A 229177-nucleotide genomic window follows, 5' to 3' on the forward strand; every position below is an offset into this window, starting at 1 on the left:
GTTCGCTCAACTTTTGAAATGAACGGACTCGCCCACGTAAGGAGGAGGCAAATCCGCCCATTTCAAGCGCGTGTACAGGTAGGCGGGGCCCGCGAAGGAGACGTCGCGGGCTCCGCCGCCTGGAATGGGCTTAAAGGGGAACCCCAACGCCGAAAAAAATCGGCGTGGGGGTTCCCCCCAAGTCCACACCAGACCCTTGTCCGAGCACGCTACCCGGCCGGCCAGGAAAGGGGGGCGAGCGAGCGCGCCCCCCTCCTTAGCCGTACCAGGCCGCGTGCCCTCAACATGGGGGGTGCCTTGGGGAAGGGGGGGCCGCGCGGCCCCCCCACCCCAAAGCACCTTGTCCCCATGTTGATGAGGACAAGGGCCTCTTCCCGACAACCCTGGCCGTTGGTTGTCGGGGTCTGCGGGCGGGGGGCTTATCGGAATCCGGGAGCCCCCTTTAAGAAGGGGGCCCCCGGATACCGGCCCCCCACCCTATGTGAATGAGTATGGGGTACAATGTACCCCTACCCATTCACCTGTGAAATAAAGTACAAATAAAAACACAACACAGGGGAAAAAAATATTTTATTGCACAGCCGGGGGTCTTCGGGGTCTTCGGGGGTCTTCTCGCCGGACTCCTCCGCTATGTGTGTGTAGCTCTTTTGCCAGCGGAGGAGTCCGGCTTTCTTCCTCCCCGCCGCCGGCCTCTTCTCCCGACTTCGGGGGTCTTGTCCCCCTCTTCGGTTCTTCTGCCGGGCCACCGCGCCTGGTCCGGTGGCCCGGTCTTCTGTCGCCGTCTTCCGTTCTTCTGTCGCCGCCTTCGGTTCTTCTGCCGGGCCACCGCGCCTTCTTGTAGCTCTTTTACAGGCGGTGGCCCGGTCTTCTGTCGCCGCTGTCGCCGCTGTCGCCTTCCGTTCTTCTTCTTGTTCTTCTTGTTCTTCTCCAGGAGATGTTGACACGTCGCTCCCTCCGGCCGGAATGCCAGAGCCGCCCTGCGCTGTGACTTATATAGTGACAATGGGGCGGTGTCACATGGTATATGTCACATGGGTTGGTCACATGGTGACCCCGCCCCCTTACGATGTCATAGTCCCCATGTGACATCAACCCATGTGACCAACCCATGTGACATATACCATGTGACACCGCCCCATTGTCACTATATAAGTCACAGCGCAGGGCGGCTCTGGCATTCCGGCCGGAGGGAGCGACGTGTCAACATCTCCAGGAGAAGAACAAGAAGAACAAGAAGAAGAACGGAAGGCGACAGCGGCGACAGAAGACCGGGCCACCGCCTGTAAAAGAGCTACAAGAAGGCGCGGTGGCCCGGCAGAAGAACCGAAGGCGGCGACAGAAGAACGGAAGACGGCGACAGAAGACCGGGCCACCGCCTGTAAAAGAGCTACAAGAAGGCGCGGTGGCCCGGCAGAAGAACCGAAGGCGGCGACAGAAGAACGGAAGACGGCGACAGAAGACCGGGCCACCGGACCAGGCGCGGTGGCCCGGCAGAAGAACCGAAGAGGGGGACAAGACCCCCGAAGTCGGGAGAAGAGGCCGGCGGCGGGGAGGAAGAAAGCCGGACTCCTCCGCTGGCAAAAGAGCTACACACACATAGCGGAGGAGTCCGGCGAGAAGACCCCCGAAGACCCCGAAGACCCCCGGCTGTGCAATAAAATATTTTTTTCCCCTGTGTTGTGTTTTTATTTGTACTTTATTTCACAGGTGAATGGGTAGGGGTACATTGTACCCCATACTCATTCACATAGGGTGGGGGGGCCGGTATCCGGGGGCCCCCTTCTTAAAGGGAGCTCCCGGATTCCGATAAGCCCCCCGCCCGCAGACCCCGACAACCAACGGCCAGGGTTGTCGGGAAGAGGCCCTTGTCCTCATCAACATGGGGACAAGGTGCTTTGGGGTGGGGGGGCCGCGCGGCCCCCCTTCCCCAAGGCACCCCCCATGTTGAGGGCACGCGGCCTGGTACGGCTCGGGAGGGGGGCGCGCTCGCTCGCCCCCTTTCCTGGCCGGCCGGGTAGCGTGCTCGGACAAGGGTCTGGTGTGGACTTTGGGGGAACCCCCACGCCGATTTTTTTCGGCGTTGGTGTTCCCCTTTAAGCCCATTCCAGGCGGCGGAGCCCGCGACGTCTCCCTCGCGGGCCCCGCCTACCTGTACACGCGCTCGAAATGGGCGGACTTTCCGAGCGGGAACAGTCCGCTCATTTCGAAAGTACAGCGGACAGGCCCACACACGGGCGGACTGTTCGCTCAAACACAGTTTCAGCGGACAGTTTTTCGGAATTTCCGAAAGACCTTGTCCGTCCAACTGTCCGCTGAAACTGTCCGCTGAAAGCCCACACACGAGCGGACTGTCCGCCCAAACACTGTTCAGCGGACAAGGTTGGGCGAACAGTCCGCCCGTGTGTACGCGGCCTTAGGCATAGTATGGTCCCATACAACGAGGATCATGAGTGAGGTCAATCCCTGGGATGGATGTGCTGTCCCTGCGTTTGTCTCCAAAGCCGGTAGGTGGTGTTCAGCCGACAGCAGTGAGTGGACATCAGAACGAGGCTTGGGAAATAGACTGTAATCCAGATGGAGGGTGATGACGTCACTGGAAATGTGACGCGTTTCTCGAGCTGGTTGGCCGCGGCCGCGCTCCTTTCTCAAGTTCTTGGGCTTAGTAAGTAGTAGTATGACGCATTGTAACAACACATTGCACCTCCTTTAAATAGCACCTGTAAAGCGCCTGAAAAACGCCTCCCCTGCAGTCCCAGTGTGAAAGCTGGAGTGCTTTCACACTGAGGCGATGCGCTGGCAGGATGTTAAAAAAACTCCTGCAAGCAGCAGCTTTGGGGCGGTGGAGGAGCGGTGTGTGCACTGCTCCTCCCCATTGAAATGAATGGGTACTGCTTTTGAAATGCCTGCAAAGTGCTTCAGCAGCAGCGATACACAGGCGCATTTAACCCTTTATTCGGCCGCTAGCGGAGGTTAAAAGCATGGCCGAATAGCGCCGCTAAAACTATGGTAAAGCTCTGCTAAAACTAGGGGCGTTTTACGGTCAACTCCCACCCGCCCCAGCGTGAAAGCAGCCTTACACAACAGACATAGCCCTCACTGAGGTAGCATCGCCCCTTTCACACTGAGGCATTTTATAGGCGTTTTTGGTCTAAAAATAACGCCTGTAAACTGCCTCTTCTGCGGCCCCAGTGTGAAAGGCCGAGTGCTTTCATACTGTGGTGGTGCGCTTGCAGGACAGGAAAAAAAGTACTGCAAGCCGCATCTTTGGGGCAGTGCGAGAGTGGTGTATACACTGCTCCTGCCCATTGAAATAAATGGGCAGCACTGCCAAAGTGCCTGCAAAGCAATTCGGCAGCGCTGCAGCACTATTAACCCTTCACCTATTAACCCTTCACTCGGCCGCTAGGGTGAAAAGCACCGCTATAACAGCGGTAAAGCGCGGCTAAAACTAGCGGCTCTTTACCACTGATGCCACTGGTGTAAAAAGGGTCTAAGCGTCGTGCTGGTGTGACTGAGCCCTTAGGAATGCAATACAACCATCACTGGGTTTCCTGTAGGCAGGATGTGGCTGCAAAGACACTGTAGGAGATCAGCTGCTCTGGGATGCAACAAAGGATAAAAAGTTGTGAAAACTGTTTTTTTTATTTTAAAAAATATGAAAATTATTTATGACACACAGAAAGAAAATGGGAAAACTTTTTTTTAAATTAAAAACAATATTTATGATACACAGAAAAAAATTAGAAAACATTTTTTTTTTATTAAAAACAATATTTATGATACACAGAAAAAAATGTGAAAACTGTTTTCTTTTATGAAAAACAATATTTATAATACACAGAAAAAAATTTGAAAACTGATTTTCTTTTCTTATTAAAAACAATATTTATGATACACAGAAAAAAATGTGAAAACTGTTTTATTTATAAAAAAAAAAAATGAAAACTGTTTTTTTTATTTCAAAAAATATTTATGATACACAGAAAAAAAAAAAATATATCGTCGACTTTAATATTTCGATCTAGAGCTTGCTGCATGTGAGCGCATCATTTCCATGGGTCTGCCACAGGATGGAGTTCCTAGAACAGCAGCTGCTCCTTTCATCTTTGCGACTCTTTCCTTGGCTCCGTCAAGTCTCTATGGTGCTTGACTGCTGGATTCAATGGAAAGAACAGGAGGGGCTCCTCTCCTCATTTCTCCTCCTGTACTCTATGGTAGAAGCCGCAGCAGCTGAGCCTGAGAGCGGTCTACAGGCAGCACAAGGAGCAGCATTGCCTGGGAGCCGGCTCAGCACTGTGTGTGCGTCCAGGTACTCTTCTACTGGAACTTTCTGGGTCCTTGTCCCTCTCATTACTTCATATGTACTGCTCCACATCTACACTATGCCTGCCAGCACTCCATCCTCTCCATGGGAAGGTTGGCATACTACAATCTGCTCTGTGTGTATATGTGACATTGTGTGGGTGGTGGGGGCACTATAGTATCCTCCTAGGGGTACACATTACTTGTGCCTGCTCTCACTCTTCACCTCTGTCTGCAGCATCATCATCATCATCATCACATTATGATAACATAGCTCAGCCACCTTCTAATCTGTTATAGTGTGTTGTATTAAAACACATACTACAGTATACGTCATAGATATCCAGGGGAAGGGGGAATAGTTTACATCCAGATACTACCTTAGACTGATCTACCTATAGATCGATCACAGTGCTCTAACACAATATGTTTAATTTAAAAAAAATAGAAAAAAAATACGCACACATGTAGGCATGTAGGATATTGATCTAAAAATAATATAATGACCTCTGTATCTATCATGCCTAATCAAGAGTATCCAATGTTTATATTTAAAGAAATACACACACACACACACACATATATTCACACACATCAAATGGATGTAGCAAATTGATCTAAAAAAAAAAAAATGACCTCTGTATCTATCATGCCTAAATCGAAAGAGTATCCAATGTTTATATTTAAAGAAATATACACACATTCTCTCTCTCTCACACACACACACACACACACACACACACACACACACACACACACACACACACACACACCAGATGGATGTAGCAAATTGATCTAAAAAAATATATAATGACCTCCTGTATCTATCATGCCTAATCCAAATTTTTATATATATATATATATATACATGGACATCAGGCATAGGTAGTATATTGATCTAATAATAGAATGACCTCTCGTGCATATTCAAAATAGTATGTGATCTACGACGATCAGCCATAACATTCTGACTACCCACTGTAAAGCGCCAAGGTGTGAACTTCAGGTATGCTATGGTATCTTTAGCAGATCATTTAAAGTGATTGTCTCATCCCCCCCCCCCCCTATAAAAATAACAAACATGTTATACTTACCTGCTCTGTCTCAGTGGATTTGCACAGAGCAGCCCCGATCCTCCTCTTCTTGGGCCCCCCTTCTGTGATCCTGGCCCCTCCCTCCTGTTCAGTGCCCCCACAGCAAGCAGCTTGCTATGGGGGCACCCGAGCCAAGTCACAGCTACCTGTGTCCATTCAGACACACAGTCCCAATTTCCCCATCTCTTTTTCTCCTGATTGGCTAGCTGACCTTGACAGCCAGTGGCTGAATCTCAGTTGTCTGAGACACTGGTGGGCAAAGCCTGACAGAGAGGGACCTTGGGTAAGTATAAAGGGGTTGCTGCACACAAAAGGCTTTTTATCTTAATGCATACAATGCATACAATGCATTAAGATAAATACTACTATTTATATCAAATTAAATGCATTAATTCTATTAATTGCATAGAATGCATTAAGAAAAATAACCTTCTGCCTTTACAACCCCTTTAAGTCCTGTAAGTTGTGAGAAGAGGCATCCATGGATGAGACTTTTTTTTTTTCCAGAGCATTCCACAAGTGCTTGATTAGATTGAAATCTGGAGAATTTGGAGGCCAGGTCAACACCTCCAACTTGCTGTGTTCCTCAAACCATTCATGAATTCATCAGACAAGGCTGCCTTCTTCCATTGCTCCATGGTCCAGTTCTGATTCTCATGTGCCTGTTGTAGAGCAACCTATACAAAGGGCGTGCATGTGATATTCCCAAAAAACCCACAAACATGTGATAACCGTTGAATTGACACCATTGTTTGGTTTTCTTTGGCTTCCCTATGTAAAATAATAGTGGGATTTGTGTGCCTGACATTTAAGGCTCATTCAGGGGGTGGTAAAATCAAGAGGTTGAACCACTTTTACTGCCTTCTGACCACCCACCTAAACAAGGGCATCCAACCAGTCAGGATGGTACACATGCCATGGCAGCGACAACAATTAAATGTTGACTATGGCAGATGGTACTGCTGCCCAATATTACCTATTTATGTAAACTGAGCTGTGCCATAATGCCCTATAACTGCATGCAGGTATCTGTTGCGTAGACGCAGTGCAATGTGTTACAACGCTTCACACTATTTACTTTTTTTTCTAGATTTATAAGTTAGACCACTGGTTGACCAGCATTTTCGGTGTTAAAAACTGCACCAGCCAGCCTTTCAGTAAATGTTATCTGAACGGCTCTACTGCCCACTTGCAATAGCATTAAAATTAAATTTAAAAAAAGGGAAGAATTGTAATTTAATAAATATAATTTAATAAAGTAAAAGCAAAGAATATACGCTTATTGGGATTTTTTCTTACCAAAAACATTTAGCAGAATACATATTGACCTAAACTGATGAACAAATTAGATTTTTTTTTTTATTATTTTTTTTTTTTTTTACACTTTTTTTATTGGATGTGTTTTAGAGCAGAAAGTAAAAAAAAAAATAGAGCAAAAAATAAAAAGCGCAGAGGTGATCAAATACCAAAAGAAAGCTTTATTTGTGGGAAAGAAAGGACATGCGTTTTATTTGGGTACAGTGTCGCACGACCGCGCAATTGTCAGTTAAAGTAACGCAGTTCTGTAACGCAAAAAATGGCCTGGTCAGGAAGGGTGGTAAACATTCCGGAGGGGAAGTGGTTAAACTATCAACCTGTAAAGGTCTTTAATCACTTAAGGACCGCCTCCTGCACATATACGTCGGCAGAATGGCACAGTTGGGCACAAGCACGTACCTGTACGTTGCTTTTTAAGTGCCGTGGGTCGGGAGCGCGCCACCGGCAGCGTGCTCCTGACCCGGTCCAGAGCTCTGTGACCATGGGCTCAGGACCAGTGGACCCGATCGCCTCTGGTGTCCCGCGATCGCATCACAGAGCTGAAGAACGAGGAGAGGTCTGTGTAAACAAACCTCTCCCCGTGCTTCCTAGTGTGGCTGTCACCGATCGTCTGTTCCCTTTTATAGGGAAAGACGATCAGTGATGTCACATGCCAGGCCACACCCTCCTACAATAAAAAAGAAACACATAACGTCACACACAACACCTACACTACCCCCTAGTGGTTAACACCTTCACTGCCAGTGTCATTTACACAGGAATCGGTGCATTTAAATAGCAAAGATTGCTGTATAAATGACATTGGTCCCAAAAATGTGCAAAAAATGTCTGATGTGTCCGCCATAATGTCGCAGTCACAATAAAAATCGCTGATCGCCGCCATTAGTAGTGAAAAAAAAAAATATTAATAAAAATGCTATAAAACTATCTCCTATTTTGTAAACGCTATAACTTTTGCGAAAACCAATCAATAAACACTTTTTGCGATTTTTTTTTTTTTTTTATTTCTTTTATTTTTTTTCACCAAAAATATGTAGAAGAATACGTATCGGCCTAAACTGAGGAAAAAAAAACATTTTTTTTCCTCAATTTTTTGTGGATATTTATTATAGCAAAAGGTAAAAAAAATGATTTTTTTTTCAAAATTTTAGCTCTATTTTTGTTTATAGCGCAAAAAATAAAAACCACAGAGGTGATCAAATACCACCAAAAGAAAGCTCTATTTGTGGGAAAAAAAAGGACACCAATTTTGTTTGAGAGCCACGCCGTTCGGCCGCGCAATTGTCAGTTAAAGCGACACAGTGCCAAATCGCAAAAAGGGGCTTGGTCCTTTGGCTGCAAATTGGTCCGGGGCTTAAGTGGTTAAAGTGTCACCTAAAAGTTCACAGGCAGATGGAATTTTGAGTCTTGACATGTATTATATCTATTTACTATTCATGACACAACTCCATCTGTTATATTTTACCATACATTTGGTATTTGTTTGTGTACACTAAAATGTATTTAAATGTATTTCTTCTTGCAAATATGTGCTTCATAAACGGCTGTGCAAATATCTTGCAACATAAAAAATTGCAATTACTACTATATTATTCTGCAGGGCCTCTGCTTTTTAGAAAATACATAATGTTTGGGGGTTCTAAGTAATTTTCCAGCAAAAAAAACGCTGATTTTAACGTGTGTGTGAAAAACCTAAAGCAAATTCCCCAGATGCGACATGGTTAAATTAGAACTGTTATCACAATGCGCTAGATCTCAAGAGACCTAATGTGCCTTGTTTACAATTACTTTTAATAGAGGCTTGTAATGTCTGTAGGGATTTGGTAGCTAATAGATGTAACTTTCCTTTTGAATTATACCTTTGCATTTATACTGGAACGTCTCTTTCCTTGTGCTATATTTCACATTAGGCTTGGTTCAAAAAACATAAAGGTGATAATAAATGTAAAACATTTTTGGGCTGAAAATAAAATAGATGTTATACTTCAGAAAAAAGTAAAAGGATTGAGCTGGCAACTCTTTAGTCCATATAATAATTTTAAGGGTTGGTTACAAAAAGTGACAAGCAAAAAAGTTGATGCGTTTCGGCAACAGCCTTAGGTCATAGCATGCTATGACCTAAGGCTGTTGCCGAAACACGTCAACTTTTTTTGCTTGTCACTTTTTGTAACCAACCCTTAAAATTATTATATGGACTACAGAGTTGCCGGCTCAAACCTTTTACTTGTTTCTGTTGTAATGTGTAATGATACACTGAGCCTGAGCACCTGAAAGAGGATCTTGCAAAATGGACTGGGAGTTTTCCGCTGTGTCTCTTCAAACTTATCTGTTATACTTACCTGCTCTGTGCAATGATATTATACAGAGCATCTCCTTACCTCCTAGTCTGGATTGCCCCGTCGGTGCTGTCTACTCCTTCTTCCTGTGGGTGCCCTGTCAGCAGTGTGCTATGGGGCATCCAAGCATCCCATCAGGTTTCCCACAGTACACAAAACATGGAAATGCAATTATTTTAGTAAATATAAACTACTAAATACTTTTTCTCATCAGCTGTATATAACAGTCTTGTAACTGCTATGAGTGTCTGGTTAAAGCTTGTAGGAGTTATCATTCTCCCCTGGCTGTCCTGTGAGGCTTCATGAACCCTAACCCTCTGTCTGGACAGTGCTGTTTGGCCCTGTGCTGATCTCATGCACCATCCCAAGAAAAAATAAAATAATCTGTGGCAATATACACTAGACTGATCGGATGTCAGCTGACATGTCACCGCTGACGATCTATTGCTCCATAGAGATGCATGGAGCGACCATTCAGGTCAGCCTGAAAAACTGACAGGCGGATCTGAGCGATCCGCATGTGTGAAAGGGCCCTAAGGTGCTTTCATTTGTCTCCACGAAAATATCTGTAACTTGTTTGAAAAAAAAGCACTCCTGAACCCTGTAATCTGTACATAGCACACTTCTTAAGCATACACTCTGTACATAGTGCACTCCTGAACACTGCACACTCCTAAACCCTGCACACTCCTGAACCTGTACTCTGTATACTGCACATTCCTAAGCCTGAACACTTATGAACCATGCACTCTGTACATAGCATGCTCTGGAATTTAGCGCACTCTGAACCTTGCACTCTGAATGTAGCACACTCTTGAACCCTGCACTCTGTACACTGCACACTTCTGAACCTAGCGCACTCCTGAGTCCTGCTCTCTGTACCTAGTGCACTCCTGAGCCCTGCTCTCTGTACCTAGCGCACTCCGGAGCCCTGCTTTGGCTGTACTTTTATTTTATTTTTATTTTTTTAACAAAATTATGGAATGTGCAAGATGTATTTCCTCATCTGGAGTAATCCTAATCTGTATCTACTATAGTAAAAACTGATAGAGTGAGGAGAACAAAAAGCTGATTACTGGCTTATGTGCAATCGGTCCCGAAGAGGAAATTTTGCCTCATCTGTGCCCACCAGTACCCCTTGCCAGTGCCACCTATCAATACCCACCAGTGGTGTAACCAACCACTGATGATCTGTGCCCATTATTGCCACCCATCAGTGCCCATCACTGCCACCTTTTAGCGTACATCAATGAAGGAGAAAAATTACCTGTTTGCAAAATTTTATAACAAAAAAAAAACTATTCGGTCTTTTTACATTTTTTTTTTTTAACAAAAAATAAAAACTGCAGAGGTGATCAAGTACCACCAAAAGAAAGCTCTATTTGTGGGAAAAAGATAAAAATTTAATTTGGGTACAGTGTTGTATGATCACGCAATTGTCATTCAAAGTGCATCAGCGCTGAAAGCCAAAAATTGGTCTGGACAGCAGGGGGGTTTAAGTGCCCAGTAAGCAAGTGGTTAAGCCAAAAAAGTGAACAAAATTGTTTTCTCTTTTAAAATATAGGCAGTTCTGATTTACAACTTTTGTTTGGTAAATGTTATACACTGTAATTTGTCTTGTTTCAAATTAATTGTACAAAAAAAAAATATGAAACATGTTTATTTTACGTAAAAGTAAGACTATTTCCCACCATGTTTACTGACTGCCATACACATACAGATTTGTATTCTATATACAGTAATGCAATACATTAGAAAGTGGTGGGTACTATAGATAACGCAAAAGTGATAGGCTACTAAAACCAGCTGTTTGCTTACAGGTATGTTTTATTTAGCAGAGGCAAAAAGGGGTTGATTTATTAAAGCTGGAAATACAAAATCTGAGGTAGCTGTGCATAGAAACCAATCAGCTTCCAACTTTTTTTAATTTTTTGTTAGTTTAGGCAGGCCATAAATGGGTCGAATTTAGAAAAGATTTTCAAAAGAAAATTCTACCTAAGAATTTTTGTTCATATTTCACACCATTAGTTGGCTGCAGTAACCGCAGATTTTCGTGCAGCCATCGAATTTTAATAATTGGACATGTTGGAAATTCTTTGCAAAACAAGCAATTTTCTAATCACTGATGGGAAAATCATGCGAGAAGAAATGTAATCTAAAAAGAAATGTGCAAGAAAAGAAAATTCCCAGAAAGAATAGAAGATTCCCAGCCATGAAAATTATTTTCTATAGCAACACGAGGTTGAAATTGAAGGCTTGGTTGGTCGAATTGCGAAATCAATGGTGACACCAATATGTAGAGGTCGACCGATATGGGTTTTTCTCTGGCCGATGCCGATGCCGATATTTAGAAATCATGGCGGCCGATAGCCGATATATGATGCCGATTTTTTTGGGCCGATATGTTAGGCCGATTTTTTTTTTATTTATTTTTAATCCCCCTTGATCTAACACACCTTTCCCACTGGGGCGTTTTTTAAGGCGCTTTTGGGCTAAAAATAGCGCCTGTAAAGTGCCTGCAAAATGGCTCCCCTGCAGTCTGTGTGAAAGACAGAGTGCTTTCACACTGAGGCGATTCGCTGGCAGGATCTTAAAAAAAAAAAAGTCCTGCAAGCAGCACATTTGGAGTGGTGTATACCGCTCCTCCACCACTCCTGCCCATTGATATGAATGGGCACCACTGCCGAAGCGCATGCAATGCGATTTGGCAGCGGTGCTTCATGGGCGCATTTAACCTCTTCCTTGGCCGCTAGCTGGGTTATATGTGCCCCACTAGCAGCCAAATAGCACCGCTAAAATGATGGTAAAGAGCCGCTAAAACTTGCGTTTTACCATCAACGCCTGCCCGCTCCAGTGTGAAAGCAGCCTTCATAAGTGATACAGAAAATTTCTTACACTTAAACATTTATTAAACAAAACAAACCTCCAATCAGTTTACTTGTATGTATGATTTAGATAAAAAAAAAAACCTATATATTAAATAAAAACAGGTAGTCCAAACTTTTGGACAAAAAAAAAAAAATGGGCTAACTTTACTGTTTTTATTTTATTTTTATTTTTTAAATGGTGTATTTTTTTTTCCAAAAAAATGCATTTGAAAGACCTCTGTGCAAATGCCGTGTGACATAAAATATTGCAACAACCGCTATTTTATTCCCTAGGATCTCTGCTAAAAAAATATATATCATTTTTGGGGGGTCTAAGTGATTTTCTGGAAGAAAATACAGGATTTTTACTTGTAAGCAACAAGTGTCAGAAAAGATTTAGTCTTTAACCGCTTCCTGCCCGCCCTATAGCCGAATGCCGGCCTTAGGGCGGGCGGCTTCCCGTGCCTGGCCGTCCCTGGACGGCCTGGTGTTTACTTCCGCAATGCGCGCCGCCGCGGGCGCGCATCGCGGAAGTTCTGTGTTTGCCGTGTCCCCCGGGGACAGGCAAACACAGATCGCTGTAAACGGCCAATCACAGCGGCCGTTTACAGCGTGATCGGCGTGTCCAATGGGAGATGATCTCATATGTAAACATATGAGATCATCTCTCAGCGCCGCTCTCCCTCCTCACACAGACAGCGTGTGAGAGGGGAGAGAAGAACGGCTGCAGCAGCCGTCAGTGTAAAAAAGAAAAAAAAATAAAAAAAAAGTAAAAAAAAAGTTTAATAAAAAGTGCCATCCTCCCCCAGAGCCATCCTCCCCCAGAGCCATCCTCCCCCAGTGCCACCCCCCCCCAGTGCCATGCCCCCCCCCCAGTGCCATCCTGCCCCAGTGCCATCCTGCCCCAGTGCCATCCTGCCCCAGTGCCATCCTGCCCCAGTGCCATCCGCCCCAGTGCCATCCGCCCCAGTGCCATCCACCCCAGTGCAATCCACCCCACCCCAGTGCCACCTGCCCGCAGTGCTATCTGTCCCCAGTGCCACCTGTTGTCAGTGCCATTTGTCCCCAGTGCCATCTGTCATCAGTGCCACGTATAAGTGGCATCTGTCATCAGTGCCACGTGTTATTAGTGCCACATAGTGCCATCTGTCATCAGTGCCACGTATTAGTGCCATCTGTCATCAGTGCCACGTATCAGTGCCATTTGTCATCAGTGCCACCTGTCAGTGTCACGTGCCATCTGTTGTCAGTGTCACGTGTCATCAATGCCACTTATCAGTGCCATCTGTCATCAGTGTCACGTGTCATTGGTGCCACGTATTAGTGCCATCTGTCACCGGTGGCACGTATTAGTGCCACGTATTAGTGCCACATGTCATCAGTGCCACGTATTAGTGCCACATGTCATCAGTGCCACGTATTAGTGCCACGTGTCATCAGTGCCACATATTAGTGCCACGTGTCATCAGTGCCACGTATTAGTGCCACGTGTCATCAGTGCCACGTATTAGTGCCACGTGTCATCAGTGCCACATATTAGTGTCATCTGTCATCAGTGCCACGTGTCATCAGTGCCACGTATAAGTGTCATCATTGCCACGTATCAGTGCCATCTGTCATCAGTGTCACGTGTCATTGTCCTGGTATTTCAAAAGTGTAATAAGTAGTCAACAAGTTAGATGTGTAATTTATGCTCCTAGAACACGTGATGGCGCTCCCTGCATGTTGGGCCTCTCTATGTGGCCAGGCTGCGAAAAAGTCCCACACATGTGGTATTGTAATACTCAGGAGGAGTAGCAGAATTTTTTGGGGGGTGTCATTTGTGGTATACACATGCCACGTGAGAGAAATAACCTATTACAATGACAATTTTGTGGAGAAAAATAAAGAAAATGAAAAATCTTCATTTTGCAAAGAATTGTGGGAAAAAAATGACAACATCAAAAAGCTCACCATGCCTCTTACTAAATACCTTGGAATGTCTACTTTCCAAAAAGGGGTCATTTGGGGGGTATTTGTACTTTCCTGACTTGTTTGGGTCACAAGAAGCGAGATAGGCCACCAGTACATCAGATGTGATCAATTTTGTGCGATTCGCACCACAGCTTGTAGACTCTCTAACTTTCACAAAGACCAAATAATATCCACTAATTTGGGTTATTTTTACCAAAGATATGTAGCAGTATAAATTGTGGCCAAAATTTATGAAGAAAAATTAATAATTTGCATAATTCTGTCACAGAAACAAAGAAATATGCGTTTTTTTTCAAAATTTTCGGTCTTTTTTCATTTATAGCGCAAAAAATAAAAACCCCAGAGGTGATCAAATACCACCAAAAGAAAGCTCTATTTGTGGGAAAAAAAGGACACAAAATTCATTTGGGTACAGTGTTGCATGACTGAGTAATTGTCATTCAAAGTGTGAGAGCACCGAAAGCTGAAAATTGGTCTGGGCAGGAAGGGTGTTTAAGTGCCCAGTAAGCAAGTGGTTAAATGGTTAAACTGAGAACTTCTACACACAGAGATGACTTCATTCATGAAGTGTAAACATTGTATCTTTCTGTTCTTTTCTTGGCAGGCTGCCCAGAGAGGAGGAAAGGGTTGCTATGACGACTCAGTCAACTTACACTCACTTCTATAGAGAAGTCATTTCAAAGTACCGCTGTAGTTCTAAATCGGCTTTTTATCAGCACAATCGGCCGACGCCGATTATTTAAAAAACGGCAAATATCGGCCGATATATCGGTCGACCTCTACCAATATGCACACATTTTCTGATTTTCAAAAGAAAATTGTTTCGAAATTCAACCATGTGTGGCCAGCCTTAATTGAAAACGTTGACGTTAGAAGCTGATTGGCTACCATGCACAGCTGCACCAGATTTTGCACTCTCCCGTTTTAATAAATCAACCCCAAAGTGTTTGTTTTCTATGGATGGATTACTGCATAACCAATATAGACCACCAATCAAGTCAAGGCTTCTGTTTTATTTGTTTGCTTATTTATTTATTTTGGCCAGATACTGACACTGAAGATATAAACATGGAGATGAAGATGAAAGTCAAACATAAAATCAGAAGATTCTAATAAAGGTGAATTTATTTATAAATTTATAAGACTTATGTTTGATTGTCATGTAGTTAACTGTTTTGGACAGTTTATAAAAGGGGGAAAAAAAACCCTTTCAAATCTGGTTTTTAACCCTTCCTTGTTTTGGTTTGTCTTTTTCTGTCATGTAATGCACTTTACCTATATGTTCACAAAGTAAATAGTTGGACAAATACTGGGTCCCTAATCATACGTTTAAAATAGCGTCATGGAAATATGGAATACCAAACCAAAAAATATCAATTACATCAGCAGCTGCTTTTCATGCAAGTCTAAAACTTTTTTTTCTTTTCACCAACCCTTATTTTTGATTTACATGCAATGTACCTTTTTGAACTTGATTGAAAATGCATATATTTTAGGACGAGTGGAAAGAGTTAAAGTGGTTGTTAAGCCAATTCTATAAAATGCTCCTATCCCCTCTGTAATATTACAATAAGTGCCCCTGTGCCTGTGTTATAAATATGCTTATCTGCACCGATAACACATGGCTCACAGCGCTCAGGTGCCTCCTCTCTCCTCTACCCGGCTGACAGTTCCAGTGGGTGGTGCTGAGCACTGCTGATGACCTCTGGGCTGGAGAGACAGCAAAGGACTGTGTGTTAGCGGTACAGATAAGCTCTTTTTTTTTACATAACACAGGCACAGGGGCACGTATTTAACTTTACAGATGGAAGCATTTAATACTTAATATGAGAGCATTAGGAGCTGGGAGGGGTGGTTGCTGAAATGAGCAGACAGGCAGGGAGGGGGAGGAGGACACAGGAGCAGAGAGGAGACAGAGCTGGGCTGCAGATGACGGAGGCACATAAATTGACCACCGCGCCAGGGCTCAGCAGCCATGATACACCGTGGTCAGTTTACAGAGGGGAGAGTATAGCCAGGCAGGATCAGACAGGTATTTTTATGTGTTACAGGGGTCCAATCGGCAAAGCACAAGCACAAGTACTGTGCTGTATAAAATGCTTTAAGGGAACAGGATCTGTTTTTTTTTTTTTTGATGATAATGGTTATTGGTAAACATGAGAGAGTGAATCTCCTTAAAGAGGAAGTAAAGCCAAATTAATAAAAAAAAAAAAAAAAAAATAGACCTTGCAAGGCAGGGTGGTTTAACAAACGCTTTAATTCCTTAGTACAGCCCCTTTTGTCCTCTATGCATTATAGCTCTCTTCTCTTTCTGGGAGTGTCTAATTACTATCTGCACGTGCCAAGCCCCTCCCCACATCACCTCCTTTTAAATCTTTCTTGTACCTGCTGGGGAAGAGCAAAAGGGAAAACCATAGAGTCTCATTTGAGTGAAAATCTGAGTCTGCTGGAGTTACTCGCCACAAATTTAATTTGGCGTGCCAGCAGCAGTCTCAGGGTTTTTACATGTCTACACAAGTGAAGCTTTTGCAAATAAATAACACAGGCAAAGTACATTAAATGCACATATAATCTTAGGGGAATATTTTTGCTAAAAAGAATTGGTCTGGTGACATAGGTGTTGATTTACTAAAGGCAGATAAACTGTTCAGGGGAAATTGCCCCTTAGAAAGGAATTACCCCCAGCGCTTAGTGAATGAGATCTAGCTCTGCCAACTTTCATCAAAGCAAAAATGTTTTTTATTTTTTTATTTTAATGCACGTGATTGGGTGTTCATTGCAACATTAAATTGAACCCCATTTAGGCTACTTTCACACTGAGGCATTTTACAGGTGTTTTTGCACTAAAAATGCAAACGAGATATTTGGGGGTACATACTAAAAGATGCATTAAAGATGGTGCAGCCATAAGACCATACAACAGAACAAAATATTACAGCGCACATGGCATGCAAAAAAACCTTTTTTTAAATATGGGGATTTGGCCAGCTGCTCAGTGTGAAAGTGGCTTTATTTGCATTTAGCAAATCAACCCTGTGGTTTTCATAAAGTCAAGGCACCATTATAAAAAACATAGTAGTGAAGTCTGCAGGATGTTTATTGACATATTTCACTTCTAAAAGAAGTTGAGAAAAGTACTATGTTGTCAGTTAACAATGACGTCTCAAACCTGCAGGTTTGCTTGTAAGTACACCATGATCACACAATCATGGTGAGCACACGATCAAGAACTGCGCTAATTGGGTCCAGATCAGTAGTCTAAGACCACCAGCTGTCAGTGACAGTGCAGTCTCAGAACTAGAAGCATGAGTAGGTGCACGCTTCTAGTTCTGAGGACGAGTGTTAAGTAATGTTTTCTAAGCACCATGCCTGAGGATATTATCTGTCAGCTCTGGTTCCTATAACTATGTATAGCGTATAATTTAGCAATAGACTGTCCTCAAATAAGCAACTATTGCTAACATTTTATTAGAGAGCCCAGTATCCTCTATGAAGAAAGTGTAATAGAAGTACCGATTCCAACATTTTGGATTTTATGGAAGAAATGGGGGGGGAAAAAAAGGACATGAAAGATCAGTTCAAAGAAACTTATAATTGTCATAAAAGTTAAATAGAAATCACGAATAAAGAATTGTTTCCATTTGATCTTGATAACTTAAAATGTGTAATTATTTAAAGTACAATATAGCTTTTACATTTTAACTTGGCTCCTGAATTACATTTTTTTTTTTTCATCCTGCTTGACTTTTTGAGAAAAAAATAAAATAAAATCACCTTCAGCCTAATTTTTTGTTATATTTATTTATAGGATATGATGGAGATTGGTGGTCTACCACTTGAACTGTGGCGTTTGATTTTGGCCTACTTGCCTTTGCGTGACCTTGGGCGTTGTGGCTTAGTCTGCCGATCGTGGTATGACCTTATAATAAGCCTGGATAACACAAGATGGCGACAGCTTTGTCTAGGATGTGTGGAATGTAGACACCCCAACTGGCCTATTAAGCCGGAAGTAGAACCAAAGTCATGGAGAGAGGCTTTCAAGCAGCATTATATAGCTTCCAAAACCTGGACTAAAAATGCTCAGGACCTTGAGTCCTCCAATTGTTTGTATTTATTTCGAAGAAAGAAGGATCGTAAAGTCCTTTATGTTGGATATGGCTGTGAGTATGAGAACCTTAGGACCGCCCTAGCTTCAGCTAACATTTATGATCGCATTATGCTCCAGCCTGGTGTCTATGAAGAACAAAATGAGATCATTCTAAAAGTCCCCGTTGAGATCATGGGCCAAGGAAAACTTGGTGATGTGGCATTACTTGTTTGCATTGACCAGCAGTGTCCAACATCTCGCCTTTGCAACTTGGTGTTTATGCCTGCTTGGTTCACACCTGTAATGTTTAAGGTAAGATTTCTTTTACTTATCCCAAATAGTGCTAGCATGATATTTTATATTATTTGTCTCTAAAGAGATCTAGTTTGGTAGATACTCGTGTACCTGTTATTGTTAAGAGACTAACAGTGTAATATAGAACATATGGAAAGAAGATAGGCTAAACTCACCTCTCCCAATGTGCATGCTACCGAAAACCATTAGATTGAATAGAAATCGCCTTACCAAATGCAACTGTTCTGACAGTGTTGATTTTGTGTTCTGAACTTAGTAGTTCCTCTCACGGACCCCTACTTCAATAAAGGACACACTAATGATTTAGGGGCTGGAGGATTGAATCATTGAATGAAGCGGTGGACCAGGAAATGACACACATGAAAGTGTCATTCTAAAGTGTTTTAGTGCTGTATCTCTTCATTACAGTTGTATTTGATGGCATGGCCAGTGGGATAGGTGAACATTTACTATCTTCTATCCAAGGAACATTTTTGTCCTTGTTTGTTTTAGCAGAAGTGTAATTTTAATGCTATAAACATATCATAATCTAACTTTATTTTACATGTTATGTTATGTCTCTTTATTTTATTTTTTTCCTTATCACTGTTATTGCAATCACAAGCAATGTAAACATCCCTTGTGATATCAATAAGCAGTGACAGGTACCCTTTACTGAGAGATCTGGGGTCTAGTAGCCCTCAGATCTCACCTCTGCCTTTAAAAGCATCTGATCACACCAAGATTGGTGTGATCACATCCTTTCCCAAGGCAAAAATGGCTTTGTTTACATCCAGTGAAACCAGAAGTGACAAAATACTCCTTGCTACCAGTTTCTAATATCATAGAGATGATCGGGGACGTTCCGGACCCTGATGCACTTTAATTTGCCATTGCATCTAGGGAAGGGTCAGAGTTCCTGTGAAGTTGTTATTACGGTCTATGTCCTTAATTGTTAAATTTACCCTCTCTATTTGTTCTAATGACCATTGTCACTGGGACAGAAAGTAATAAAAAAAATCACAAATTTCCCCCTACAGATTTTGTCTTCCATCCTATTGCGTTTGCAGGACAGGTAATCAAGGGATGTTGTCTCAATGGGACAAAGACCACAAAGAATGAACTATGAGGGGTTTTAACAAATCTTTCCTTACTATCTCTAACTAAAGATTTTGGTTATAAGAAGCAAATGAAGGATACCATGTATTAAATGTACAGAATTAATTTTTTCATGTTTTTTTTTCTAGACCTCTATAGGCTATGTACAGTTTGACAATTGCAATTTTGAAAATGGTCAGCTGCAGATCCATGCTCCAGGAACGTGCCAGATTAAATTTTGCACTTTTAATCAGTCCAGCATACATTTTCACAATGTGGCTCTTAGTGTGTTGGAAAACTGTGAATTTGTCAACAGTGAAAATGCCTCTGTTACTGTGGAAGGGTCACCTACATCTGATAAAAACTGGGCCTGCAAACACCTTTCAGCCTTTGCAAAGTCAAGGACCATGCTGTACAGTTCATCAGATGCGTCACTTGGAAGTGCAGACAATATGGACTACTTGGCTAATGGGTCACCTGGTGGAAATTTAAGGACATGTGAAATCATTGTGAAAGAAGACCAGAGTCACTTACTTCCTCTCTCAAAATCACAAGTACTAGATGAAAAAAAAACAGAGTTGAATGGAAACTTTTACATGGGCAAAGAAGGAGAAGCTATGACTTTGGATACAGACTATAGTGATAGTGAACTAAGCACAGTCAGTGAGAATGAGGATGATAACCCATCGGTGTACAAATTGTCTTATCATTCACATGGACTAAGTGACATGTTGTCCAAATCTATACTTTGCAGACCACAAAGCAATGGGCTTCTCACTTTGCAGAGTGACATGGCTTTAAAAAGTCTGCAACAAGAGCTGCAGAGAGACAAAGAACTTCAAAATTTTGCCAGCACAATTCAAGGATGCCTTGTACGGAAGTGCCTTTTTAGAGATGGTAAAGGGGGAGTCTTCATCTGCTCTCAAGGGCAAGCTAGACTGGAAGGATGTATTTTCAGGGACTTAACCTATGCAGTACGGTGTATACAAAACAGCAAAGTAAGTCAGCTGAACTTTATTCGGTTATCCAAGAGAATGATTTACATGTACTACTAACAGGGAATGCTTGACATGCAGCTATTTAACATGTTAGGTTAGGTGTATGTTTGTTTTTTTTTTTTTTAAGTTTTTCTTATGCCTCTTAATTTTTCTGCACCCAAGACAAGATAAATTCCGTATCATATTATTTGACTCATTATTTGAACATTGAAGCTGCCACTGCAATGTCAGAAACAGAAGTGCTTCTATGGCATTTTTTTTCCATGGAGCACACTTTTTCGTAAAACGAATGTAATTATTGCACTGAGTTTGCTCTATTTTTTTTTTATTTTTTATTATTTAGTGAAATAATAATTGGTTGGATGCATTAGTTGCCAACTGATTGGTCAGCCAATTAAAAAACTTGAGAAGAAATGTAATGTGTGTTGCACTGTAGAGGTGGATGCTAAGGGATTATGCGCTGCAATGGTAAATTTCCCGATAAATAATGTGAAAATGTGTTTTCTGTGCCTCATTGGGTACCAATAGCAGAAACATAGGCGTGCACAGGGGGAGTGCCTGGGCGGCGCAGATTCCCCTGCTGATACTTCACCAAAGCCCCCCCCAATGCAGCTCCTAAAAAAAGTGCAAGAAGTAATCAATAAATGAATAAAAGAACTACTGACACTGACCTCTGCCCCACTGACACTGACCTCTGCCCCACTGACAAATCCACTGTTCTACCAATGCCATCCACTGCCCTACTAACACCGTCCATGTTTTAATACATTTGGGGTGCACACCCTAATGCAATAGGCTGTGCACACCTATGAGCAGGAAAATTCCCCTGAAAAAAGCCATGCAGTGTGTGCTGTGGAGCTCTTGATGAAATTAGGCAACCGTTCAAATAAACTGTAAAACGGAACTGCAAATTAAACAGGCAGGTTGGTATTAATCTAAAAAATGATCTGCCAAGTGTCTTAAAAAACTGTGTGCAAGTGCACCTAGAAGAATTGATGCGGGTTTGAAGCCAAAGGGAAATCACACCAAATAATTTATTTGATTTTGCATTTTGGAAATTGATAAAAATATATATTTTTGAAATCATTCTTATTTTACAGCATTTCTTCACACCTGCCTAAAACTTTTGCACAGTACTGTGTGTATGTGTATATACACAGCAGGTAAACTAAAATGTAAAAACGGAAATGTATTTAACCACTTAATGGCCAAGCCTATTTCTGACACTTGTTTACAAGTTAAAATCAGTATTTTTTGCTAGAAAATTACTTAGAAACCCTAAACATATTATAAAAAAAAAAAAAATATATATATATATATTTTTAGCAGACGGCCCTAGAGAATAAAATGGAGATAGTTGAAAAACTTTTATCACACCATATTTGCGCAAGGGTCTTACAAACGCAATTTTTTGGGAAAAAATACTTTTTAGAATAAAAAAACAAAACGGTAAAGTGAGCCCGATTTTTTTAATTTTTTTTCCTATAATGTGAAAGATAATGTCATGCCGAGTAAATTGATAACTAACATGTCATGCTTCAAAATTGCACACGCGCGTGGAACGGCGACAAACTTTGGTACTTAAAAATATCCATAGGCGACGTTTAAAAATTTCTACAGGTTTAGAGAAGGTCTTGGCCTAGAGTTATTGCACTCACTCGAACAATTGTGGCGATATCTCACGTGTGGTTTAAACACAGTTTACGTATGCGAGCGCAAATTGCGTATGCGTTCACTTCTGAGCCTGAGCTCGGAGGGACGGGGGGTGCTGTAAATGTATTTATTTTTCTTTATATTTTTTTATTTTTACACTGTTCCTTTAAAAAAAAAAAATTGTAGCACTTTTATTCCTATTACAAGGAATGTAAACATCCCTTGTAATAGTAAAAAAGCAGGACTGGGCCTTTTAATGTGAAATCTGAGGTCAAAAAGACCTCTGATCTCACATTTACTATTAAAAACAATAAAAAAAATTTGTCCATTTTTAAGGCCAAGAGGCAGAAGTGACGTTTGACGTCACTCAGGTAATCCAAGGGCATAGGGTCCAGTGGGGGCCATCTCGGCTTCCTGCCCATCCATTCCGGGGATTGGATCATTTACGCCGCTACCCACGTCTTTAGTAAGCGCCAGAATATACTGGGAAGCGGTGGGAGGGGGCACCTCTCCCACAGCCCATAAAAGTGATCTTGCAGCAAATCCGCCACTGAGACCACTTTTTAAGTTAAAGCGGACCGACTGCCGTTTAAAAAAAATACCGGAGTTATGGCAGCTATCTGCATTAACTCTTGTATTTAACGTCAAAGTAGCAACATATATCCACTCCGGAAGTGGAGTAGAAGTTTACCCTAAAATTAAAATTTGTAAATCTACTTGCTTGCACAATCTAAGACTAACCTATCTAGCCCTGTAATAAAGAAATCACTATACATAAATTTTTTTCTTTTGTTTACGTATTTTTTTCTACTGAAAGTCCGCTCCATCTCCCCATGCACGTCACTTGCCTTAGGCAAATGACGCAAACACTGCCCGCTGTGCCTCCCGGGATATGTACGTTACATATCGCAGGAGGCATAGGCTTTCATTAATCACTTTAGCCCCGAAAGGATTTACCACCTTCCTGACCAGAGCATTTTTTGATTCTGTACTGCGTCGCTTTAGCTGACAACGTTGTACCCAAATTGATGTCCTTTTTTTTCTCTTGGTTTCTCTTGGTGGTATTTGATCACCTCTGCATTATTTTTTATTTATTTATTTTATTTTTTGCTTTTTTTTTTTGCTCTAATAAATAAACAAGAGGGATACGTTTGAAAAAAAATTTTTTTTTTTGCTATAATAAATATCCCCCAAAAAATATAAAAAAAACTAATTTCTTCCACAGCTTAAGCTAAAATGTATTCTTCTACATATTTTTGGTAAAACAAAATCGCAATAAGTGTATATTGATTGGTTTGCGCACAAGTTATAGTGTCTATAAAATAGATAGATTTATGGCATTTTTGTTCTTTTACTAGTAATGTCAGCAATCTGCAATTTTTATCAGGACTGCAACATTATGGAGGACACATCGGAGACTTTTGAAACAATTGTGGGACCAGAGCTACAAATAGCCACTGATTACTATATAAATTACACTGGCAGGGAAGGGGTTAAACACTAGGGGGCGATCAAGGGGCTATTCTAACTGTGGTGGGGGATTGTCAAGCTAGAACATGACAGAGATCACTGCTTCCGATGACAGGGAACAGTAGATCCCGGTCATGTCACTAGGCAGAAAATAGAAATGCCTTGTTTATATAGGCATCACCTCTCTTCGCCGCAGTCGCAGGCCGCAGGTGAAGATCGAGTGATCGTGATAGGTGGCAAATTCAAAGGGATGTTCAGGTACGCCCATTTGCCTGCCTGTGTCATTCAGCCAACGTATATGTGTGTGCAGCGGTCGGCAAGTGGTTAAAGAACAGGAGGAGGGGACGGGCCTATCTGCGCGTCGTTGAGAGCCCTGCCCGCTGAACTCAAAAGAGCTGACAAGGCTCTCAATGACATCAATGGGTCAATGCTGTATCCACTGGATGGGTGAGTATCTGAAATGTGCAGATACCACCATCTGGTAAGCTGGGCAAAAAAAAAAATTGGGAAGTCAGCCCCAGTTCCTCTTTAGGCTTCATGTACACTAGACTTTTTTTATAACCTCTCCTGAATGATTTAACTTGACAGATAGTAACCCACATTTCAAAATGTCTGTTTTGTCGCGTTTACATGCCAGGTTTAGAAGCGTTTAAGGGAAGAAAAATTCTCCAAAATATCCAAAAATGAAAAACTCCTGTAAATGAAGTTCCCGCGGTTAGAAGCGTTTAGCGCTCGAAATGCTTCTAAACCCATTTTTTTTTTTTGGTCCAAAAAAAGCCTCTAAACTCAACTGCCTAGAAACTACCCTGTGTAGATGTACTGATAAGATAACATAGAGGAGAGTTCAGGAGCAGTTGGAAAAAAAATGTCCAACTGCTCCTTTAACCTCCATTTACCAGCAGCAGTGTACATGAGGCCTTATAGTTGTGCTTTGCCTCTCAGGGGTAACTGTTTTTTCCTGTTTTCTCCCTTTTTTCAATCACAAAATGTCACCTTGTGTCAGCTGAAAATCTATGCAGAAGCTGTCCTGTACTCCTGGTTTAGCTTATAATAATTGAAGAGTTAAGATTCAGCTTTTTACAAGTGCCCTTTTTAAGCCAAGGAGAATAAATGGGTGAAGCACCATCATAAGAGAACGCTTATGATTTCTCTAGAGGGATGAGTCAATTCTAAATTGCCACGTGGGGCTAGCAATTGGAATAAAATCAGAAAAATAATATAAAGAAATTGTGTATGTGTGTGTGTGTATGTATGTGTGTGTGTGTGTGTGTATATATTTATGATAATACATAATTTTATGAATAATTCTCTCAAATAAAGAATCTATGTTTATTTTTTATGTCATGTATTGCATTTAACTGTCTTTAACCACTTTCAGACCGGACCATTTTGCTGGTAAATGACCAGAGGACTTTTTACAATTTGGCACTGCGCTGCTTTAACTGGTAATTGCGCGGTCATGCAATGTTGTACCCAAACAAAATTTGCGTCCTTTTCTTCCCACAAATAGAGCTTTCTTTTGATGGTATTTGATTGCCTCTGCGATTTTTATTTTTTGCGATATAAACGTAAAAAGACCGCAAATTTTGAAAAAAAATGATATTTTCTACTTTTTGTTATTAGAAAAATCCAATAAACTCAATTTTAGTCATACATTTAGGCCAAAATGTATTCAGCCACATGTCTTTGGTAAAAAAAAGTCAATAATTGTATATTTATTGGTTTGCGCAAAAGTTGTCACATCTACAAACTAAGGTACGTTTTCTGGAATCAGCTTTTAGTTTACGACTGCCTAGCTCATTTCTTGAGGTGCTAAAATGGCAGGGCAGTACAAAACCCCCCCAAATGACCCCATTTTGGAAAGTAGACCCCCTAAGGAAATTGATAAGTGGCATGTTGAGCCCATTGAATATTTTATTTTTTTGCCTCAAGCGATTGAATAATGACAAAAAAAAAAATTCTTTTTTTTTTTACACAAAGTTGTCACTAAATGATATATTGCTCACACATGCTATGGGCATATGTGAAATGACACCCCAAAATAAATTCTGCTGCTTCTCCTGAGTACGGGGATACCACATATGTGGGACTTTTTGGGAGCCTAGCCGCGTACGGGGCCCCCGAAAACCAAGCACCGCCTTCAGGCTTTCTAAGGGCGTAAATTTTTGATTTCACTTCTCACTACCTATTACAGTTTTGAAGGCCATAAAATGCCAAGATGGCACAAAACCCCCACAAATGAGCCCATTTTAGAAAGTAGACACCCCAAGCTATTTGCTGAGAGGCATGTTGAGTCCATGGAATATTTTATATTTTGCCACAAGTTGCGGGAAAATTACAAACTTTTTTTTTTTTTTTTTTTCACAAAATTGTCACTAAATGATATATTGCTCACGCATGCCATGGGCATATGTGAAATGACACCCCAAAATAAATTCTGCTGCTTCTCCTGAGTACGGGGATACCACATGTGTGGGATTTTTTGGGAGCCTAGCCGCGTACGGGGCCCCGAAAACCAAGAACCGCCTTCAGGTTTTCTAAGGGCGTAAATATTTGACTTCACTCCTCACTACCTATTACAGTTTTGAAGGCCATAAAATGCCAAGATGGCACAAAACCCCCACAAATGACCCCATTTTAGAAAGTAGACACCCCAAGCTATTTGCTGAGAGGCATGTTGAGTCCATGGAATATTTTATATTTTGCCACAAGTTGCGGGAATATTACAAACTTTTTTTTTTTTTTTTTCACAAAGTTGTCACTAAATGATATATTGCTCACGCATGCCATGGGAATATGTGAAATGACACCCCAAAATAAATTCTGCTGCTTCTCCTGAGTACGGGGATACCACATATGTGGGACTTTTTGGGAGCCTAGCCGCGTACGGGGCCCCGAAAACCAAGCACCGCCTTCAGGCTTTCTAAGGGCGTTACAGTTTTGAAGGCCATAAAATGCCAAGATGGCACAAACCCCCCCCCAAATGACCCCATTTTGGAAAGTAGACACCCCTAAATTTAGGGGTACACTAGTGAGACTAGGTAATATATGGCGGGTGCCCTGAAACTATAAAAAAATAACTAACCAACCAGCGTCACCTGTAACAGTTATATGGTGATCACTGGTGAAAGGGTTAACTAGGGGGCAATCAGGGGGCTTTATGCGGTAGTATATGGGGGTCCCTGGCGCTATAAAAAGCTGCGGCGAACCTAAATACCTACCTGCCTAACTAGCGTCACCTGTGACACTAATACAGCGATCAGAAAAATGATCGCTTATTAGGCTGGGTTCACACTGGAGCGATGCGGGAACGCCACGAATCCGCGGCGGGTTCCCGCATCACATGCCTCCCGGCGGCAGTTCACACTGCCCTATGCGAACTGCTGGGAGTGTCAGTGAAATGTTAATGACACCCCCAGATCAGTTCGCATATCGCAGTGCGATCTGCAAACTCGGATCGCATGGTGTGAACACCCATGTGATCCGATTCTGCTGCGGACCAAAAAAAGGGTCCCGTGCGAGTTTGCGGCGGGTGCGACACGAATTCAGCCATACTATCTGTATAGCTGAACTCGAATCGCACAGAGATCGGATGTGATTTGCACTGCAGTGCGGTGCGAATCACATCCGTTCTCATAAACCGCTGCAATGTGAACCCAGCCTTAGTGACACTGGCGACGGGGGGTGATCACGGGGTTAAACCTTTTTTGGGGGGGTTAGGGGGGTACCTTAGAACTAAAGGGGGCTAACCCTAACTGCCCTAACAGTTATTACAGTCACAAATGACACCCGCCGGGTGATCAGGGGGTTAAACCTTTATTAGGTAATAAATGGCGGGTGCCCTGAAACTATAAAAAAATAACTAACCAACCAGCGTCACCTGTAACAGTTATATGGTGATCACTGGTGAAAGGGTTAACTAGGGGGCAATGAGGGGGCTTTATGCGGTAGTATATGGGGGTCCCTGGCGCTATAAAAAGCTGCAGAGAACCTAAATATCTACCCGCCTAACTAGCGTCACCTGTGACACTAATACAGCGATCAGAAAAATGAATGCTTATTAGGCTGGGTTCACACTGGAGCGATGCGGGAACGCCACGAATCCGCGGCGGGTTCCCGCATCGCATGCCTCCCGGCGGCAGTTCACACTGCCCTATGCGAACTGCTGGGAGTGTCAGTGAAATGTTAATGACACCCCCAGATCAGTTCGCATATCGCAGTGCGATCTGCAAACTCGGATCGCATGGTGTGAACACCCATGCGATCCGATTCTGCTGCGGGCCAAAAAAGGGTCCCGTGCGAATTTGCGGCGGGTGCGGCGGGTGCGATGCGAATTCAGCCATACTATCTGTATGGCTGAACTCGAATCGCACAGAGATCGGATGTGATTTGCACTGCAGTGCGGTGCGAATCACATTCGTTCTCATAAACCGCTGCAATGTGAACCCAGCCTTAGTGACACTGGCGACGGGGGGTGATCACGGGGTTAAACCTTTATTGGGGGGGTTAGGGGGGTACATTAGAACTAAAGGGGGCTAACCCTAACTGCCCTAACAGTTATTACAGTCACAAATGACACCAATGCAAAAAAAAATAAAAAAATGACATTGGTGTCACTGTGACTGGGGGGCAGGGGTAATTGGGGGGGGGGTAATCGGGGGGGTGTGAGTGTGCCTGGCATGTTCTACTGTGAAGTGTCGTGTTGGTGCAACTCACCGATCCTCTTTCCTCGGTGTCGGAACGAAAAATACCGACACGGAGGAGAGATTACATCACTTCCTCTCCTGTGTTTACATTACAGGAGAGGAAGTGATGTCACGAAGGATTTCTATTCGTCGGGAGCGATCGCTCGCGAACGAATACCGACCGCCGCAGGCACCGCGCGGGGGCCCGCGGGAAGGCAGGGACGTACAGGTACGCCCATATGCCTGCCCGTGCCATTCTGTCGACGTACATCGTCGTGCGGCGGTCGGGAAGTGGTTAATCTTGGTACCTCATGTCATATCCTATTACTATTAGGCACCGCAATAATCCCCTTCTCCCTAGATCCATATATATATATATATATATGACATGAGGTACCAAGATTAAAGACAGTTAAATGCCATACATGACATAAAAAATAAACATAGATTCTTAATTTGAGAGAATTCATAAAATGATGTATTATCAAATATAATACACTACACAACACAGTACAATAGATAAAATCGTCGTCTACTCAATGTGGTATAGTCTAAATTTAATCGCTGGTCAAGAGTAGAGGTCGACCTATATGGGTTTTTCTCTGGCCGATGCCGATATTTAGAAATCATGGCGGCCGATAGCCGATATATGATGCCGATTTTTTTTTTGGGGCCGATATGTTAGGCCGATTTTTATTTTATTTATTAATTTTTTTCCTTTTTTATTATTATTTTTTTTTTAATCTCCATTGATCTAACACACCTTTCCCACTGGGGCGTTTTCAGGCGCCTTTGGGCTAAAAATAGCGCCTGTAAAGTGCCTGCAAAATGGCTCCCCTGCAGTCTGTGTGAAAGACAGAGTGCTTTCACACTGAGGCGATGCGCTGGCAGGATCTTAAAAAAAAAAGTCCTGCAAGCAGCACGTTTTGGAGTGGTGTATACCGCTTCTCCACCACTCCTGCCCATTGATATGAATGGGCACCACTGCCGAAGCGCATGCAATGCGATTTGGCAGCAGTGCTTCATGGGCGCATTTAACCTCTTCCTTGGCCGCTAGCTGGGTTATATGTGCCCCACTAGCAGCCAAATAGCACCGCTAAAATGATGGTAAAAAGCCGCTAAAACTTGCGTTTTACCATCAACGCCTGCCCACTCCAGTGTGAAAGCAGTCTTCATAAGTGATACAGAAAATTTCTTACATTTAAACATTTATTAAACAAAACAAACCTCCAATCAGTTTACTTGTATGTATGATTTAGATAAAAAAAAAAAAAAACTATATATTAAATAAAAACAGGTAGTCAAAACTTTTGGACGAAAAAAACAAATGGGCTAACTTTACTGTTTTTATTTTATTTTTATTTTTTAAATAGTGTATTTTTTTCCCAAAAAAATGCATTTGAAAGACCTCTGTGCAAATGCCGTGTGACATAAAATATTGCAACAACCGCTATTTTATTCCCTAGGATCTCTGCTAAAAAAATATATATAATTTTTGGGGGGGGTCTAAGTGATTTTCTGGCAGAAAATACAGGATTTTTACTTGTAAGCAACAAGTGTCAGAAAAGATTTAGTCTTTAAATGGTTAAACTGAGAACTTCTACACACAGAGATGACTTCATTCATTCAACTGTAAACATTGCATCTTTCTGTTCTTTTCTTGGCAGACTGCCCAGAGAGGAGGAAAGACATTTCTATGATGACTCAGGCAACTTACACTGACTTCTATTACAGAAGTCATTTCAAAGTCCAGCTGTAGTTCTAAATCGGCTTTTTATCAGCACAATCGGCCGATGCCGATTATTTAAAAAACGGCAAATATCGGCCGGCCGATATATCGGTCGACCTCTAGTCAAGAGAGTCCCAACATGTTTCACCATTACCATGGCTTCTTCAGGGGAACCATTCTTTTGACCCACAGGCAGACGAATAATAGCTATAAATGATGATGGCAAATAAACAAACAATTATTTTTTGCAATATGATTAATTGAATACCGCCTATTACCTTAGCCAAGGTAATTGTATGTATTGGTAATCAATATTAAAAAGTGGGCAAGAGAAGAATGAATTTGAGTTTAATAGAGAGATATTTATTAATAGTTACATACATACCCCTGGCTCATTCACAAGCCCGCAATTGATGAGGTGCTCACAAGGGGAGGAAAAAAGGAAACATCCAGCCCTTTGCATCACCAATGGTGACTTTAGGGGGTAGAGGGGAGACCAATCAACACAATTATTAATAAAAAGATTAAATATACATATATTGGTATGCAGGAAAAATGTATACCTCATACATATCAAATGCAGGGTTAATGTAGGAAAACTACATATCAAACGCCAAAAATTTGGAAGAATTTGGGATAAAAAGAACACACCATCAGGCGACCTAAATGCACACAATGATACAAAGAAACCCAAAAGACATACCCGTAAGACAGGGGGCCAATTAAAGATGGCGAAACTAAGGGATTAAATAAATAGTCCGTAAGTAAGCTCACCTGAACCCCAATATGGAGTTCTATATGTATTCACCAGCCAAAGGCAATGGTTTGTATCCAACATGAAAGCCCAGCCTGAACAAAGGCTATATAATAAGCAAGATGCTTAATAGTAAAGCCCCTGGTAATACAAAAAGGAAAAATGGATATAATCAAAATATGTACAGTGCCTTGCGAAAGTATTCGGCCCCCTTGAACTTTTCAACCTTTTGCCACATTTCAGGCTTCAAACATAAAGATATAAAATTTAAATTTTTTGTGAAGAATCACCAAGTGGGACACAATTGTGAAGTGGAACGAAATCTATTGGATATTTTAAACTTTTTTAGCAAATAAAAAACTGAAAAGTGGTGCATGCAAAATTATTTGGCCCCTTTACTTTCAGTGCAACAAACTCACTCCAGAAGTTCAGCGAGGATCTCTGAATGATCCAATGTTGTCCTAAATGACTGATGGTGATAAATAGAATCCACCTGTGTGTAATCAAGTCTCTGTATAAATGCACCTGCTCTGTGATAGTCTCAGGGTTCTGTTGAAAGCGCAGAGAGCATCATGAAGACCAAGGAACACACCAGGCAGGTCCGTAATACTGTTGTGGAGAAGTTTAAAGACAGATTTGGATACAAAAAGATTTCCCAAGCTTTAAACATCCCAAGGAGCACTGTGCAAGCGATCATTTTGAAATGGAAGGAGTATCAGACCACTGCAAATCTACCAAGACCTGGCCATCCCTCTAAACTTTCAGCTCAGACAAGGAGAAGACTGATCAGAGATGCAGCCAAGAGGCCCATGATCACTCTGGATGAACTGCAGAGAACTACAGCTGGGGTGGGAGAGTCTGTCCATAGGACAACAATCAGTCGTACACTGCACAAATCTGGCCTTTATGGAAGAGTGGCAAGAAGAAAGCCATTTCTCAAAGATATCCATAAAAAGTCTCATCTAAAGTTTGCCACAAGCCACCTGGGAGACACACCAAACATGTGGAAGAAGGTGCTCTGGTCAGATGAAACCAAAATCCAACTTTTAGCTCACAATGCAAAACGATATGTTTGGCGTAAAAGCAACACAGCTCATCACCCTCAACACACCATCCCCACTGTCAAACATGGTGGTGGCAGCATCATGGTTTGGGCCTGCTTTTCTTCAGCAGGGACAGGGAAGATGGTTAAAATTGAGGGGAAGATGGATGCAGCCAAATACAGGACCATTCTGAATGAAAACCTGAGTCTGCAAAAGACCTGAAAATGGGACGGAGATTTATCTTCCAACAAGACAATGATCCCAAACATACAGCAAAATCTACAAAGGAATGGTTCACAAATAAGCGTATCCAGGTGTTAGAATGGCCAAGTCAAAGTCCAGACCTGAATCCAATTGAGAATCTGTGGAAAGAGCTGAAAACGGCTGTTCACAAACGCTCTCCATCCAACCTCACTGAGCTCGAGCTGTTTTGCAAGGAAGAATGGGCAAGAATTTCAGTCTCTCGATGTGCAAAACTGATAGAGACATACCCCAAGCGACTTGCAGCTGTAATCGCAGCAAAAGGTGGCTCTACAAAGTATTAACCCAAGGGGGCCGAATAATTTTGCACCCCCACTTTTCATTTTTTTATTAGTTAAAAAAGTTTCAAAAATCCAATAGATTTTCTTCCACTTCACAATTGTGTCCCACTTGTTGGTGATTCTTCACAAAAAAATTTAATTTTATATCTTTATGTTTTGAAGCCTGAAATGTGGTAAAAGGTTGAAAAGTTCAAGGGGCCGAATACTTTCGCAAGGCACTGTAATAAACCGACAACAGGGAAAGCTGAAAAGGTGTGGATCACAGTCAGCCTATACCTAATAACTAACCTTTATTTCCGTGTGCCATGCAGGACTGCGTCCCCAGAGAACCAGCAACCAGCCCAAGGCTGGAGGGTCTTGTATACCCCCCCCCCACTCATATCGGCGCTGGAACGTAGACGTCGGAAGCTGGCGATGTCAGCATCGCCATGCGCAGGCGCCGAACATAGGCGCCGACAGAGAGCGGACTAAACACTCTCTGTGCGGCAGCCCGCTCAGTCTCCTATGCCTACAATCCCCAGAATACTCAGCGGCCAACACTGCGTCATCACTACACTGTGCTTGACACGAGTGTTAGCGGTGACAGTGCTAGGTAAATGAGGTGGAAAGCTCCGGAGTAAAAATACCGAGTGGGGGAGACGGAGAGTAAACACGAGACAGGCGTAAATAAGCACAGAAGATGCTGTAACGGGCACTGTTTCCACAATACAGTGCCCGGGGCGTCCATACAGGCACCAGGGGGCGCAATGCCGAGCTGGTCCATCCGAAGGGAGCCAATCACCAAATGGGACACGGGAGGAAAAGTCGGGGGCAACAGAAACACTAAAAACTATGCAACCAATTAATAAGTGTATTGCCAACTGATTAAATACTAACTATAACAAAATACCAAAGGAAAGGTCAGGCGGTACTCAATTGAAAAGTGTATGATGTATAATGTTATTAAAAACAAAATAAAGAAAAATTGGGGATAATGGCCGAAGCCAGGGCCAAGTTCCACAAAATCCAAAATATGTAAATAACAAAAAAGGAAAAAATAATTGGTAATCAATAACAAACAAGTACAATACAAATTTAATGAAAATACAAAACAATAGATTGGTCATAAATAAAAAAAATTAAATTAAAGAATGAGGAAAAAAAAGAACCAAGATTATAACCCCCCCCCCAAAACACACACAAACACACACACAGTAAGTTTGTGGCAGGCATGGCGGGTACTCAGGCCGGGCTAAGCCTGGATATATACAGGACAAACTATAACAAGTGTTTAAAAGTCATATATTCATTTAAACCGGGATATTGAATGGCATCTAAATTGTATATCCATTTTGTTTCAAGTTGTAGTAAAGTGGAGTCTATTTCTCCACCCTGGGCATGCATTGGTACATGTTCAAGGGCGGAAAACTGTACCACTGTCAAATCAAAATTATGATGATAGCCAATATGTCGATTAAAGCGGAGGTCCACCCTAAAGTGGACCTTCCGCTCATTGGAACCCCCCCCCCCCCCCCTGAAAAGTGCCAATTGTGGCGCCGGAGGGGGGGGGGTGCAGGTACCTGTACAGTACAGGTATCGGCACCCACTTCCGGCGTAGATTCTGCAGAAGCTACGCCCCTTTCCGCAGAATCTACGCCCCTTTCCGAAGGTCCCCCGCTGCCTGCTGGGAAACACATGGATCCCAGAGACAGCGGGGACCATCCTTATTGCGCAGCGCAACTCACGCATGCGCAGTAGGGAACCGGGAAATGAAGCCGAAAGGCTCCACTTCCTGATTCCCATACCCAAGATGGCGGCGGCAGCACACGAGAGACGATCGAGAGATCGGCTTCGGGTGCCAACATCGCGGGCGCGCTGGGCGGGTAAGTGTCATTATTTTAAAAGCCAGCAGCTGCAGTATTTGTAGCTGCTGGCTTTAAAAAAAAAAAACGGCGGACTCCCGCTTTAAGTGCGGTAGTACATTGACGTTTCAAATGTGGTCCCTAATACGTATAAAAAAGGGCGTTTCGTTTTACCAACGTAAAAACATCCACAAAAACATTGGGCCAAATAGAATATTAACCAAAAATCCAGAAAAATTGCATGATGCAAATGGTTTTAAATTGAGTTGCAGTTCACAAGCAGAGATGTAAGATGTTTCTTGTAGTTGGTTACCAGGCGTACACATCTCAGGAGGGATTTTGCTCCACAAATGTTCTCTAAATCCTTAAAGTTTCTTGGCTTTAACTTGGCAACTCGAAGTTTCAGCTCCCTCCATGCATTTTTTTTTTTTTTTTTTTTTTTATAGGATTAAAGTCTGGAGACTGGCTTGACCACTCCATCACTTTTTAATGTGCCTTTTCTTGAGCCACTCCTTTGTTTGGTGATGTGTTTTGGGTCATTGTCATGCTGGAAGTAGGGCTGGGGAAAAAATCGAAAAAAAAATCCCTGCCTGCAGTTCCCCAGGACCGGCGCTGACACTGCGCCGGTCCTGAGCAGCTGTCCATCAAAATAAAAATATAAAAAAATCGATTTGAATCGTGAATAGAGTTGTGTGTGTTTTTTATGTTTTTATTTTTTTTAGAAAATCGCCCAGCTCTAGCTGGAAGATCCATCCACGACCAATCTTCAGTGTTCTGGCTGAGGGAAAAAGGATCTCATCTACGATCTTACAATACATGGCCCTGTCCATTGGCCCCTCAATGCGCAAAGTCAGCCTGTACTTTTTAACAGAGAGACAGACAAAAATCATAATGATTCCATCTCTGTGCTTTACTGTAGGGATGGTGTTCTTAGGGTCATAGTCAGCATTCTTCCTCCAAACACAGGGAGTTGAGTTAGTGCCAAAGAGCTCAATTTTGGTCTCATCTGACCACAGCACTTTCTCCCAATAATTTTTTTTGAATCATTTAGATGTTTATTGGCAAACATCAGATGGTCCTGTACATGTGCCTTCTTGAGAAGGGGGACCTGGTAGGTGCTGCAGGATTTCAATCCATGGCAGCGTATTGTGTTACCAATGGTTTGTTTGGCAACTGTGGTCCGAACTGCCTCGAGATCATTCACAAGCTCCTGTGTGGTTCTGGGCTGATCTCTTACTTTTCTCATGATCATCATAACCCATGAAGTGAAATCTTGCATGAAGCTCCAAATTGAGGGTAAATTATGGTTACGGTATTTTATATTTCTTTCATTTCCGAATAATTGCTCCAACAGTTGTCTCCTTCTCACCAAGTTTTTTTGCTGGTGGCCTTGTAGCCCATTCCAACCTTGTGCAGGTCTACAGTCTTGTCCCTGATGTCCTTTTGACAGCTCTTTGGTCTTGCCCATGATGGTGAGGTTTGAATAGAAGAGATTCTGTGGACAGGTGTCTTTTATACACATAACGAGTTGTTATTAGGAGTACCCTTTTAACCTCCTCGCGCCCGCCCTATAGCCGAATTACGGCCGTAGAGCAGGCGCGTTCGTTTGGGCGGTCGTCCCTGGACGGCCTGATGTTTACTTCCGCAATGCGCGCCGCCGCGGGCGCGCATCGCGGAAGTTCTGTGTTCGCCGTGTCCCCCGGGGACAGGCAAACACAGATCGCTGTAAACGGCCAATCACAGCGGCCGTTTACAGCGTGATCGGCGTGTCCAATGGGAGATGATCTCATATGTAAACATATGAGATCATCTCGCAGCGCCGCTCTCCTTCCTCGCACAGACAGTGCGAGAGGGGAGAGATGAACGGCTGCAGCGGCAGCCGTTCTGATTCCGGAAAAAAAATAAAATAAAAAAATGAAATAAAAAGTGCCATCCGCCCCCAGCAGTGCCATCCGCCCCCAGCAGTGCCATCCGCCCCCAGCAGTGCTATCTGCCCCAGTGCCATCCACCCCAGTGCTACCTGCCCCCAGTGCCATCCACCCCAGTGCTACCTGCCCCCAGTGCCATCCACCCCAGTGCTACCTGCCCCTAGTGCCATCCACCCCAGTGCTACCTGCCCCTAGTGCCATCCACCCCAGTGCTACCTGCCCCCAGTGCCATCCACCCCAGTGCTACCTGCCCCCAGTGCCATCCACCCCAGTGCTACCTGCCCCCAGTGCCATCCACCCCAGTGCCACCTGCCCCCAGTGCCACCTGCCCCCAGTGCCACCTGCCCCCAGTGCCACCTGCCGTCAGTGCCACCTGCCGTCAGTGCCACCTGCCGTCAGTGCCACGTGTCATCAGTGCCACATAGTGCCATCTGTCATCAGTGCCACGTATCAGTGCCATTTGTCATCAGTGCCACCTGTCAGTGTCACGTGCCATCTGTTGTCAGTGTCACGTGTCATCAATGCCACTTATCAGTGCCATCTGTCATCAGTGTCACGCGTCATCGGTGGCATGTATTAGTGCCATCTGTCATCGGTGGCACATATTAGTGCCACGTATTAGTGCCATCTGTCATCGGTGCCACGTTTCAGTGCCACGTGTCATCAGTGCCACGTATTAGTGCCACGTGTCATCAGTGCCACGTATAAGTGCCACGCGTCATCAGTGCCACATATTAGTGCCATCTGTCATCAGTGCCACATATTAGTGCCATCTGTCATCAGTGCCACCTGTCAGCATTGCCACGTATCAGTGCCATCTGTCATCAGTGTCACGTGTCATTGTCCTGGTGCTTCAAAAGTGTAATAAATAGTCAACAAGTTAGATGTGTAACTTATGTTCCTAGAACACATGATGGCGCTACCTGCATGTTGGGCCTCTCTATGTGGCCAGGCTGTGAAAAAGTCACACACATGTGGTATTGTAATACTCAGGAGGAGTAGCAGAATTTTTTGGGGGGTGTCATTTGTGGTATACACATGCCACGTGAGAGAAATAACCTATTACAATGACAATTTTGTGGAGAAAAAAAAAAAAAATGAAAAATCTTAATTTTGCAAAGAATTGTGGGAAAAAAATGACAACATCAAAAAGCTCACTATACCTCTTACTAAATACCTTGGAATGTCTACTTTCCAAAAAGGGGTCATTTGGGGGGTATTTGTACTTTCCTGACTTGTTCGGGTCACAAGAAGCGAGATAGGCCACCAGTACATCAGATGTGATCAATTTTGTGCGATTCGCACCACAGCTTGTAGACTCTCTAACTTTCACAAAGACCAAATAATATCCACTAATTTGGGTTATTTTTACCAAAGACATGTAGCAGTATAAATTGTGACCAAAATTTATGAAGAAAAATTAATAATTTGCATAATTCTGTCACAGAAACAAAGAAATATGCGTTTTTTTTCAAAATTTTCGGTCTTTTTTCATTTATAGCGCAAAAAATAAAAACCCCAGAGGTGATCAAATACCACCAAAAGAAAGCTCTATTTGTGGGAAAAAAAGGACAAAAAATTCATTTGGGTACAGTGTTGCATGACTGAGTAATTGTCATTCAAAGTGTGAGAGCACCGAAAGCTGAAAATTGGTCTGGGCAGGAAGGTGTTTAAGTGCCCTGTAAGCAAGTGGTTAAATTGACAGGATTAATCTGTGTACCACATGAGCACATACTGTAGCCAGCCTGTGGGAGACAGAATTATTGATTGTTGATGGGGGATAAAATAATTATTTTACTCACTGAACTGCAGCTCAATTTATAAGATTTGTATCATGTGTTTTTTCTGGATTTTTGGTTGATATTCTGTCTCTATCATTTAAAATACACCTGTGTGTGTGTATATGTAATAATAAAAAAAATATCTCTCTCTATATCTATATCTATCATAGTCTTTAGCCTCTTATAGTCCAATTAGAACCTCTAAGGCCAAAGGTAGCCGATCCTTCAATATGTAGTGGGTTGTGATACATAGTGGGTGCGAAGATGGTGAAAGTCATTGGGCGCCAGACACTTTTTGGATGTAAAAGAGGTTTTATTTCTTTTAACAGTCATTTTTGTATTTTTAGGGGAAAGCGAGTTAGGGCCAGGACACCCTTAAGTAGTTGTAAATTCAATTTCCAGACTCCGATACTCCAGTAGGAGGACAGCAGTGCTGGAAAAGGCCCCAGCAAGGCACCATATCTGCACATACAGGATTGCTGTCTCCTACGGCAACAGTCTTTAACAGTTCCTAACTCAAACGTAACCGTTCCTTCAACTTCACTACAATGGCTTCCTGTAGTTCTTCGACACTGAGCTCCCCGTCTCTCAGTAGATTCACTGACTCTGAATCCCTTGAGCTCCTCCAATCTTTGTGGCGGTATCTCCCTCAGGCACCCCCCACGCTTCCCTGCTGGGTCCCTAGCACTTGGATTTACTTGTTAAAGTGGAGGTCCACCCTAAAGTGGACCTTCCGCTCATCGGAACCCTCCCCCCCTCCGGCGCCACAATTGGCACCTTTCAGGGGGGAGGGGGGTGCAGATACCTGTACAGTACAGGTATCTGCACCCACTTCCGGGATAGCTCTCTGCGGAAAGGGGCGTAGATTACGCCCCTTTCCGAAAGTCCCCCCGCTGCCTGCTGGGAAACATACAGATCCCAGAGGCAGCGGGTCCATCCTTATTGCGCAGTGCGATTCGCGCATGCGCAGTAGGGAACCGGGAAATGAAGCCGAAAGGCTCCACTTCCTGATTCCCATACCCAAGATGGCGGCGGCAGCACCCGAGAGACTATCGAGAGATCGACTTCGGGTGCCGACATCGCGGGCGCGCTGGACAGGTAAGTGTCACTATTTTAAAAGTCAGCAGCTGCAGTATTTGTAGCTGCTGGCTTTTAAAAAAAAAAAAAAAAAGAGTCCCGGCGGACTCCCGCTTTAAAGAGCAGTTTGAAAAATGTATGAACCATGCATCCTTTGATTTGTGTATGCAGTGTGTGTGTATATGTATGTGTGTGTATTAGGGGTGCACCGAATGGAAGTTTTGGTGCCAAAACTGATAGCTAAAATGACAGTTTTTAATAAATATTTATATTATTTTTATATAAAATTGTATTATGTTCAACTTTTTAATTAATACCATCAATTTAAATTAATATGAATTTATTGTTTGCCATTATTGGCACCTTTAGTGCAAAAAAGGTAGAGAAAAATGCAGTCTGCAGTCTTTAACCATCTCTTGTATCATGTCTGCAATCTCTTACTTAGACTTAAACTTAAACATATTGCTAATAGTATTAGCAAAATTTCCATTCGATGCACCTCTAGCAGATATGATACAGAAGATGGTCAGAGACTGCAGACAAGAGATCAATGCAGCCTGCCTGTGCCCAGCAGCCCCACCAGTGCCCATCATATGCAGCCTGCCTGTGCCCAGCAGCCCCATCAATGCCCATCATATGCAGCCTACCAGTGCCTATCATATGCAGCCTGCCAGTGCCCAGAAGCCCCACCAGTGCCTGTCATATGCAGCCTGCCAGTGCCCAGAAGCCCCACCAGTGCCTGTCATATGCAGCCTGCCAGTGCCCAGAAGCCCCACCAGTGCCTGTCATATGCAGCCTGCCAGTGCCCAGAAGCCCCACCAGTGCCTGTCATATGCAGCCTGCCAGTGCCCAGAAGCCCCACCAGTGCCTGTCATATGCCGCCTGCCAGTGCCCAGAAGCCCCACCAGTGCCTGTCATATGCAGCCTGCCAGTGCCCAGAAGCCCCACCAGTGCCTGTCATATGCAGCCTGCCAGTACCCAGCAGCCCCACCAGTGCCTGTCATATGCAGCCTGCCAGTACCCAGCAGCCCCACCAGTGCCTGTCATATGCAGCCTGCCAGTACCCAGCAGCCCCACCAGTGCCTGTCATATGCAGCCTGCCAGTGCCCAGCAGCCCCACCAGTGCTGATCATATGCAGCCTACCAGTGCCCATCATATGCAGCTTGCCTGTGCCCAGCAGCCCCATCAGTGTCCATCATATGCAGCTTGCCAGTGCCCAGCAGCCTCACCAGTGCCCATCATATGCAGCCTGCCAGTGCCCAGCAGCCTCACCAGTGCCCATCATATGCAGCCCACCAGTGCCTGTCATATGCAGCCCCATCAGTGTCCATCACGTGCAGCTTGCCAATGCCTAGCAGCCCCATCAGTTTCCATCATATGCAGCTTGCCAGTACCCAGCAGCACCATCAGTTCCCATCATAGGCAGTCTGCCAGTGCTCGCATCAGCGGCGATCTCCGTGTATCACGGAACTGTATTTGAATTGCCCAGGCCACAGTATAATCCAACACTGGCAAGGCTGCCATGATGGGAAAGGTGAGGCTGCAGATGGGCACTGGACAGGCTGCATTGCTGGGCAATTTAATGGCTGCAGATGGGCACTGAGCAGGGTGCATTGTTGGGCAATTTAGTGGCTGCAGATGGACACTGGTGAGGCTGCATTGATGAGCTGGAATATATATATATATCTCCACCACTGACACATAAGGCATGAAGTCACTGAACGTGACACTTTTTTGTGTGTTGCGCTCTCTCTCCCCCGTTGCGCGCGCGCGCTCTCCCCCGTCGCGCTCGCTCTCCCCTCGTCGCGCGCTCGCTCTCCCCCCCCCCCCGTCACGCGCCCTCTCTGCCATTTCACAGCCCAGCCCAGCCCAGATATGGAAAAATAAAAACCTTCAGATTTTTTGAGAGATTTGGATATTTACATTTTTGCATACGTTAGATTTTTCACCATTTTGCAAAAAGGCGCAATGTAAAAATTTACAAATATTTGTTATATATTAACTATTAACTCCATACAGGTTAAGTATATAAATTATTTTTATTTTTTTTATTTTTTACTTTCAAAGAATTTTATTGAGTTTACAAAATAAATGAATACCATAACAAACGGAGAAGGTATACAAAGCCACTATAAAACAAGACAGGTCAAGCATTACTGTATGGCTGTGCTCTATATAACTGCAAAAACTCCTTCTGTCTCAGCTAACTAGTCCTGTTTGAGGCAGGAAACCTTACAGGGCCCATAGAGGCTGCACCGGAACCCCTAAAGGGAGCATATTGTGCCAGGTCAAACCTCCCTGGGCCCCTGGACCTTGATACTTGTGAGCGAGAGATTCGGGAGCCCATTAATAATTCTCCAACTGAATAGCCTTCTGAACAAAGGGTAAGTTTGCTTAATTTCCAGAGAGTTTCTCCGGGTGTCTTGAGGGTTAATTGAGGAGGTGAGAAGAAGGGGGGGGGAAGGAGAAAAGAAGTGGGGAATAGAGCCAAAAGAGCATGTCAACACACAAGGAGTAAACTGCCCTGATAAGGGCGGATATGGTCATGGACGCCCTCCAGGTATGAGGGAAATTACCAAGTGATGGGCCCAAGGCTCCCAGGTGGCTTCAAACTGGGAAGTGGTGTTCAGGAGGATACTGGTGAGTTTCTCTTGCGACATTATCCAGGAAATTTTACCCATAGCTGCCTTAAAGGAAACCCTGGGTTGTTGCCATGCCTTGGCTATTGTCAGTCTAGCTCCCAAGAAAACTAAATGTATTAGTTTGTGGTTATATTAAGATGTCTTGAGAAGGTTAGCATTAAGTAGAGTGATGACTGGGCTTCTCGGCAGTTGGAGCTTTGTGATTTTTTGAATTAGGGAAAATATTTTGTTCCAGAATGTCCTTAATCTAGGGCATTCCCACCAAATATGGGCCATGAAGCCTATTAGTTGGCAGCCCTGGAAGCACTTGGGTCTGTGGAAGGATACATTTTGGCCAATCTAGCAGGGGTCAGGTACCATCTGGTCAAGACCTTGAGGCTAGATTCAATTAGAGAAATATTTATGATGCCCTTGAAGGCTCTGGCGAATGAAGCCCGCCATCTCTCTACCTCCCAGTTTATTGAGATTTTGTTCTCCCAAGCTATCATATATGGGGTTTAGTCGACTGGTGGACAAGTGACACGGTATATAACTGAGATTCCACCCCTCTGCTCCATGGATTGCCCACACCATATCTCGTACAGTGTAAAACAGGGTGGGGTAGGTTTCTCTTTCCAGATTTTATGTAAGAAGTGTCCGAATCTGGTGATATCTGAAACGTTCTGAGGACGGCATCTCAAGTTTATCCACACAAAAATCCAGGGAAATTGGGCCATTGGTGGTGAAGACGTGACCGATTCAATACAAACCCTTATCCAGCCAAGATTTAAAGGCCTTGATGTCCTGACCTGGGGAAAAAGTCAGGGTTGTTAAAAATGTGTGCCGGTGGCTTGGCATCTGAGGTCAAAGTAGAATTAACTCTCAATTTGTCCCAGAGTTGCAATGATTGTGGCAGGATTGGGGAGAGGATTGAAGGCCGCTCTCTAGAGGTGGACCATAGTTAGAAGTCTAGTGGGAAGTTTTGAACTGCCTGCCTCTCAATTTGAACCTAGTCAGGTTTCTCCCTTCTGTTGTAAACTGTTGAGAGCTGTGCTATTCTTTCTGCATGATAATACCATAGGAGACGAGGAAGTCCCAAGCCCCCTTGTGATAACGTGATATAGAGAGTTTTTTGTGGGAGTCTGTGTCTTTTTCCTCCCCAAATTAATTTGTTAACTTTTCCTTGAAAGGCCTTTAGGTGATCCATTTTAATGTTTATCGGGAGGGCTCTGAGAGGTAGAGAAGAGGTAGAGAAGTCTTGGCAGAAGAGTCATTTTTATAGAATGAATTCTCCCCAACCAAGAGATCTCCCCCCTGGACCATTTTTCTAAGTCTGCTTCCAGCTTGCGGTACATAGAGGGAAAGTTGGCCTAAGTGAGATGTTAAGGGCGTAGGACTTTGAGTAATTCACCTCTAGCCCTGAGATCACTGAGAACTCTTTCAGGAGTTTGCATAAATTTGGCAGGGAAGTGATCAGGGATGTAAGAAAGAGGAGCATATCGTCCGCAAATAGTCCGCATTTGTGGGTTTGTGTCCCGCAGGACATGCCTTGAATGTTGGCATTTGAACGAATAGCAATTGCTAGAGTTTCTATCGCCATCGCGAAGATTTAGGGGGAAAGAGGGCAGCCCTGTCTAGTGCCCCTGGCTATGCCAAGTGGGCTAGAGTGTTGGCCTTGTAGTCGAATCATGGCCTTCGGGTTGAAGTATAAGGACCTAAGGACCCCCTTGAAGCGATTCCCGAAACCCCATGTGTCTAGAAGGGTGAAGATGTATTGCCAGTCAATTGAGTCGAATGCCTTATGCAAGTCTAGAGACAAGAGCATTCCTTCTTGTTTGTGGTTACCTGCCCAACCAGATTGGAGGAGGGAGACTGTGTCCACATGTGGCGAACATGTGGACATAACAATTAATGAAGGTGGCGAATCGGTTAGCTAGGATTTTGGTCAGAATTTTAAGGTCATTATTTATAACTGATATGGGTCTATAGTTTTCTACATCCTCATGATTTTTGTTGGGTTTGGGGATTACTGTAATAAAGGCCGTATTGAGATGTGGGTCCAGGGGGGAACCCTCCGTCTTGGAATTTAAGAACTTTGCCATGTGGGGGGCCAAAATCTCCCCAAATGTTTTATAGTATGGTGCTGAGAGACCGTCTGGCCCTGGGGCCGAGCCTGACTTCAGACCTTTGATGACCACCATTATCTCTTCTACCGAGAAAGCTTCCTCCATTAGGTCTTTGTGTTTCTGAGATAGGGAGGGTATTTGAAGGTTCTGAATGAAGTTGGAGTGTAAAGGGCCCTTCTCCGTCTGGTTAGTACTATAAAGCTTAGAATAGAAATCGTGAAAGGCCTGCAATATTTTAGTAGGGTTGGCTGTGGGAGGTTGTCCTTCAATTCTAAGTTTAAGGAGGGTGTGCATGCGATATTTGGGGGTGAGTTTGGAGGCTAACATAGAGCCTATTTTATCTTTTTATAGGTAATATTTGGCTCCGCTCCATCGAATGTGTTTCTCTGCTTTAGCCATCAAGATCGGGTTAATTTCCAGTCTGGTGGCACCTAATTGGTCAGCTAAGGCCTTAGAGGGTAGTTTTTTGTCTTCAGTTTTCAACTCTGCGAACTTGGATTCTAGTTTATGGATGTCCATCTGACGCTCTTTTTTTAAAATTGAGTCGCTAACCTAATTCACTTCTGACAGTGGCCTTGTAGGCATCCCAGAGAGTTTCCCGGGAAATATTGTCTGCTTCTTTCAAGCGAAAATACTCCTTAATGGAATCTGCTATCATCTTAACGTGTGTAGGGTTACTGAGAAGTGATTCATTGAGTCGCCAATGAGTTCCTCTTGTTTTAGTGAGGACGTTGCGCAATAAATCTCCACCACAATAGGAGGACCATAAAGTTGACTGACCATGTCGTATCTACTATAGCTTCCTTAAAAGTCAAAGGAATGAGGGAGGGCGGGACAAGGTTATGATCTATCCTAGCATAAGACTGATGAGGGGAGGAGTAGTGAGTAAAATCCCTGTTCTTAGGGTTTAGTTCCCTCCAGATGTCCACTAAGCCAGTTGTGTGGAGAATTTGAACTATTTTGTTGCTCATTCTAGTGGGACGCGTCATCTGATCTTTGGGGGGTTTTGTTTTGTCAAGACCCTGATCGAAAGCCACATTGGAGTCCCCACCGATAATGACCTTACCTTCCAGGAGTGGATTTATGGTTGAAAAGAGAGACTGAAAGAATTTGGCTTGTCCCTTGTTAGGGGCATAGAGACGATGGAGTAAAGTATTCCTTCAAACGTGCCTTTTACAAGGATAAATTTACCTTCTGGGTCCCTGTAGTTGAAAATGTGAGAGAAATTGCTATTTTTGGAGAAGAGTATTGCTACTCCCTTTGTTTTGTTAGGTGCATTTGCTAGAAAAAAGGTTGGATAGAGTGTAGGAACTTGGTCGGAAAATGCGTTTCTTGCAGTAAAACCACATCTAATTTTTGGGTTTGGTAGCGTTCAAAAGCTACTCTCCTTTTCCTAGGGGATTTCAGGCCCTGAACATTGTGTGTGGCCACCTTGAGTTCCATACTTATAGGGGTATTGTCAGCCATTGGATCAGAGGGATGGAATGCCTACGTACACAAAATCACTTACCCTTAGTTGTCTTCTGCCTGGTTGGGGGTAACTGTGGAAGTTGTGTTTGGGTTGAGGAGTCCTGGAAGGGCTATTCGTCTGATCACATGCTTGAAAAGAGAAGAGAATTAAAAGGGGAAGTAAAGGGGAGGGTACATACAACAAAAGTACACGTCTTCTTGGAAGACCAACGGCGTGCGGCGGGAAAAAGACCTGCCGGACTCCGTCCTGAATACATCGGTCGGCCCTAAGGCCTGACCAACAATCCATGTCGTAGAAACACAACCTGCTTCTAGGAAATGGGTGGAAGCGCATAGGGACCACCCCGGTCAATCGAAGGATAAAACATGAAAATTGCACAGATAATCAAGATTTGCTTTCCGTATTATCTTCATCTAAAGAGAAAAAAATTAGCAAAAAATAAAACAAAAAACAGAAGAAAAGCCAATAAATAAAGGCAACTTGTTCCCTGAGCCCTGAGGACCCCCGTAGTCCCTTCGCCCTCCCCCCTCAAGTGAGGGAGGGAGAGGGAAGGAGACCACTATATATGGGGGGTACATGGCGACCGGGACTCAGGCCCTTTAGAGCATGCTTTAAGGCCTCTGACTCCTGCATGCCCTGAGTCTCCCAACGGCTTTCGGCAACTATAACCTATAAAGTCCCAGAAACTGGTCTTTGTGTTCATCTGTGCCGATGGGTACTATGCTAGGCCAATCTCCAAGTACCATCTAGGAGCCCCTGAAAGGGTAGGGACCCTTGCTGAGGCCAAGACATGCTGTGGTGCAGGTAGATGGGTCTATCTGGGCAACTGTCCATTACAGCCTGGTATCGCTAAACAATGAAAAAACAAGAAAGACGCCCGATAAAAACTTGGTGAAACCTTGGAGAGTCTCACAACTGGGGGTGTAACTATAAAAAGTTATAGGTAAGGAGCACCCGGCTCCATCATCTGAATGGACTTCCGTCCCGTAGGAGAGTGCCCGCAGAGGGGTATAGAAATGATGATCTCAGGGTGGCCTCTCAAGGGGGTCCTCCATCCTTGCTCTTCTTAGACCGACCTTTGTTCCAGAGAGGGGAGACTGGGCTAGTCGGGGGGGTCTTTTGGTGGATCCAGCTGAGGTCACGGAGAAATCCATGGGAGCTTCCTGTGATATCAACTTTAGTTGCAAGAAGAGCTTCTCACCATCCAGGATGTTAGAGAATGCATAGGTTTTTCCATGGAGGGTGAACTTCACCGCAAAAGGGAATGTCCAGTGATATTTAATCTCCTGCTGGGTGAGTACCAAAAGCAGTGGTTTGAGAGATCTTCTCTTCTGAATAGTGGAGGGCTCCAGGTCAGCAAAGATTTGTATTTGTTGCCACTGATACTGTAGGTTCGATTTTTGCTTGTGACTGCCGCATGACCTGCTCTTTAATTGCATAAAAGTGAGGTTTGGCAATTATGTCTCTTGGTGAGCCATCTTTGCTGGGGGTTCCCAAGGCCCGGTGCGCCCTGTCCAGCTCCAGGCGGTGAGACGGCACTTGTAGGATGAGCTCTGAGATAATGTCCCATACAGTGGGGGGGAATGTTGGTGATTGTCCCCGGGAGGCCACGGATTTGGAAGTTATACCTCCTGGACCTGTTCTCAAGGTCATCGATCCGAGAAATGGCTGTGTCCAGTTGGTCTTGCAGTTTTGATATGTGCCTCTTTCTGGTTGGTTCTGGCCATTGTGTTATCCATTTTGTTCTCTATGGCTTCAATTCTGGACCCCAGATTGGCAAAGTCAGATTTAATGTTATTTGTGATTTGGGTTGCAGTGTTAGATAGGCCTCTGTCCAACAGGTCCGAGAATTTAGAAAAGAGGTCAGCTTGGAGAGCAGATATGTCCTGTAAAGAGTAGCTGGGGGATGTAGTCCCCTGTAGATGGGATGTGGGGGGTCCTGCAGGAGACAGAGTGTAATCCTCCATGTAGCGGCTCAGCAGCGACTTAGTGGAGGCAGGAGAGGAAGCCTGAGGTGAATGGGGGCTGCTTGAGGGCCTCTGGGAGTGGTGCGGACCACCTTGGGCTGCCTGAGAGTAGGTCAGGATTGCTGGGGCTAAGACTTGCCTGGTGTCCTGAGGCCTGTCTGTGTGGGCGGCGTGTGTCTGCATTGTGGTGGTGGCGGCGGCCATCTTGGTACACCCAAGCTCCTCAGCGCTGTCGAACTGCGGTCCAAGGTCCCAACTGGCGGGGGGGATCGGGCATCTGGGGACATTCCCTGCTGTTCCCTGGGCACCGGCCACATGGAGTGGGGTGTCTCCGGGGGGTATAGCGTGGTCTGTGCTGCTCTGCGTTCCGGGGTAGAGCGGCGCTGTCGGCTCAGGCGGCCATGTCGGAGCTCTCGTGCATGCACACTCTCTTGTATTTTTATTTTTAACAATCAGAATTGCTTTATTGAAAACATGTGGAGAAGAATACAAGAAACAATACGCTTTTATATTTAGTAGGAATTTAGCAGGACTTTTGTTAAATTTAGCTGTGTTTTTATCTGCTAATAATGGTTTTAGTGTATTTTTAACAAAAATATTGTTTTGAAAAACATTTGCGCAAATACCACAGGGCCTTAAACATCAGTAACACCTTTTTTTTGTTGTTATTCTAGAGGTCACATGCTTTCAGAAAATATATGGTTTCAGGGGTCTTTTGCTATTTCTGAAAGCTGTAAGGGACTTGGCAGGAATTTTTGTAAATCTTGCTGTGTTTTTAATCTGCTTTTAATGGTTTTAGTGTATTTTTTGCGAATATATTGTTTTGATGAGCAGGGCCTTAAATATCAGCACCTTCTTTTTGTTCTACAGGTCATGTGCTTTCAGAAAATATATGGTTTGGGGGGGGGGGGGGGGGTCTTTTACAAACTCTAAAAGCTAGAAGTGAAAAATAAAAAAGTTAAGCAAAAATTGCAAAAATGGTCTGAGCAGCTGAGTTTAAAAGTGGAGCGCAGGGCCTGGCAGCAAGAGAGGCGGATTCAGTTCGCATTGTGCGCTATATAAGTATTTCATTCATTCATTCATTCAAAAGGTTTTTTAATAAATGTGTTATACTTCCCTGCTCTGTGCAATGGTTTTGCACAGAGCAATCCTCTTTTTTTTGGGGTCCCCTGCTGGCTCTGCAGATTCCTCCTCCGCATCTAGTGCCCCCATAGAAAGCTGCTCCTGAACCACGCTATATATGTCTCCCGCAGCTATCAATCTGCCCAGTAAGGAGGGAGATAGCGGCAAGAGCGTTTGCTCTCGTGCACATCACTGGATCAGGATTTGGGCTCAGGTACGTATTGGGGGGGGGGGGAAGAGATCCTGCAGCACTGAAGGTTTTTACTTTAATGCAGCACAGAAGGATTAACCCTTACTGTTCTGAGCCCCCTACAAGGCTGCTTTCATACTGCCATGGTGCAGTTTACCTGCACTGCAAGTGCAGTGCATCTACAACTTTCCTGGGTTATCTGCGCTTTACCATAGACTTCTATTATATTCTGCAGTTGTGCTCCAACTTTACAAGTAGTCCCTCTGCATTGCACTTTGATGGTCTGGAATGGCAGGTCAGCAAGCCCAGACCGCGATCTACCCAGTCCATCTGTCTGCGATCTACAGGTTACTGACCCCCGCCAAAGTCCATAGCCATTAGTCCATCTCATAGAGGGTGGCTACTTTCCTACATAAAGTGGGACCATGGAGAATGAATGTAGCCACCATTGAACAGTCCAATTGCAGCAGCAGCAAAAAAAAAAAAAATGTTTGAAATTTGGAGGCGGCTGAGAGCAAAAGAAGATACGTTTCTCAGTTATGAATACATACTTGAAAATATTTTTTTTAAATCAGAGTTTAGTGTCTCTAGGTGGAGTTGGGCAGTTGAATAAGTACGGTAATCATTAATTGGGTATGTCTGCAGAGTGATGTTGTATCGGTGTGCATTATCTAGTATATTATAAATGTTTAAAGTTTTTTTGCATTATGGATTTATTGTCAGGATTTTTCCACAGGTTGTCATGCTAAAGAATGAAATTTGCCACTGCAAAGCATCAGGGGTTTTTCTACGCCTGGCAGCTGGAGGTCTCATAGCTGATAATAACATCCATTCAAACACAGAAGCAGGAGTGGATATACGCAAAGGAGCCAACCCTGTGATATTGGTATGCAGCACTGTGGAATTTGTCTATTCATTTACCTAGCAGAGCTCTATAGCAGCCCTCAAAAATTCCACTCGCCTGCTCATATTTTGCGAGTGGATTTTGAGGGTTGGTAAGTGTGGGCTGCCTGGTAGCGGGTGGGGGGGGGGGCGGGGTGTTGGTTGGGGCGAGCACAGCCTGGGTTGTATGGGAGCCATTCTGCCAGGGATCAGATGGGAGAGCTACCCCGCCATGATGATGAGAGCGCCGGAAACATAGAAACATAACCGCTTTCAATTCAATAGCTGTGTGTTACCCGCCGCGGGCCTTCATATACAGCCCCTCCTCTTTATCTGGCACTTTGATAGACAGATCATCTGTCCAATCCTGGAACTGGTGAACTGTCTATCAAAGTTCCTGGACAAGGGGAGGGGCTGTATATGAGGGCGTGCAGCTGGGAACACACAGCTATTGAAATGAATCTGTTATGTTCCCGGCGCTCTGATCATCATGGCGGCGGCTCTCCTCTCTTCCCCTGCACAGGTAGGCTGTATTGATGACAGACTGCATTAGGCTGTATTGGAGACACAGGCTGCACTGGCGGACACAGGCTGCACTGGCAGGCTGCATTTTTGGGCACGGATAAAGTTGTTGATATTTATTTTTATCACTTCTGCATAAAATATTTTAGGTGTCATTTTATGATCTCATTTATAAGGGTGTGTTTAGGGGCAGGGTAAAAGTTGGGCGGGACAACTGGTGGCGAGTCACCCTTGAGGCCTGGCTAGTAGCTCAGAACTTGAAATTTTGAGCCCTGTTCTATAGCACTTACATTTTACTGCAATATCAAAACGGAATTCAAATTTGCTGTATTTGTATGCACAGGTTAATTTGCTTTTTAGAACCAAAAGTTTATACAGTGATGTGTTTTAAAAAAGATACAGCAAATTTTGTAATTTAAAGTAAATCTTGATAACCCATGTTCCCCTCCTGCTTATGCATACTTTCCCCACCATGCTGTTCTCTTACTGGGGCCCTAGATAGATAGTCGTATGCGAGTTCAAATTTGGTCCTGTACCTTGCATCGCGGGAAGAAGGCAGATAGATCTTAAGCTCCCTTAACTCCCTTTGCAAGTATTCCAAATGCTTTGGCAAGCAGATGTAAAGGTGCATTGTGAAGGTGAGTATAAGCAAAATCAAATTAGGCAGCTTTGCAAATATGCTTTTTATTTCTTTTTTTTTTTTCCTTTTCCTCTGTTGAGGCATAAGGGGAGATGAGGAATGCTAGCTCAGATATTTTTTTTATCTGATAGCTTTTAAACCTGACCTGTATTTTCACATTCTTATTTTAGTCTAGCTGTTCAAAGATTTCATCCACAGCATTCGTCTTGCTGTAAGACCTGGGCACTTGAAGCAAATCTGTTCTGGGCCCGTTCAGGGCAAGGTAGTGGGATTTCTTTTAGGCCTTTAAGGCCCCTTTCACATGGGGCAGATCCGCTCAGTGAAAAACAGACAGGTGGGACCTTAGCATTTGAAAGGGACCTAACCTTCTTATTTTCCCCCCTCTATCTTATTACCCTGCTGGAGCCCTTTCAAATTTACTGTGTCAGTTCTAACCCAACTATGGGGTTGATTTACTAAAGACAAATATACTGTGCACTTTGAATGTACAGTTGCACTTGTCAAGTGCAGTTGCTCCAAAGCTTAGTTAATGAGGTAAAGCTTCAATTTACAAAGAATACCCAATCAAATGCAAAGAAAATGAAATTTTTTTATTTTTGCTTGCACATGATTGGATGATGAAAGTCAGCAAAGCTCTCCCTCATTTACTAAGCTCTCGAGCAACTGCACTTGCAAAAGTGCACAGTCTGTTTTCCTTTAGTAAATCCAGCCATACAAGTTGGTGCTTACACAGATCCCTTTTACCACTTTGTGACAGTGGGGTTGATTTAATAAAACTTGAGGGTTAAAAATACAGTGCAGCTGTGCATGGTAGCCAATCTGCCTCCAGTTTTTTTTTGTCAAAGCTTAATTGAATAATCTAACGTTAGAAGCTGACTGGCTACCATGCGCCAGATTTTGCACTCTCAAGTTTAAGTAAGTCAACCCCCACTGCTTGAATGGGAATTTTGGCTGCTCAGGTACCCGTTGCTGCATTGTAAGCTAGCAGGCTAAAGGACACCAGCTCTTTGTTTGTTTTTCTCTGGCTATACAGGAAAAAGAGCAAGAGAAAAGTAAGTATGTGCTCCCTGTACTAAGCTGAAGCTGTTATTTTGTTTTTAAATGGACCAAGTAGGGGAAAACATTTAAGTGTTAGTCTAGACAGAAGTTCTCTTAGCCCACGTACACATGGTCGGAGATTTTGCCAACCAAATCCGTCGGATTTTGCCTGTCGGATTTAGTCCGACGGATTGTGTCTGAAACTGTTGCATACACACGGTCGGGCCGTGTTGGCGAAAAATCCGATCTTTCAGAACGTGATGACGTAATTTCGTTACGATGGGACTACATTCAGGCTAGTAGCCAATAGCTTTGATGTAGGAATTTGATCTGAGCATGCGTGGCACTTGGTCCGATCGAAATGCTCTACACATGATCGGATTAGGTCCGTCCGGCCCAGTTGGTCGGGAAATATTTCCAACATGTTGGAAATTTGGATCGGACGGAGATTCGGACGGAATCAGTCCGATGCATACCACACACAGTCGGATTATCTGACGACGTGGTCCGATAAGACTCATTCCGACAGATTCTCCGACCGTGTGTACAAGGGCTTACAATTTTGGATGAAGAGCAGAAGCATCAAACCCTTTCTTAGAAAACAAGTAATGATCCCAGGTGGGATAGGGGCAGTCTGGGGGGCCGGTAGCAGGGATTACTGTGTATAACGCCTTATTTTCTGTGTATGCTGGTTGGTTTCTAGACCCTGGGAACTATCAAAGGCTCTAATCTCCTTCCTACTTTCTACCCTTCCTTCCCCTCTAATCCCCACTCCCTCCCCTCCTTACCCCTGCTCCCTCCCCGTTTCCTTTCCATTCCCTCGCTCCCCACACCCTGCTCCTCTCTTCCCCCCCCCCTTCCTGCCCTTCCCTTCTCCCCTCTTCTTCCCCTCTTACTCCCCTCTCCCCCCTTCTCTCCTCTTAACTCCCTCCCCTCCCCTTGCCTTTCCCCCCCTCTTATAATTCCTTTTTTTTTCTCTTCTTCTTTCCCCAATCCCCTCCACTTCCTTCCCACCCTCCCTTCCTTGCTTGGGTCAAGCCATGGTTTATTTCGGATCTACCCCTCCTTAGGGGGGTGGGTCATGATCCACGCTGGTGGCTCCCCGCTGGACTGTGGCCCTGGGCCTTACGGGGTCCCTTTTCTTTTTGTTGGTCCCTCGGGGGCCTGGCGGCGCTCCAACGTGGGGGTCACGATCGGGGACCGAGGTTGTGTTCTCCCTTCGGGTGCTCCCTGCGGGGCGACGCCGGCCGGTGAGAACCTTTAATCCCAGTGTCTGTTCTGTTCACTGCTACCCGGTAGCGGTACTGTGAGATGGGCTTAGCTCGTCTCTCCTGTCTTTGTTCTAGTTCTAATAGCCCTATGCAGGGGCGGTAGTAATATTGTAGTATTATTACTGTTATGTTTTACTATTTGCTAGCCTTGTGGTTGGTGGTAGAGCCACCCCCATTTAGTGTCCTGTAGTCAGGATGCAATGCCCACCAAGTGTGGTGTTTATGTGTTTTACTTGTCTACTCTGTGTTTCCTTTTCTCTCTCTTTCTCTTCTTCTCTATGTCCCCCCCCCCCCCCCACTAATGGGGGATCACAGTACGTACCTTGTTGGCCGCTCTATAATTATATGAACCTTCCTTTCCCCCCCAGATGGCTCAGAATGTGATGAAAATATTCTCGCAGAACATCCATGGGTTCAATTCCCCCATTAAGAGGTTGAATGTCTTCCGTCACTTAAAAGCTCAATCAATTGATGTAGTGTGTCTGCAGGAAACCAGGTTCTCCCTATCCTCATCTCCCAAATACTTGTCCTCCCATTATCCAGTGTTTTTTACGGCCTCCGCTTCTGAGAATCATAGAGGGGTGCTGATGGCCTTTCGGCGTAACCTCCAATTTAACTGTTCTAAGGAAATAGCGGACCCTACGCGTATATATTTGATCTTGCAGGGCACCCTGTGGGACCAGGAGGTCACTTTGGTTGGATACTACGCTCCTAATTCATTTCAGCAGAGGTTTTTTTCCCATTTGTTCCAAGTGATCACTAAGCACCAAAAAGGCCTACTGATTATGATGGGAGACTCCAACTCTGTTTTTAACTCCACTCTGGATAGGCGTAGTCTCAGAGAAGTGCCTCCATCCCCTGATGCCTCTTAAGAGCAAGTGTTGCGCGATCTTTTCCAATCATATGGTGTGGTGGACGTGTGGCGCGAGCAACACCCGTTGTCCCAGGAAATTACCTTTTTCTCTAACCCCCACCAGAGTTTCTGTAGAATGGATCACGTGTTTCTGCAACTCAGCTCCCTGCCGTTGGTACATAAGATCACTATTGCCACCTCCCCATGGTCTGACCATGACCCCCTGATCCTTGGAATCTCCTTGGCAGGATTCTCCCGCCCGGCTTACCTTTGGCGGATTAATGAATCCCTCCTGAGTACGCAAGCTACATGCTCCCAGATAGAAACACATATCCAAACTTATTTCACGGAAAATGTAGGCTCTGTCGATTCTCCAGTTGCTTTGTGGGAAGCCCACAAGGCGACGATCAGGGGACATCTGATCCAGATCGCTTCCCGTACAAAGCGGGCCAGGGAGCAGCGGATACGGGAGTTCACCTCCTTGTTAGAAGCAGCAGATGCGACATGGAAGGCGCGTCCTACGTTAGCCCATAGGCGGACACGTGACAACTTGGCCACTGAGTTGGACCTTCTTGCCTCTACTCAGGTGGAGAAGGCCCTGCGCTGGTCCAAGTATAAATTTTACAGTTGCTCGAACAAACCTGGTCCTATCTTGGCTAGGAAACTTAATTCAGTGGGGCGTGTCCGGGCAGGCCGGTTCGACTACAGGTGAGAGGAGGGGGATTCACGTCCAATCCATCTAAGGTAGTGGCTGGCTTTGCCTCCTTCCTCTCATCCCTATATAGTGGACCGGCTGCCTTTGACCGGGACAAGGCCGAGAGTTTCTTCCAATCGATTAGCCTTCCTCTATTGTCCTCGGCGGCACAGGATAGTTTGAATGCTCCTATAACTGAAATGGAGGTCGCCCAAGCCCTAAAGTCCCTTAAGCCATCCAAGGCCCCGGGCCCGGACAGCATTACCAGTCTCTACTATAAGACATTTGCACCCCTGCTCACGCCCCACCTAACTTCTTATTTTAACTCCTGGTGGGAAATTTTTTTTACAACCACTTAGTGATGTGACAATAATGTATAAGTGTCAAGATTAAATAACATTCAGTAGTGCTTCCCAGACTGCACCACACTTACATGAAATAGTGAAAAAATATGATAAACCAAAGAAATCAAATATTGTGAAAAAAGTCCACAGAATTTATAATATGAAAAAATCCAAAGAATTTATGATATAAAAAAAGTCTATTATTTGATTCAAATTAAATCCAATCCACACGTGAGAGGGAAAGAGCCATCCACCTTCTTCCTATGAAGACCACATGCAGGCACCCTGTGGTATATCCACACCAAATAGGATGTAGGCTTACCAGATAGAATGGATCCAAGCGAATATACATTCGAAGGATCAATCAGACTTCAGAATACTCTTATATAGAGTTATCCAACATAAAAGACTCTCCAGGGAATTTTCAACCAAGTACTTCAAACGATGGGAAAATCTTCCGCTTTAAACTTCAACGCACATTGTAGAACTCATACAGAAAAGAAATGAGGGCCACAATAGTGTAAATCCGTTTAAATTTTTTTTAAATAAAATAAGTAATGAACTTACATGTATCCAATGAATTAAGCGCTTATATCATATAAAAATAGAGCTGCAGGGGACTCCTACTGCAGCTCTATTTTTATATGATATAAGCGCTTAATTCATTGGATACATGTAAGTTCATTACTTATTTTATTAAAAAAAATTTTAAACGGATTTACACTATTGTGGCCCTCATTTCTTTTCTGTATGAGTTCTACAATGTGCGTTGAAGTTTAAAGCGGAAGATTTTCCCATCGTTTGAAGTACTTGGTTGAAAATTCCCTGGAGAGTCTTTTATGTTGGATAACTCTATATAAGAGTATTCTGAAGTCTGATTGATCCTTCGAATGTATATTCGCTTGGATCCATTCTATCTGGTAAGCCTACATCCTATTTGGTGTGGATATACCACAGGGTGCCTGCATGTGGTCTTCATAGGAAGAAGGTGGATGGCTCTTTCCCTCTCACGTGTGGATTGGATTTAATTTGAATCAAATAATAGACTTTTTTTATATCATAAATTCTTTGGATTTTTTCATATTATAAATTCTGTGGACTTTTTTCACAATATTTGATTTCTTTGGTTTATCATATTTTTTCACTATTTCATGTAAGTGTGGTGCAGTCTGGGAAGCACTACTGAATGTTATTTAATCTTGACACTTATACATTATTGTCACATCACTAAGTGGTTGTAAAAAAATTTTTTTTATATAGCGCTACACTATAATTTAACATTTTGAATTTTATTCACTATTGTATATCCTTGTGATCGTGTTAGCAGCTTCTTTTTGTATATAACTTCTGGGGATAGCGCAGTGTTGATTGTCATTGACAGTTTTTTTTGGATAAACTCCTGGTGGGAAGGTGCGAAGCCCTCGCCAGACTCGCTGAAAGCCCATATCTCTATGATTCCTAAGTCACCCGAGGAAGCCATGGACCTGCAGTCCTTTCATCCCATTTCCCTGTTGAATGTTGACCTGAAGGTTCTGGGAAAGGTTCTGAGCACGCGAGTTAACAGATGTCTTCAGGCCCTCATTCACAGGGATCAGGTGGGCTTCGTGCCCGGTCGCCAAGCGGGGGACAATGTCCGCAAGGCTGTCCATTTCCTCCATATACTCCGTCAGCGTAGAATACCAGGACTTTTGCTTTCCCTACATATTTATAAAGCGTTTGACTCGCTTTCCTGGGACTACCTTTATTTTGTTTTAACCAAATGGGGATTTGGACCACATTTTCTGCAATTGATCCAGGCCCTCTATTCCGCACCATCTGCAAAATATGCGGGTTTCCTTTCTGACCCTTTTCCTATACTCTGGGGGACCAGACAGGGATGCCCCCTGTCCCTGGCACTTTTTATCCTGGCATTGGAGCCGCTGGCAGCGATCAGGGCCAATAGTGACATCTCGGGACTCCCTTACGCGGGCACTCAATATAAAGTGAACTTCTTTGCAGACGACGCCCTTTTGACTCGGTCAAACCCACTCATCTCCCTGCCCAACCTGCAACTAGTATTGGACCGATTTTCAGCCTTCTCGGGTCTTCAAATTAACCCTTCCAAGACCACAGCGCTGAATGTTAGCCTCCCTCTGGAACTGGTGCAACGCCTCCAGGACCATTTCCCCTACCGTTGGGAATCCCACTCGATTGATTATTTAGGTGTCAAATTAATGGCATCTTCCCTTTTCTCTGCCAACTATTATCCCTGTTGCGAACGGTGTCCACCCTTATGCAGGCCTGGCAATTCCCCACGCTCTCATGGGTAGGCAGGATCTCGACGGCAAAGATGACAATCCTGCCTAAAGTCCTTTATTATTTTCGCACTTTGCCTGTCCGGGTACCCACTTTTTTACTTTGACTACTGCAGAATAGGATCCTACAATTTATATAGGCGCACAAACGCCCCAGGGTACCTAGAGCAACCCTTTATACCCTTAGGCTCCGGGGAGGCTTGGGGGTCCCCAATATCTCTAAATACTACACAGCGGCCCAGATCTCCCCGTTGACTATGCTTCATGCAACCACGGATGTTCCTCTGTGGGTGCTCCTGGAGGTACCTGGCTATGACCCATGTGCACTTCAGGCACTACTCTGGCCCCCCAGGAATCTGCGCCCTCCCTCCCATGCTGCTACATGGTCTGCAGGTTCGCTTTTCCAGTCCCCTTTCTACCCCTGCTCCCCATCACCCATAACCCTCTCTTTCCCCCGGGTCTGGAGGAGCCCCAGGCATTCTCCTGGTGGCCCTCACATGGCTAGACACGAGCCCAAAATTTCCTTTCCTCACGCTTTTTCCCCTCCTGGGAGAGTATCCGGGAAACACAAGGGGCACCGGCTAGAGAGCATTATCACTTTATCCAATTAAAGCACTGGATTGCAACATAGAGCCGCATGTCCACCTACCCATTCCAAAAAACTTTTTTCGAGTATGCATGCCAACACGCCCCAGGGTCCCCAGGCCTTATTTTCGACCATTTATGCTTCCTTGAATGGTCGTCCGCCATCAGCACCCCTCTCTTATATGGCTCAATGGGAAAAGGACCTTCAGGCCCCAGTAGACTCAGAGGACTGGAGCAGGGCCTGGAAAACGGTCGCCAAATGCTTGTTCAACACAAATACCCTGGAGGCCGCATACAAAGTATTGTTTCTGATGGTATTGGGTACCAGCCCGCACAGCTCAGGCTTTCCCTGGGAGTACTGACAGATACTTTCGCAACTGTGGGCAGCGAGGTGATGTTATGCACACATGGTGGGCCTGCCCAAGGCTGGTGGGGTTCTGGTCTAGGGTGTTTGGTTTGCTGCAGACACTCTTTCACCTAACGATCCGAAGGGATGCTAAACTAGCTCTCCTACATTGCCCGATACCTGGTTTGGGAGGCCCTCAACAGAAGCTGGCTACCTATCTATTTATAGCGGCCAAGCGGACAGCCTGGAAGGCCCAACGGGTAGATTTCCAAGGGGTTAAAACCCGCATAACTGCTATGCTACTTCAAGAACGTATGTCCAGTATTGTCCATGATTCTCATGCTAAATTTCTAAAAATCTGGGAGCCGTGGATCTCCTATGAGTTCCCTGCGCTCCAAGCCGCATGTCTGGGCTTGGTCTAACTCCCCTCGGCGAGGCGTCCACGGCCGAGCTTCCCCCTTCCTTTCACCCTCCTGTCTTCTCTTTAATCTTCCTTCTTGTGTTCCCTATCTCTTTTCACTCCTCTTTATAATCTCTCCCATAGCTAACAAATACTGCTGCCCCCCGTGGAAGGGGGTAGTGGGAGAAGGGCTTTCCCTCTGGAGACAACAAGGGGACAAGTTGTTCGGCACTGTAGCCGATACCATCCCCTACTCATTTTTTGTTATAAGTACAATGCGATGGTTTGCCCTTTTGGTTTTGTATTCATGCTTTGTAGCCCCTGCGAGGGCGCTCAAGGAGCAGATTGTAGTTTCTTGTTCATTCTTGTTTATTCAAATTTCAAATAAACATATTGAAACAGAAAACAAGTAATGCCGTGAACACACGATTGGACTATCTGGCTGACTTAATTTGACCGTGTGTGGCCCCCTGGCAGACTTTTTCTTCCCAAAAGTCTGGCGGACTTTGAAAGAAGTCTTGACTCAAAATTGTCTGTCGGACAATCCGCTCGTCTATGTGCTAGTCCGCCGGACTTTTCAAATGAACGGACTTGCCCACACGGAGTAAAGTCCGTTAATTTTGAACGTTACTCCAGGTAGACAGGACTAGCGAAGGAAGTCAATGTCGCCGATGGAGGCGGCGAGATTGACACCTTGCTAGCCCCGTCGCCTGGTATGGATTTTAAGGGGAACCCCTATGCCGAAAAAATGGTGTGGGGGATCCCCCCAAAGTCCATACCAGACCTTTATCCGAGCATGCAGCCTGGCCGGTCAGGAAAGGGGGTCCTGAGCCGTACCAGGCCGCGTGCCCTCAACATGGGGGGGTGGGTGCTTTGGGGAAGGGGGGACCCTGCGCCCCCCCCCCACCCCAAAGCATCTTGTCCCCATGTTGATGAAGACAAGGGCCTCTTCCCGACCATTCTGGCCGTTGGTTGTCGGGATCTGCAGGTGGGGGGCTTATCGGAATCTGGGAGCCCCCTTTAATAAGAGGGCTCCAGATTCCGGCCCCCCACCCTATGTGAATGAGTATGGGGTACGATGTACCCCTACCCATTCACCTGGGGGAAAAAAGTGTAAATAAAAAACGCACAACACAGGTTTTTAAAGTAGTTTATTAGTCAGCCCCGGGGGTCTTCATCCGACTTCGGGGGTCTTCTTGCCGGGCTCCTCTGCTATCTTCTGCTTCTTTAGCTGCTCTTTTGCTAGCGGAGGAGCCCGGCTTTCTAATTTGTCATCGTCGCCGACCGGGGTCTTCTTCCGACTTCGGGGATCTTCTTCTGACTTCCCCCGCTCTTCGGTTCTTCTGCCAGGCTCCAGCGCTATCTTCTTCCAGCTATTTTACTAGCGTCAGCCTGGTCTTCTCGCCGGGCTCCTCCGCTATCTTCTGCTCTTTTGCTAGCGGAGGAGCCTGGCTTTCTCGTTCGTCGTCGTCAATCGGGGGTCTTCAACATGGGGACAATGTGCACAAAGCACCCATCCCCCCCATGTTGAGGGCACGCGGCATGGTACAACTCAGGAGGGGGGGTGCTCGCTCGTCCCCACCCCTTTTGCTGACCGTCCGGTCTGGGTGCTTGCATAATGGTCTGGTATGGACTTTGGGGTGACCCCCACGCCGTTTTTGTCGGCTTAGAGGTTCCCCTTAAAATCCATACCAGGCGACGGAGCTAGTAAGGTGTCAATCTCGCCGATGGAGGCGGCGACATTGACTTCCTTCGCTAGTCCCGTCTGCCTGGAGTCACGTTCAAAATGAACGGACTTTACTCCATGTGTGGGCAAGTCCGTTCATTTGAAAAGTCCGGCGGGACCTCCGCTGCAAAGTCCGGCGGATTGTCCGCGGACAAGTCTGGGCGTGTGTGGGCAAGTCTGCTAGTTCGGGTAGTCCAGCGGACCTCCACTGCAAAGTCCGGTGGATTGTCCGCCAGATAGTCTAATTGTGTGTACGCGGCATCTACAGTAGGTAATCTCCTGACATCAATGCATACAGCCATACAAAATTTTATAGAACACTTCCCCACTTCATTAAAAACAAATGCTTTTATTGCAGAAAGTGCACCTATTCAAGAGACCAGGGAGTGAGGTGAAATATTCCACAGTTGGGGGACACAGCAGTAAAAACCTGATTTCAAACCCATCCTTGCATGTTCTGGCTACAGTTCTGTCTGGATTGCACAGGTTTTATCATACACCTGTATGAATACATTTGGTAAAGAAATAGCTTGAATAGTCTTTAATGCATACCCATCTTTAAAGAGACTCTGTTGGAGATTTACTAAAACTGGTGCACTCAGAATCTGATACAGCTGCACATGGTAGCCAAACCGTTTCTAACTTCAGCTTGTTCAAATAAGCTTTTGAAAAAAAGCTGAACTGAACCAGATTTTGCACTGTCCAATTTTAGTAAGCTTCCTCACTGTCCCCTTTATAACAAAGTGAAAAGGCCTCCTCTGACCAACTGATAATTAACTATGCAGTTTTCTCTTATCACTCTTTCCTCTATCTCAGCCAGCACAAACCAATGCTTCTGGACATGTAACCTTCTACAGCGTGGCAATGATTGAATCTATTATCCAACTGCTACACTCAAGCATTGTGACAGAGAAGGTGACAATCTCTCCCTCTAGTTTCCAACACCAACAAGCATTTCATTATATTGTTGGCTGAAGAGGAAGTAGTGGTAAAGGGTATCATGGACAGGGCATTGTCATTGGGGTGGGGGCTTCCCTTTAAGGTCTCATGCATTCCAACAGTAATTGCAGGCACATTTCTTTGCCCAGGAGACACAGCTCCAGTGTACAGAGCCCTATAGTAATGAATGGCTGAACGGCTAGATGTATGCTGGTATACACTGCACTTGTGTAAATTTGCACACAGATGTAAATCCCTGAACTGGGATTTTGTTCTATCAGAAACTTACAACCATGCATGTGTGCAAGTTTATGCAAGCACGGTACACACGCATATATAGCTAGCGTACAGCCAGTCATTATTATGGCTGGCTGTACACAGCTGCCATCTCTCTTGAGACAGAAATGTACCTGCAATTTGTCAGATGCCTAAAAGTGTCCAAGTGCATACGGCCCTGAATTAGCAAAGTGACAGGGTCTCTTTGAATGAAAACATACTAGCCTACTTTTTTTTTTTTTTTTTGTAGCTGCTGTAGCACAGGATAATTTATGCTATAGTAAACATTGTGCAGTGGTAAAATAGAGACCTGTGCCTGTAGTTCAGTATGAAGCGGATTTTTTTTTTTTTTACATTCTCGAATCCTACTAAAAGCCTAGTCATGTTTATTTGGAAAGGGCTGTACTACTGGTTTTAAAAATAATTTTCATGTTGTGATCTACACACCTTGGCCTGCATTCTCCATTAATATCAATGCTTCTATTTTCTGGGCATGTAATGCAACTGGCAGTGTAACAGAATACACAGTGGCCTCCGCTCTGGCATTGTGGTCCTAGGCAACGGGAAAGGCAGCATCCGAAGCAATCAGATCTATGGGAATAAAGAAGCTGGCATTTATATACTGTACAATGGGAACCCTGTGGTGAGGTATGTTATTATGGTTTCTCTACTTATTCCGTCTCTGTGGCTACGCTTTGAAAATGCAGAACACATTATTTCCACAAGCTAATCTCCAAAGTAGTGTTCTGATCATGTTCTGCTATTTAGTCTGTTTTGCTCCAGCCTTTACATTTCCTTTGTGATGTATGTAAGACTCCAGAGACAAAAAGTCTGTGCTCGTCTATTTGTTTTCCCAGTATCATTAATCGATGGGACATGAAGGAATATTTATAGTAAAAAAACAAAAAGAAAAAACACACATAGCCCATTTATTTGATAGCATGCTGTTCGAAAATGTGCATGTGGAAAATATAAAAAGGGGATTCAAATCCACATATATGGTAATAGAAATGTAACATAATTTGTATGAAGTTGGCGGAGAAAGCATGCCTAGGGTGAAATTTGAAATGAAAACCATTTTGTTAACCCATATTTTTTATATACATTTTATGTAGTCTGAGTTCAAAGAATTGTAACACAGGGGTGTACATACAAATAACGTTCCCTATAAAAATATTTAGCAGTTTTTAAGGTATTCTTGATGTAAAACGTAGGTGTAGCTAAATTGAACAGGGCATGACAAAAAAGCCAAAGCCTAATGGGTTTAGGTTGGTTTTAAAGGGGATTGTAGAATGCAGACACCTTGAGAAACGTTTTTGTTCGCATGACTTTGTAATTTGGTTTTCTGTAACGGAATCGCCTTCTAGACAGCCAGCAGAGATATTTGTCTTCATTGAATTTTTTACATTTGTAGTGTTACAACCTGGATTTAAAATGAATCTTGAGATAACTCAGGCAAAGGACTATAACTATTGTGAATTGGTTAAGAATGCGAACAGGCATTTAAATGGCATACCAGGGGCCAGTAAAGCCCATATCTAAAGTCCAGTTAAGTATCTGTGACTAAACTTGGAAAAATACTGTTCACCAATGGTCTTCATCCAAGCTGACCAATCTAGAATTTTTTTTAGACAAATTGGGAAAATTGCAAGATCCAAATATGCAAATCTAGTATAAATGTGATCCAACAACTTACAGATCTAGTTGCAGCAACGTATTGGCTCAGGGAAGTTAATACTTCTTCAAATAACCAAGGTATGATGATATCATTCATTCATTATCATTAATCACCATTGTGATCCCAATATCTTGATTAGTTGCAACCTACAACAGGTAGTTTGCCTTCAAAGCGCTATATCTTGATCTTCCTTGAGGTTTTAACCTGCACCACCCAAGCAAGTTCTATATTGGGAACAGCAATATAATAAAAAAAAAAAATAGGACTGTCACTTTCCCATTCAGGGCAAAGTGACAGTGGAAGTAAAAAGTCTTCCAACCCTTTCCCCAGTGCTCGGTTCTAGCAGCCAAAGTATTGTACCTTCTTGGCTCTGACTCTAGCTGACACTGGTATTTCTGTGCTGGCTGCAGCTGATGGAGATGCAGAAGAGGATATCTGGTGAACAGTGAGCATCACTGGGTTGGGAGAATTTGAGGTATTTTAAAATGTCAAGATATACACACATGTGGGAGCACTCTGCGCATGTAAGAAAAGACAATAGAGGCATCTAACTTAAGGCAATAAAGGCATTTAACTTAAAGTGGGGTACCCCCTAAAAAAATAAAATAATTAAAAGTCAGCAGCTACAAATACTGCAGCTGCTGACTTTTAATAATTGGACACTTACCTGTCCCAGGGTCCAGCGCAGGGGCGTAACTATAGGGGGTGCAGCAGTCGCAACCGCAACCGGGCCCTGTGATGCAGGGGGCCCAAGCAGCCCCCTCTACATATGACCGGCAGCAGCATAGGCAGCTAGGGGTACCAGTGCACCATGCACACAGGTGGCTGGAGGTGGAGGGTGACTATCAGAGCTCCATGCTCGACTATCGCACTGGCTGCTCTTTAGCTGTGCATTCCCCGCATGACCTGTGTCCTCAGCCGGCTCCTCAGAGTACCCCTCTCCTGCTCCATGTATTGCCGCTCAGTCCAATGTCTGTTCTCCCCAGCCAGAGTCCGGCCCACACTGCACTGCATACTTCTCCCGGGTAAACAAACTTTAAGCACACAGATGCAGTGCAGCCCTATGAGAGCCGGCTCGCCGGAGGACACTGCAGGCTTGTCTGCCAGCCCTCCTCCTCCCCCGTCATACACAGATGATGAAAGGTCTTTCTGGGAGATATGCTGATCGCCCGTCCAGCACACTGGATGGAGCCCAGGCCAACATGGATGAGTGCGCGGCCTACAGCTTGGTCATGGTGAGTGAGAGGACCCCATCCCCCACACACCATTACATACCCCCTCTATCTCCCCCTGGGGACAGGGACCCCTTCTCACGTGGGGACAGGGACCCCCACCTACCCTGGGGACAGGGACCCCTTCTCACCTGGGGGCAGTAACTTCATCTGCCCTGGAGAAAAGGACCTCATCTCTTCTGGGGACGGGGACCCCATCCTGCCTAGGGACAGTCCCCCAATGGGGCACCTAAAAAAAAAAAAAAAAAAAAAAACTACTGATACCAGTGGTGGAACTACAGGGCTCACAAAGGTCATACCTGTGACCACGCCCTGGAGTTCCACCGCCGGACTCGGAAGGGAAGGGCCCTGGCTGGGGTTCAGGGGGCCCCTTCATGGTTTCTTGCATCGGGGCCCTGAAGGTTGTAGTTACGCCACTGGTCCAGCGATGCGGGGGAACAAAGCCCCCCCCCCTCGTTCCCCGCTCCGCTTCACAGCTGGGCACCCACTGTGCATGCGCGAGCGGCGCAGGGTGCCGTGATACGCCGCACAGTCACCTGGGACACGTGGCAAGGGGAAGTGATGTCACCAGGCAAGGGCAAGGAAGAAGGTAGACTACGAAGGACCCCCTAGCAACGGGTATTTAGAGGTGAGTAAAACATTTTTTTTTTTTTTCAATTTTTTTTTTTTTTTTAAGAATTTTAAACAATTTTTTTTTTTTTTTGGGTGGCAACACCACTTTAAGGCAATAGAGCATTAGTGTCAAACACAGATAGCTGTGTTATAAGCAATAGTGCTGAAGCGTATTCAATGCAAGCAAGATATTTGGCATAGCATATTCACACGAGAGGACTGAACGGGTCAACGGGTCAGTTTTTTTCGGGCGGACCCGATCAGAAACCATTTTTGTAAGCTATGGAGAGCCTAAGGCCCCTTCCACACGCGGAGGACTTCGCCGGGAGTCTGCCTGCTGATCCTCGCTGAGCAAGCAGGTGGCCGGTCTGTGTCCGCTACACTTATGCAGAGCCGACACAGACATGGCCCGCTGTCCTCAGTGGGCAGTTGAATGTAAACAGACCACCTGCTTGTTTACACTCAACTGCCAAACAATCAGATTGGAGGTAGGTGGATGTAAACGGATACAAATCCGTTTCCATCCGCCACTCCATAGAGGAGAATGGAAGGTTCAATTGAGTCCACCTGGAAAAACTGATTGGCTTTAAGACCCGTTTCACACAAGAGGACCAAACAGAAGCCCATTTCCAGGTTGTAATCCTAGTAAGGAGAGTACATATGCGATGCGTTTTTAATTGAGTGTAAAAAAGATTGTATATCACTAATAAATGTAACTAAAATAATAACCAGATATTTAAGGATGCATATTGGTGCTGTCTATAGGCGATGCCTGAAAATGTACCTTTGAAATTTTTTACGTTTTGCTGAAAAAAAAGGGGGACAAGGACAATGTTTTCCTGTAAGTCTATTTGAGAATAGTCATTTATTTGGAGCTAGTTTTTAAAAGTGTGGAAGTAGAGGTGTTGGCCTGGGAAATTAAAGAGGCTTTGTCATTGGGTGGAAGAAGGGCATATTACTGCAGGTATAAAGTGCAGGCACTTGTAGCGACCGTCCACCTCCCAAATATTCCTGTCATTTCTGCATCTTGGGTCTTTCTGATGGGCAAAGCTTCAGCACTTCCTCATAGAGCCCAAGCTTGCCCACAAGGCTTCCTTCACACAACCATTTAGCTGCATTTACTGGATTCCATTGGCCAGAATCAGCGGATTATGGTCAAAGTATTGACAGGCTGATAGCACCAGTCACTGTTTACATGTAGCTGCACACCAAGTGGTTACCTGCAGTTTGGGAGGGATGTTCAATCCTGGATATACGGTATCTCAGAAAAGTGAGTATACCCCTCACATTTTTGTAAATATTTTATTATATCTTCCCATGCGACAAATTACACTATGCTACAATGTAATGTAGTGAGTGTACAGCTTGTATAACAATGTAAATTTTCTGTCCCCTCAAAATAACTCAACACACAACCATTAATGTCTAAACCGCTGCCAACGAAAGTGAGCTAAAATTGGGCCCAATTAGCCGTTTTACCTCCCCGGTATCATGTGACTCGTTAGTGTTACAAGGTCTCCGGTGGGAATATGGAGCAGGTGTGTTAAATTTGGTGTTATCACTCTCACTCTCTCTTACTAGTCACTAGAAGTTCAACATGGCCCCTCATGGCAAAGAACTCTCTGAGGATCTGAAAAAAAGAATTGTTGCTCTACATAAAGATGGCCTAGGCTATAAGAAGATTGCCAAGACCCTGAAACTGAGTGAGCTGCAGTACAGTGGCCAAGACCATACAGCAGTTTAATAGTACAGGTTCCACTCAGAACAGGCCTCGATTGACCAAAGAAGTTGACTGCACATGCTCCGCATCAAACGCTGCCAGTGTGCCCATTAAATGCTGTCTGTGTGCCCTTGAATGTCCCCCGGTGTGATCCCCGCCCACTCGCCATCTGTCCAGCACTTACCTTGTCTTGGTGGGGCAGCGGGTGACGGCGACGAGTGGGGTCCGTCATCTCCTGTCCTCTCCTACTGATAGGCGTCCAATATCAGAACCTGTCATTTCAGCCAATCAGTTGACAGGTAATAGTCATTCGCTTTTCTAACACAGATGAGTGACCTGCGAGTGCCCAGCATGGCGCTCGCAGGTCACCTTTTTTTTGATGCCTATTAGAGCCTATGGCTCTAATCAGGTGCTTCAAAATCACCCCCTGCATTGCATGACTCTATCTATTGGTGATAGAGGGGGCGGCAGGAGGGAGGGGGCAGCGACCGTGCTCCCTTAATGCACGGGCTGCCACTGGTGGCCACAGAAAATGTTGACACTTTGCGCCCAATTTGGACATTTTCACTTATGGTTGTACTCACTTTTGTTGCCAGCCGTTTAGACATTAATGGCTATGTTGAGTTATTTTGAGGGGACAGCAAATTTACATTGTTATACAAGCTGTACACTCACTACTTTACATTGTAGCAAAGTGTAATTTCTTCAGTGTTGTCACATGAAAAGATATAAAATATTTACAAAAATGTGAGGGATGTACTCACTCTTGTGAAATACTGTATCTGACTGCATCACCAATGCATGCCAACGCACATAAAAACACAATGTAACACAATTCGGTGTTCATGCAAGTACATGTTAAATGCATATCAAGGTACATGCATTTTCATTCCGTTGCGGTGAGTTTTTATGTGCATAGTGTGTGACACATTGCATTAGCTCTTCATTAATTTTATTTTCTGTTTGGAATTGCACCTTAACCACTTCCAACTGGCTGTACATATACTATATATGTGGCAGTACATCAATGGGCTTTAAAGAGTATGTAAACCCAACATTTCTTATTCCCTGCTGTACCATGCACATGTAAAAATATTCTGTTCTCTTTGTGTTGCTTCCTTTTGTGTTCATGCCAGTCCCTCTGCTTTCCTATTAAAAACTAACTACACTAGACATGAGAATACATCGTGGTCAGTTCTCTAGCTATGCTGGGAACTCAGCCTGCTCTCTTCCAATAATCAGACTTGTCCCCCCCGCACAGCCTTTTACTGGGTAGCTCAGTGTACAGCCGAGTCTGCTGCTTCAGTGTTTGTAGATCGTTTTGTCAGATGTTACTATGGTATACTGAAGTATTATTACAAGCATTTCATAAGTGTCAGAGGCTTGTGTTGACAATTACATTGGGTTTATGCAAAGAGTCAATATTTGCAGTGTTGACCCGTCTTTTTCAAGACCCCTGTAAATCGGCCTGGCATGCTGTCAATCAACTTCTGGGCCACATCCTGACTGATGGCAGCCCATTCTTAGGCAATCAATGCTTGGAGTTTGTCAGATTTTGTAGGTGTTTTTTTTTTGTTCACCTGCCTCTTGAGGATTGACCACGAGTTTTCAATGGAATTAAGGTCTGGGGAGTTTCCTAGCCATGGACCCAAAATTTCAATGTTTTTTTTCCCCAAGCCACTTAGTTATGACTTTTGCCTTATGGCAAGGTGCTCCATCATGCTGGAAAAGATATTGTTCCTCACCAAACTGTTCTTGGATGGTTGTGAGACGTTGCTCTTTAAGGATGCTTTTGTACCATTTTTTGTTCATGGCTATGTTCTTAGGCAATATTGTAAGTGAGCCCATTCCCTTGGCTATGAAGGAACCCCACACATGAATGGTTTCAGGATGCTTTACTGTTGGCATGACAGAGGACTGATGGTAGTGCTCAACTTTTCTTCTCTGGACGAGGTTTTTTCTTGGATGCCCCAAACAATCTAAAAAGGGAATTAATCAGAAATGACTTTACCCCAGTTCTCAGCAGTCCCTGTATCTTTTGCAGAATATCAGTCTGTCCCTAAAGTTTTTCCTGGAGAGAAGTGGCTTCTTTGCTGCCCTTCCTGACACCAGGCCATCCCCCAAAAGTCTTCTCCTCACAGTGCATGCAGATGCACTCATACCTGCTGCTATTCCTGAGCAAGCTCTGCACTGGTGGTGCTCCGATCCCACAGCTGAATCAACTGTAGGAGATGATCCTGATGCTTGCTGGACTTTCTTTGGTGCCCTGAGGCCTTCTTCACAAATTCTGTGGAAATTATTTTTTTTATGGGATTAAGTTCATTTCATGGCAAAGAGGGGCTTTGCAATTATTTGCAGTTCATCTGATCACTCTTCATAACATCCTGGAGTATATGCAAATTGTCATCATGAAAACAGAGGCAGCAGAATTTGGGAAAATAAATATTTGTGTAATTCTCAAAACTTTTGGCCACGGGTGTGCTGTTTCTATTCCCCCAGGTTCTATGCAGCTGAGTATACAGGCAATGTGATCACTTATTTAAAAAAAAAAAAAAAAGTAAAAAAGGGGATTAGAGAGGTGGGAGTGGAGACTGCAAGGGGGTGTGTCAGTAGGAGCCAAAGAAATAGCAGTATAATGATCTTCCCAGTAAAGAGCTGTGCAGAGGGATGTGTCAACACATATCTTGGCTATTAGAGGACAGGCAGGCTACTCTCCCAGCACAGCTAGAAAACTGAAATAGGAAAGCAAAGGGACTGACGGGATCATCACGCGTTTCATACAAAGGAAGAAATACAAAGAGAACGGGATACTTTTAACACTATGACATGGTACAGCATACAGTATGCATATCAGGAATAATAAATGCTGGGGTAACATACTTAGGCAGGGGATCAAAAGCATATGATCACACAAATGCATACATAGTTTCAGTGCCAAATTTCATAATAGGATAATGTTTACATCCACTTTTGTTGTTTAGTAGCATATAGTTTATGCCATGGCAACTGGAAGCATGATGATGAAAAATATTAACACACCAGCACCTTACACACCTTACAACTTTTTATGACAAAACCCACAGTTCTCAATTAAGTGACCAGTTCTGTTCTAAATGATTGGATCTGTTAGCCATGATAGGCTAAAGAAGGCTTATGACAGATGTCAGTATTGTAGAGTAGCGGTATAACAAGGATAACAATGTGTCAGTGTTTTCCGCACAGTCTATTTATAAATAATGCACTAATACCATAGAGGTTCGGTTGCTTCAGTGCGTTGTAAGCAGCTGAACCGTGTAAGGTGCTTTGTCAAACAGTACAAGCTTGATGTTCCTCGGGGGAGCAGCTACAGATACCGCAGGGCTGTTAAGAGCCAGAAATCTGGAAAATTCTTCCTGGTGTGTGAGTAACATGTATTGTAAGAGTAATATTCTCTGGCATATTTGTGAATTATGACTCAACTTAAACATTCTCACGGGGAAATACAAAATGTCCTTCCTGCTAGAGGACTGCTTTTTTTCTGGGTTTCTTTTTTTTTTTTTTTTATACCTGTCAGGTGAAAAACTCGCAAATGAAGTTGTTTTTACAGCACAAACGGAATAAGGACTTTTGCAGTCTGAGATATTTATCAGAAATACATGACCATATCTTTTTACCATGCTTTTTTAAACCTCTGCTTGTGTATTTTTCATTACATGCAGCGTTTTTATAGCTTGTTTGTAACAGGTGTACTTTAAAGGGAACCTGTGCCCAGACAATGCAGAGCAAAAGCATTTTAAAACAAACTCTCATTCACCTCTGGGACTATAGCCACTGTGTAGAAGTGTGTTTTCAACGTGTATTAAGCCTTATGCACATTGGACATTTTTACAGCTGCTTCTAGGGATGCCTGGCGTTTTTTTCTTTTTCCTGCCTCTAACCGTTTTTGCATGTTAGCCTATGTGTCCGTGCATACACTGGCTTTTCCCAGCATTTAGTGGCAGGAAAAAACAAAACACTGCCAGTGCATCCAGGAGCAGCAGCGTTTGGGCAGAAAAAACGCTTGACTCTACTAAAAACTGCTAGAAGCGTCTAAAAGCTGCTAAATACACTTAAACGCTAGTGCTTCCTGATGATGTGTGTTACACGAAATGCATAGAGGCTGCATGTCCGCGTTCTACTGACGTTGCATCGCGTAATTTTGGTTTCCAACCCTTGTGCTTTGGCAAGCACACCGCGGCTAACAGAATGGCGTGCACATTGATTCTAAGCTGTACATGGTGCTAGCATATAGCACATCTAAATGCAAGTGCACATTACGTTATCTACTTGCCTTTATCTATTTGCAATAATCATATTGCACTATGATCACCTATCTGTTTTTCCCGAGTCCTATTGTCTGATTAGTGCCAAAGAGAGAGGGATCGTTCTCATATATGCTGTTGGTTGGAAGAAACCTACCAGTTCGAGCGCTTGATTATTTTATAGCTCTGATGAGTTTGCATTTTTATGCACTTTTTGTGGTGGAGCACCATTTAAGAAATTTCTTTCTCTTTTTTTTTTTCTTTGTCCTTTTTTCACGGTGATTGGACCTTTTTATGAATTTATATTGAAGAAATTGATTTGGATTTTACTTGTAAAACACTTTTTCACTATTTGGGTGTTATAGATGAATTTACAATTTTATGTTGTAAAATTAAGTTCTGTATGAGTTAGTGCTACAACCTTTTTCACACATATTTATACACTTATTGTGAGTGGTCCGTCCACTCTTTAAGGGGTAGCTGCACTCATTATTATATTTTTTTTCTGGTGCACTACTTATCACTTTTACATAGCCTTATTAGTAGGTGAGGTTGAAAAAAGACATAAGTCCATCAAGTCCAACCTATGTGTGTGATTTTATGTCAGTATTTCATTGTATAACTCTGTATGTATGTGGTCATTCAGGTGTTTAGCTAATAGTTTTTTGAAACTATCAGTGCTCCCCACTGAAACCACCGCCTGTGGAAGGGAATTCCACAGCCTTGCTGCTCTTACAGTAAAGAACCCTCTACTCAGTTTAAGGTTAAACCTCTTTTCTTCTAAATTTAATGGCCACTCACGCATGTTTTTTTAATTCCATATTTGCTAGTGATTGAGCATTAATTAATTTCAATGGAAAAAAAAAAAAAAAGATTTGTTCTGGCCAATGCAATGAATTAATGCCCAGGAGCTTGACACCAGTAAAAGCTTGAAAAATGCATCAGGCTTTTTTCCTGCAGAAATGCTGCTGGCTTCTGGGAGAGGTAAAGTGGTTGTAAACCCCCCTGAGACATTTTTACATATAGGTAAGCCTATAATAAGGCTTACTTATATTTACTGAAAATATCTCCTAAACATGTGCCTGTTAGGAGATATTTACCTTGTAGTGCGCCGATGATGTCATCGGTGCATGAGCAGTGAAGAAACAGCCCTCCGTGCTGTTTTTTCCCCAGCGTGTGCCATGACTGGCGGCTCCCACGCGCGCGTCGCACAGCTTCCGCCAGTCACAGAGCTGGAGTCTGCAGCCAAGGAAGGAAGAGGGGCAAAGATAAACGGGGACATTGCGAGCTTCGTTTGCATTTAAGTGCCACATAATGGGCAAGTATGCAATGCATACTCACCCATTATGCTTTTACTTTGCAGGGGAATAAAGAGAAAGTAAAACCCATCAGCATGGCCGCCATCAAATGTAAACACACAGCAAGTGTTTCTAGGCTGTTCACACTGGTAGTGGAGGTGGTTAACCACTTGACCTCCAGATTTACCCCCCTTTCAGACCAGGCCATTTTTTGTGATACGGCACTGCATTACTTTAAGACCCCTTTCACACCACACCGCCCTTTGCGTCGGCGGTAAAACGCCGCTATTTTGCACACTGTGCCATATAACCTATAGCTCATTGGTGGTATATTGTATCCTATTGTACATCTGTTAATTTTTTTTGCTTGTGTTTAGTTATGTAGCAATACAGTAGATTACTTTTTTACTATGCAGTATGTAATGAGTTTTCATTTGGAATATAACTGCTGTTATCAAGGACTGTTTTTTTGTGCTTGTCAATTACAATTCAGATATATGGGCATTTTGTATTTCATGGATAGCGAGCACCTGCAGTTTGCACTAATGTTTTATATTTCATAGAGAAAATTGTATGAAACTGTAAAAGCATCCATATTTTTTCCCAAGCTGCATAATTACATAATGGTTTGGAATACAAACCGTTATGTTTACCAGGTGAAAAAAGTAGTACCCTATAATTAGGGAGCAATTCTGTACAATTACCAATGGATATCTGTAAAGACTAAATAAAAGTCTGTGCGCATAATGGAAGGGACTTATTGAAATGCAGGAACAGTAACTACTCTATGTGAAAAGTCTGTTACTTGATGGGTTAATAAAGTAAATCTTCCATGATTATTGCTCAGGCTGCATGTCAAGAATCGCAGTTGCTAGTCCCCAGCTTCAAAAGCCAGCAAATGGTGAAGGTCAGAAGCGCAGTTGATTTTTATATTGTTGCTCCTCGGAGGAGAAATGAAGCATACAAAAATCTTTGCATCCCATTTAATTTTATTATATAACAAGAACATGATTTCAAATGTGGCATGTTTATGCAATTTTAAGGACCACTACCTCTCCCTTTCTTAAGAAAAACAAATTGGGTGCGTTATGTGAATGAGCTACTATTAACATTCACAGCTATGTTTGAAAAGGTTAATATATTTGTGCAGGAACCAAGATATTTGACATCTCTGTAACATATCTTTGTAGCCTCTTGCTTTGCAGAAGCTGCCATGGGAGGTAAGGGAATCTGCATAATGATTGCTGTTGGTTTTATCCATGGAATGACTGGAAGTCAGCTGTGTGCTGAAAAACGTTTGATGAAACTTTTACACACGTATCCACAAGTGGGCCCCCTTTACCTTAACCAGCTTATAAAAATTATATTCTTAACTATCTCAATACCAGCATGTTATATGTAGACAAGGGATTGCAGTGCTCTCACAAAGGGAGCCTCCTGGATGTAAAATGAAGTCCACGATAGGGTGCTCTGGCTGCTGTGTTGTCCAAAGAACACTTATGCCGCGTACATACGACCGGACTTTACGGCAGACTAGGTCCGAAGGGATTAGTCCATCGAACAATCCGATCGTTTTTCAAAAGAAAAAATCCGATGGACCTCAAATCTATCCGACGGACTCAATTCCGACAGACTAAAATCAGGAACCGTATATCTGTGTGCTAGTCCGATGGACCAAATACGACGGAAAAGGGAGGCTATTAATTACTGGCTATTGAACTTCCTTGTTTAGTCCCGTTTACATCATCACGTTCAAAACTAACGGACTTTCGAATGGACCTAGTCCGTTCCTGTGTGGCCAAGTCCGTTCGTTTGGAAAGTCCATCGGAACTCCACTGAAAGTCCCTCCGGAAGACCGTCAGACCTAGTCTGATGGAAAGTCTAGTCGTGTGTACGCTGCATTAGACAATAGTAGAAGACAGCAGGGCTGGCAACTCCATGTCCATATCGCATATGAATACTTTTATTGGCTCATCTTAAAACAAAAATACAAAAGCAGACACGTTTCGGCACACTGCCTTGAACACTGCACGATTAAAGGCGGTGTGCCGAAACGCATCTGCTTTTGTATTTTTTTAATGTGCCAATAAAATTATTTACATTTGGTATGGAAAACGGAGCAGGGGGGAACTTAACATGGGCTACTCCGACCACAAGCAACCATGCATCACCCAATGGAATCGAGGACTGTCAACAATGGGGAGAGGGAGACTTAAAATACTACTAACCATCAATTATTGTGGGATTGGTTTGGAACATTTTAAAGTGCCATTATTTCATCACTGATTGTGAGATTGTTTGGGGGTGGTTTAAAGTGCTGGGTTTATCGGTGACAGCTAGGCACTGAACAAAATGCAATTAAAGTGAAACCATTTCGTCCTCCGGGGAACTTTTTTCCACTAATGACGCAAAGGCTTGGCTTCAGTAGCTGCCTTTTAAAGGCTGAATACACTGTAACCACCTCAATACCAGCATTTTTCTTCATTTTTAAAAATTGGGGCAAAAAATATCACCTCAGAGTGTCCATTTTTCAAAAAGGGATAATTTTTGCTTGTTTATGTGCTACATTATGTTTATTAACAGAAATAAAGTCAAACTTTTTTTCTTCAGCTTTTTTTTTCATATAGTAAAAAGCCCAGTGGTTAATAAATGCCATCAAAATAAATCTTGATCCGTTTCACAAAATGTAAAATTTGGGTACAGTGTTGTATGACATGAGTAATCCAACAAAAAAAACATCAAGGAAATGAAAGGGTTTAACATGCTGGTAGAAGAGAGAAGGGCCGGCAACTCCATGTCCATATCAAATGTAAAAAATAATTATAGTGCCTTATACATTTTTTAATATTAATAGAAGGTAGTTGGTATCCTCATCCTCCTATATTTTGTATGAAAAACAGAAAGAGCAGGGGGGAACTTAACATGGGCTACTCCGACCACAAGCAACCATGCACCACCCAATGGAATCGAGGACTGTCTTGATACCCAGATAAAAACAAAAAGTATAATTAATAAAATAATTTTTATTTTGAAAAAATTATAGATTTAAAAACAGTTGTTGATAATTAACAAAATAACAATAGACAAGTGTACAATCAAATGATACCCGGCCTCCTAAAATAAGAAAGTTCAGGGTACAGCGACTAATGTCCAAGTTGATCGTGTATTTCAACTAGTTTTGCGACTGAAAGTCGCTTCTTCAGGAAATTTCTTGGTACATATCTAAAGTTAAATACATATTATACACATCATTAGCATAATGCAGCAAACCTTTAACATCTCAAAATCAGGATTTGCGGAGTATTTTTACAATTTAGTACTTTTTATTTTTTTTCAATATTTTTATTGAAAAGATCTGGTATCAACCGAAATAACATTTGAACAAAGTCAATTCTCAGGTTGTTATCATAGCAAGACACAAGTAAATAACATGTGAACAGAGAAAATATGCAAAATCCAACATCAGAAAAAAGGACATACATTAGTCATAAAATGATCTCTGGTTGATATTCAAAAGTTAGTTGTACTATCCATAATTGTCAAAAAACAAACAAAAGGACATTAAACCTGATCTACAAAAAAACAGGGAGTAAATATTTATTATCGGTAACCAGAAATGCAGCTCTATATAATGGAAGACAGGAGTAAAGACATGGTATGGGGCAATAAGGGGGGGAGGCGTGTAGGAAGAAAATGTCGGGTAAGGAGAAGCGGGGAGACCCCCTAATCCCTGATGCTAGCATTCAACATACAACTGTATAAAGCCCTAAAGACAACTGAATGTATATTAAATGTAGATAACGGTGAAAAGGGAAAAAGTAAAGGAAGAAAGAAAAAAAAAAAAGGGGGGGGGAGAAGAAATAAGGAGAGAAGGTGGTAGGCAGCCCCGGAGCTCATTGGGGAACCAAAATATATAAGAAACCCATGGGTCACATATTTTAGCAAACTTTTGTTGTTATGAAGTATATGAGTGAGTTTGTCGTTGACCATAATCCAGTCGAGTTTGTTCTTGACGTAATCAAGAGGAATAGCCAACTGCTTCCAATGCCTAGCAATTGTGATCACTGCCGCTAACAATATATAAGTGATCAACGGCACCGGCTTCTTGGGCACTTCATCGTAGTTTGTGAAAGAGGGCTGCCTCTGAGGATCTGCGGATGTTCACTCCTGTCACTGAATTTATAAGGTTAACGTGGATGTAAACCCAATGTCATCCTTTCTAAACTACTGCCATAGGGGTTATCTGTAAGGATATACATGCCTCCTTCATGTATCTTTACCTGTCAAATGTCTCCCCTCTGTCTGCTATGAGACCTGAAAAACTGCATATTCTGTGGGTGGGTCTGTTGTCTGGAGCTCGGTGGGTGGAGTCGTGATGTCAGTAGACTCCCCACCCACCTCTACACTCCCCTTGTCAATATGCATTTTCTCCTGTGTATTTCTTACACTGAACTTCTGCTATGATCTCTAACATCCAGTGAAAAGACAGGAAAGCCCCCACATGACTTCAGCATGGCAAATCATGCTGAGGTGGGGAACATCCAATTCTGGCAGAAGCAGCAGAAGAAAGGAGTGGAAGGGAATTCAAAAATAATGCATGTCTCTTAGGCTAGTGCACGAGATATGTAAATCACCTGTCACTCACAGCAAGGGGGAGGATTTGACAAAGTTTTTCTCTGTTTGTCAAGATTTATCTGACTGAACAATAAAAGATGATTTCTCAAAGGTGGAATAACTTTGTGGCAAGACTGGGCTCAAATGATAGGAAATATTATACTCTACATTATGACATTATCACATCCACTTTAAACATCCGGATCCAGAACCTAGTCATGAGAAGACATTGCCACCAGACCTGATGCATCATCCCCAATTGTCCACATAGTCTAAAGTAATTTGGCGATGTGAAAGGATGCATTTTGGCTACCTGGTTTAGAATCGGGTACCAGCACAGGAGCGGTTTATAATTGGTTTCCATTAGAGTCATATTGATGAAAACTTTAGATAAGTTTAGGCATGTCCTGCCACTCAGTCAGATTAAATATAAGGTTCAGGTCCTTATCCCATTGGGTCATATAGAAATGTTTTGAGTTTGGCTCAGTGAGAGAGGTATGCACTGCAGATATATGTCCTCTCAGAAGACCCCTTGTCTGGCCACTAAGTACAGAACCATGAAAAGATAGCGAATGCAGCATGCATGCTGACCCATACCTTTAAATAAATTGTTAGTACACAGTGCGTAGCCAGGTCTCTTCTAGCTAGTGACAAGCAGGGTCCTTCCTCTTTTCTCTGGCTTTGCTTGTCCTCTGTGCGGCATAGAATGGTGCTCATGTTTTGAGTGCTGTTATATGGAGCATTCCACTGCTTGCATAATGATGCAACCCTAAGGGTTGTGTCCATTATAGCCTGGGTTCACAAGAGCTGAGTGGTTCTTGAATTTATATTTTGTGACTGTACAGAGTCACTGCAAGAGGACAATTTTTTTTCAAAGGTTCTAAAAGCTGAAACTTGGACTAAAAAAAATTGTATCTTTAAACACGTTGTGTGCAGGAGTTTACTATTATAAAGACCAGTCACTAGGGGTCTCTCTCCTTAGGCAGGATGGCTGGTCTTGCATACGCATGCATGTCATTTTCTGCAGGCAGCCTGTTGTGGGAGGACCATCTGGGTCCCACCACAGCTCTGCTTTCTATACAAGATATGTACAGCACAGTTAGGTCCCATTCACCCCAGAATGTCACAAATGCATTTTCAGATGTTTAGAAGCTTTAGACTTTGCTTTGCTAAAGACAAATACGCTGTTTACTTTGCGAGGGAGTATTCTCTTAGTATAGTGATTATGGTGAAAATTCACTTTGCAACGAATAGCCAATTACATTCAAGGAAATACATTTATTTTTGGACATGATTGTATATTGAAATTCCCTTGCAAAGTGAATAGCCTATTTTCCTTTAGTAGTCAACCCCAGTGTCATAGGCAGCTTATTTAAAATAAATGAACTGTGACGCACCTCAGCACACACAGAAAATAGGTCATGTTTCCTTTTTTGCAGTCATGTGTTGCACTAAGGCCTTATTCACACTGCTTGCGTTCGGTGCTATTCACCCTCACCTGAATGGCTACCAGATTGGGAGCAGCAGCTGTGTTTGTGCAACTGTGTCCCAGCTAACACAAATGGAACTGCATATACACCCCCCCTGCAGGTACTTGCATTATCTATTTTTTCATGAGATTTGGTTAAACAATTCAAAGTTATAATCAGAAATGTGTAAAATATGTAAGTCTTGTGAACATATATATAATATGTATGTACACATTATTAGCAGAATGTAGTTACTAAAGGTTTTAAATCACAGATTCATTTTCTGCCTGCTCATTGTCATGCTGATACCGCTGGCATCAAGACATGCCAAGGGTTAATGTAAATTGCTAAAATATTAAACATTTCTATCAAATTTTATGTGCTTTGGAGTCATATAATGATAATGGATGTTGGCAAGTGTGCTTTCAAATGATGTCAGAGCGGTATGCATAATATATGGATTCCTGTTCTGTTTATCATTAATAAGTCCCATCACTATATGAATAATTATAATAGAAAGATTTTTCTTCAGCCTCCTGCCTGACCTATTAAAAAGAAAGTTCAACCATTGAAAATCCACTGACAATTTAAAGATACCATTAGACATAAGATTATCATTGCTCAATTTTTTTTTCTTGTGGCCTTATTGTGTTTTTTGTTTTTGTTTTTTTCAACCAGGCAGTACTGTTTCCTCAGGTGTTATGGCAGTAGCCAGGTTTGAGTTGTCTATTTCCTACCTTCCTTCTCCAATAAGACAAACCTTTCCTTGGCTGGGCAGAAAAACTAGTAATTACTCCCTTCTGCATTTGGCGGGCACTACCTCCCACTAAATGCAACCTATTCAAGTGAACAGGGTCGTTCTTAAATTACCCCTCAACCACAGCCAGTGCACAAAGTTGGGGTACAGTGGTTTGGAATTTAGGAGTTAAAGCAGGAGGTAAGGAGGGGACATATTACTTTCTCCTCTGAAAAGCAAACTGATTTTCTGAAGAGTGACAGTCTTTGCCACACATGTGAACAAGCCCTCAGAACAGCAGAGGAAGAGATATCTGCAATAGTCGAGGGGGTGTTCAGTATGCCTGCACTCCCCAATCATGGCTGTCCAAGCTGGTTTCCCCAAGGTTTAGGCAACCAGGATCTATAGCCATGGCTATGAATAAGGTCTTTTTCTGGACTGAAACGTATTAGCGTGGGGCGTGCTGTGCAACATTTTACTCCTTGTTTCAATAAAAGATCTTTCTACTTTCTCCTTGTTCCCGAAAATTAGTTTGAGCCAGGATCTAGAGCTGCTGTGCACACGCTATATTAAATTCTAATGTTCCACTTGCACATTTCGATACAGCAACCCTTTGCAGTATGAAAAAAGGGGGATGAACTAATGCGCACAACCAAACTCACTACGAATGGTAAAAATTGATATAAATGTAAAGGATGTGAGAAGCCGCCAACATATAAAAGTGTTCCCACACAGAAATAAGTATTGTATATAAGAAGGTATGTGGCGCTAACTAGGATAGAATAAACAAAATAAAAAAGGTGTGTGTATATAACACACTGTCAGCAGCTGACAGGGATGTGCTGCAACAACAAGTGTAAGACCACTATGTGACAAATCTTCAATAAGACCCCTTTCACACTGCCGTGCCCATAGCGTCGGCTGTAAAATGCTGCTATTTTAGCTGCGTTTTACCGTCGGATTTGCAGCGCATTTCAGCCGCTAGCAGGGCGCTTTTACCCCCGCTAGCGGCCGAGAAAGGGTTAAAACCGCCCGCAATAAACCACAATAGCAGTGTTTTGCTGGCGGTATTGCAGCGCTGCCCCATTGGTTTCAATGGGGAGCAGCGGCGGAGGAGCAGTAAATACTGCTCCTAAGAAGCTGCTGGCAGGACTTTTCCTGACGTCCTGCCAGCGCACTGCTCCGGTGTGAGAGCCCTCGGGTTTCACACTGGAGACAATGGTGCAGCAGTTTGAGGGTGGATTGCAGGTGCTATTTCTAACGCTATAACGCCTGCAAAACACCCTCGATGTGAAAGGGGTCTAAAGCATAAGTGCTAGCAACAATATAAAGTGCAATAAAGTTCATAAAGTGCAAATGGATAACACAGATGTGATAATACACTCTAATAACGTACAATCGTCTCATAAAGTACATGTAACATAATAAAATGCAATGTCCAAAAGGTGCAATCAAACTCCAGTGAGAAGGCAGCAGATCTCCATATAACAGTTCATACATATAAAAAGTGCATGTGCAATATATTCAATCGATGTCCACTTCATCCAATAACTATCACCATCCGAAGTGCACCACTCATTTCCCCCAGCCTTTCACCTCAAATGAAGACCCTTACGGGTCAAATCGAGCTTTAGTAAGGAGTAGAAGCAGGATCCCCACAATCAATCGACCTCCAGCAATCGCTAAAGAAATAGTGGTATTTTGGAAGATGGCTTCAGGCTTATCAGGTGTGGTGAGGGCATGAAATAAAGAGGGATGGCGCCATCATGCAGTATTTCACAAAAATGTATTTATAAACAAACGTAGTAACTTACATTTAAAATTCCAACAATCTGATTACAGTAAGAGTGCTTCCGGTCTCGGCCACGACTGGAAGTGGCAACAACTGTCTCCTTTTGACGCGTTACGTCACTGCACACGTAACTGGATGTACTCTTACTGTAGTCTGATTGTTGGAATTTTAAATGGCTTCCCCATCCTTTCACATCAGAATCCTCAGCTTGTGTTAAAATAAACTCATGCACTGTTATAATAACCCTAAAAGTGCTAAAATAATATTAGACTGTGTGTATAGTGTATATCAACTTGTATGGAACTGCTGCAACCACCTGTCACTGTACTCACACACTTAGTAGTTTATACAATATTAGTAAGTGACATGTTGTTCCTTATTCACCAGTTCCTGGTGTTAGCAAGTTAGGACATATCCCTATATCCCTGCTAATATCTAACTAACTGATGTAGCTCACTAAATTATATAATAAAAATAAAATGTTGAATATGTGATAAACCATTAGATAATATGAAACAACATAGATATAGATATATATAATATCTCCAACCAAAGTTGAAATAATATATGTGTCCAATACACATGGTGTTATGTGAATACTACTATACACTCTTAATTACCCTTAAAGCATCACATCCAGTTTCCAAATCATGTGTTCTTTCCGTGACATAATTATTTCTTCCAAAGTGCTTGAAATAAATGTGCCCAAATTGCCAATCCACCAATAAAGCACAATGCTCGCTCACCTTGGTATCTGACCTAAAACATTAGGTCATTTGCGATTTCGAACATTATTTATGCAATTCCTCCTCCAAACTATAGCAGCCACTGCATGTACAGGGTCCCTTTAAGAGACCAGTCCTTGCTGTCTCCATTCACCTTGTATCTCAAGAGGGGAAAAGCTCTCGTAGCGCACCACATAGTACCAGTTTAAAAACCTTTTAATTTGTAATATAAATGCACATTGCGACATATATTAACAACACTATGAGCAGTGTGTCTCAATACAAAAATTTAGTTTCTCACTACACCTCACGTCAACCAGAAGCGCTGTCGCTGTCACTGGCTCCTACTGACACGTTGCGTCACTGGTCACAATAAAAAACACACTTTTAAATAAAATGGTACAAACAGAGCAAACGTAGTCAAAACATAGCCAGGGTTTGGTAACCAGAGGAACAGGAATCCAGAGATCAGCATAATAGAGGCAGTGAATAGGATCAGAAACCAGAAGGGAAGTGAGCCAGGCAAAAGCCTTTAACAGGAAAACACAGCAGAGAGTATCCGGGTATGTTGACCTGGTGAAGGCACAGGAGATCTAATCCAAGCAGTTTAAATAGCCAGCAGGGCTAGCTGACAAGCAGGAAATGAAGACCAGGTGAGTCACTGTGGAATGAAGAGTACTGGCAATTAACCGACAGCTGAGTACAGAGCTCTGAGGAACTCACATGACCACTGACTTCTTATTTTTTGAGTAAGAAGGAACAGCGCATCACTTACTAATATTGATAGAATCCTCAGATTACCTACACCCCATGGTTTCCTATCAGAGTCTTTAGTTCCCCTGCCCATCCCCCATCGTTTCATATCGGAGTCCTCCCCCTCTCTTTTCACTTAAGAGTCCTCAGTTCCCCCTTTTCAAATCAGAATCCTCACCCCCCCGTTCATCAGTTTCTACCCCCCATTTCACGTCAGAGCCGCCCCCCTATCTTTAGCCCCCGTCTTCTACATCAGAGTCCTCCGTTCTCCACCCTACTTTCACATCAGAGTCCTCAGGGCCCCCCTCCCCTTTCACGTCCAGAGTTCTCTGTCTTCCCTTCACTAGTTCTTTCACTCCAAAGTCCTCATTACTTCCCCTTCATCCTTGTATGTTGTGCGTCAGAGTCCCCAGCCCCCCTCGTTCTTTTACATTAGAGTCCTCAGTTGTAATTGTCCCCCTATCCTCTCACATTAGAATCCTCATCCCCCCCCCCCCCCTTTCGCTAGAGAGTCCTAATTTCCGATCTGCATCATAGCATGGCTTATGGCAGTGGGCAGGAGGTGTAGCATATCTAGAAGGAAGTGGACTTCTATCTCCTTGTAAATGATGCCATGGATTAGCGGCATGCATGCATGGCAGGCAGCCCATCTGCACTATGAAAACATATGACACTTCGCAGGTCCCTGGCTGAGAAACCCTGGTCGAGAAAACGGGAAAAGGGTCCTATAGCTTCACTTTCTGACTGAAATTGAGAATACAACATATTCATATGCAATAATTCATATTTAAGTACTTACATACAGGTTTAGAAATGGTATTCTTCAGTCATGACCATAGTGCATAAAAACAAAAAATCCATACAAAGCCCCAGATTCTGCATTTGACTCTTGAGTATATTTAATACATAAACTACATGCATTTATTGAATCCCTTCAATTTTTAGGGAGCAGTTAGAAGTTACTAGTGTACCGCACATCAACATCACCCAGCTGCCATTTCCAAAATGTGTTACCCTAAACAGGAGGTTGTGTTAAAGTACATGTACACCCTAACAATAATCATTTCTTATTAACTCCCCTTCGGTCTGTTAAATATACTTTTGAAAGTGTCGAGATAAACAAGCGGCTGCACACAGATGTCGTCACTTGTGGTGCATCTTTATTGAGCCAGCATAAAACACACTGAGACACACTCTTATGGGCTTACTCGTAGAGATATACCTGTTGAAAGAGTTTTGTTGTATTTGTTCAATAAATAAAAAAAAATAAAGCTGTTGATCTTACCAGAAATTCAGTGAGCCCATAACTTCCTGTCCACCTCTGCAGAACTTGTGAACCCCATCATTTATCAGCTACTTTAATTCACCTCTGTGAACCACTGAACACCTCCCTTGATGTTATGGAGATATGTGGTCCTATATATTACTGGCAGGTAGGGATGGGTGAACGGTTCGGACCGGTTTGGGCCGAACTTTGGTTGTTCGGGATGTTCGGCAAACGCGAACAATGTGCGGTGTTCAGGGGAAATTTGAAAGCCGCCGGAACATCTTTAAAGTCTATGGGACACTAACACGTAAAATCAAAAGTGCTCATTTTAAAGGCAAACACTTTTGTCATAAAAGTGTTTGGGGACCTGGATCCTGCCCCAGGGGCCATATATGAATGCAATTTTTTTTTTAAAACTGCAGTTTTTTCGGGAGCAGTGATTTTTTTTATTTTTTTTTAATGCTTAAAGTGAAACAATAAAAATTAAATATTCCTTTAAATATCGTTCCTGGTGGTTGTCTATAGTATGCCTGTAAAGTGGCGCATTTTTCCCTTATTTAGAACAGTACCACAACAAAATGACATTTCTAAAGGAAAAATTGTCATTTAAAACTGATCGTGGCTGTAATGAATTGTCGGGTCTCGGTAATGTAGTTAAAACTCATTAGAAAAAAAGGGCATGGGATCTCCCCAGTCCATTACCAGCATCTTTGGGTCTGTTATGAATATTAAGGGAAACCCTGAACCAAAAATGAAAACAAATTGCATGGGTCTCCCCAAAATCCATACCAGACCTGAAGGGTCTGGTATGGAAATTAAGGGGAACCCTGCGCCAAATTAAAAAAATGGCTTAGGGGTCCCCCCCCCAAAATCCATACCAGACCCTTCATGGACCTGAAGGGCCTGGTATGGATTTTGGGGGGGGGGGGGGCACACAATTTTTTTTTCACATTTTCGGTTCAGGGTTCCCCTTAAAGGGTCTAGTAAGGGACTGGGGGGATCCCATGCCCTTTTTTTCAATGAGTTTTATCTATATTGCCAAGACCCGACAATTCATTACAGCAGGCTCCAGGCCCCAAACACTTTTTATGACAATAACTTGCATATAAGCCTTTAAAATTAGCAGTTTTGATTTTTCATGTTCGTGTCCCATAGACTTTAACGGTGTTCGCGTGTTCTTGTGAAATTTTTGCCTGTTCGGATGTTCTGGTGTGAACTGAACATCCGAGGGGGGGTGTTCGGCTCATCCTTACTGGCAGGCAGTGTTAATTTCATAAAAAAAAATATTTTGGTCGATGAAATGAACATTAAAAATGTAGTCAACAAAAATACAACTAAAACTAAAACAATTCAGATGACTAAAATACGACTAAAACTAAAATGGCATTTTAGTCAAAAGACTATAACTAAATAGAAATTTGACATAAAAATGAACGCTGCACTACCACATAAATATAAGTAAGGGCATCTACTAAGCTGCTGAAAGAAAACAAAAATTAAGAAAAAGTATTTTCTTATTGTTTTATTTTTTATTAATGTTGGTAATATATTAAGGTAATATGTGCAATGAATGGCATTGCAGCCAATAGAGTTTACAGTTTTTTTTTGTTTGTTTTTATATATTTTAGTTGCACTTCTGTTTGTCAAAAAGCCATATTTTTGTTTATGAAACCTTGGTTTCATTCATAAAGACAATAAACTATATCGCAACAGCTAAATCTGTGCCTGTAGTGCATGTTCAAACTTTAATACCATAAATAATAACCTGTTATTAGATTTTTGCTCCAGGAGTATATGAGTTTGGCAATTCTATTTATGAGAAACTCATAAATAATGCATTCTTATATTGTAAGCTCTAACAGGCAGGGCCCTCTAATTCCTACTGTATTAAAGTGTATTTTATTTGTACTGTCTACCCTCAAGTTGTAAAGAGCTGAGTAAACTGTTGGTGCTATATAAATCCTGTATATTAATAATAATTACAATTTAACTAAACCCATTCGATTTTAATCAACTAAAACGTACTGGAAATTTTAGTCAACAAAAATATGACTAAAACTAAAATGGCATTTTAGTCAAAAGACTGTGCCTAAAACTAAATCAAAATTAGGGTAAAGAAAAGCCCAAAAAAACCTAATGTTGCCAGCATTTATAAGGACAAAGTAAACTGCACAATATAAAAATGTTCTTTTTGGGTTTACTGTAGATACATTTTAATTCATAATTTTTCAGCAAGAGATGGTGAAAGACACATAAGACGCTAGCTTTTTCCACAGATATGAGATGTACTGGATAGAAAAGCTGCATGTACAGACCCTGTAACTAATGCATTTTGAAAGTAATTACATTGTAGACGTAAGGTTACTTTTCTAAAGAAAACCTACTACTTGTGTATAGCTAATGCTTTACTGGTTCCTCAAGTATGTTTTGAGGTGCACTATAATCCATGTTCTATTAGCAGCAGTTACGTTACTGGTTTCATTTATAGGACACTCAATTTGATGGAGGCTTTCAGCATGCTGGCTTATTGAATCTCATTAGATAGACATTGTGGCATGTCCATCTGCTCCATAATATCTGGGGTCATGGACATAAGAGTGCTGTAGATCTTTTAGCTAAACGTATTAAATTATTTGTCTCTTGAAACATAAAATTGAAAGGATGTTATCAACAATTGACGAAACAGCGGAAAATCCAAATTTTATTTAATTTCATGTATTCTGCCAATAAGAAGAAAAAAAAAAAACAGTAAATTGTTTGGTAATGTTAGATTTAGGGTACCTGTCACTTTTATTTTCTAGCAGTCTGTGGTTCAAAAACTTGTGGTTTGTAATTTTTATTCCAAAACATGTTTTATTTAATTTTTCACACATCAAGCTGATATATGTGACAAATATAAAATGGGCTGTACATTGGGCCTTGCAAAACAAAACGAGTACTATAAAAGCACCACTCTACCCTACTGTCTCCTCCTTAACCACTTAAGCCCCCGGACCAATTTGCCAGCCAAAGGACCAAGCCCCCTTTTGCGATTCGGCACTGCGTCGCTTTAACTGACAATTGCGCGGTCGTGCGACGTGGCTCCCAAACAAAATTTCCCTTTTTTCCCCACAAATAGACCTTTCTTTTGGTGGTATTTGATCACCTCTGCGGTTTTTATTTTTTGCGCTATAAACAAAAATAGAGCGACATTTTAAAAAAAAATTCAAAATTTTTTACTTTTTGCTATAATATCCCCCAAAAATATATAAAAAAAACATTTTTTTTCCTCAGTTTAGGCTGATATATATTCTTCTACATATTTTTGGTAAAAAAAAATTGCAATTAACGATTATTGATTGGTTTGCGCAAAAGTTATAGCGTTTACAAAATAGGGAATCGTTTTATAGCATTTTTATTAATATATTTTTTTTACTAGTAATGGCGGGGATCATCGATTTTTATTGTGACTGCGACATTATGGCGGACACATGGGACATTTTTGACACTTTTTATTGGGACCATTGTCATTTATACTGCAATCAGTGCTATTTAAATGCACTGATTCATGTGTAAATGACACTGGCAGTGACATTAACCACTAGGGGGCAGTGTAGGGGTTATGTGTGACATTATGTGTTTTTTTTTTTATTGTAGGGGGCTTGGCCGGGCATTTGACGTCACTGATCGTCTTTCCCTATAACAGGGAACAGACGATCGGTGACGGCCCATTCTCGCATAATCAATGCTTGGAGTTTGTCAGAATTGTGGGATTTTTGTTCACACACCTCTTAAGGATTGATCACAAATTCTTAATGGAATTAAGGACTAGGAAGTTTCCTAGCCATGGACCCAAAATTTCAACGTTTTATTCCCCAAGCCACTTAGTTATGACGTTTGCCTTATGGCAAGGTGCTCCATCATGCTGGAAAAGGCATTGTTCATCACCAAGAAGAAGTTGCTCTCGGAGGATGTTTTTGTACCTTTCTTTTATCTTGGCTGTCTTAGGCAAATTTGTGAGTGCGCCCATTCCCTTGGCTGAAAAGCAACCCCACAAATAAATGGTCTCAGGATGCTTTAATGTTGGCATGACACAAGACTGAGTACCTCACCTTTTCTTCTCTGGACAAGGTTTTTTCCTGGATGCCCCAAACAATCGGAAAGGCAATTCATCAGAAATGACTTTACCCCAGTCCTCAGCAATCCCAGTACCTTTTGCAGAATATCAGTCTGTCCCTGATGTTTTTTCTGGAGGGAAGTGGCTTCATTGCTACCCTTCCTGACACCAGGCCATCCCCCAAAAGTCTTTGCCTCACTGTGCAGATGCACTCACACCTGCCTGCTGCCATTCCTGAGCAAGCCCTGCACTGATAGTGCCCTGATCCCACAGCTGAATCGACTGTAAGAGACGGCCCTAGCCCTTGCTGGACTTTCTTGGGTGCCTTGAAGCCTTCTTCACAACAATTGAACCTCTCTCCTTAAAGTTCTTGATGATCTGATAAATGGTTGATTTAGGTGCATTCTTAGTAGCAGCAATATCCTTGCCTGTGAATCCCTTTTTGTGCATGCGTTTCCTTGCAGGTAACTGGTTGACAGAGAGAGAATAATTGTAAAACTTCCAGTCAGTTATTCGAACTCAATCAGCATTACAGAGCGATTTCCAGCCTTTTCCTGAACACTGTCACCTGTGTTAATGAGAGAATCGCTGACATGATGTTGGCTGGTCATTTTGTGCCAGGGCTGAAATGCAGTGCGAATATGTTTTTTGGGATAAAGCTCATTTTCTTGGCAAAGAGGGACTATGCAATTAATTGCAACTCATCTGGTTACTCTTCATAACATTCTGTAGTATATGCAGATTGTCATCATAAAAATTGAGGCAGCAGACTTTGTGAAAATTTGTCTTTCTCAAAACTTTTGGTCAGGGCTGTAGTAAACCCAAGTTCTTTTTCAGTTGTTCTTGCACGTATTTCCTATTAAGCACTCTAATATAAATTTTTTTGCAATATTTTGTTTTCTAAAAGGAAACTTTTACATGTAAGGCAAAACTAATTAAAAATGAATAGCACATTAATACATACTTTTTTGCTGCAGCACTCACCTTCGATCTGGAGCTGCCATCTTCTGTACTACTTTTCCACCAAGACTAGATGTCTTTATTTGTCAAGGTTGAATTACAGCGAACGTCATTTAACCCACTTCATCTATTCTAAGACCAAGTGGACATGGCCCTGTCCCCAGGTTGCAAGAGAACGTTAGAGAAGCAGCACAGTGATTCGCTCATCTCTCTGGCATTCTGCTTTCTCTTTTCTCTTTCTTCAGTGGACCCCAGCAGACTAAGAGAACGCACGTATATCATAACACAGACTAAGAGAACACACGGCAGTTCAAACTACCGATTTTGTGTTGTGGTGCCCATCTTGCAAAAAAAATGGTGCATTTCAGATTTTAATAGTAGTAATAGTAATAATTTGAATAGGCTGCCTTAATATGCATGCAATAAGTCAACACATGAGGACGGGCCCTGAACAATGTTGGGAAAACTTTTTATTCCAAAAATGTAAAAAAAAAAAAAAAAAAAAAAAAAAAAAAAAAAAAATCCTGGCCACTGAAAAGGGATTGTATATGCTAGGGAAAAACTTTTTTTTTCACCCCAAGATGTCCACCTATACTAGGACTGATATACTTTATGCTGCTACCATTAGCCAGCAATAGGTGGAGGTGCCTATTTAAAGTGGTTGTAAACCCGGATGAGAAAAAAAAAAGCTCATTATGAAGTACTTACCTTAGAACGCTGCTGTTGCTGCGGTCCCACCACACCTCTGTGACCCTGGCTACATATCGTCCTAGAGTTATTGCTGGGTTTGCAGGCTTCGACGCTGTGATTGACTGGAGCCACAATGTTGTCACTCCCGCGCATGCATGCAGGAGCCACCGGTAATGGCACAGCAGCTAAAGAAACTGCACGAGCGAGCACAGTTTAGGAGATATTTACTGTATCCGCATGTGCCGACATCATCGGCACATGCGGATACAGTGAATATCTCCTAAACCATGCAAGTTTAGGAGAAATTCACAGTACCTACAGGTAAGCCTTATTATAGGCTTACCTGTAGGTAGAAGCGGCTATACAGGGTTTACAACCACTTTAATAACCACTTACGGACTAAGCCTCTTTCTGAGATTTGTTGTTTACAAGTTAAACGTTTTTTTTTTGCTAGAAAATTACTTAGAACTCCCAAACATTCTACTTTTTTTTTTTTTTTTTCTAACACCCTAGAACACAGGTGTCAAACACAAGGCCCGCAGGCCGAATCCGGCCCTCCAGGCCATTTCATGTGGCCCTCGCACCTCTCCTGCAGCTGCAGGAGAGCTCCAGCTGTCCTCTGGTCCTCCTCCAGACCCCTACGTTCTACTTTCAAGTGATGCATCCAGTTTCTTCCTAGCAGCATAAGGAAAGGGGGTGCACTGTGATGTTAGGGAGATTAGGGGACTCAACTTCTGATGGTGGGGGTGCTCTTGACATCTAATGTAAGGGGAGAGGATGCACTGGACATCTAATCTTACAGATACAACCGGCACTTTGGAGGACAATCATAATGCTGATGCGGCCCACGATGAAATTGAGTTTGACACCCCCTGGCCTAGAGATTAAAATGGCGGTCGTTGCAATACTTTGTCACACCGCATTTGTGCAGTGGTCTTACGAGCGCACTTTTTTTGGAATAAATACACTTTTTTGAATTAAAAAATAAGACGGCAGTAAAGTTAGCCCAATTTTTTTTCATATTGTGAAAGATAATGTTACCCCGAGTAAATTGATACCCAAAATGTCACGCTTCAAAATTGCACTGTTTGAGGAATGGTGACAAACTTTTATCCTTAAAAATCTCCATAGGGGACATTTAAAAAATTCTACAGGTTGCATGTTTTGAGTTAAAGAGGAACGCTAGAATTATTGCTCTCGCTCTACCGATCACGGCGATACCTCACATGTGGTTTGAACACCATTTTCATATGCGGGCGCTACTCACATATGTGTTCGCTTATGCACACGAGCTCGTCGGGATGGGGAGAGTTTAAAAAAAAAATTATTTTACCTTTTTTTATTTTTTCATTTTTACACTGTTTTTTTTTTTTTTTTTTTTTTAAGAAATTGTCACTTTTATTCCTATTTCATGGAATGTAAACATCCCTTGTAATAGAAAAAAAAGCATGTTAGAACCTCTTAAATATGAGATCTGGGGTCAAAAAGACCTCAGATCTCATATTTACCCTAAAATGCAATTAAAAATAAATAAAATATTGTCATTTAAAAAATGGCCCTTTAAGAGCTATGGGCAGAAGTGACATTTTGATGTTGTTCCGTCCTGCAATGTCATGGAGACAGATGGGGGTCATCTTCCCCTCACTAGTCTCCATGCCACTGACGGAGCACGGCGGGAGGGGAGGGGGCCCTCTCTCGCCGCTGATAAAAGTGATCTTGTGGTGAATCCGCCACAGAGACCACTTTTATCTTGTAGCCGACCGCCCACCAAATACGAGGATACCAGGGTTATGGCAGCTAGCTGCTGCTATAATGATATCTGTCCTCAAAGTTAGGAACTATATCAGTACATGCAAAGGATACATTTTCTAAACTGGTTGTTTTTGTTATTTAAAGGTAAATGCTAAACAGATATAAATAACTATTTTAACAATTTTGTGTTGGGGGGGGGGGGGGAGAAACACATTAAGTTCATGTAAATACCTGAATTTGATGTGCTTTTAGTCTCTTTATGCTTAGTAGAGCAGCTATCAGACTGAAAGAAGGAAGCACAGCAAAAGACAGGGCCAAGTTTTCTACTAAGCCATATTGACCAGGGACGTGGGTGCCATTGCCACAGGGGAAGCAACAAGAGTTAAAGCAGTATTAAACCTAAAAACAAATATTTAATATATTGCCAGCTCTTAGGTGTGATGGATGCATTCGTTTCCTTTTTTATTTTCATTTGGTGATCTGGCCATTAAGTCTGTTTTCAACAGAACAAGCTCTCCTGTAGATGTAGAAGTCACAGGTTTGAGACAAACCATTTACCACTCACAGGTTTGCTTACAATGATCAGTTTGCATTTATTTATGTAAAACCTTTATCTCAAAAGGAAAAAAAAAACTGCTGTAAACCTGCGTACACACGATCAAATAATCCGGTGGAAAAGTCCGGCCGTGTGTGGGCTCCGGGGGACTAAGATTGTAGTTTTGCAAATCAATCTGTCCGCCGGACTCTCATTTCGGTGGACAATACGGCCGTGTGTGTGCTGTGCTTGTCTGTACTTTCGAAATTAATGGACTTTTCCCGCCCGGAGAAAAGTCAGCTCATTTTGAGCACGGCTCCAGGAAGCCGGGACCAGCGAAGGAGGCGTCGCTGGCCCCGTCACCTGGTATGGAGTCAAAGGGGAATCCCTACACCAAAAAAAGGGCGTGGGGGTCCCCCCCCTGAGTCCATATCAGATCCTTATCTGAGCGCGCTACCCGGCCGGCCAGGAAAGGGGGTGGGGAAGAGCGAGTGCCCCCCCTCCTGAGCCGTACCAGGCCACGTGCCCTCAACATGGGGGGTGCCTTGGGGAAGGGGGGGGGCGCGTGGCCCCCCCACCCCAAAGCACCTTGTCCCCATGTTGATGAGGACAAGGGCCTCTTCCCGACAACTCTGGCCGTTGGTTGTCGCGGGCGGGGGGGCTTATCGGAATCCGGGAGCCCCCTTTAATAAGAGGGCCCCCGGATACCGGCCCCCCAACCTATGTGAAGGATTATGGGGTACAATGTACCCCTACCCATTCACCTGTGAAAAAAATGGAAAAAAAACACAACACACAAGGGTTAAAATAATTTATTGCACAGCTCCGGGGGTCTTCTTTCGTCTTCGGGGGTCTTCTCGCCGGACTCCTCCGCTATCCTCTGCTAGCTCTTTTACTAGCGGAGGAGCCCGGCTTTCTTCTTTGCCACCCTCTTCTTCTGACTTCGCACGCCGCGTGCCTGTCATTGTGACCGGAGACAGCGACGAGGAAACAGCTCAAGAAGAGAAGAACAGAAGGCGGCGACAACACGGCAACAGAAGACCGGGCCACCGCTTGTAAAAGAGCTAGAAGAAGGTGCGGTGGCCCGGCAAGAAGAACCGAAGAGGGGGACAAGACCCCCGAAGTCAGAAGAAGAGGGTGGCGAAGAAGAAAGCCAGGCTCCTCCGCTAGTAAAAAAACTAGTAGAAGATAGCGGAGGAGTCCGGCGAGAAGACCCCCAAAGACAGAAGAAGACCCCCGGAGCTGTGCAATAAACTATTTTAACCCTTGTGTGTGTTTATTTTTTTACATTTTTTTCACAGGTGAATGGGTAGGGGTACATTGTACCCCATACTCCTTCACAAAGGGTGGGGGCCGGTATCCGGGGGCCCCCTTATTAAAGGGGGCTACCGGATTCCGATAAGCCCCCGCCCGCAGACCCCGACAACCAACGACCAGGGTTGTTGGGAAGAGGCCCTTGTCCTCATCAACATGGGGACAAGGTGCTTTGGGGTGGGGGGGCCACGCGGCCCCCCCTTCCCCAAGGCACCCCCCCCATGTTGAGGGCACGCGGCCTGGTACGGCTCATCCCCACCCCCTTACCTGGCCAGCCAGGTAGCGCGCTGGGACTGTGACATCATAATAGGATCATCCAGTGATGTCCCTATATAAGTCGCTGCGCGTCGCGTCCGTGCCATTGTGAGCGGAGGATGCGATGAGGCAACATCTGAAGAGAAGAACAGAAGACAGCGAAAGCGGCGACAGAAGACCGGGCCACTGCCTGTAAAAGAGCTAGAAGAAGGCGCGGTGGCCCGGCAAGAAGAACCGAAGAGGCGGCGGCGAAGAAGAAAGCCGGGCTCCTCCGCTAGCAAAAGAGCTAGCAGAAGATAGCGGAGGAGTCCGGCGAGAAGACCCCCGAAGACGGAAGACCCCCAGAGCTGTGCAATAAACTATTTTAATCCTTGTGTGTTGTGTTTTTTATTTTACTTTTTTCCACAGGTGAATGGGTAGGGGTACATTGTACCCCATACTCATTCACATAGGGTGGGGGGGCTGGGATCCGGGGGCCCCCTTATGAAAGGGGGCTCCTGGATTCCGATAAGCCCCCCGCCCGCAGACCCCGAAAACCAACGGCCAGGGTTGTTGGGAAGAGGCCCTTGTCCTCATCAACATGGGGACAAGGTGCCAAGGCACCCCCCCATGTTGAGGGCACGCGGCCTGGTACGGCTCAGGAGGGGGGGGCACTCACTCGTCCCCTCTTTCCTGGCCGGCTGGGTAGCGTGCTCGGACAAGGGTCTGATGTGGACTTAGGGGGGGGCCCCCACACCGATTTTTCGGCGTAGAGATTCCCCTTTAAGTTCATACCAGGTGACGGGGCCAGCGGCGCCTCCTTCGCTGGCCCCGGCTACCTGGAGAAAATGAGCGCACTTTCCTCCGCGTGCGTGGGCGAGTCCTTTCATTTGAAAAGTACGGCAGATAGTCCGGCGGACTTAGTACGCCGTATTAGTACGCTGAAAAGGGGCCGTGTGTGGGCAAGTAGCCCGTTCGGAAAGTCCGCCGGACAGTCCGCTACATGTGTACGCAGCATAACTGACAGCAATTTTTCCTTATTTTAATAGACTGTAAATACAAACAGCATTATTGCCTCCTGACAGACTGACAGAGACTGCTTAGCTGCACTCCAAAAAGTGAGATAATGGGCAGATGTAAAGATGTAAACCTAGCATTGTAGAATGCTTAGTTCACTTAATGTAGAAATATATATATATTTTTTTTTTTTTTGTCGCCCTGGCAATAACATTTCTGTTGAGGAAGGTAGAAAAAAAAGTCTTTAGTGGAGATAAAACAACACTTCATAGGCTATAATACCTGTTCAAGAGAAATAAAAGATTTTTATGGCTGAATAATCATCATTATTTAGCCCAAAAAATATTTTATTTCTCTTGAACTGGGATTATAACCCATGAAGTGTTTTATTGCCACTAAAATTGTTTTTTTTCTGCCTTCAACAGAACTCAGCTATTGACAGCCAGACATTAATCTGTGTGATAAAGGGGAAACTGTTATTACATTCAAAATACAACGAAAATTCATCATTTAACATGGATGCAAGGAAATTGAGTCGATCTGTAAAAAAAAAAAAAAAAAAAATTATAGAGAATTATAAATACATTTTTGATAGTAAAAAATTAGAACATAACTCACAAAATGGAAAATACCACATACACTATGGTGTTGTGAACAAACCTTTGTGCATTTTAGTATAGTATGCTATGCTGCTCCATTTTTACTTTCTGGATATCAGGAGAGATCTCTTTTCTCTGCTCAAATTGTTCAAAGGAGCATCCCTGTTCTTTAAAAGAGAAGTATGGTTTAATGAAAAAACATTTATACTCACCTAGGTGTATGCAGTATCAATCCAATGCTGTATCTGTCCCCACCAGCTCTGTAGTGAGAAATGAGTAATCAAATACCACTGATCGCTCAGTTCTCCCCATCTGCTCTGAGCAGAGTGCCAGCAGGCTTCAGCTTCAACAAATCACAGGGGTTCAGAACTGACTGCAGTACTGTGATCCATTGGAGAAGTATAGCCAAAATAGCTTTGGCTATTGCAGTGGTGGGGTTATGCCCCCCCCCCCCCCACGAACCCAAAAGTCCTTCACTTAACCCAAAATAACTTTTTAGGCACCTGCAGTGACGTAAGGTCAGAAGAAACCAGTGAGAACTGTAGGGGAACGTGTCGTTTTCCCAGCTGACCAGTTTTAGTTATAGAAGTGTCATGGGTAAGGTAAGTATTCAATCTCTTCATTACAGATATAAGCGTACTGTTAAATCTTATAGTACATGACTGGGTCATTTTAAGAGAGGCATTCTTCCCACTGGCCACCAATGTAAGCTGCACTCTTTCCTTTAACCACCCAGAGAACATTTTAACACTGACCTCCAATGTAGAGGGAAACTAGTTTTCCAAGGGAAACTAGACTGACCACCAATATAAGGGGGGACTTCTACACTGACCATCAATGTAAGGGGACACTTTTGCACTGACCTCCAGTTTAAGGGGCCAGTGAACACTAAGGTAGGGAGTACAACACCGGCCTCTAAAGTAAGGGGTCAATTCTACACTGACCTCAAATGGAATTTGACACTTTTTAGCTGACCAGCAATCACTTCTGATGCAAAAGGGTATGTTCCACTGACCACCAATAAAAGAGGGCATTTTCCATTGGCCTGCAATGTTAGGGGACACTTTTTTTTACTGTTTGTTTTACAGCCATTGTTATATTTTAAATTTTATAAGCTCCAGATTAGTACCACGCATGCTGGACTACCTGTGGATAGTGCATTGTTGAGTTGTTTGATGTTGCTTCCTCTCAATACAGCTCAGGTCACAGACTGAGTTGAAGTTGAGGACTGGTAATAGAGAAGTGTAGCAGTTACTTACTTTACCCAAGGGCAGTGTGCCTGTATTATTTGACCAGTCTCTTTCCTCTGCTTGGTGCATGTAGCAGGCTATAAAATGAAGCAGTGCTCAGGAACTAAACACTACACTGACCCTGGGTAGTGCAAAGTGTATTATTTTATTTATAGACAGTTAAGTTAGGTTATTGATGAAGACGACTAGGGGGAATCAATCTTTGTTTTTGAGATTAGGAAAAATATATAGACACAAATTTTATGCAGTGTAAGCATTGAGAAACATGCCCGTTCACCCCACAGCACGGTTAAAAATGTCAGGTAAAAAAACAAATCCAAACATTAACTTCAGTATGGTAGATATTGTCGCTAATTAACCTGTATGTGCACTCATCTGGAGAACAATATCGCATATAAAAAGATGCAGTTTATTTTACCAGAACTAGGTCTCCATCAGATGCAAAATAAGTATACCCACTTTTCCTTTTGAGTCTGTGAGATATTGTTGTTCCTGTATATGCACAGTATGAATGAAAGCCAGTTAGCTCAGGAAATTAGCTCAATCATTGCAGTCTTATATCAAAGCGTAACACACAGTGATAACAGCATCTCATTATGTGCTGCTGATAATATTGTAGCAGTAGCTCTTAGAGAGGCTGGACTAAGGAAGCATTCCTCGTGATTTTTATTGCTGCTTAAAGCCAAACTCCAGGCAAACGGCAATATACACTGATTAAATACATATATCGGAGGTGACAATGGATTTGTATTTCTATCCATTCATTCCTGAGATTTACACAGTTCTGTCACATAGAACAACCCTGCCTGGCAATCTGTACAGCAGCCTTATCTACGCAGCCTGGTGAGCCAACAGTAGAACCATATACTTTTTCCTGTCCCAAGTTCCCTTCAAGATCTGTCTCCACTCTCTTAAAGCCAAGCACTGGCATAAATTTGTACATCATTTGACATAAAGGTGTTCAGCTACTGAGAAATCGCCACTTAAAGTCAGAAGAAGGGATCAGTCCCCTTTGTTTCCCTTTAGAAAGACTGGTGGCCACTTTTTCCCCAGCTACCAGTTTTTTAACATCCTCTCAGTAATTAAATTTCCAGTGAGCCGCTGACTGTAGTGGGAGGACTCGGGAGTCTAATGCCTTGTACACACGTTCGGGCTTTATGACAACAACACCATGGATTTTTGTTTGAAGGTTGTTGGCTCCAACTTGTCTTGCATACACATGGTCACACAAATGTTGGCCAACAATTACGAACGTGGGAACGTGGTGAAGTACGAGACATACAGCGAGCCGATAAAAAGCAAGTTCAATAGCCAGTGTGCCACCCTTTGTGGTCCTTCTGCTAATCTTGTGTTTATCTCGTGTTAGAAGTTTGAGAGACGATTTGCGCTTTTCAGCCTCGTGCTTTTCAGTTTGTGCTTGTCGGTTCGTATCTGTTCTTCAGTTTGTTCCTGTCTTTCAGTATGTTCTATTTATAGTTTGTTTCTGATTTTCAGTGCGTTCTTGTCTGCTCATTTCTGATTTTCAGCTCGTTCTTCTCAGGTCCTTTCTGATTTTCAGTGCATTCTGTCAGCTTGTTCTGAGCAGCCGTTCTTTTCTAGCCATGTTGCGGTTACATACTTGTCGTAGAGTTTGTTCTGTTTCGGCTTGGTGTTGGAGTTATTGCTTTGACCCAAGTCCAGTCCATGAACAAGTGGAGGAGGAGTTCTTGGACAAAGAATTGGTTGCCTAATGGTGACCAATTCTTTCACATGCTTTTGTTGCGGGAGCTCCAGGAGAATAATCCTGAGGATTTCAGGAAATATCTCCAGATGACGGACCCCGTCTTTCACTGTCTGTTGGCTTTGCTGTCCCCTTATATAATGAAGCAGGACACCTGCATGCGGCAAGCCATCACTCTCAAACAAAGGCTCATCGCCAGGACATCAAGTCCACGACTGGGATCTCCCCCCAGGTTCTAGGAATCATCATTCCAGAGACCTGTTCTGCCATCATTCAGGTACTGCAGAAGGACTATATTAAGGTAAGTTATATCCTTTAACATCATTTATGTATTTAATGTTTGCTAATGTATTTATTTAATCATTCCATAATTACCATGATTGTATTATGCTGTGAATGTCCTCTTTGTAATCATGCATGCTGTAAACTTTTAATGCTCCTTTTTTGTCCTTCATGCATATTTACCTTCACTAACCTCCCCAGCATGCTATCGTGGGCCCATTCATACCTAGCCTATTCACTTGACAAATGTTATTGTTGTCCTTAAATTCAGCCAGAGTGCAAGAGGCTTTTTTTTGTTGGGGGGGGGGGGGGGGGGGGAACTCATTTGGAACCCTCCCTCCTCCTCAACTGCTAAGTCAACCGATACCAATACTCTATCTGCTGACTTTGCCAAACCTATACACACTATACCTACCTCTTTTTGTGTTCAGATTTATGGATTAATTCACCAAAGCATGTAGTGCAAGTGCCTGCCTGAATACTTTCAAATGGTACTGTTTAAAGTTTTGTTCTCCTATTCTCTTGATAGGTAATTGCAGAATGTAAAAATGTTGTACAGTGTGTATTCATATTTTTGGATTATGACACTTCTTAACTGTCCAGTGGGCTGCCAGTAGTGTAAGTAAGGGGGGGCTGGCCAAAGTAACACACATTATTTAGGCATTCAGCTCTCAGTGAAGTGGAGGGTTTACCTGTCCAAAACATACCCCCCCGCCCTCAAATGTTTACAATGGGCCATCAGAGGGGGTGAGGAATCTGATAAGTGGACCTTATACTTTTTGTCTTTAAATACTCATTTCAAAAAAATTTATACTTATGTTGGCCAGGAATGTTTGTGTCTAATCTGCTTGCACTGTTATGTGCAAAAGTACAAATTTTTTTGTTTTCGTGTTTGACTCCACAGTTTCCTTCTAACCCACAGGAATGGCAGACTGTGGTCTCCCACTTCCACCAGCAGTAGGAACCTCCCAACTTTGGTAGTGTGATAGATGGGAAGCACATCTGGATGGTCCCACCACCCAACTCGGGGTCATACTACTTTAATTATAAGAGGTACAGTAGTATTGTGTTGTTGGCAGTTGTGACAGCGAATTATGAGTTCTTATATCTGGATGTAGGGAAAAATGGCCGTATGTCAGATGGAGGAGTGGCCGCACAGACGGAATTTTACCGGCATCTCCAGAATGGCAGCTTGGGGTTGAAGCCTCCAGCAGATAATGTGGCAGGCTTCCAGATTGTTTTTGTGGCGCATGAGGCCTTTGCGCTTGGGGACCATCAGGTGAGGCTGTTCCCCATGAGGACCCTGACGACGGAGAAGAGTTTTTAATTAGCATATGCCCCGTGCCAGAAGAGTGGTCGAGAATGCCGTTGGCATAATGGCCAGCCGGTTCTGGCTTTTTCAAATGGGTATCAACATGGCTGAATACAAACTCAACCACATCATTTTAAGCTGCTGCATTCTTCATAATTTCCTGCGGAAGAATGCAGCTCACTATCTGGCCTCAGTTGCGACTGAGGCGGACTTTTCACTGGCAAAAACAATGACGGCGCAAAGCCCCCGCGAAATATGGCAGAGCTATATGGAGTACTTCATGGGTAGGGGGTCAATTGATTTACCAGAAAATCTGGACGCTGTTTAAATTTTTTTTTTTTTTTTTTTGGAAAAAAAAAACGCATATTTCATTTGATTTACTGTTTGTGTTTCTTATCTGTCTCCTAGGTTCTCCAATGGCCTTTTATTTTTGGCCATTTTCTTCAATGGTGCAAACGTAACTTATTTGATACATGAGTTGACAATCTCTTCTTCCACTAACTACTATTTTGTGCTGTGGGCCTGCTACACACACACAATATTTTTGTTGTTAATGTATGTAATGCATTAATGATAAAAAATAATCTTCATGTGCTCACTCCCATCATGAGGGATCAATGGCCTTTTTTTCTGGGGTACAACCCCTTCCTCTCACCTACTTTAGTTTGGAGGAAGGGGTTGCACCCACAAAACGCGTACATTGATATCCCATGATGGCAGATAGCACATGTTGACACACTGTGTAAATCTTCAAAATTTGGCTTTGCAATTACTTTAAAACTTTTAAAAAATGTACAATAACGACAAAATTTGCATTTTTTGGAGGTTTAGATTTTGCCGAAAACATCAATGATGTTGCTCAGTCTTTCTTTTTTGAACATCATTGATATTTTTCTAAATCCTGATTGCACAAGATGATACTTGTGCACTTGCACTGTGGAAGTGGGTTTCTTCTTCCACAACATCCACATCACCTAAAAATAAAAAACACAATGTATTATAAATATGTAGGCATCCATCTATTACCTGAAGCTGTGGTCTCAGACACTGACCTGTTGTCGACACCCTTTCGACCACTTCCTGAACCTCTGCATCCACATCCTTAGGTTCTGCATCTACATCCTCAGGTTGTGTGCTGAATTCCCGTTCTTCAGGAGGTGTGGGGTTCCTGGTGTCCTCAGAAGTCCTGATTCTTTTCTCCCCTATGGAAATACAAAAATTGCATACTTAGCAGATATTTGAGGCTAGAAATAGTAATATGAAACATTTCTTGGAAGTGTCGTCCAATTGTCTGTTTTGGCAGGGTTCCAAGCTGAACACATGATTTTTTCCCTTTCAAAAGCTGGAATACTTACCGTATATACTCGAGTATAGGCCGACCCGAATATAAGCCGAGGCCCCCAATTTACCCCCAAAAAAACTGGCAAACTTATTGACTCGTGTATAAGCCGAGGGTGAGACATGCCTGTCCATCCCTGTGTGTGTGTCCGTCCATCCCTGTGTGTCCGTCCATCCCTGTGTGTCCGTCCATCCCTGTGTGTCCGTCCATCCCTGTGTGTCCGTCCATCCATCCCTGTGTGTGTGTGTGTCCATCCATCCATCCATCCCTGTGTGTGTGTGTCTCCATCCATCCATCCATCCATCCCTGTGTGTGTGTGTCTCCATCCATCCATCCATCCCTGTGTGTGTGTGTGTGTCTCCATCCATCCATCCATCCATCCCTGTGTGTGTGTGTCTCCATCCATCCATCCATCCCTGTGTGTGTGTGTCTCCATCCATCCATCCATCCATCCCTGTGTGTGTCTCCATCCATCCGTGTGTGTGTGTGTGTGTGTGTGTGTGTGTGTGTGTGTGTGTGTGTGTGTGTGTCCAGCCTACCTTTGTCCCGAGCCTCCGTCCCGTGCCTTGCCTCCTTGCCTCCGTCCCGTGCCGTGCCTTGCCTTGCATCCGTCCCGTGTCGTGCCTTGCCTTGCCCCCGTCCCGTCCCGTCCCGTGCCGTGCCGTGCCTTGCCTTGCCTCCGTCCCGTGCCCTCTTCGTCGGCGGCCATTGTAAAATTCAAAAGCTGCGCCGCCGCCTTCGCCTGTGATAGGCGGAACACTGAATTTCCCAGCAGCCTGTGTTCCGCCTATCACAGACGTCGTATCATCCTCGTCCGTAGTACGAGGATGATACGATGTCCGTGATAGGCGGAACACAGGCTGCTGGGAAATTCAGTGTTCCGCCTATCACAGGCGAAGGCGGAGCCGGAGGCGCGGCTTTTGAATAGAATGGCCGCTGTCTGTCTGCTCGACACGCTGATCGAGCGGGCAGACAGCGATGACTCGAGTATAAGCCGAGGGGGGCACTTTCAGCCTCAAAAAAGAGGCTGAAAATCTCGGCTTATACTCGAGTATATACGGTACCTGTTTTTTTTGCAAGTTTCACACATGCAGAGACCACTAGTATCCACTAGAGCACCTGCGTGGGACACCATAAAAAGGTTGTTATGGTGTCTCACACTAGTGCTCCTGCGTCCAGATGTATAATCAGCTGCTGAGTGTCCTCTCCTTAAAGTTTCAAACACATCTAGACAATATAATAAACTTCTTTTAATCAAAATAGGCATTAACTAATGTAGTTAACATGCATCTGCCAAAAACGTATTAGTGCTCAAATGAACAATGTTTATTACGAACGATTACTGTGCCCACGAACCTCAAACTTGGCATGTTAAACTGTAGAACAGTAAAGAAAAGCACATAGACCAGCACGAAAGTAATAATAATAATAGGAACAAACGACAAATACTTTTTTTTGCAGCACTTTCCTGATACTTCTATGCTGATCCTGCTCCCTCAATTGCAGGTCTGACTAGCGTTTCCTCAATTGCTCCTTGGTTCATCATACCCCAAACAGTCCTGTGCAGACTGCTCACAACTTAATCATGATCTTGGCCTTTCTTGCATTTGGGTTTCTGTACAGTCCATGATTCCCATCATAGTCTGTCCTCTTCAAGATGTCCACCATCTCTTCAGAGGACATATTTGAGGCCTTATATCTCCTCCTGGATCTGGAACTTGCTCTGGGCTTTCCTCGTCGTTACTGATAAGAGCACACACCTGCTGTGTCTCTGCTATGTACTATCCCACTGCCCCGAAAGAGAAGAGGTGAGCAATACACTAGAAAGAAGTACGGAGCGGAGTTTGACGAATGCGCAGTGTATATAAAGCATAACATGCGGGCGACATACGTACGATCTGTGAGTGGAGGATGGATCGCTGGCGCCGATCGTTCAAACAAAGGTACAATTGTAACTTGGGGCATCAGTGGCCAAGTTTAGGAGAATTTAGCCTGATATTAGGGTTTGTCTTGTGTTGTGTCTTGCAGAGAAAATGGTTGACAAATTCACAGCCCCTGACTTCCTGCCCAACTTCATTGATAAATACAGTGAGCTGCCATGTCTCTGGCAAGTCCAATGCAGCGACTATTCGAACAAGCAAAAGAGGAAGGCAGTACTGGATAAACTGTTGGAATTGGTAAAGCTGTTGTATGCCACAGCAGATATCAACTATTTGAAGGCCAAAATTGGTAGCCTGAGGAGCACATATAATAGGGAGCGCAGAAAGTTCCAGGATTCCTTGAGATCCGGAGCAGCAGCAGATCAGGTATATGTCTCCAGGCTGTGCTACTAGGACAGCCTGCATATTTTTGTCCAACCAGATGGAACCCAGGCCATTGCTATCAACACTTCCTTCCGCATCAGCTGAGGCTTCTGAAATCCAACCTGGGTGTCAGGTGAGTACTTACCGAGGCAGAGATGCGGAGACTGAGTGCACCCCACCCCCTGGAGGTGTTATAGGGAATGGGTGGCATGAAGAGGCATGGTCCACCAGCAGGTAGTAGAGTTCCTGAGAGAAGGCTGCAGAGCTGAACCAAGGTTTGCAGGAGTTCGGGAACTAGCTGAGGATCTGAAACAGGAGGTACAGGGTAAGTCTGAGGTACAAACAAGGGTCACACACTAGAGGTGGCAGGCAATCCGGGTCACAGGCAGAGGGTCAAGTACTGGAGGAAGCAAGGCAAGTCCTTAAAGCAGACCAAGGGTCAAACACTGGAGAAGGCAAGGCAAAGTCCGTTAAGCAGGCTGAGGGTCAAACAATGTAAAAGGCAAAGTCCGTTAAACAGGCCAAGGGTCAGATCCAGGAGAATAGCAGCATAGTCGGGAACAGTCCGGGTCACAGCAGGTAATCAGATACCGCAAACAGGAAGCAGTTACAAACGGGAAGCTGAAGACAAACCAGCAACCCGTTTGGATGCCAGAGTCTTTTTAAATAGCCCCGCCAGAGCATCACATCACACGCCATTCCATCAGGCCGCACGTGCGCTAGAGTGCCATTCTGCCGCGCATGCGCACAGGAATATGGCGGATGCGGCTGGAAAGAACCCTTCTCTGGCACTGGGCCTTCCACCCAGGAAGAAGATTTGGAGGAGCCCAGCTTGACCCAGATATGGCATTGTTGAACATATTTCTTGTCAAAAATTGAATGATGTTAACTAGATGTTAGTGATCACTCATTTCTGATTTAACAAAGGTTTACATATCAATAGACAGTAGTAGCCAAAAATGATTGGGACAAGAAGGAAAAATGCTGCGGTCAGGATTATAGTCTTTTCTATTTGTTAACATTCAATTTGCAATAGTCATAAGCTCAAAATTGTGTGTGATTGATGACCAAAAACCTAAAACTATGTACCGTATATACTCGAGTATAAGCCGAGATTTTCAGCCTCTTTTTTGAGGCTGAAAGTGCCCCCCTCGGCTTATACTCGAGTCATCGCTGTCTGCCCGCTCGATCAGCGTGTCGAGCAGACAGACAGCGGCCATTCTATGATTCAAAAGCCGCGCCTCCGGCTCCGCCTTCGCCTGTGATAGGCGGAACACTGAATTTCCCAGCAGCCTGTGTTCCGCCTATCACGGACGTCGTATCATCCTCGTACTACGGACGAGGATGATACGACGTCCGTGATAGGCGGAACACAGGCTGCTGGGAAATTCAGTGTTCCGCCTATCACAGGCGAAGGAGGAGGCGCGGCTTTTGAATTTTACAATGGCCGCCGACGAAGAGGGCACGGGACGGAGGCAAGGCAAGGCACGGCACGGGACGGGACGGGACGGGACGAAGGCAAGGCACGACACGGGACGGAGGCTCGGGACAAAGGCTCGGGACACAGGTAGGCTGGACACACACACACACACACACACACACACACACACACACACACACACACACACACACACACACACACACACACACGGATGGAGACACACACACACGGATGGATGGATGGATGGAGACACACACACACACAGGGATGGATGGATGGATGGAGACACACACACACAGGGATGGATGGATGGATGGATGGAGACACACACACACAGGGATGGATGGATGGATGGACACACACACACACAGGGATGGATGGACGGACACACAGGGATGGACGGACACACAGGGATGGACGGACACACAGGGATGGACGGACACACACACAGGGATGGACAGGCATGTCTCACCCTCGGCTTATACACGAGTCAATAAGTTTGCCAGTTTTTTTGGGGGTAAATTGGGGGCCTCGGCTTATATTCGGGTCGGCCTATACTCGAGTATATACGGTACCATTTTCATACACAGGAAAGTCTCGGCCAGGAGGAGGCCGTGGCAAGCAGCCTGACAGAATCCCAGGTTCCACCCCTCCGTCCTCCAACCAAAAGGACCAGGAAGGCAAGGAATTGTGAGGAGTCCATGGCTGTTTTCCTAAAACAGGCTACTGCGGCACCTAACACGGCCTCTGGTGTCCACGAGGCATTTGGACTTGTCACTGCAAACAAACTAGAACACATGGAGGAGGGCCAACGCACGATTCAGAAATTATTCTGAAGGCCCTAAACAAGGGGGCGAGGGGCAAACTCACTACTCAACTCAAATGTGAGTTGGACCATATGCCTCCACCACCTCCAGCAACACCACAGTCACCCAACCCACTACAGCAGCATGGAAGGAAGCGGGAAAGGAAGTGTTGAGAGTGATGGCCTGGGTTTGGTGTGGTCTGGCAAAAAAAGGAAGGCTGTTATAAGATCACAGCCTCGGGACATATATGTCATCTGCTGCTGCTCCCGATCTATCAGAGTCTTGGACCATATTGTGCTCCCTATTAAATGGACTCCTCAGGGTACCAATTTTGACAGTCAAATAATTGTCTGCCATGGGGTACAAAGGCTTCACCAATTCCAACAGTTTCTCCAGTGTTGCCTTGCTCTTTATTTTGTTCTGACCTTGTGCTCTACTTGGCTATGTGTTTTACTTCAAAAAGGACAGTTTGTTCGTGAGGAGGCAGGTACATTTCAAAAATACGTCAAATTAACAAGGGACACCAACATAGTGGCATCTTTGAGGTTAAAAAATATAAGATAATAATGGTGTTGTGGTAACTTGACATTCAAAACGGAAAAAAATAATTAAAGCGATCACTAGAAAAAAAAAAAAATATTCTGAAGATCACGAAAAAAAAAACAACAAAAACAAATTTTGTTCAGGAAATCACTATAAAGAATAAAAAATTTGTTAGAACTCTGAATATCAGCAGCAGAGTAGTTTTATTATTATAGCATTATAAAGAGGAAGAAAATGCGCTGCATTGAGAGATTTCATAATTTGCCATGTGGCGAATGTGATATCTCCATTACGAACAATAGATTTACAAGACCGAGCGCTTCCGGGTCGTACTTGATTCCGAGCATGCGTGAACTTTTGTGCGACAAACTTGTGTACATACGATCGGAAAGTTCGACAACGTTTTGTTGGCAGAAAATTTGAGAACCTGCTAGCCGTTTGTTGGCGGAAAGTCCGACAACAAATGTTCGATGGAGCATACACACTGTCGGATTTTCAGCCAACAAGCACACATCCAACATTTCCTGTCGGAAAATCCGACCGTGTGTACGTGGCATAAGACTATCGATCTGACCCTGCCCCACGATTACCTCATACTTTGACAGGTTAGGAGATGCTGGGCTGTCTACCCCTTTCCACTGTTGATGTAACCCACATACCCACCCCATCCCACCTAGCACAACTACAATTCCCATAGCATCATGGGAATTGTATTTACTACAAGCATTGCCACACATTGAGCAGACCACAATTATCTACTCACCCTCAATCCTGCAACATTTTACCACCCCCTTGCAATCTCAGCTACAATATTAACCACTCCTCTTCTGCAGTCTCAGCTAGCCCTCCTCACGCAATGTCAGCAAGCCACCCCACCATCCAGCACCCACTGTGCCTACACCCATTCTGTTTTCAATACCACTACAATTGCACTTCCTCTTTATCGCCACCCACTACACAATTTACCACACCTGCAGTTGCCCCTTCTCTCAGCACACACTGCACCTCTATGCCACCTGCTTTTATCAACACCTGTACCCTCCCCCATCACTCAGCATTAACTGTTCCTGCAACTGCTGTTTTCTGAGCACCCACCACACCTGCGCCCTCCTATTCTCTACACTTACTGCACCTACAGACCCCTCATTCCCCACAATTTCTGAAGCCACCCTTCTCTCACAATCCATCCCATACTTCCACTGCATCTCTGCACCCACCACCCCTGCAGCCCCCTTCTTTCAGCATTCACCTTGCCCCCTTCCCATCTCTCAACCCCCTCCATGCTTGCACCTTCTTTCGCCACCCACCGCGTCTGCGCTCCTCTTTCCACCACTGCACCTGTATCCTGCCTCCCACCACTGCATCTGTACTTGTTACCCCCCACTCTTCTCTGGACTCCAAAGCCACACTACTTTCTCACTACTTCATCTTTGCTGCCCTCCATACTCGCACTTATTGTCCCACCATTGTGCTTGTACACACACCCCTGCTCTCACCACCACACATGCACTCTTTACACCACTACGCCTGCAGATCTTCCCTTACTAAATGACACTAACTCTTCACTGCCCTCTTCAGCACTGCATGTGCAGGCCTCCTTCCCCTTCTATACACCACTTCTATACCACCTGCCCTAGCCAAAATACATGTATCACCTCAACACTGTACCAATATGGCGTTATCAACCTTTGCTGTCAACCCCCCCCCCACCCCACCAATTGGCCAATCACCACCATATGCACTCTTTTTCTAATCTACTTTACAGTAATCCTGTCTCCTTACAAAAATCCATGCACTGTTATTAATACAAGGGTCATATAAGAGCAGAATCTGCAACGAACCTAGACATTTTTTACAAGTTTCGTTTTTTTCAGTCTTTCTCTTGATGTATGGTATCCCACAGTGCAGCAAAGCTCATGTCAGAACAAGTGGTGTTTTTTTAGCTAGATGTCATAATGATTAAATAACGTTTTGATTGAGATGATAGCATTGATGCCCTGAACATGTAACTTACATGTTATTTCCAATATAGTATTTTTGCTATGCTTTGCTTTCTCAGTTTAACAGAAAAAAGACCTACTCCCTATATTTCTATGTAGAGGAATGCACAGTGTTTGAGAAAGAGAAGATCAAATTAATAAGCATATAGTAGTACACTTCCCAACCAAGCAAAAATACTTAAATGCCTGGATTCGGAAGATGCCTGAAAAGATTGTTTCTGCAATCTCTCCAACTGATTTTAACCACTTGCTTACTGGGCACTTACACCCCCCTCAGTCCCAGACCAATTTTCAGCTTTCAGCGCTGATGCACTTTGAATGACAATTGCGCGGTCATACAACACTGTACCCAAATGAAATTTTTATCATTTTTTTCCCACAAATAGAGCTTTCTTTTGGTGGTATTTAGTTACAGCTCGGAGTTTTATTTTTTGCTAAACAAACAAAAAAAGATGCAAAAAAAAATAAAAAAAAATCATGTTTTAATAGTTTGTTATAAAATTTTGCAAACGGGTCATTTTTCTCCTTCATTGAAGTGCGCTGATTAGGCGGCACTGATAGGCTGCATTGGTGGGCACTGATGGGCTGCATTGGTGGGCACTGATAGGCTGCATTGGTGGGCACTGATAGGCTGCACTGGTGGGCACTGATAGGCATAGTTAAGGCGGCACTAATAGGCACAGATAAGGCGGCACCGATGGGCACAGATAAGGCGGCACTGATGGGCAAAGATGGGCACAGATAAGATGGCACGGATAAGTGGCACGGATGGGTGGCACGGATGGGCACTGATAGGTACCACTGATAGATGGGACTGATGGGCACTGATAGGTGGCACTGATAGGTGGCTCTGATAGGTGGCACTGCTGGGCACTGATGGGCGGCACTGCTGGGCACTGATGGGCGGCACTGGGGTGCAGCACCTTTGAGGCAGATTGTGGGCACTGTGGGTGGCACTGCTGGGTGGCACTGTGGGCACTATGGGCACTGCTGGGTGGCACTGACGGGGGGCACTTACTTTTATTCAGGATGGCACTGCAGGTGGGCACTGGCAGGGGGCAGGTGGTCGCTTGTATTGCTGACTGATGTCCCGATCACGGCCGCCGGTGATCGGCTTTTTTTTTTCTCCTCGTGCTGTCAGCGCGAGGAGGAATAATAGCCGATTACCGGCTCCGTTCTATCACATGATCAGCTGTCATTGGTTGACAGCTGATCACGTGATAAGGGGTCGGGATCGACCCCTTGCACGGATCGGTGATCAGGCGAGTCTCATGGACTCGCCGATCACAGAGCGCGCCGCGCGCGCCCCTCAGGGGGCGCAGGCCGCTCATACACGGGACGACGTCAATAGACGTAGTCCCGGAAAAGTAGGTCCGCGCTAATGCCGTCATTTGGCAATAGCGCGGATCCCAAGTGGTTAAATTACAGTACACAGAAAAGGTGATTGCATGTACAGTATATGCAGATTAGCGCACCCACATACACACACACACACACCTTGGGGTTTCCTTGATATGCTTTTCTAATTTTTTGCTCTAGGCCTCTCTTACTGATATCTCCAGAATGTTTGTGACTATTAATATTATTATATTTAATTTTGTGCTCCTATAATTGTGCATGCTATTTTTTTCTTGCAGTGGAAACCATATATTTCAAGGCTTGGCTGCTGGAATTGCAGTAAATGAAAACGGAAGAGGTCAAATTACAGGTATCTATCTATTAATTGTCCCTAATCATTCATTATTTAAGCAATTTTCTTATTTTATTTATTTTTTCTTATTTTTTTTTCCTATTTTATTACTTGTAGAAGTGTATATAATAGTTTTAGAGATGCTATATTGTAACTGGCTGTAGTAGATCCATTCTTGGTGGAGTAATCTCAGCATAATAGACATATACAATATCTTTTTTGTGTTCAGTTATCTTATATAATTGTATTGCAATATATTTCTGGTTTGATCTCTGTTGTAAGGTTCTGAATGTTATTGCTATACAAATGAAACAATAGGAAAATGGATTACTGATAAAAATATTGCAAATGCATTTGAGCAGTTTCACAAGACCTGCATCTTTGATGCACTTTCAGAAAACGCTCCAACGGGATATAAAAGACGTCTATGGGAAACTGCAGGTAACCTGCATAAAAGCTGCAGGTTAGCCTATGTCGCCAAAGGTAGCCAAACCACAGCACAGGAGTACAGAGGTCTCTTAAAAAAAATAAAAAGATCAGTTTCAGCTCAACTCCAGCTTCACAACAAAAGCGATTGGCTGATATTGACTCAGATTTATTATGAAGCCTGTTGTTAACCTCTATTCCCTGTTTGCCCATTGCAGTAGAAAAACGTGCAAGCAGCAGCTAGCATCTTCCTTAGGAGCTTGCATGTCAGTGGCTTATCCCCTACATTTTGCCTTGCAAGCAGCGATGTAACCAAGCAATTTTACATATCAGCCCAGCCCACACTATGTCAAGAAACTTCCAAAAGCCCCAAGTGTTTTTGAAATTTTGTAGATGTAGGATTTTATTTGCTAAAGGCAAATAGGTTGTGCACTTTGCAAGTGCATGTACACTAATGTTCCCCAGAGCTTAGTAAATGTGTTGGGGTGCTTTCACACCGAGGTGTCGGCGGTAAAGCACCACTATTTTTAGCGGCGCTTTACCGTAGTTTTAGCAGCGCTAGTCACCTGCTAGCGGGGCACTTTTAACCCCCGCTAGTGGCTGCCCCATTGATTTCAGTGGGAAGGGGCGCTTTAAGAGCAGTATATACACCGCTCCTACAGCACTGCAAAGATGCCGCTTGCAGGACTTTTTTTACCGTCCTGCAAGTGCACCGCTCCAGTGTGAAAGCACTCGGGCTTTCACACTGGAGAGACAGGAGAGGCTCTTTATAATATGTGTGTGTGTGTGTACACAGTTGCAATAAAAAGTATGTGAACCCTTTTGGAATGATATGGATTTCTGTACAAATTGGTCATAAAATGTGATCTGATCTTCATCTAAGTTACAACAATAGACAATCACAGTCTGCTTAAACTAATAACACACAAATACCATGTTTTTACTGAACACACCATGTAAACATTTACAGTGCAGGAGGTCTGCATACTGGGACTCATCGAGCCCGTGGTGCAGTCCACCGCCAAACGCACGATGACTGGCCTGCTGCTCTTTTATGCTCGTAAGAATATTGCTATGCACTGGAAAAAGGCAGAGCCCCCATTCGTGGTGCAATGGAAGCGCCTGGTGAATAACAGTCTTCCCCTTTACAAAGATACTTACCTCCATCGGGGATGTCCGAAGAAGTATGATAAGGTCTGGCATGCTTGGGTGACCCCGAAACAGCTTAGATGGGGATGGTGACTGTGGTTGCGGGGGGGAAATGGTACGATTGCTCTGGTATGTTCTATTTCTGCTCCCCTCCCCCCTCCATGCCCTGAGGAGCCGTCCTTTTCTTTTATGGAACCAGATGGGGGATCGTTTATACTGGGCGCGGGCATTGGGGCCGCCAGCGGAGCACCCCTTTTACTGTGAAATGCTGAAATATTATGTTGCATTGTATATTTCTGTGTCATTGAACGGCTCTTGTATACTGTGAGCACTGTCGTTATAAGTGTTGTTTGTTATGAAACTCTTAATAAACATATTTTTCAAAAAAAAAAACATTTACAGTGCAGGTGGGAAAAGTATGTGAACCCCTAGACTAATGAGATCTCCAAAAGCTAATTGGAGTGAGGTGTCAGCCAACTGGAGTCCAATCAATGAGATGAGATTGGAGGTGTTGGTTACAGCTGCCCTGCCCTATAATAAACACACCAGTTGTAGCTTTGCTTTTCACAAGAAGCATTGCCTGATGTGAATGATGCCTCACACAAAAGGGCTCTCAGAAGACCTACGATTAAGAATTGTTGACTTGCATAAAGCTGGAAAGGTTTATAAAAGTATCTCAAAAAGCCTTGCTGTTCATCAGTCCACGATAAGACAAATTGTCTATAAATGGAGAAAGTTCAGCACTGCTGCTTCTCTCCCTAGGAGTGGGCATCTTGTAAAGATGACTGCAAGAACACAGCGCAGACTGCTCAATGAGGTGAACAAGAATCCTACAGTGCCAGCTAAAGACTTACAAAAGTCTCTGGCATATGCTAACATCCCTGTTAGCGAATCTACGATACGTAAAACACTAAGCAAGAATGGATTTCATGGGAGTATACCACAGAGGAAGCCATTGCTGTCCAAAAAAAAAAACATTGCTGCATGTTTACAGTTTGCACAAGAGCACCTGGATGTTCCACAGCCGTACTGGCAAAATATTCTGTGGACAGATGAAACCAAAGTTGAGTTGTTTGGAAGAAACACACAACACTATGTATGGAGAAAAAGAGGCACAGCACATCAACATCAAAACCTCATCCCAACTGTGAAGTATGATAGTGGGGGCATCATGGATTGGGGCTGATTTGCTGCATCAGGGCCTGGACGGATTGCTATCATCGAAGGAAAAATGAATTCCCAAGTTTATCAAGACATTTTGCAGGAGAACTTAAGGCCATCTGTCCACCAGCTGAAGCTCAACAGAAGATGGGTGTTGCAACATAACGACCCAAAGCATAGAAGTAAATCAACAGAATGGCTTAAACAGAAGAAAATACGCCTTCTGGAGGCACCCAGGCAGAGTTCTGACCTCAACCCGATTGAGATGCTGTGGCATGACCTCAAAAAAAAGAGATTCACACCAGACATCCTAAGAATATTGCTGAACTGAAACAGTTCTGTAAAGAATTACTCCTGACCGTTGTGCATGTCTGATCTGCAACTACAGGAAATGTTTGGTTGAAGTTATTGCGGCCAAAGGAGGTTCAACCAGTTATTAAATCCAAGGGTTCATATGCTTTTTCCACCTGCACTGTGAATGTTTACATGGTGTGTTCAATAAAAACATGGTAACATTTCATTCTTTGTGTGTTATTAGTTTAACCACTTGCCGCCCGCCATATAGGCAAATGACGGCTGCAAAGTGGTTTCAAAATCCTGACCGGACGTCATAGGACGTCCTCAGGATTTTGAGCTGCTGCGCACCCCCGGGGGCATGCATCATGGCGATCGTTGTTGCAGGGTGTCAGTCTGACACCCTGCAACTACGATCTTGGTAAAGAGTCTCCAACGGAGACTCTTTACCACGTGATCAGCCGTGTCCAGTCACGGCTGGTCACCGTGTAAATAGGAAGAGCCAGTGGTCGGCTGCTCCTCTGACGGGGGTTTGTGCTGATCGATTATCAGCACACCCCCCCCGAGGATGTCCACACTGGACCACCAGGCACGCCACCAGACCACCAGGGATGCCCAGCACCAGGTATGCGACCCTAGACCACCAGGGATGCCAGTCAGTGCCCATAATGGATGCCAATCAGGGCATCACTGATTAGCATGCATTATTGTTTGGCACTGATTGGCATCCATCAGCACAAAACAATACAATGTCGCCTATCAGTGCCCATCCATGCCAACTATCAGTGCCCATCCATGCCAACTATCAGTGCCCATCCATGCCAACTATCAGTGCCCATCCATGCCGCCTATCCATGCCCATTCATGCCGCCTATCCATGCCCATTCATGCCGCCTATCCATGCCAAACTGTGCCAGCTATCAGTGCCAATTTGTGCCAACTATCAGTGTCCATCCGTGTCCCCCATCAGTGCCACCCATCCGTGCCGCCTATTGGTGCCACCTCATCAGTGCCGCCTTATCAGCGCCCGTCAGTGCAGCCCCATCAGTGAAGGAAAAACGTACTTATTTACAAAGTTTTGAAATTGAAACAAAAAACATATTTTTTTTCAAAATTAAAAAGGTGATCAAATAGCACCAAAATAAAGCTCTATTTGTGGGAAAAAATTATAAAAATTTAATTTGGGTACAGTGTAGCATGACCGCGCAATTGTCATTCAAAGTGCAACAGCGCTGAAAGCTCAAAATTGGTTTGGGCAGGAAGGTGTTTAAGTGCCTGGTATTGAGGTGGTTAAGCAGACTGTGATTGTGTGCAGAAATCCATATCATTCCTAAAGGGTTTACATACTTTTTATTGCAACCGTGTGTGTGTGTGCGTATGTGTATATATATATATATATATATATATATATATATATATATATATAAATTGTAAAAATGAATGCCACATCACATTTAACCACTTGACCACTGGGCACTTAAACACCCTTAATAACCAGACCAATTTTCAGCTTTCGGTGCTCTCGCATTTTGAATGACAATTACTCAGTCATCCAACACTGAACCTATATGAAATTTTTGTCCTTTTTTTCACACAAATAGAGGTTTCTTTTGGTGGTATTTAATCACCGCTGGGTTTTTTATTTTTTGTGCTATAAAAGAAATAATACCGAAAATTCTGTAAAAAAACAAAATTTTCTTTGTTTCTGTTAGAAAATTTAGCAGATTAGTAATTTTTTCTTCATAAATTTTGGCCAAAATTTATACCACTACATATCTTTGGTAAAAATAAGTACAAATTGGTGGATATTATTTGGTCTTTGTGAAAGTTATAGAGTCCACAAGCTATGGTGCCAATATCTGAAAATTGATCACACCTGAAGTACTGACGGCCTATTTCAATTCTTGAGACCCTAACATGCCAGAAAAGTACAAATACCCCCCAAATGACCCCTTTTTGGAAAGAAGACATTCCAAGGTATTTAGTAAGAGGCATGATGAGTTTTTTGAAGTTGTCATTTTTTCCCACAATTCTTTGCAAAATCAAGATTCTTTTTACTTTTTTTTTTTTTTTCACAAAATTGTCATATTATCAGGTTATTTCTCACACACAGCATATGCATACCACAAATTACACCCCAAAACACATTCTGCTATTACTCCCGAGTATGGTGATACCACGTGTGTGAGACTTTTACACAGCGTGGCCACATACAGAGGCCCAACATGCAGGGAGCACCATCAGGCGTTCTGGAGCACCCAGGACAATTCTGACATTTCTCTCCTACATGTAAAAATCATCATTTATTTGCTAGAAAATTACATAGAACTCCAAAACATTATATATGTTTTTTTAGCAAACACCCTGGAGAATACAATGGTGGTCTTTGCAACTTTTTATCTCGCACGGTATTTGCGCAGTAATTTTTCGAATGCTTTTTTTTGGAAAAAAAACAGTTTTGTGCTTAAAAAAAAAAAAAACACAGTAAAGTTAGCCCAATTTTTGCATAATGTGAAATATGAAGTTACGCTGAGTAAATAGATACCTAATATGTCACTCTTCAAAATTGCACACGCTCGTGGAATGGCGGCAAACGTCGCTACTTAAAAATCCTCATAGGCGACGATTTAAAATTTTTTTACTGGTTATATGTTTTGAGTTACAGAGGAGGTCTAGGGCTAGAATTATTTCTCTCGCTCTAACGTTCGCAGCGATACCTCACATGTGTGGTTTGAACACCGTTTTCATATGTGGGCGGGACTTACGTATGCGTTCGCTTCTGCATGCGAGCACATGGGGACAGGGGCGCTTTAAAAAAAACATTTTTTTTTATTGTTCATTTTACTTTATTTATTTTAGTTTGACATTTTTTTCCCCAAAAATAATTTTTTTGATCACTTTTATTCCTATTACAAGGAATGTAAACATCCCTTGTAATAGGAATATGGCATGACAGGTCCTCTTTACAGTGAGATGTGGGGTCAATAAGACCCCACATCTCACCTCTAAGCTGGGAAGCCTGAAAAAAAAAAAAGATTCTGGCTTTGATCGTATTAGCGATTCGGTAGAAGCACCGGAGGGCGGAGGGCGGCGGGAGATGTCTATGGCTGGGTATTGCAGGGTATCACCGACTATGGCTGGGTATCTCAGAGCATGGCGTTGCAGAGTACTGCGTTGCAGAGCATTGCAGGGTATTGGCGGGTGTTGCAGAGCATTGCAGAGTGTTGCAGGGTATTGGCGGGTGTTGCAGAGCATTGCAGAGTGTTGCAGGGTATCGGCGGGGGTTGCAGAGCGTTGCAGGGTATTGGCGGGTGTTGCAGAGTGTTGCAGGGTATTGCGGAGTGTTGCAGGGTATTGCGGAGTGTTGCAGGGTGTTGCAGGGTGTTGCGGAGCGTTGCGGAGTGTTGCAGGGCGTTGCGGAGTGTTGCAGGGCGTTGCGGAGTGTTGCAGGGCGTTGCGGAGTGTTGCAGGGCGTTGCGGAGTGTTGCAGGGCGTTGCGGAGTGTTGCAGGGCATTGCGGAGTGTTGCAGGGCATTGCGGAGTGTTGCAGGGCATTGCGGAGTAATGCAGAGTATTTGCAGGGAATTGAGGGGTTAATTTTCGGTGAGCAGCGATGTGGGCACTGCAGATGCAGCCCACGTCGCTGCTGACACTGATCTCTTCCCCCTGCGCTGTACCGATCGGTACAGAGAGGGGGAGGGAGGACCCGGCGTCATAACATGACGCCGGCTTGTTTACAAGTGATCACTCCGTCATTTGACGGAGCGATCACGTGGTAAACGGCCGCGATGAGTGGCCGTTTACCGTGATTCGTGATGCGCCGGGTCCACTGGACCCAGCGGTCACGGATGCTCTCGTGTGCGCGCCCCAGGGGGCGCGCGAGAGCAGAATTCTGAGAGGCCGTTAATTAACGGCCTCTCAGAGTTAAACAACCGCCCTGAAGCCGTTAATCGGCAATGGGCGGTTGTTAAGTGGTTAAATAAACTATTGTTAATCGGTATTGGCAAATACTTGGAAAAAGTGGTATCGGGACATCCCTAGTATTTTATTGGGATTTTGTGTGATAGACAACGCAAAGTGGCACATATTTGTGAAGCGGAAGGACAATGATAAATGGTTTTCCATTTTTTTCCCTAAATATCTGAAAAATTTGGGGTAAATTTGTATTCATCCCCCTTTACTCTGTTACTCCTAACTAAGATCTAGTAGAACAAATTGCCTTCAGAAGTCACCTAGCTAGTAAATAGAGTCTACCTGTGTGTAATTTAAACTCAGTATAAATACAGCTGTTTTGTGAAGCCCTCACATGTTTGTTAGAGAACCTTAGTGAACAAACAGCATCATGAAGGCCAATGAACACACCAGACTGGTCAGGGATATAGTTGTGGAGAAGTTTAAAGCAGGGTTAGGTTATAAAAAAAGCTTTGAACATCCTACAGAACACTGTTCAATCCATCATCCCAAAAAGAGTATGGCACAACTGCAAACCTACCAAGACATGGCCATCCACCTAAACTGACAGGCCAGGCAAGGGGAGCATTAATCAGAGAAGCATACAAGAGGCCCATGGTAACTCTGGAGGAGCTGCAGAGATGCACAGCTCAGGCAGGAGAATCTGTCCACAGGACAACTATTAGTTGTGCACTCCACAAATCTGGCTTTTATGTAAAAGTGGCAAGAAGAAAGCCATTGTTGAAGGAAAGCCATAAGAAGTGCCATTTTGAGTTAGTGAGAAGCCATGTGGAAGAAGGTGCTCTGGTCACATGAGACCAAAACTTAACTTTTTGGCCTAAAATCAAAACGCTATGTGTGGTGGAAAACTAACCCTGAACATCATCCTGATCACACTATCCCCACCTTGAAACATGGTGGTGGCAGCATTATATTGTGGAAATGCTTTTCTTCAGCAGGAACAGGGAAGCTGGTCAGAGTTTATGGGAAGATGGATGGAGCCAACTACAAGGCAATCTTGGAAGAAAACCTGTTATGCTGCGTACACACGATCTGATTTTCCAACAGGAAATGTTTGATGTGAGCTTGTTGGCGGTAAGTCTGACTGGGTGTATGCTCCATCGGACATTTATTGTTGTTTATGAACATTTACCTTCCGCCAACAAATGTTGGCTAGCAGGGTCTCAAATTTTCCGCCAACAAATGTTTGTCAGACTTTCTGATCGTGTGTACACAAGTCCATTGCACAAAAGTCCACGAATGCTCGGAATCAAGTACAAGCCGGAAACACTTGGCCTTGTAAAACTAGCATTCATAATGGAGATATAATGTACGTCTTGTACGTCACTAAGTTTGTAATTGTTGGCCAAAATTTGTGTGTCCGTGTGTATACAAGACAAGTTGGAGTCAACACCCTTCGAATAAAAATCCACAGTTTTATTGTCGGAAAGTCTGATCATGTGCATGGGGCATTAGAGTCTGCAAAAGTCTTGAGACTGGGGCAGAAGTTCACCTTTCAGCAGGACAATGACACTCAGCATACAGCCAGAGCTATAATGAAATTGTTTAGATCATTATATTCATGTTAGAATGGCCCAGTCAAAGTCTAGATCTAAATCCAATTGAGAATCTGTGACAAGACCTGAAAATTGCTGTTCAGACACTCTCTATCCAATCTGACAGGGCTTGAGCTATTTTGCAAAGAAGGATTTGCAAACATTTCACTATCTTCATATGCAAAGCTGGTAGAGACATTCACCAAAAGACTTGCAGCTGTAATTGCAGCGAAAGGTGATTCTACAAAGTATTGACTCAGGGGGGCTGAATACAAATGCACGCCACACTTTACATATATTTATTTGTAAAAAAATAAATAAATGGAAAACCATTTATCATTTTCCTTCCCCCTCACCATCATGTGCAACTTTGTGTTGGTCTATCACATAAAATCCCAATAAAACACATTTATCTTTTTTGTTGTAACATGAAAAAATGTGGAAAATTTCAAGGGGTATGAATATTTTTACAAGGCACTGTACATTTACACTTGCAGAGTGCAGAGTCTATTATCTTTAGTAAAAATACACCACATTCATGGCCAGGGCTTGGGAGCAGGTATGTGGGTAGACTGCTCCATGTAATTCTATTACCATAATGATGCTTGTGGTATGGTAGGGTGCTCTTAAATCAGGCATAGAATTGAGGAAAATCCATTTTGCACATCATACTTCAGGTCTATGAAATAAAGCGATGCCTACATAGCTATGAGCAGCACCGAATAATCTAATTCAAACAGATGCCAGCAGACCACCAGTAAACATGCAGAAAATATTCTTGAACAGCATGAATTAAGAACATCATTGTTTCAAAGTCTGTCTTATTAAAAAAGGGTTCCTACACAAAATCAGAAACATCTGTGTTGTGCAATTATACTGCCCAAGTAAAACTTCATCCACTTGCATGTTTTTTTATTTTTTTATTATTTTTATTGAATTTTTAAATAATATACAAAAAAAACACATATGCAGTAACAATTGAGTGATAGCCGGACATCAGGCCTCACTCCACACACAAACTCACTTTATTATGTGTTGGCCTTTTTTGAATTACATCAGGCATTGGGTTGTTCTGTGAAGTCCTTCCACTGACTGCCAAAGACCGTGATGTCACAAGGACTGATAACTGCAAATATCATGAAAATGGTATACAGTAAACAAAAAAATTATTTTGATATGTTACTCTGGGTCAGTAAATGCGGTATGGGAATGACTATATTCTATGCCCTGGCTTAAAACTAGTGCTTTGGCTTTAAACTAATGGTACTTAGTACATCAATCCCCAATAAATAACTTCTCTTATAAAGATTAGGCATGTAATGATATAAACCATATTCCATAGCCATGTAATGATATAACTTATATTCTATAACCATGATATGATAGAAACTATAATCCATAACCTAACATGACAAGGGGCCTCCTTTCAGCACGTTGAGAGGAAAATGATTGTCTGCTATGCTAGTATTAGTGATCTGTGCTAATAATTATTATAATTGCAGTAGCAGCTTCTCCTTTGTTCAGAATAATAACAGGGTTTTGATTTGTACTTGAGAGTTGGCTATTAAATCAAACAGGATTCTTTGGTGAACTATGGGGGCAAAGTGGGCCTACAGCATATTTGGCAGATAAAAAAATATGTGTATTATATATGTATTAACTGTTCATTTTTTTTTCTGTAGATTATAATAGATTATGTGTAAAATATCTGCTATGCATTAGATATAGTATGCATATTTTCTGATGTCTCGGTTTTACCCATTACTAGTATTGTTGGTGGCTCTTGCATCCCAATGTGACACAGGAGACAAGCAAATTAACAATTTTGCAATTCTTAGCTGACTGCATGCAACAGACAAAGACTCGCTCTTTAGATTTCAATGTAGTGGAATGTTTAGATTGTTAAATTAATTAAATTACAAGTAGGACACCTGTTCAACCAAGAAAAAAGACTTGATTTCCTAAAATAACAAGATGCCTTAAGTGACCTTAACATGTCCATGAGGATTTGATGTCCCCCCTTTTAACCTCTCATATCTTTCCCCTTGAGTTTTCAGTACATTTACACAGCAGCCAAAGCACATTTATCATTGCTTCTTCTTTTAACTTTGGCTGCATCTTTGTATCCCAGGAATGTCATACACAACTCAGGCAGCAATGATGGATATGGAGAAAAAGGACGATTTATTCATATGAAATAATATAGGAAATGGCAAATTGTATAAGGTTTGATGTACAAAAGAGGAATTTTTAGTGTATAATAAAACATTCAGGTTGTACTTGGTTAAGGGTTAAAAAACATAAAGGTATAAAACGCATATAAAAAGGGAAGTTTGGGACTTTAAATGAAGCACTTGGATAGTAAACGACAAAATTATTTCATTGGACCATATTAATTTATTTAATTGAATGTTCAAAGGAACTACTCATTATAAATAAGTCCAATTGAAGATATATATAAATAATGATACAGAAGAAACATAGTATATGACATAATGTATAGTATCCACAAGTAATCATACATAACAGTAATAGATAAGTTGGTTAGGTAATATGGCAAAATGATGCCCATGACAGCATATCCGACATCAACACATGTATGCACATGATAGAAAAGCATCCCATAATTGTAAACAAAATTTGTAATAAATGGTCAAGGACTTCTAAATAAGTAATTCGAAACTTATAAATGTGGTTTCGTATACAGGTATAACCCGAGCATCAAAATACAAAGCTCGACGCGTTTCGTGGGTATCTCCCCACTCATCAGGAGCAGATGCTACCACAGAGTTTCTATAAAAAAATAAAATAAAATAAAAATTATACAAATAATATACTGACCAATAAATTAAGATAGTAAGTACATAAAACTATGTTATGGATAGATATTTTGGTTAGGGCAGACTCACCAGTCCAGGCGTTAAATGCAACGCACAGCGATGGGCGCCAGGCGGGCCAGGGACAAAACCCACTATGCGGGCACTGAGGCGGCAAATAAATGGATACGATATCTGGCACAGAAGAAGTGTATCAGCATGAGAGAGTGTGCTAAATGGTGTTAATACTAAGAAAAGTAAAAGTGAAAATTAGAAAAATCAGTCCTCAACAAACTTCGCAAGATGATGCACACAAAGCAGAGTGAAGATGAGTAGGGGTTATACAAAAAATAGCTGACATATTGGAAACAGAAAAAGTATGGAAGGGTTGAAAAGAATGAGTGTGTAGGAGTGTGTGGGAGTGTGAGTGCAGGGGATAAGATAAATGTGATAATGAAGAGTAAGGTAAGTGTAGGTAGTAATAACCAAAGAGGGATAATTGATAAACGATAAACACAGGATGTGTCAGTAAGGATAAAAAGAAAGGAAAAAAAAAAAAAAAACAGATGAAAAAAGTGGACAAGTATGTACCATGATAACGATCCTGGAACAACAGCCGGCTGACCAGCCAACTGATGTGTTCAAGCCCCATACAGAGAATGGCCAGACAAGCAGCCATCCCCGAGGGGGGTTTAAATATGCCGCCACCGCCATGTGCGTGAGACCGGGTGGGAGGGGCCGCGCCCAGCCCCGGTCATCAACCAGCGACAGGCACGTTAACCCCCTCCCTTCCCGGAAACACGGAGAATGGAAAGACCGAAAACGCCGGCGTGATGTCGTTCAAACGAACGTTACACGCACGGCGTAGGTAACATGGCGTTGATGCGCAGAGTGGAGTCCGCCCGAACCTCCCAATCAAAACGAAAGGGGAGGAGGGGAGGACCCGCTGGCGCATCACAGTGCCCACAAGAAAGAAAAGACCAAGTACCGCCCAACCTCCCAATCGCCTCATATGGAGCACAATAGGCCGGCCAGTGGGTATACGTCAAACCTTAATAACTGAATATCCATCTACGGCATATTAAACGGTGTCGGTAAATGCTGTCATTATACAGTATGTGCATGAATAGAAGAATATAATAAATATATGTAGATACAAACAATTCAGTATAAAAAAAAACACTATATTGACAGTTTTGACACAGGGAAGGTAGGGGAACACTACCAAACCCTTTTATCCAAGTGCTTCCATCCCGGTATATATGAAATATAGACAATGGAGGGGGAGAGATTTGGGACTTTAAATGAAGTACAGTTAAGTACCTCCATCCCGGTAATTAATACGCATATAAAAAGGGAAGTTTGGGACTTTAAATGAAGCACTTGGATAGTAAACGACAAAATTATTTCATTGGACCATATTAATTTATTTAATTGAATGTTCAAAGGAACTACTCATTATAAATAAGTCCAATTGAAGATATATATAAATAATGATACAGAAGAAACATAGTATATGACATAATGTATAGTATCCACAAGTAATCATACATAACAGTAATAGATAAGTTGGTTAGGTAATATGGCAAAATGATGCCCATGACAGCATATCCGACATCAACACATGTATGCACATGATAGAAAAGCATCCCATAATTGTAAACAAAATTTGTAATAAATGGTCAAGGACTTCTAAATAAGTAATTCGAAACTTATAAATGTGGTTTCGTATACAGGTATAACCCGAGCATCAAAATACAAAGCTCGACGCGTTTCGTGGGTATCTCCCCACTCATCAGGAGCAGATGCTACCACAGAGTTTCTATAAAAAAATAAAATAAAATAAAAATTATACAAATAATATACTGACCAATAAAAGGTATAAAACTCATATGCATTCATCTGCATTTTATAGGAAAAACAAAGCAGAGAAGAGGGTGCTTCTAAACATTTACAAGATGAAAGTGAAAAACAGGCTACCAGATACCCGCTGGTGCTGGCTACCCGCGATCATTCGTAGGAGAGGCAGATCAGCAGCCTGCCTATGTAAACAAGGCAGGCCGTCATTCTGTCACATAGGTAGAGAGGGATCTGTGATTCCTACTAATCAGGAACACAGATGTGTCTCTTCCTCCAGTCAGTCCATCCCTTAGAAAGCATTCCCTAGGAGCACACTTAGCCCTTTGATCACCCCTGATGTAAACCCCTTCCCTGCCCGTGTCATTTATACAGTAGCAGTGCATTTTTTTTTTAAGCACTGATCACTGTATTGATGTCACTGGTGCCCAATTTGTCGGCCACAATGTCGCAGCCCGCTAAAAATCGCTGATCGCCGCCATTACTAGTAAAAATAAAAATGGCATAAAAATATCCCATAGTTTGTAGACCCAATAACTTTTGCACAACCAATCAATATACGCTAATTGTGATTTTTGTTTTACCAAAAATATGTAGCAGAATACATATTGGCCTAAATTGATGAAGAAATTCTATTTTTTACATATTTCTATTGGATATGTTTTATAGCAGAAAGTAAAAAATATTTTTTTTTTTTTTTTTTTTCAAAATTGTTTCCCTTTTTTGTTTATAGCACAAAAAATAACCACAGCAGAGGTGGCCAAATACCATCAAAAGAAAGCTATATTTGAGGGGAAAATACATTTTATTTGGGTACAGCGTTGCACGACCGCGCAATTGTGAGTTAAAGTAACGCAGTGCAGTGCTGTATCGCAAAAAATAGGCTGGTCATTAAGGGGGTAAAACCTTCCAGGGCTGAAGTGATTAATCACGTTTCAGGACCAGCTATGTACTGTTTGTTAATGTCTCCTTGTTATCTACAGCGCCCTATTCTCCACATTTCACCTGCGTTTATCTGCATTTTTATCAGCATTCAGCTGCATTTTTATGCACTTTTTTTTCATTTATTTTTTATACATACCACATTTATCTGCGTTTTTTTATACTATGAGTTTTCTCTCAAGTTCATGTGTCATAATTTCCTTACCTGTTTGTGGGTGAGAGAGGAGCATTATTTTTCATTGTGGGATGTTCTGAAAATTCTGTAGTTTCTTCGGCCACTGCCCTTAATTTGTGTTCTAGCTCTATCTATATGTGGAAGGAGAAGGATGAAGATTGGATTCGGCTGTCAGCAGTGGTACTGAGTTTGTCTTATGCTTTGTGAATGTGAAAGTAAAGGCCAGTTAAATATCTATTTTAAGATTTTTACTAAAATCTTGGCCAATCACCTGATCATCCCTGATCCACGTAGATCAGTTGGGGTTAATTCCCAAGGAATTAACCCAAGGAAGCTAGGGATGACATTAAACCTGATCCACTTCACCCAGTCAATTGATATTCCGATGTTGCTGATCTCGTCAAACGCAGAGAAGACGTTTGACATGATCAGCTAGAGGTTTAAGAAATTCGTACTTAATTTCATTGGATTGGGTGCCAATATGTATAAATTAATAGATATTATTTACTCACAACCAACATTGGCATTCAGGGTTAATGAGCTTATCTTGGCAAACTTCTCTTTAATGGGATGAGGCAGGGGTGTCGTTTCCCCCCCCCCCCCCCAATCTTTGTTTTAGTGCTAGAGCGTTTAATGTGTCTTATCAGATCCAACCCAGATATCCAGGGTCTCCAGAGCCAGAGTACTAATAATAAAGTTGCAGCATATCCTGGTGACCTCCTTTCCTGTGTGACAGGTTCAGAACTAACCATTCCTAACTTGTTGAAGGAATTACATATATATGCAGACCTTTCTAACTACAAAATTAAAGTGGTTGTAAAGTCAGAAGGTTTTTTTTTTTATCTTGATTTTATTCTAGCTGCCTCGGAGGGGAAAGGGAGGGGGCGGAACGTCAGATTACATACAATGAGAATCTCCTGTTTACTTGCCGTCCTCTGTAATAGGACGTCCTGTCTCCTGGGCCACCATTGGCCCACTGTTCTGTCTATCATAGAGAGATTCTCACTGTATGTAATCTGTCGGCACTTGCCCCCCCCCCCCCTTCCTGTCCCCTCTAAGCTGCAGATGGGAATCGATCAGGCTGCACTGGTGGCAATGGCAAGGCATCTGCATTGATGGCAATGGTGAGGCTACAGCATTGATGGCAATGGCGAGGCTGCTGCGTTGATGGCAGTGGTGAGGCTGCAGATGGGCATTGATAAGGCTGCATGGATGGCAATGGTGAGGCTGCAGATGGGCACTGACCCTTATTTTGCTTCAAAGTTCCCTATTTAAAATTTTAAGTTGGTTTTTTCCTGAAGCTTCCCTCTTAAAATGAATGTGCGTGTTATACGCCGATAAATATGGTAATAATAACACGATTACATTTTATCCAAAAATTTTGCGCAAACGCTTCTCAGTATATTGTGTAGCTTAACCAATAAATAAAAGCAGGCAGTACATTTCACGTTAGGGGCTTTTGCAGTGTATTACTTTAACATTTAGAATTGATTTAAAATGTATTTACTTTGATTTTATGCAATGGCTGTTTCCCTGGAATAATATATTTCTTTTAAGTATAAATTAGAAATGACATTGCTAGCTGTTATCATTTGGTTGCTAACAGGATTTCAGGGGAAATTTGATTCCCCGCCTTGGTGTAATTGTTTTTGTAAATGAGATGCAAGATTCAGTACCAAGGGAAGAGCTCTGATTACCTATGTAAGAATTTTCAACATAAACTTTTACACTGGTATTTTCTTTATGCTTCCAAATGACTTGTGTGATGCTTCATGTCCCTTTTTAGCAAAGCTTTATTATTGTAGACAGATTCATTTAAGTACTTCTGATCAGGCATCCTTGCCTGCATTCTGAATGGTGAAGTGTTTGTGTAGTGTATTACTGGCATAGTGAAAAGACTTTGCAGAAAGAACGGCACCAGTCCAACATGTTTCTAACAATTGACTCATTATAAGAATAGGTAGCCCACGTGTCTCAGTACATGCTTCATATTCTAGAGCTGTTGTGGATTCCTTTACAAATAATTAGGTCATTGTCATTCAGCTGGTTACCTTTTTATAAAGCCCCCAGGAACTTTTTCTTAGAATAGTTTATTTTTAAAGGAGCTACAGGCTATAAATGCAGTTTATTTCATGCAAAATATATTTTCTGTATTGACCGTTGTCTGACAATTTAGTTATGTGCAGCTACATCCAGGAGGTGGATAGTGTCAAACAGAAAAACACAAAGGCTTGTCCCCAACCCCACTGGAGTTTGGACTTTTTTTCCTTAGCTCTAGGGAGAGATACTCTATTTACATTTTTACAACTTTTACTATTCTCGGCACTTCATGGATGTTTTTTCTCATCAGTCAAGATATTTATTGTGCTGCCTGAGCTGGTCTCTGCGCAAAAGGTTTTCAAGTTGGTGTTTCCCTTGCGATGCCGTGAAGGCAGTACCTTAATCTCACTGGACTGAAGCTTGTGGCCCTGCCTGGAATGTGACCTTTGGACACTGGGCACTGCCAGTGGTGCTTTCCGGACCTCAGCGTACTGTGTTAGCCTCTCCAAGTCTAGAGCATGGCACAGCCTCTGGTGTGATCCAGTATTAGAAGACTAACTCCGTAAGTAGACCCATGTGAAGTGTGAAGATAAATTATAATGTTATCTTTAGGCAGTGGGTTTTGCATTGTGGTGCTTTCCAGACCTACAGTGCCTTGCAAAAGTATCCCCTCCCCCCCTTGGCTTTTTACCTATTTTATTACATTACAGCCTTTAGTTCAATGTTTTTTTAATCTGAATTATATGTGATGGATCAGAACACAATAGTCTAAGTTGGTGAAGTAAAATTAGAAAAATATATACATAAAACTATTTTTCAGAAGTAAATAAAAAAACTGATAATTGGCATGTGTGTATTTATTCACCCCCTTTGTTATGAAGCCCATAAAAAGCTCCGTGGTTAGGTTATAAAAAAATCCAAATCTTTGATCCCTAGGCGCACCATCAAATCTATCATACCAAATGGAAAGAACATGGCACAACAGAAAACCTGCCAAAAAACGGCTGCACACCAAAACTCACAGACCGGGCAAGGAGGGCATTGATCAGAGAGGCAGAACAGAGACCTAAGGTAACCCTGGAGGAGCTGCAAAGTTCCGCAGAAGAGACTGGAGTATCTGTACATGGGCCGACAAGAGACATAGAGCTGGGCTCTATGGCAGAGTGGCCAAAAGAAAGCCATTACTTTCAGAAAAAAACAAAATGGCACGTTTTGAGTTTGTGAAAAGGCATGTGGGAGACTCCCAAAATGTATGGAGGAAGGTGCTCTGGTCTGATGAGACTAAAAGGGAACTTTTTGGGCATCAAAGAAAATGCTATGTCTGGCGCAAACCCATCACATCACCCAAAGAACATCATCCCCAGCAGTATTCAGCAGTCGGGACTGGGGAACTGGTCAAAGTTGAGGGAAAGATGGATGGTGCTAACTACAGGGGTATTCTTGAGCAAAACCTGTACCACTCTGTGTGTGATTTGAGGCTAGGCTGGAGGTTCACCTTCCTGCAGGACAAAGATCCCAAACACACTGCTAAAGCAACACTTGAGTGGTTTAAGGGGAAACATGTAAATGTGTTGGAATGGCCTAGTCAAAGCTCAGGACTCAATCCAGTAGAAAATGGTGTGGTCAGACATAGATTGCTGTTCCCAAGCGCAAACCATCCAACTTAAAGGAACAGTTTTGCAAGGAAGGATGGGCAAAAATCCCAGTGGTAAGATGTGGCAAGCTCATATAGACTTATCCAAAGCGACTTGGAGCTGTTATAGCCGCAAAAGGTGGCTCTACAAAGTATTGACTTTAGGGGGGGTGAACAGTTTTGCACACTGACTTTTTTCTGTTATTTTGTCCTATTTGTTGTTTGCTTCACAATAAAAAAAAAAAATCTTCAAAGTTGTGAGCATGTTCTGTAAATTGATGTAAATCCTCAAACAATCCATGTTAATTCCAGGATGTGAGGCAGCAAAACACGAAAAATACCAATGGGGTGAATACTTTTGCAAGGCACTGTATGTGTACTGTGTCAGTTAGCCCCAGGGCCGTTGATAAGCCAGTACATTTAGCCCTGTTGTACCGGGCCCGGCCAGCAGGGGGGCCCGGGCAGCTTCACAGAGTGTTTAGTGTAGGGAAAAAAATAAAAAAGTTCTAATTTACACCCCCACTAAGCTGCTGCTACTAGCGTAGGGGTGTTGTGTTAATATGATTTCCAGGGTCCACCCACTGATGGTGGAGGAGGAGCAGTCAAGGGACATTTTTTTTTGAAATTGCGGGCGCATGTCTATTCCGCGCCCGGTGCCCAATCTGCATGTTTTCTGGCTGCTGACAGGTGAAGTCCCGACTGCCTATTACCTTCCCTGGCGGAATGATCCTCCTTCGCTCAGATCCACACTCAGCAACCAAGAACGAGAGAGGCAGCAGCGGCGGCAGGGAGAAGCAGCTGACAGGGAGGAGAAGGAACCAAATTTATTAGGGGTGGAAGAGCACATATAAGCTGCAGGTTTAATACATTTTTTTTAAGCAAACTAATTTGTTTTGCCCACAGGTTTATGTGTTTTTTTTTTTTTCTAACTGTATTGTGGCATGGAGGGGGGGTCCTAAGTAAATTATTTTTTTGAGAGACCCCATCATGTAGCAAAACACTTGTGTGAGCCTACATACTGTATCTGTATCTTCTGGCAGTTATGTTGATGCTGCATGCTCTAATATAATGCATATGAATAAACAGTGTACGTTTACAAAGGAAGACATGGGCAATTTGACATCATTAACCCCTTCCCACCCATCTCAGCCCTTTCAATGAATCTTAGTGGAGTTCCAGCCACAATTTTTTATTTTTTTTAAGTCGGCTACAAAAACTGTAGCTGCTGACTTTTAATAAGGACACTTACTTGTCCAGGTAGCCTGCGATGTCGGCACCCCGAGGCCAATCCATCCATCCATCGGATCAGATGCAGGCACCGCCATTGTAACTAGTCGGTTTCCTACTGCTCATGCGCAAGCCGGGTCTGGGGCGGAGGCAGGGGTGGGGTTGAGGGTGGGAGACATGTACTTATCGAAAAAAGACAGTTCCTTTCCTTTTTCTTTTAAAAAATACATGCAAAAAAACATGTTAGAGGAGGAGCGATGACGTCATGTTGCACTATAAGGAAGTGACAGTAATCTGTGTCCTCCACGTCCAGTCGAAGCTACGTAACATTACGTTGCGAAACGCGTTGATGTAAGCACGGATGTTGCGCCTCCAATGGGTTACCTCCAATAGGATGAGCGGATTATAACCTAATAGCGGCTTACAGAGGGTGAAGCGCCAAACGGACTGCGCAAAGTAAAGGTGCAGACATCACAACCCTAACCGAATGATTTATATCATCTAAAAGGTTAACCGAATGAAAAATCATTGGTACCATTGGATCACGAGTCCCACCTGATGCGGAATTAACATACCCAGGTCTGGAGACATAAAGGAAGGGTAATGTAAACCACAAAATAACACAAACCGGCTGGTAGAAAAAAAGTGATGTATTGCAGTGGTATAGAAAGCATCATATGAGGAGGACGGTGATAATTACTATTTTATATGGCATTTATTTGATGCTTGGATAACATCATTACGTTTAATAAGGATATTAATTGGACTATTATGGATGGGATACCGATGGTAGAGGATTTTACTCTATTTGATTGATAACCTTTATTGATGAGAGAATAACAAATTGGAATATTCTTATTGTGATCGTTGTCTACAAATTTTCGCAGAGAAAAAATATACAAACTTTTTTTAATGCAATCCAGAATGAGTGCAGAGCTCCAATTGCTAAAGTCGTAGGGCAATGTGACCCGCTTAGTAGGAAATGTTGATTTAATCATAGAATCCTCAACCCTAGGGGCTGCGCATGTGCTGTGGTTTAGCCCTAATATTGATAAATATTATTTCTGATTATTTAGCATAAAGATTTGTGCATTAGTGGCTATCAGTACATGCGCAGCGATAGAGGCGTCTTGTCCGTTATTTGTTGTATGTATGTCTATTGTCTGATGTTGGTGTATATAGGAAGTAGCATAGTAGGATTAGTACTGTGGGGTATTTATGATATGTATTGGTAGAGCAGGACATGAGCACTTTTAGTAAGCCATTGGGCTGAGTCAATCTTGCATGTATACATTTTAGTAACTTAATAAACTTTTTGGATTTATTTAATTTCCAACTCCTTATTTGCCCATTAACACTAAAGTAGCCACCTTTGCCACCTTGGGTTGCCCCTGCTCTTAGGGGTACCCTAGGGTGGAAAAAAAAAACTCTTTTTATATGCTTGTGAATAGGCTATAGTGTTGTCCCCCAAGATTAGGAGGAGAGGCATAAAGTTGTTTATTTTGGAAAAAAGGAAAAAAAGGGAATTTCTTTATATTCGCACTAAAGATTATCTTGGTGGTGAATATAAAATAAGGTCATTTTGTTTGTTTTGAGGTGGGACTAAAGAGGGCCCCGTCAGGTAGGCTGTACGGGGCCCAGTGTTTTCTATCAGCAGCCCTGGTTAGCCCCAAGGCTCTTTCTAGTTTCAGAGCAGTAGTACAGTCTCTGACTCTCTGGGTTAGTATACCTGTAAAAAAAAAAATCCAGGGACAAATCCAGGTTGTCATGGGATTAAGCAGTATATTTTGGAAAGACCAATGAGTCTCAACAATGGCTCCAGAAAGCGTAATCATATAGAGTGCATAGAGTCACTAGATTTATGGGTAATATAATGCACCGATCTGGCCAGGAGGTAGTGTCAGTTTAAATTGTCAATATTTTTGCTGAATGCAGAAGGCCCCAGGGCTAAAGAGAGGAACAGAGATGTTACAAATAGTGTGCCAAACCAGGTAGAGACATGTTACATCTGACTGTAGCACTCTGCCATATCTTGTGATGCAGCAGTGCAGTGTGCAACTAACGCCTCCCACTAGACGGCAGACAGCATTTTTCTGGAGCTTTTCTTGCACCAAAGGTGCCAATAATGGCCAACAATAGATTCATATTAATTTAAATTGATGATATTGATTAAAAAGTCGAATATAATGCAATTATATATATATATATATATATACTGTCCTGCATTTTCAGTTTTGGCACCAAAATTTCCATTCGGTGGACCCTTAGTGTCTTGCATGGCAGTAATGTCTTTCCATATGCATAGAGCATTTTGGCTGTATGCCTGGGATATATTTAACCACCACCCGCCCTCATTATACGTCGGCACTTTGAAGAGAAATATTGTTATGGCAGCACATAGCTGCCATAACCCCATTATCCTCTTCTTGAGCGGGCGGTCTGCTTTAAGGTAAAAGTGGTCCCGGTGGCGGCAGAGACAATCGCATCCTCTCCCCTCATGGGCTGGCTACCAAGTGAGAGGAAGATGGCTCCATAGCATTGACTGGCAGAAGCGATGTCAAACGTCACTTCCACCCAAAGCTCTTAAAAGGATTTTTTTTTTATTGTATTTCAGTGTAAATGAGATCTGAGGTCTTTTTGTCCCCAGATTTCACATTTAGGAGGCCCTGTCATGCTTTTTTTTCTATTACAAGGGATGTTTACATTCCTTGTAATAGGAATAAAAGTGACACAAATTTTTTTTTTTTTAAAAGGACAGTGTCAAAAAAAAAAGTAAATTAAATAAGAAAAAAAAGTCAAGCTCCCCATCCCGACGAGCTCGCGTGCAGAAGTGAACACATACGTGAGCAGTGCCCGCATATGAAAACGGTGTTCAAACCACACATGTGAGGTATCGCTGCAATCGTTAGTGAGATAAATAATTCTAGACCTCCTCTGTAACTAAAACCTGGTAACCTGTAGACATTTTTAAGTGTTGCCTAAAGATATTTTTTTGTACAAAGAGTTTTATTGAACAAAAAGATCAACAGGATAATACAAAAACAATGGTGGACAAATTGTGTATACATATTTGCATAAACTTCAGGTGTCAAAAATAATAATGCGAGACACACAAGGATTTGCACATGTTCCCGAAAGTTGCGGGGCGATCTTATGAGGTCGGCAAATCATGATGGTGTAGTGACGAGCTAGATTTCACTTGTGTTAAAGTAGATTTGCAGGGCCTTAAGTAGCACATGTGTCGAGAGAAAATGTCAAACATAACATTTCAATAAGAAAACAAAAAAAAGGAAATATAAAGAAAAATAAACTGATAAGCGTACCTAAAGAAAGGCGTTTATACATTTGTAAACATTATCTCACCATGTGTCCAGTCCCAACAGGACCTAGCCTGTGGGCCAGAGAGAGATAGAAAATAGTATATAAGAGGAAGGTATGAGAAGAGGAAGGGCCTGAAGAAGAATGAGGTAAGTATGTAGGATAGAGAAAGAGGGGAAGAAACAGAAAAAGAGGAGTGGGAGGAGAGGGGAGTCCACGGGGTGGGGATAGAGATGTACTAGAGAGAGAGAGTAGTGCTGGATCGAAGCAGGAAGGGTGGGTATGTGCCACCCAGGGTTGCCATGTCCAGAAGAATTTGTCATGGGTATCTGATAACACAGCTGTCAGTTTCTCATTAACCATGATATCATTTATGCTGTTTTTAACTGCTTCGAAACTGAGAGCAGGAGTTTTCCAAGCTTTTGCTATGGTTAATTTAGTTGTAGTAAAAATATGAGATGCCAATTGGCGTTCTAGTCTTAGTAGTTCTATGATCAGTTTCCCCAGGATGGCCTCAAAAGGGTCTCTTTTTATGTTGGTATTGAAGAGGTTATGAAGGAGTGAGCCACAGTTTGCATACCCTGGGACACGTCCATCAAATGTGTGCCATTGTGCCCTCCTGCGAACAACATAAGGGAGAATATGATGGGATAAAACTGCTAATCTAGCCAGGGTGTAATACCACCTGTAGAGCACCTTGTACGCATTTTCCAAAAAGAGAATGTTCTTGGAGCACTTTTACAATGCAATAACCATGACCTGCCAGTCCTCTGGGTCCAGTCTTTTCCCCAATTCCACCTCCCACTGGAGATGGTATGGTCTCAGGGGTGTTTTTTTTTTTGAGCCTATTATGGCTGCATATATTAGAGAGGTCAAACCCGAGGACTGGGGTCGTGATCTACAAAGGCTTTTGAAAGGGGTCAAAGTGTAAGGGGTTGGTCGAGATTTTATAAGCGATTGGAGGAAATGTCGGAGTTGCATATAGCTGTAGTGCTCCCTAAGGGGGATGTAATGAGAGGAACGTAAGGCTGCAAATGGGATAATCTTAGTGAGGGTAAACAGAGTGAACGTCCACAAAGCCATTTTCGGTCCACCATGTGAACTGCAGTGGGTTATTGCATCCAGGTGGGAATAGTGGACACTGAAGATGAGGTGGGGGGAGATTAGGCCCGCCGAGTACTTGGCCACCAAAGTGAATGGGCCAAACATAGACCAATAGAGTTTGGGCAGTGGACTCGAGGGAGCCAGGGGAGGGAGGGTAATGGTATCGGGTGTGAGTCTACCAGATCATCGGTGGCCCACAATGGCATTTGATGTTTCTCATGGAGGTGGGATAATGGGGTTATAGCTGCTGCTGTATAGTAAGCGTGTAAGTTGGGAACCGAGAGGCCACCATTGATCCTGCGGGCGTACAGTACCTTCCTTTTGATCCGGGGTCTTGTAGAACCCCAGATAAACTGCATAATTTTGCGTTGGTGAATACAGAGAAAATGAAAAGGGACCTGGACCGGTAAGACCCGGAAATAGTATAGCAGCTTTGAAAGATAGGTCATACGAACAGTTGCAATCCTTCAGAACCAGGACAATGGAAGGGTGGACCAAGAGGAGAGCATAGCTCCCAACTTCCCCAACAATGAGGGAAAGTTAGCTTGATATAGGCCCAATTACCTTGGGGTGAGCCGGATCCCGAGGCAGGGTAGTGAATTTAGCCATTGAAAGGAGAATGCAGATTGCAGGTTTTCCAGCTCAGAGGGGCGAAAAGTTAATCCACATCACTTTAGATTTAGCGGGGTTGACCGATAGGCCCGAAAAGGTGTCCAAGAGTGAAAGCAGGTTAGGGAGGGTGATTCTGGGTTTAGTGATGGTCAAAAATATGTCATCCGCGAACAATGATAGCTTGTTCGGAGTACCCGCTACCTCCACACCCGCTATATCCTGTGGGATCGGATGGCCTCCGCCAGGGGTTCCAATGCCAGGATAAATAGAAGTGGGGAAAGTGGGAACCCTTGGCGGGTACCCCTTTTAATAGGGAAGGTAGTCGATTCAAACCCGTAGTATTTCACTTTGGCCTAAGGGGATTCATAGATAGCTGAAACCCAGCTCATAAAGGAGATGCCGAATCCATAGTGCTTAAGAGTCTGTCAGCTAGGGCCATGACAGTTTTTCAAAGGCTTTGTTGATGTCCAACGACAAGAACATTGTTTCTAGGGACCTGCTATGAACGATGTGCTGTATTTGAAGGAGACGTCTAATGGCTCCTTGGGACAAAGCCCACCTGGTCCTTTTTTATCAGGCGTGGAAGAAAGGAGTTGAGACAGTTGGCCAGGATCTTTAAGATTTTCATATCTATATTGATCAAAGAGATCGGCCTTAAACTAGCCCAAGATGAGTGATCCTTATCTGGTTTAGGGATCATGACAATATTAGCAGACAGCAGATTGGGAGTGAAGGGATGGCCTTCCTTAACTGAATTGTACATATTTGTTAGATAAGGAGCAATGACATCTGCTAGTTTCCGGTAATAAAGTGCCGTGAAGCTGTCTGGACCAGGTCTTTTACCCACCTTCAACTCCTTAATGCACTGGAGGACTTCTGAGACTTGTATATCTCAGTCCATCAGGGACGTATGGGTTTCGGATAGGGAAGGTAAAGATAGATTTGTCAAAAAGGCGTCAAGGCTTTGGGTGGGAGCGTGATCGGGAGCGGAGTAAAGTTTAGTGTGGCGATGTCGGAATTCATCCAGAACTCGCTGGGGGTAGCCAGTAAGGGTATTATGATGAAAGCGCAGAGCAATAGGAGCAAATTTTGGGGTAAAAGTGCACAGTTTATTAGCATTGCATTAGGTTTATTGGCTTTAACGTACCACTTTTGTCGGGCCCAGCGTAGGGTGCGTCCTGCTTCGTCCATCAAACCTAAATCTAGCTCTGTGCGGGCTTTATCTCGGAATTTGCGGTTGGCAGGGGTGGGGGATTGCTTGAAGGCCGTTGACAAGGCCTCCAATTTCGACTCGAAATCGCTGCGAGCCTGTGCTCTCTCCCTTTTGCGTTTGTACGCTAGGCAAATAATATGGCCCCGAAGGACAGCCCTATATGCTTCCCAGAGTGTGACTGGAGACGAAACCGACCCTGCATTAGTTCTAAAATATTCCACAGAAGCTTTGTGGATGTCCTTTGAAAGACAAGCGAGTCATTCGTCGCCTATGGAGATTTTTAAGGGTAGAGGTTTGTCGCCATTCTACAAGCGGGCGCAATTTTGAAGCGTGGCATGTTTGGTATCAATTTGCTCGGCGTAACATTATCTTTCACAATATATAAAAAAAATGTAGCTAACTTTACTGGTCAGTCAAAAAAGTGTATTTTTTCCCAAAAAAGTGCACTTGTAAGACCACTGGGCAAATACGGTGTGACAGAGTATTGCAACGACTGTCATTTTATTCCCTAGGGTGTTAGAAAAAAAAAATATATAATATATAATGTTTGGGGGTTCTAAGTAATTTGCTAACAAAAAAAAAAAAATTATTTTAACTTGCAAACACAGAGTCTGAAAAATAGGCCAGTGTTTAAGGGAAGGCATTTCTTTTGTCATACGCTTAACAGTGCCATGACCAAACCGCCTAGTTCTGACTTTGGGCATGTGCTTTAATGTAAGAGATATATTGTTTTGATAGATGTACTCCAGTCTTCAGTTAGTACAGGTGTAATATCTCTTAGCCTTTGTACACACGGTCGAAGAATCCGTCGGAATGTGTCCTATCGGACCGTGTTGTCGGATAATCCGACTGTGTGTGGTATGCATCGGACTGATTCTGTCGGAATATCCATCGGACCCAATTTTCCAACTTGTTGGAAATATTTCCCAACCAACTGGTTCGATCGGACATACTCCGATCATGTGTAGAGAATTTTGATCTGACCAAGTGCCACGCATGCTCAGATCAAATTCCTACATCAAAGCTATTGGCTACTAGCCTGAAAGTAGTCCCATCGTAACGAAATTACGTCATTGCGTTCTGAATGATCGGATTTTTAGACAACTTAGTCCGACCGTGTGTATGCAACAGTTTCGGACAAGATCCGACGGACAAAATCCGACGGATTTGGTTGTCGAAATCTCCAACCGTGTGTACAGGGGCTTAAAGTGGTGTTGCCACCAAAAAATTAAAAATAGTTTAAAATTCTTTAAAAAAAAAAGAAAAAAAAATTATTGGAAAAAATTGTTTTTACTCACCTCTAAATGCCTGTTGCTAGGGGTTCCCTGGTAGTCTGCCTTCTTCATTGCCCGGGCTGGTGACATCACTTCCCCTCGTGCCGCACAGTCATCCGTGAATGCGCAGTGCGTGCCCGGCTGTGAAGCCACAGCCGGGTACCCACAGTAAAAATGATGGCGCCGCGAGCGGAGTGGGGAACGAGGGGGGCTTCGTTCCCCCGCATCGCTGGACCCTGGGACAGGTAAGTGTCCGATTATTAAAAGTCAGCAGCTGCAGTATTTGTAGCTGCTGACTTGCACCCCACTTTAAGTAATTTAATAAATGTCTGTCTCCCATATGTACCACAGATCATACTTCTTCTGTTTTGAAGTATACTCCCACATTTACCAGTGGATTATTATATCCTCATTCTATTGGATTGCTTTTTCTGAATCTTCTGTACCCTAGTATACATAATCCAGTATATATTTAGGCTTGCCACACCCTAAGACCTATGTCCTCCTGCGTTGACTGAGGTTTTGCTTACTTTTTCCTTCTTCCACTCCTTTTCTACAATAGAGTCTATTGATATTATCATCATTGTTGTCACTATCTCTATTAGGAGGGACTTATCCACTTACAAAGTTAACAAATAGCAGGTTCCTGCTGTTTTTCCCTCAATATGGACATTATTATATTCAGGACTCTGCTACAGCACTGACTTATAAGTGTCCTCATAATGGAATTATTAATAGCTCCTCACAGAAATGACTTGGCTTCTGGAAGTACCTGTTATACGAAGTGTCATTGTCTCTCTATTCTGTGAGTATAGTAGATACCATCCCATTTACCCACTTTTTTTGGGGCATTGTGGGATAGATGAGAACTCGGTTAACATACACATTTTTAGTGCTGTCCTCAGTAGTATTTCCCTCTCACCTTGAGTTGCAGAATCTGGATTTCGAAAAATATATAAATTAATCTCCCTGCTGTTAGGTCTGGTTCTATAGAACAGACAGCTTCCTGAGTCATAATGCAATCTCTATACGAGTCTGTCTTTTAAGCTGGCCTTTTACGCTCACTTTATTAAAGTGTGCAATACCCTCTTTTCTCGAGGAAATTGAATACCCCATCTGTCACCTCTGATGTTTCTCCTTACGTGGCACAGCATTGGTGTGGGACTCCAAAGTCTTGTTTCTGGATCCCTGCATTTGCAGAGTTCTCTTGAGTGGGAAACCATAACTCTGGAGATCCTTATGCGGCCTATATATTGGAAGACAAATTTAATTTCTTCTCTATATCAGACTGATTATATATAACAGGTTGTGTTGTGACCGTCATGGCCTTTGTGTGAGTTGGAAAGTCTCCTTCTTATACTTTTCATTCTGAGGTCCCTGTATGTCTATTGCTTTACAATATATCCTCATTTAGCCTTCCATTTTATGTGTGTGGATATTAACAGCCCTTCATCAAAAGGTACTTGGTATTCTATCTTTCTTCTTTCCACATTGAAGGTTTCCTTCCCTCTCTCTCTTTAGAATAATATTGAAAGGGCTGTTAAATTATGGCTCTCTCTTTCCCTAAAGTCAAGGGTTATCAGTATTCTACTTTAGCCCAAGCTTTTCACTGGTTGGTCTTTGGTTGGGACATACTTTAGCCCAGCCTTTTTCAACCACGGTTCCCAGGCACCCTGGAGTACCTTAAGGTTTTCTAAGGGGTACCTTGGCAAAATGCCTAAAAGTTGGCCAAAAATTGTATACAAGTCAGCATGTAGATCAAGTCTGACTTTTAGTTACACAAAACCACACGCTTTCGTTGTGCACCATTTCATCCTTCCAGCCACTGGTCTCCTAACGACCAATGATATCAGATGATATGGGGGATGTTGGGCGCTTGCACAGCATCCTTGTTTGCCCCTCCACTGCCCCTCTGTCATCACCTGGGTCACATCGGCTTTTTGTTTTTGTTTTGTTTTTTTAAAGATTACATCACCTCTAATGTTGGGTGTCCTATGTGTGTAGATTTTACTGTATTATGTAAAACTATTAGTTTAGTTTTTTACATTTTAGAATGGGGTGCAGATTTTAAAATTTTAAAGGGTGCCTTGAGTGAAAGAAAATTGAGAAACTCTGCTTTAGCCAACAATTCTTTCCCTAAAGTCAAAGTTCCCTAGGATTCGGCCTTTACTTTGTTTCCATTGATGACCATTTTAGCTGTCTAAGTCTTTCACCTGTAATTCCCTTATGGTGGTTAATTGTGTGTCTTCCATATTGATGTTGAGTCCATCATTCTTTCAGATAGCAGTTTCCCCTTGGTGCCTTACCAGCTCTTGAACACCAGATTTATTCTTGGTGCCTTTCCTTGTTAATAGCAATTTCAGTAATTACTTACCCTTTTTTACTAGCCTCTTTCAGGCATTGATTCTTTCAGATGTTCTTCTAATAAGATCTCTACTTCTATTGGATCTCTCAGTGGCTGTCTATTGGATATTGGATATTCTTCTAATAAGATCTCCACTTCTATTGGATCTCTCAGACCCTGCAGTTAGCCTGCTCTTGGACATCTCAGTTGTCTATGAATTTCTACATTCCTGTGTTTCTTAATAGATAAAGAAAATTAGATTTTTGTACTTGCCATAAACATTTTTTTCTAGAGGTTCAGTGAGGGACACAGGTTTTACCTTCCCTGTTTTTTCGCCCTATGTACTGCTCTCTCATAAAACTGAAGCATGATGGTTGAGGATGGGGTTATAAGGGGGCTGACTTTCAGTGTTTTGTTTCTGTCAGGGTCCACCTCCTGTTGGTAGCTGCAATTATTCCAGTTGTCTAAAACATTCTACATTCCTATATCCCTCAATTGACTTGCTTTAAAATCTTTTATTTTATTTTTTTAAGTACAAAAACCTTATTTTATTATGAATGTAATTATTGATCACATTTCCATTTCATAGCCTTTCTTTTATGTTATTTCTCAGCAGGGCTGAAGATGTATTTTCTGTTTGATTAGAGAGGCTGAAATCAATATTTTATTACTGCATATTGTTAAAGAAAATGTGATGGGGAAAAAAACTATTCAGAATAAGTGTAATTTATGTGATTGTGCAATTCCCAGCAAAGCAAATGAAGTATTGTACAGTATATGTTTCTACATATCTCTCTACAATGTTTAACCACTCTAGCTCTCACATTTGTACACCCCCTATAAACCAGAGAAATGTTGACATTTCTTCTATGGGCCTGTTTGTTCTGCAATAACCTTACAAATACGTAAAGGATAAAAGTACCTGCTTGTACTTCTCTGATCCCCCGCTGTGACATTGGTCAGGAGATCTTCTCCATGTGCCCGCTGTCAGAATTTAAGAAGTGCGATCCGTTTACACCCCCAACAGAGCTCTTTCTTGTGAAAGCAGTCTGAGTGGCTAATTAGCCGATGGGTCGCTTTCAGAAGCAGTGGGGGGGTCAAACCCCCCCTCACGCCGCCGTATGCCAGTGTTTCTCAGGCTTACCATTTTTGCAGGGTAATTTTGGGGTGTAATTTGTTGTACGCATATGCTGTGTGTGAGAAATAACCTGATAATATGACAATTTTGTAAAAAAAAATAATAATAAAAAAAATCTTCATTTTGCAAAGAATTGTGGGAAAAAATGACAACTTAAAAAAACTCACCATGCTACTTACTTAATACCTTGGAATGTCTACTTTCTAAAAAGGGGTCATTTGGGGGGTATTTGTACTTTCCTGACTTGTTAGGCCCCTTTTACACTGGGGCTGTGTGGGCGTCGGCGGTAAAGCGCCGCTATTTTTAGCGGCGCTTTACCGTTGTTTTAGCGGCAGTCTGCGGGCGCTAGCGGGGTGGTTTTAACCCCCGATAACGGCCGAAAAAGGGTTAAAACCGCCCGCAAAGCACCGCTGCAGCGGCGCTTTGCTGGCGGTATTGCCGCGCTGTCCCATTGATTTCAATGGGTAGGAGCGGTTTAGGAGCGGTGAATACACCGCTCCTTCACCGCTCCAAAGATGCGGCTAGCGGGACGTTTTTCACTGTCCTGCCAGCGCACCGCTCCAGTGTGAAAGCCCTCCGGCTTTCACACTGGAGTGAAAGGGGCCGTTTTTTTTCAGGCGCTACACAGGCGCTATTTTTAGCGCTGTAACGCCTGAATACCGCCCCAGTGTGAAAGCAGCCTTAGTGTCTCAAGAAATGAGATACACCTGATGTACTGAAGGCCTGATCAGATGTGATCAATTTTCAGTGATTGGCACCATAGTTTGTAGACTCTAACTTTCACAAAGACCAAATAATATACACTAATGTGGGTTATTTTTACCAAAGATAAGTCGCAGTATACATTTTGGCCAAAATTTATAAAGAAAAATGATTAATTAGCAAAAATGTATGACAGAAACAAAGAAAAAGGCATTTTTTTCACATAATTTACGTTTTATTTTATTTATAGCACAAAAAATAAAAAACCTACTAGTGATTAAATACCACTAAAAGAAAGCTCTATTTGTGTGGAAAAAAGGACGCAAGTTTCATATGGGTACAGTGTTGCATGACTGAGTAATTGTCATTCAAACTGTGAGAGCGCTGAAAGCTGAAAATCGGTCTGGTCAGGAAGGGGGTGTAAGTGCACTGTATTGAGGTGGTTAAGGAAAAAAAAATAAAATATATATATATATATATTTTTTTTTTTTTTTTTTTAATGGATCAAGAACCTTAAAAAAATGCTGGTGAGTGACGTTTTTGAGCGTTTATCGAAGTTTATCAGTGCTAGAGCGTTTTTACAGCTGAGAAAGTCTCTCGGAACCCACTAGTTTTGGTGGTGGGGGGGTACTACTAAAAAATGCCACTGCCCAAAACTGCTGATAACAGCCTATGTGTGCATGGACACATAGGATAACATGATAGAGAGTTTAATGACTAGAAAAAAAAAACGTCTACAGCCAAAAACAGCTGCTGTAAAAACGTCAAAAAACATCTAGTGTCCATGAGGCCTAAGACCCCTTTCACACCACACCGCCCATAGATTTACGCCGCATTTTGGCTGCTAGCGGGTGCTTTTACCCCCGCTAGCGGCCAAGAAAGGGTTAAAACCGCCAGCAATACGACCGCAATAGCGGCATTTTGACAGTGGTATTACAGCGCTGCCTCATTGATTTCAATGGGGAGCAGCGGTGGAGGAGCGGTAAACACACCACTCCTTCACCGCTCCAAAGAAGCTGCTGGCAGGACCTGACGTCCTGCCAGCGCACCGCTGTAGTTTGAAAGCCCTCTGTCTTTTACACTACAGATAATGGTGCAGCTTTTTCAGGGCGGATTGCAGGCACTATTTCTAACGCTATAACGCCTGCAAAACGCCCTGGTGTGAAAGGGGTCTAAATGTTAATATCCAGTTATACTTTGTGCATTTAAACCAGTAGGAATACCCTAAAAAAAGTGCAAAGAAACAAAACCAGAGTCAATGGCAAGGTGTCAACCCCCCCCGGCCAGTTGTCCTAGCAACCATTGTTACAAGGATAAAAAGTGTGAAATGCATTAATACATTTTACAATTGCCACTGGAACAGGAAGTGAGGGAAAATATTCCAATGGTGACATCTGCCAAAGGTTGGGTTTCCCCTCACTTTGCAATGATTGTCACTCCTGTCACATCTCTGTGAACTGGAAGTAGGGAGAAATCTCCAAGGTGGAGACAAAGTCAACATTTAAGAGCTTGTCAGAGATTCTAACCCCCTTGTCATTGTGTCCAAAACCATACAAAAAATAAAGCTTTGACTAATAGTTCAATTTTAGTAATACCATTAGTCAATTCTTATGAAACACACACAAATGAAAAACAATCCACAATCAGTCCACCATGTTTAACCACTTCGCATCCAGGGCAATTCTGACATTTCTCTCCTACATGTAAAATTCATAATTTTTTTGCTAGAAAATTACATAGAACCCCCAAACATTATATATGTTTTTTTAGCAAAGACCCTAGAAAATACAATGGCGGTCGTTGCAACTTTTTATCTCGCACGGTATTTGCGCAGCAGTTTTTCGATATTAGTAAATTAGCCCAATTTTTTTGCATAATGTGAAAGATGAAGATACGCCGAGTAAATCGATACCCAACATGTCACGCTTCAAAATTGCACGCGCTCGTGGAATGGCGCCAAACGTTGGTATTTAAAAATCCCCATAGGCGACGCTTTAATTGTTTTACTGGTTACATGTTTTGGGTTACAGAGGAGGTCTAGGGCTAGAATTATTGCTCTCGCTCTAACGTTCGCGGCGAGACCTCACATGTGTGGTTTGAACACAGTTTTCATATGTGGGCGGGACTTGCGTATGCGTTCGCTTCTGCGTACGAGCTCACGGGGACAGGGGCGCTTTAAAAAAAAAAAACAATTTATTATTAATTTTATTTTTATTTTTTTAGTTTGACACTTTAAAAAAATAAATAAAAAAATGTGATTACTTTTATTCCTATTACAAGGAATGTAAACATCCCTTGTAATAGGAATATGGCATGATCGGACCTATTTACAGTGAGATATGGGGTCAATAAGACCCCATATCTCACCTCTAGGCTGGGAAGCCTAAAATAAATAAATAAAAATGATCCTGGCTTCCCAGCCAAAACGGTGCCGTTAATTTGAATGCAGAGGCCGGGCGTGACGTCATAACATCGTGCCCGGCCTCCTAACGATCATAGGGACTCCGGGGACGATCTGGTCCACCTGAAATCTCTATGGTATCATCCGGGGGCCAGCGGATCCTGTGACCGACTCACCGATGGAAGTGGTGAGTCGGTACAAGCACCGGAGGGCGGCGGGCGGCGGCCCGTAAGAACGATCAGTCGGCAGAGCAGCCGCTATGATCGCTCTTATGGTGCAGGGAATCGCCAGCTGAAAATACCGATATCTGAATGATGTCTGTGGCCTCAGGCATCGTTCAGATATACCACCACAAAGCCCACAACGTCATATGACGTAGTATGGGCGCCAAGTGGTTAAACAAAAAATAGGAAGATGTCTATTGTTGAGGAAATCTAAAAGACGGAAAAGCAAGGTGCAATATGTAGTTACCAAGAGCAAATTTTTTTTTTTTACCTAGCTGAAGTTAGCTGAAATATAATTGATTCTTTTAGGTTTCTAAAACTAGCACATGACCTTGTATTGTTTCATTATGTGTCTAAATAATCCAGATGTGCATATTTAATATATGTAGTTACATTTATTCAGCGAGCAAAGACAGCAGGAACACATGGTGTACATAGGAAAAAAGATAACATATCACTATGGGTTATTGTATTGAATCTGAAATGCCAAATAATTTTTTATAATTACCATTTAACAGAAAATGTCATCCGTGAAAATCAGTGGGGTGGTGTGGATATCCGGAGAGGCGGTGATCCAGTTCTCAGAAGTAATCTTATATGCTGTGGATATTCGGATGGAGTGGTTGTTGGAGAACGAGGAAAAGGTCTTATTGAAGGAAATACCATTTATGGTAAAGAGTGTTATATTTCCATGTTTTAGTTATTATTGTTAATCTACTGCTGAGATGCAAAATAAGTATATTTTGAGTGTTTCTAAAACACCAGTTTATAAATCTTTATTGGATTATACTATATAGTGAACATCTGTAATGAGGTATTTCTTATTATTCTTCCCCGGTGTATTTCTAGAGTTGAAATCTGTTTTGAATCTTTTGTAAATGCAACCTCCACAATATTAGAACGAGAGTCATGGTAGCTGATAATTTCATTTAAATCATATTTAGTATTTTTTTTTAATACATGTTATTGTGCATGAATATACAGGAAGCACAAGGACAGGTAAGCAAAGCACTGAGACTTGTTAACCAATTAGGTTTTGTCTAGACACTGATTGTATTATGCTATGCTCTCTGTGAGCACTCCGCAACATCATGCAGCATCAAATGGCAGTAACATAGTACATTTCTTACATGATCAGAGCTATGATCAGTTTTCTGTGCTTTGAAAATAAATGTTCAATTTCACATGCTGAAGAGGGAGCAGGGGGGAAAAAAGAACCCTTTCTGCCACCTAATTTTCAAACCAGATATTACCAGCATGCAAGTCTTTTAAACAGTATCATTTTCTGGCAGTGAAGTGATGTAGAAAGGCTAGTGAGAGATTTTCAATGGATTCAGTAATTGCTACAGATACAAAGAGGGTGCTTGAACAAATGGCATCAGTTATGGTACTTTAAGAAATCCATTCCAATGAATTTGAATGTGATCTGGTTAAACATCATAAGGTTGCTTGCATCCTAGTCTGAATTGGTGTAACTATAGAAACAGTGAAAAATATTTGTTTTGCTTCTCTCTAAAATCACTGTAGCCTCATGTTCTTTTTGTATATGACTAATATACATAAGGGAGTGACAGTATAAAGCATTATTCAGAGGAATGCTTTCTAGATTTATACAGATTTTTGTTTTTTTATTATGGTTCAAACAAGTTCAAGTTCAAACAGGTTAAAAAAGTAAATAGGAAATATTGCATATGAATGTATGCATGTTGTGCAGTTTTCATTCCAGACAGCAGGTGGAGCTTTCAGCTCTTTGCACCTGTTTTTCCTCTGTCTCCTTAGCTCCTTTGTTGTTAAAAAAAATCCTGTTTACACAGCCCAGTAGTTTAAGCTTGAGTTTACACACACAGGCGAATTGGTGAATGACTCATTCCCCTTACTGCCTCTGTCCTTGTACAGCTCCAGTGTTTCAGTGAGAGATATGCCTGAAAGTAGAGAACTACTGATGTGCACTCTTTATAGTAAACACTACATTCTTTGTAGTTCTCTTCCCACTGTCCTCATTGCATTCTTTGCAGCTCTTGCCCTACCATCTAGGCTAGGTGATCTGGCAGCTTTCCCCTACCTGTTCACAGTACTGCACCCGGATAATACATGTAGCTGTTGCATTGCACTTTATACAAATTTTTTACCACAATAACATCTACTGCATTAAAACTAAACTCCAGAGAAAGCAAAAATGCTCCATTGAAGTGGGCTGCCCCTGCACTAAAAGGGTTAAATGCATGTTTTGGTCTAGAGGGTTTAGGTCTACTCACCCGATCACCTGCTCCTGAAAATCCCCTCCATGCTATAAGACTGGTCCCCCCCACAACTTCTTATCATAAATGCTTCAGTGGTCGCAGGTCCTCTGAAGTCATAAAGTCCATTGCAGAGCCCATGGACATGGGGATACTGAAGGACAATCCACTGCTGAAGCATAGGGGAGAAGAGGGGAGCTTTGGGTGCTGGGAGAGAGGATCAGGTAATTAAAACTACTTTTGTGCAGCCCTGGCAGGAGTGTAATGCAGCTGGTGTATAAATTTGAATTGTGTATAGCGATCATTAGAACTGGAAGCAGATTTGAGGCCTTCTCCCACCTCTTCTCGGACAGCCTAGGAATCAGAACCTCCCATTTCTGTTGAGCCAGCTGGAAGGGATTGACCCCAGCTGACTGAAAACATGAATAGACTATCGTAACCAGTTTCTCAATATCTGGATAGGACAACAGCACCTAAAAAGGTGATTCTGAGAGCTCCTGGTCAAACTGACAAACTGTGCCAGGATGGCATGATGCAACAAAAGATACTTAGAAAATAATTTATTAGTCACTCCACACCTGCCCTTCAACTCATCAAAGGAAGAAAAAATGTTATGAACAAAAATGTGAGAGATATGGTTGACCCCCAGTCGTGTCCACCACAGGCAGTCCAGGTGGCCCAGGAGCTCTCAGAAATTGGCATTTTGCCGGGGGGGGGGGGCATTAGGAGACACCCCTCCCGAAGTTGTCAATGCTCTAGTACCCTCATGCCAGGCAAACAAGCTATCTTCTATCGGAGAGCAGCTTTTAGGTATCGACCTGTGTAGTGCATCCACAGCTGAGGCCCTAGAACCAAAGAGTGCAGTCAGCAGAGTGATGGAGGGAGATGAGGAGGTCACCAGGAACAATTCATAGACGTAGGAAAGTTGTGATGCCAAAAAATAGTGCATTAGATTTGGACAAGCCAATCCACCATCTGCTTTAGCAGCTTGGAGAGATGCTTTTGCAATATGTGGACATGCTCCCTGCCAGAGGAAGGCAGACAAAATCAAGTCTGTTTTTTTTAAACGTTTTTGTAAGAAAAATACCTGGGGTACACGAAAAACATAAAAATTTGGGTAGGTATATCAGTTTAAAAATGTTCACACGGCCAATCAGATTGAGAGGCAAGGAAGTCCAGGTGCGGAGGTTACTCTCCATGTTTGTTATAATTGGAGTTAGGTTAAGGGATTCATAAGTAGACAGATCTGCATTTATATGGATCCTGAAATACTTTAATGTGGGCTGAATGAACAGTTTGGAGTGAGTTAGGTATGTGTAATCGAGGTTGGGGCCAATGGGAAATGCAACAGATTTTTCCAAACCAACCCGTAGCCCAGAGAACGTCTCGAATTCCTCCACGACCCCCATTAATGACGCAAAGGACTGTTCCAAGCCATCTAGGTAAATTAATGCGTCATCAGCATAGAGAGAGATCTTTTCCATTTGCTCACCATAACATATGCCACCCACTGTGAAACTGCCAGAGCAAGAGGCTTTATGGCCAGTGCAAACAGAAGCAACGAGAGCGAGCAGCCCTGTCTCGTACCCCTCTGTAAAGAGAAAACATCAGATATATCATTATTGGTGCATACCCTGGCCCTAGGGTTAGTGTAGAGCAGGTGAACCCAATTGATGTAGTGAAGGCTAAAACCCATCCGATGCATGGTTTCCCAAAGGAAGGAACAATTAACGGTGCAAAAAGCCTTCAGAACATCCAAGGATAACACCAGTCCGCTTTTTGGTCAGTGGCCACCCTGTGAACATGTAAATAAAGACACTGAATGTTATCGTATGTGCTCTTACCAGGCATGAACCCTGTTTGGTCCTGATGGATAAGGTGAAGAATAACCTTTTGTAGTCTTATAGCTAGGAGTTTGGCCAGCACTTTAACATCACTATTTAATAGTGAGAATGGATGATAGGACCTTCATAATAATTTGTCTTTGTCAGGTTTGGGGAGTAAAACGATCAAAGCTTCACACATAGTGGCGGGAAGCACCCCTTCCTCCAATGCAGCTTCAAACAGAGAACGTAATTTTTTTTTGTAAGGTCTTCCACATAGTGCTTGTACCACTCTGCGTGTAGACTGTCTAACCCCAGAGTCTTGTTTGGAGGGAGAGAATATATGGCCTCTGTTATTTCTTCAATCTTTAGGGGTTCATCCAAAATAAGTCTGTGGGAGTCCTCCAATTCGGAAACTTGGATGGATTTAAAGAAGCCTGCCAACTCAAGCTCAGAAGGGAGCGCCAGAGCCGAGTATATATGTTCATAAGAGGACCTAAACATCTGGTTAATGGTCGAAGGATCCAATGAGACTGATCCATCATGGAGTCTAATTTGTGATATAGATCTATCAGTGCATGCTCTGAGAAAGATATGCCAGCAATTTGCCATTCTTTCCACTGTGTACTTGTAACCTAGCTGACAAATATAGTTGTTGTTTTTGAGTGGTATCCACTCTATGGAGATCAAGAGTTTTATGTGCACCCACAAATAGCTCATGGAAATCTGGAGTGGGGAGTGCAGTATATTGGGCCCTAGCTGCTTCTAAGGAGGACTCCAAAGTACGGAGGGTAGCCTGGGTTGATTTCCTATGTTTGGCGATATTGGAGATGTACGAGCCCGTCACAGTTGCCTTAAAGGCATCCCAAGTGGGGCCCATAGGGAGGCCCCCACATGGTCCCTTCAGTAATGGGACCTATCATGGTGTATAGGGTCCTGCAGATCAGGAGTGGACTGAGCTTCCACAGCCGAATTGAGGGCCAATGCCCCAAAAGCAGCTCTACTGAAAGGGCAGCGTGGTCTGATATCGTTAGCTCAATATATGAGACTGCATGAACAGAGGAGGCTATATCCAATGTCACCAGGGTGTAATCTAGCCATATACCACCACTAGTAGTAATGGCACCACATATACTGTACAGAGGAGAAAAATATATCGACCCTTTAGATCCGAAACAACCCTTTCACAAGAGAAGGGTAGTCCTTTACATATTAAAATTGACACACCATGAGCATAGTTATAATAGGTGTAGGTATCCCACAGTACCCAATGTTTTTTGAGCGCAAGGACCTTGGACCCCATTAAATGTGTTTCCTGCAGGCACAGGATATGCGGTTTATGTACCTTGAGGAAATCAAACAATGAGTTCCTTTTAAACTTGGAATTTGACCCCCGCACATTTCAGGAGATGCACGTGACCTTAGACATGGTGGAGTAGGGAAAATGATATTAAACCTTAGAATATTAAAGGCTAGTAGCCCCTTGGACTGACCGTAGGCCTCCCACATGGCTGCAATCGCACCAGGAGGAGGAGGCAAGACAAAAGAGAATCACACACAAACATACAACACACATGCCAGCCAACATATCAGCAGTCGAGCAATTTGAAAGGAGGACATTTGAATTAAACACCTCTACACGAGTTTGACCCCTGCCCGGCTACAAAAAACAAGGAGCGGGACTAAACTCCAAACCGCTAATAAAGGAAGGGGATCTGGCCTATACAGCCAAAATCAATGAACAAATGTTAGATCAGTCAGTGATCAAAAATGAAAGTAACCTTAGTAGCATAGCCTCCCACATGGAGATCTATATCCTTTTGTCAGAGAAAATCAAATAATTTTGAGTACCTGTCTTTGTAACGATTCCAGAAGCTGGAAGTGACAAAAGTAGGGGTAGGATTCACTACCAAAAGGAGAGCCCAGTTCAGGTGCCAGATGCCTGGTCAGAAAAACGACCAGGTTGTCACAGGGATTCAAACCAGGAGAGAGCATTCACTGGGGTTTGAAAGAAATGCACATGACCTTGGTAAACGACCCACAATGTGGCAGGAATTAACATTGAGTATTGAATGGCTTTTCCCCCCAGGAGCTGCTTGACATGTTGGTATTTGGCCCTTGATGCACGAACCCCAGGGGAGTATTCAGGGAAGAGGGACACCATTGCATTGTTGATCTTGATGCTCCCTTTCAGGCATGCAGCGCATAGGATGGTGTCCCTGTCCCGGTAGTTGAGTAAACGGATAACCATGGTGCGGAGAGGTTTACCTTCAGGGAGCAGTCTGCCAGGAACTCTGGGCTCTTTCCAAGACAAAGCAGGGGGACAGGCAGTCTTTCCCAAATTCCTGGGTAAACCAGAATTCCAGGAAGGATACAAGGTCACACCCCCTCGACCCGCTCAGGAAGGCCCACCAGTCGCAGATTATTTCTGCGCAGACAGTTTTCCAAATCATCCATCTTATCTTACAGTGATCTCATTTTGGAACCACGGGTTTTAAGAGCAGGAATGACAGAGTGTACAGTGTCCTCCAGATCACTAATGTGCCGTGACCCGATCCCAGATCTTGTGCCTGTCCTGGCACATTATTGTTATGTCTAGTTTAAGCTCCTCCACCTTGCCCATAAGATCTGAATGATTTACCCTGATAATTTTGAGAACATCCAGCAGAGTTCTTCTATGACATCCTCACTGGGGGAGGTCGGGGATAGCAGCGCCGGTGGAACGGGGGCCCCAAGGGAGGGTGGTGGAGAGGGGTCTGGCTCCTCTCCAAACAATTCTGGTGTGGATGCATGTGGAGCAGCGGCCAACTTCTCCATGGTGATATTCATTTTGGCTGGGGGCTGCTTCTTCTTGCGAATTTCCCATCCACTAAATCCACAGAAAGGAGCGCAGGGCCTTCACCAGGCAGCCAGGTAGGAAATCAGCCTAGATACAGAGGCAGATACACAGGATTACACAGGATTATGCAGAGGTGATCACAGAGCTGCTAAGAAAGATGTCCCTTCACATGGTTGGTAGGCCACGCCCCCTCGTTTTTTTTTTTTGAACAGGAGGGAGGGGCCAGGATCACAGAAGAGGGACCCAAGAAGAGGAGGATCTGGGCTGACCATGCAAATTCCATGCAGCAGAGCAGGTAAGTATAACATGTTTGTAAAGTTTTTTTTTCCTATAAAAAATAACAATCACTTTAAAATAGACATTGAAGTGTAAATCCAACTTTAAAGGAGAATTGCAGGCAAAGCTCGATTGGCTGTACTTCTCTTGTGGATCACGGGAGTGCTGTACGTTCTGCACTCCTGTGACCTGTTTTCAGCAGACAGCGGGCTGAAGCCTGCTGCTGGCTGACGCCCACAAAGCCGGTCCAGGCTGCGGAAAGATCAGATTGACCATATGGTAGTGATCCACCCAGATGCCTGTACTGGCATCTAACTCAGCCTCTCAGCAAGCCACTGCTGCCCACTCATTTTTATTTTATTTTTGCTTTAAAAAAAAAAATCTCCCTACTGACAGCAGCAGAAGCCTGTGAATCCTGCTGTTACCAGTGCCTGCTGTGAAACCAGGAAGTGAAGGAGTGGTGCTGCAGATAGGGCAGTGCTGAATTGGTGAGAGGAATCAGGCATATGTTAAGGGAGGGGGGGGAACATGTGGTGGGGACCTTTTTACCTTAATGCAGTAGAGTGAACAACATTTAGAACCATTTAGAGGGCTAATGTAAAGTCAGATTCGGGTATGTATGTTGGTTGTATATAAAAAAAAAATAATTCAATGTTTTTTTTTTACAAACATATAACTGGATTCATTGTTGTTTTTATCTCCCTCTATTTCAGCTCTAAAACTAGTGTATTTGACCTATCTAATGAGTACTATGGGGGTTATTTACTAAAGGAAAATCCACATTGCACTGCAAGTGCACTTGAAAGTAAAGTTGATGTAGATCCAAGGGGGACATGCAAGGAAAATAAAAAACAGCATTTTAGCTTGCACATGATTGGATGATAAAATCAGCAGAGCTTCCACTCATTTCAGATCTACCCCTTAGATTTAGAGCGACTGCACTTCCAAGTGCACTTGCAGTGAAAAGTGGATTTGCCTTTCGTAAATAACCCCCTATGCCTTGCACTATGTTTTCTAATGTGTCCTAAGTGAATGGAACAAACATTGAAAGTAACTATATCCACTCTAAATTTCATCTCCACGTACACATTCATTGTATCTGCCTGATATTCTTGTAGCTTCTATTGCAAGATTATTGGAATGCTTTCACAGTAACATGGTAGTTACGAGGTTCATTAGACATAGAAAATCTCTGATTAGTTTTGCTTGTTTTGTTATAATGGTCTCTTGGGCATTCAGATTGTAACAAGCCAACAGTGAACACACATTGCAAATGTTTTATTCCTGCTGCTGTACACATAGGAATATTGTAAAATCTGCTTACTTAACCCTTTCATGCCTTAGCCTATTTTTGACATTTGTTGCTTACAAGTTAAAATCCATACTTTTTTGCTAGAAAATTGCTTAGAACCCCTAAACATTATATAATATTTTTTAGCAGAGCCCTTAGAGAATAAAATCGTGGAATGGCGACAAACTATGGTACCTAAAAAAAAAAATCCCCATAGGTGACGCTTTAAAAAAATTTAACGGCTACCAGGTTAGAGTTAGAGGAGGTCTTTTGCTAGAATTATTGCTCTTGTTCTAACGATTGTGGCGATACCTCACATGTGTGATTTAAACACCGTTTACATATGCGGGCGCGACATGCACATGCGGTTTCTTTGCTGCGCAAGCTTGTGGGGACGGGGAGCTTTTAAAAAATTTTGTTGCGTTTTTCTTATTCATTTTATTTTATTTTTAGTTTTTTTACATTGTCACTTTAAAAAAAAATTCTGATCACTTTTATTGCTGTCACAAGGAATATAAACATCCCTTCTGACAGTAATAGGTGGTGACAGGTACTGTATTTAATAATACTCTGTATACAGTTACCTGCAGAGCTGTTTGTGAAAACTAAAATGAAAGTGTTTGTAACTGACATGGAATTTTATAGATAGGCAACTCCTATCTTCATATTGATTAGTGGTTCCAAATTAATAACTACTGCAGTAGGAAACAGACACAAAAGATACTCAGCATCTTTCCAAATAACTGTTCCGCATTATTATGATGCAATTTAAGTTTTTTATACACATGATTACATAGGTATCACATGAATATTACAGTTGTACTTGTATGGTAACAAAGAGCGTGACATAGGCAGGCTAATTCTAATCAGGACTCACTGTTACGCTCTGTAGATTCTGGCACTCTGTACTTACAAACTACTTCTGATGACGCTTTTTACTGTGGCCTTTGCAGCAACATTTGCCACTGGACCTCCAGAAAACATGTCCATACAGACAAAATGCATACTCGTAAGATCCTGACTTGGACATCTAGATATATCTTTTTGTAATCTCTGGTGGGGATGTTCAGCTTTTGGTAACACCTTTTGGTAATAGGTAAAACAAGAAGTGGTATAGTATAAAAACAAGCTCATTTACTAAGGCAGCCATAACTGCTTGTGACTGATGACAAGCTGGGGGGAAAAGTGTGGCTGGCAGACATAAATGATCACCTTTTTGCCAAAGTCCTGTTTCATAAGAAGTTGCTCCCTGTGGACAACTTGTGCTTTTCGTTCTGGGGTCCTTAAAGTTGAATTAATCCCAGCTATACTGGGCCAGAACTATTTGCACAGATCCAGCAAGTGTCCAAGGCTGTAAATGCAGAATCCTTAGAGTTGCCTGGTCTGCTTCCATATATGAGTTTTAATGTTAATATGGCTACCTCAGCAAGAAGCTGGAAGCAGGGCTGGTACAAGGGGTGGGCAGAAAGGGGCAGAGAAGTTTTTATTGTAGGAAGGGGGCGCAGTGCTGGCAGTGTGCTGTTAAACCAGTGTTGTCAACCACCCATAGAAACAAGGCACTTTCTCCCTGTCTGTAAATGTCTGTGATAGGACAAATGTGCCCGTAAAAAATAGCCGTGACCGGGTCGGCTTTGAAGTGCGCATGCGCAGTTCCAGCGAGCTGCCGACTCCCGAGCTGAGCCGTCAAGCCGTTCCTGTATTTTGCCCGGGGGGCGGATTTGACAGAAGCTGTGTGGCACGCTACTGGCGGCGATGCGAGTGATGTCATGGGGCATCCCGCCAGGCGTGCCAGCCTTTAAAAATACAGTCCCTAAGCAAGCAGAATGGAGGAGTCTTGCCTTTGTGGTGCCGGCGGTGGTCTACCCAGACAATTCAGTAACAGCCCAGCAGCTGCCCAGGCATCCACAGCACAAACGGACCAGCTCAGGGCAAGCCTGCATTCTCAAACTTCCTTGCTTTAAGGTAATAAAGGAGGTGATGGGGGCAGGAGGAGCTTGTGGCAGGAGCTGGTGATGGTTGTGCTGGCAGGAGATGCTGGCGGTGGCAGGAGAAGCTGGCAGTGGCAGGAGGAGCTGGCGGTGGCAGGAGGAGCTTTTGGAGGGAGCTGGTGGGGGCAGGAGGATCTGACGGTTGCAGGAGCTTGTGGCAGGAGCTGCTGGTGGGGGCAGGAAGAGCTTGTGGCAGGAGCTGGTGGGGGCAGGAGGAGCTTGTGGCTGGAGCTGGTGGGGCAGAAGGAGCTGGTGGTGGCAGGAGCTGGTTGGGGCAGGAGGTGACAGAGGTGGCAAGCGGAGCTTGTGCAGGAGCTGGTGATGGTGGCAGGAGGTGGCAAGAGCTGGTCGTGGCAGAAGGAGGTGGTGATGGTGGCAGGAGGTGAGGGCGAGCAAAAACTGATGGACTATTTTTATATTGAAAATAACAGAAATATGTTTTTTTTTACCTTTTAATATCTACCTTAAATCATATTGCTATTCAGATAGTTTATTTGTTTGTAGACTAAATACTGAAATTTGCACTTAAAACTTTGATTTTGTAACTTTTGTAAAATGGCAGTAAAAATTTGGCTTTGCCAGTAAATTTTGGTTGTTGTGCCAGTAAATTTTGGTTGTTGTGCCAGTAAATTTCAATCTGGTGGGCAACGCTGTGTTAAACTTTCTGAGAAAAAAAGTGACTGACTACCGCCAGCCGCTGCTACAACACTGAAGAGCTGCCCCTGCTTGCAAAGATGTGCTGAGTGCGCTCCTGCACCTGGCACAAGCAAAGGACCCGGTCTTCCCTTCCCTGTCAGGTGGAGCCGCGGAGTAATCTTCGCCAGACAGGGGCATCTGAATCTCGGGGAGACATGACGTGACCTCACCGAGAGGCCGGGCGGGAGGAGAGAGAGGACCATAGAGAGCTGCCAGGCGAGAGGAGGAACCAACCAGGCAGTAACAAAGTAAGTAGATGGGCATCTATGAATGAATGAATCGGCTAACTCTGGTGGTATTGGGGGGGGCTTTCAGGTGAGCTTAATAAATAATGATTTTCCAATGGTATTTGCAATATATATTAATGACCAGTGTCAGTTAATTAACCCCTATGGGCTGCATTAGTAGCACTAGTTTCGGTGTTCATTAACCCCTTCGTGCTGCAGCATAACACTGCCACTAATGCAGCACAAAGGGGTTAATTAAGAAATTTTTCACACTGGGCCGCTTTAGCGGTAAAGCGCTGCTAGTTTTAGCAGCACTTTACCATCATTTTAGAGAGTGTTAAATGCACCCTAAAAGCACCGATGCTGAAGCGCCTTGCAGGCACTTTGGCAGTGGTGCCCATTCATTTCAGTAGGCAGGGGTGGTTTAGGAGCTCCAAAAACGCTGCTTGCATAACTTTTTTTTTTAATGTCCTGCCAGCACAGCGCCCCAGTGTGACAGCAGTCGGGCTCTCAAACTGGGGCTGCAGGGTAGGCATTTTTCAGTTTCTTTACAGGTACTATTTTTAGCCCTTTAGCACCTAAAAAATGCCTCAGTGTGAAAGGGGTCTAACTGACATTGGTCATTAATGCATTAGTGACCAGTGGCAACACATGAACCCCCTCATGCTGCATATTACAAATATCATTGGTAATTAAATGGTAAGTGCACCTTTACCTAAAAATCTGTAAAGTGAACTTACACAGGATGCTTTCCTCGACCCCATCCCCCCCCCCCTCCCTTCACGATCCTTCACTGCTCCAAAGATGCTGCTAGCAGGACTTTTTTTTTCTGTCCTGCCAGCGCACTGCTCCAGTATGAAATCCCTTGGGGCTTACACAATGGAGACACATCAGCGGCTCTTTCGGGTAGCTTTGCAGGTGCTATTTTTAGCACTGTAACACCTGCAAAGCGCCCCAGTGTGAAAGGGGTCTTAGATTAATTAACTCGGCACTTTTTGTTATTAATGTTTTGTCTAAAAAACAGGAATTAGCATGGGTATCCTTCCAGCTGATCACTGATATCTCGTCCCAGCTACATTCTTTCATGAGAGCGCAAAGGAGGAGGTCACATCTGCATACATGACACAAGATGTAGAACTAAAAGGCCCAGCATTCACACACATACACGATTATCTCTCTAAAATCACTAACGTATTTCCCATTTGTACACCACACATGCATGTCATTCTCTCACTGTCTTTTAACTCTTTATTTTTCCCTGCTTTCCTTCTCATATCCCATACATCCCATGTATTGTAATCCCATACTTCATATACTCTAGCTTCTATGATCAGCCTCATCCCATCTTCCCTCTTTGACAACATATAAAGTATTCTGTTTTGACTCTCATTTCTCTGTTTTGACTTTACTAGTTGTAGTACCTGACCCTAAATTCATCCCCACAACTTAACATCAAAATTTTCCTTTCTGTCTGGTGTTAAATGTCTGTCACCCTTCATCCATCCTGCTCACATAGATGGCTGTCTCTTTTTAGCTGTTTAATCTGTAAGATTCTTAGTCCCTGTGCACTTTGGTAATCGCGTTACCCATTGTGGATCTCTGTCCACTTTAACCATTTATCTAGGGGCTCAGTATAGGTGGAACCGCACCTTCGGTTCATATATTTTATAGCGCTCCTGCTGTGCTGGGCATATTTGAGGGTCTCTTACCCTTCATTCCCTTACTTAATTTAATGCCCATAATGACTGTCCAGTCTTCTCTTCTCTACTTGTGCCTATACCCTCTTGCCTCTAAACTACTTTATCTAGCATATATGTACTACATATACCTGTAAACAGCACTATTCTTTCTTTTCTTATCTATAACACTCCAATGGATAGTAGACAGTGACAACATAACATATAACCAATCAATACAGTTCGATTAAGGGGACTAAAATAGGTACCCTTTGTCCCGAAAATGCCTTTTACCGATCAAGGAAGTCTGATAACTCAAATGTAAGCAAAAGGCTAACCTCAGATTATAAAAAATTCTCGGATTGTCTCAAGCTCCACGTTTCAGATTTTCGGCATCACCTGTAAATCCCCTCCTGGCTGGCTCGCTCTTCTGACATGAAATTTTATAGATGGGCAACTCCTATCCTCATATTGATTAATGGTCCCAAATGAATAATAACTACTGAAGTAGGGAACAGACACAAAAGATACACTTGGCAATCTTTTCAAATAACTGTTCTGCTTTATTATAACGCAATTGGAGGTTTTTATACATATGATTACATAGGTATGGCATTAATATTACAACTGTACTTGTATGGTAACAAGGGGCGTAACATAGGCAGGCTAATTCTAATCAGGACTCAAAAGAATGCAAACATGTAATGAAAACATTATTAGTGCCGTGTGCACACTGAGGGCAGTGTGCAATACATACAAAATAGAATACAATTATATACAAAATTTACAAATTTCCTTTACAGTAACCCTTAAAATAAATTGATCCGGTTTCTTTAAATCATGTTATATAGCACAGTGCTTGTGCTGTGTAATTTGGCTCTTTCTCTCACTGGAAATACCTGCCTGGTTCTGTGCTGTAAACTGACCATGGTTTATCATAGCTTCTGAGCCCTGAAACCATGGTCAGTTTACAGTCCAATCTGTTAGGTCACAACATGTGCCCCACTGTATGTCCTTTATTAAAAAAAAAGCAGATTTCTGCCTTCTTTCAGAGCACCTCCCAGCACTCATGTGACCACCCTACCGCTGTAGCTGACAGTCTGGAAGAGGAGAGAGGCGGGCGGTCATGTGAGCGCCGGAAGGCGCTCTGAAATAAGGTAGAAATTGGCTTTTTGTTTTTAAATATGTTGTTACCTAGTTGTTAGGGGATTGTAAGGGCATGACAAAAGGCTTTATGACCACTTTAACAATACAACAGTATTTATTATGAGATGTCAAAATGTCATATTCTGGGTGTGCTGTTCACACTGGCTACATAATACAGTGAGGTGGGGATGGTGTTCTTGGGGTCATAGGCAGCATTCGTCCTCCTCCAAACACGACGGGTTGCGTTGATGCCAAAGAGCTTGATTTTTGCCTCATGTGACCACAACGCTTTCAACCAGTTCTCCTCTGAATCATTCAGATGTTTATTAGCAAACTTCAGTCGGGCCTGTACATGTGCTTTCTTGAGCAGAGAGACCTTGTGGCTGCTTCAGGATTTCAGTCCTTCATGACATAGTGTGTTACCAATTGTTTTCTTTTTGACTATGGTCCCATCTGCCTTGAGATCATTGACGAGATTCTCCTGTGTAGTTCTGGCCTGATTTCCCACTGTTCTCATGATCGTTGGAACTCCATGAGGTGAGACCTTGCATGGAGCCCCAGACTGAGGGAGATTTACAGTTATTTTGTGCTTTTTCCATTAGCAAATAATCGCACCATTGTCACCCTCTCACCAAGCTGCTTGGCAATGGTCTTGAAGCCCATTTCAGGCTTGTGTAGGTCTACAATCTTGTCCATGACATCCTTGGACAGTTCTTTGGTCTTGGCCATGGTGGAGAGATTGGAATCTGATTGCTTCTGTGGACAGGTATCTTTTATACAGGTAACAAGTTTGAGATTAGAAGCACTCCCTTTAAGAGTTCTCCTAATCTCAGCTCGTTGCCTTTATAGAAGACACCTGGGAGGCAGAAATCTTGTTGATTGATAGAGGATCAGATATTTAACTCCTTAAAATGCAAATCCATTTATAACTTTTTTTAAATGTGTTTTTCTGAATGTGTTTGTTGGTATTCTGTCTTTCACTGTTAAAATAAACCTACCATTAAAATTATAGACTGATAATTTCTTCATCAGTGGGCAAATGTACAAAATCAGCAGGGGATCAAATACATTTTTCCCTCACTTTACATATTGTAGAATAACAAGGCCAGATTTCAGTTTTATTGTACTTATCTTGGTAAAAGATTCTCATCCAGTGCTTGTAACCAAGAAGGTGCTTCTGGCAGAGTCAGAGGTTATTTCTGCTTGGTAAAGTAAGTTAATTATACCAGTATTGGGATTTAATAAATTATAAATCATGTATAAAACAGATCGGAAGGTTGGAAATTATACTTACCAATTTCATAGCTCAAGGGATGGCTTAGAAACATTTATGTAAACGAAGGGGATACTGGTAATGTTCATGGCTAGGTGTTTTTGAGATATATTAATTCCCATAGGGAGTATGTTGTAAACAGTGGCTCTGGTAAGGGGCTTTTAATAAATGCTCATGTCATACTCCTTTCTTTACAAAATGCTTACATTTTATCTGCGCCTTATATTGAAGCATATGCCCAACCTCTCTCTGTGTTATATTCACCCATTCTTGATCCAGAAAAATATCGCTGAATAGATCGCGTGTTGAGAAATCTTCCCGGTCTGACCCGCACATGCCCTTTGCAATCCTATTCAAACATATGGACTTTGAGTAAGAGGCTTTTTGACAAGCAATTGGGTGATCTAGGAAGCAAAATCTCTCTGGATTCAAGGTAGGAGGGGGTGGTCTAATATAAGTGTAAAGCTTAGTACACGCAGGCAGAATGTCACCAGTGTCACTTCCGGTTGCTCCCGACCTGTATCATCACGGGTCTTGTGACTTCATCAGGTATTAAATGCTAATAGTGACAGATTATTTCCGTTTTTGTTGTTCATTTTGTTGTGGACTGCATGGCAAACAAATGGGGTATCCATTTCCCAGCAGTCTTCATTTTTACTCAGTAAATTATCCATTTTGCTAGAGCTGAAGTAGGGGCCATTTTCCCAGAGTTAGCCATTGTAATAATAAACCAAGAAAAAATTGTATCAGATAATGTTTGCTGAATGAACAAATATAAGTGTCCCCCAAAATGGGGAAAATACTGAACTACAAAAAATATAGAGTAAAAAACTATATATAATTGAAAAAGGGGGCTAAAAAAAAAAAACACTGCAATAGAGATGGATGCCGGCCAGAATCAGCCGGAAATGACGCACGAGTGAGCAATGACAACATACATTATGTATACAAATGATCCAAACAGGAACCGAAAATCATATAACAGCAGAAAGGGTCTAACTCCCAAGGTGAAATAGAAATATGATAAGCCCAGAAATTAGAATGTAATAGTGTCATCTAGAATCACAAATCATTGTGCACAGACAAGAGAATATATGTATCCAGTGAAAGGTAGAAATCGCTAATGACTGTTCAACAGTTAACAGTTCAAAAAAGAAAACAACATTCAGTACTTCTGGGAATTTCCTGCCTGTCTTATTGGCAAGAAAGAGGGTCGATTGGCAACACTAAGATTTTCAGAAAATATGGAAGCATTCTGCAATAAATTGGATATCGCGATAGTAGCGATACCCGGTTGGTGGGAAGCACAGGAGAAAACATCAAATATCTCAACCTAGCAACAGTGGCATCCGATAGACAGAAGAAAATTCTTAAGAAGAAACCTGAAAAAAGATGAGGGGAAGGGGATGGAGTTGACGGAGGAGAGCGGGGTCAGACGGGTGGATAGAGGAAGGGGGGTGCTGCAGGAAGGGGGGAGGTGGGACGGGGAGGGGCATGCCAAACGCAGAGACTTGCTGTGGGCACCACAGACAGAGCTCAACCTTCTGGGGGGGGATCCGGAGAGTAGGTAGGTTTGGGTAGACTACGGATCCCAGGGCCTTTGTAAGGAAAAATCCCCCATAGGACGTGGGTTTGGGGGAGGTCTCTCCAATATATAGGAAAAGGGGCAACTGAGGTCCGAGTCCACCAAGGCCTGGAAGTGCCAAAACGCCATCAGGTTGGCGTACGGGTTATCGCTAAAGGTAGCAAATATGGTAGATAGACAGAGTCAGGGGAAGCTTAGGGTGGATGGGCCATATGAGAAGAAAGGGGTCGGGGGGAGGCTTTAATCTAAGATGACCACATTAAAGATAGTGTCCTACAATGTTCAGGGGCTTAACACCCTCACTAAAAGCCAACATCTTAAGAGAAATGAAATATTTAAACGCTGATATAGTTTTACTTCAAGAAACTCACATTGCTCAGGATTCCAGCCTGAAAATTTGGTCCAGTGACTATCCGTTGTGGTTCTATGGGGACTCCCCAATCAAACGTGCTAGGGGAGTCGCTATAGGATTTTCGAGAGGTATAAGGTTTGTACCCGAGGAAAGAAGGGTGGTACTTGTTTCTAAGGGGCAGAATAAACTAAATAAAGTACTCGATAAATAATAAATATTTATGGACCCAACAGAAACCCAATAGGGTTTTTTCTGGGGGTGGTGGAAAAGTTTATGGAGTTTATAAGTGGTTGGGCAATGATGGCTGGAGACTTTAATTTCAGTATGGATCCTGGGGTGGATAGTTCGTCCCGGGCACAGCGGACTGAGAAGGTGCAGCGTAAATTACTTAAAAAGAAGTTACACCAACATCAACTGATGGATGTTTGGAGAATACAACATGCAAAAATACAGGACTACTCATTCCATTCCGCTGTGCATGGGACGTATTCAAGGATTGACCTATTTCTGGTACAACATAGGATGTTAAACGCGGTGAAAGGCTCAAACATAGAAATTGGCGTTTTCTCAGATCACGCCCCAGTATTAATAAAATTAAAGATAGAGGGGGAACGAAAGGTCTTTAACAGGTGGAGACTAAATGAAGAACTGTTTTAAGATACAGAGGTTGTAGACAGTATAAAAAGAGAATTAGAGTGGTATTTTTCAGCAAATAGCATTAGCATTACCTCGGAAGCCACGGTATGGGAGGCCCATAAGGCCTATATCAGGGGGATCCTGATTGCAACAGAAACTGCAAAAAAAGGGCGAACAGACAGAAAAGTGAAGTGTTATATAAGGAAATCTATGATCTATGAAGGAAAAAAAATATATACTTATGCAAAAGATAATTGCTACAATGATGATGAAACGAGATGGGACAACGATGAACGGTAGAGTTGATTCAAGTCTCTCTAAAGAGTTCACTGATGTGACAAAAACAAAACAAAAAAAAAAACTGTTAACAGTTCAAGTCGAACTCATTGTGGAGTCCTTGCGGTGTAAGGGTCACCATCAGTAAGATCCTTTTGGATTAAGGCTGACTTAATGTTCTCACTTTGTGGCTGCCACGCCAATGTCTCTTAAAAGGTTCTATTCCCCAGAATTTGAGATGGGAGGGGTCCTTATTATGTACAAGGGATAAATGCTTGGATACGCTATGTTTATCATAGTCGTTCAAAATGTTTTGTACATGTTCCTTGATATGTACTCTGAGGGGTCTCTTGGTGCGTCCAATGTATTGTAAGCCGCGACTGCAGTCTAAAGCATAAACAGCCCCCTCAGTATTATAACATATAAAGTCATTAATCTCATATGTAGCTAAATGTTTTCCCAGTGAAAAAACGTAAAAGTTTTTTTCGGTGGTTCCACTACATTTCTTACCACTCTATCTTTAATAGTGGGTGTCCTTCTATAAATAAATTTAGACTTCATAGGTAATAAACCTAAGAACATGGTGACCACATCTAGCACACCAGCCTTTCATGGGTTATTTGAAAAATTCACTGCCAGTGGGTACAAATGTCACGTTAACATCTATTGAAAATTTAATTTGGTTTGGCCAAAAAAAGTGGAAAAAAATCCTGTTTTTTTTTTTTTCTTTCCAAGGCAATAAAGGCTGCGGAGTATGGATTATGTCATCCAGCCTTCCACATATCACCAGCAACCAGATAGGTCACAACAGCATTTATGGGGTGGCAGTTTTTTGCCGCAAAGATGACGCTAGTGACTACGCAGCTAACCAGGCCGGTAATGAAAACTTCAATGATGAAGGAGAAGCAGCCAATTGGGAAAATGATCTAGACAGTGAAGATGATCGCTTCTCCTCAAGGAGGCCAATAAATGTGGCACTTATTGAGTCCAACAGTATTAACCACAATGGAGGTAAGAAAAAAATATAGATTTTTGTCTACATTGAAAACTTTTTTTTCTAAATCTGTATTTCTAGAAGTTTTTTCAGTGTTACTATGAAATTTAACCACTTGAAGGCCAAGACTTTTTCTGACACTTCTCAGATACATGTTAAAATCTGTATTTTTTGCTAGAAAATCACTTGGAACCCCCAAACATTTTATATTTTTCTAAAGCGGAGACCCTAGAGAATAAAATGTTGGGTGGGTGTTGCAATTTTTTATGTCACACTGTATTTGTGCAGTGCAATTTTTGGGGAAAAAAAAACTTTAATGAATCTTTTTTTTTTTTCAAATAACGCTTTCTTTATTGTCAGTAGCGGCATAGGAAAATAAGCAGTACAGAAGCATAGTAGCAGCAGTGCAATTACAAAACATAGCAAGGTCAGGAATAAACACGCTATATGTGGTGACGGGTCTCGGGCGCGTACAGCAAGGTATAATAATGTGGTCGGCCAAGCATGGGGGGGTCAGGAGACACATATAGTCAACTGCCCGCTCCCAAACCCGAGAGGCTCGGTAAGTTCTGCCATAAGACCTATGCTTTAATGAATCTTAATGCACAAAAACACAATATAATTTCCAATTGTTTGGTAATATATAAAAGATGTTACGCTGAGTGCCAATAGATGACAAACATGTCACATTTTAACCAACTTCAGCCCCGGAAGGATTTACCCCCTTCCTGACCAGAGCACTTTTTGCAATATGGCACTGTGTCAATTTAACTGACAATTGCGCGGTCATGCAACATTGCACCCAAACAAAATTGACATCCTTTTTTTCCCCACAAATAGAGCTTTCGTTTGGTGGAATTTGATCACCTCTGCATTTTTTTTTTTTTTGGTTTTTTTTTGTGCTATAAACAAAAAAGTGCCAATTTTGAAAAAAGAGCAATATTTTTCAACTTTTGCTATAATAAATATCCCCAAAAAATATATAAAAAAAACAAACTTCTTTCTCAGTTTAGGCTGATATGTATTCTTCTACATATTTTTGGTAAAAAAAAAAATCACAATAAGCATATATTGATTCGTTTGCGCAAAAGTTATAGCGTCTACAAAATAGATAGATTTATGGCATTTTTATTATTCTTTCTTTTAATATTAGTAATGGTGGCAATCTGCAATTTTTATGGTGATTGCGACATTATGGCGGACACTTTTGACACTATTTTGGGACCATTGTCATTTATACAGCGATCAGTGCTATAAAAATGCACTGATTACTGTGTAAATTACACTAGCAGGGAAGGGGTTATACACTAGGGGGCGATCAAGGAGTTAAGTGATTCTAACTGTGGGGGGGGGGGTTGGATTGTTGCACTAGAACATGACAGAGATCACTGTTCCTGATGACAGAGAGCAGTAGATCTCTGTCATGTTGCTAGGCAGAACAGGTAAATGCCTCGTTTACCGTGACACGATTGCAGGCACCTGGCGGATATTTAGTCCGCGGGACCCGCAGGCACGGTCATAGAGTACGCAGTGGGTGTGCGCGTCCACAATGGCGTGATTTAAAGGGGATGTATCTGTACGCCCATTTGCCCAGCCAAGCCATTGTGCCGACGTACATCAGTGTGCACTGGTCGGCATGTGGTTAAAATTGCGCACTATATTATCCATGGGCAACGCTTTAAAAGCCTTTACAGGTTACTACTTTAGATTTACAGAGGAGGTCTGGTGCTAGAATTATTATTCTTAGAGCCCTCTCACACTCACATTGCCCAGGCATCGGCGCTAAAGTGCCACTATCTTTAAAGGCGCTTTACCGTCATCTTAGCTGAGCTTTTCAGCCACTAGCGGGGCGCTTTTAGCCCCGCTAGTGGCCGAAAAAGGGTTAAAACCGCCATTTCAGCGACGCTTTGCCGGCGCTGCTTATTGATTTCAATGGGCAGAGGTGCTTTAAGAGCAGTGTATACACCGCTCCTAAAGTGCCTCAAAGAAGCTGCTTGCAGGACTTTTTTTAGCGTCCTGCCAGCGTACCGCTCCAGTGTGAAAACACTCGGGCTTTCACACTGGAGTGACAGGAGAGGCGCTTTACAGGTACTTTGCATGTGATTTTTTTTATCGCCTGTAAAGCGCCTCAGTGTAAAGGGGGTCTAAATCTGACATTTGTGATGATACCTCTTATGTGTGGTGCAATTGCTGTTTACATATGACGCGAGACTGATATGGGCCTTGCACAGGAGCATGATGGTATGAGGGTCCTTTAAAAAATATTTTATTAAAAAAAAAAAAAAAAAAAGTCGGCCGATGTAATATTCCACGTGTTTTGATTATAGTGCTAAAAGTGCTATTGTGAATAATGAATGGTAGTCACTTGTTCAGTGTAAGAAAAGATGATTCTAGCAAAGAAGTGTTGTGTTAGGCGCCAAAGGAAATCTGAGTCTGCAGAAATAAGGTTTTGTTAAATCGTCACACAACTTAGCTGTTTAGTCTGATTGTAAACCATGCGTTTTAATGCACAATATATGTAAAACAGATTCTACTGAAATGTTTTAATTGATTTTTATCCTGAATGTAAGCTACACTCCTATTGATTTACAGTATATTCTTGTGTCTCATATACCACCCCCATATATGCTGTGATCCAAATTGAAATGTAATAGAAAGGAAGAGAAAAACAGGGCCAGATAATAGACTAGCAAATAGATGAACACTGACTCACAGTGCTGCCTAGAATTCCAAGCAAACAAGTTTAATTGCAAGTGGGGAACAAGTAATTTCTAGTGTTGTTTAGAGAGCATAACATTGTCACAACAGGAAAGGAGTATTCATTAAAGGGACAGTATTGTTAATATGACTTTTTTTTACATGAAAGTGTATGTTATGGCAAAAAACACATGCAGTACATATCTGCAATACATGCACATTTCCTCATGTTTTATTCCTGCAAGTACAGAAAAATACCCGTTGACCTGCCCAAAATGTACTCTGCTCCTAAGTTCTGTTCTGAGCTGACAACACAAAGCATTTATGCGGACTGAGCAGTGTCATCCCTACCAAGTTGTCTTTTCTAAACTATGCAACAAACACTCCCCTTATGTTATTTTCCACAACATTTATTATTCTGAACTCCACATTAGAACTGGGAGGGCTAATGAAACTCCCGAGATAACAAATGATGTGTGCGCAGGACCAAGGACAGCAATGAATTTCTGGATTTCTGACATGATCAACCTTTTTTTTTTTTTTTTTTTTTTTTTTTTTTTACACTGATCAAACTGATATAACAAAATGCTTTTGTATTTATGTATTTGTTTATTTATTTGTGTCATGAGCATTTTTCTTACTTAACACTACTTTTCCTTTCATAATACTAATTTGGTCTGTTATAAATACAGTTAGTAAAATACTGTAAGTAAGAATTTGCATCTATTTTATCTTTTTCAGCTGCTGGGTTGTACATTAAGAGCAGTGAAGCTCTGAACATTATAGCTAATGCCATACATGCCAACCATGATAGTGGTGTGGCTGTTTTCCAAAGTAACCAACTTGTTCGAATTGGAAATAACAGCATCTCATGCAACAGACTGAGCGGTGTCCATGTTGAGACAGGATGCAGAGTGGAATTAAGGGGAAATGGTGTCTATGACAATAGAAGCCATGGCATCGCTTCCAAGGGAGATGGGACCATCATAGAGAATGATATCGTAGGAAACCGTAGCTGTGGCATTCAGCTCATCCATACTGCTGACATGAAGGTAAATACATTGCACAATTATTTATTTGGAAATAGCAGATACAGAGAAAACTAATGACGTGAGGGGGAGGACACGGGTATCAATTAAATGCAAATTTGTCTTTTTTTTTTTATTATTATAGGGAAGATGGCCATTGGAATGTTTTCATGCTAGCCTTGTGTAGGTAGTAGCTGCAATGTTATGGTGTAAAGATGTAAAACTTGTTTGGTACGAACTTCCAAAGGTATACTAGAGTGATTATTTAGTAGGATGCCTTGCTTTTGGACATCAAATGCATTTTCATTCTAGTGGGTAAAAATCAATAAAATAGATCATTCTTTTTTTTTTTTTGTACATTTTTATTAAGCTTCATGAAATACATACAACAATAACCCACATATAGTGGAAACCGCCACTGGTTAAAGTAAAAAAACATACCAGCTGTAATAGAGTCCCTGTCCCTATGGAAATGGAGCAAAAATGGACACAGAATCTGCATGTCAGTGTACTGCAGCGCTAGAGTGTAGATTTGAAAAGGAGAGAACTGCTCTGGCAGCTTTCTCTGGTTCTTGCTAGTTCTGGATGGGACTCTGTAGTTTGGAGATCCCTAAGAGTTTTGGGTGGGATGGGATCTCCAACCCTGTGTCCGGGTCTTATGGATAGCCATCAGGTTGTGTGCCCAGGTGAGGGAAGGGTTTAGTAACCCTTTAAGCCATAAGGCCCCTCTGGCTGAGTTGATGAGAGCTGAAGATTCTAATGGACTCCACCAAAGTATCTGCCATGTATCTTACTGCTTTCAACAGTGCAGCGAAGGAGTCTAGCAAGTCCTTTCTAGAGGTTCTGGCTTCTATATGTCTCTTTAAGTGCTCCACCCAGCATTCACGGTTTCTAGCAACCACTGTAGAAGCCATTGCCAGCTTTAAATGTGACAGGGAGGAATCCCACGTCTTTCTCAGGAGGGAGTGTCCGTCTTCTTGTTCATGGCATCCTTGAGCATACCCATATCCTCAAAACGCAAGATCAGTGCATCTTGAAACCTGTGAGAAGGCCGCATACATTTTTGGTTTCTGGTTTCTGACCAATGATTCATCCTCCTCGAAGGGAAATCTTTTGAGGGATCTGGAAAAAAAAACTGGCCCTTCTCTGGGTCTTTCCACTCCTTCCTTCCACAGTTCCCAACAGTACCTTTATGGACGGGGAATACCCTGCATTTACTCTCCTCAAGCCCCTGGTACATTTTATCATGTAGAGATAATTGTGCCCTTTTCTCTTAAATCTCAAGGGTGGTATGAATCGCCTTTAAGAGGTCATCCACTTCTTCTAACGACAATTTGTAATGGGAGGCCCCTACCTCCTCTTCTCCCTCATCTTCCTCTGAATCCAGCGTGGAAGGAGGGCTACCCTCTGACTCACTTTCAACAACTCTAGAGGTAGATGGTAGAGCATTGGAATGGGAGCTCTGTCACTGACCTGACTTGCCCCCTTCTTCAACAGGGAATGTACTGACCCCAAGGTTTCCGCAAGCTCTTTCCTTACTAAGGAGAAGAGTTCTTTGCATTGTTGTGCGGATTCCTCCTTCACTAGCCTTGCGATAAATATCCTACAGAGGGGTTCAGGCCAGTAGTCCCTTAGCGGATTCTTACATGAGGGGCATTTTCTCGGAGAAGGAGCTCTCTCTGACCTGGCAGGGGCTTTGGCCTGTAAATCATAATCAAACCCCCATATATATATATATATATATATATATATATATATATATATATATATATATATATATATATATATATATATATATACCACCCAGAGCCACTATTCCCTGCTGATCTGCCAAAAGTCATCAACTTTAGCAGAAGAAGGTCATTACACAGAAAAAAAAAGACCGGGAATGATGGCACCCAGTGAGTAAGGAAAGAGGTACCTCTCTTACCTAGGCCTGGCTGGTGCACTGGGCGCTTGCATCCACCACTCCTGTTGTCGGCTCTGCCTCCTCCATCGCAGAGTGCGCAGTGACTGCTGCCATCATTCCTGGTCTTTTAAATGATCCTTCCGAGTTCCTCGCCTCAAGGACTGGAAGGAAGCACCAGTCGGACAACCCGCCTCCTCCCCCTGCGTTCCAGCATTCGGATCTACTTGCCACCTGCCCTCGCTCGAAGTCCCACCCATCAGAACAACATCATCTGCATCTGGAACGGATCTGACATGCTGAGAGCTCCAGGCCCCTCTCGGCATGCACGCTGTCACTGCACACTTGGCATCTGGGCACATAGGTGGGTTCCCTCCAGGTGGCCATCACTCCCTTGAGCTGGAGGAGGAAGAAGGCACTTCCCTCCCCCTTTGTGAGTCCCTTGGAGAGAGCAAAGCCCCTACACCAGTCCCCCTGGAGCTATGCTCTCCAAGGTGCTGTCCTGAAAGACGAGGTGAGAAAATAGAGGAGAGCATTCTGCCAGTGTATAATTACAGAACTGCATCATGTTAAAAAGCCTCAACACGTAAAATTGGTACAGGAATAGGGGATATGTGCTATGTTGTGCATTTGCTCCACCATACGCTACCAACAATAAATATGTCAATACCTGAAAAAAGAGATATAGATATTTTTTTTCTACTCTCATCCAAGTGTCCAGATGACTACAGCACAAGCTTTTGTAGTCAGCAAGAATTTACACTTATGCCGCGTACACACGATCAGACTACCCGGCGGACTTAGTCCAACAGACTTTGCAGCGGAGGTCCACCAGACTTTTCGAACGAGTGGACCGTTCCACACTTGCCCACACACGACCGGACTTTTCCAGTGGACAGTCCGCCGGACTTTTGAAATGAATGGACTTGCCCACACACGGAATAAAGTCCTTTCATTTTTAACGTGGCTCCAGGTAGATGGGACTAGCGAAGGAAGTCAATGTCGCCTCCTCCATCGGCGAGATTGACACCTTGCGAGCCCCATCACCTGGTATGGATTTAAAGGGAAAGCCCTACGCCGAAAAAACAGCATGGGGGTCCCCCCAAAGTCCATAGCGGACCCTTATCTGAGCACGCAGCCCGACCGGTCAGGAAAGGAGGTGGGGACGAGTGAGCGCCCACCCCCTCCTGACCCGTACCAGGTCGCGTGCCCTCAACATGGAGGGGTGCTTTGGGGCCCCCCCACCCATGTTGATGAGGACAAGGGCCTCTTCTCGACAACCCTGGCCATTAGTTGTCGGGGTCTGAGGGTGGGGGCTTATCAGAATCCGGGATGCAGAATACGATGTACCCCTACCCATTCACTTGGGGGGAAAAAGTGTACATAAAAAAACACAGGTTTTTAAAATACTTTTTAGACAGCTCTAGGGGTCTTCTCGCGGAGGATGCTGGGACTGTGACATAAGAGGCGGGTCACCATGTGACATCACCCGTGACCCGCCCCTTGTCCCTATATAAGTCGTCGCACAATGTGCCCCTGCCATTAAGGCTGGAGAGAGCGTTGTGTCAACATCGGTAGAAGGAAGAAGCAGAAGGCGACAGAAGATCGAGCCAATGCTAGAAAAAGAGCTGGAAGAAGAAATCGGAGGCCCGGCAAGAAGAACTGAAAAGCGGGAGAAGACCCCCAGACGGTGGCGGTGGCGACGAAGGAGAAAGCCGGGATCCTCCGCTAGTAAAAGAGCTAGCAAAAGAGCAGAAGATAGCGGAGGAGTCCGGTGAGAAGACCCCCGAAGAAGGAAGAACAGAAGACCCCCAGAGCTGTGTAATAAAATATTTAAAAAACTTGTGTTTATGTACACTTTTTTTTCCCCCAGGTGAATGGGTAGGGGTACCATGTACCCCATACTCATTCACATAGGGTGGGGGTCTGGGATCTGGGGGCCCCTTATTAAAGGGGGCTCCTGGATTCTGATAAGCCCCCCGCCCGCAGACCCCGACAACCAACGGCCAGTGTTGTCGGGAAGAGGCCCTTGTCCTCGTCAACATGGTGACAAGGTGCTTTGGGGTGGGGGGCCCCCCTTCCCCAAAGCACCCCCCATGTTGAGGCACGCGCCTGGTACGGCTCAGGAGGGGGGGTGCTCGCTCGTCCTTACCCCTCGGATAAGGGTCTGCTATGGACTTTGGGGGGATCCCCACGCCGTTTTTTTGGTGTAGGGCATTCTCTTTAAATCCATACCAGGTGACGGGGCTCGCGAGGTGTCAATCTCGCCAATGGAGGCGGTGACATTGACTTCCTTCGCTGGTTCTGTCTACCTGGAGCCACGTTCAAAATGAACGGACATTTCTCTGTGTGTGGGCAAGTCCATTCATTTCAAAAGTCCAACACAGACGGGCGGATTGTCCGCCGGATTCGCAATTTTGAGTCAAAACTTCTTTCTAAGACCGCCGGACAATTTTGAGTCAAAACTTCTTTCTAAGTCTGCCGGACTTTTGGGAACAAAAAGTCCGCCGGAGCCCACACACAGGCGGATTGAGTCCGCTGCATAATCCGATCGTGTGTACGCGGCATTGGAGTATAAATTAGTCTCTTTATGGTTAGTGCCAGCCAGGGATGGAAGATTTACCCCATTGTTGGGTAAGACTATGTTACTTCCTAAATAGGAGATTTGGAGGTAATAGAAAGGGATTCTGTGTGGAAAATCGAGGGGGCTCCTTTCAGGCCCTGTATAATGCTTGCTACAATTATATATTCTAAAACTTCATCTTTAGACTAAGGCCTTCAGTCAAACATTAACATCTTGCTTTTGTTTTGTAGGTGACTCGGAACCGAATTCAGTCACTTCATGACTATGGTATATCTCTCCTTGACCAAACTAAAGGACTTGTACAGGAAAATATTATCTATGAAGGGAAATCTGGTCAAAACATTTTACAGCAAATGTCCAACAATGAAGACTGCATCATCCAGCACAACAAACTACTCACCTTTAAAAAAAAGTTAGTATATAAGAATATTGTATGTATATGAAAGCGTGTATAAAAAAAAAAAAGTGTGAAATATTTTATAAATAAGTATAAAATCATGTCTATAAAGTATTGAACCAATCCTGTTTTTGCATATATTCTTTATAGGCAGTTAAGATTATCTTATACAACTATATTTAATTAAAATTTTTACTTATATAGCACTTTTCATTCTGTGGGCTCAAACAGGGGAGTTTATTAAAACTGGAGCAGACAGAATCTGGAGCAGCTGTGCATGGCAACCAATCAGCTTCTGTCTGCAGCTTGCTAAATTCTGGCTGATCCAGTTTTGGTAAATTCCACTCAAAGTGGTTTATCTGCTGTTGGGGTACATGGTTAGGTAATCCTCTTGGTCATGCTCGCTAGAATATTATGCTAGGGTAATTTTTTTTTTCTTTTAGACAGGCCAAAAAACCTTTTTCTCATATCTTTGGAATGTAGGCGGAAACCCACATAAGCAGAACATGCAAATTCCATGCAGATTGTGTCATGACTGAGACTCAAACCAAAGACCCCAGTGCTGTAAGACAAAATCACTAACCACTAAGCCACTGTGGTTATGTATTTTAACCTCAATTTTCAGCTTTCAGTGCTGCCGCACTTTAAATGACAATTGCGCAGACATGCAACACTGTATATGAAATGATCATACCCATAGGAAATTATCTCTTTTTGAGACATACTAAAAAAAAGACAGAAAATGTTGAAAAAAATGTATAAAATGTTCTTTTCGTTTCGGTTATAAAATCTTGCAAATAAGTACGTTTTCTTTTTCACTGATGTGTGATGATGAGGCGGCACTGAATTCAACGCCTGTGTGAAAAGAGCCCATACATTTTACTTAAAGTGGCGTTCCACCCAAAAATAGAACTTCTGCTTATGTGGTTACTCCTCCCCTCCAATGTCACATTTGGCACCTTTCAGGGGGGATCAGATATCTGTCTAATCCTCAGGTATTTGCTCCCACTTCCGGTAATAGAATCCACGGCGATCTACGCCATGTCCAGCCCCTCCTTTGGGTGAAGACATCACAGGCGCTCTGGACAGGTGAGTGTCCTTATTTTAAAAGTCAGCAGCTGCAGTATTTGTAGCTGCTGACCTTTAAAATATTTTGGCGGAACTCCGCTTTAACACTACCTTAAACCCATAGGTTACATTTATACTATCTGTGTAGCAAAATAAGTTTGGCACAGCCTGTCATAGATATGTCTTTCATTTTTCATTTAATTCTTTAGAAGAATTGGGATAACAAAGATTGCACATAACAAAGTATACATGTATAAATTAAGGCATTGTATTGAAATATAATACAGCTGATGAATCTTACACAATAAAGTAATAGGCAAAACAAACATCACATTTGTTTCTTTCCTCTGCCTGAATTTTTTTACATTTTATTTGGTTTTAATTATTAATGAGATTTAAGTTCTCTCTTTTGGTGTTTTGAATGAGGGGATAGCCCCATACTACCTAGAGCAGTGATGGCGAACCTTGGCACTCCAGATGTTTTGAAACAACATTTCCCATGATGCTTATGCACTCTGCAGTGTAGATGAGCATCATGGGAAATGTAGTTCCAAAACATCTGGGGTACCAAGATTCACCATCACTGACCTAGAGCTTACCATTGTATAGTTTTTCACTATAATCAATGACTGTTGTTACACACGAAAAATGTTTTATTGCAGGTCAGATGTTACATGGAAACTAGAGAACCCGCCAGCAAGACCATACATTGAAGGGTGTACAAGAGGAGTCTCTAGCACACAGAGCAGTCAGAGGGTTAACACTGTTACCACCAGGATTGCAGCAAGAGTGGAAGGACGTTGTCACAACAATGGCAGCATCTTCTGTACGATCCTTTGACTGTAGAGCAATTAACCTTGTTGTTTCATCTGGATTCTGAAATACATTCCACAGGGAGTCATTTTGGCAACAAGGAGTGGTCCAGACCAGCCTCTCTACCAGGGTACTGTGGAAAAATACCTAAAAATGTCAACAAGCCAGCAGGTATATTAAGCCTGCCTTTTTTGTTCCACAAAAGTCACTGTTTTTTTATTGTGCAGCATTACCACCATGCAGGCCACCCCCTAGCATCCTAATGAGCACATCGGGCACCTGCACAGCATCCTTGTGTTTGCCAGTCTCCATCATCACTAGGGTCATGTTAGCTGCATGAGGGAGAGAAACGTAGGGAGTAGAGAAAAGCCGGAATACTAGTCAGTACTAGTGTGTAAAGGTATATTAACTTTGTAAAAATAAATCACCTCTTGTTGGGCACCCTAGCTGTGTAGATGCCACTGCATTATGTAAAACTATAAGTTTCGTTTTTACATTCTAGAATGGGATGACTTGAGATTGTGTATAATTTTAAAGGGTGCCTTGAATGAAAAATTTGAGAAAAACACTAGAGCACACACAGGCCTCCTAAAGGAAAATCATACTGAACTAAATATAGGAGCTGCCATTGCCGATTTCCTCCTAAAAATGCTACTTTCTGGACTGTCTCTGGTTTCAGTACTTTTGAGTCACTGACCCGGCATAGGCATGACCGCATGTTGTAAAGACAAAACTTCTGATCTGCATATTTTATTTGGATCAATGGTTAAGTAGTTATTGAAGATATTAGATTAGCATTTTCAAAAATAGATGTGCGCAGTGGCAGCCTCCACATTTTCTGAGTACAGGTCTTTAAATCCTATATTTCATTAAAATGTTTCATTATTGATTTAATATGTTAACAAGTGCTACAGCATTTATTTTAACCTCACAAAATGACAGAAGAATCCTGGCAGGCTAGGCTTCTTTGCCAAGGGGATCTTTAAATATAATAAGCTAGACCTTGGCCAGTACGAAGGACAATACATTTCATATGATGTTTTTATACCTGATGTTTCCTATGTATAGTAGAGTATACTAAAAATAGATTGTCCGGTATATCTCCCTCTAGAATGGAAGTGCAAGCATGATACAACGTTATTTATATAACCTTACATTTAACTATTAGAAATCTCTTAAAAGTAGTAGGTTTAGTGATACTATTTTTATTTATTTTTTTGCTTAACACATTGCACAATAAAATAAACATTCCCCAGTAAACTATTTAATAAAATTCTTACCCTAGCACTTGCAGTTTACAACGTTTAGTTCTGCTGGCTCCTGAACCTCACAGTGCTGCTTCCATGATCTTCCAGCCTTCACAGGACGGTGCAGTCTGAGTCAGTCTGTTAGCTGGGAGGGGGAAGAAGATATTAGGCAGGGGAGTGCCTTGCCACCCTAGACTATGGGGCTTTGTGTTTCTCATGCACAAGTTACCTCAAAGACTGCTAAAATAGAAAGGAACCATCTTAAAACAAGAAACTGGGGCAGTGGTCATGGCACCAGCTTTAACAGGGACTTTGGGCAAGGATTAAAAGATGAAGAAGCTGCATATTCAGTAAGTGATTGAATAAGCAGAGAGCGAAGCTCATAAATGCAGAATGTTTACAGTAAGAAATTCTAAAATACTTTGGTAAAATGGTTGTCTCCCTTTTGATCTATGTGCCATAAATTCTATGTGTATACATATAAGGAACAGTCATCCCATTTTACCATACCACAATTCCTGCTTTATAGACTGGTCAACCTACTTGTCATACCATTAAAATACCTACCCCAAACTTTATACAACTTTTTACACAGCCCTTTAACGTATACAGTGCATTGAAAAAGTATTTATACCTCTTTTGAAATGTTCCACATTTTGTCATGTTACAACCAAAAACGTAAATGTATTTTATTGCGATAGACTAACACAAAGTGTCACATAATTGTGAAGTGGAAGGAAAATGATAAATGGTTCTCAAAATGTTTTACAAATAAATATGTGAAAAGTGTGGCATGCATTTGTATTCAGCCCCGTTGTAGAACCCCCTTTGTTGGTCTATCACATAAAATCCCAATAAAATACATTTATGTTTTTGGTTGTAACATGACAAAAATTAGGAAAATTTCAAGGAGTATGAATACTTTAAGGCACTGTAGGTGTAGTGTATGTTACGATAGTTTGAAATAACAAAGTCTTAGCTACAAAACATCTTAGGCCTTGTTCATTTGGACTTCAGCTTGTATAAGGGCAAGCTTTTACAGAGCATTTTCAAAGCTTTCAGGCAGGTTTGTTAAGACTTAAAAAAAAATAACCTTTATATTCTGTTTGAGAATGTTAACGGCTACGTTTTCCGGCATCTGCAGCCTCAACAAAGGAGTTTATTGACAGAGCTAGACAAATCGTACATCCAGAATGCAACAAAACATTTTGTTAAACACAAAAAAGGGAAATAAGCAAATAACCTAGCCACAATAAATACTGTAAGACCATATACTGCATGCAAATCTCAGATATAACAGTATTATGCTCGAAATACTAAAGCTTATTAATCCTGAGAGGTTCATAAGTATAGCTTAGACATGATATAATGGTGATCCTATGGGTAGAATTACAGTTAAAACGTTTAAAGGCAGCAGCTACAAATAATGTAGCTGCTGACTTTTACTAATGGATTCCTTTCACGCTGGAAAAGCCTGAAAAAAGCCTCATCTGCAATCTGCACGGTCAGGACGTAAAAAAGACCTGCAAGCAGCTTCTTTGAGGCGCTTTAGGAGTGCCCCTGCCCACTGAAATCAATGGGCAGTGCCACCGAATCGCTTGCAAAGGGTCTCTGCAGTGGTGCTTTTCTGGCACTTTTAACCCTTTATAAAGTGCGCAAAAATGATGGTAAAGAGCCACTATTTTTACCGCCAATGCCCGGGGGCTGGCAGTGAGAAAGGGCTCATAGGGTATGTCCAAGCATCCAGCGGTGTCCTCATCTGGGCCCATTCTTGACTCTGCTTTTGGGTGCTCCCACCACCATCTTGGCTAAGGAAAACCAGCAATGAGGCCGCAACGCACAATTTGCGCTGGGCTTTCTCAATGGGCGGGGGCCGAAATACAAGTGGATCTCTGCTTTAAGGTTGAAGAAAAAAAAGGGGGGGTGAGGAGGGGAAAGGGAAGGGGGGTGGGGAGTCCCAGGGGGTCTGCCTATCAAATAATACCGCTTGTTGTTTTCAATGAGCTGTGAGGGTACTGTTGAGCACATAGTCCGTTGATGTTCCATCTCTCAGGTACGAGGTACGAGCAGACAGCTATGCTGAGTCGGCAGGATCTGCTGATCACGAGCGCAATGCTCTGCAGGCTCCTTTAAAAAAAAAAGTGAATTTTTTTTTTCTAATATAAACTAAAAATAATCAGCGCAAACAATCCTGAGTGAATACTAATAATTGCAGCTGAACACTCAAGGCCAATTACACAACCCCTTTAAATAAGCTAATGAATTTAAAAAGTGCAGCGCAAGAAATATTCATATACAGTGCCTTGCAAAAGTATTCACCCCCTTGGCTTTTTATCTATTTTGTTACATTAAAGCCTTTAGTTAGTTTAATCTGAATAATATGTGATGGATCAGAACACAATAGTCGAAGTTGGTGAAGTAAAATTAGAAAAGTATATACATAAAACTATTTTTCAGAAATAAAAAAAACCCTTTGTTATGAAGCCCATAAAAAGTTACCTTCAGAAGTCACATAATTAGTGAAATGATGTCCACCATTGTGCAATCGAATGCCTCGTACACACGATCGGAATTTTGGTTGGAAAAAAGCTCTGATGGCTTTCCTGATGGAATTTTGCTCAAGCTGTCTTGCATACACATGGTCACACCAAATTCCGACCGTCAAGAACGTGGTGACGTACAACACGTACGACGGGACTAGAAAAAGGCAGTTCGATACCCAGTAGCCAATAGCTTCCATCTCGTAGTTGAATCTGAGCATGTGTGAGTTTTTTTGCATGTCAGAATTGCATACACACGATCAGAATTTCTGATAGAAAGTTTTTCCGTCTGAAAAATTGAGAACATGCTCTCAAATTTTTTGCTGGCGGGAATTCGGCTAGCTAAATTCCAATGGAGCATACACACGGTCACATTTACATTGAAAAGCTCTCATCGATCTTTTGCTGGCCGAAATTCCAATCGTGTGTACGCTGCATTAGTGTCACATGGTCTGTCATTACATGTACACACCTTTTTTGAAAGGCCCCAGAGGCTGCAACACCTAAGCAAGAGGTACCACTAACCAAACACTGCCATGAAGACCAAGGAACTCTCCAAACAAGTAAGGGACAATGTAGTTGAGAAGTACAAGTCAGAGGTTATATAAAAAAAAAAAATACAAATCTTTGATGATCCCTAGGAGCACCATCAAATGGAAAGAACATGGCACAACAGCAAACCTGCCAAGAGATGGCAGCACACCAAAACTCATGGACTAGGCAAGGAGGGCATTAATCAGAGAGGCAGCACAGAGACCTAAGGTAACCCTGGAGGAGCTGCAGCGTTCCACAGCAGAGACTGGAGTATCTGTACATAGGACAACAATAAGCCATACGCTCCGTAGAGTTGGGCTTTATGGCAGAGTGGCCAGAAGAAAGCCATTACTTTCAGCAAAAAACAAAATGGCACACTTCCCAGGATGTAATAGATCCACTCAGACCATTTGGAGACTATTAGATTCCTTCATGGTAATGCTTGTTTGACCACCCTGTTGGTTCAGGGGGTCATGGTCCTAAGCTGAGCAGCTATCCGTGTGTATGGTGGAGGTGTTGCACATTATATGACACCTGTGTGTTTTTTACCTGCAAAATAATGCACATGTGATGTATTTCAGTTATCTTGCAAACCTGGCCTGTTAGTGGGCCCTGAGGACAGGGTTTATGACCACCGCTTTAACTGCTTGCCGACCACCTCACGCTGATATGTCGGCAGAAGGGCTCATACAGGCAAACTACCGTACCTGTACGTGGCCCTTTAAGAGGTGGCCTGCAGGTCCGTGCCCACGGCAGGCTCCATGAGTTGGGTCCTGTGGACTCGTCTCATGGAGAGGAAGAACGGGGAGATGCTAATGTAAACAAGCATCTCCCCCGTTTTGCCTAGTGACAGTGTCACTGATCTCTTCTCCCTGTGATCGGGAGCAGAGATCAGTGACATGTCACACGTAGCCATGCCCCCCCCCCCACAGTTAGAAACACTCCCCAGGACATATTTAACCCCTACACTGTCCCCTAGTGGTTAACCCCTTCACTGCCAGTGTCATTTACACAGGAATCAGTGCATTTGTATAGCACGGATTGTGTTATAAATTACAATGGTCCCAAAAATGTCCATGCGTCTGCCATAATGTCTCAGTCACGATAAAAATCGCTGATCGCTGCCATTACTAGTAAAAAAAAAATATTAATAAAAATGCCATAAAACTATCCCGTATTTTGTAAACGCTATAAGTTTTGCGCAAACCAACCAATAATCGCTTATTGCGATTTTTTTTTTTTTTTTTACCAAAAATATGTAGAAGAATATGTATCGGCCTAAACTGAGGAAAAAATTTGTTTTTTTATATATTTTTGGGGGATATTTATTATAGCAAAATGTAAAAAATAATGCGTTTTTTTTTTAATTGTTGCTCTTGTCGCGCAAAAAAAAAAAATGCAGGGGTGATCAAATACCACCAAAAGAAAGCTCTATTTGTGAGAGAAAAGGACGTCAATTTTGTTTGGGAGCCACGTCACACGATCGCGCAATTGTCAGTCAAAGCGACGTAGTGCCGAATCGCAAAAAGTGCTCTGGCAAATCCTTCTGGGGCTGAAGTGGTTAAATAGTTCCAAAATGTACTATTGCATGTTAGCAGTTTATTTAAAGTGACACTCGTATAGATCTGTGTTTGCTATCCTCAAACTTGAACTGAAGCTGGAAGAAAGCTTTGCATATACTTTGTAAACTCTTTCTGTACACATTGCTATATTGTGCGTACAGCTGATGCCCATGTGAACAAGGTCTTAAAATCAAATGGGAAATTTGTCATTGGGTGGAATATTTGTGATTAAACTAATCCAGGCCTTTGGAATTATTATTTGGGATCCCAGTATATACTTAAGCCGCCCAAAGACGGTTCAAATCTTGGCCAGTTCAGCAGGAACTGGCTCAGATTGGATCCATGCATGGGCAGGCTGAATGTACCCAAGTTATTTGATCGATCAACTTGAGTACAACCAGCCTGTCAAATTTTACACGCAATTATTGTGGTTATAGCCACTAGCAATAATCACTGTGTTCCCCTGCTGGGAGAACACAATGGCTCTGTGGGAAAGATTCAATTGACTCTAGCATTTTTCTTTCCTGCAACCATCGACCTGTCAATTCTTATTTTAGGAATCATGTCCATCATTGTATTTTCTTCTTCCATCTGAGAGCTGTCTCTCAGTTAAGGTGCATATATAGTCCATTAAATGTGGATACGAACTACTGGTCTAAACAAAGACTTTACAGAATCCAGCCTATCATTAGAGACTGTAAAGCATGAGGCGCAAAGTGCCACAGTAATCTCACAAATTTAATTATGTATTTCCTACCCCCAACCACAATATGGATGCCTTTATAAACAATTTGTACACTTAAAGTATATTTCATCAGTTAACAAGCATATTATGAACATCATGCAGAGAAGGTCTTTGTGTTTGTGTATATGTTGAGCATAATGTGTTGAAATGTTCAATAAAGTGTATGATTTTTGCTAACAAGCCTCTATTTTAATGTAAGTATATTTTGCATAATATAATAAATGTCAGTCCATGTTCATATATAAAAAAAAAAAAAAATATTCATAGCAACATTTTTATTAACAGAATTATGAGAATTTTTGTTTTTCATGGAAAGCTAGCATAAATGTTTGCAGGCAAATTAAAGGCTTTTCGTTTACATCACATACCAAATTCAAAAATAATTTTAATACAGTAATGAGGAAATCTTCCTGTTCTTTGATTTTACAACACTTTGGTACTTTCCACAAGGCATAAAGAGCCAGCTATATAGGACTCATGCACTGTAAACCTGCAAGTAAACATTCCGGCTGGCTATACACATGTATTAAGCTTTAGCCTTTTTTGCTTTCCTATATAGAACATTACAATTATGCAGAAATCTGCATCGGACATGTACATCGTATGAATATCATTTTGCTATGTTCTTTTTTTATCAGTAGGTTTGTGAAAACTGTATATATGAGATAAACTAATACAATAAAGATATATTTTATATGCTTTGCTATTGTTTACATTTTTGAGATAGATAAATGTTGGATGTGTGTGAATTCGTGTGTGTGTGTGTGTGTGTGTGTGTGTGTGTGTGTGTAGGGGGGGGGTCACATATTTTATGCTATAATAGGGAAATGCTTATGTCACAATTTACATTGGCCCAATGACTGTTGAGCACACCTGTCATGCCTGATTAATATCACCTAACTAAACAAGACTCAGATCCTGAAACTTTCATATGCCTTTCCAAGTCATGAAAACCCAATCATCTAGAAAGTCCTACAAATAATCACTAGTCCTTTGCCTCTCACACGCCTCCAATTAAGGATAGCCGCATTTTTTTTATTTCAGGGGAAGTTTGGAATGGTGAGATCTTTGGTCAGATTTTAATTGCCATCTGTGACCCTACAGTCTAGCTTCCCTTCGTTTCCCGTGTGGTTATCAAGACAGGAAGTGAGAGTAATCTCTCCAACGAAGGTAGAGAAAATACATGTACACATGTAAAATCAGCAAGACTGCACAGCACCGCCCAGGGGGCAGTCCCTCTGTCTATAACCCCTCACCCTGCTTCCTGAATCTCAGTTTTTTCTGCCTATTGTAGGAGAAGGACCTGGCTCCCTGAGGGGACCATTGGTCCTGGGATTTTTTTCTACAATTTTTGATCCTGTAATCTAGTATCAACAGCCGGCTGGGTGACAGGTTGGATAAATATAGATCCTTGTAGTCTCCCCAGCCTGGCCATCGAGCATGAGCAGACCTTAGCTACGTGCTGGGTCGGCCACGACATGCCCCTTCTGCTCCAGTGGTGACCGGTGAGCTATATGCTCAGGGGCACACATATGACAGGGCTACTGCTGTCCGTATCACAGTGTGCCGTGGCAAGCAGCCACCCTGTACTGCTTGGGTGATGGGTCTGTGGTGGAATGCATCCAGCAATCCCGACAGGAAGGGTAAGAACGGCTCTCCCTGCCTTGGCAGGATAGAGCAGCTAGGCATTCCCTGGGAGGTCAACTAGGGGGTCTATCACTCTCCCTTTCCTCTCTTCCCTATCCCTCATTCCCTCCCCCCCCTGCTGGGGCCGCTGTGTGACTGGGCATGAGGTGCGGTTTATGTACCCAGGCCGGGGGTCCTTGTGGGGGGGGGGCTCCAAGCTTTGGCAGGCCTGCACTGGCAGTTAGGGTCAGTTTTTTTGTTTTTCTGACCCTTTTTACTGTGCTATGAGGTCTCTAAGTATATTTACCTCAGGAGAGGCCGCCGCCATTTTGCTGAGGCAGAGGCCATTTTCCTGTATTCTTATGCAGTGTATGGCTGTTAGCAATTTTCTAGAAGATTTGGCGGCCATTTTCTTGGTGTTTTTTGTACTAAGGACGGCAGGCAGCCATTTTCTTGTAGCCCCGGTGCGTTTTTACCTCTAGTGCTGGGTCTGTGTATCTCTGAACGGTGTGGTTTTCCCTCTGAGTACTTTGTGACTAAAACAGGGCAGAGTGGTCAGCAGCAGCACTTGTTCAGGGTGGTGAGTCCTGCGAAGGGGCTCCTCAGTGTGTGAGCAGCTAGGAGGGTGGGATTTGTGTACCTTGCCTTAAGTCCCTAAGTTGTGGGAGGCGAGTGAGGGTCAGCATGGCATCAGAAGCTGGCGCTTCTTCCCCAGATATCCTGGCTATTGCAACCAGCTCACCAGCAAAAAATGCGGTGCCTATGGACGCTTTGTCGGCGGTCCTGGAGACCTTTGTTGTCAGGGTGGCAGCAGCGTGGGGACACAAGGGGGATAAAAAATGCCCCCCGCCCCGCCTTCTGGGGGGAGCTCTGATTCAGACTCTGGTCCCGCGGTGACTGGCGGCCCCTGTTCTGACGTGTCAGAGGATGCGGACCATGTTCGGACAGTGAGAATGAAGCTGTGTCCGGGTTAGTGCAGGAAATGGCGTAAGTAGTAGCACTTATCGCGGCAGTGCAGGATACCCTGAAAATACAGGATGCAGCAGGAACCTCTGCTGAGGTGGTGGTCCCATTTGGGTCCTGCAAACCGGCCCGCACGCTCTAAGGTGTTTCCGTATTTTACTTATTTTGATAAATTAATCTACAAGGAATGGGGAAGTCCACAGCGGGCCTTTTCAGTCCAGAAGAATGGCGGTGAAAAAATGGATGTCTCCTCCGGTCTTTGACCTCCCCGGTATCCAGGTTAAATAAAGTAACCACGATTCCAGTAGAAGGGACTCCTGCCTTCAAGGATCCTGCCAACAGGAGGGCAGAAGCAGTGGCCCGGTCCATGTTTACAGTAGTGGGGTCAACGCTACGACCTGTGCTGGCCAAGGCCTTGGTGTCGCAGACGCTTACTGAATGGGCAAAGCTGTTGCACCGTGAATCGGAGAAGCAACAGTCTCCCCCGGTCTGCGTAGAGCTAGCAGACCAGTTGGTGCATGGCCTTAAGTATGTCTATGATGCGGCCCTAAATACGGTCCCCCTGCTCTGTAGAGCATCAGTATCAGTAGTGATGCTATGGCGCCTAATTTTTGCTGAAATGCTGGTCTGCGGACAAGGCATCTAAAAAAGCTCTAGCAGATTTGCCGTTCCAAGATGAGAGGCTTTTTGGCGCTTCGCTGGATGACATTATTTAAAATGTTACCGGTGGGAAGAGCATGTTTCTCCGACAGTCCAGGAAGGGTAATGAGCCATGCCGTAGGCAAGGGCCCTCAGAAACTGCTTTTTCGCCCGCCCAGGTTGGCAGGTAAGCGTTCCCAGTCTGTCAAGGCACCTGCTGAAGGACAAAAGCATCCTTGGTTTCGCAAGCCAAACAAGTCTGCAAACAAAAATGTTACCGCATGAAGGTTTGCCCCCGTCCAACTCTCAGGTGGGGGGTCACCTTCGGGAGTTTGCAGCCCGTTGGACCGCTCTAATGTCCAACCAGTGGGTTTGCGAACTGTTTTCATTGGGATACAAGATAGTTTCTTGTCCACCAAACAGATTTTTTTCCCTCCAACCTACCTCTACTTCCAGCTCGTCGGGAAGCCCTGTTCAGGGCAGTATGGGACCTGCTACTGCGCGGGGTGATAGTACCTGTACCGACTCTGGAAAGGTTTCAAGGATTCTACTTCAATCTGTTTGTAGTCCCCAAAAAGGAAGGAGTATGCCCAATCCTGGACTTGAAGGCCCTCGACAGCTTTGTGAAAGTGCAAAGGTTCAGGATGGAATCAGTTCGCTCTGTTGTCACTGCACTCCATCAGGGGGCTTCCTGGCGTCCCTGGATATCCTGGACGCATACTTACATGTACCCATATGCCTCAGGCATCAGAGGTTTCTGCGATTTGCAGTCAGGGAAAAGCACTATCAGTTTGCGTCTCTCCCTTTTGCCCTGGCGTCAGCACCCCGAGTCTTTACCAAAGTGTTAGCTCCAATTCTGGTGCTGTTAAGGCAACGCGGGATTGCAATCGTGGGTTACCTAGACGACCTCCTTCTGAGAGCAGCTTCCGCCTCAGAATTGAGGGAGAATGTAGCGACCACCATGCAGACTCTCCGGGAGTTTGGTTGGGTGCTGAACCTAAATAAGTCTGTGTTAGTGCCGACTTAACACCTGGAGTACCTGGGCTTGCCCCTTCAGACAAGCTGCAGACTCTTCAAGCTGCGGTGAAGTTGTTGATGAACCACAAGTGGCCGTCGCTGCTCTTCTGCATGCACATTCTGGGCCTCATGGTAGCCACGTTCGAGGCGGTACCATATGCTCAATTTCACACTCGAGTCCTGCAAAATGGAACAAATCTCCATTGTCCCTGGATTGTCAAATTTGTGTTAGCCAGTTAGTCAGGGATTCCCTTCTCTGGTGGCTGAGGTCTCCGGCCCTTCGGTCCGGGAGATTGTTCCTTCCTCTCAGTTGGACGGTGATCACAACGGACACCAACCTGACCGGTTGGGGGGAGTGCTGGGAGTACAGTCGGCCCAGGGCCTTTGGTCACGGGAAGAATCCCAACTGCCGATCAATGTGCTTGAGCTTTTGGTGATCAGACTTTGCCTCTCCACATGGTCAATGAGGCTACAAGGGCGTCCGATCAGGATCCAGTCAGACAACACCACGGCGGTGGCATATACGTCAACCATCAAGGAGGAACAAGGAGCTCAGCTGCAGCACGGGAGGTTGCTCACATCCTCCAGTGGGCAGAGTAACACGTACCGGCCCTGTCGGCCATATATATATATACCGGGTGTAGAAAACTGGCAGGTGGACTACCTAAGTCGTCAGATGCTGGACTCAGGGGAATGGTTGTTGCATCTGGAGGTATTCAGGCTCCTTTGCCTAAAGTGGGGCACACCAGATGTGGACCTCTTGGCCTCTCGGCTCAATCGGAAGGTGCACAGGTTTGTGTCCAGGACAAGAGACCCCTGGGCGGACGTGTCAGACGCGTTGGTGGCTCCATGGGGGCATTATCGGCTGATTTATGCCTTTCCCCCCCACTCAAGCTTCTACCACGTCTGCTGCGCAGAGTGGAGGCCAAGGGGATTCCAGTAATTCTGATTGCCCCAGATTGGCCTTGGCGTCTTTGGTACACCGACCTAGTATGACTGGTGCCGGATGTTCCTTGGAGGCTACCGCTGAGAGAGGACCTTCTAGCACAAGGTCCGATAATTCATCCTGCTTTACTGTCACTGGTTTTAACGGCATGGCTGCTGAAAACCGGGTGTTAAAGGACCGAGGTCTGTCAGACTCTGTGATTTCCATGATACTGAGGGCACGGAAGTCTTCTTCTTGGAAGATTTAGCATCGTACATGGAAGGCTTTACATCTCCATGTGTGTGGAGATTGGGTGGCGTCCACGCACTTATTCAGTTTCCAGGATCCTGTTGTTTGCAGCAAGGAGTGGATCAGAAACTTGCCTTAAGCACCATCAATGGACAGAAATCAGCCTTGGCTGTCTTTTTCCATTTCCCCTTGGCGACTCACTCATTGCTGAGTACCTTTGTGCAAGGGGTTCGACAAGTAGTTCCCCCGGTTCGACCACTGCTACCTCCGTGGGATCTGAATCTGGTGCTATTGGTGCTTCAGAAACTGCCGTTTGAGAACATTAGGGAGATTCCCTTGTTAACACTCTCTCAGAAAGTAGTTTTTCTAGTGGCTATTACATATGCTAAGAGGGTTTCTGAGTTGGCGGCCTTGTCATGCAAGTCTCCCTACCTGGTCATCCACAAGGATAAGACAGTGCTATGTCCACAGCCCTCTTTCCTTCCTAAGGTGGTTTCAGCATTCCATCTAAATGAGGACATTGTTACCTTCCTTATGTCCTAAGCTGACACACCCAAAAGAGGCTGCCCAGCCTATCGCGGTGACTTCCAGCGTTCGCTAGAACCACTGCCAGGCTTGGAGCGAATTTCCGGAAGCGCGATGACGATCCAGTAAGGGAGGTGTGTGATTCACATCCCTGACCTGGCTGGTTGATAGCCTATCTGAGGCTTGGAGCGCATACAGCCGGAGCGCAATGACGCTAGCAACATAGGCGTGGTCACGTGACCAAAAACAATATTGTGTTTATCCTATTCACAGCGTGGTACTGTGCATACAGCAGAAGTCAACATGTGCCACATCCGAAAAATTGTTAGAATGAACAAGAAAAGGGACTATGGACTTTTTAGGCACTGTCTCACACGAAAAAAATTTCATATAAAAATTTAATTTATTGATTTAAGAAATTCATACAAGACTTTTAAGAAAACATTTCACAACCAATAGTCATATCCATATATAGTATAATACAAATTACCGCCACTGTACCCTAACCAGATTTCAAATGGGAGCATGGACATTTTATAATGTAGATACTCCATAGTTGAATCAAGACTCTCACAGAGAGGTGGAAGTACAGGATTGGCGGTAGAGTCATAGTGTTCAAGAAGAGTGGCTCAACATGTTTCACGTGTAAACACGCTTCGTCTGGAGCTCAAACTTTATGATGGATAGTTGTATAAAGTTGTATAAATAAGAAGCCAATCACAGTGATATATACTGACTAGGGATGAGCCGAACACCCCCCGGTTCGGTTCGCACCAGAACTTTCGAACGGACCCCAAGTTCGAACGAACGTTAGAACCCCATTGAAGTCTATGGGACTCGAACGTTCGAAATGAAAAGTGCTAATTTTAACGGCTAATATGCAAGATACTGTCCTAAAAAGGGTTTGGGGACCTGGCTCCTGCCTCAGGGGACATGGGTCAATGCAAAAAAAGTTTTAAAAACGGCCGTTTTGGCGGGAGCACTGATTTTAATGACGATTAAAGTGAAAAAAAAAGTGAAATATTCTTTTAAATATCGTGCCTGGGGGGTGTCTGTAGTATGCATGTGAAATGCCAAGTCTTTCCCGTGTTTAGAACAGTCCCTGCACAAAATGACATTAAACGGAAATAACACCATTTAAAACTGCTTGCGGTTTTAATGTTATATCTGGTTCCTGCAATATGGTTGAAAATCATTGAGAAAAATGGCATGGGTAGCCCTCCCTGCCCATTACCAGCCTATTTGGGTCTTGTACGCATATTAAGGGGAACCCCGTACCCATATTAAAAAAAGGAAATGCGTGTGGCCCCCAGGCCCTATATACTCAGAACAGCAGTATACAGGCGGTGCAAACAAGACAGGGACTGTGTAGGTTTGTTGTGTTAAGTTGAATCTGTTTGTAATTTTCAACTGGTACATTTTTAAAGTGTAGCTCCAGTCAAAAAAAACTATTTTTAAGCTTTTTGGAAAACAGGGAAGGGTTATCACCCCTGTATAATTTGTTTTGTCGTCCATCTTTTTTCATCTCACTTGCTGTTGTCTCCTTCCGTTTGCAAGTAGGAGATGTTTGTAAGTTGGATGTTTGAAAGTAGGGGCCTGCCCTATATGCTCTGCAGAAATGGCGGAAAAAGGTGTTGGTTTTGCCACAACATTGTAAGCCCTCAAAGTGACTCTTGGTGGGCGCTGGAGCGCCCTGCTGTGAACGATTATATCAAGAATTGTAATTACATGCCATTGTTGAACAGTGGTAGAAAAATTGACCTTTGGTGGTTGTGGTCCTCACCGTTACTCTGGGTGGGCACAGGAAGGGGCCCTCCTGTGAAATATTATATCAAGAATTGTAATTACATGTCCCTGTTAAACAGGGGCAGAAAAATTTGGCCTTAGGCACTGCTGCTGGTGCCACCACACTGCAACCTCTTCCATATACTCTAGTTTTATTGCAGGAATTAGCCCTGCTGCAAAGCATTGCATCAAAAATTGTACTTAAACGCCCCTGTTAAACAGGGGCAGAAAAATTGGGCCTTAGGCACTGGTGCTGGTGCCACCACACTGCAACCTCTGCCATATAATTACAAATGACATTTGTTCTGCCTATGAAGCAATAAAATATTAATTTAAGTGGGAGTTTAATGTAGTGGTACTGGAGAAAAGAAAGAAGAATGCAATAGGAAAATAATTAGAATGCATAATTTGCTGGATCCATTGGGCTCCCAAAATGTTTTCTCTACCTCTTCATTATTTGACTTAAATGCCCACTATCTTTTTCTATTAGGCCTTTTCCCCCTTACTGTGTGAAGCCAGATATACCCACGTAAATCCCCAAACTAGATCCCACATCCCCACTGTTAGGAGTACCACCGACCCAGGGGACCACCAGTCTCCTCCAATCCTCTCTGCTGACGTCCACCTTTTTTTTACCATAGCCCATCCAATAGGAAGTGGCTACAACAGGCAGGGGTGTGGATTTTATCTCTGAGAGGGGCTTTAAATGAAAAGTATAACATACAGTGGCAGTGCGTCCATAAAGGGCGCAGGAGCGCTGCCCCCTCTCTTCTGTCACCGCTCTATCACCATAGATAGATTCATGCCTTGCATGAATCTATTTATAGTCCCCGCTGACACCCCCTATTCAGGTGTCTGGCCCCTTTTCTGGTGCTGGGCACCTGAATTATAGTGATGTTTTTTTTTGTTTTTTTTTTGGAAGCACCTGATTAGAGCCGTAGACTCTAATAGGCACCCAAAAAGGTGAACAGCGGGTGCAATGCTGTGCGTTTGCTGCTCACTCAATTGTTTGTTAGCAAAGCGAAGGAATTCACTTTGCTAACACTGAACCACCTCTCAGCCAATCAGGTGCTCGGGTCTGTTATCTGTCACCTGATCGGCTGAAACATCAGACGCTGTGATTGGACGCCTGATAGAGAGGACGGAAGAAGACATCAAGGAGCACGCAGGACACCGCCACTGACCCGCTGCGAGACAGGCAAGTGCCGGGGTGATACACACTGCCAGCATTTGATGGGGCACAGTTGCAGCGGCAAATGATGGGCACACTGGCAGCATTTGATGGGGCACAGGAGCGGCAATTGATGGGCATACTGGCAGCAATTGATAGGTATGGTAGTTGGCACAATGGCTGCTCTTGATGGGCACAGTAGCTGCCTTTGATGGGCACAGTGGCTGCGTTTCATGGGCATAATGGCAGCATTTGATGGGCACAGTGGCTTGCGTTTGATGGCACAGTGGTTGCATTTGATGGGCACAGTGGCGGCGTTTGATGGGCACAGTGGTTGCATTTGATGGGCACAGTGGCTGCGTTTAATAGACACAGTGGTTGCATTTGATGGGCACGGTGGTGGCAATTGATGGGCACAGTGGCTGTGGTTGATGGGCACAGTGGTTGCATTTGATGGGCACAGTGGCTGAACTTGCTGGGCACAGGGGCTACGCTTGATGGGCACAGTGGCTGCGTTTGATAGACACAGTCGTTGGGCTTGATGGGCACAGTGGCTTAGTTTGATGGCACAATGGCCGCAATTGATTTTCTTTTTTCAGTTTGTTTGCGCCTCCCCAAAAATTTTGAACACCAGCCGTTAGTGGCACCAGTAGCTGCGTTTAATGAGCACAGTACTTGCGTTTGATGGGCACAGTGGCTGCGCTTGATAGGCACAGTGGCTGCGCTTGATGGGCGCAGTGGCTGCGCATAAAGATCAAGTAGGCTTTGTCCATTTAAGCGGTACATGAGACAGCATTTGCAGAGCGATCCAATTGATTGATATTGCAAAATCCTACTCTAACTCAGCACGCACTCCTAACACTACTGACTGCAAGCTCTATTATAAAAGATAGATCACTAGCTATATAGGTGAGGTGAATATAGCGGTGTATACTGCGGTCAGGGCACAGACAATAACTACTACACATCTGCAAGATAGAAAAATCGGCCGAAAACGATCGGTGTGTACTGTGTTGAAGGTACACAGAACACCCACTGCTTCAGACGCCAACACACTACACGAGGCCGCCACGATGGTGGCCTTATATAGTGTGGGGCGTGCACTACACAGCCTGAGCTATGATTGGCCACAGGCATCCTGCCTGTGGCCAATCATGGCTCTCCTCGCTGCTGGCGCTGCGATTGGCCAAGCATGCGGGGTCACAGTGCATGCTTGGCCAATCATGAGCCAGCAATGCACTGCTCCATCGCACACGAATTTGACAGCCAATGTTCGAGTCGAACGTACGTTCGACTCGAACACGAAGCTCATCCCTAATACTGACACTGACGCTGAATAATACCAGAGTATTTGGTATTAGTTAATGGTCCTGAGGTTCAAGGTTGTAAACCAGGTAGACAGAGAGAATGTAGTCTATAATTTTAACGCCCCTTTTATACTCACAATTGGGGATACATACAAGCCTGGATGTTAGATGTCTACAAAGACCAAAGTAGCCCTCACCAAGAGGAATAGCCACACAATAACAGGTCTAAATAATAAGTGGTCAGATAGCTGCCTGCAATGCAGCCCATATAAACACACCAGCGTCAGAGAGTACAGTGGTCAGCATAAGTGTTTGATGAAGGAGAATATGTTGTATCTCCAAAACATCGTTCGGTTCAGGCATATGTACTCTGTCTAGGTTCACTTCTTTTGTTTGTATTATTATGCATCCGTGTTTCTGTAAAAATACAATGTATTTTTCTACTATGTATAATAAAATAACTTTTATGATACATATTTTTTTGTTTGGTAGTGCCATTAAAATCCCATGCCTAGAGGGTTTTCCATTATTAATTTAATTATGGGATGCGGCGCACCTGTTTTTCAACAAACCATATCAGAACCTTGTTTCACTTATCTGTTTATTACTACATATGGATTGTCATTGGTGACGTGTGGATGGATACAGCTTTCTCGGTATAGCAGCACTTTGAGGTAGCATTCTTCACCTATCCAAATAGGACTTAAACCCCTCCTAAGGGAGGAAGTTCGCTTTCATATGTGTTCACAGACTATCTTTTAGTTATTTTAAGTCAGCACCAACTATTTGAAAATGTATTTGGATATATATGTACATTTTGATGAATCATTGAGAGGCATTTTCCTAGCATAGGCTCTTAGAAGTCGGTTCTCATTTCTCAGGGACTCATTTCCTCCTTTTCACCATAACTAGTCATATTGTATAGTAACACATTTATATTTACTGCCAGGTGTTGATACTTTGTTTTTTTTTTTCTAAAATTTTAGGAGATAATATTTCACCATATTTTCACTAGGAAAGGTTTTTCATGATCACATTACTTTTCATTAGTGCTGCATTTTTTTTTCACCATTTTTTGTTATACAATTTCACTAGATTGTTGATGCTAGCTGCTGACCTATTCTGGTTATCGCATTTCACTAGTAGCGCAACTTTCTTCACTTCTACCCAAAAGAGGTTACCTTACATTCCCTGGACGTGGTTCGGGCTTTACGGGTGTATCTGTCTGCTACGGCTCCCTTCCGGAAGTCAGACTCTGTTTGTCTCGGTGGCTGGTCAGAAAAAAGGTCTGGCGGTCTCGTCGTCCACCATTTCTCGGTGGATCAGACAGATCATGGTTCAGGCCTATGCCTTAAAGGGGCGGGTGCCCACTTTTCCTGTCACGGCTCATTCCACCAGAGCAATTGGGACCACCTGGGCTTTTCAACATCAAGCGTCTGTCTCCCAGGTGTGTAAGGCAGGTGACTTGGTCGTCCGTTCACACTTTGTAGAATTTAGTTAAAGTTGACGTAAGCGCATCTTCGGATGCTTGCATTGGCCACAAGGTTTTTCAGGCGGCTGTGTAAGGTTGCAATTACACTTTCTTTAAGTTACTAGTTTGTTATAAACGCATATTTTGATGCACAAGTTGGCCTCTGTTTTTGATGGCGGCCATTTAAGATTGCGACTCCTCAGGGAAGCCTGTAAGGACATGAGCAGGGATGACAGAGGGGGGTGTGGCCGGATGTGAATGGGAGTGAGCACGAGTGAGGAGTGAGAGCATGGTGCGGCTCTCCCCCTCTTCACCCTGCCTACCTTGAGATCCCCGTTCCGATCCTTCATTCCCCGGGCTATCTGACACTGCCTAAAGGCCTCCCTGTACCTCGCTCTTTTATGGCTTCCATGCTCAGGCAGATATCGCTTACCTGAGTTGCTGTGGTTTGCTTCCTCCGGGGGGTCTGGTGTTTGCAGCTGGGGCGCGGAGCCCGCTGTTGTCGGTGGGCTATTGGTGGAGCAGGCCGAGAATCTCGCTGATGATCTCGCGAGATCTCGAACGGCTCCTGGGTTCCCGTAACACCACTGCGCTCCTCCCTCCACTCCGTTCTAACCTGGCGCGCGGACACGTGTGGCGTGTCTAGCGCCCTAAGCTCTGGACGGCAGGTCGGCTGACGTGTATTGTGTAGGCGAGAGGGGACTCCTGTATAGACCTCCCTCTCTCCCCCTCTCACTCGTTGTTTTCTATCCCCCCCCCTGCCTATCTGTCACCATGGATGGTGAGATGAGAGGTAATGAAATGAAACTACACTGACAGCGCTGCCTGCTTAACCTTGTGGGGAAGTGAGAGGAAGACCTGGATGCCCTGTATACTTTCCTCCTATGGATCTATGGAATACCATGCTGCTATGAACTAGCAACTGAGATAAGTGCCCTTTTTTCTTCTTGTTTCTAACTACTATTGAAGTGAACCACTGACCTGATTTGCCCTACTTTGAATATATGCAGATATATACAAATATAAATATTTTATTATATAGCAGTGAATTTTTTGCTGTAGGGTCATTTGCTGAGGCTGGAGGTCAGTTGCTAATCAGTATTGTTTCCTTTGATAAGCGAGTGAGTGTCACTTACACTAGGGGAGACGCCATAACATTGCTGCCTCCCCTTTTTTTTTTTTTTTTTTTGCAATAGAGCGTGTTATACTACCTTTTCCTTGCTCGATTAGTTGATAAGTGGAAGCTGATTACTTGCAAGGTGGGTTTTTACATGGCTAATCTAATTATGTCGAGAAAAAGATCCCCTGAAGAGCAAATACCCTCAGAGGGTCACCAAATCACTCGCGCCGCCAAGGACAAAACTAACCAAATGGCTTCAGTGTTGGCGGCGGCAAAATTGGAGCGTTATGCTCATTCTGGCCCAGCCTCACCCAGCAAGTCAAGCTCTCAGCAGGTAAATTTACACAATAAAGACACCAAAAACTCTTCTGCCGACAGAAGGAGTCAAGGCCAGTCTCTGGCCAACCCCCCCACTCCATTAGTTGCTAAATTGGGGGGCAACAAGGGAGGGGGGGAGGTAAACCAGCAATAGTAACAACAAATCTGGAAGCAACGTTAACCAGCTCCCATTTACCGACGCCGGGCAACCTGGATGAGGAGCCCACATTAAGAGACATTTTGAATGCAATTAAGGAATGTAAAGATTCGAGATCCAGTTTTGATGAACAACTAAGATATATAAAGGAGGAACTACTGTCTATGAGGCAGGAACTGAATAGGACTATATTAAGAACTACCGAGCTTGAGGAACGCATGGGCGCGATAGAGGACGAGTTGAGGCCTGTGAGGCAGGAAGTTGAATCACTCAAAAAAATTGTTACTACACAAGCGGATAAACTCGACGAGATGGAGAATAGGAATCGAAGAAACAACATCAGGGTGCTAGGCCTCCCTGAACACTGCGAGGGGACTAATTTGATTGGTTTTCTTGAGGGGTGGTTCCGAGAACTTCTTGGGGCAGCAACATATTTGCAATAGAATGGGCACACCGTACCCCGGTAAAAACTCGCCATGTGGGGGAGCCCCCTAGGCCTATAATGATTAAGATCCTTAATTACCAGGATAAAGTGTCCCTACTGCGGGAGGCCAGAATGAGGGGAGATATTAGGCTTAAGGGAGCTAGGGTCTCTTTGTATCCTGATTTCTCCCCCGACCTTCAGAAAAGAAGAGCCGAATTCATACCAGTCAAGGGAGAAATGGTTAAATATAAGTTAGAGTATGCTCTCTTCTATCCAGCTCGCCTAAGGGTGATTGCATCAGGAAGGACTTCTTTTTTCAACACGCCAGAGGAAGCATTCCAATGGTTAGATGAAATTAAAAAGGAACTATAAATACACATTGTAGGGCAGTTAGGTGGATTTCAAGGGATTTGGGGGTACATATTTTGGGGGGGGGGGGGGTGGGTAGGAATAGGGGGCAAGTTTGCTGCAAATTTTTATATTTTGTACTGTGCACAATGTAGGTGTGTGGTAGGGGTTGAGCAGCAAGGGTGTGTGGAATACAAGTAGGTATTTTTAGTGGGGGACAAAGGGTTCCCATGAGTGGGTGTAGACTTTGGGTGAAAGCACCCAGTAGGATTGGTATGGGTGAGTGGTGGGAGTATTGTAAGAAGGTCACAAGTGTACCCCTAGGGGGTTGCCCTATGGGGCGGGGGGGTGGGAGTTTGGTAAGAGGGGGGGCGGGAGAGATGGGATGGAAAGGTGGGGTAAGGGAATAACAATAAAAATAATACAAGGATACACAAATTCAGAGATGCACTATTTAGAAGGGGATGGGAGAAAATATTATGTATTATATAGGATACACGCATGTAAAGTTAAGGGAAAAAGGGGAAGGTGTTTTGGTATTATTATACTTATATATTTTTTCACTTTTTTTTACTTTTTTTGTTAAAACTGCCCAATTTATAGGTCGTTAAGTAGTGATGCAGGCGAAAAGAATTAAGATAATATCGTGGAATGTGCGGGTTCTGGGAGACCCGACCAAAAGAAAAGTGGTTTTGTCAGCCTTAGAGGGCAAAGGACCCGGATTATTGTGTCTTCAGGAGACGCATTTAACGGGTGAGACGATTCGGTGTCTACAAGGTCGGAAATTCCAGACCCAGTTCCATTCCGTATTTTCAACCTATGCAAGAGGGGTTAGCATCCTTGTTGATAAGGCGTTCCTGTTCTCCTGCTATAATAGTCGCATAGACGAAAAGGGCAGGTACATTTTTTTATATTGTCAAATTGAAAATAATCCCTACGTGATAGCCAACATGTATGTCCCCCCTCCATTTAAATTGGAGAGTTTATATGAGTTATTATCTTTTGTAATAGATAAACCCGGTATCCCTGTGATAGCAGTAGGGGACTTTAACGAAGTCTTGGATAAATCCTTGGACAGATTTCCAACCGTAAATATATCAACAGTGAGGGATGCAATGAGGCTAGCTCGCTTCCTACATGAAGTTGGTTTATGCGACGCATGGCGCACCCGGTATCCGGGGGAGCGACAATATTCCTGTTACTCAGCATCTTTCTCTACTCTATCGAGACTTGATATGGCTTTGGTGAATAGTAGTGCGTTGCCACGAGTGGATGAGGTAGAATATGGCCCGAGAGGAGTCTCGGACCACTCCCCCCTAATATTGACACTTTGTGTAGGTAAGAAACAATATTCTGGCCAATGGAAAATTGACCCCTCATGGTTGGAATTAATGAAGGATACTGATCGGGTGACAACCGAGTTAAAAGAGTTTATCTTTGTTAATACGGGTACAGCATCAGCGGGTGTCGTTTGGGACTCTTTAAAGGCCTTTTTAAGAGGTCTTTTTATCCAACAAATTGCTAGAAACAGGGCTGAGATGAAAAAACAGGAAGAGGAAGCCATTAAGGCGGTGTTAGTGACAGAAAGACAGTATATTACTAATCCGAATCCTATTACACAGAAGGCATGGCTTGATAATCAGCAAGAGTATAAGATAATTACCAGGCGTAAAATTGATAATAGACGCATATTGCAGAAACAAGCAAATTTTGGGGAGGGAGAGAAAGTGGGACGAATATTGTCTTTGCTGGTTAAAGTAAATACGGCCCCCCCAGCGATATTATCGATTAGGACTCCAGAGGGAGAGACCACTTCTGAATCATCCACTATTAACAATACATTTTATCGCTATTATAGTTCACTATATAAATCCCAAGGGGGGAGTGAAGGGGGAGCTATGGCTGCTTTTTTGGGGAATTTGAATATGCCAACAGTAACAGCAGAAGATTTAGTAGCATTGGAGGCCCCAATCACTATTGAGGAACTCCAAAGAGCGGTGGCAGAGATGCCCAATTTAAAAGCACCAGGACCCGACGGATTACCAATCGAGGTCTACAAGAGATATGGGGAGGTCCTGCTGCCACAATTGCTGGAGACATTGAGGAAGGCCTTGGAGTGTGGAACCTTGCCCTCCTCTATGTTGGAAGCCACTATAGTGGTTATCCCTAAAGAGGATAAGGACCCTATGGACCCGGCCTCATATCGTCCGATCTCGCTTTTGGGGTCGGACGTAAAAATCTTAGCAAAAGTGCTCGCAACACGTTTAAAAAGAAGTGTCCATAAGCTCATTCATCCCGACCAGTCGGGCTTCATCCCGAATAGATCTACCAGTACCAACATCCGTAGACTTTTTTTGAATGCTCAGATTCCGGTAGACAACGGAGGCTCCAGAGCAGTTTTGACCCTGGATGCAGCCAAAGCATTCGACAGCCTCGAATGGGTATATTTATTTAAAGTGCTTATTAGATTTGGGTTTGGACCAAATTTTATTAAATGGATAAAGCTGCTTTACACAGAACCAAGAGTGAAAATTAAAATTAATAATGAGCTCTCTGAGACGTTCCTGCTGCCCCCTCTCCCCCCTATTGTTTGTTTTGGCAGTGGAACCGCTGGCCATTGCCATTAGGGCCAGCTCTGACATACAGGGATTTAGGAGAGGACAGTCGGAGGAAAAAATCTCATTGTTCGCCGACGATGTTTTGCTTTTCCTAGGGGATGTTCAAACCTCATTGAAAGTGGTAATGAAGATGATTAGAGAATTTGGTCTTATATCAGGATTAACCATTAATTGGGATAAATCCGCCCTACTGCCATTGGAAAGGGGGTTTACTTGCGCTCCCCAGGATATTGTGAATTTGAAGCAGGTTGAGAAGTTTAAATATCTGGGGGTGTGGATTACTAGGGATGTAAATTCTTATCTGGAAGATAACTTATCCCCTCTCCTAGTAAAGTTAAAATAAAAGGCCGATATTTGGAGTCGCCTCCAACTTTCGATGGTGGGCCGCTGCAATCTGGTTAAGATGGTATGGCTCCCTCAAATTTTGTATTTTCTCCACAATTCACCATTATGGATTGGGGAAAGGTGGTTTAAGAAAATAGAATCCTTATTCAGACTCTTTATATGGAAAAAGGGTCCACCGAGGATTAGCCTGCGGACCCTGCAGCTGCCGCTGGAAGAGGGGGGGCTGGCGATTCCATATCCCAGACTTTACTATCTAGCGGCCCAGTTGCAATATTTAGCTGGAGCAATAGCAATAAATGAAGGTAATCCCTGCCACAAGTTATTAATGCTAGGATGTCCACATAATACGCTTATGGAAGCGCTTGAGGCAAATGCGTTTGATATGCATTGCCCAACGATTACTCAGGTTACTAAACTCTGGAAAACAGCCAAGGCCCTATTGGGATACCAGAAGGTATCCGTGTTGGCTCCCCTATGGGATAATAGGAATTTAGATGAGCTATTTAAAGTTGAAAGATGTAAGGAATGGGTAAATCAAGGGATATGTAAACTAGCGCAAATGCTCCAGGGTTCAGATATTAGGTCATTTGTTGACTTAAAGTCTGAATTCTCCTTATCGAACCGCTCATTTTATAAATATCTCCAGGTTAGACATGCAATCCAGGCCCAATTTAGATCACAGGAGGTGCAGCTGATCCAGATCCCGGTGCTATCCCAAATTATGTCCCGAGACACGCTTAAAGGTTTGATCTCATTTTTATATACTAGGCTGGGGGATAAATTATTAGATCGAAGCGGTATGATTAAAAGTAAAAGGAAATGGGAGAGGGACGTGGGCCCAGTGTCCATACCCGATTGGGATTGGATAATGGAACAGGGAACCAAGGTTTCTATTTCTCCGTCACAGAAAGCCTCTCAACTCTTCTTTTTTCACCGGGTATATCATACACCTAGGAAAATGTTTAGATAGGGGTGGAGGGATAATGATCAGTGTCCTAGATGCGGTCAGGTTGGAGATTTCATCCATATGTTTTGGAGGTGCCCGAAACTTTTCAGATACTGGACACGGGTTATAGATCATGTAAATGGAATTTTCAGTTTGACATTGGATGCAACAGTGAGGACTTGCTTGTTGGCTATACCGGAGGGATATAAAATCCCTAAAAATATATTTACACCAGTTACTAGATGCCTTTTCCAGGCAAGGAAGTTAATTGCCCAAAATTGGCAGTCACATTCTAGTCCATTACCTGAAATATGGTTGGCTAATATAAAAAAATAATTAGCAATGAAAGTGTTTTTTTTATTAAGCAGGGTAATAGTAAGAAGTTTGAAAGGATATGGAGCTCCGGATTGGTGAAATTGGGGATTCCCTTATAAGTAGTCGAGATAGAACGTGCGTCTTTTAGTTTGTACATTTCCCCTAGCTATTCTTGCTATGTACTCTTTTGCTCAGTGTGTTTTCCTATGCGCTGAGGGGTGGGGGTGGGATTGAGAGGAGGGGAGGTGGGGGAGGGGAGAAGTGGGTAGAATAAAAAAAAAAAAGGAAAAAGAAAAAAAAAAAAAAAAAAGAATATACACACCTAGGAATAGAATAAGGTAAATAACTATGGTGGTTAGGCTAAAAAGAGCTGCAGGTAGCGGGGTCTGATATCTCGGTTGTTTACCTGTTTTCGGATGTATATATCAACTCTTTTAAATAGAAAAGAAAAGAAGAGAGGAAAGTAAAAAAGGAAATATTTAAATAAATAAGCCACGATGATGTGCAAACTGGGAGGAGATAAAGATGAGCTTAAAGGTGAATTGAGTCTCCCGAATAAACTCACTGAGGTGGCAAAAAAATAAAAAAAAATAAAAAAGAAGATGGCGACTCCTCTGTTGAGTTCCCTTTGTTGTGGGTGAAGTTATGTTTTGCTGTTTCCACCCCTCATTTTTTTGACACTGCTTGGGGACGTCATTAAGGTAAAGAATTAAAGGAGCTGTGTCCGTAAATGAACGAAAGAGAAAATGGGATTTTTGCACTCACCGTAAAAAAATCCTTTTCTCTGGAGTTCATTGACGGGCACAGCACCTACCTCTCCTATTGATGTTTGTACTGCTTTTTGACAAACTGAGCTGCTGGTAGCAGAGTGAGGGGTTACAGCCAGGAGGACCACCCCTGGGCGGTGCTGTGCAGTCTTGCTGTTTTTACATGTTACATGTTCTGCCTAGTCCTCTCCTGAAGTGGCGTGATAAGCCTAAGGTCAAGAATTAAAAGAGCTGTGCCCGTCGATGAACTTCAGAGAAAAGGATTTTACGGTGAGTACAAAAATCCCATTTCTCTTTCGTTAATTGACAGGCACAGCTCCAGTAATCTTGACTGTAGGGTTATTACGCCACCTTCAGTAGAGGACTAGACAGAACATGTAATACATGTGAAAAACAGACCCAGGGGGCGGTCCCATTGGTAATGACCCCTCAGCCTGCTTCTTGCAGCTCAGTTTTTTTTTCTGCCTAGTGAAGATGAACCTAGGCTCGCTGCGGGACCATCGGTCCTGGAAATTTTCTGGATTTTTGCCTTTTGCGCAAGATTTTAAGATCCTGTGATCTGCTATCAAGAGCCGGCTGGGTGACAGGCTGGATAATCTAGATCTTTGTAGTCTCCCCAGCCTGGCCATCGAGCGCGTGCAAACCCTAGCTATGCGCTGGGTGAGCCGCGACATGCCCCTCAGGCTCCAGGGGCGGCCGGTGAGCGCAACGCTCAGGGGAAGGCATATGACCGGACTACTGATGTCTTTGTCACAGTGGGTCTGTGATGGGATGTCCCCAGCTCGTCCGGATGGGAAGTATAGCTCTTCCTGCCTCAGCAGGATTGAGCAGCTGGGCATTCCCTGGGAGGTCCCTCTCCTCCCTGTCCCTATTTTCCTCCGCCTCTGTAGGGGATGCTGCATGGCTGGGTTGCTGAGCGGTGTGTGTACCTGAGCCAGGGGTCCTCCGGTGGGCTCTGACCTTGGATGGGGGGGCTGCGCTGGGTGTCTGTGGTCTCTCCATGTGCTGTCACCATAGCACTGTTCTGCCACCATTATCTCTGTTCATTCACTGTGTACAGTTGCTTGTCTGCCATTTTCTGTGTGCCTCAGTGGAAAGCATGGTGAGGGGCCATTTTCCCTGTGATTGTCCCTTATACAGGGCAGCCATTTTGTTGTAGCTCAGTTTTTATCCTCAGTGTTGGTCCCTGTTGCTCAGAACAGCGCGTTTTCTGCTCTTGACACCTGGGAGTTGATACTGGACATGGGCAGCTGTAACAGAATGGCGCAGCACTCGGTCAGGGTGGAGAGTCCTGCTGTAGGGGCCCCTCAGTCTGCAGCAGCTAGGAGGGTGGGATTGTGCACCTGTCTTAAGTCCCCTAGGGTGGCAGGCAGGGTGGGTCAGCATGGCTTCAGAAACTGGTGTTTCTTCCACGGAACTCCCTGCGATTGCAACCGGCTCATAGTTACACAGTTAATAAGGTTGAATAAAGACACAAGTCCATCCAGTTCAACCTGAGTGAGTTTCTACAATTATCCCTATCCCTGTACATTGCACACTCACATTGGTCCCTACCCTCAAGGAGCCCACAAGCCAAGGTCCCCATTCATATACTAGGGTCAATTTTGGAGAGAAGCCAACTGACCTACCTGCATGTCTTTGGAGTGTGGGAGGAAACCGTAGTACCCGGAGAAAACCAACGCAAGCACAGGGAGAACATGCAAACTTCAGGCAGGTAGTGTCGTGGTTGGGATTTGAAACAGTGACCCTTCTTACTGCTAGGTGAGAGTGCTAACCACTGTGCCGCCCACTCGTCTGCAAACAGTGTAGTGCCTTTGGACGATTTGTCAGTGGTCCTTGAAAAGTTCGTTGCCAGGGTGGAGGCGGTGTGTAAAGGTGGTAAAAAGCGACCCCTGCGCCCGTCCTCCAGGGAGAGCTCTGACTCAGACTCGGGCCGCGCAGCGACTAGCGGCCCCTGCTCTCACGTGTCAGATGGTGCTGACTAGGACCGATCGGACAGCAAGGATGATTCCCTGTCCAGGTCCGCGCAAGATAAAAGCGCTAGTTGGAGCACTTATCACAGCTGTGCTTTGATACCCTGAAAATTCAGGACACAACAGGATCCTCTGCTGAAGTAGCGGCCCCTTTTGGGTCCCGTAAGCCAGCCCGTACACCTAAGGTGTTTCCATATCTGAATTTTTCCGATAAGGCAATGACCCGTTCCTTGCTTACAGTTGTGGGGTCAGCAATACGACCAGTACTGGCCATAGCACTAGTGTCGCAGACACTTACTGAATGGGCAAAACTTTTGCACCGTGCATTGGAGAAGCAGCAGGCTACTCCTGTCTGCGTGGAATTAGCAGACCAGTTAGTGCACAGCCTTAAGTACATTTGTGACGTGGCCCTGGATACGCTTCCTTTGCTCTCCAGGGCTTCAGTGTCAGCAGTGGTGCTGCGCCGCCTGACTTAGCTAAAATGCTGGTCTGCGAACCAGGCATCTAAAAAAGCCTGGACGGATCTACCTCTCCTTGGTGAGCGGCTATTTGGAGCCTCGTTGGATGACATTAAGAATGTCACAGGTGGGAAGGGCACCTTGCTCCTACAGGCCAGGAAGAGTAAGGAGCCACGCCGCATGCAAGGGCCCTCATTTTCCACTCAAAAGAGACTTTTTTGTCTGCCCGGGACTTCGGCTAAACGCTCCCAGGCAGACTACTGAGGGACAGAAATATCCCTGGACTCCCAAGCCTAACAAGCCGTGAGCAAAAATGCTTTGGCATGAAGGTTTGCCCCCGCCCGTCACTTGGATGGGGGGGGGGTCGCCTTTGGGAGTGTGCAGCGCAGTGGGCCTCTCGGCTGTCCAACCAATGGGTCTGCAAACTGATTTTATAGGGCTACAAGATAGTTACTCTCTTGGCCACCAAACAGATTCTTCCCCTCCAGCATAACCTTACTCCCGGCTCGCCGGGAGGTTCTGTTGGGGGCAGTAAGGGACCTGCTAAGCCACGGGGTGATTGTGCCTGTTCCCGAAATGGAAAGGTTTCAGGGGTTCTACTCCAATCTGTAGTCCCCAAAAAGGAAGGGGTACATCCAATCTTGGACCTAAAAGCCCTCAATTGCTTTGTAAAAGTAGAGGTTCAGAAAGGAATCAGTTCACTCAGTTGTCACTGCACTACATCAGGGGAACTCCCTGGCGTCCTTGGACATCCAGGACGCGTACCTGCACATACCCATATGCCTCAGGCATCAGAGGTTTCTGCGATTTGCAGTAGGGGAAGCCCACTACCAGTTTGTGGCTCTCCCCTTTGGCTTGGCTTCAGCACCCCGAGTCTTTACCAAGGTATTGGCTCCAATTTTGGCATTGTTGCGACAACGCGGGATCGTAATTGTGGGTTACCTAGACGATCTCCTCCTGAGAGCAGCTTCCGCCTCAGAATTATAGGAGGATGTGGCAATCACCATACAAACCCTGCAGGAATATGGGTGGCTGTTGAACCTAAAGAAGTAGGTACTTGTGCCAACTCAGCGCCTGGAGTACCTTCAGACAAACTGCAGACTCTCAGAGCCGTGGTGAAGCTGTTGATGAACCACAGGTGGTCATCGCTGCGCTTCTGCATGCGAGTCCTTGGCCTCATGGTGGCCTCCTTCAAGACGATACCGTATTCCCAGCTTCACACCAGAGTCTTGCAGAAGGAGATATTGAAAAAATTGGACAAATCTCAGTTATCCCTGGATCGGCAGATTCGGGTAAGCCAGTCAGTGAGGGACTCCCTGCTCTGGTGGCTGAGATCAACGGCAATTCGGTCCGGGAAGTCGTTCCTACCTCTGCATTGGATAGTGATCACAACAGATGCCAGCCTGACCGGCTGGGGTGGAGTACTGGGAGTGCAGTCGACCCAGGGCATCTGGTCGGGGGAGGAATCCAAGTTGCCGATCAATGTGCTCGAGCGCCGAGTGATCAGGCTATGCCTCTCCATATGGTCGATGAGACTAAGAGGGCGTCCGATCAGGATCCAGTCAGACAACGCCATGGCGGTGGCATATGTCAACCATCAAGGAAGAACAAGAAGCTCGGCTGCAGCACGGGAGGCTCACATCCTTCGGTGGGCAGAGCGACATGTACCAGCCCTGTCGGCCATTTATTTTCCGGGAGTAGAAAACTGGCAGGTGGACTAACTAAGTCACCAGATGCTGGACCCAGGAGAATGGTCATTACATCCGGAGGTGTTCAGGCTCCTGTGCCTGTGGTGGGGCACACCAGACATGGATCTCCTGGCCTCCCGGCTCAATCGGAAGGTGCTGAGGTTCGTATCCAGGACAAGAGATCCTTGGGTGGACGCGTCAGATGCGTTGGTGGCTCCATGGGCTCAGTACCAACTGATCTACGCTTTTCCTCTGCTAAAACTGTTACCACATCTGCTCCGCAGAGTGGAGGCCGAGGGGATTCTAGTGATACTGATTGCCCCAGATTGGCCTCGGTGTCCCTGGTACGCCGACCTAGTAGGCCTGGTTGCAGAGGCTCCCTGGTGGGTGGCTACCGATGCGAGAAGACCTTCTCTCTCAAGGTCCGATTCTCCATCCTGATTTACCATCGCTGGTTTTAGCGGCATGGCTGTTGAGAGCCAGGTGCTCAGGAACCGAGGCCTGTCTGACTCTGATTTCAACTATGTTGAGGGCACGGAAATCATCTTCTCTGAAGATAGGTCTTCCATGAACGATGGTATATCTCTACATGTGTGAGGAGATGGGGTGGCAAACAACGCACCTATTCCGTTTCCAGGATCCTGCTGTTCCTACAGCGAGGAGTAGACCAGAAGCTGGCTTTAAGCACCATTTAAGGGACAGATATCAGCCTTGGCTGTCTTTTTCCAATGATCCCTGGGGTCTCACCTTCTAGTGAGCACTTTTGTACAAGCGGTCCAGCATGTAGTCCCTCCGGTGTGTCCACCCTTGCCTCTGTGGGATCTGAACCTGGTGTTATCTGTGCTTCAGAAACCGCCATTTGAGAACATCAGGGAAATTCCCTTGTTGACTCTCTCAGAAAGTGGTCTTCTTGTTGGCCATTAAATCGGCCAGGAGAGTTTCGGAACTGGCGGCCTTGTCTTGCAAGTCGCCCTATCTTGTTATCCACAAGAATAAGGTGGTGTTGCGTCTGCAATCTTCTTTTCTACCGAAGGTGGTTTCGGCTTTTCACATCAATGAAGACATTGTATTACCATCTCTGTGTCCTAAACCGACACTTCCTGAAGTGGCCCATTCCCTGGACATGGTCCGCGTTCTAAGGGTATATCTGTGTGCCACGGCTCCCTTCCGGAAGTCAGACTCTGTTCGTTTCGGTAGCTGGTCCGAAAAAAAGGGACCATTTCTAGGTGGATCAGACAGATTGTGGTCCAGGCTTATGCCTTGAAGGGGCAAGTGCCCCCCTTTCCTGTCACGGCACATTCCACCAGGGCAATTGGGACCTCTTGGGCTTTCCGATGTCAAGCGTCAGTCGCTCAAGTGTGTAAGGCAGCGACTTGGTCGTCCGTTCACACCTTTACAAAGTGGATGTAAGCGCATCGTCTGATACCTGCTTTGGCTACAAAGTTTTGCAGGCGGCCGTGTAATGTTGCAATTTTACACACTTTCTTCTGTTAAGAAAAAGTTACCCTTTGAATATTAATGCACCTTGCTTCATTTGTTGACCGCAAGTTCTGATACGGTTAGTTCAGATGGTGACACCCCTGTTAGGGAGCACCGCTTGTTGTGGGTGAAGTTATGTTGCTGTTACCACCCCTCGTTATGACACGGCTAGCGCATGTCCCTACGGTCAAGATTACTGGAGCTGTGTCCGTCAATGGACGAAAGAGAAAATAGGATTTTTGTACTCACCATAAAATCCTTTTCTCTGAAGTTCATTGACGGACACAGCACCCTCCCTTCCTATTGGTTTACGTTATACTGCTTGTTGATGTACTGAGCTGCAGGAAGCAGGCTGAGGGGTTATTACCAGAGGGACCACCCCCTGGGCAGAACTGTAAAGTTCTGTTTTCACATGTATTACATGTTCTGCCTAGTCCTCTCCTGAAGGTGGCGTAATAACTCACTCTGGTCAAGATTACTGGAGCTGTGTCCGTCAATGAACTTCAAAGAAAAGGATTTTACGGTGAGTACAAAATTCCTATTTTTTTAAATACAGCTTACCTGTAAAATCCTTTTCTTGGGAATACATCACGGGACACAGAGATTTGAATTACTTAGTGGGTTAGATAGTCGCCATCAGGTGATTGGACACTGGCAACCCTAATTACAAGGCAAGTTCCTCCCCTATACAACCCCTCCCATATGGAAAGTACCTCAGTTTTGTAGAAAAGCAATAAGTATCCCAATGTATAATCCTGAAGAGGGGAGGGAGCTCTGTGTCCCGTGATGTATTCCCAAGAAAAGGATTTTACAGGCAAGCTGTATTTTAAAAAAATCCTATTTTCTTGTTCACACATCATGGGAGACAGAGACTTTGATAATTATTTAGTGTGATATCCCATAGCAATGTCCAGATTAAGGGGAGGAAGACACAGATCAGAAAATATAGACCGCCAACGTGAGGCGGAAGGAGTATTTCTTGTAGATTCCTAAACGTGTCAGGTGAAGGAACAATTTTGCCTACCATCTACTTCAACTACTTGCAGTATCAGTTATGGTTGACATGTACACTCCATGATTTATGTTTTTACCTATGTACAGTACCTTGCGAAAGTATTCGGCCCCCTTGAACTTTTCAACCTTTTGCCACATTTCAGGCTTCAAACATAAAGATTTTTTTAATTTTTTGTGAAGAATCACCAACAAGTGGGACACGATTGTGAAGTGGAACGAAATCTATTGGATTTTTGAAACTTTTTAAAAAAAATGAAAAGTGGGGCGTGCAAAATTATTTGGCCCCCTTGCGTTAATACTTTGTAGAGCCACCTTTTGCTGCGATTACAGCTGCAAGTTGCTTGGGGTATGTCTCTATCAGTTTTGCACATCGAGAGACTGAAATTCTTGCCCATTCTTCCTTGCAAAACAGCTCGAGCTCAGTGAGGTTGGATGGAGAGCGTTTGTGAACAGCAGTTTTCAGCTCTTTCCACAGATTCTCGATTGGATTCAGGTCTGGACTTTGACTTGGCCATTCTAACACCTGGATACGTTTATTTGTGAACCATTCCTTTGTAGATTTTGCTGTATGTTTGGGATCATTGTCTTGTTGGAAGATAAATCTCCGTCCCAGTTTCAGGTCTTTTGCAGACTCCAACAGGTTTTCATCCAGAAAGGTCCTGTATTTGGCTGCATCCATCTTCCCTGTCCCTGCTGAAGAAAAGCAGGCCCAAACCATGATGCTGCCACCACCATGTTTGACAGTGGGGATGGTGTGTTGAGGGTGATAAGCTGTGTTGCTTTTACGCCAAACATATAGTTTTGCATTGTGGGCAAAAAGTTTGATTTTGGTTTCATCTGACCAGAGCACCTTCTTCCACATGTTTGGTGTGTCTCCCAGGTGGCTTGTGGCAAACTTTAGACAAGACTTTTTATGGATATCTTTGAGAATACTTTCGCAAGGCACTGTATTTTCAATAAATCTTGATCTTTTTCTATTACGTTATTTTGTGACTCTGCCTAAGTGCCGTTAATGTCCTACCTCAAGGGGAATCCCCTTTTTTCTCTATATTCTTATATTTGGATGTTGGCACTGTGAAACAATCATTGCTATCTCTTTAGTGTACCAGCAGGAGGGAAAGGTGGGATGCTTGCTGAACAAAATCCATGGCATCAACTGCAAAACACAAGGTTTTTGGGAAGGTCTGCATAAACTTCACCCTCCTCAGTTGAGAGGAGGTTAAGCACCTGCTTCAGTTGTTCCTTGAGGAACTAGCACATGCTGATTGCTGCGACCACAGTGCCAGCCATAGAAAAGGAGGCTTTAAATAAAGTTTCCAGCTTCTTATCAGTTGTATCTTTGAACACCTGAGCATTGTCCACAGGACAGGTCAGGCTTTTATTCACACAAGAAATAGCCGCATCTATTGCTGGCACCCCCCATTTTTTGGTGAACTAAGAGAACGAAAGTGAATTCCCAACAGACTTGCCTTTTCTACAAAAAAAAAAAAAAGTGTAAAAAAAACACTTTCTTGTTCATACATCACGGGACATAGACTTTGATAATTACTTAGTGGGTTAGATAGTCACCCTCAGGTGAGTGGGCACTGGCAACCCTAGTTACAAGGCGAGTTTCTCCCCTATATAACCCATCCCATATGGAGAGTACCTCCGTTTTTTCACCAGTGTCAAGGTGGTTGGTCACACTAAAGATGTGCTAAGAAGAAAGCTCTATGGGGGGCCCAGGAGCTATACAACTGAATCCATACCTCGGGCCAATAAATACACCTAAGATGGATGGTACCCGGGCCTCCTGAAAGAAGAAACAAAGTTTTGCCTGTAATGTCTCTTTGAGTACTGGACTCTGGGATACAGCGCTTTGGTGCACAAATTCATTGTAGGATACCTTTTATTGTATTTTTTTTTTCCCCTCAATAAAATATTTGAACAAGAATAGAAGCACCAAAATGTGCCTTACAAACCACACCAAAATGCTTGTTAAAATAATCTGTACCAAAGCGTGCATTAAAGAGCCAAAATGTGTTTAAAAAAATAAATAAATAAATAAATAAAAAGCACCAAAATGCACAGTTGAAAAAATATGGCATGTCTAAAAAAATAAGTCAAAATGCCCATCAATAATGCTAAAATAAGCAATAATACACATTTAAAGAATGCCAAAATGTGTGTAAAAAAAGCTGAGTGTTTATTATTTTAATGTAATTATACAGCCTTTTAAAAACTTTGAATTCACGTTGAAAAAACTCAGCTGCTCTGTAATCACACAGGTATCTCAGGAGATCACAGGCAGCCATCCTACTCAGCTCTCAGGTGTTCTCAGAGGAAAAACCTTCTCCTCTCTTCTCCTGAGAACCAATGTTTTCCGCTTCATAACCACAGTGCAATAGATTTTTCCCTGAGAACTGAAATTAAATACATTTGTTTGATAAACATACACCTACGTAAAATCCTTTTCTCTGTAATTCACCGACCGACATAGCTCCTCTCATAACCATTGGGTTGTTCTGCCCTATTACTAGGAGATACTAGGCATTACTTATAATTCAACACTCAGAACTCTTAGTTCCACCCAGGGGGCGGTCCCTTGGGCAACAACCCTCCACCCTGCCATGCAGTCATCAGTACATCAACAAGCAGTAGAACGTAAAGAGAAAAAAGAGGGGCGGGTGCTGTGTCGGTTGGTGAATTACAGAGAAAAGGATTTTACAGTGAGTACAAAAAAAAAAAATCCTATTTTCTCTTATATTCACTGACCGACACAGCTCCATCATAACCATTGGGACGTCCCCAAGCAGTGCCAAACGAGGGGTGGGAAAACAGCATAAAAACTTCATCCACCAAGGCAAGTAGGAACTAGTGAAACTTTACCCACAAAAAATCCATCACCAAACCAGGGTACCCTCAACAGGAGTGACTACCCACAACCGCACAAAAAAACATCAGAATGTAATGCACAGCGCATTAACTTAACGGTACTGTGTTTTTATCGAAAAACCAGGGAAAAAAAAAGGCAAATATATTGCATATTCAATTGCAACTATACGGCCGCCTGCAAAACTTTGCGGCCAAAACAGGCATCAGCCGATACACTGACGTCTACCTTGTAAAACGTGTGGATAGGCGACCAAGTCGCCGCTTTACACACCTGAGCGACAGGCGGTTGGTGTCAGAAGGCCCAAGTTGTTCTGATTGCCCTTGTGGAGTGGGCCGTAACTGGAAAGGGGGGCACCTGCCCCTTCAAGACATGGGCTTGTACTACAATCTGTCTGATCCACCTGGAAATGGTGGCCGACAAGATCGCCATGCCTTTCTTGGATCCAGCCACCAAAACAGTGAGTCTGACTTCTGAAAGGGAGTAGTGGCGGACAAATACACCTTTAGAGCCCGAACCACGTTCAGAGAGTGAAGGGCCACCTCCTTAGGGTGCTTCGGCTTAGGACACAGATGGTAATACAATGTCCTCATTAATATGAAAAGCCAAGACCAGTTTCGGTAGAAAAGATGGTTGCGGACGCAACACCATCTTATCCTAGTGGATAACCAGATAGGGCGGCTTGCAGGACAAGGCTGCCAGTTCCGAAACCCTCCTGGCCAATGTGATGGCCACTAGAAAGACCACTTTCTGGGAAAGAGTCAACAGGGGAATGGCCCTGATATTTTCAAAGGGTGGTTTTTGAAGCGCCGATAACACCAGGTTCAAATCCCATGGGGGTAACGGTAGACGCACTGGAGGGACTACATGTCGTACCCCCTGAACAAAAGGTACTTACTAATGAGTGAGACGCCAGGGGGGTCGCTGAAAAAATGGCTGAAATTTGCCCCTTACTGGCGATTAACGCCAACTTCTGGTCTACTCCTTGCTGAACAAACAGAGGGATCCTGGATATAGAAGAGGAGCGCGGATGCCATCCTTTCTCCTCACACATGGAGATGTAGGCCTTCCAGGTACGATGGTATATCTTCAGAGAAGAAGATTTTCGAGCTCTCAACATAGTTGGGATCACCGAGTCCGGCAGACCCCAGTTCCTCAACACCTGGCTCTCAATAGCCATGCCGTTAAAGCCAGCGATGGTAAAGCAGGATGGAGAATCGGACCTCGAGACAGAAGGTCCTCTCGCAACAGCAGTTGCCAGGAAGCATCTGCCACCAGATGCACTAGGTCTGCGTACCAAGGATGCTGAGGCCAATCTGGGGCAACCAGAATTACTGGGATGTCCTCAGCTTCCACGCTGTGAAGCAGACGTGGTAACAGTTTCAGTGGAGGAAAGGCGTAGATCAGTTGGTACTGATCCCACTGAGTCACCAGCACGTCTGACGTGTCTGCCCACGGATCTCTTGTCCTGGACACAAATCTTGGCACCTTCTGATTGAGACAGGAGGCCAGAAGATCCACGTCTGGTGTGCCCCACCTCAGGCACACTAACCTAAATATCTCTGGACGCAACGCCCATTCTCCTGGGTCCAGCATCTGGCGACTCAAATAATCCACCTGCCAGTTCTCCACTCCTGGGATGTAAATGACCAACAGAGCCGGTACATGCCGCTTTGCCCACCGAAGTATGTGAGCGACCTCCCATGCAGCGGCTGAGCTTCTTGTTCCCCCTTGGTGATTGACGTATGCCACAGCTGTGGCGTTGTCTGACTGGATCCTGATCGGACGCCCCTGAATTCTCATCGACCATGTGGAGAGGCACAGCCTGATCGCTCTCAATTCGAGCAGATTGATCAGCAACTTGGATTCTTCCGTCGACCAGAGGCCCTGAGCCAACTGAACCCCCATCACTCCACCCCAGCCAGATAGGCTGGTGTCTGTTGTGATCACTGTCCACTTCAGGAGGTAGGAATGATTTCCCAGACTGAATCACCGGGGACCTCAGCCACCAGATCAGGGAATCTCTGACTGGCTCACCTGGATCTGTCAATCCAGGGACAACTGAGATTTCTCCCATTTTGTCAAAATATCCTTCTGCAGGACTCTGGTGTGGAACTGGGCATAAGGTACTGCCTCGAAAGAGGCTACCATGAGTCCTAGGACTCGCATGCAAAAGCGGCGTGACGACCACTTGCGGTTCATAAGCAGTTTTACCGTGGATCTGAGAGTCTGCAGTTTGTCTGAAGGGAGAAAAACTCTCGCTTCCATGGAGTCCAGCAGCAAGCCTAGGTACTCCAGACACTGGGTCGGTACAATCACCGACTTATTTAGGTTCAACAGCCACCCAAATTCTTGCAGGGTCTGCATGGTGATTGCCACATCCTCCTCTAATTCTGAGGCAGAAGATGCCCTCAGGAGGAGATCGTCTAGGTATCCACGATAGTGATCCCACGTTGCCACAGCAACGCCAAAACTGGAGCCAATACCTTGGTAATGACGCGGGGGGGGCTGATGCCAGACCAAAAGGAAGAGCCACAAACTGGTAGTGGGCTTCCCCGACTGCAAAACGCAGAAACTTTTGATGCCAAAGGCATATGGGTATGTGCAGGTACGCATCCTGGATGTCTAAGGATGCCAGGGAGTCCCCTTGATGGAGTGCAGTGACTACTGAGCGAACTGATTCCATTCTGAACCTCTGCACTTTTACAAAGTGATTGAGGGCTTTTAGGTTCAAGATTGGATGTACCTCTTCCTTTTTGGGAACTACAAACAGATTTGAGTAGAATCCCTGGAAACGTTCCGATTCTGGAACCAGTACAACCACCCCGCCAAGAGAAAAACTATCTTGTAGCCTGAGGAAATCAGATCGCAGACCCATTGGTCGGATAGCCGAGAGGACCACCGGGCTGCAAACTCTCGAAGGTGACCCCCCCACCCATGTCATGCAGTAGCACTTTCACACGTGGTCATCCTGTCGGGCTGGGGATGTTTTGTTGAAGCTCCGGGCGGAGGAAAAAGCCGCTTGTGAGCAGAAAAAGAGGGCCCTTGCCTACGCCGTGGCTCCTTAGCCTTCCTGGCCTGTGGGAGTAAGGTACTCTTACCACCTGTGGCATTTTTAATAATGTCATCCAAACAGGCTCCAAAGAGCCAGTCGCCAAGGAAGGGAAGATCCGTCAGGGCTTTTTTGGATGCCTGGTCAGCAGACCAGCATTTTAGCCAAATCAGGCGCCGCAGCACCACAGCCGAAACTGAAGCCATGGATAAAAGCGGGCGTGTCACAGATGTACTTAAGGTCTTGCACTAGTTGGTCTGCTAATTCCACGCAGACAGGAGAAGCCTGTTGCTCTACCAATTCGCGGTGCAAAAGCTTTGCCCACTCAGTTAGTGTCTGACACCGGTGCGGATGCCAGTACTGGTCGCATGGCTGACCCCACAACCGTAAACAAGGAACGAGCCATTGCCTTGGCCTTCCTGTCCATGGGATCTTTGAAAGCAGGAGTCCCCTCTACTGGGATCGTGGTTACTTTATTTAACCTGGATACTGGGGGGTCCTCGACCGGGGGAGCCAACCATTTTTTGAGAAGGCTCTCCTCAAAAGGGTAATGCACCGCCATGTATTAGGGGACCGAAAAAGTCTGTTGCAGACGACCCCATTCCTTGTAAATGAACTTGTCAAAATAAGTCAGATACGGGAACACCTTAGGTGAACGTGCTGGCTTGCGGGACCCAAAAGGGCCGCTACATCAGCAGAGGGATCTGCTGGCTCCTGAATCTTCAGGGTATCATGCACAGCTGTGATAAGTGCTCCAACTAGCACTTTGTCGTGCACGGACCCGGACAGGGACTCATCCCCACTGTCCGAACGGTCCTGGTCAGCATCATCTAACAAGACAGAGCAGGGGTCCCCAGCCTCAGCAGGACCCCAGTCTGCATCAGAGCTCTCCCCAGTGGTCGGGGGGCAGGGGCCACTTTATTGCACCCTTCTTCCCACGCACCGCCTCCATCTTGGCAATGAATGAATTGAGGACCGCTGTCAAGGTGTCCATGGGCACTGCGCAGTCTGCATGTGACCCAGTTGCAATTGCCGGGATTTTGGGGGAAGAAACACCAGTTTCTGAAGCCATGCTGACCCTACCCTGTCTGCCACCCTAAGGGGACTTAGGACAGTGACAGTCCCACCCTCCTTACTGCCGCTGGCTGAGGGGCTCTTTCCCGCTGGACTCACCACCCTGAGGAGTTCTGCGCTATCCAGCAAGTAGTGCCTGTAGTCCCTGTTGGCTCCCAGGTGCAGAGGGAACGATGCTGTGTTGGTGGCAGCAGCTGCAAATGGTGTCAAAACTGCTCTGAAGTGTGCTCAGGCTTTAATAAAATGGCCACCCAGCGTCCAGCACTAAGGACATAAAACACAGGGAAAATGGCTGTGAGAGCCCAGGAGCACATGCTGCCGCTAGAGAACAGTGAAAAACATGTTCAGGCTTCAAGAAAATGGCTGCAGGTGTCCTGTATAGGAGATCACCAGGAATATGGCCGCTGAAGCCCAGGAGAACATGCTGCCTTGCCCACACCTAAAATGGCCACCAAAGCAGCTCCATGAGGTACAGGGAGAAAACTATGGCAGTGAACACACAGCTGTACTTACCAGTACTAAAGAGCTGGGAGACATTCCATCACAGACCCACTCACTGATCCCACTCACACAAAATAAAATGGATGACTGCATGGCAGGGTGGAGGATTGTTGCCCAAGGGACCGCCCCCTGGGCGGAACTAAGAGTTCTGAGTGTTATATTACAACTAATGCCTAGTATCTCCTAGTAATAGGGCAGAACAAACCCAATGGTTATGAGAGGAGCTGTGTCAGTCGGTGAATATAAGAGAAATTATTAAAATGACAATTGCAGCACTGTACCCATATGACAAAGTGTGACATTGTGGAAAGTTGAAAATTGGCCTGTGCAGGAAGGGTGTAAAAATGCCCAGTAGCCAAGTAGGTAATATCACTTTATTGGTCAAGGATGGGATATTATTGATTATAGTGGAATCATTTAGCATAAGTGGGTAGGGAGCACTGTATATTGAATATACATATTAAACCCACAGTATTGTGCAAACGTTTTAGGCAGGTGTGAAGAAATGCTGTAAAGTAAGTATGCTTTCAAAAATATATATTTGAATTTTTATCAATTTACAAAATTCAAAGCGAGAGAACAGAAGAAAAAAAATCTAAATCAATTCAATATTTGCGTGACTAGCCATTGGCTTCAAAACAGCATCAATTCTTCTAAGTACACTGCTACATGATTTTTGAAGGAACTCGGCAAGTAGTTTGTTCCAAACATCTTGGAGAACTAACCACAGAGCTTCTGTAGATGACGACTACTTTAAAGAGGTTGTAAACCTTGCTGTATTATTTGTACCTATAGGTAAGCCTAGAATAAGGCTTACTTATAGGTACTGCCCCATTTAGGAGATTTACTATATACTGCGCCAATTATGTCATCGGCACATGCACGCTGAAGGAACGGCCGTCTGTGCAGTTTCTTCAGAAGCATGTGCCATGACCGGCGGCTCACACGTGCATGCGCTGGAGTGACGTCACATGGCTTCGGCTAGTCACACAGACGGAGTATGCGTCCCCGGAAGGAAGACTAACAAAGATGGATGCGGCCTCCAGAGGCGACAACACAGGATTCGTTTGCAGGCACGTGTGGCAATGTGCTAGTATGCGATGCATACTAGCACATTATGCCTTTACTTTGCAGGGAAGAAAAAAATGAGTTTACTTCCTCTTTAAAAACTCTTCTCTCTCTTTGTGTAATCTTGCAAAGACTGTTGAGATTGGGGCTCTGTGGGAGCCAAACCATGCTTCCATGGCTCCTCCTTTACATTAAAGATAATGGCTGTATGTTTGAGGGGGGTTTTCCTGCTGCAGAATAAGTTTGGGGCCAATCACAGGTATTGCATTATGGATAAGTATGTGCCTTTATTTCTAAGAATTTGTATAAATGTTTAAACTGAGAAAATGTAAAAAAAAAAAAAAAAAAAAAAAAAATTTGAAATTGATGGCAGCAACACATCTCAAAAAAGTTTACATGGGGCAACGAAAAAGCTGACAAAGTAATTGGTGCTAAAAAGGAACTGAAAGAATATGTACAGTTACTAATAAGGTTACTTGGCAACAGGTTGGTAAAATGATTGACTCTCTAAGATGCTCTTTTTATACCCAGAGTGTAAAGATGGGCAAAGTTTGTGAATAACTGCATCTAAAAATTGAACAATTCCAGAAGAATGTTTCTCAACATAAGATTGTAAAGAGTTTAAATATATCAGCAAAAGATTCAGAGAATCTGGAGAAATCTGTGCGTAAGGGACAAGACCAAACTCAATATTGGATGGCTGAATTGTGGGCCCTCAGAGGGCACTGGATTAACCACTTGCTTACTGGGCACTTAAACCCCCCTCAGTCCCAGACCAATTTTCAGCTTTCAGCGCTGATGCACTTTGAGTGACAATTGCGCGGGCATACAACACTGTACCCAAATGAAATTTTTATCATTTTTTTCCCACAAATAGAGCTTTCTTTTGGTGGTATTTAGTTACAGCTCGGAGTTTTATTTTTTGCTAAACAAACAAAAAAAGATGCAAAAAAAAAAAAAAAAAAAATCATGTTTTAATAGTTTGTTATAAAATTTTGCAAACGGGTCATTTTTCTCCTTCATTGAAGTGCGCTGATTAGGCGGCACTGATAGGCTGCATTGGTGGGCACTGATGGGCTGCATTGGTGGGCACTGATGGGCTGCATTGGTGGGCACTGATGGGCTGCACTGGTGGGCACTGATAGGCATAGTTAAGGCGGCACTAATAGGCACAGATAAGGCGGCACCGATGGGCACAGATAAGGTGGCACGGATGGGTGGCACGGATAAGTGGCACGGATGGGTGGCACGGATGGGCACTGATAGGTACCACAGATAGATGGGACTGATGGGCACTGATAGGTGGCACTGATAGGTGGCTCTGATAGGTGGCACTGCTGGGCACTGATGGGCGGCACTGCTGGGCACTGATGGGCGGCACTGGGGTGCAGCACCTTTGAGGCAGATTGGGTGGCACTGTGGGGTGGCACTGTGGGGTGGCACTGTGGGTGGCACTGTGGGTGGCACTGTGGGCACTATGGGCACTGACGGGGGGCACTTACTTTTTCTTTTATTTTACTTCAGGATGGCACTGCGGGAGGCAGGTGGGCACAGGCAGGTGGCAGGTGGTCCCTTGTATTGATGGCCGTGATCGGGACTGATGTCCCGATCACGGCCGCCGGTGATCGGCTTTTTTTTTCTCTCCTCGCGCTGTCAGCGCGAGGAGGAATAATAGCCGATTACCGGCTCCGTTCTATCACATGATCAGCTGTCATTGGCTGACAGCTGATCACGTGATAAGGGGTCGGGATCGACCCCTTACACGGATCGGTGATCAGGCGAGTCTCACGGACTCGCCGATCACAGAGCGCGCCGCGCGCGCCCCTCAGGGGGCGCGCAGGCCGCTCGTAACCAGGACGACGTCAATAGACGTAGTCCTGGAAATGTAGGTCCGCGCTAATGCCGTCATTTGGCAATAGTGCGGATCTGAAGTGGTTAAAAACAGGCATGATTCTGAGATGGACATCACTGCATCAGCTCAGGAATACTTCCAAAAATTACTTTCTGTAATTTCTGTTCAGGTCACTGTGCCATCCAAAAATACAGGTTAAAGTTTTATAATGGAAAGAAGCAGCCACATCTGAACATGATCCAGAAACGGCACCATCTTCTCTCGGCCAAAGCTCAATAAACTACTTCCCTACCGGGCCAAGGTCCGTAAAGGCATGGATGAGCGAGTTTGGGGTGGAGAAACTTGACTCGTCCTGACCTCAACCCAATAGAACACCTTTGGGATGAAGCAGAGCCAGGCCTTCTCGTCCACATCAGTGCCTGACCTCACAAATGCACTGCTGGAAGAATGGTCAAACATTCCCATAGACACACTCCTAAAACTTGTGAAAAGTCTTCCCAGAAGAGTTGAAGCCGTTATAGCAGCAAAGGGTGGGTCAACGCAATATTGAACCCTACGGACTAAGACTGGGATGGCATTAAAGTTAATGTAAAGGCAGACGTCCCAATACTTTTGTATTGGAGTGTATTTATACACATACATATATATATAGTTGGTATTTGGTGGTATTTGATCACCTCTGCGCTTTTTATTTTTTGCGCTATAAACAAAAAATATAGCGACAATTTTGAAAAAAACCTTTTTGCTTTAATCAATAACACATTTTCTTCCTCAGTTTAGGCCGATGCTTATTCTTCTACATATTTTTGGTTAAAAAAACAGAAAACGCAATAAGCGTTTGATTGGTTTGTGTAAAACCTATAGCGTCTACAAAATAGAGGATAGTTTATGGCATTTTTAAAAAAAAATTTTTTTTACTAGTAATGGCGGCGATCAGCGATTTTTATTGTGACTACAACATCATGGCGGACACGTTGGTCAATTTTGGCGCGATTTTGGGACCATTCACATTTATACAGCGATCGGTGTGATTAAAATTGCATTGATTACTGTGTAAATGTGACTGGCAGTGAAGGGGTTAATACTAGGTGGCGCTGTAGGGGTTAAATGTGTCCTAGGGATGTGTTCTAACTGTAGGGGGGATGGGCGAGCTGTGACACATCACTGATCCCGATCACAGGGAGCTATTATCAGTGACACTCACTAGGCAGAACGGGGAAATGCTTGTTTACATTAGCATCTCCCCATTCTTCCTCTCCGTGAGATGATCGCAGGTATCCCAACCCACAACCTGACTCACGATGGTCCCGGGTGGTGCGCACGTGATGGCACTGTGACAAATTTTAACGGACGTACAGGTACACCCATTTGCCCAGCCGTGCCATTCTGCCGACATACATCGGCGTGCGCTGGTCGGGAACCGGTTAAGGGTTGAAGAAAATCGCCATGCACGTTTACTGCAGTTAGCTAAAGAACGCCAAACTGGGGTGATTGTTTTCCATGACACAATACAGTGTACACTGCAGAGGAATGGTAAGCATGGGTGTCATCCACAAAGGAAGCCTCTCTTAAAGCCCATGCACAAAAGAAAAAGTCCACCTAGAATTTGCCAGGGCCCATTCTAAATAAAGAAGACAACGAACTGGGTCTCTGTACTCTGGAGTGATGAGAACTGATGGCTTCTGAAAAAAAAAAATTGTATGGAATCGCAAAGGTGAGGACAAAGAAAAATGCATGGTACCTACAGTGAAGCATGGGGGTGGCGGTGTTCTTCTGTGGGGCTGCATGAGTGGTGTCGGGGAGCTGCATTTAATTGATGGCATCATGAATTCACAGATGTACTGCTCTTTATTGAATGAGAAGACTCTACCATCACTCTGTGCCCTTGGTCGTTATGCACTTTTCCAACATGACAATGATCCAAAACACACATCTAAGGCCACTGTTGTATTTTTGAAGAACAGGGTGAACACAATTGAACACCAAATTCTGAGACAAGTTGAGCATCACTCTCTCCATTCAGCATTCAGGTTCTAAAAAGAGGCCCTTCTTGAGCCCTGGTTCACAATGATGTGATTTGACGTCAATGGCAGCATCCGATTCCCAAAAGTAGTTTCTGTACTACTTTTGGCAATTTCGGGGTGCGATTTCCATTGACATCTGTGCAGAAGCCCGATTTGGGACTGACACATGGGGAATGGAATCGTGCGAGTTCAGCTGAACTCGCACGATTTAATTCCCACACTGTGAACCAGGGCTAAGAATGGAAAAAGATGTTGGCATATGCCGCCAACTTGTTCATTCCATGCCTAGAAGACTTGGTGCTCTCCTTACAAATCATGGAGGTCATACGAAATATTAGATGTAGTAATTCTTGTTGTGGGGTGTATTCATTTTTTGCATCAACTAATTTGAGTAAAAGTGAAGATTTTGTAATCCAAGTTATATTATTAACCTTACTTTCATGTAATGGAGCTAAACAAATGTTCTATGAAACTCAGTTGACAAAAATTTTGGAAATTGTTCTTGTGTTCATTGAGATATTGAATAAAAGCTTACTTTTCAAAAAGGAGTGTACTCATTTATGCTGAGAAGTATGTGTAATATTTTTAGGTGTTGCAATTTTTTAAATTACACAGTATTTGCGTAACAATTTTTCAAATGCAATTTCTGGGGAAAAATAGGATTTTTATAACAGCTTACCTGTAAAATCCTTTACTTGGAGTACATCATAGGACACAGAGCTTTAAGCATTTACTTAGTGGGTTATAGCTACCTTCAGGAATTGACACTGCCACACCCAATACAGGAAGTTGACTCCCCTATATAACCCCTCCACCTTACACGAGTAGCTCAGTTTTTGTAGCCAAGTAATATACTTAAACCCCATAAAAGAAGAGGGGTGGGACCTCTGTGTCCTATGATGTACTCCAAGAAAAGGATTTCACAGGTAAGTGGTCATAAAAATCCTATTTATCATACATCATAGGACACAGAGCCTTAAGTATTTACTTAGTGGGACCTCCCATAGCAATGCTACTTGAGTTTTGTACTGCCCTGCCATTTTAGCACCTCAAGAAAAGAGATAGGTAGTCGTAAACTAAAAGCTGCGTAAATTCCAGAAAACGTACCTTAGTTTGTAGATGTGACAACTTTTGCGCAAACCAATAAATATACAGTTATTGACTTTTTTTTTACCAAAGACATGTGGCTGAATACATTTTGGCCTAAATGTATGACTAAAATGGAGTTTATTGGATTTTTCTAATAACAAAAAGTAGAAAATATCATTTTTTTTCAAAATTTGCGGTCTTTTTACGTTTGCCTCTGCGATTTTTATTTTTTGCGATATAATCAAATACCATCAAAAGAAAGCTCTATTTGTGGGAAGAAAAGGACGCAAATTTTGTTTGGGTACAACATTGCATGACCGCGCAATTACCAGTTAAAGCAGCGCAGTGCCAAATTGTAAAAAGACCTCTGGTCATTGACCAGCAAAATGGTCCGGTCTGAAAGTGGTTAAATAGATTTTCACTGCTCTCACATCAAGACAATGTAGTGATTTTTCTTCCCTGTAAAATGGTTTTGGGAAAAACGATGGCAGCACAATATCTTCATTCAGATGAAAGCCTGAAACCACTTTTGGCAAAAATCCTGGACGAGGACCAACACCACTCTGTCCTCATGAATAATCAAATATGGCTCTTTATTGTAAAGAGCAGCCAATTCTGAAACCCTCCTTGCTGAGGATATAGCAATCAAAAATATCAGCTTCCTAGTCAGAAGGACTAAGGAAACACGCTGTAATGGTTCAAATGGCAGTTTTTGTAACACCAACAAAAAGGAAAATTCAAGTCCCAAGGGGTTAAAGGCGATTTAACTGGCGGATTAATCCGCATCACCCCTTGCATAAAACCCCGGACTAAAGAATGCGTAGCAAGCGGTCTTTGAAATAAAACCGATAAGGCTGAGACTTGTCCCTTAATATTACTTAGTGCCAACTTCATCTCTACGCCCAATTGTAGAAAGGCAAAGATTCTGCCTACATCTCCGAGGGTGCCAACCCGTTAAATTTAGCGTAAAGTAGAATGGAATATCGGCCCCTGCGATAGCAGGTCTGGCCTTAGTGCGAGAGGCCAAGGACCTTCCACTGCCATCTTTAAGATCTCTGCATACCATGACCTTCTGGGCCATACTGGTGCTACCAGAATTACGGGCTCTCTTTCCAGCTTGATCCTGTAAAGTCGAGGCAGCAACTGAATCAGGGAAAAACTGATCCCACAGGGTTACCAGCGCATCTGTTCCGTATGCAAGTGGATCCCTTCTTCTGGACACAAAGTTGACTGACTTCATGTTGAATCTGGATGCTAGAAGCATTTGGATCCTTTAGCATTTGTGCATTGTCCACTGGACAAGTTAAACTTTTATTCACACTGGAAATCACAGTATCTACTGCTGGAACTTTCCATTTTTTAGTGATTTTTTTCCTCCATAGGATAGATAACAGAATCTCTTTGGGGGGAGAAAATGCTTATCCGGATGATCCCATTCGGTATAAATAAAAGCTTCTCTAGTAATGTGGACTGGAAATGCATGCACTGGTGGTAAAGGTTTGAAGGAACCCAAAGAAGAAACCAGACTTGCAGCTGACTCTGTTAGGGGTAGCATGAAAATGGAGTGAACCATGTCCATAAGGATTTGTACCTCAGATTGTGAAGCTTAAACGTCAACTGTTTCCTCCACAGAGGAGTAATCGGTTTGTTTTTCCCGATCTTTTGAGGGTAATAACTCATCCTGTCCTCACTGTTTCCCTGGTAAGGGGTTTGGAGTAGGGGGGCTCTAGCACGCATCTTATCCCCTTTAATGGAGGATGTGATTAAAGCTGCTGATCTTCCTTCAAAACCCTGCAGGGCAGAGGAAAATGCATCTTTAGTCACGTATACAGGGGCTGAAGTGTGAGAAGCATTTGCACCACCCAATTGCTTCCAATGACTCATACCTGTCTTGCCATGTCAGGTATCTCCAGAGAGGATGACAATGTGGAGGCATGTCTGGGGTTCCCAGCACCTGGGGGTGGTTTTGGTGCCTTAGTAGTACCTTGAAACCATAGTGGAAAGCACAAAAATCAAAAAGGTACTCCAATAACGGTTCTATTTATTTGAACAATAGTAGGAAAAACAGTGGTAGCATAGAATGATCTAATGCTAAACAATATGTTTTTATCTGTACTGCAAATGCCTGTGTAATCCCCTCACATGCACCAGCACTTCTGTGTCCTGTGGCAGCCTTGCTTCAGCTGCTCTGATAGACACTGTCTGTTTCCCAGAGTATCAGCTTTAAGCTTTTCTAGGTGTGAGCCTGATTGTCTATGCGCCATGCCCTTTCTGTGCTTTAGCAAGAGTCGCATCAGAGGGGAGGCTTTTTATCAGCTTTTCAGATTTATGCTTGTTTAACCACTTGCTTACTGGGCACTTAAACCCCCCTCAGTCCCAGACCAATTTTCAGCTTTCAGCGCTGATGCACTTTGAATGACAATTGCGCGGGCATACAACACTGTACCCAAATGACATTTTTATTTTTTTCCCACAAACAGAGCTTTCTTTTGGTGGTATTTAGTTACAGCTTGGAGTTTTATTTTTTGCTAAACAAACAAAAAAAGATGCAAAAAAAAAAAAAAAAAAATCATGTTTAATAGTTTGTTATAAAATTTTGCAAACGGGTCATTTTTCGCCTTCATTGAAGTGCGCTGATTAGGCGGCACTGATAGGCTGCACTGGTGGGCACTGATGGGCTGCACTGGTGGGCACCGATGGGCACAGATAAGGTGGCACGGATGGGCACTGATAGGTACCACTGATAGATGGGACTGATAGGTGGCACTGCTGGGCGGCACTGGTAGATGACACTGATGGGCACGGATGTGGCACTGGGGTGCAGCACCTTTGAGGCAGATTGTGGGCACTGCTGGGTGGCACTGTTGGGTGGCACTTACTTTTAATACATGTGGCACTGCAGGGGGCAGGTGGGCACTGGCAGGGGGCAGGTGGGCACTAGCAGGGCTGGCCGTGATCGGCTTTTTTTTTCTCCTCGCGCTGTCAGCGCGAGGAGGAATAATAGCCGATTACTGGCTCCGTTATATCACATGATCAGCTGTCATTGGCTGATAGCTGATCACGTGATAAGGGGTCAGGATCGACCCATTGCACGGATCGGTGATCAGGCGAGTCTCATGGACTCGCCGATCACAGAGCGGGGGGCGCGCAGGCCGCTCGTGCACAGGACGACATCAATAGACGTAGTCCCAGGAAAAGGAGATCCGCGCTGTAGCCGTCATTTGGCTATAGCGCGGATCTCAAGTGGTTAAACATAACAAGTATCCCTATCCACTCAGTTTCCCCATTTAAGGGGAGAGGAGAACCCGCTCCCTCCAGCTGCTGAGACACGCTGTATAAGTACAGATTTAAAAAGGGTCTATACACTATTACTCCCTCTAGAGGAGTTTTTAAGGCATTTAACAATAGAATTGAAAGAAAAGTAATAGGTGGACTTTGCAGTTCCTAAGCTTTCCTCTTACCTTTTCCTTGCTGCAGGATACTGCTGTAAATAGGCAGATCCAAACTTCACCCAACACGGTGCGAAGCGTGGTTAAACCTTCAAAGACTGGGGCCCTGGTGCCAACACCTTTAGACACTGGCGAAAAAACTGAGGTACTCCTGGAAGGAGGAGGGGTTATATAGGGGAATGAACTTCCTGTATTGGGTGTGCCAGTGTCAACACCTGAAGGTAGCTATAACCCACTAAGTAAAAAAAAACTTAAGGCTCTGTGTCCTATGATGTATGATAAAGAAAAATACACTTTAATCTTAATGCAAATAACCCACAATGTATAACCCAATTTTTTGTTAAAATATAAAAGATATTGGGGCGTGGCCTGGACGGCGATGGAGTAGGTCGCACGTGAGGACTGCTCCGCTCCCGGTCTATCCTGTACAGTCATCCTGTGTTTCGGAACCGGCCTGAAACTAACGGGGATCGGTGGATTGAGATCCCATCTCCTATCCGGACATGTCGCCTACGAAAAAGCACGGCGCGGCGGTGACCTCTCTGGATAAGTACCGCAGACAAGACAGAGACTCTGCTCAAGATGGCGCCTCCTTACCCTCCGCTTCTCAACCAGCGGCGAATGACACCAACAAGGTATTGGAAGCTATCTCTGCCTGCCAGTCCTCCCTTACCACAAAAATCGAGGAGGTCAGGGTCGACATATCCCTCATTAGACAGGATATGTCTAAACTTAAGGACCGGGTGAAGGAGACGGAGGAACGGATCGGCCGGACAGAAGATGTGCTGCACCTACTCCAGCATTCCCATGAAGAAGTGAGGCGCCAGCTTCAGCTTCTTGCCCAAAAGCAAGATGATCTTGAAAATAGATCACGCAGGTCGAACATTAGTTTTATAAGCCTACCGGAGGGTGCGGAGGGACCCGATCCACCTACTTTTGTTGAGAGGCTCCTGATCGACACTTACGGACGGGAAGCCTTTTCTACCACCTTCATAGTGGAGAGGGCACATCGTATGCCCGCGAGGCGCCCGCCGGAAGGCGCACCACCTCGCACACTCATTGCCAAGTTCCTCAACTACCGTGACAGAGACGCTGTTCTGAGACTGAGTAGAGAAAAGGGCAACATCCCCTACCAAGCGAGTCATGTCATGGCTTTCCCAGACTTTTCTGCAGAAGTCCAGAAACAACGGGCTCGTTTCGCCGAGGTCAAGCGGCGACTGCGCACCCACCACCTCAAATATGCGATGATGTACCCGGCGAGACTCCGAGTTCTGGGAGAGGACCGAGCGCACTTCTTTGATGACCCGACGCAGGCAGTGGAGTGGCTGGAGAGGAGGGAGGCTGATAGGAATCGCCGGGCCTAGCGGATGCTCCGACATGTTGCTTCGTGGTGGTAAGCTGTTCTATCCTATGCCGCTGCTTCTGGCTTCCTTCCCTAGACTGTATCCCTGCTGTTGGGAGTACGACTTTACCGGCTGGTACCTGGGCTACACTGGCTGTTCTCGCATGCCAACCTACTGACACCTGCGGACATGTTTGGCTGTACCCACTACTATAGACCGTTTCGCCCTGTGTACTTTTGCATAAACTGAGACTGTCCCACTTCAATCGGATGTCCTCATATCTGCCTACTTTCCTCTCCTCTGGGACTATCTATGTGAATCTGGCGGACTCGGTGCTGTGTCCCTATGCCTCCCAAAGGCCAACAGGCCGTGTGCTATAACTGTGCCTGGGCCAGAAGCAGGCTCTCCCTCTGTTCTTTTACTTGTCTGTGTTCCCTTTCTCCTTCTACCATCTTTCCCTCTTGTGTTCATCTTTTTATGATCATAGCTGATCGCCGTGCTGTGTTTGGACTGTTTTTTTTTTTCTTTTTCCCCTTCTTCTAATGATTATTTATTTTTTTCCTTTCTACATTGATACCGGGGGCGGAGGCCGTGTCCCCTGTTCTACGGCCCTGTCCGGCGGCCTACTCCCTGAACCTTATGCAGCGAGTGACTGCCCCGTGTATGGTTATGTGCCTAGTCTGTCCCCCTGCGGAATCGAATACTCCAGGCGAGGGGAGGAGGTTGCGCTGGACGCCTTCGATGCAGGGGGTACGGACTATAGTTTGGCAATTTGGGGATGTATGCTCCAACCCAGTTAGGGGGGCTGAGAGCTGGGTGGGGGGAGGGGGGTTGTGTTTGGGGTTTGAGTTTATGTTTGTTTTTTGGTTGATTACTGCATATATGGTACAGTGCAATGTATTTCTATGTTCACAGATGGGAGGGTGGTTGGTGGGGGGAGGGCGAGGAGTGGACTCAATTCTGGGGTCCGGTCTGCCCCGTCTGCTACCTGATCTTAGCACTAATCTCTTATGGCTCCGATCAAGTTTCTGACGTGGAACGTCCGGGGTATCAGGGATAAGCTTAAACGTACGGCCGTCTTTACTTGCCTTAAATCACACAGGGCTGATGTTATAGTGCTTGTGGAAACTCATGTTACGGGCCGGCTTCAGCTGGCGCTTAGGAGACCGTGGGTTGGCTGGGCATACCATGCGACCCACACCTCCTATTCCCGGGGCGTGTCCTTGCTTATAGCGAAAACCGTGCATTTTCAGCTGATTGATTTACTTGGGGATTTTAATGTAGCCCTTAACCCGCACATGGATAGACTGCCGGGTGGTTCCGCGCCTCCGGCCCAGACGGAGTCTAGGTTAAGCCGCACCCTCAGGGAGTTTTCATTAACTGATGTATGGCGTTACAGATATCCCACGACTCAGGCGTTCACATGCTTCTCGGCCACGCACTCTACCATGTCCCGCATAGATTTCATTTTGACGTCCAGCATTCTCCTCCCTTATTTGGAAGACGCGGGGTTCTGTGCGAGATCCCTATCGGATCATGCTCCATGCTGGGCTACCTTTACGCTGGCCCAGCAGACTGGACCTCGGGTCTGGTGCCTTAACCCCTTTTGGCTGAAGGCGCTGGGGGAACAGGAGGACCTGTCGGCAGAATGGACTCATTTCTTTACGGTTAATAGGGGAACGGCGACTGGTGGCAGTGTCTGGGAGGCATTTAAGATCCATGCACGCTCCACTCTGATCAGGCGCATTAACAGGTTAAAAAGCTCCTCTAAACTTACACTTAGTCAGGCAGAAGAGCGCTTGGAGGCTGTTACTCGGGAGTTTGTACTGCACCCTAGTGCGGAGAACGCCTCGGCTCTCAGACTCCAAACTCGTGTTTTAGATCAATTACACTTTGAACAGGCTAGAAGAAAACATTTTTTTACGCAACAACGGATTTTCGAGCAGGGGGAGAGAGCGGGTAAATTGCTGGCGTATCTTGCTCATCAGGATGCGAGGCCGCCGGTAGTGGTGTTGCTGCTGGGTGAGCGGGGAACTATTGTCTCTGACCTGGAGAGCGTTGCGGAGATGTTCAGGTCCTACTACACTGATCTCTACGCCTCTCGTGTGGAGGTCACGCCTCAGGAGAACCGGGACTTTTTGCAGGCTGTTCTTTTTCCTCGACTTTCGGTGGCCCAGATTGCGGATCTGGAGGCTCCGGTTAAGCTGGAGGAGGTGGAGCTGGCGCTCTCATCCTTGGCAACGTCCAAGGCGCCTGAGCACGATGGTTTGCCGCTGGATTTTTATGCGGCTTATTCTGAGGTATTGGCCCCCGAGCTACTAAATCTATATAATTACCTTTTTAAGTCAGAATCCCTCCCAGACACCTTACGACAAGCAACCATCATAGTTACTCCCAAACCAAATAAAGATCCCAACCGACCCGACTCATATCACCCGATATCGCTGTTACAGGCGGACATTAAGATCTTAGCAAAAATTTTAGCATCCCAGTTATGTCCCCATATCTTGTCCCTCATCCACCCTGACCAAACGGGTTTCATGCCCGGTAAAAATACGGCAATGAATATCCGCAGGCTTCACATGAACTTACAGGCTTCCCACGACAATGGGGGTTCCAGGGTTGTGGTGGCGTTAGACGCGGCCAAGGCATTCGACTCTGTGGAGTGGGGGTATTTGTGGGAATGCCTTGGCCGGTTTGGGTTTGGGCCAAATTTTTTGAAATGGGTCAAGATCCTTTATTTTTTCCCGGAGGCACGGGTGGCGGTGAATGGTTGCCTGTCTGGTCCTTTTCCTTTGGGGCAGGGGACCAGGCAGGGATGCCCCCTATCCCCGCTTCTATATGCCCTAGCGGTGGAACCGGTGGCTATATCCCTTAGGTCTAATACCCTTGTTAGGGGCCTTCGTGCGGGGCCCGTTACGGAGACGGTGAGCATGTACGCCGATGATATGCTCCTCTATCTGGAAGATGAGGGGCCCTCGCTGAGAGCTGCCCTCCATACCATTACAGAATTTGGTAAACACTTGGGCCTTACTATTAATTGGGCGAAATCGCTAATCCTCCCCATCGATCTATCTCCACCGGAACGTGACGCGGCCTCGCTCCCACTGTGCAGGGTGTCTTCCATACAATACCTTGGAGTCCAGATTACCAGAGAACCCTACGACTACTTAGTCCAAAACATCGAACCCCTGATTCTATATCTGAAAACTAAAACTCAGTCCTGGGCCAGACTCCCCCTCGGAGTAATGGGTAGAATAAACTTAACCAAAATGATTCTGCTGCCCAAGTTCCTCTATAAATTCTGGCAGGCGCCCGCTCTTATCCCCCTCAAATGTTTTAAAACCATAGATGCTATTCTTAATTCCTTTATCTGGGGCTCTGGTAGGCATAAATTGGCATGGAACGTACGAAAGAATCCTACCAACATGGGAGGAGCTGCACTCCCCGATTTCCATGCATACTACATCGCTGCCCAGCTCTCTCATTTTTTTTTCACCTACATAAAATGGACGCTGACAGATACCAAGCACTGCTATGTGGCATGCCTCATAGTCGCACCCATTCCCCCCCTTCAGGTTTTGTTTCGGGGGAAGGGGCCCGACGGGAGGGCGCGGAGACGTGCCCCTTTGCTGCTTCAGCATAGACGGATATGGGGAATTGCGCAGAAAATGCTAGGGGCGGATTGGGTACATTCCCATACTCCCCTATGGTTTAATTCTCAGTTGGAGGAGCTTGGGGGATTGCCGGGGGCGGGTCTGTGGGCCTCCAGGGGGGTGGTGTACCTGTATCAGGTCATCACCCCATTGGGGGTACGTAGCTTCCAGGCGCTGCGGGGTGAGTTTGAGCTTCCTCGGTGTATGGCCTTTTATTATGCTCAGCTATCCCATGCCCTCCGGGCCCAATTTGTGGGGGAATTCCCGGATCCCCAAGAACTGTCAGTAGTGGGTGTGATAATTGGGGAGGAGCCCACGAAGTTAATTTCCACCCTATACGACTATCTTAGGAGACGGACGGTAGCCAGACTGGCGGAGGTGGCGAGATATCGGTGGGAGGAAGACGTGGGTCCGCTTGAGGGTGAGGCATGGGAGGAGATCTTAGATGGGGTCAAGTTAGTTTCCCCCAGAATAACGGACAGACTGACTCAACTGTACATCATACACAAATCATATCTTACCCCGGCCAGAATTCGCAAATATAAACCCTCCCTGGAACCAGGGTGTCCGCACTGTGGATGTCTCCCGAGCACTTTCTATCATCTGGTGTGGTCATGCCCAGACGTTCAGACCTTTTGGCTACAGGTGGTTCAATTTCTCCACGATCACATGGGCTCCCCCCTTCAGGTGGACCCCAAGGCTTGTCTTTTAGGCCTTGAGCTGGGCGTCCCGGCGGGCCCATCAGATGCTGCTTTTGTTCAGGAAACCTTATTTTGCGCTCGGAAATTGCTTGCCAGGCTATGGATGCGACCGGAGACTCCGTCGTTTAGAGATTGGGTAGCGGAGGTTAACCTAACTTTGCCATTGAAGAAAGTTATCTATGCACATAGGGGCTGCCCAACTAAATTCAATAAGATCTGGAATCGTTGGCTCAATGACCCGGACACTTGTGTAGGTTAGCCATACTGTAATATCCTGATTTTCCCGGATGACCCGTACTAATGTATAATAGTGGTTTCTTCCCTCCCTTTTTGTAATACAGTCTTCGTGATCTCTTGTTGCGTTTACTGATATGATGCTCATAGACTTGACCTGTGTGTTTTTCTCCTTTTGGTTATGGAGCTACTTCTGCCTGTTACTGCTCTTAGTTACCGCATGTACTTACAAATGCAACTTGTTGCTGTACCATGTACCAATAAACTTGTTTTGAAAAAAAATAAATATATAAAAGATATTACGCCAAGTAAAAAGATGGCTAACATTTTACACGTTAAAATTGGGCACGCTCGTGCAACTACGGTACTTAAAAATTTCCATATGTGATGCTTTAAAAAAAAATGTTACATGTTACCAGTTTAGAGTTACAGAGGAGGTCTAGTGCTGGAATTATTGCTCTCGCTAGAACGTTCGTGGAGATACTTCACATGTGTGGCGCAAACACTGTTTACATACGTGGGTGTAAACTCTGTATGCGTTCCGCTTCTGCGCACGAGGGGATCATCCTGATATAATTACTTCAACCCATGGACATGCTATGGTCAGGAAGTGGTTAAAATGGTCTATTGCACAGTGAAAAACTGTTTAACCACTTGCTTACTGGGCACTTAAACCCCCCTCAGTCCCAGACCAATTTTCAGCTTTCAGCGCTGATGCACTTTGAGTGACAATTACACGGTCATACAACACTGTACCCAAATGAAATTTTTATCATTTTTTTCCCACAAATAGAGCTTTCTTTTGGTGGTATTTAGTTACAGCTCGGAGTTTTATTTTTTGCTAAACAAACAAAAAAAGATGCAAAAAAAGATGCAAAAAAAAAAAAATCATGTTTTAATAGTTTGTTATAAAATTTTGCAAACGGGTCATTTTTCTCCATTGAAGTGCGCTGATTAGGCGGCACTGATGGGCTGCATTGGTGGGCACTGATGGGCTGCACTGGTGGGCACTGATGGGCTGCACTGGTGGGCACTGATGGGCTGCACTGGTGGGCACTGATGGGCATAGTTAAGGCGGCACTAATAGGCACAGATAAGGCGGCACTGATGGGCAAAGATGGGCACAGATAAGATGGCACGGATGGGTGGCACGGATGGGCACTGATAGGTACCACAGATAGATGGGACTGATGGGCACTGATAGGTGGCACTGCTGGGCACTGATGGGCGGCACTGCTGGGCACTGATGGGCGGCACTGGGGTGCAGCACCTTTGAGGCAGATTTTGGGTGGCACTGCTGGTGGCACTGTGGGCACTATGGGCACTGCTGGGTGGCACTGACAGGGGGGCACTTACTTTATTTCAGGATGGCACTGCGGGTGGC

At 43.8% G+C, this 229177-nt stretch overlaps 1 protein-coding gene across 1 annotated transcript; it reads left to right on the forward strand.

The window, feature by feature from the left end:
* The first annotated feature begins 4052 nt into the window (after positions 1-4052).
* Positions 4053-179926, forward strand: FBXO10 (F-box protein 10). The gene is made up of 12 exons (XM_077475356.1): positions 4053-4309; positions 14936-15008; positions 17699-18289; positions 19519-20367; positions 49105-49254; positions 61690-61826; positions 109185-109255; positions 143313-143465; positions 161851-162126; positions 165548-165858; positions 170555-170736; positions 172452-179926. Exons 3-12 carry the CDS (start codon positions 17702-17704, stop codon positions 172627-172629), a joined length of 2895 nt encoding a protein of 964 aa, XP_077331482.1. The 5' UTR covers positions 4053-4309; positions 14936-15008; positions 17699-17701; the 3' UTR covers positions 172630-179926.
* The last annotated feature ends 49251 nt before the right edge of the window (positions 179927-229177 follow it).

Source organism: Lithobates pipiens, unplaced genomic scaffold (assembly GCF_037356315.1).
Source record: "Lithobates pipiens isolate NorthernLeopardFrog02 unplaced genomic scaffold, aLitPip1_a1.2 Scaffold_13, whole genome shotgun sequence".
Taxonomy (NCBI): domain Eukaryota; kingdom Metazoa; phylum Chordata; class Amphibia; order Anura; family Ranidae; genus Lithobates; species Lithobates pipiens.

Excerpts from the sequence above, each read along its gene's own strand:
- FBXO10 (XM_077475356.1), top strand. The coding sequence starts at position 17,702 with ATGATGGAGATTGGTGGTCTACCACTTGAACTGTGGCGTTTGATTTTG. Across the intron at positions 18,290-19,518 it reads TCACACCTGTAATGTTTAAG|ACCTCTATAGGCTATGTACA; the intron begins GTAAGATTTCTT and ends TTTTTTTTCTAG. Across the intron at positions 109,256-143,312 it reads CGGAAGAGGTCAAATTACAG|AAAATGTCATCCGTGAAAAT; the intron begins GTATCTATCTAT and ends ACCATTTAACAG.